We start from the raw sequence: 252,977 nt of genomic DNA, 5'->3' as shown, positions 1-252,977 counted from the left end.
TTGCCCTGCCCCCGGGGCCTCCTGTGTCTCTTCCTAAATGGACAGGGAGAAGGGAAAAATCTTGATTGAAGATTAGAATACCTGTGTTCAAATGCTGACTCTGCCATTTCCCGGGGCTTTACTCTCTAGAATAATTTTTCTTTTTTTTTTTTTTAAGATTTTATTTATTTATTTGACAGAGATCACAAATAGGCAGAGAGGGAGGCAGAGAGAGAGAAGCAGGCTCCTTGCTGAGCAGAAAGCCCAATGCGGGGCTCAATCCCAGGACTCTGGGACCATGACCTGAGCCGAAGGCAGAGGCTTTAACCCACTGAGCCACCAAGGTGCCCCTGGAGTAATTTATTTCTCACTCAGAGTCTCACTTAAACTTCAACATCTGTAAATAATTGTAATTATATTGCTTTTAGAGGTTTTTTTTAAAATATTGAGTCAAAAGTTCTCTCGCTTCTGTCCATAAATCCTAATATTTCCCTCCAGAGTTACTCTAGGTCTACTCTATTCTACATAGCAGCCCTTCAGATATTTGAAGGTTGTTATATCCTCCATAAGCCTCCTTTTCTCTGGGATAAAATGAATGCCCCTTATTCCCTAAGGCGATCTGCGGAGGCCATGACATCATGGCTTCTCCCCAGGTGTCCCCAATTTGCCTCTTAAAATCAAGGGCCTAAAGGGGGAACTTTAAGGTGAGGGGATTGTTCTAGATCTTGTTCTCTATCTTGAATGTGGGGGTGGCTATTCGATTGTCTAAAATTACCAAATTTCATCAATCTATACACGTAAAAGGGTGAATCACACTGTATATAAAAGATACCTTAATTGCTAGGAAGCCTACATCAGTAATATTTATTCTTGACACTTGTAAATTTTTAAAAGTTGGGTGACAGAAATAAAATGAAAACAGCCCTCCCAGTGGAGTATATACTCATCAGGAGACTTCTCAGACTGGCCCTCCATCCCAGCGCAGAAGGGGAAATAGTCACAATCTTTGAGACTGGAAACAGAAAAGACATCAAAATGCAGAGAAAGCGGGGCGCCTGAGGGGCTCAGTCCATTTAGCGTCAGACTCTTGATTTCAGCTCCGGTCCTGATCTCAGGGTCTTGGGATCAAGCCCCATGTTGAGCTCCACACAGAGTCTGCTTGAATTCTGTCTCTCCCTCTCCCTCTGCCCCTCCCCGCAGCTAGAACTCTAAATAAATAAATAATAAAATCTTTAAAAAAAAAAGAAATGCAGAGAAAGGGTTGGTTCAAAATCAAATAGAAACAAGCATCTTTTTTAAGTGACTAAAGAATTTCTCAGTGGAATGTTGAACGGAATGAGGTTTAACCTCACTAAAACTTGAATTTTATTTACTTTTCTTTACATATTTTTGAAGTTGTTATTTATTTATTTAACAGAGACAGTGAGAGAGGGAACACAAACAGGGGAGTGAAAGAGGGAGAAGCAGGCTTCACGCTGAGCAGAGAGACTGATGCGGGGCTTGATCCCAGGACCCTGGGATCATGACCCGAGCCGAAGGCAGGCGCCTAATGACTGAGCCACCCAGGGGGCCCTAGAGCTTGAGTTTTAAAAGCTCTCCTGCCTATGACTGGATTTGATCTGATTAATACAAAGCAAAATTGGTCTTATTGATTGCTTAGACCTTGCTTAGACCTAGACAATAATGAGAAGAGCAAACAGCATTATCTATTATGTACCTGGTAAGCCTTTATATCCATTATTCTGTTTAAAAGGGCACGATGCTTCAGGCCAATATCTCTATTTCACAGATAAGAAAAGCCGAGACTCACCTGGTCAGTTATTCTGTCCGGGATCACTTGGTGCAGAAGAACTGAGGAGCCTGTCTGGGCATTGTGGCAGCTGTACAAAAAGGCCCCCAGCCACCCAAGAAGGAATGTGCTCTCCTCCCTAGGGGTATTCAAGCAGAGGTGGATGGCTGTGTATCTGTTAAATGTTGAAAACCATGGATCTAAGATAGCTGAGCCAGGAAGGTGTGTGCTGTAAGCCCTGGTGTGTGTGTGGAAGGCCTTATGGCTAAGAGTCATGAGCATGGGCTCTGGCATCAAACAGATGTTGTACTGAATCCTAACTCTGCCATTAATAGTTTGGATGGGTTTGTGTTTTTTTTATTGTGAGCTCCAGTTTGGGCTTTATCTGCAGGAACTCTTGGCAGCCTGGGTGGAGGGTCTGCTTTGTTTTTGTGAGGCATTCCCCCACCCCCGGAATGATGAAGAAAGGCACTGACAACAGGGCCAATTTGTGTTAGTTACTTGCCTCAGTGTTTCTAGATCATGCAAACAATTCACATCAGTTACAACCCCAGCCCCTTCTTTTTTTTTTTTTTTTTTTTTTTTGAGTCGGGGAGGTGCAGAGGGAGAGGAAGAGAGAGGATCTTAAGCAAGCTCCATGCCCACCACAGAGCTCAATGCGAGGCTCGATCTCACTACCCTAAGATCGTGACTTGAGGCAAAATCTAGAGCCAGATGATTAACCAACTAAGCCATCCAGGCTCCCAAACCCAAGCCCCTTCTTTTTTTTTTTTTTTTTTTGCTTTTAGATTTTATTTGTCAGAGAAAGAGAGTGCTCACAAGCGCACAGCCAGAGGGAGAAGCAGGTTCCCCGCCAAGCAACGAGTTCAATGTGGGACTCGATCCCAGGGATCTGGGATCATGACCTTATCCGAAGGTAGCCTCTTAACCCACTGAGCCACCCAGGCATCCCTACTCAAGCCCTTTCTAAAGGCAAATCTGTGTTTGGGAACTCACAGGAGGAAATTCTTTTTTCTTCCCAGAGTCCAGGCCAAGATAGACGGTTTCCTTGCTATCCCTGATCAGTTCTTCCCTATTCTGTGTTTTCCATAAATAGATCCCTCTTCATCATACTTTTATCTTATGTTTATTAATTATTTTATGTCCCTCCCCCACCACAATATAAATTCCCCAGGGCAAGATTATATTTGTCACTGCATCCCAAGTGCCTGGAATAGGAGCCTAAATTATAGCAAGCTTTCAAAAAATGAAATTGAGCAAAGGAGTGAAAATATGCATCTCATTTTGCCAGCTTGGTTTTAGTCTGGCCCTTTCACTAAGAAGGTGGACTTTTGGGGTCTCAGCTCTATCCAGGGTCCCAGTTCCTCAGTCTTATCTCCTATCCCAAAGTGACCCTGTGAGAACAAACTGCTTGCTTGCTGTTTTTTCAGCTTCCTCTTCACTTCCGGACCTTAGAAATTTCTTTCCTTTCTTGCAAGCTTAACTATCTATTGAAAAAGTGTTTGATATCTTTTAATCAGCATTTCTATGGCCTTTGTAGAGGGAGGATTTTCAGGTTATCAGTCTGCCATGTTTCCAGAAATGGCTCTGCCACTTAGCAGTTACTTTGCTTCTCAAAGCTCCAGCTTTTTCTTCTGTATTGATAATATCGATAATATTAACAACCTCATAGGGTTTTTAGAAGGCTTAAGTGAAAAGACATTTGTTGATCTCCCAGAACCTGGCAAATGCGCAGCACATAATACCATTATTACTATTGTTTCTGCAAGTCATGCTCTCCTGATTTATGGGCACACATTGTACAGACGAGCTCATGCAAATAAACAGGCTAGGAGTACACCCTGGGCAAGTCAGTTCAGAATGTTTGGGGGCATTATGGATGGCATTCCTGCCAACCCAAAACACAGCATTGTGTGCAACTGATCAGAAAACAGAAACTACAAAGACCTCCCAGTGCTTCCCAATACTTTCCCCACCATGTCACGCAGAAATGAACAGTTGTCTAGTTCATGAGGATAAACAGATGAGGCTCTTCAAGGCTGGAGTGACCCATCTAGGACCAGCTGCCCTAAGCTCTCCCAGACTCCTTAAAGGTTAAAGGGATTGTTACTTTGCCACACTCATAGGAAACTATAAAACGTTACTAAGAGCCACTAAAGAAAACTTAAGTAAATGAAGATTATATCGTAGTCATGGACCAAAACTTCAACACTGTAAAGATGTTCGTTCTCTCCAAACTGACCTACAGATTAACGTATTTCCCATCAAACTTCCCGCAGGGCATGTTTGTTTACTTGTTTGGTTGGGTTTTTTTGGTGGAAGATGACAAGCTAGTTCTGAAAAATAAGACTCAGGAAGCCCTCCTGGATAACAAGACAGTAGAGTGATGGTAATTACTACAGTATGTCATGGGCACCAGATGGACAAATAGGCCAACGAAATAGACTAGGGAAACCCCCCCAAAACAGACCCAAACAAATAAAAACAGTTGATTTGTGACAAAGAACAGAGGGAAAGTTTGGTCTTTTCCAATAAATTGTTCTGATGTATTCCTTTCGGTTCTCATTTATTTCTCCCCAAGGTAAAACTCCATACCCAGTAAACAACAACTGCCCATTTTCACCTGTCCCCAGGCCCTGGCAACCACCATTCTACTCTCTGTCTTTATGAATTTCATTACTCTAGATATCTCACATGAGCAAAATCATATAGTATCTGTTTTATCGTGACTGGCTTATTTCTCTTAGCAAATGTCTTCAAGGTTCATCCATACTGCAGCATGGGTCAGAATTGTCTCCCTCTTTGCAGGTGAAGAATATTCCATTGCATGGACACACCACATTTCATTTATCTGTTCGTCTGGTGATGAATTTGTTACTTCCACCTTTTGGCTATTGTGAATAATGGTGCTATGAACACAGGTCCCCACTTTCAGTTCTTTGGGGTACTTACCCAGAAGTGGAGTTCTCAGATCATGTGGTGATTTTCTGTTCAGTGTCCTTCGGGACCCACCATACCCTTGTCCATAGTGGCCGCACCAATGTACATTCCCACCAACAGCACAAAGGTCCCAATTTCTCTACATCTCACCGATATTTGTTATTTTCTCGGTTTTTTAAATAATAGTCATCCTGATTTTTTAAAAAAAGATTTTCTTTATTTATTTGTCAGGGAGAGAGAGAGAGCACAAGCAGGGGGACTGGCAGGCAGAGGGAGAAGCAGGCTCCCAGCTGACCAAGGAACTCGATGCAGGACTTGGATCTCAGGACCCTGAGACCATGGCCAGAGCCAAAGGCAGATGCTTAACTGACTGAGCCACCCAGGTGTCCCAATAATAGTCATCTTCATGGGTGTGAGGTGACATCTCATTTGAGTGATGTTCCTCTAAAAATGAATGCTTCTGAGCATCTTCTCATGTGCTTATTGATCTTTGGTATACCTTCTTTGGAGAAATGTCTGCTCAAGTCTTTTGCCCATTTTTTAATCTGCTTGTTTGCTTTTTTTGTTGAGTTGTACAGCCTCAATTTTTTGGCTATGCAACCAAGATCCAGAGAGGTGAAGTGACTTAACCAAGGTCACCTCAGGTTCATAGCAGACCCATGGCTAAAACCTAGCACTTTTATTCCCAAGGCCGAAGCCCTTTCCTACTACACCAATCTGCCTGGCTCAGTATAAGAAAACAGCCTCCAATCCTCACCTTTAAGATTCATCCCTGATGTCCCCAAATTTTTACTCCAACTTCAGATCTGATTATCCCTGTCTTACCCTGTCTTTGTAGTAGCTCATTAACTTGGAGTCTAGCATTTTCAGCTCCAGTGGGTTTCTGTCCCTGTCCTGAGTCAGTGTTTATGACAGTCCTCCCCCCGCTTGGACTCCCCATGTCACTCTGGCCTCATCCACCACCTGAAGAGGCGATCTGTGTAGTCTGCATACCTGCGGAGGAATTTATTAGGCCAGGGTCCAGATGCAGACCTGAGATAAATGTTTTACAGCGGTGCAAGGCCACTGTCCCCCACCACGTCGCACATTGGAACTCCACATGATTGCTGATCTGAACTTTCTCGTTTTTCTCGGCAACAAGGTGGCAGGTCAGGGGAGGCCCAAGGACCCCTAGAGAGCTGTGAATTATTAACACTTGCAAGCTGGTTGCAAATGATACTTTAGCAGTCATTCCCTCCCTCGTTTTTTTTCCCAGCTGAGGGGACAGAATACACAATACTTTTCCACTAGAAGGAAAACTGAGGAGCAGAACAGGAACAGTCTTGGGTTCCTGCCTGAACCAAGTCTGAGTCCTCTCAGAGTCTGGATTTGGGTCTCCACCTGCTTCTTTCTGAGAAGCACAGAAACAGAAGATCAGTGGTCCTTGGGAAATTTGGACCCCTTCTCAAGGGCCCCAGAAGGACAGGTTCGGGAACAGGAGAACAGCAAGGAAGGTACCAGGCCTCTCGAGGTCATAGCCTCACCCTAACTCTACCCCTCACAGAGAGACTAAGGGCCAGCCTATCCTAGGCAGAAGGGCCAGTGAGAGAGAATCAAGACCAGGAGCAGCCTAGTGGCCCCAAGTCTACAGCATGATTTAAAAGACACCCTTTCCGGTCACCTGGGTGGCTCCGTGGGTTAAGCCTCTGCCTTCAGCTCAGGTCATGATCTCAGAGTCCTGGGATCTAGCCCCGCTTTGGGTTCTCTGCTCAGCAGGGAGCCTGCTCCCCCCCCCCCCCCGCCACCACCGCCTGCCTACTTGTGATCTCCCTCTCTCTGTCAACTAAATAAATAAATCTTAAAAAAAAAAAAAAAAAAAGACACCCTTTCTTCAGGGGCTCAGTCAGTTAAGCATCTGACTCTTAGCTCAGGTCCTGATCTCAGGGTTGTGAGTTCAAGCCCCACATCAGGCTCCACACTGAGTCTGAAGCCTACTTAAAATGAATGAGTGAATGAATGAATGAATGAATAAAAATAAAAGATACCACTACCTCAAAGTTTTGCCTCCTTTGGAATGGTGCTAGTGCCTCCTGACACTCCAGTTTGGAGCACTAATCTATGTAGACCTTGTTTTTTCCCATTGTTTAGTTCCAACATGCAGGGCGCCTGGGTGGCTCAGTGGGTTGAGGCCTCTGCCTTCAACTCGGGTCATAGTCCCAGGGTCCTGGGATCGAGCCCCACATCGGGCTCTCTGCTCAGCAGGGAGCCTGCTTCCTCCTCTCTCTCTGCCTGCCTCTCTGCCTACTTGTGATATCTCTCTCTCTGTTGAATAAATAAATAAAATCTTTAAAATTTAAAAAAAAAAAAAAGAATTCTAACTTGCCAGAAAAAAGATAATAGTGATGCTTGCCTTCGTTATCCACTGAAGAATGTACATTTTCTTCTCAAAAGCCCAAGTCTGGACCAGGGCAGTCCCATCTGATCTGCCATAAGGTGGAGAGCAGCCTCTGTGCCCAGCCAGCCAGAGGACTGCCTGCGAGTCCTCTGTTGGCAGGGTACTCTTTGTAAACACCATCTTTTACCTTTCCCCTAGATCAGCCTGAAAATATCCTGGAGGATAAAATGTGAGTCCCTGATTCAAAGAATCGGGCATCAGGAAGGCCTGAGGTTCCCGGGGGGCTGTGGGAAGGCTGAGAAAGTGCAGATGTCACAAAGCATGGAAGGTTGGTTTCCTCAGCTCCTGTGGCCAAAGACAGAGCTTGGCAGGAGCCTCAGGGAGGAGCTTAGCGACAGCTTCATGCAGCTGCTCCCAGGAGGTGAGAAGCAGAGGAGGGTGGGGCATCTGTAGCCACAGTGTTGTGTGTTATAGGACTTCAGTGTACCCAGAGTTGCCGAGAGAAGCCTTCCTCCTATTTATTCACACAGCACAGTGTGGCTCTGGGGTAGCAGTGAGGGGGCGTGCCAGCCCAGAGGACAGACAGAACTGAGACTGTGGCTAGTTCTACCATGAGGCTGGTGTGTCCTGGAGAAGCTCAGTGCGCCTCTGTGCAGATCAGTGGGTGAGCCGGTGGCAGGATTTGGACAGCTGAGCCAGTGGTCCTGTGGGCCTGGTCCCCTGTCAACACAAGGCCTGGCCTGGCTGGTGTCCTCTGTGACCAGGGACAGACTAAGACAGACTCTCTAGTGCACCATAGTGACATGAGGAGATTTTTCTCTGCCTTCTATTTACAAAGACAGAACTTCGGGTCAATATTCCTGGGGAACCATTCACTAAAGACTGGAAATCAGAAGTGAAACTGAGAGAGACATCCTTCCCCAGGCTTGTTCTGCCATCTTGATACTCAAACCCAGTCTCCATAGTGAAACAGCCCTGACTCCCTCCTCACATTTTACCAAGGACTCTGGGCAAGAAGCCAGTGCTGACAGTAGCTGGGGACGGGGACTGGAATGCCCACACAGCTTTGCTTTAAGTGTCCTCTGGCCTGGAGGTTGGTTTCCTTCCAGAGAACTATTGGCTGTGGCAGAGGGCTCAGTTCGTCTTCTCCAGGGGAGCTGCTGCGTTTCCCACGAAGTTCCTGGAGCCAAGACGGGCTGAGGCCAAGGCAGAGAAGGAGATAGATCCTTCAGCCTCTGACATCCTTCCTCACAGTCACGTGGGCTCCTAACCATCACACCAGTCATGAAACAGGTGTAAGCCCCAAGCCCAATCAAGGATCACAGGTGCTCTCCCCAACCAACACCCCCACAAACCCAAACACAGTAAGAGCCTTGCATGGCTGCAACCAGGCAAGCCTCAGGGGGAATGAGACACAATGACAGAATTTTCCCTCTGCCTGCAGATGTCAGCCACTAGCATCTTCGTTGCCTAAAAGCCCAATGTGGTCAAGTGAAAAGTGAGAATTCATCACCAAAGTTAAAGTGATCTTTGACTACACTGACTAGACAAGACTGTGACTATGCTAGGCAGGGGGCAGGTCTGAGGCCCCACATACTTGACAAGGGAACTGGACAAACTAGACTATGTTCAGAGAGAATGACGAGGCTGAAGGACACACTGACACTGGACCATAAGGAGTAGTTGAAGGAGCTGGGGACATTTAGCCCCGAAAGGAGAAGTGTTAGCTAGTATGATGACCTTTCTTCAGAGGTTTGAAGGACTTCTGTGTAGGAAGGGAAACTAGGTAATGACAATAACTAACATTAACTGAGTACTTACTATGTGCCAAGTACACTAACTGTTTTCCATACATTTTCTCATTGAAACTAGCCATCAATCCCATGACAAAAGTGCTATTATCAGGCCCATTCCACGGAGGAGGAAATTAAGAAAAGTCGAGTGACTTGCCCAAGGCCATCTCCTAAACGGAGTCAGAGGATGAACCTCGCAGTCTGACTCCTGTGCCTGGGGCTGAACCACCATCCAGAACATGTTCTGTGTGCGGCCCTCAGCAGAACACGGAGCCACGGTTGGAAGTTAACGGGAGGCAGATCTGAAGGCAATACGACGACGAATTTGTAAACCGGAGGTGCTCAAAAAGAACGCTGGGCGGGTACTCGGGGTGGTAATGAGCCACACATCACCAGAGAGATGAAAGCAGAGTCTGCAAGGGGTATCACACACAACAGTTCGCAAGGAGCAACTCGGTGAACGCCGCACCGAGGAGCTTGTGAGGGACACAAGTAGTTGGACCCCACTGCAAACCTACGGAATCAGACACTCCGTGGCAGAGCCCAGCCATCTGCATTTTAACCCTTGTCTAGTGGCTTTAATACATACTTAAGTCTGAGAACCACTGGCATAGAAGTTTCTGCACCCTGCCAGTGACTGGACGAGACCTCACCATTCTCCAGAAGCAACAGATTATTTAACATCCAACCAGATCTTCTTTTAATGTTGAGCACTTCCTAGTAGTACCCAGAACACAACATATCAGTTGCTAGGTTGTATAACTAGCCTCAGGTACCTCAGACATCCTAAGGCTGACAGGATAAATATTTGGGAGGCTGTGGGCCGGAGGCTGCCCCAAGCCCCCCAAGGGGACGCAGCCGACCCTCCAGTCACTTCAGTGGCTACATTGGTTTCCAACAAGCCCGTCAAGTTATCCCTATACCATGTTTGTTCATATTGTTCATACACCTGCCTTGTGAAATCCCACCTCCTTTCAGAGTTTAACTCAAACGTCACTTTGTCCACTGAAGTAAGTGCCCCACACTGTCCGTCGTGGGGACAGTCTCCATTTCCTCTCTCATTCCTTCTCTTCTTCTGGGCTTCCTCTCACTTGTGTGGTGCTTACAGTCCCGGGCACATTCTGCCTCAGCCAGCACCTTGTCCCTCACCACTGAGCGTGCTCTCTTTGAGAACAGGCCAGCTGGTGCTCCATCACGTCAAACCCTCAGGGCCCAAAACACAATGACATTCACTGAGGAGGGAGCAGAAGCAGCATCTTAAGGAAATCATGTACGCAGGTGTTGCATGACAGGCAGATGCACCCTGACTGGAAGGAAGTCCTCTGCCATTCGCTTTCAAGCCTGAGGTCTTTGCAGAATTTTGAGGGTTTTGCAACAACCAGTGTGAGCACACGTGTGTCTGCTGGTGCTCAAGGGGCCCCAAAGTTGCAGCTCCACAGTTTTGTTATCTTAGACTTTTTTCATTGTTGCATAGCCTCCAGCTGATGACAAAGACTGAAGGGTGTCATGGCCAAACTTCTGGGTGTCCCACAGAGATGAGCACAAGCAAGTCTCCATTTCAAGGAATAGAGAAGTCATAAATTTGGCCACTGTTGTAGGGGCTGGGATAGAAAATACTAGACCCCATTCAGCAGCTCATGTCTGTGGGGCCAGGTGTCTATAGCTGTCATGGACTGGTCCCGGGCCCAGGATGGTGGTGAGAGACCTGCAGATGAGAGGAGAGACTCCCCTCCCCCACCCCCCAGCAATCCCAGCAAGCTCCCACCCCCCAGCTGGTTTCCATCCCCCAGGAATCCACACATTCTGTTGTGAAAGCTGAGCAGTTTGACAGAATAAGGAGATGGAGCTGATGCCTGTCTCACCTGATAACATGACAATGGCTTTGGTGGGTCCCACGAAAGGACCACAAATCCCAGAGCACTTTTCAGTCTAAGGACCACAGAGTACTACAAACCAGGAAATCCCTGTCCACACATGGGTGAGTGACTCTAGATTTGTCATGAAAAAATTCCCTGACCCCTCTTCTTCTGACACCCCTTGGGCTCCTGGGTAGCTTGGCATTTGTCAACAATCACGTCGGTTATTTGTTTCAGAACCATGGGGCTTCTCATTGTGCTGGGTCCTCTCTGGCATGGAGCCTGGCCCAGCCTTGCAGAAGTTAGAACCCAAAACTTCTCACTCTCAGACCGATGCTCTTTCCATCAAAGTGTGTGACACTAGAATTCAGGGATAATCCCGGCAATCTCCCAGTGACCTCCCTTGGACACCAGTGACCAAGGAGGAACAGATCAGAACAGAATGGAAATGGGTTGAGGGGGTCATAAATGGGGAAACAAGGTCAGCCATTCACCCACTCATCCCCCCACCCCATGCAGGACCGTTTGGGCTGTCCCCCTCTCCATCTCCCACACCCCTCTCAGGTTCCCTCACTGTGCCGCCCTCTTCCCCCTTCAGCCTGGAGCTGCTCTCTCCTCTGTCCTGTCCTTAAGCAAAGCCTTCTCTCAGGAAAAGACTTGATACCCTTCTTTATACTTGAGAGCACATGCTCAGTCATTCTATCATCAGTCTTATCTTCATTATGAATTATCAGTGAAAAATCTTTGTCCCCCAAGGTGAAGAAAACAATTTCAAAGAGTGCTTTTTCTCAGCCCCCTCAGCAGATAGTCTGTCTCTAACACAAAATGAAGAAGAAAAGGAGAGGAAAAGCAGCAGAGGATGAGGTGGAGAAGAAAAAAAGTTCACAGTGGGGGTGGAGGAGAGAGAGGCAGGAAGACCCCTGATTGCTACAAAAACCCATGCTGTGGTTTTCAAAGACCATATATACCAGTTGTGAAGGTGTGAGCAATGACGGAAGTGGGAGACGACCAAAGAACAAGACAGGGGCTGAGAGCTCATTCAAAGTGCCTTCACCAGAGCCCCCGGGCCGAGAGCAAGAAAGAAGAACTTCTGTCCCAAGGTAATGAGGCCCACTGGGGGGACTGGGGTCTGGGAGTGGGAATGGGACTGTTGACAGAACTGCTCAGGTAAGGACAGGCTTCCAGTGAGGTCCTTGAGAACCCCTAATTTTTGCAATGCTCTTTACGCTTAGGACGCTAGAAAGAGAAGTGTTACTGTGCCAGCTGGGGCACCATGTTTGCTCTTCCCCGGTCGGCTTCCAGGGATCCAGGCCCCATTCTGACACTTGCCTCAAATGTGAAAGAACTGTACTGCATGTTCATGGGAGGGAAATCCAGGCAAGCTCCCGAAGTAACAAACCTGACCAAGCACAAATCTCTTACGCTGTTCTAAATCCTACAGGCCGCTTTGTTTTGGTCAGTGTTCATGGGGGATGAATGACAAAGGGTCATTCTTATCAATAAAAAGGACATGGGGGGGCGCCTGGGTGGCTCAGTGGGTTAAAGCCTCTGCCTTCGGCTCAGGTCGTGGTCCCAGGGTCCTGGGATCGAGCCCCGCATACGGCTCTCCGCTCAGCAGGAAGCCTGCTTCTCCCTCTCTCTCTCTGCCTGCCTCTCTGCCTACTTGTAATCTCTGTCTGTCAAATAAATAAATAAATCTTTAAAAAAAAAAAAAAAAAGGACATGGTCACTAGAGGAAAGTTCTCAAGACTTGGATCCACTGTCTTCTGGATCCCTCAAAGCCTGGCCTAGGACAAGCCACGGGGCTCCATGGAGCTTCAGACTGGTCCTGTGAGGCACCCCAAGGGAAGTTTACATCCCAGATGTATGCTCTGGGGGGGAATGCCAACAAAAGAGGCTTCAGGCCAACTGGCATGTTTTGGCAGAATAAACTTGTGAATTCCAGAGTGAAAATAATGATTTGGAAATAGTTTTCCACGGGACGCCAGGGTGGTGCAGTCAATTGACTGTCCGACTCTTGGTTTCAGCTCAGGTTGTGATCTTGGGGTCGTGGGATCGACCCACGTAGGCTCCATGCTCATCGCAGAGTCTGCTTAAGATTCTCGCCCCCCTCCCTCCCCTCCCCTCCCCTCCACTCTCTCTCTCTGTAAAATGAATGGGTAAATCCAAAAAAAGAAAAAGAAGAACAAGTAGTTTTCCTTGGGGCACTTGTTGTGGCTCAGTCTGTTAAGCAACTGACTCTTGACCTCAGCTCAAGTCTTGATCTCAGGGTCATGAATTAAGACCCATATAAAAAAAAAAGAAAGAGGGGCGCCTGGGTGGCTCAATGGATTAAGCCGCTGCCTTCGGCTCAGGTCATGATCTCAGGGTCCTGGGATCGAGCCCCCAAATCAGGCTCTCTGCTCAGCAGGGAGCCTGCTTCCCACCCCACCACCCCGTTGCCTGACTCTCTGCCTACAGGTGATCTCTCTCTGTGTCAAATAAATAAAATCTTAAAAAAAAAAAAAGAAATTAAGAGAGAAGCAGAAGTCTTATTTAAAAAAAAAAAAAGAAAGAAAGAAAGAGAGAAAAGGAGGAAGAAAGAAAGAAAGAAAGAGTTTTCCTCTAAGTTCCAGAGTTATGCACTTTAGTGGAAGACTTTTCATCTAGAAATCAGGAGAGCTGGTTGCCTCGGTTTCCCTAATTGCAAAACAAGGAGCCTGTTCTGTAGGAGTTCTTAACTGAGGGTCCATTCATGAGATTCATAAACCCGAGAGAAACATTATATCTTTATTTCCACCAGTTTCTAGCTGAAAGTTAGCATTTGTTTCAATTATGAATGTAGGCAACCAACCACAATAGAATTTGCCATCAATAGAAATCAGAAACATTTCCAAATCTCATTACAGTTGTTACAGATTTCTCAAAATGTCACAGAGATTCATCACTACTATGAGGTTATGATGATTTGCTGACGCTAGACCTTAGGAAACACACTACACTATCACATGTTCTAATGTTTAGACGACTATTTTGATATAATTTGTTTCCTTTGTTATCCTTTATATTTTGTTTTATTAATTTGTAAATTATTCTGAGAAGGGGACCCACAGGCTTCACCAGACAACCAAAGGTGTCTGTTGTGCATTTATGTTATGGTTGAGAAGCCCAACTCTGTGTGTCAAGGCAGGTCAGGGCCTCAAGCCTGAGAAAGCAGACAAGTGCTCCAAGGGCCTTCTGAGACTTTCAGTTTACTTACTAATCTGTTTCTATTTTAAGGAAGTTGGGTGTGTGGTGGTTGATGAAATCCCATCTCTGGGTCTGAGGCATCTTTTTCAGCTTTTTGGGAGACCTGCAAATGGTGATCTGCAAACAAATGTTTGTGAAGCTGTTTGCTAACCTTCCAGCTCCTCTGAGAGGTTAGATCAGGGCTTTGGTAGCAAAGAGAAGAGCCTCTTCCTTCCAGTCTTTACCCACCAGCAGTGGGTCCACACTCCGCAGAAAATGTCGGGCACAGACCCACGTGTCATTTAATTATCGCAACATTCAGAGGAGGGAGCTTTAAACACAGGAGGAGTGTAAGGCTGAGCAAGGTTGGTAACATGCCCCAGATCACATGAAGCTTGGATCTGAGTCTGGGACTCCAGGTGCCTCCCGCTTTCTAAGGTCAGGGAGAAGGAGGGTGTTTACCTCCAGAGGCACATCCTCAGAGTCCATAGGTCCTGGGCACCCAGCATAGTTCAGGGGCCACGAGGAAGGCTGAAAGGCGACGATGCCAACCTAACCTGGACCCTCATCGTGGCTGACTCCGGGGCTCGCCACGTCTTATGAGGAAGAGTAGACCTGCCTCTAGCCTATGGACCCAGAAAGTCCCCACCTTTCGCTCCCCAACACCTCCTCCCGCTTTGGAGGGGTCTAGTACAGGCTGCGTCCTCAGGACCCACCAGACCGGATCTTGCACCGCCCACACCTCCAGCACTAGCTCAGGTTTCCCCCAGCCAGCCTGCACACCCTACCCCGCGCCATCTCCGGCCTCAACTAGAAGGCAGCGCCCTCTAGTGGTCATAACGCAGAAGCAACGGTGCCTGCTCCACCCGGCCCTGCCTGCATCACACCGGGGTGCTCCCCCTCCAGGCACCAAGGTCACCTACTCCAAGAGCATCTTTTCCCCATGGCCCCCACCTGCCCTGGCCCCCTGAACGGCCCACGCTAAACTTACACGCTCTGCTCCAGCTCGGCCCTAGGCACCACGAAGCGCGGCCACTCCTGCATCAGCGCCTGTGAGCCTGCCCGCCACTCTGCCGCTCTCTTCTTGGAAGCAGTCCCTACCACGCCCCTCCCATCCCGCTGCACCAGTCCCTCAGGAAACACGCCTAGAGAGGGGACGTGACCTTCTCAACATCTCGCAGCTAGCTAATGCACAGCCAGGACTGGAAGCCCAATCTCCCCAACCCGTTTCCTGCCTTACCTCACCATCGGATCCCCAGTCAGCAAACATCTGCCAAGGCCCAACTGCATTCCGGTCTTGCAGCCTTTCCAGACCTCTCATTCAGAATTTCTCTTTTCCTATTCCTTGATATACTTTATGACCTTATTATTGTTATCACAGCCTTCCTTGGATTGCAGCTGTTCCTGAATGGCTAGATAGCTGTGAGGAGAGGGACAAAGAACATGAAAGACCCACATAACTTGGGAGTTAGAATCCTAGCTCCTTCACTTAGAAGCTGTGATTTTTAAGCTCCTCACAACGCCTCTCCAAGCTTCCATGCGCTTACTAAAAGTGACACATTTTTAAATAACTAGAAAAGCCATACTTTATAAGAACTAAACACAATTGTGGATGTGGAGATGTTTGGGACACTATAAATTGCTGCAAATATGAGGAAGCATAAAAATAATCATGGCTCACATTTACTGAGTCTTTACTCTATGCCAGCCACACCTGGCATTAAACCATGTAAGTAGTTTACATGGGTTGCCTCCTTTAACCCAAAGAACAACCCTGGGAAGAGAATATGATCATCATTTTACAGCTCAGTAAGCTGCTTTTCAGAAGGGTTAAGAAACTTGCCAAAGCCAGAGTACAGGTGGGTCCTTCTGACTAGAGGCTGCATAGAACCACTGAGAGAGTCAGCCTCTGTTTTAGCTGTCTCTCTGGGCTCTATGGTGCCTAACACATCATAGTTGTTCAGTGTTTGTCAAATATATCCATTTATTAAGGGCTGAGGATGGTTCCTATCCCAGGAGCCTAAGTATAAGTGTTTCCTTAGATCTAGCACCAGTAAGTTTGGGGACACAAGCCATCTGGTTCCAGAGTCTATGCTTTAAACCACAAACCTAGGCTAAATGAATAACTGCAATTCTTCTTCATCTTCCTTTTTTGAGTTTTTTAATTTAAATTCCATTAATTAACATATATGTATAATCAGTTTCAGAGGTGGTGTTCAGTGTTTCATCAGTCTTATATAACACTCATTACATCACGTGCCCTCCTTAATGTCCAGCACCCAGTTTCCTCATCCCCCTACTCACCTTCCCTCCAGCACCCCTGTTTGTTTCCTATGATTAAGACTCTCTGATGGTTTGTCTTCCTCTCTCATTTCATCTTGTTTTATTTTTCCTTCCCTTCCCCTACGTTTTTTCTGTTTTGTTTCTTGAATTCCACGCATGAGTGAGATCATATGATAGTTGTCTTTCTCTGACAGATTACTTTCGCTTAGCATAATACCCTCCAGTTCCTTCCATGTCCTTGCAAATGGCAAAATCTCATTTCTTTATCTTCCTTTTCAAATCAGATAATACTTTGTGGCTAGACACAAAGCATGTCATTCAATGTTTTGTTTCAAGAGTCAGCAGGACATTCTAGTGGAGACATGGAAGAGCATGAAAGTAAGACAACACACAGGAGAAGGAACGCAAGGTCAAGGCTAGGGCAGGAGCCCTGGGGGCCAGACCACTGGGAGTTTTCATTAGGATTATAACAAACTTAGAGGCACCTGAGTGGCTCAGTTGGTTAAGCATCTGCCTTTGGCTCAGGTCATGATCCCAGGGTTCTGGGATTGAGTCCCACTTACTTTGGGCTCCGGGCCCATCAGGGAGCCTGCTTCTCTCACTGCCCGTCTCCCCTGCTCGTTCCATCTGTCTCTATCTCCATCTCAAGCACGCAAAAATAAATAAAAAACTACTTTTTAAAAAAGTAGTAGTAGGGGTGCCTGGGTGGCTCAGTGGGTTAAAGCCTCTGCCTTCGGCTCAGGTCATGAGCCCAGGGTCCTGGGATCGAGCCCCACATCAGGCTCTGTCCTCCATGGGGAGTCTGCTTCCTCCTCTCTCTCTGTCTGCCTCTCTACCTACTACTCGTGATCTCTGTCAAATAAATAAATAAAATCTTTTTTAAAAATAAAAAAATAAAAAGTAGTAGTACATTCATAAGGTAAAATACATCAAGTGGAAGAGTATTATATGAGGAAAAAAAGCCTCCTTACATTTATGTGCCTCCCAACCCACAGGAACTGCCCTTCCCCCCTAAAGTTCACCTCTTTTAATATTTTCCACTTAACTTTTGGATTCAAAGAACAGAATGGTGGTTGTCAGAGAAGAGGAGCCTGAGGGGTGGGTGAAATGGGTGAAGAGGGTCTAGAGGTACAGACCTCCAGCTGTGAAATGAACAGGTCATGGGGATATGGTGTGCAGCATGGGGACTACAGTGAATGGTATTGTGGTGCACAATCGAAGGTGGCCAGCAAAGGGAATCTTGAAAGTTCTCATCAAAAGAAAAACATTTTTTGGTAAATTTTTATGGTGATGGACAGTGACTGGACTTCCTGTGGTGATCATTTCACAGTGTATAACTATTGTCAAATCATTACTTGTAACTCATATCATGTGTGTCAATTATACCTCTATAAAAAGATTAGAAATAATCAAAATCTTCACTGGTAGGAATCTATGAGAATAAATTCACATAATTATGAACACTGTGCAACTTTTTTTTTTAAGATTTTATTTATTTATTTGTCAGAGAGAGAGAGACAGAGAGCACAAGCAGGCAGAATGGCAGGCAGAGGCAGAGAGAGAAGCAGGCTCCCCACTGAGCAAGGTCCCAGGACCTTGGGATCATGACCCGAGCCAAAGGCAGTGGCTCAACTGACTGAGCCACCCAGGCATCCCTGTGCAACAATTTTTAAGGAGGGAAAGCTGATTATGTACTGATAAGGAATGTCTCCACAGGACACAATAGTAAGTGAAAAAAGCAAAATGTAGAACAGAGTGTACAGTACGCTATCATTCATTGTTGTTATTGATTTTTTTAATAAAAGGAAAGATATGGAACCTCTTAAATATGCATAGAATATCTCTAGAAGTATCCACAATAAGGCAACATCAATTGACTCTGGGAAAGGGCAATAGATCACTGGGGGTGGGAGCAGGAAGGAAACTTTTAACTACACAGCCCTACCCTTTGAACCCTGTGAATGTAATTATCTATCCAAAAAGTTATAAACTATTAAAGTGTTTAAATATATTTTTTAAACATTTATATACAGAGAGGGGATTTAAAAAAATAAGAACATTTATTTTATATGCATAGCCCTGCAATTTGTCTTTCTTGACATAATGGTATATTATTGATCCCCCCACAAGCTCATATTTAGAGAACTCATTCTTTTTAATAATATATAATTTTCTACTGTATGAATGATTTAAAATTATTCAAGGATTTCCAACTGATGAAAACCCAGGTTTTATCTTGCTTTTGCTTTGGGTTCAGTTTGGGTTTTTTGAGATGAGAACAATTTTTCTTAGCTAGGATTAGAAGATATAAACATTAAAAAAAGAAGATATAAACATAAAAGGCAAAACAATAAAATATTGGAAAAAAGTATAACTCCACCCTGAGGGAAACTTTCTTAAACAATACAGAGAACTACAGATCACTTAAAAGAAAAGATAGATAGATGCACTGTATTTAACTACATGCAAATGTGAATTTTCCTGATGGAAAGAAACATTTTTTCAAGAGACAATGAATTAGGAGAAAATATTTGTTAAAAAAAAAAAGTCAGGGTAATATCTCTAATATAGAGAAAAGCTGATTTTTTAAAAAGTTGATTTGGGGAAAAAAAAAACAAAGGATATGAACAGGCAATTCATAGAAGAGGAAATACTAATGACGAATAAATGTATGAAGAGATCCTCACCCTCACTAGTCATGGAAATGCAAAATAAATCAACAGTGGGATCTAATTTTTCATTCATCAAAATTGGCAAAAATGTAAAATATTCAGTGCTAACAAGCGCATTCTTGCTGAATATCTGAATCTCAACCATATTTCTGGGAAGCAATGTGATAATATGTAGTAGAAAAAAAATTGTGTTCCTAGTCTTTGACCCAGTAATGCAACTTAATTTAGAAAAAAATATTCTGAAAATAGAGCCTTTAGTGTCTCTGTCTCTTCCCTCTTTTCTCCTCTCTTCTCTCCAGTGAACCTCACTTGATTAACTGTCTCGCTTCCCAGCCATCTGGACTCTCATGCCCAAGCCTTCCACCACCAGACTCTAGCCAACTTAAGCTAGTGTCTGGAACATGGAGATGGTCTTGGAGCCCTGGGAGGAGTCCTCATGTGCTTTCAGGAAAGTAAGGCAAGGACATCATTGGAGCCAACATTTATTTCCTTTTCAGGAAAGTGAGGCAAGGACATCATTGGAGCCAACATTTGCTTCAAGTTCCTGTGGCTGCTGACACTGTGCAGGACACTGATGGCACCTGGCAGAGGATGCTTGGCCCTGGCCATTCTGCTGGCAATCGTGGACACCCAGCTTGGTGGTGAGGACAGCCCCTCCTCAGATCCCCAGAGCAGAGATAGCCATCAGGGAAAATCCTGGACTCAGGAGGAGGGATGGATCCCAAGGTTTTTTTCTCTGGTAGGGAAGAAAAGGACCCATTCCCTCTTGACACTAATGGAAGGGTGAAAAATATAGTTTTTCTTTTTCTGTTAAAACGAATACTATTGCCCTCCCCATCAGACATTCTGCCTCTACTATGTGTTGCCAAGAGCCTGGTAATCTGGCCCTCAATCTAAGATACTTTCAGGATCTTATACATTATGAAATCCAGGTTTGAGATCCAGATACTACAATGTGTGTCAACTTGGGGTGCCTGGGTGGCTCAGTTGGTTAAGCATCCACCTCTTAATTCAGTGCAGGTCATGATCTCAGGGTCATGAGATCAAGCCCTGCTTTGGGCTCTGTGCTGGACGTGGATCCTGCTTAGGATTCTCTCTCCCCCTCTCCCTCTGCCTCTCCTCTCTCTGAAATATATATGTCAGCATTAGCAACCCACTAAACCACTGTGTAGCTCAGTTTATAAAATGGGAACATCAGTATGTGGTTCTAGGGCTATACTGAGGATTAGATGTATATAAATGCACTTTAATAAAGGTCCTATACAAGTTCCATTTGGAGTAGAAATAAAATCTAAACCATTTCTGAATTAACAAATAACTGGGATAACAGGTCTCCCTCAGATACAGGTATAGCCCATAAACGACTCTTCTAAGAGGTGGTATTTAATGTAGGCTGGGCAGCCGCCTCCTCTGCCTCAACATTTTTCTGGGTGAGTACACTTAGTCTATGTGAGTGAACTTCCCCTAGCTAACACTTCTCCCTTCCCATTCCAGGGGGCATGCAGATCCAAAGCTCATTTCACCAGGAAGGAAAACAACTAAGCTTGATCTGTACTTTGCAGTATAAGAAAGAAGAGGCTGAGGGGGTTATAGTGTTTTTGTGCAAGAACAGATCTTCTGACTGTTTCCCCGAGACCAGCTTGCAGCAACTGAGACTTAAACGGAATCCTGGGAGAGACGGTGTCAGTGAAATACCATCTCATTTGGTGTTCACCATAAACCAAATCACACCATCGGACAGCGGGACCTACCAGTGTTGTGCCACAAGCCGGAAGCCAGACATCCGCCTTCAGGATCACTTTTTCTCTATTTTAGTCACAGGTGAGCTCTGACCAGATGAGATAATAAGCCACCAGATGAGATAATAAGCAGGGTCGGCAGCTGGAGACAGAAATAGTTACTTCAGGTCCTGGACAGGCGGTCTCCTTGGGGCAAGAGTCCTTCTCATGACTCAGTCATTTCCCACCAGTCCCACTGTAGTGGCAAATGCTCACAGCATGAATACAAAAGTGATCTCATTTTGTCTTTTATTTTAAAAATCTTATTGACATAAATAATTTCATATTTATTGACACTGAGACTGGGTTACATGGAGGTAAAGCAATTTGTTCAATTTGTCTTGCTGACCAGTGCCAGTAAAGCAGATAGAGGTCTGAAATTTAGGCTTTCTTGATTCTAATTCAGAGATCTCTCAGAAATGTGGTCCTAGTTCTAAATACAGACACTGAGCCTTCACGCTGTGACAGAGATGGATTTGAGATAAAATGGATGGTTGTCTTAATAAACATTTAGTTGTAAAGAAACAGAAATCTGCTCAAGCTGCCATGGGTTAAAAGGAACAAATAATAAAGCAGGAGTAAAGGAATAAAGCCCTCATGAGATCCGGGTTCTGAAATCAGAAACCAGAAAGCCAACAGAACCTAACCAGTGACAGTCTCAATCTCTCTGGGGCAGCAAGGTCTCTCATCTCTGCATATTTCCTTTATTTTGTGCATACTCCTCTACTCTGTTACTACTTAGACAAAACCTAAATACGGTCACCTCCAGACTCAGCTTTTTATGTGACTTCATCATATGGCCAGCAGAGAGTGACTCTTGTTTCTACATTCTCAAAGGAACAAGCCTTCAAAACTAAGGATTATGTTCTAACTGGAATTCTATACCCAACCAAATTGCCAGTCAAATGTGAGGAAAGAATAAAGACAGGCAATGACTCAAAAAAAAAAAAAAAAAAAAAAAAGATTGCCTCCCATGTGATCTTAAGAAGCCACTAGAGGTTTACTTCAGAAAAACAGGAAGTAAACAGGTAGAGTGGATAAAATGGGATCCAGGAAAGTAAGGACTCTAATAGGGGAAAGGAGATAAGAAAATTCTAAAATGAAAAATGGCCAAAACAATTAGTCCAAAAGGAAAAAGAGAAAGAGGACTTTGGAAGATCTTGAGGAGGTGAAAACAGAATTGATAGATCATCTTTCTGAAGGCCTGTGACAGATTGGATAAAGGATTAAAGATATCTATATGGGAAATTTTGCCTGGTTAAAAAAAATATATAAGGTAATCACCATCTCCAGGGAAAACACTAAATTTTACAAAAGGAAACCTAATCACGGCACACAACTTTGTTCTGTAATAATGTAACATTTACAGAATCCAAATTACATAAACATTCATTTAACTACAATGTGTAATATAATGATTTATGAAAGATGCAGAGAAGGGAAGTGGGTAGCAGCTTAAGAGAAACATATCCTCATCTTCTTTAACAGAAAATCAATAGATAATGCCCAAGTTTATCATCAAGAAGTGGTAACATAAGCATACTATTTAGGAATACAGTGAAACATCTCAGAGCTGACAGTGGTTGTCTTGGGGGAATAGGCCTAGGAGGAAAAAAGGACACTGCTATTATTCTTTATGAACTTTCGAATACTATATTTTAAGAAAAATAGAAAACAAATAAAAAACAAAATTACACCCCCTTCCAAATAAAAACCTAGCCCTGAGTCTTTTAACAAATATTTTAATCATTTCCTATGGTTAGCAGCTAATCCACATTTTCTACGTTGTTCTAGATTGATTTATATTTTCTTCCTTGCTTCCTGGTGTCTTCCCCTCTGACCTCACTACAGCATCCAGCACTTCCCATTCTCTCCCTTAACAAACGCCCATCTCTATTGGCTTCTACAACTCTACTTCCCTGGTTTTCCCGCCTTTCTGGGGGTTCTTTCGCTCCTTCTCTGCCTCCATTTCCCCCTCCCACCTCTCAAACATGAGCATTCATTTGCCAAGACTCACTCCTCACCTCTCTGATCTTTCCCCTACTGTTTCTCCCAAGTTCTCATTCACCCTCATGACTTTAACCTGCTCCTTCTTGCAAAATGATCCACAAATCAACTCCTCCAGCTCTAATCTCTTCCTAAGTTTCAATTTAACATTTTCACTGACAACTGGATTCCTAGCTTCTAACTGCCCTGCCATCTCCTCAGACTCAAACCTATCCTGAGACCCTAGTTCTGACCATGATTTATGGTCAAAATCTTGGTGCCTTTTTTTCTCTTCTCCATACAGTCGGTTACTAAGTACAACTAGTTCTTCCCCAGTTTTATTCTGTTCTTTCCAAAGGGGCCTTCCAAGTCTTCATTGTCTCACTTAAAATATTCCAACCGTTGGGGCGCCTGGGTGGCTCCGTGGGTTAAAGCCTCTGCCTTTGGCTCAGGTCATGAACCCAGGGTCCTAGAATTGAGCCCTGCATCAGGCTCTCTACTCAGCAGGGAGCCTGCTTCCCTTCATCTCTCTCTCTGCCTGTCTCTCTGCCTACTTGTGATCTCTGTCTGTCAAATAAACAAAATCTTAAAAAAAAAAAAAATCCAATAGTCTTCTGACAAGCTCCTTGGGATCTGACCATGTCTTACTCAACCTTGTATCTCCTCCCACACCTACCTCAGGGCCTGGCACTAAGCTATTAACCTAATAAATGATCCATCAACTCTAAATAATATCTCTGCCTCCAAACCAAACAGCCACCCAAGCTCTTTCTAAAATGCTAATTTGTACATGCCACACCACCAGTTTTAACGGCTTTTAACTTTCTATGGGGCAAAGTCTAAATTATTTTTGCCTCACTCCAGAGGCTTTTTAAAATTTCATTCTATTTATGTGAATACTCTCTTCCCATTTACCTCACGAGGGGAAACTCTTCTGTCATTCTTCTCACGCTTTTCATATTGATTGTGCATCCCACAGACACAGTGCTGAGCTTGGAGAGTAGAATGGGGGGAGCAACAAGGCCCTTACTCCTTATAAACTAATCTATATATAGTCTATAATCTGATCACATTCTTTTATTTTTTATTTATTTATTTATTTTTAAAGATTTTATTTATTTACTCGACAGAGATCACAAGTAGGCAGAGAAGCAGGCAGAGAGAGAGAGGAGGAAGCAGGCTCCCCACCGAGCAGAGAGCCCGACGCGGGACCCGATCCCAAGACCCTGGGATCATGACCTGAGCCGAAGGCAGAGGCCTTAACCCACTGAGCCACCCAGGCGCCCCTGATCACATTCTTTTAATACGTCCTAAGCTTTTCTACTGGTGATGGCGCTCTGTAAGATTAACTGCCTTTCTCAGCCTCTCAGTACTCTGAGACTCTAATTCTTAAGTATTAGAGTCAGCACATGCACCAAATGCAGAGATAATAAACGTCCTCTTGGAAGGTAAAACTAACAAAGCTGGACACGTAACATATAATATCGGTAAATAACGTCTACTGTTCACTGTGTGCTTACCGTGTGCCAGGCATTGTGCTGAATGATGTGTTGATTATTTCATTTAATCTTCATTGCCTGTTTGAAGTTGCAGCTATTGTTGTCTTGTGAAAAGTCAGGCTCAAAGGTAATTGAGGGTAATTTTATTCAGCTAGTAAATGGTGAATAAAAATCCAGATCTATTCCAAAGCCCAGATTTTAACTTAGGCCAAACTGCTTGACACACTCCGGAAGACGGTTTTTACGTGAGGGGGCACCCAAGTCCAAGGTACCTAAGCTATTTTAGCTAACAAGACTTGAAAGTTTCTTCAAGGTAGGCTTGTTTGCATCCCCAGTGTGACACATTCTGCATCTATTTTTTGCTGTTTAAGTACCTCATCATCATTACCCAGAAATGTTTTTAAAATACTTATTTGGGCAATAAATTGTGCTGAGCGTTATCCTTGGAGATCAAAAAAGATGTTCTGAGATGACGCAAAAGGAGGTATTAATGATTTCTGAAACCCTCTGCTGATCAATTAATTTTCTTTTGAACTAGAGACAGGGAACTATACAGTGAAAGGACTGAAACGAACAGGACACCCAAAGTTCAGCCACAGCAAAGGCATTCTCAGTTCAGGCTTCCTGCAAGAAAACGCCTGGGTGATGCTGGTCACTAGCCTGGTGACCTTGGCCCTTCAAGGTATGTTCGGAAGAGTCTTCAGCAGCCCAGGAAATGAGGGTGCTACACCTTTGATATCTTGCTTATCCTCCAGGAGGAGATGGGTAGAAAGGAAGCCTAGAGTGGGAGAGTGAAGGGAGGCCCCTGCTGTCCACAGGAAAACATCAAACCAACATGAGGGCAAAATTGGGCCAAAGGGACTCAAGACTATACTAACCAGACGAAGATGGATGAAACACATTTTCCATGGGTAGATCAGACCTGTTAGGAAAGCTTGTGGAAGAGGCAAAGAAATAAATACAGCTGCCTCTACTCAAGGGACAAACAGAGGGCTACAAGTTAAGGCAACAGATGTTTGCCTATTACGTGAAGATGAACAAGGCAAGAGTCAGACTGGGTCTGGAGGTGGGTTTTTAAAATGCAACTCCTTGGGGCGCCTGGGTGGCTCAGTGGGTTAAAGCCTCTGCCTTCGGCTCAGGTCATGATCCCAGGGTCCTGGGATCGAGCCCCGCATCGGGCTCTCCGCTCCGCGGGGAGCCTGCTTCCTCCTCTCTCTCTCTGCCTGCCTCTCTGCCTACTTGTGATCTCTCTCTCTCTCTCTCTCTGTCAAATAAAATAAAATCTTTAAAAAAAAAAAATAAATAAATAAATAAAATGCAACTCCTTGGCAAAGGGTGATGGGCAGATTGGGTATAAACACTTGCAGGTGAGTCCTCTGAGCATCACATCAATATAGATCCCGGTTTTCCCTATTGGATAAGAGATTGGAACTCAGTGATTTGCCATTACAATTATCAGTAACTGATGGAGCTCTTTGCCCGTCCTTGGCATTTTTAAAAAATATTTTTTTTATTTATTTATTTGTTTGTCAGAGAGAGCGGGCAAGCAAGGGAGCGCACAAGCAGGCAGAGTGGCAGGCAGAGGCAAAGAGAGAAGCAGGCTCGCTGCCGAGCAGGGACTCCATCCCAGGACCCTGGGATCATGACCTGAGCCGAAGGAAGCATTTTTTTTTTTTTTTTTTTTTAGTATTTTATTAATTTGAGAGAAAGCACAGCAGAAGAGGAAGAAGCAGACTCCTCACTGAGCTGAGAGCCCCACGTGGGGCTTGATCCCAGATCATGACCTAGGACAAAGGCAGACACTTAACTGACTGAGCCACCCAGGCACCCCACCTGTCCTTGGCATTCTTAATTCCATGCATTTTTTTAAGCTTTCCTCTTATTAATAACTACCACTGTTTGCATGTCACCAGAATGTAAGCTCTATAAATGCAGGGGCCTTGTCACATTTACCCCAGCAAAAAGACAGTACCAGGCATAGTAAGCTCTTAATAAATTTGTTTAAACAATTTGTGTGATAGATTGGGTTTTACATATGGTGATTCTTGGCCCATATAACCCTTCCAGGCAAACATTCCCTGATTTCTCATCAGTAAACAGGCACAAAGAGCTTAATATTGCTCTAGTTCACAGGAATTAACAGAGAGGAACTTCTCACTCCAAAACCATGTGCTCTCAGGATTTATCTACTATATGCTAAGTATTTTCTCTCTCCTTCGCCACCCTCCCCACTCTGAGATTGCCTCCTCCCATTTCCGGAAATAGGATCACCTAACACTCCCATAGTCCAGACTTTTTTTTTTTTAAGGTTTCTTTGTAGTTTTGTATTATTTTTTAAAAAGATTTTATTTATTTGACAGAGTACAAGCAGGGGAAACGCAGGAAGAAGGCTCCCGCTGAGCAGAGAACCCAATATGGGCCTCAATCCCAGGACCCTTGGGACCATGACATGAGCTCAAGGCAGATGCTTAACCAACTGAGTGGCATAGGTATCCCATTATTCCGGCCTCTTAATTGGAAACTATTACAAGAAAACAGACCTATCTGTGTTACTTGGCAAGGACCTGCAAAATGTAAGCCTATGACAGTTGTCAGGAGGAAATTGATGAATATCTAGCAGTCGGACCCTTTAGACCTAATTCTTTATTGAATCTAAATTCCCTCAGATAGTTAGCTACTCTGTTAGTAAAATAAATTGTATTTCTTCATACAGAAACAACTACTCTGAGAAGGAAATTGAGTTTAACCATGCAACCCATGACTACTTATTATCTTTGGCTCCCAAGTTATGCTAGAGCAAAAACTCTTTCCAGTCAGGTGAAGAGAATGAACTTTTGGTAGTTGATGCCTTTTATCCCTCCCCCTCCTCCCAACTCAAGGTTTAGCAGAACTATGAAAAGGTTAATGTTCAGTAGAATAAAAGAACACACATTTTGTCAGGCCCAGAGAGATCACGTAGATCAAGTTAGGATGCTTACATGTTATCAAAAGGATGAAGGGACGCCTGGGTGGCTCAGTAGGTTAAGCACCTGCCTTCAACTCAGGTCCTGATCTCAGGGTCCTGGGATAGAGACCCACATCAGGCGCTCTGCTCAGTGGGGAGTTTGCTTCTCCCTCTCCCTCTGTGCTCTCCTTCTCTCTCTCAAGTAAACAAATAAAATCTTTAAAAGAGAGAGAGAGAGAAAGTGAGAGAGAGAGAAAGAAAAAGAAAGGAAGGAAGGAAGGGGAAGGAAGGAAGTTAGTTTCCTGCATCTCTGGGCCTCCCTCAGCTCGTAAAACCACCTTCAGTCAGTATCCCTGTCCTATCACTGTGCCAGCCTTCACATGGAAAACCAATGGAACTTTTGGGGAGGCATCTCTTTCTTCTTTGATTGCCCTACCTTCCTGCAAGGAGAAATCGAAGGTTGGCTTCCTCCCCACCTCGACCAGACCAGTCAGATTTGCTAGAGGTCACATCTGCACTTTAGCAATAAGAGACAACTGATTATAGGGAAGGGTTATAACCCCTTCCTTCTTTCCTTTCCGTTTCCATTTCCTCTCTAGTCACTAGGGCCAATCAAACAATGAACTACATAAGCTATCTAAGTTGTGTGGCAGTAACATAACCTTCCTTTTTCTTTCTACAGCTTTGTAAGCCTTGTGCCAGAAACTTAAAAAAAAAAAGTTACAGCAAGATAAACCTGACTCTTCAGCTTGCTACCTTTCACATTACAAAATACACAGAGAAGAAACTGCACAGGGGAGGAAATGCTAAATATGCCAAGAATCTGGGGGAATGCAAGGTGGGACAAATGAATGCATTCCTTGACCTCCCCTCCTCATCGCCACAGGAAACCTGCCTTTCTTTCCCCCTCTGTCACCACTTAAAAAAGAAAAAAGAACAAACAAACAAAAAAAAAAGAACAGCTTTCACAAAAGTGGCTGGTGGACAGTTCTCACACAAATACTGGGTAAGTATGACGTATGTGTGTTTTTGTACCGAAGAAAAAGTCTTCCTCCCCCTTCTCTAACACGGTAAATAAAGAAGGCAGCCAAACAAAATGAGAACACAAATTTTTTTTGGAAGAAATTTTTATTTAACACTAAAAAGAAGAGAGAAGAAACAAGCAAAGATATGTAGGATAGGAAAAGAGCCAGAGCCCAGTGACTGACTTGGCATGAAAATGAAGAAATGGAGAGACCCCGGCATTCAACAGCACCCCTCCAGCACAAGGAAGTTTCGTGCGCCCAGGTGCACCACAAAGCATAACCTCCCAGCTTCAACCAAGTACTTGTCAGCCTCTTTGGTCCTATCTCTTTCCTTTTAAATAAATGCCCAGAGCAGTATTTGCAGCCTTTTCTTCTCTCCTAAATTCACAAATCCTCTTGTCTTTCTCTTTAGACAGATGACTTTGTCATAGTCAAGTGGGGGTATGGGGAAGGGGAGGAGGACAACATCGATGGGAGACTCTAAAAACACAGACAATTTCACTGGAGCTAAATAGCAAACCATCAAAAGGAAACAGACACCTTACCTGTGATCCTTGGCCAGGATCTGCCAAATGTGGGAGTGAAGTTTTATGGGAAGAGAGAGAGAAAAGGCTGAAAAAGATGGCTTAGACCCTTATTAGTGATGGCGTCGACCCTCAAACTAAGGACTCTGGATTTTGTGCCTTATGGAGGGTAAAAAAGACTAGGCATGTAGTCAAAACACCTGGATTCAAATTCTGGCTCTTCAGTGTACCAGCTCTGTGTCCTTGGGCAAATGGAAGATTTGAGATGCTGTTTCTGTCTACTTTTCTCTAAATGGGATCTTGTCTACCCTATCTTCTGTTTCCATAGGATTGCTCTGAGGATCAAATCTGAGATTCTAGATTTTAAACCCACAGCCACTTGAATTCTGACTCCAAAATCTCCAAAGCTTTCTCCATTAAATTATGTTCACTTTAATCTTTCTCTGTTTTATGTAGCTTTTGTTTCTAACTAAATTTAAGCTGCATGTGAGTGGAGATGTTGTCTTTTGCTTTTTACTATTAAAAGAATCTTCTGAAATTTCTCAACATTACATAATCACTGGATGTCTCACAAAGAAGCCACATCCTACTATAGAAAACGTTGTATCCATTGTGCTATACTAATTATAGTTCACACATAAAAATCTGCAAAAGGATACATGACCGCTGTCCAAGCTTGTTAAGACCTTCAAGAGCATTTGACTATTAGCTCTGATGTGAACTAAGCAGAATAAACAAAGCAATAGCAAGTTAGAAGTCCCATTTCTTGTATTCTGCTTATCTCAAGACTTGGTTAAACATAAATGTGAAATACTTATATCCAAATTATTGATACCATTGATTTCAAATAAGCCTACAAATTTTCCATGCATGAATAGGTAGCTTTCTGAATACACATCTTAACCTCAATCCATATGAGTGATTCACAACCCATGCATGGAATCTGTACTTCTGTGAGGCCATGAAGCTATTATAAGGAATCTGTATTAGCACTATATTTCATCTGAATAAATAATATATCTTACAAATATTTATATACTATATTTCAACCGGATGTAGATTATGGTGTTACTAATAAAGACAAATTGATTTAAAAGCATTACTGATGGGCACCTGGCTGACTCAGTTGGAAAAACATATGACTCTTGATCTCGGGGTCCTGAGTTTGAGGCGCCACATGGGGTGTAGAGATTCTTGAGGGAAAAAAACACTTAATTTAAAAAAGCATCACTGGAAGCAAATCACAGCAGCTTTTTGTTATGTATTTTTTTCATCAAAAGATACCCTTTTAATGAAAAAAATATAGCTATCTTCATGTTGTGAAGAGTCTAATAATTACTGGACCTTAAAAAAACAGCACACCTTATTAGAGAAGGTAAAGAAGCACAAGCTTATATCCCATGAGTCACAGATATCCCACTGAAAGAGGAAAGGCAACAAACACAGACTCCACTTCCGTGGACACCAACTAAGAGCAATTTGTCAAAACTTTACAAAGTTTATATGTATATAATCTTAGAGCTGAATGTCTGTAATTCCACTTATCTGGCAGGGAAGATCAAAACCTTATGTCCTTTGGTTAAGACAAGGGTTCTACTTGGATCCTAGAAAATATCTCCAGTTGTACACATTGTATTCTACACATTTTACTTTAAACCTTGGAGCAGCCCTGTGGTTCCCAGCCTGAGTGCTAAGGCACTGATATTCCAGTTAGCTATATGATTCCCCCCACACAATGGCCACTTGTGATACATACTCTCAACTTCCTGCCTCAGAACTTATGTGAGACTCATTCTGGAAACTCTTAATAAGAGTCTGATCTCCAGGGGCGCCTGGGTGGCTTAGCTGGTTAAGCATCTTAGGTCATAATCCCAAGGTCCTGGGATGGAGCCCCACATCGGCCTCCCTGCTGAGTGGGGTGTCTGCTTCTCCCTCTCCCTCTGCCTCTGACAACTGTTTGTGCTCTCTTCCTCTCTCTCTCTCTCTCTTTCTCAAATAAATAAATAAATAAAACCTTGTGGGGGGGGAAAGGTCTACTCTCCAAACTCCCAAATCCCTGTTGGTTTATTCTGATGAAAAGCATTCTCATCTTCCCATCTCTCTACCTCAGAAACCAAAGAGGGCTTTGCTACATGCTACTATTTATTCATCCTGCTCCTCCCCCTAAAATCGTCTTCCTTCACAGATGTCACCGGCTTGCCTAGATCAGCTCTAACAACCAAGTCTGAAGAGCCATTCCCTTTCAAAACCCCAAAGGCCCGTTTGGTTGTTGTTTGAAACAGACACATACTATGGTTCCCTCCTGACTAGTTTTTGTTAAGACTGATATAATTTGTATTCCTTGAGGAAAGAGCAAGTCGATATCAGATTGAAAGAAACTGGAGCATGCAGAAGGTCAAGAGAAAAGTCAATTTGGTAACAATAATTTCTTAAAAAGAAAAGAAAAGAAAAAAATTAAAAAGCAATACATAATCGTATTTGTGTTCTACTACTACAGAAACAGAGAATAATGGCTATCCTCAAAGCCATTTTTTCCCCTCAACCCTTAGAAATAACATGGCTTTTGCCTCCAGTGAATCCCTTGGGCCTCACACCATGTAACAGGGTGTCTGGCTGTCAACCAAGCCAACAATGCCCCGTAAGAGAGAACTATGGAAATACAAGGGCCTGAAGTATATGTACAGTGAGAGAATTGCACTGAGGCTCCAGCCCTCTGCTGTACCTGCTAACATTATGCCAGTGGACACCACATCCCTTTCTTTCTCTACTGTGATATGTGCATCTATACGTATATCCATTAATGCACATATACTCTCTCTCTCACACACACACACACACACACACAAATGTGGGACACAAAGACATAAACAAGGAATTTTTTTCTCCTATTAGCTGTTAAACCAAAGTAAGAGTTATCGGGGGAAAAAACAAATTCTTTCCCAGAAAACTTCCTTCGAACTTGAGAACTAATTATTGCACCAGAGAGTGTACTGCTCAAAGAAAACATCTAATAAGCACTTGTTCAACTGCTGCAAATGTTGACAACTAAAATTTATAATAAGCTAAGGAAGCTATTTCATTTATAGCCATCTCCAGATCTCCTGCCCAGAGATGCTCCTTTTTCTTACAAATTAAAACACTATAAGGAAAAGTCCAGGAAATACAACAACAGGGACAAAATGCCATTCTGGATTTTCCATGTTTCCCAACTTTTTAGGGAACTGGCAGTAGAAATTTTGAGGGAAAATGAATTTTTAAGGCCAGAGTTCTTCTTTCTTCCTGCTCCCAGCTCATTAGCTTAAAAGTATTGGGGCACCGGGGTGGCTCAGTTGGTTAAGCCTTTGCCTTCAGCTCAGGTCATGATCCCAGGGTCCTGGGATTGAGCCCCGAATCGGGGCTCTCTGCTCATCGGGCAGCCTGCTTCCCCCTCTCTCTCTGCCTGCCTCTCTGCCTACTTGTGATATCTCACTCTGTCAAATAAATAAAATCTTTAAAAAAAAAAAAGTGTTAAAGATGTTGGAGATCTCAGCTAAATGTTCACCACTCTGCTCTTCCCACCCAACTTCCCAGTTCTATCCAGCCAGATAACCTGTAGAAACCTGAGTTAAACAAATCCCTCTGGAAACTACCCAAGAAGCAATCATCACTTGGAGGCCAGCAAGGATTTGCCTTATCAGTTCCCAACTTGTAAGTTTACCAATCTCTAGGACATCTCTCCTAATTATGTGCTAACAAAAGTTTTCTCCCCTCTTTTTTTATTAAAAAAATGTTTTTTAAAAGATTTTATTTATTCATTTGAAAGACAGAGAGAGCACAAGCAGGGGCAGAGGCAGAGGGAGAAAGACTGCTGAGCCAGGAGCCCAATGTGGGGCTCGATCCCTGGACCTGGAGACGAACTGAGCCAAAGGCAAACACTTAACCATCTGAGCCACCCTGGCACCCCTCTATTTTCAAATTATAGTGGACAAAGGGAAGATAAAGAAGAAAAGGCATCCATGAACAAGAAAACAATCTGTTGGGGTGCCTGGGTGGCTCAGTCAGATAAGCCTCCGACCCTTAACTGGCTCGGGTCATGATCTTGATCTTGGGGTTGTGAAATCAAGCCCCACACTGGGCTCCACACTGCATCCTCTTTTTCCCTCTTGTTCTGCCCTCCCCCACTGTGTGAACGCTCTCTCTTTCTCTAAAAAAAAAAGAAAGAAAACAATCTGTTTAGCTCTGCATGGAATCCACAGGCCATTTAATATGAACATAAGGCTCAAGTGTAAGGGTTAAAGATCAGAAAATGCAATTGTTTCCTATTCTGACAATCAGGGAAGAATTAAATCATCTCTCCTTTGACTCCTATTAAGGCTCCAGATTCCTCAGTCTGTAAACCTTCCAACTGTATAGGAATGAAGTTATATAAGTCAGGGTTATGCAGCCCTCTGCCTTGGGCACTATATCTAAAACTGTTTGAAACATCTAAGAGCAAGACATTCCTAAAAACTAACTCTTAACCAGAGCCATGTTCCGGTATTAGATCAATGAATCTGCAATGTTTCTTCCTAGAATGGGAGGCATCTCAGACTTCCAGGTTAATTTAGGTTAAGGAAAAAAAAATAGGTACGTTGCACACAGCAAATTGGCCCTTGACGCATATATATCTCTTCTACTTTTTAACCCTATTACTGAGGTTTCTAACCAAAGCAGACATTTCTCATAGAGACACACTGTTTATCTGGCAAAACTTAAGTGGGATGGGTATCACTCTGCATTTCTTTTTTTTTTTTAATTCAATTAATTAACCTATAGTGTATTATTTGTTTCAGGGGTACAGGTCTGTGATTCATCAGTCTTTTTTTTTTTTTTAAGATTTTATTTATTTATTTATTTGACAGACAGAGATCACAAGTAGGCAGAGAGGCAGGCAGAGAGAGAGGAAGGGGGAAGCAGGCTCCCCGCTGAATGGAGAGCCCGATGTGGGGCTCAATCCCAGGACCCTGAGATCATGACCGGAGCCGAAGGCAGAGGCTTTAACCCACTGAGTCACCCAGGCGCCCGATTCATCAGTCTTATATAATACCCAGTGCTCATTGCAACACATACCCTCCTCAACGTCCATCACCCACTTACCCCATCCCTCAGCCCCCTTCCCCTCCAGCAACCTTCAGTTTGTTCCTAGGATTAAGTCTCATGCTTTGTCTCCCTTTGTGCATTTCTACTTTCCCTCCTATGATGGTTAATTTTATGTCAATTTCACTGGACCAAGGAGTACCTAAATATTTGGTCACAGATTATTCTGGGTGTGTCTGTGAGGGTATGTCTGATAAGATTAACATCTGGGGGCGCCTGGGTGGCTCAGTGGGTTAAAGCCTCTGCTTTTGGCTCAGGTCATGATCCTAGGGTCCTGGGATTGAGCCCCACACTGGGCTCTCTGCTCAGCGGGGAGCCTGCTTCCTCCTCTCTCCCTGCCTACTTGTGATCTCTGTCTGTCAAATAAATAAATAAAAATCCTAAAAAAAAAAAAAAAAAGATTAACATCTGAATTGGTAGACTAATTAGAGTGGATTGCTCCCCTCAACGTCAGTGGGCCTCATCCAATCAATTAAAGGCCCAACTAGAACACAACGTCTGACACTCCAGTAGCAAGAGAGAAGTCCCCTTGCCTATTTGAGTTAGGACATTCACCTTTTCCTGCCTTTGGACTCAAACTAAAACACTGGCTTTTCAGTGCACCTTTGCGCTGAGCCTTTGGCTCAGGTCATGATCTCGGGGTCGGGGATCAAGCCCTGCTCCGGTCTCCCCGCTCAGCAAGGAGTCTGCTTCTCCCACTCTCTCTGCTCTCTTGTTCTCTCTCAGATAAATAAAATGTTTTAAAAAAAAAACAAACTGGCTTTTCTTTGGTCTCAAAACTTCCACCAACTTTTGGATTGGAATTTATACCACTGGCTCTCCTAGTGCTCAGGCCTTTGGAATCAGACTACAACTACACCATAAGATCAACTGGCTGGGTGACTGAAGTTCTTAAAACTTCTTAGCCTCTATAATCACACAAGCTAATTCCTTATAATAAATCTTTTTACAGACACACACACACACACACACACCTCTTACTGCCTTGCTGATTCTGTTCCTCTGGAGAACCCTAGTACACTCCTTAACCTAAATTAACCTTAAACTCCGTTACTACGGAATCATTAAGTGGAAAGGGTATAGGAAATAGCAAAAGAAGCCTCATGGCCTCTATCAGAGCAAAAAAAGTTATGAAAATTTCAGATAACTGAGACTGACACTATTCTGTGTATTGAAAAAGTAACTCCCTAACCCAATACTTTGTTTCTGACCCTTTGTGAGCTACTCAGATCCTTTCTGGTTCTCTAGTTTTCTAGTTGTAGTAAAAATACAATCATTTGTCCTGGCATCTCCAGACTCTAACAGAGAGACAATAATTTCTGGCTGTCATAATATTTCTGAGAAAGTGGACACTATTCTACTTGAAAACTGAGATGTGCTCCAACTTCAGCATGGCCTTTCTTCATCTATGTAGTGGCAATTAAATATTCAGAATATACCTCTCACCCCTCCCCCCAGGCTTCCCTCCACCCTCAAACCAATCTGTAGTTTCAGGATACACACTGATACCCATAGTAAATAGCTCACATTCTCCAAAGAAATGATCTCTGCAGAGGTATTACATAAGAGGCAGAGGAGAAAACATCTTTTGTTCCCTGGACCCAACATGAATCAGACCTTACGGTCACAATTCTACAGGCAGGCTGATAATTCAGCAAGCCACTCTCCCACTTTCTCTCTTCCCTCCCCTACTTCTTTATACTCTACCAAAGTACAAAGATATCCCTAACCCCCTTCCTTCACCCTCAAACCAGTGTATGACAGTCAGCAAAAACTGAAGAAAGACTCCTAGCCAAGAAAGACACTCACCAAAGAGTGGCCTTCCTGTTCAAATCATTCCAAACTGTGAAGAACTGATGTGACCAGACAAATGGAGCCCCCATCACCCTCTATGGTGTGTTAACAGTGGTTACATGCCCCCATCATTTCCTTTTGAGACTCTGAAGTTCCAACAACATTCTTGATCTTCTTCATTTATTCAACTTTAAACACTTAAATGCTTCAAAGAGCATGTGCATGTGCAATGAGACACTGTTAGGCTGAAAACAGAAGGCCCACCTCTCCAAGGCCATGCTGTTTTAGGCATGATCACAATAATCAGTTTGATTCCAAGTACAACCAGAACCAAGCAGAACAGAAAGATTTCAGAGATGATAAAAGGGCTTAAAAAATTAAAATGAGACAATGTGAAATCTCAATTCCTGAAGGCCAATGAATTACTAAAAACAGTGAATTGGCTGTAGAAGCAGTAATGAAATAATTCTATTTCTGAGGGAAATTATCTTAAGGTCCCCATGACAAAAGGCAGTAAACAATGAGTTGGGGGTCATTAAAGGAACCTCAGAACCAAAGATTTCAAATACCTTTTCTTCTGTGCCTATATGCTGCCCAACCCATTTTCAAAAGGGAACCAGAATCAGATTCCCACCAATGTAAGATTCCTAAGATATGTCATGTTGGCTTCTGCAGAAACTGCACCTTGTGAAGTAGTCTTTAAAAATTAAAATGAGAAAATCAAAGAGTACAATGATCAGCCACTATCTCCTCCCCACTGTAATTTTTCTTTGATTTTCTGAGGATTCAAAACAAAACAAAATCATTAGTCTCAGATTCCTGAATTAATCTGTTCTTGCTTTGTGGCTTCTGTGGCCAAGAGTAGATGCTTTTGTACAATTAAAACAGGAAGACTTTGTATCAGCGGACTTTAGGGCTGTGGTTCCACTGCATGTACTATAAAATACACTAACGATAGGGTAGAGGTTAGAGAAGGAGGTGGAAACATCCACTACAGGAGAACATGACAGATAGTGGGACCCTAGCTAAACTTTAAGGTAAAGTGATTCTATTCTGGCGGGGGAAACCCACATAATCAAGTTTCACACTTAAAAAAGTATCACTCTGAATTCAGGAATAAGAGGCATTTGGTTGTAGATACAATTCCATCTGCAGATACTAACTTTAAATTTAGAGAAGAAAAACACTCACTGCATTAATATTATGGGTTGGGGTTTCTTATGCGATTCCTAAATCCACCTACTATTTTTTTGTTTTGATACAATTGACAGCTGTGATAAGGAGACTACCACAGCCCTGGCTCAGATGCAGGCTTTAGCTTCAGAAAGTCCATCGGTCATGTAGCTGGCTGTCATTGCTATATCTGTTGCTTGCAGAGGCCTCAGAGCTCTGGGTTTGCCGAGTAGAGTCCTCACCATTTAAGCTCTTCCTACATACAGGACATGTGTCATGCTGAAACAGAAAGATACCATGTAAATAGTAAATAGTAAAATTCCACGTAAATAGCATGACCTGAGAAGCTGGAAGTGCTAAACACTTAAGAAATCTTGAGAGCTGGCAGGTAGAAAAACAGAAAGGGCATGTATTCTCACACAGTGCATGCTGGGCTTGAAGGTATAACACCGGGACATCTTCCAAACAGAATTTAAACAGAAATGCCAGAGAGAATTCTAGGCCAGCAACTTAACAACAGCTACCATGCATCACCAAACAGAAATAACCAGAAACTGTGACCTGGGAGCACCTGGGTGGCTCAGTCAGTTAAGCGTCTGCCTTCAGCTCAGGTTATGATCTCAGGGTCCTGGGACTGAGCCCTGTGTCGGGCTCTCTGCTCAGTGGGGAGTCTGCTTCTCCCTCTCCCTCTGCCCCTCCCAAAATCCCCCCTCCACATGTATGCTCTCTCTCTCAAATAAATAAATAAAATCTTAAAAAAAAAAAAAAGAGAGAGAGAAAGAAAGTGGCCTGAGATGGCCTAGAGCAGGGGTCAGCAAACTTTCTGTGAAGGGACTGATAGTAAATATTTTAGACTTCACAGGCTATACCACCTATGTCGCAACCACTCAACTCCACTGACACAGCACAAAAGTAGCCATAGACAACTGTCAACAAATAAGTGTAGCTATGTTCCAACAAAAGTTCATTTACAAAACAGGTGGCAGGCCCAAGACCTGTAGGCTGTGGTTTGGTAACTACTGGTCAGAGAAGTTCCAAACACACAGTGATCTAAAAAAACGGTAATGGCACCAGCAGGAATTAGCCAGGGACTAAAATCTGCTCTGCTTGGTTCTCTATGAACTCCAAACCACCACCACCACCCCGCCCCCACGAAGAGATGGGACTGGCAGAGATGGCCCATCACACACGACAGCTGTCTATACTCACCAGTTCTAACCATGGTACAATACAACTGCTGTGGAAGAAGTGGTTGCAGGGTAACTGTCGGACTTCCTCTTCAACTGTGTAATCTTCTTTGCACACTGGACACTCTAAACCCATATCTGTTGGAGGAGGAAATGCATTCTAAAGTAAGTGAGCAAAAAGAAAGAAGAAAAAACTAGCCCAGTCTTTAACCAAAGGAATGCATAAAGAAAAGATACAAAGTGGATCCTATGTGGAGAAGGTAGGAAGCAGGAATTTTATTTCAAAATGGGGGAGGACGTGATAGTAGACAGGGACATGAATGGGCTTAGGTAAGGTCTGCACAGAAATTATTAAGGTCTACTTTTCAATGTCAAGACTTGGAAAAAAATATCCCCAGGCTTAGATTATTTGTTAAGTGAAACAGGAAAAACATCTTCCCAGACATGTGATAGACTTCTGGCAGTTTCTACTTAGTAAAGTGACTCAAGTGTCTACTTAGTCAGTGTCTCAAGCCACTTTTACCCTGCAATTTTCCACACTTTGCATCCTCTTTCAGTGTGGTTGTCCTAAAGCCCTCTGTACAAGTTGTTAATTAAAAGCTGTACCAGGAGGTGGTGCTGCAGAATTGCAAAGCCCAAGGAAAGCTCAGGTTCCAAGTCCAGAGACAAGAAACACTTTGTGAGGAACAGCCGCAAACGAAATTGGGAGTACCAGGCAGCAGAGTCGGAGTTTCCCAAGTCTGGCTAACAATACCAGTTAGTCTCTCTCTCCAATGGCCAGGCTGTGCGACGTGCCCACAACAGCAGTCAAGGATCTGGAGTGAGACTACCATTTAATAGATTTACTCCTCCCTCTCCACTCTTCCCTAACACCTTCACCTCAATTCTAGTTATTATTTCTTATGTCTGGTCTATTGGAACAGCCCCCCAGGTAGTATCCTCGACCCTAGCTTTCAACCCTCCAAATTTACCTAAGCTTTGCAACCAGCTACTTTTCCCTAATACTAGCTTCACAGCAATCCCCAGCTCATCTTTGCTTGAATTCCCAGCTGATACCTCAAAATCAACACGTTTAAAATAAAAAATATCACAAAACTTCCGTACCCCAACTGGGGGGCCTGCTCACAATTCCCCACCCCTGCCAGATGGCAGCACCAGCTCTGTGGTTCCCAAGCTGCAAAACCTTCTGTACTCTTTGTTTGACCTTTTCCCCTTCTTTATCCTATTATGGAATCAGTGATGAAAGCCTTTCTTCAAAACCGTCCTGAGTCTACCCTTCCCTGTCTGTCAGCACTGCCACCATTACCTGCACCCCCAACATGCGGCAGCAGCCCCTTAAATCCCTGCTTCTGCCTTCTTTGCCTTCCAATCTATTTGAGACACTACCTCTAAACTAATCGTCCCTAAAGACCACCTAAAGTTCTTCAATCCTCCACTTGGGGAGCTATGAAACCCGCCTCCAATCTAAAATATCCAGCCCTAACTACTCTGCCAGTTTCAAGGTCTACACAAACAAGGCTCCTCCCTTCCTAACCAGTCACACCTCCCACTAACCCCAAACCAGATTCTATTTCAGGGCTAATAAGGTGACTCTCCTTACACCTGATTGAGACACTATGTCCATGTTGACATTCTCACATTGGTTCATATTTTTCCTTGAGTAAAATGACCTCTCTAAGATGGCCCATCCTGTCTTCAAAATCTTCTCTAACTTAATCTGGAATTTGTGGGGAAAGAACTGCTTAGTTCAAAATAATGTTCCTTGTCACTAAATTCCTTCGGTGCTTAAAAATAATATCTGTGTCTAAAGTACCTAACTGTATCTGGCAAGTAAATAGGAAACAAATTCCCAGCCCCCCATTTTTTCTCTTTCTTTGTATCATCTGCTCAATACTACTTTTTTATACTGTTTTCTAATCATTCAGTTGAGTCTTGGTTTCCCTGCTAAGCTCTTCAAGAAATCAAGGCTTATCTTGTACCTCCTTTGTCTCCTGCATGGCACTTAAAAAAAGGAGATGGCGGCTGCTGAGGAAATACTTACTGGCTCATAAAAGAAATTCTCAGCCTTCAACATTTGCAGGCCCTGCTCCTGGGCCCCAGGAAATCTACATACCAAGGTCAAAATGACTCCACAAAACATCAAAGCATGGGCTCTACTTCTACCCTGAGCACACACTGTACACCTGCTTATTAAAAAATAATAACCAAAAAGGAACATTCCAAACATAAAACCAAAAAACTCCCTTGTTCCCATAAGACTAAAGTCATACAGATTTGCATGTACTAAAAACATAAGATAAAGTCTGTAAACTTTCTAAACTGTCCTTTGTCATAATGATTTCCAACTATATAAAAACAGGGGTGTCTGGCTGGCTCAGTCAGTACAGTATGCAACTCTTGATCTCAGGGTCATGAGTTCAAGCCCCACATTGGGCATGGAGCCTACCTCAAAACAAACAAACAAACAAACATATATAACCCTTCACCAAATGGTCTTTCCCTGGAGCTCCCTCTTCTCTATGAAAAACTGTGCAACATCAGCAACTGTCCTAACTTAGGCTTCCTTTCTCTTTATAAATTTAAAAAAAGGTTTGTCCATTCTGCATCGACATGACTAACCCTAATGAAAAGGTAGACATCTTAAATATATGACACCCAGGTAGGAATTTTAGGAGTGCTATAGCTTCACCTGAAGATCCTTAGTATAGGAAGGTGCTGGAATTTTGAATCAGAAGTTGACAGAATAAGTATAGAACTGAACCTACCAACTTGTTCCTGAGTTACTGTCACTGTTGGAAGAGATGTGATCTTTTCCTTGTCAGCTGGGGGAGGCCCTGTGTTCTCCAGTTGTCCCAAAAGCTACAAAAAAGGAAAAAGAAAAAGAAGAAGTGGCAGAAATCCCACTATCCCCGGAGAGGGAGCTGCTCCAGCTGAGAATAAACAGTGCATATATAAGAAATGTTAGTTGCTCTTATTTCTGCAAGGCTCTGAGAGGCTTGGGTTTCCTCTTTCCTGCTGCCAGAACACTCATAATTCCTTTACAATTTCAGAGTGACAACAGTGTAAGTCTACAGATAAAACTGTCATTGCAAGGTCCACCTTTGGGCATAAAGCAACTTCAGAGGCAACATAAGGGTTGTGATGTCAGGAATAAAACTATAACTGAACAAAAAGTAATACTTAACTGGTCTAAAAATTTCATTCTGCTGGAAGAAAAAAAAGGGTGGGAGTATGGAAAGTAGCATAAAGTAAGCCAAGAAACAGGTAAATTACTACTTACGAGAAGATCTGGATATAAATGACATGCTTTCTTTCCTCAGCAATCCACAAGGGAAATGAAAACCCAAATTAAAATAAACATAAATAAGTGGGAGCAATTTTACATGGCATGGGAATACCTTTTTCTCTGCTTCCTTCCCCTACTTTGCTCCAACTAGCAGAAATCCCTGCTTCAACATGTGAGGAGACCCTCCTTTTTGTGAAGCACCTGTTTATAGAATACTCATAGGACTGAACAAGAGACCAAAAATACAAAATACTGTTTGTTATAGGAGAAGTCTTTTCTTCCAATGGAGGTGAAGCCATCTTCCAAAGTCCCTAGCACCTAGAAGGTACGTGGGTGCTAAACTAAACCCATAAGCCATTTATCCCTTCAGTAAAATGGAAACCCACAAGCTCAAAATATTAGGGAAAGCAGAGTGACTGCCATTTCAGAAAGTAGCAGAAGGAAAGCAGGAAGCCTGTGGAACCATGAGACACACTGAACAGACACCCTCAAAAGGCAGCTCCTCACCTGGGTTACAATGGCATCAAGCCCTGTCTGACCCCAGGCATAGTCCCCAGGGTTGGAGTGCAGCATCCCGCTCCTATACATGAGATGAGACAGACAGCATTAGATGGAGTGACCAGTCTCTGCCTTACACCACAGAAAAAACTGGCAGATCCTGCTCTCTCTCAGAGCTGGAAAGTCACTAGTTCTCTAAAATCAAGAGGCAAAGAATTTCTCAACATTTTTAAGGTCAAACAGATTATCCGGAAGTAGTCTCTTATTCTCTTAAGTAAGGAATTCTTACTTAACCGAACAGAACATAAAATGTGAAGCTACCTAAAATACCACATGACACACCAGAGCAAAAAGAGTGACTCATTGCCTACTGGCTAAGAAAAGTTTGTCTTCTCTGTGCCCACTTACAGTAAACATAAATGGAACTGCTTTTTAAGGAGAGTTTTCCCTTTGTGACTGGCCAAAATCTATAGCAGACTTCCTTCATTCGAAGAGGCTGCCCGTGGTCCTCGACAATGAGGAGCTTTCAAGTAGAGAAACAGCCACAGCAGTCTCTCTGAATCACAACTTAGAGCAATTACAAAAGGAACTTGGCAGCACCGCTTTCTGGAGCTGCTGGTACACTACCCTGGATGACAGATGCCCAGACTCTTTGGCTGGAACACGTTAAAAGAAATGAGCAGCTGGAAAATAGGGTAACTATGTGCAAGGATTGAGGTCCCTCTGAGCAAAGGAGCCTTCTGGGGCAGAGTCAGAAGTGGCATGTAATTGTCCAGACAAGAGGAAATTCCATCTTAACTCCTATCGTACTTAAGTGTCACTCTGACACTGAATTACAGCCTTTGTTTCTTCTGACAAACCTTCTTACTTTAAGAAAAGGAAGTTAAGCAACATGTTTTTAATTACAGAAATTCTTAAGGAATAAAATCTTCCCATATGAGCTAGAAAAGAAACCTGCGAAGTCCAGATACTGGGCCTGGCGGGGACTATCTCATTCCCCTCTCAACACAACTCTCAGACCAGAATATGAACCAAAACCAACACATCCAGTGCCTGGACATCCTGGGGGACCAGGATGGCCCTCAGGAGACCAAGAAATAAAAAGTAAGTTCTGCTTTAAGTTTGGGCTCAGCAAATAACGGCAACCTAAGAGTATGCCAATCAAATCTTTATATACTCACCTGTGCAGCTCTTACTCTCTCTCACAATGGTACAGATACCTAAAACGCTGCTGCTACTCCAGCGAAGTAAGGCACAGGGCAATTAGTTACTTACCAGGAAAAAGGATGTGAGGATCCAGGAATTGCAGAATTTGCAAAGAATCCTGTAAAGATCTGTTGTATTATTCTGTTGAAGGAAAAAACAATTAGGTGAGACAACAGACTAATGAAAGTATTCTACAGATATCAATGGCTGACCAATCATCAACTACTTCTCCAAACCACGATGGGTTTTCACTGACCATTACATAGTAAACACCAGAAATCAGTCTGCTAACTGGTAAAGTGGTAAAGGGCTATTCTGCTATTATCGCTATCTTGATGATCTCTACCATCTTATGTATTAAGAGATTTTTTTGTGAATTAGGCTTGAAAGGGACTGATTACATGGTGTAGTTTTCAAACGATGTTCCTTGGATCCCCGGCAGTGAGGCTGAAAGGGATGCTAAATCAGTGGCATCTGGGCCCATCCTGTAACAACAGTAGTTCCATTTTTATATGTTTTACACACTGGGTTTCTGTGTAAGGTATTATTCAAAGAGCTCTGTAAAAAAATTTTTTTGAGGATAATCCCACTTTACCAACATTTATCAACATGCTATATTAGCCCTCAAAAGGTGTTTCAATTGCCTATAATACAAATACACTCAAACATACACACACCTGAAACTGGTCATTCTGAACACTTAGGATGGCATATTTACCCAGTCCTTTATATTAGGGAGTTGATCTTTGTTACCCAAAGCGATAGTGGGCAAAAGAAAAAGACAAGAAATTTTTCTCCTAAATCTCTTGTTTTGTGAACAATATGCACTTTTTTTCTAAAGCTTTACTGAGACATGACATGATACATAATTTTAACCCCCTGGTTCCCACTTCATTTATTAGGCCAATTGATATAACAATGGCAGTAGCCAATATTAGACTCTCCCTATTCCTAACGCTAAGTAGACTACGTGTTTTAAAATATGTCCACAAAAAAAAAGTACACAATTATTTTATGATCCTCCTATGAGTGTAGACTGGACTTAGTGACTTCTTCTTGTTTTTTATTAAGGTATAATTCACATGAACATTGTATTAGTTTCAGGTGTACAATATAATGATTTGATGTTCTTATATATTATAAATGATCACCAGAATAAGACTAGTTAACATGCATCACAAAACACAGTTACAAAATTTTTATTTTCTTGTGATTACAACTTTTAAGATCTACGTTCTTAGCAACTTATAAATATGTAATATATTAACTATAATACTGTAGCTACCTATAATTAACTATAATGAACTATAATAATTTTACGGTATTGATTTGCATTTCCCTGATGATATAGTCACCATGCTATACATTACATCCCCACTATTTATTCTATAACTAGAAGTTTGTACCTTTGATCCCCTTCTATTTTGTTCACACCCTACCCCCTACCTCTGGCAACCACCAATCTATCCTCTTTATCAATAAGCTTTTTTTCTTAATTAAGATTCCACATATAAGTGAGATCATATGATACTTGTCCTTCTCCATCTGACATATTGCACTTATCCCAACAGCCTCAAGGTCCATCCATGTTGTTGCAAATGGAAAGATTTCTTTCTTTCTTTTCTTTTCTTTTTTTTTTGGCCAAGTAATATTGCAGTGCGTGTCTGTGTGTTTGGTGTATATTTATACAAATCACATTTTCTTTATCCATTATCCATCAATGGACACTTAGGTTGTCTCCGTGTTCTGGCTATTATAAATAATACTGAAACGAACATATAGGGATGTATTAAGGTTTTCGTCTTTAGATAAATACCCAGAAGTAGAATTGCTGGATCATATGGTAGCTCTATTTTTCTTTAAGAACCTCCATACTTGGGGCACCTGGGTGGCTCAGTGGGTTAAAGCCTCTGCCTTCGGCTCAGGTCATGATCTCAGGGTCCTGGGATCGAGCCCCGAGTCGGGGGTCTCTGCTCAGCGGGGAGCCTGCTTTCCCCCCTCTCTCTGTCTGCCTCTCTGCCTACTTGTGATCTCTCTCTCTCTCTCTCTCTCTGTCAAATAAATAAATAAATAAATCTTTAAAAAAAAAAAAAAAAAAAAAAAAAGAACCTCCATACTATTTTCCATAGTGAGTGCACCAATTTACATTTCCACCAACAGTTCATGAGGGTTTCCTTTTCTTCACATCCTCACCAACACTTGTTTTTTCTCGTCTTTTTTATAACAGTCATTCTAACAGGTGGGAAGCGACATTTTGTTATGGTTTTGATTTATATTTCCCTGCTTAGTGATCCTGAGCATATTTTCATGTATGTTTTGACTATCTGTGTATCTTCTTCAGAAAAACAACTATTCAGATATTCTGATCCCTTTTTTAATCAGACTGGTTTTCTTTTTTTTTGGTATTGCATTGTATGAGTCCCTTATATATTTTGGCTATTAACCCCTTATCAGCTTTGCAAGTTCTCCTATTCAATAGGCTGCCTTTTCATCCTGTTGACAATTTCTTTTGTTGTGCAGAAGCTCTTTAGCTTATTAGCTTGTCTATTTTTGCTTTTGTTGCCTTTACTTTTGAAGTTAGATCCAAAAAATCATTACCAGACAGATGTCAAAGAGGTAACCACTTATGTTCCCCTCCAAAAGGCTTATGGTTTCAGGTCTTACATCCCATCTGAGTTAATTTTTATGTATGGTGTAAGATAGTGGCCCAGTTTTCCCAACATTTGTTGAAGAAACTACCTTTTCCCCATTGCATATATTCTTGGCTTTTGAATTTATTTCTAAGCTCTCTATACTGTTCCATTGTTTTAGGTGTCTGTTTTAAGCCAATACCATACTGTGACTTACTTCTTAATAGAATATGGCAGGATAATCTGTGACTTCCAAGATTAGGTCATAAAGAGCACTGTGCTCTTTGGAAAAAGTGCCATGTCAAGCAGTCTGGTAAAGGCCTACATGATATGGAACCGAAGCCTCCCCAATAGCCAGAACAAAATTGCCAGAATATGAGTAATACTCGGTAGATCCTTCAGATGATTGCAGTAATAGTTAATGTCTTGAAGAAAAGCTCGTAAGACACTGGGCCAGAACCACCCAGCTAAACTGCCCCCAAATTCCTAACCCAATGAACTTATGAGATAATTAATGCTTGTGAATTCCAACCACTAAGCTCTAATATAATCTGTTACATAGCAACAGGTAACTAATTCAGATTTTGATACCTGGAAATGTGTTCTGTTACAACAAAAACCTAAAACATGGGAATAGAGTTAGACCCCAACAGAGGGTAAAAGTTAGAAGGATTCGGAGGAGATTATCAGTGAAAGTTTGAAGAGCCTTGAAGAAAGAGAAGTATGATGATAGCCTTTGAGAAATTTATGGGTGGGAGCTTTAAGTGAGAAAAGTCTTGGAAACTGGAGGGAAAGGGATCCTTGTTATGTATTAGCAAAAGCTGCCCATCGTAACACATAAGTAGAAGTTGTGGCTCATGAACTGGGTAAGAGTCTAGCTAACAAGATGTCCAGATGCTAAAGGTACCTCCTGGCTTCTTCTTGCTGTTTACATTAAAATGTAAGAAGAAAGGGATAAATTAAAGAATAAAGTTTATTTTTTAAAATTTTTAAAGTAATTTCTTTTTTTTTTTAAAAGATTTTATTCACGTATTTGTCAGAGAGAGAGAGCGAGCGAGTGAGCACTGGCAGACGGAGGCAGAGGGAGAAGCAGGCTCCCCGCTGAGCAAGGAGCCCGATGCAGGACTCGATCGCAGTACCCTGGGATCACGACCCGAGCCAAAGGCAGCCGCTTAACCAACTGAGCCACCCAAGAGTCCCTAAAGTAATTTCTACACCTAACACAGGGCTCAAACTCAGAACCCCATGATTAAAGGTCACATACTCTTCCAAGCCTGCCAGACACCCCTATGCAGAAGAATGATTAAACAAAAAGGCAGTCAAGACTAAATAATTCTGAAAATTCCCAGCCTCTCCAGACGGTAAATGATAAAATTAAATGATAATGATGATAATAATGATAAAATTAAGAAATGGCTTCCAATGGAATATCAAATTCAGGGCACTGCCGAAAGAAAATGGTTAACAAGGAAGCCTAGAATGCAGCCATAAAAATCCTTTGTTAAGACCTCTGAAAGATCTATATAGCCTCAAGAACTACTCAGTTAAACAACTGGGCTTCCAAGAAGCTTAAGTAGGTGTTATATTAGTCCCCAAGGCTGCCATAACAAATTCCCACAAACTATACAGTTCAAAGAGTTTTGGAAGGCAGAGTCTGAAATCGAGATGTTGTTAGGGTTACTTCCTTCTGGAGGCTCTCGGGGAAAATCTGTTCCATGCCCCTCTTCTAGTTTGTGGTGGTTCCCAGCAATCTTTGCTGTTTCTTGGCTTGCAGACACATTACTCTAATCTCTGCCTTGGTCTTCAGATGACTTTCTTTCCTGTGTCTTCTGTGTCCAAATTTCTCTAAGAATACCAACAATTGTAGTTGGGTCCACTCTAACCCAATACAATCTCACCTTAACTTCATTACATCTATAAAGACCTTATGCCAAATAAAGTCACAGTCACAGTTGTGGGGGGTTAGGACCTGAACATATCTTTTTGGAGGGTAAAATTCTATCCACTGCAAGTACTGTCCCTCAGCAATCCCAGCGGAAGACCAAGGGAGAAAGGAGATTATCTGGAAGAGATTTGTGGGTGTGGCTTTTGTTTATGGCAGGAATCTCAGTAACATTCACAGAAGACCCTAAGTTTTAAAAAGAAACACTACCAGGTTACACTGAAAGGTACAGAGGCAAAACAAAATGAAAAGAAGCTTCTCGGACCCTCAAAATTCTACTGGCAAGAAGCAGGGTAAGAAAACTATGCAACTGCAGTTCTGGACTACTTTTCATGGAAAAGAAAAGATAACTCACAGGGTGAAACCAAGTGCCTCGAAGGAGGAAACAAGAGCCATAGAGCAGCATTCCTGAGCAAAAGAAGAACTAAGTCCTAATCAAGAATCTTCCAACATTTATCCAGATAAAATCGGAATTGCTATGAGTCAGTGACTTCTTTGTGCCTCCCATTTTCTCCCTTTTTAAATAAGAATCTCTGTATCTGTTTAGCACATGCCTGTCCCGTCACTGTATGCTGGGTGCATGAGGAGCAGAAAACTTATTTCTTTAATTTATAGGTGTTCACATCAAAAGAAGTTGTACTTGTGGAACTATAACCAAAGGAGCCTCATCCACACTGGGACCCACCACCCAGATTTCAAGTTGATGCTATAAAGCGGCAAGGCTTTAGGTGGGTGTTGGGAGGATGGGAGTATATTTTGCACACGAGAGAACTGTAGTAATTTGTGGCTAGAAGGTAAAATGTGGTAGTTTTAAAATAAGTCTACAGATTCTTTAATACTCCTCCCTTCAAGAAGTGGAGTTTAATTCTTCTCCCCTTGGATGTGGGCTGGACCTAGTGATTCACTTCCTACAGATAAAATATAAATGATGGCCAGATAAAATATGGCCAAAATGACAGTGTTTGGCTTCCAAGATCAGCATATAAAAGGCATTATAATTTCTTTCCTTTTCCTTTTCTCAGATCACTTACTCTGGGGAAACCAGCTGTCACATCATGGGGACACTAAAGGAGCTCTTTACAGAGGTCCACACGGTAAGGGATTAAGGCCTCCTGCCAACAGCCATGGGAGTGACGTATCTTTAATGTAGATCTTCCAGCCCCAGTTGAGTGTTCGGATGCCTGCAGCCACAGCTGACATTTTTATTATAACCTCATGAAAACCTTTACCAGAACCACCTAGCTAAGCTGCTCCCGAATTTTTGACCCTCAGAAACTGTGAGAAAATCAATGTCTGTTGCTGGATGCGCCTAAATTCCAGGGTAATCTGTTACACAGTAATAAATAATATACCCTCCTTACTTGCTAATAACTAGGAGAGCAAATTATCTCATGCTTGAACTAACCAGTAAGTAATGGCAGTAATTAACTTTGAGAAAGAGCCTAGATCCTGGCTCTGAAGCTGACCCTACAAAAATGCTTAGAGTTGCAAGGGACACCTCAGCTGATGAGCTAGCTGTGGATTCCCCTCTCTTGGCTGCTTACTCCCTGGAAGTCAGATGCTGGTCCCACATCTCTACAGAGTCTGCTCAGGGTGGACTCTGTAAGTGCAAGAGTTACTGTGAGGACATTATCTTCAGCTGATACACGCAGTACTTACAATGAATCTTCTTATTGTTAAAAACATAAAATCTTGTTTTGTTAAAGTAATAGGTAGCTAAAATAAGGCTGGGTGGAAGGATGGCATGTGTATTTAACCCAAAGAAGAGAAAAATCAATCCACACAGTCTGGAGGGGAAGACATATGCTAAGACCACATATATATAATATATAAGAATCTTCATCCAGTTTCCAGAGCTATATTCTAGGTTTTCCTCTTTGTTCCTTGGTTGTCCTGTCTTCTCTGTTTATTCCTCTTTATGTTCCAAACTTCTAATCAGTCAGGGCCTACGGCTCAATTCTCTGAGCTTTTCTTCTTTCTATTTTGACTCTTGGCAATTTCACCCAGTTTTACATACAAGCCACATTTCCAAATCTTACCGCCACCCAAGACCTCTGCCTACTCAACATGACCGTCGCCTGAATGCGTAATAAGCACCTCAAACTTACTGCATCCCAAACTGAACTCTTGAATCTTCTCCCCCATATCTGTTCCTCCTAGTGTTCCCCATTTCAGCTAATGGTGACTCCATTTTTCAAGGTGCTCAGACAAAAAAACCTTAGTACATCCTTAACTCTTTTTAATTATCTGCAACTCTTCTGTTACACCTTATAGCCAATCTGCCACCAAATACTATTATGCCCACTGTCAACTATATGTAAAATCCAAACATTTCTTACTACCCTCAACCAAGCCACTGGCATCTCTAGCTTAGATTAATGCAACAGCCTATTAAATGGTCTCTCTGCTTCTGCCCTTGCCCCTGTACTCCTTGCAGCCCCCCATTCTATTCTCAAAATAGCAGTTAGAATGATCATTTTAAGACTGAAGTGAGGGGCGTCTGGGTGGCTCAGTGGGTTAAAGCCTCTGCCTTCGGCTTGGGTCGTGATCCCAGGGTCCTGGGATCGAGCCCCAAATGGGGCTCTCTGCTCAGCAGGGAGCCTGCGTCCTCCTCTCTCTCTGCCTGCCTCTCTGCCTACTTGTGATCTCTGTCAAATAAATAAATAAATAAATCTTAAAAAAAAAAAAAAAGACTGAAGTGAGACTGTCATTTCTCTGCCCTAAACCTCCCATTGGGTTTCCACTGCAATCAGACCAAAAACCCTTAGTCTACCATGCTCTGCATTATCTAATACTCTCTTCCCCACCACCACACCCAGCCACCTTCTCTGTGACCTTATCTCCTACTATTCCCCCTCACTTACTCTGCTCTAACTGGCTTCTTCTTTTTTTTTTTTTTTTAAGATTTTATTTATTTATTTGACAGAGAGCAATCACAACTAGGCAGAGAGGCAGGCAGAGGGGGTGGAAGCAGGCCCCCTGTTGAGCAGAGAGCCCGATTCGGGGCTCAATTCCAGAACCCTGGGATCATGACCTGAGCCGAAGGCAGAGGCTTAACCCACTGAGCCACCCAGGCGCCCCTGGCTGGCCTCTTCTTGTTGGCACATTCCAGCTCATTCCCTCACTACATTTATGTCTATTCAAAGGTCTTCTCAGTAAGGCCTTAGCTGACTATACTTTTTGAAACTTCACTTCTCCCACACTCCCTACTCTGCCTTTTTTCCCCATAGTGTTTACTACTGCTTAACAGCCTACTGATTTAACTTATTTTGCTTGTCTGACTTTCCCCTTATTAAACTCCACAAGGGCAATCAACTTTTGACTGTTTCGTTCACTACTGTATAGTTAATATGTGGAATAATACCTGGCAAAGTACTATACAAATGTTTGTTGAGTTAATTAAAAGATCCAAAGATGGGGCCCAGAAATACAGTGAAAGACATATCTAATCTATTAAGATAAAAAAGGGGGATGATAATGTAGGTACAGTATGATTCCCAGTTCAATTACATAGATGTAGGTGTAATATTTAAAAAGTTCCACAAGATTATGCATCAGGGTATAACTGGGTAATGCTGCCTTTTTAATACAAAAAATATACAAACAAAAAAACCCTAATATATTTAAATAACCAAAAAATTCAATTCTCAAAATGTGAACAGTGATCAGTGGTCAGAATACTATGGTCTCAGAATCTCCTTCAGGGGAACATACTTTTAAGGAAGCAAACCTTAGTAGTAACCTGCCCTACAAAGTGATTCAGAGACAGCCAATCAAAAAACCAGGCTAAAATGTAACAATAAAAAACAAATGTTAAAGGAGTATAACAAACTAAAACAAAGACAGGTCTTAATAAGTGCAAAGTAATGAGTAGTAACCTCTATGAAGTTTGGAAAGTATGACTGTGTTAGTGTTGATCTAATACAGACAAGGAAAAAGCACTGACAAATATAAATATTTCGCCAATCTAAAAAAAATTCTTTAGGGTAAAATATGAGTAATTCCTTAGACTTGTCACAGCCTGAATGAAATTTCTCCTAAAGACTGTGCAATCTCCTTTGTTTATTCTATACACACCAGGCAACCATGATTGCTTTTGATTTTTTTTTTTTTAAGATTTTATTTGACATTTGACCGAGAGGCAGGCAGGCAGGCAGAGAGAGAGAGAGAGAGAGAGAGAGCGAGCGAGCGCGCAGCCGGCTCCCTGCTGAGCAGAGAGCCTCATGCAGGGCTCAATCCCAGGACCCTGAGATCATGACCCGAGCTGAAGGCAGAGGCTTAATCCACTGAGCCATCCAGGTGCCCCACTTTTGATTTCTTGTTATCTGGGAAATTCAAAGACAGCATTATGCTAACAAGCAGAAATGAGTTTTCCAGTCACTGAAACAGAATACCCCCAGCTGCAAATTAATAAATTAGTCTTCTGGCACAGGTCAGATTCATTTAAGGTTAGATAGGATGAGCTAGTCTATTCAGGACCCAATTACACCTGGATAAACTATCATTTGAAAGCTGCAGATTAGAGGACATACTTTAGACACTCTCACAAGTATTTGCAAAATGAATTAACAATGTGAGACTTACCTATCTTTACATTTGCAAAGAGGTTTCACTCATGTCATTGAAAAGGCCAAAGAAAACAGATCTCATTTCAGGTAACTCCTTAAATTGGTGTAAGGAACACATTAATAATCCCATGAAGGCTAATTAATCTCTGACATCTGATTTTTTTTTAAATTTTTTTAAATTTATTTATTTGTTAGAGAGAGAGAGCAAGCGAGCACAGGCAGACAGAGTGGCAGGCAGAGGCAGAGGGAGAAGCAGGCTCCCTGCCGAGCAAGGAGCCCGATGTGGGACTCGATCCCACGACGCTGGGATCATGACCCGAGCCAAAGGCAGCCGCCCAACCAACTGAGCCACGCAGGCGTCCCTGACATCTGATTTTTTTAAATGACCAAGTACTCTGTCTATAGTGGAATCAGTGGACTGAACAGGAGGAGCCTGCGATGTAGCCCACAGAAACCACCAGCCGAAAACCTGCTGAGCAGAATAAAACATTATACTCCTTCTCAAATCAACAGAACAAACTATCTCATTAGGAAGAAGCCAAGCTAAAATCTAATCAAAAAGAAATCTATAAAATATGCAATTGTAATGTACTTTCCAAACACTGGGTGAGGGAATGCCTGGGTGGCTCAGTTGGTTAAGGGTCTGTCTTCAGTTCAGGTCATGATTCCAGGGTCCTGGGATGGAGTCCTGCACCAGGCTTCTTCCTCTGCCTGCCACTTCCCCCGCTTGTGTTCTCACTCTCTCTCACAAATAAATAAAATCTTAAAAAACAACAACAAAAAACCACTGGGTGACATACAATGACAATTAATGTAAAGGAGTAACAATCATGTAGAAGAAACAGGGTAGGGGTGCCTGGGTGGCTCAGTGGGTTAAGCCTCTGCCTTCGGCTCAGGTCATGATCCCAGGGTCCTGGGATCGAGCCCCGCATCGGGCTCTCTGCTCAGCAGGGAGCCTGCTTCCCCTCCTTCTCTCTCTGCCTGCCTCTCTGCCTACTTGTGATCTCTGTCTGCCAAGTAAATAAATAAAAATATTTAAAAAAAAAAAAAAAAAAAAAAGAAGAAACAGGGTAGACCTGCTAAGCAGGAACAATAACATGACCAAAAAAGGCATGTTGTGTTCCATTCACATGAAGGAAAGGAAAAAAGAAAGTGAACTAAAAACTCACAAGTACTACTTCCTATCATATTGGTATGTGTGCTTTGGAGCTTGTCTGGAGGTTCTAGAAGGGGATCGCAGCTACTTGTATATCCCTGACCAAAGAAGGGTCCTCCTCTATCGGGAGAAAGTCCTCCTCTTCGAGTGCACCAGAGCTTGGGGAGGGACGCACACGGAGCAATGAGGGAGGAAGGAGACACCAGCCTAGCCAGCCAGATCGGCTAAATCAACCCTGGCATCAATGGCGTGACAGATCGCAGACAGATCGCCCTCACATTACAGGTATGTGTGCTTTGGAAGGAAAGTTTCTGAGAAAGTTAGGGAAATGCTTTTTTATTTTCAAATTGGGAAGTCTATATGATACTATTAGAGTTGTTTAAAGTACTTTTTAAACATACATAATCCTACCAAATACAAATATCATCACTTGTATAATATCCTGGCTGCAATATTTAACTGGTTTTATAATCTCAAGCAATTTACCTAACCACTCTGTGCCTCAGTTTCTACTGTAAAATGGAGATTCACAGTAACTTCTCCATAGGGTTATGGAGAAGATTAAACAAATTACTATGCGTAATGCACTCAGACTAGGGCCTGGCACAAACTCTTAGCTATAATTACCACTAATGCATATATTCCATATACCTCTTAGGAACATAATTATAATTATCCATTCATTCAACACAAATATATTTAGTATCACTATAAAACAGACACTATTCTAGAAGCTGGGAATAGAAATAAATACACCACCACCCCGGACCATTAAGCCCAGAAGTAACTTCAAAGGTTGTAACAGATCTGGTCCCTCAAAAGATGCCAGATGCAGACAGAATTATAGGTAATTTTTATCAAATCTTTAAGGAATAGATAATTCCTATGTTATTTAAACTATTCCTAAGCATAAAATAAAACAGCAAGATTTCCCAGTTCATTTTATCAAACTAACATAATCCTGATACCAAAATGTGATAAAGACAACACAAAAAAATTACCAGCCCCCTTATAAACAGATGCAAAAACAAACAAACGAAAAAGATTAGGAATAAATCAACTCCAATAATGTATTAAAGAGATTAATGCTTCTTGACAAAGTAGTTTTTGTTCAGTGCTTGCAGTGTGGCTTCAACATTAGAAAATCTGTTAGTTGGAGCGCCTGCCTGGCTCAGTTAGTTTTTAGTTAAGCATCTGCCTTCAGCTCAGGTCATGATTCCAGGGGATATCTGGCATTCCCTGCCCAGTGGGGAGCCCTGCTTCTCCCTCCCCCTGCCGCATCCCCTGCTTGTGTTCTCTCTATGTCACATAAATAAAATCTTTTTTAAAAAAGTGACCTTAAAAAAAAAAAAGAAAATTTGTTAGTTAATAAAATTCATTAACTGCTTAAAGGAGAAAACTATAAAATCATTCTGATACGACTACAAAGGGCCTATGATAAAATCACTACTCATTCCTAATTAAAAGCCCCTAAGAAATTAGGAATAAAGTAAACCTTTCTTAATCTGACATTGTGTATCTGAGGAACCAGAGGTAAACATGCTTAACAAAGAAACATGCATTCCCACTGAAGTCAGAAAGAAGACAAAGATGCCTACTATTAAACAACTTTGTTGTGATAATATAGTCAATGTAACAGATAAAAAATAATGAGGCATAAACAGGGAAAAAAACACAATTATCTGTAGATGATACAACTGCTAAGCTAGGAAACTCAAGGGAATAATGTGAAAACCTATTCGAGCTAATAAGAGAATTCAATTAGATAGCAAGGGGATGGGTGACAAAGAACTTTCCAGCAATAATCAGTTAAAAAGGCAAATTAAACTATAAAACTTTTTGCTGAATAACCTCACGAAGGAACCAAATAAACTGAGACATGAGCTGTGGACTTAGATGAGAAGTTTCAGTATTATAAAAAGTGACGAATGCTCCCAAGTTAATAAATAAATCCAATGCGTCGGCGTTGGTGCTATAGTGGTGAGCATAGCTGCCTTCCCATGCATATCCAATCAAAATCCCAATGGGATAAGAGAGGGGGCACAGACTGACAAATTTCATAAAATCCACTTGGAAGGGTAAAATGCATCAGGGCATTTTTGGAGAAGGACAATAATGAACTAGACTTCACCAAAACTAAATCAGTAAGGTTAGGAACACAAAAATAAAGATCAGTAAACCATAAAAGACAATCTAGAGACAGGTGAGTATGAAAATGTATATTTATAAAGGTAACATTTCAGGTCAGATGGATGATTCAATGATTTACACTACAAACAACTAGATACTCATATGGGGGAGGGGGTGAATCTTTAACTTAAAAAAATTCACAAGAATAATACCTGCACCCACTAGAAGTGTGGGCACAAAACCCAAGGTGAACGAGGTGCCCTTCCTGAGAGCCAACAGAGGGATATACCCTCTGGGATGAATGCTCTAATGTTCTTGAAAACTTGGGAGCTACCCAGCCACCTTTCATTTTAAACAGGGAGAGCTATCCAATGATGATGCCAACACAAGAAAGCAGAGGAGAGACAGACAAAGGGAGGGAGACAGCTTAAGATAACACAGTGACGGGATGCCTGGGTGGCTTAGGCGGTTAAGCGTCTGCCTTCGGCTCAGGTCATGATCCCAGCGTTCTGGGATGGAGTCCCACATCAGGCTCCTTGCTCCGCAGGGAGCCTGCTTCTGCCTGCCACTCTGCCTGCCTGTACTCTATCTCTCTGACAAATAAATAAATAAAATCTTAAAAAAAAGAAAAAAGATAACAGTGACTGATCACTGAGAACCATCTAAGGACTTCCAATTCACATCAGGGATTCTCAATACTGCCCCTTCCACAGTGATTTAGAAATCCAAGGAGACAGTTTTGCTAGTTACAATGAATGGGGAGGTACGATTTATATTTAGTAAATAGGGACCTTGCAAGTGCTAGTAACCTTCCAAGAAATGGGAGGATAGTCATGCCCAACAGTGGTCTCCAACACGCATAACCTTTGAATGTCCTGTGTGGACTTCCACTTGGAGGAAAACTGTCTATAATTTACTGAGCCCAAACTCAACTCCATTCTATGTATAAAGTATTTCCTACTTGGTTTTAAAATATACTGAATTTTCCCGGAATACAACTATAGTGAAAAATCAAGGAAAAATTACACATCCCCCCTCCCCCCAAAAATCTCCCAAGCATTCTTCACCATTTTACAAAATCTTAACATTAGAGCAATGGTGCTTGTGGTAGATGAGAGAGAACTCAGTAATATAACACTGTCCTGTCAATGCACTTCAAAAGCACTATAGAGACCAAGACAATTTTATTAACCAGGTTAATCAGGATTTGTTTCAAGAGAAGCCTCCTGCAACAGGTTTATTCAATTCTCCTAAAAATACTGACATTCTTTTAAACTTTTCTCCTTTCAGAAGCAGCAGCTACATAAATGAAGTACTGGATTAAAATTTTAAAAAGTGGGCTCTAGTCAACTTTCATTATTTTCCTGCATATGATCATGACAAAAGGTTAGGATATCCTTCTCCCATCCTACACATTGCCAAGCAGAATACAATTTTAAAGTTTGCCCTTGCCGAACTCCAAAAAACCAAACAAAACCCATAAAGACAAAAAAACCCCCAGCCTCTTGACAGTAAACCTGCAGAATGCCCCATCACCCCCAAAAAAGCTGTAGATTTCAGCTCATGCACCAACAAATGTACAGGGCTAGTTTCTGCACCCCTCTTTTTTAAAGAGTTTTACAATTATACCACACAGCATTTTAAACACTAACATATTACTTCCTAAGATGATAAGCAAAGATAAAAGTATCTATCTTATTAGAAACAAGAAAGACCATCACTTACAATCTTCAGACATCACTGCACTTCAACTTTTATAACATGCAATAGATTCATGAAACAACCTTCAGACGACTAGTTTTAACAAAGAAGACTTTTACTGGGTATTTAACCCAAAGATACTGATGTAGTGAAAAGGGTCATCTGTACCCCAGTGTTCATAGCAGCAATGGCCACAGCTGCCAAAGTGTGGAAAGAACCAAGATGCCCTTCAACGGAAGAATGGATAAAGAAAATACCGTCCATATATACAATGGAGTATTATGCCTCCATCAGAAAGGATGAACACCCAACTTTTGCATCAACATGGACGGGACTGGAGGAGATTATGCTGTGTGAAATAAGTCAAGCAGAGAGAGTCAATTATCATATGGTTTTGCTTATTTGTGGAGCATAAGGAATAACACAGAGGACATGGGGAGATGGACAGGAGAAGTGAGTTGGGGGAAATTGGGGAGGGAGAAGAACAAACTGAGGATTTTGGAGGGGAGGGGGTGGAGGTTTGGGTGAGACTGGTGGTGGCTACTAAAGAGGGCACAAATTGCATGGACACTGGGTGTGGTGCATAAACTATGAATGCTGGAAACTGAAAAGAAATAAAATAAAATAAAATGAAAGAAAGTTAAATAAAGCATTACTTGTTTTGGAGATGGAAAAAAAATAATGAAGTAGTAGTGGTATATACAATTTGTCTACTTTTGTTTGTTTTTGGTGTATATATAGCTTCTATGACCCACACTAACATACACACACATACATACATATATGTGCGTGTGTATATATATAATTCTGGGAAAAATAAATATTGAAAAACATTTGAATCTCAAAAAAAGACGACTTTTTAAAATCTGTTATTTGTATGTATTGTGAAATGATCACAATAAATCCAGTTCACATCCATCACCATATGTAATTAGAATTTCTTTGTTATGTTAAAAACTTTTAAGATCTAATTGCAAAGATCTCTTAGTAATTTCCAAATATGCAATACAGTATTAACTATAGCCACTCTACTGTACATTATATCCTCAACTTATTTATTTTAAAGTTGGAAATTTGTACCTTTTGACCCCTACCCCCTTTTCACCCATTTTGCTCACCTCTCACGCCCCACTCCACAAATCTGTTTCCCTGGCAACCATAAATCTGTTCTCTGCATCTACAAGCTTGGTTTGGGGATTTGGGTTTTTTTTAGATTCCACATGTAAGTGAGATCATATATTTGTCTTTTTCTGTCTGACTTACTTCATTTACCATAATGTCCTCAAGGTCCATCCACACTGTTACAAATGGCAAGATTTTATTCTTTTTTTAGGGCTGAATAATATTCTATTATGTATCTATACCATGTTTTCTTTATCTATTCATCTATAGATAGACACTCAGGTGGTTACATCTTAGCTATTATAAATAATGCTGCAATAAACATGTGGGGATGTACATATATCTTTTCAAATTAAGTGTTTTCATTTTTATCGGCTTAATATTCAGAAATGGACCTGCTGGATCATATTCGATCTTTCTTGAGGAATCTCCATACTGTCTTCCATACCAGCTGCACCAATTACATTCCCACCAACAGTATACAAGGGTTCCTTCCCTTTTCTCCACATCCTTACCAATACTAGTTATTTTCTCTTTTTGATAACAGACATTCTAACAGATGTGAGATGACATCTCTCTGTGATTGTGATTTGTCGCAAACTTAGGATGGTGAGACTGAGCCCCACGTTGGGCTCAACACTTAGCACATAAGTCTGCTTGGGTTTCTCTCTCCCTTTCCCTTTTACCCCCCAACCCTCCCGACTCTCTCTCTCAAATAAATAAACAAAAAATTTTTAAAACCTTTAAATTATAATAATAATCATAGAATGAGAAAAAAACCAACAAGAGTTAAATGACTTTCTCCCTCTGCCCCTCACCCCACTTTCATAATCTCTCATTCTCTCTCTAAATAAACCTTTAAAAAAAAGTTAAATGACTAAAATATACAAAATGCTGATTTGGAGCCAAAAATCACTAAGTTCATGACACTCACCCCCTGCAAAAAAGGTGTGGGGGGGGAGGGAGGGAGATGCCCACGGTTAACATATCTTATAAGATCAAAATCTTCAGAAGATGCTCAAACATTTTTAATGTAAAATAAATATTAACCCTATGCTACAATTAATTTGAAGTAACGTGTTATTTTTTCTATTAGCTAAAGTAGCTAATAAAATATCTCATTAGCAGACACTGGCTGACTGACTTCAAATCCATTCTGAACACCCTTCTCCCTTGCCATCTCCAACTACAAAGGATTCAAAAGCTAAATCCATGCTCTCCCAGCTTTCTTTATAGCTGGGGATGGGGAAAATGTGACACAGTGCCCAGTGAGTGGAATATTCTTGGCAATGAATATAGAGTTGGGAGTGGGGCAATAGAAAAGATTTTCCTTTCCTAAAAAAAAGGGGGGGGGGGAGAGAAATAAGCTGATGCTATCCTTTTTCCCTTTCTTCTTTCCTGAAGCTCTAAGGCAGTAAGTATGAGAGAAAGACCAAGAGATCCACAAAGATTCAACCCTAACATGGTTAAGATATAGAAATATCTTATTGCCACCCAGCTACAGATATCTCCCTAGATGTAAGGAAAAAAACCTCTTGTTTAAGTCATTATTAAGTCAGGTTATATGTTACTCAGGTAATATGATTATCAAAAAGAACACATGAGAAAAGGAAGCTTATATCCTTCTCCCACTCTGCTATTAGTTAAAGGGACAATGTAGTAACAGAGTAGACCACAATTTCCAATGGAATAAAGTGGCAAAGCAATCAAGGAGGACTGAATCAAGCTAATGTGTTCACACTGATATTTTATTAATCTGGCAAGGAATTTCTGAGCAAAAGATATTAAAATTTGACCCCCGCCTTCTTTAGCTGTTCATGGCCCAGCTCCAGGGCTCTATGAGAAGAGTGTATATAGCCCAGTACCTGAAAAATTCTAGGCATTTGATTAAGTGCTAGTTACCTTCTCTTCTCAGATTGTGGACAAAAATACAAGGCTGCCAAAGGCCATACATACTGTGTTTTTTAAGCATTCATACAGTAGAAAGAACAAATTAGAGTAATTCTCCCCATTCCTATGCAGCAACTAAAAAAATCTTCTTGAAAGAATTTTATTTCCTTTATAGGAACCCCCAGAAGAAATTGTGTTTATCTGGTAGGCCAGAAATTACCAGCTAATAATCAGAGAAACAGAAGCTGATCACTTTACTCTGACACCCCAACTCTCTTATTAATTTAAGGGCTGTGAACAAGGGTTACTGCCTAAAATGCTTAGACCAATTACTCTGGTCAAATTGGGATTATGAGCATCAAAATGAATGATTAAAATAAAATCTATGAGTCCACGCTAAAATAAGTAAGTGGATTGATAAGATAGGGCAAGGAGAAGAAAAAAGCTCATTTACAGAAGATTGATATTTGTAGAAGGAATCACAGAAATAGAAAAATCATTATTTTATAGCCATTATGGTAATAATTCAGGCAAGAATCATCAATAGATGTTAGTATCATTAGGTAAAAAACTATTTAGGGAACCAGATATTCATTTAATATCCAAATATCACCACAGATTATTTATTAATTAGAGAGAAGAAAGTGTACCCTTATAAGAAAAATTTGGCAGACAAGGCCTTAACCAAATGGTCAGACTTAACATTACCCACAAGCTGACATGTGCCCCCTCTGTTGTGATACACTGAGAAGGAGACATCACTTATCTAATACTCTTGCCCAGATATTTAATCTGAATGAATAAACAATCAGACAAATTCAAATTAGCAGACAGCTTTAAAAAAAAAACAAAAACAAAATTAGACTTGACTTAAAACTAAGGAAGGTCATGTGTGGGTTTTCCCTGATGGCGTGAACTAAACGCCCAGCCACCAGCTAGCCCTATCACCAGACATGTACACAAATAAACCTACAGATGATTTCAGCCCTCAGGCTTTATGTGTTGTAGCTGTGGTCCCAGACATCACACAGCACAGAGAAACTATCTCCTACCCTATCTGAATTCCTGACTCGAAGAACTGTGAGCAATAATACATGATTATTACTTTTTTTTTTTTTTTAAAGATTTTATTTCTTTATTTGTCAGAGAGAGGGAGAGCACAAGTTCGGGGGAGAGGCAGGAGAGGGAGAAGTAGGTTCCCTGCTGAGCAGGGAGCCCGATGCAGGACTCGATTCCAGGACACTTAACCAACCGAGCCACCCAGGCACCCCGATTATTACTCTTTCAAGTCACCAAGTTTTAGGATAACTTGTTATGTGACAACAGATAACTAATATATATTCTAAAAAGCCAGAATTTCAATCTTCCTCAGCAGTACCTACGTCACAGTATTTTGGGGAACATTAAATGGGTTAATGGATGTCAAGCCTGACATAGTACAATAGTACTATGTAGTACTATGTAATACTATGTAGGACATAGTATTAATAACTTCAACTGGTATAGTTAGAACTATAGTAGGAGGGACATCTGGGTTGCTCATTGGTTGAGCATCTGGCCTTCGGCTGGGGTCATGATCCCAGGGTCCTGGGATCGAGTCCCACGCGGGGTTCCTTGTTCAGCAAAGAGCCTGCTTCTCCCTCTGCCTGCTGCTCCCTCTGCTTGTGCTCGCTCTCTCTCAAATAAATAAAATCTTTAAAAATAATAATAATAAAAATGAAAAATAAAATAAAAATAAAAAGAACTAGGGCAGGGGAGTGCATGAGGTGCTTTGGGAGAGCACAAAGAAGGGCCTCTGATCTAGTCCTGAGGTAACAAGAGGCTTCCTAAATTCACCAAAGGATTAATTGGGTTAAGAAAGCAATAGAGATATTTCTGCCAAAGGAAACAGATTAAGTAAAGGTAAACAAGCTAGAAATACCATGGTGTATGTAGAGAATGATAAGTTTTGTATTGGTGAAAGAAAAGAAAAGCAGGAAGTGACAGGAAACAAGGCTGCAGAGTTCAGAAACATAGAGGACCTTGTATATGAAGTTATGGACCCTATGACAATGGATTTTATACAGAAAAGTGACAGAGATTTGAAAATCTAGGTAGATAATCCTGCAAGGGTAATAACAGATCCAATTTAAGAATGGTGGGCGCCTGGGTAGCTCAGTCGTTAAGTGTCTACCTTCAGCTCAGATCATGATCCCAGGGTCCTGGGATCGAGCCCCATATCGGGCTCCTTTCTTGGCAGGAAGCCTGCTTCTCCCTCTCCCACTCCCCCTGCTTGTGTTCCCTCTCTCGCTGTGTCTCCCTCTGTCAAATAAATAAAATCCTTTAAAAAAAATTAAGAATGGTAATGCTTTGAAGGAGATATGGACGTGAACTAAAAGGGAAATGGTTGGACAAAATAGGAGCTGAGAAATAGGAAAGAAAAATCAGAAAGAATTAATAACTAACTGGATGTGTATATAGCAGAAAGTTGAGCAGGACAAAGAAAAGAGTCTATGTTAAGGCCTCAGTTTCTAAACTGGGTAGAGAGTGGTAGCCCCAATCAAATTCAGATAAAGAAAAAGGATTCAGTTTGGAAGAAATGAGTTTAGCTTCCATCTTGGTGAGTTTGGAGTACCTGTGGAACATCCAAACAGAAGTGTCTAACAAGAGGATATATATTCAAGTCTCAAATTAAGGGAAAAGGTCAAAACAGAAATATAGATCTGGGAGTCTTTAGTATATAGGTAATTATTAGAATTGTGAGATAATCTAAGAATGGCCAGAGAGAACTTATGGAGTAGTGGTTCTCAACCAAGGACAACTTTGCTCCCTAGGGGACATTTGGCAATGTCTGAAGATGGTTCTGATCATCATAACTGGGAAGATAAGGGAGGTTACTACAGGTAGTAGACAGAAGCCAGGGAGGCTGCTAAACATATAATGTTACAGGAGAGCCCCCCACATGATAAAGAATTACCCAGCCCAACAACATCACTAAGCTCCAAAGTTAAGAACCCTGTTGTAGACTAAGGAAAAGCAGAATGAAGAAAACACCTTGGGAAAACCAGTATTTAGGAAGTATCCACTAGAAGGAAAAGTGAGAGAAGAGGTAAATTGAGAAAATTCACTGTCATGGAAGTCAGAAAAGTAGAGAATTTCACAAGGGAGGGAAATATCGAATTTAGTACATTAGACCCATACAATAAAGATTTTGAAGTACCCACTGGGTCTTCACCCCTGCAACACAGGGATTTTAATGAAAGGAGGACCAGATTACAATAGTACAGGAATAATGAGAGATAAGAAAGTACACAAAGTAAAAGCAAACTCCTCTCAGGAAATTTTATTGGAAAAGGAAGGAAGTAAGATTGGTCAGTAACTAAAGCAACGGTTCTCAACTCTGGCTACAATCAGAATAACTGCAGAAGCTTTTTAAAATTATCAATGCTTAGATCTCACCCAGAATATCTGAACTGGAATCCTTGGGGACAGGGACCAGGTATCAGGATTTTAAAAAATATCCTGAGACACTAATGTACAGCCAGAGTTGAAAATCAAGCTGCTAAAGTGTGGGAGGTGGGGGAGCAGCAAAGAGGAAAAAGGAAGCAAGGAAATGAAAATGAATGACACTAAATCTCAGAAGAAACAGGAAAAGAATGAGTCAGAAACCTGGACTGATGGAGTTATTTTGAAAACAAAGGAAGGATACCTCATCTCAGGAGACTGGAAGGAGAAATAAATATTAATGTAGAAAAATCTGACCCAGGGTTTTTGGTAGTTCATATCTGAGGCTCCAATTTTCAAAATGAAGAATACAAGTCAGCTGCTGAGAATCAGCTACCAGACAGGAAATCTGGAGTCAAATTTGGCAGAAGTTCAAAATACTTCCTGAGGGGAATGCAAATTAAAAGACTAATCAAAAGCATTGACAGTCTAATGGAGATTAAATACACTTTGCCAGCTGTAGGGGCACCAATGGGAACATTAATGATTTTCCTCCAGCAATATTCAGCCATCCCTTAGGGGAGGAGCAAAGAAAAAGCAGACCACAGCACTGATCCAAAATTGGCAGTTTAGTGGGTGGGAGAAAATAAGTGCCCAAGAGTTTTAAACTATAGATGAACTGTAGCTGAGGAGTTCAACAATGGGGACCATAACCACATAGAGAAAGGAAAGTAACTGACATGCAGTTTAACTGGCACAGATTTGTCTCTCAGCACCATATATCACTACAATGGTCTGAGATTTTTTGGCTTTTGTCCTAGACAATCCCATTAAATCAGATTCCCTATATCCTATCACTGTCCTAAGAGGAAATGTCTATAACTAACCCTGAAATTCATACAATATAATGTGAACTAATGGACAAAGAGATGGATAGATATGTGATAAAGCAAGTATAGTAAGCTATTAATAGTAAAATGTGGAAGGTGTATGTATGTGAGGGGGTGTAGGTTCTAGAACAGCACTGTCCAACAGGACTTTCTGAGATAATGGAAATGTTCTATAATCTGTGCTGTAAAATATGGTAACTACTAGCAATCTGTGGCTACTGAACCCTGGAAAAGTGGCTACTGTGACTAAAGAATTCTGAGTTTTATTAACTTTTAATTAATTTAAATCCATATAACCTCATGTGGCTAGTGGCTGCCATGCAGCACTGGATTCATACAACCCAGGATTCAAGTAAATCCTGGGTCTACCACTGATCCAGGTTATTTTATTTCTCTGAGTCTTAGTTTATTCTTATTTAAAATAAGAATAGTGGGACGCCTGGGTGGCTCAGTCGTTTAAGCCGCTGCTGCCTTCGGCTCAGGTCATGATCCCAGCATCCTAGGATGGAGTCCCGCATCAGGCTCCTTGCTCAGCAGGGAGTCTGTTTCTCTCTCTGCCTCTGCCTGCCGCTCTGCCTGGCTTGTGCATACTCTCTCTCTTTCTGTGACAAATAAATAAAATCTTTAAAAAAATAAAAATAAAAATAAAATAAGAATAGCAATAGCAATAGCAGGGTGCCTGGGTAGCTCACTGGTTAAGCCACTGCCTTCATATAATGTTACAGGAGTTCGGGATCAAGTCCTGCATTGGACTCCCAGCTCCGCGGGGAGTCTGTTTCTCCCTCTGACCTTCTCCCCTTTCATGCTCTTTCACTGTCTCTCAAATAAATAAATAAAATCTTAACAACAACAAAAAAGAATAGCAATAGCACCTACTAATTCATATAGATTAAATAAGCAGATAAAGCATGAAGTACAATCTTTTGCTTATGGCAAACATTTTTAAAAATTAATGTTTATTACTCCTACAAAATGGGCTCTATGAGATCAAGGGCCAGCATCTGTTTTGCTCACCACTGTATCCCAATGTCTAACAGAAGTGTTCCAGCATAAAAGACATTCAATAAACATTTGTTGCATGAATGTTTTTATCGTCACAAGACTATATTTATTTCTATGAAATTTCATATTAAGTCCATTGTTTCAATCTATTGAGGTCTTTTTGAATCCTAACGTCACCCAATATACTGGATATTCCCTTTCAGTATCTTCCGATAAACAAATGTATCACCTATATATTAATCTAAGACATTAATAAAATTAACCGGAGAACTATATCATTGGTTTTAGCATCCTTTAGTTTATCATCACTTGTTAATTGGTAGCTGCTGAGAAGAGACATTCAATTTAAATTCACCTTCATTCTGTTTTTATACCTCCATCTTGTCCATAAAGGTAAGAAGTACGAGAACCTTATAAAGATTAGATTATGCCAGTACGTCCTTCATTGAAACTAAAGAAACTTAAATAAAAAACTCACCCTTCAATAGCTGGGGATCTATCAGGACGAGTACTTCCTCGTGATCTGTATCTTCGAGTCATTGGCAGCCGTGGAGGCCGGCTTGGTCCCCAGAAGTCAGTGTGAGTTTGGTGACCCCTCTCATTGGCTCTATTATCTTGGTCCAGTGGATTGCTACTTAGAAATGGTCTAAAATCTGGGAAAAACATCGTGTGGTCCAAATGCTCCCAGAGCTAGTAAAAAACCAGAAATGACACGTTACTGGTTTCAAGAGCAGAGGAAATGCTAAGAATAAATACTGAAAAAAGAGGAAAAAAAATTTTTTTGGAATAGTTTTTAACACTCTGAAATTCAGTAGCTCCAAACTAAAGACGTGTGTGTTTCCCTAGTTTCATGGAGGAGAAAAAAAAAATGTCTTTCAAGGGCATGCATGGTGTATGTGTGTGCAGGGGAGGCACTTAGACACTGAAAAAGTTAATTTTCCTCATACAAAAACAAGCCAACAGCTGGACCCTTTCCTTAACACTGATCTCGTGTCCACATGCCTCTGGCCAGTTTCCCCTTCTGAAGTAAAAATGCGAGCCAGACATGATCATGGACTTCTGTCCTAAGCATAATCATGCAGATCATCATATTCTTCTGCTTTGTCACAAATAACATCCACATTTCTACTATGTAATTATCTAAGGTTTAAATAAAATGGATGTATTTACACACTTTTTAAAGAGCATCATTACCACAAAGTAGAGACAGAGGTCTACAAAATACTTCTATTATCTAGAAGCTGCGTCAGAAAGAGGCATTGTCAAAGCCATGCCAAAGCAGTGCAGGAATGTTTGATAAGACCATTCTGTTGTACATATTTTATCATTAAGGTGTTGTTGGGTGTGTGGGGAGAGCAGTGAGGGGGGTGGGTTTGGAATTATTCAACAAAGAGTGCATGGAAAAAACAACCGACCAAATTTAAATTGTATTTACCTGTATTTTCAGATAGACTACTACTTATTTTACTATATCCAAACAAGTACATAACCCTGGTTACATCCTGGTCTTTTCATTTTGTTTCAAAATTTTAAGTCAAACAGAAAACACATTATTTAGTGTATATATAATATAATAACAGGGATACAAAACTGCTCAGCACAAGACCTTAGGTCTTAAAATCCTCACAGCCCATCTGCTCAAGACTAGTTATTTCTTCCAGAGACCCGTGCTAACAACAGTCTCCTCTAGAAACATTCAGAGAAAGGGATACCAGCCCAGCTGCATGTTAAAGTTGATCTGATTCCAGACCAAACTCCAGTCTCAACCTAACATCTAATAACTTGTCAAATTAATTCCTGAAATTAAGGAGTTTGTTTAGGTTTGTCAATAATGTTATTTTTTGTCATTTTTTCCAGTTGACATTTTGCTTCTTGATTTTCAAAGATGTTTCCTCCCCCTTTAATTAAAAAAATACATAATAAATATATTATAAAAATGCGAATGCAGAATATAAAATACAAAGTACAATACAGTTCCACTCTCCTACTTAGAAGTTAATTTAGTGTGTAGAATGCCAATTTTTAAATATCTCCATGTTAACACACACATATTCTTTCATTCAATAAATGCCTGTTTGGCATGTACTCTTTCTGTACTTTCTGGGAACTATTTAAGATACGGCAGTAAATAAGATGTTAAAAACAAAACAAAACTTCTGCCTCAATGGATTTCATTTTTAAGCTGGAAGAGATACTATCCCACAAATGGAAGGCAAAGGAAACTGTAGATGTTAGGGGTAAAAGCCACAGAGGAAAAAGAGGCTTGCACTGACTCAGAACACACAAAGTCCTATCATTCTTTTCAATACAGCATAATATGGATGTTTTATATTATATTTTATGTAGTCTTTAACATTTTTATTATGATATCTGGTATTTGATACATGTAAAACACAATGAGGCATTAAGAAAATAAAATATATACCCAGATAACCATCTCTTAGCTCACATCACTAAAGCCACTGAAACCCTGTGTGTGTCCCTCCTTGTCCCAACCTCCAGTAACCACAACCCATAATTTTTTATCATCCCCTTGATTTCCTTTATAGTTTTACTAGAAATGTATGTATCTCTAATAAAATGTGACTTATGAATTATGAAAGTGCCTTATGAAAGCACTTGCATTTTTGGCCGCACATGTCAGTGCATTCATTTTCACACACATTTTACACCACACTTTCTCCTCTCAATAAACATCTAGATTGTTTCCAGGTTTTTGCTATTACAAACAGCCAGTGTGAACATTCATATATGCAGAGATAGAAAAGTCTCTCCATTTCGCAGTTTGTACAACTTTATATGGTCTATATATCTTCAATTTTACTAGGTAATGCCAAACTGTTTTGCAAAGTTATCATCAATTCACACATTCACCAAGAGTTTCCACTGTACCAAATCCTGGCAAACACTAGATAGCACAGGGCTTTTGTTTTTGTTTTTAGTTTTTACCAATCTGCTAGATAGAAAATGATATCTCATTGTAAGGTTTTTGTTCCTGGCGTGTAAGAATAAATAGGAGAGTTTATTTAAAATGCATATTCTTGGGGCGCCTGGGTGGCTCAGTGGGTTAAAGCCTCTGCCTTTGGCTCAGGTCATGATCCCAAGGTCCTGGGATCGAACCCCCATCGGGCTCTCTGCTCAGCAGGGAGCCTGCTTCCCTTCCTCCTCTCTCTGCCTGCCTCTCTGTCTACTTGTGATCTCTGTCTGTCAAATAAATAAATAAAATCTTTAGGAAAAAAAATGCATATTCTTTGGCTCTACTCCAGAAAGTAAATTCAATAGGTCTGCAGTGAGCCTGAAAGACTCCCTTCAGCATTTCTTATACAGAAGGTCTATCAGCAAAGAAATCCCTCAAATGTTGTTTATCTGGGAATGTCTTAATTTTTCCTTCATTCTTGAAAGATACTTTTGCCAGAGGGTTTTTTTTTCCTAACTAAAAGATATTATTTATTTGAGGAAAAGACTGCACAGTGCACAGGCAGGGTCGGTGGGGAGGGCAGAGGAGTAAGAAGGAGACACCCCACTTCCCACTGAGCAGAGAGCGGACTCAGGGGCTAGAACCTGGAGATCACAACCTGAGCCGAACGAAGGCAGACAGTTAACTGACTGAGCCCCTCAGGCGCCCCACTTTTGCCAGATTTTGCATCTTGGCTGACAGTTTTTTCTTTCAGCACTTTAAAATGTCATCACTGCCTTCTAGCCTTTAATATTAGCCCAACCTTAAATTTTTTTTTTTTTTTTTTGACAGACAGAGATCACAAGTAGGCAGAGAAGCAGGCAAAGAGAGGAGGAAGCAGGCTCCCCGCTGAGGAGAGAGCCCGATTGGGGGCTCTATCCCAAGACCCTGGGATCATGACCTGAGCTGAAAGCAGAGGCTTTAATCCACTGAGCCACCCAGGTGCCCCTTAAATTCTTTTTTAAAGATTTTATTTATTTATGTGACAAAGAGAGAGAGAGCACAAGAAGGGGGAGTGGCAGGCAGAGGGAGAGGGAGAAGAAGGCTTCCTGCTGAGCAGAGAGCCCAATGCAGGTCTCGATCTCAGGACCCTGGGATCATGACCCGAGCCAAGCCACCCACGTGCCCGCCAACCTTGAATTCTTAGGATGAACACAAGCTGGCTTTTATAATACATTGCTGCATTCTATTTCTGGGGTTTGGGTAAATTTCTGCATCTTATGTTCATGAGTGAATTAGCTCCTAATGTTCCTTTTGTATACTATCCTTGTCTGGTTTTGCTATGAGGTTATCCTAGCCCCATAAAATATATTAGGAAGCATTCTTTTTCATATGGACATCCTGTAGCACAGATAAAGAATTACTGGGTATAAACATTTTAATTTTGTTAGATAACACCAAGCCATCCACCAAAGGGCTATACCAATTGATACTCCTCAGAGTATAACAGCTTACATTCTCCCATACTCTTGCCAACACTGTTTTTTAATAACTTTTAAAAACTTCTGATGTCCAACCAGATGAACAAAATAATATGCACACTAAAAGTGAAATAAAGCACCTTTTCATTTTAACTGCCATTTGTACTTCATCATCAGACTTATCTCCCCTTCTAGTGACAGCCCCCCCCCAAGTAAAGATCACTGGTTTCTAGTCTGAAAAATGGTCTAAAACATAAAATTTTTCTTGACTCCAAATTCCAAAGTAAATGCAACTTTTAAATATCCAAAACTGTACTTGCCTTTAATAAGTGAAAAAGTATTACCCCTTCCATGTTTTCCATCATCCAACTCACTTACATAAATATGTACAATTCCCTTACTATAGGAATAAAGTTCCACAGAGTCTGCTCACAGAAAAGAACTCTCAAAGCAATCATTATAATTAACATAAAAACTAAGTATTTGAGAATTTTGACTAGAAGAAAAATCAAGTACCAAGAGCATAATAATCTGCATTGATAATTATACAAATTGTTATCACATCTAATACAAATAAAAATTCTAAAGGACCCCGAGATTAGAAACAGCTGCAACACAAGCATGAGGCATTTGGTATTTGTTTGGAAACTGACAATTAGTGCAAACAAATAATAACAATCAATGTATTTGTTCCAAACAGTGTACACGGGCCACAGAACACAGGATACAAAGTGTGCTAAACAAATTTATACCAAATCAACACTAAGGAAAAGAACAGCTTCAGGCTGTATGCCTCTGAGCAAACTTAGACAAGCATAAGAGGTTTAAAAAAAAAAAAAAAGCCCATCTACAAAACTGGGTATTCAGGACATGGTGTATGTATAAGTAAAACCAGAGAACATTATTACAAAGTTTTGGTGAAACATCCAAAAGATTTATAGACACTGTTTATTTGACAATTTTTGCTTGAAAAACTGAAATGTTACTCTGAATGGAGGTAAAAAGACAAATGCTTCTGAAAATACCCATGCTGAAATATTTACAGATTTCAATATAAAAAACAGGATGGACAGTACTTTTCCAGAATTTGCTATTAGCTAACCATGATCACATTAGCATCCCTTAAAATACTATGGTCTGTTCCTCAAAAGTTAAACAGTTACCAGAAGACCCAGCAATTTCACACCTAGTTATGTATCTAAGAAAACATATGTTCACACAAAAATTTACACACAAATATTCCTTATTCATAACAGCTAAATAGTGTAAACAACCAAATGCCCACCAACTGATGAGTGAATAAAGTGTAGTACTGTATCCATACAAATGAAATATTACATAGCCATAAAAAAGAATAAAGTACTGATACATGCTACGACATGGATGAACCTTGAAAACAATATGGTAAGTGAAAGAAATCAGTCACAAAGGTCACGTAATGTATGACTTATATAAAATGTCCCAAATAGGCAAATCCACAGAGACAACAGATTGGTGATTACCTAGAGCTGAGGAAATTGGGGAGAAAAAAGGAGTGACTACTAATGGATACAGGGTTACTTTTTGGGGTGATAAAGAAGTTTTAGAATTAGTGGGGATGGCTGTACACCGAATATACTAAAACCACTGAGTTGTACACTTTGAAGGTAAAATTACAGGGTATATGAATTATACCTTTAAAAACACTACATGGGGCACCTGGGTGGCTCAGTGGGTTAAAGCCTCTGCCTTCGGCTCAGGTCATAATCTCAGGGTTCTGGGATCGAGCCCCGCATGGGGCTCTCTGCTCAGCAGGGAGCCTGCTTCCTCCTCTCTCTCTGATTGCCTCTCTGCCTACTTGTGATCTCTGTCAAGTAAATTAAACAAACAAACAAACAAACAAACACTACAGTTGTACGCCTGAGTGGCTCAGTCGGGTTAAGCTGCTGCCTTCAGCTAGGTCGTGATCCCAGGATCCTAGGATCGAGTCCTGCTTCGGGCTCCTTGTTCAGCGGGGAGCCTGCTTCTTTCTCTGCCTCTGCCTGCCACTCTGCTGCTTATGCTTGCGCTCGCTCTCTCTCTCTGACAAATAAAATCTTAAAAATAAAATAAAATAAAAACACTACAGTGTCCAGTGGCTCAGCTGGTTAAGGGTCTGCCTTCAGCCCATGTCATGATCTCAGGGTTCTGGGATAGAGCCCACATCAGGCTCCCTGGGCTCTCTGCTCAGCAGGGAGTCTGCTTCTCCCTCTGTGGTCCCTCTTTCTCGCTCTTAGATAAATAAAATCTCAAAAAAAACCCAGTCTCACACAGATAAATCAATCGAGAGTACAATTTTGAAAAAGGTCACAAGCAACTTTATAAAAACATTTAATCAAGATAAAGAACACACCCATCAGCTCCAAATGTTTTCTAATGCTCCTAGGTAATCCCTTCCTCCTGCCCCTAAAAAAACACTGATCTTTCTGCGGTTTGCATTTTCTAGAATTTCATGTAATAGCAATCATATTGTATGTACTCTGGCTTCTTTTAATCGATTATGTTGACACTTGTCCATTATCAGTGGTTTATGCTGAGTAGGATTCCATAATGTGACTATACCACAATTTGTCTACCCACCTACCTGTTGATGGGTTGATGTGGGTTGTTTCTAATTTTTAGCTACTAGAAATAAAGTTGCTATGAACATCTATATACATATTTATATATGCAGATCTGTCTTTTTTTTTTTTTTATACAGCTAGTGTGTTTTCTAAAGTGGCTGTACCATTTTTTTTTTTCTAGAGGAAGGGAAGCAGGATCCCTGTTGAGCAGAGAGCCCGATGTGGGGCCTGATCCCAGGACTCTGAGATCATGACCTGAGCCGAAGGCAAAGGCTTTAACCCACTGAGCCACCCAGGCGCCCCACGGCTGTTACCATTTTTACATTCAATTTCAGTTGTTCCATAGCCTCACCAGCAGTTAGTATGGCCTGTCTTTCAAATTTTAGCTATTCAGATAGTTGCATAGTGGTGTTTCATTGTGGTTTTAACTTGCATTTCCCTAATGATTAATGAGGTTGAGCATTTCTTTTTTTGATGTTCAGCGTTTTTTTTTGGCATGTTTATTTGCCATCTGTATATCTTTTTTGGAGAAGCAAATTGTTCAAATCTTTTGTCATTTTCAAAAAATGGGTTTTCTTATTATTCCATTTTGAGGTCTCTGTATAGTCTGCATACAAGTCCTTCATGAGATAAATGATCTGAAAACATATTCTACCAGACTGTGGCTTGTCCCTTCATTCTTATGAAGACAAGAAATTTTTAATTTTGATGAAGTCCAATTTATCAATTTTTCCTTTTATGGGTCACGCTTTTGGTGTCATATCTAGGAAATCTTTGCCTATCCCAAGGTTATAAAGATTTTCTCCTGTGTTTTCTTCTTCAAAGTATAAAAAGCTTTACATTTAGGTCTACTATCCATCTTGGGCTAATTTCTATATATAGTTTAAAGTATGTATCTAAGCTCATATTATTGTACTGCAAATGTTTCAGCACATTTAAAAGGCCATCCTTTTCCTCCTGGATTGCCTTTGTACCTTTGTCAAAATCAGTTGTCCATAGCGTGTGTCTGCTTCTGGACTCTGGGTATTCTGCTCTTTTGATCTTTGTGGCAATAACACAGTCTTGATTACTGTAGCTTTATAATAAGCTCTAAAATCAGGTATTAGTCCTCCAACTTTTTTCTTCTTTTTCAAAGAAGTTTTAGCTATTCTACCCACCTTGTATCTCCATGTGAATTTTGAAATCTGCTTGTCAATTTCTATAAAAAAAGTTGACTGGGCTCTTTACTAGAATTACACCAAATTATAAATGACATCCCAACAATATTAAGTTCATCCCGAGTGGGACATATTTCTCCATTTATTTAGGTGTTCTTCAATTTCTCTAAGTACATTTTGTAATTCTCCATGTTCGGATCTTATACATCTTTTCTGAAAAAGTATTTCACATTTGTATACTATTGTAAATTATTTTTTTAACTTCAATTTCCAACTGTTGCTAATAAGTAAAAATATAATTGATTTTTGTATGTTTTTTCATATCCTGTAACCTTGCTAATAAATTCACTAACTAGTTCTAACAGCTCTCTTACAGATTCCATCAGGTTTTCAAAATAAAAGATCATGCCAACTGTGAATAGATAGTTTTACGTCTTCCTTTCCAATCTGGATACCACTTACATCTGTCTGTCTCTACCTATCTTACCTTATTATACTGGCTAGAGCCTCCAAAACAATATTGAACACAAGTGATGAAAAAGGACATCCTGGTCTTATTCCTGATCTTAGCTAGAAAACACTGTGTTTCACCATTAATTATGGTTATTAATTGCAGGATTTTAGTAGATGTTCTTTGTCAGATAAAGGGCTATCTACTTTAGTTTGCTCAGAGTTTTTATCAAAAATTGATGTTAAATAAATAAAATCTTTAAAAAAAAGGGGGGGGGGCGCCTGGGTGGCTCAGTCGGTTGGACGTCTGCCTTCGGTTTACGTCACGATCTCAGGGTCCTGGGATCGAGCCCCACATCGGGCTCCCTGCTCAGTGGGGAGTCCGCTTCTCCCTCTGCCTCTGCTTCTCCCCCCAACTTGTGCTCTCTCCCTCAAATAAATAAATAAAATCTTAAAAAAAAAAAAATTGATGTTAGGGGCACCTGGATAGCTCAGTCAGTTAACCATCCAGCTCTTGATCTTGGCTCAGGTCATGATCTCAGGGTTGTGAGATCAAGCCCCAGGTTGGGCTCTGTGCTGGGCATGGAGCCCGGTTAAGATTCTCTCTTTCTCCCTCTGCTCCCCCAGGAAAGCATGTGCTCTCGCTCTCTCTTTAAAAAAAAATTTTTTTTTAGATTTTGTCAAATACTTAATCTGCATCCACTGAGATGACTATATGGTTTTTACTTTGTAGTGTACTACGGTGAGTTACGTTGTTTGATTTTTCAAATGTTGAACTAACATTCAAATTATGAACTAACATTACAAATGAAATAAATCTCATTTGAACATGATGTCTAACTCTTCTCATATACTGTTGGGTTCTCTTTGCTAAAATTTTGTTGAGGATTTTCACATCTATGTTCATGAGGAGATACTGGTCCATAGTTTTCTGTTCTCGTAAAATTCTGCCACGTTTTAAGGACCTAAGTTACTTTTATTTTTTTAGAATTTGGGGTGTTTTTTAAGTTAGTTAGTTAATTGTTTATGTATGTATGTAGGTAGGTAGGTATATAATCTCTACACCCAACATGGGTCTCAAACTCACAACCCCGAGATGAAGAGTCACATGCTCTTACTACTAAGCCAGCCAGGTCTCCCCTAGAATTTTATTTTTGAGAAATGTTTGAACAACTGCTTAACAAGTTCATTTACATAACAAAACCAATTTTCTGGCTAATCAATAGATTTCCAAAAAATTATATAATTTTTATTATTTTTAGTGTAACTTTTCACAAAGTATCCCATTTGGGAAGATAATTATATGGTTATTACATAGTTATAATGGTTGTAGAGGCATTCTACCTTTAATCTGCCATTGGTAGCAGAGTTAAATGGAATTAGATTAGCAGCTCCAACCACCTTTTTATCTTATTTTGAACTGTGTGTGAACCCAAAAGGAGCCTAACTTTTGATCCTTGCTTTTTAGATACTGGAGACCTAAACTGTATCTTCATCCTGAGAAAGGCAGTAGCTTTTATTAGCAAACAGGCAAATAAGTGCAGGGGTCCCATTTACCATGGAAACAAAGCTTCTACTTAGAGGTAGAAGTATGGAAGGTAGAATAAAATTACTGAAACCTAAAAGCTAAGAGGACAATTTAACAGACCCATACTTTAAGAGATCTGTCTCCAGGAAATAGATTTGTTCAATAAATTAAGGAAAAATTAGAATAATTTTTTAAAAAGAGTAATAATAAACATTAGAATGATTTTAAGGAGCAGAGAGGATAACTGAAAGAAAAGTAAAAAACATGCTCATCCTCAATTCAACTCAGGGGTACCTGGGATATAAGACTTAAAAGTAAATGGAGGGATGGCTGGGTGGTTCAGTCAGTTAAGCGTCTGCCTTTGGCTCAGGTCATGATCCCAGGGTACTGGAATCGAGTCCCACATTGGGCTCCTTGCAGCAGGGAGCCTGCTTCTCCCTCTGCCTGCCCCTCTCCGACTTGTGCTCTTTTTCTCTGACAAATAAATAAATAAAATCTTTTAAAAAAATAAAAATAAAACCTTCTTATTAAAAAAAAAAAAAGTAAATGGAAATTCAGAGGCTTATCATATACTGCCTAGGAAAGAAAGGGCCCTCAAAAAAAATCTCAACACTGTAGCTGCAACCATGTCAAATTCCTAAATTTGACCAAAATACAGAGCTCGAATGCCATTCACACACAAAAAATATGACGCACATCCCTATTTCCCCAGTAATAGAAACGCTGTGCCATAAACAATCTCCTGAAAGGCACCTTTTCCCAAATAAGTTTAAATTTACAGGCCATGGACTCTGGGCAACTGGCAAGACTGACACCAAGAATATTCTGTTTTACCCTTTTTCCTTCTGTTACCATTAAGTTTGTGGTCTTTGCTAATTTGTGGTCATTGGTATGAACTTAGTATGCACTCAATTATGCAAACAGAGTTATTTTTTTCAACAACTGTGAAAAGCTCAGGAGTTTTACTTGACATTTCCAAACTGACTGGATGTGAAGCAGGTAACGCGAAATGAGCTCTTCACACTAAAAAGTGAGACACACCACAGATTTGGTTGAATTAATTCAAACTTTAAGATTCAATCCAGGTTGCAACAGCTCGAAGAACCCAAACTCTACTGGCATCTGGCTGAGACTGAGAATAACAAACAGGTAAAGAATGGTTAACCCAGGGAAGGATGGTTTAAAATCTTTAACTTTTTTTTACTAGAATGAATCATGTAAAATTGCCATTTTGGTGGGGGTGCCTGGGTGGCTCAGTTGGTTGAGTGTCCAACTCTTGATTTAGGCTCAGGTCATGATCTCAGGGTTGTGAGATCACGCCCCACGTCAGACTATGTGCTCCGTGGCAAGTCTGCTGGAGATTGTCTCTCTCTCCCTCTGCTCCTCTGTGCTCCCTCATGCGAGCACACGTTCTCTCTAAAGTAAATAAATCTTTTTTAAAAAACATAATAAAATAAAATTGCCAATTCTGGAGGTCAAAAATAGTAGAATATCAACAATTTTATTTAGTTCAACATAATTTACTTAATATTGTTTTTTCTTATTTCAGAGCCTTCTCCACAGGTCCCAGAAGCACACACAAAAGAGCAGAGTCTTTCTTCATGAAGGTAAAGGCAAAATTGCTATCACATATTACTGATCTCCCCAAGATGCCACAGTCACTACTCCCATACTCCTGCTAATTTCAGGGTTAAGCCACTAAACCCAAAGTGAAGAGGGAAGAATCAGATCTCTCATTTCCATCGCTGACCTCTTCAATCATTCCTCATTATTCTTCTCTATCAGAGGAGTAATATATCTGACTGGTGAGTGGCAAGGGCCTAACATCTGCTGATTCACCATTCAGTCATTCATTTCTCCAACGGATGGGGTTCACGTATTAGGAAGCTACACAAATGCAAAAAAAAAAAAAAAAAAATGGTTCTGAGTATGAATGCCTCCTCTGCAACCTCTAATTCTTAGGTAAGTCACCCTATATAGACTTTGGATGTCCATTTGGCCACAGATCAACTATGTTCTCCAATGTGGAAGAATAAAACTAAATTTTTGTTTCCATCTGTCTGGCTTCTATATTTCTCAATGTGTTCTAGATTCAGAGGTGGAGGAAAGAGATACAATCAACAATGAACTATCACACATAACCGGACATGTTTAACATAGGATAACAGTTTAATACAGTACAGGCATGAACCAATATGATCTCATAAAATTTATAATTCTTTTAACTACAAGGAGACAAAAAAGTTTTTTTAGATAACCCTAAGTAAATGTTAAAAAGCAGAAATTCAATATAGTATACTCTGTAAATGCCTCTGAAAACAGTTATGAATCATGTAGGTGAAAAATGTAAAATATGCAAAGAAATAAAGCTAAAATAATGAGAATACAGATTTTTCATTTTCAAAAATCTTCTTAATGCTGTTATAGTATCTTTCAGTACCAATGACTCAAGACAAAACCTGAAAGGAAATATGTGGAGAAAAGAAGCTCCTGGAATAGTGGGACTCCAGATGTATTATCTTTTTATTATCATTTTAATGCTACATCATGTACCAAAAGAAATTTTATTTAAATAAATACAAATCTGACTGCTCAGAGCACCCTACCTTCATGTATGTACCTGGGAGTTCTGCTTCCAGGAAGCCACCTATCTTATTTTCTGTTAATCAGAGGAAGCAGCCACAGCCACTCTTGCACTGAAGTGATCCATTTTGGTAAGCTGAGACTCTCAGATCAGATGTCTCACTGGTACCAGGTCATGGTCAGAAGCTTTCAAGTAATCAATGAAACCCTCAGGCAGCCATGGGCTCAATTCACCAGGTTACCACCAGGAACCTCAATACAGCAATGCCCTTCCTCCCTACAAACTGCTAGCAACATATTTAGATTCATTCTCCACTGATCCTCACACAACACTCAGACAAAACTCCCATTTAACTAGCAACCCTCCTCCCACCCTCACTCCAACTTTACCCACTCTATCTCCCGACCCAAGAGCCACTTAATAAAAAAATTTAAAAAATCAATACTAACTTTGTTAAAAGTTTTGCTTGGACTAAGCCTCTTCCAACATACCTAGTATTTTAAGAATTTGGCTATTAGCAAATGCTAATTATAGAAAATAACATCTTTTTTGTACAAGGAACTCTGGCTGAGGAAAACTGAACAAAATTCAGCATAAGCTTTTGCTAAAATTATAAACTAAAATATGGAAAAGGAAAATAACTTTGGTTTCTATTTATAATTTTCTAAGTGTTTTATCCAGGGACATGAGTCTAAAACCTTACAGCTTATGAATATTATTTTGAGATAGTTTTTTTCACCTCATTGTGTATTTGAATTCTGTCTACCATGTAAGGTTCCAATACTCAATGCCTTCTTTTAACTTCCTCATGAAGGAGTTCTACCTTTTCAACGAAGTTTTGATAATGGCTAAAATATATTGAAATTCACTGCATGGCAGGCACATTGGCCTACACACCTAGAACGTCTTACTTCATTTATCCCTCACAAACCTATGAGGTAGATATTATTTCCCCCAATTTACAAAGAAACAGAAGCACAAAGAGATTCTAAGTAATTTTGCCCAGGTTACATAGCCAGTTTAGTGGTGGACCCAGAATTTGAACTCAGGCAATCTTGTTTCAGGCATACTACTGTGCCATTTGACCTCTCCCCTCCTAATCACTTCATCTTCCCAGAGGATGCAGCCTACCAATCTCTCCCTTCTACTGTATTTGTTATATACCTCCCACAATAAGCTTATCACACTCTCTGTATACTCTTTGTTATTTTCCCATTTGCTTCATGTGTTTGTACTTGTTCCCCAACGAAATTTTAAGTTCCTTGCAGGCAAGGTAACCATGACATTTGCTTCTATACCCTACCTCTAGGAGAATACTGTGTATAAAACATTTAGCTAAGGGGCGCCTGGGTGGCTCAGTGGGTTAAAGCCTCTGCCTTCAGCTCAGGTCATGATCCCGGGGTCCTGAGATCAAGCCCCGCATAGGGCTCTCTGCGCAGCGGGGAGCCTGCTTCCTCCTCTCTCTCTGTCTGCCTGCCTCTCTGCCTACTTGTGATCTCTGTCAAATAAATAAATAAAATCTTAAAAAAAAAAAAAATTTAGCCAAGAAGCTGACGGATTTAAATCCCTGGCAACTTCTATAGCATAAAGACAGATTTTTTTTCTATTTTTTAAATGCAAAATATAATTAGAAAAGGAAAAAACTGACATACTCAGGCATGATAACAAGGAATCTCTACAGACGGAAAACTGGGCATAATCGTGCCCTTGCTATAAACCCTAAGGGACATGAAGCCACAGGCTATGATTCAGCAAAATTACTTTAACACCTGAAGGATAGCTCATGCCATCAGTGACAGATTTAGCATTACTAAAGTTAGGAAAATGACTACCTATATTTATTTTTCTTCTTAATGCATCTTCCCTGGTGAGTCATATCTATAAAACTGACAGACCAATGTTTTTCCATTTCCTAAGAGAACTAACATTTAAAGAAAATCAGATAAAGTTTCTTCAGCATATGTATAATTAGTAAGTGACAATCTATGTTATCGGGAATAACACACACAGGGAAATACATAATAAAATTAAAAAGGCTTCCAGGCCTGGCAAGAATAAATTTTAAATAATGTTTTTCAATCCATCAAAATGAGAAAATAAAAACAGGAGTTCAAAGACACAAAATGTCTTGCAAAGCACACTTTAACCAGCCCATGTACTAAGGCATTTCAGATTTAACCAAAAAACTTAAAACTGGATGTTAAGAACTACACAGACCATAAGTAAAAGTAAGTACCTTTAGTAAAACAGGAATTTTACTCAAACATTTTGTCAAGATTCTTGACTATAATTCTAACAACATAAAAATCTGGGGGACTAAAGGTCTTGAGATAATTTCAGAGGATGAAGGAGAGGAGCTTAGGGTTTTATGGGCTGCTTCTTGAACACCAACTGTCCAATGTAGTGCTAACAGTTTTACTTTACACACAAATAAATAAATACAAAAAATTTTGCTAGGCTTCTAGGCAACTGAGATATCTTTGGAAAAGGCTAATGTGATCCCGAAACACACACACAGAAACATCATGATTATGGGATTTAATTTTTTGTTCTTTTGGCATCTGTTAGCTTTCTAAAGCCAACCAAGTTGTGTGGCAATAGAAGCAAAACAAACCAGTGTTTCTCATAGGATGAGAGAGATGGTCTGTCTTTTATGGGGTATAGTCTCTAAATGATTAAAAATAGAGCATTTAATGCCATTTACTTGTACACTTAAAAATGGTTAAAATAGTCCCCCAAAAAACTAAGCAAGAAATTTTAAGTTAATGAATAAAATGAAAAACAAAACTACTCTCAATTTAATGAAAAATTGTATTCCAAGATGCAAACTAATGCCTCATTTTCAAATCATAGTTAAGATTTTTTTCCCAAAACTATGGATGCTATGTTATGTATAGAATTGGAAATTAATTATAGGTCCCACCTTGATATCTGGAAGGCAAGTAAATACCATATCCTTAATCTGGCCCCCAACTCCAATCATACCAAACCACCATGTTTGTTAGAGGCCATCTCTAAAAACCAGTACCTCTGTGTAAAGCTGAATGGTGACTTCAATTACAACTCATTCTGGCCTGCTATTTCCTTGGCTGCCACATCACCAAAGCAGAGTCTATAGCACTGTTATTTCACAAACACCACAAGGTTTTTTTTCCTTTCACACCATATACACAATTAAGGAAGTAGAAAACAATTGGAAACAACACCAGGTTTAAAACAGCACAGATCAAGGAGGTTCCTTTCTTTGTCAAGGGTTTACCAAAAGTAACATGTCAAAGGCCCAACTACTAAAAACACAAATCTTTCTAAGGGCTACTCTTGCCCATACTTTTCTTATACTTTCTAATGTTCTGCTGCACTGGCAGGTGGAACTCTGTCATGGTTTAAACATCCACCCACTATCTACAGAATCCCTACAGCCAAAGGAAAACTTACCTCTGCAAAATGTGTTGATGTGCTATTGTCTATCCGGCTGCCACCACCACCTAAAAAACTGAAGAGAAAAAGAAATGAGTACTGATTCTATTCCTAGGAACAAGCTTCACTCCCAGAAGCTAAATATAGAATAGTACAATGAGAACAAAGCCCAATACGGAAAAATAACTCATCCCAACGTGACACCTACGAAGGAAATTATGAAGAACTGGCATGTGGATTAATCTACGAAAGATATTATAACAAACCACAAAATCAAGTACAAATCAAGTGAAAAATTAGAAAGAGGGGCCACCACAGAGTAGGAAGAAGGAACCACAGCCAGCAATGCAATTCAAATTTGACCTAGCAAGAGAAAAAAAACATTTATTCTCAAGGAGGCAAAGGAATAAAACAAGATTCTCAAAATAACGTTTTGCTAAAAAAAAAATCATTCAACCACCAGATGAACATAACATTTGAGCCTACTTGGGAATGATTAAATATAGTACTACAAGGGGTCTGGTACTATACTTAGCACATTATAAAAGATCTCAATAAATATTTTTTCTTCTTTTAATAGTTTATCCTATTCTTTGATTATCCAACCCATTCTTCAGGGCCCATCTCAAATGCTACCTCCTCCATTAAGTCTTTTCTGAACTCACTGACCAAATGAGGATCCACAGCCCTCTGCACTCTGACTCTGATTATAAATTCTACCTTATAAATATCTAGAATTTATCTCATCCACTTCTAACCCTTTCCCTCCTTTCATAAATATAAATTCACGGCACCTGGGTGGCTCAGTTGGTTTGGTGGCCGCCTTCAGCTCAGGTCCTGGGACAGAGTCCCACATTGGGCTCCCTGCTCAGTGGGGAGTCTGCGTCTCCCTCTCCCTCTGCCCCTCCCCCCTGCTCATTCTCTCCCTCTCTCTCTCAAATAAATAAATAAAACCTTAAAAAGCATATGTATACATATAAATTCAGAGGGTAAAAAGTGTGTTAATACCACAAGTACATGTAAAGCGTTTATTGTGTGTAAAATATTATACAGAGCATTCATCATTTTTTAAAAACCCTGCAATGTTGTATCCTACATTGGTAACTTGAAAATAAAATTGCTGAATGTGAAAACAGGGGCACTTGGCTGACTCAGCTGGTAGAGCACGTGACTCTTGATCTCAGGGTTGTAAGTTCAAGCCCCACGCTGGGTGGAGAGATTACTTTAAAAAAAAAAATGTGTAAACAATAAAATAACTACTCCTGAAGACTGGGTAGAAATATTAGATCCCATTGTCCCCATGAAATCTGCAAAAAAAGGAGAGAAAAATGGCTAATACTTTGTGGAGAAAGGAATGGAAAAAAATCACAAGAACTACCAGGTATCACTTTTACTTCAAGACACATGCCTATCAACATGTACACATAGTCACTCCAAATACAAGTCTACAAACTACTGCAGGTATCTTTCATTTTCAGAACACCAACTGCACTCAGCTCAATGAGGAAACAAACACAGTTTGGTTAGTCTGAAACCAAAAGTGAAAAAGCAAAGCTAATGCCATTTTCTATGTAGTCATGCTCAGGCCTTATTCACTAATTAGAAACCACTTTAACACTTGCATTTGTTTCAGAAGTTAAAACACTTCAAATGTAGAATAAGCCCAAAAGTACTGGTACATTTATGCTAAATTAGTAAATAATTCAACTACCACCGTGTACCCATTTTATTGCCTTTACTATATTGTTTCAGGGATTCAAATATCCCTGGTAATTAAAGCTATGAACTTTATCTTTTACAGTTCTGCTCCACCTGAAACTTCCTCAGCATTCCCTTTCCTTAAAATTCCTCCATATTTTAAGAGTAACAAGGCTAATCATAGAGAAGGGATAATAAAACAACCACACTGTTCTGACAGATGTTACAAAGCTTAAGAAAATTTCCAAGATGCCCCTCTGATCAATGTCCAGTAACATATGGAGCCCACTACCCAAAATTTATATGTAAGGACCTTCTATTGTTAATTTTTACCATCTACTACTTACCACTGTAATTGCTAAGTATTCAAAAATCAGCCAATGTTTATGAACTTAATAGAAAGGGAATACCGTGCTACCTCTAAGAAACTGATTCTAAGAAAAAGATTTCTTCAACCATTTAGAACACCAATCTTTCAAAAGACATATAATCTGTACAACTGAGTATCTGCTACTAATAGCACCTGTAGTGGACAACCTTTGGCCTACAAAGGCATAAATAAAAGAATTAAATCAAGTGAAAGCAGGATCCATAAAATTCATAGTTCCCTTCTAAAAAAACCACTCATCCTACAGTTAATCACTATCTGCATTTATAACCATACTTCGTACACAAGGCTAAAGAAACCAGGATTACTACTTAAAAACTTAGAACAAAAAAATAAGCCCATCAACTGCCTCCCAATAACCAATCTGCTCTTTATTGAATACATGCAGAGCATAAGGGTTTGCAATAAGTATTTGATGCCACAAAAGCACAAATAAAAAGCTGCCCCAAGTTAGCATGCTATTTGCACAAAATTGCTCATTTTGCTGTCATGCTAATCTTACAGGTTTAAAGCTGGTATTGTGTTATTCAAAAACCAAGATTATTAGATCACCATGTAAGTGTACCAAACTTGATCCCATGCCATATAATGCCCCAGAAGCTCCAGTTCATTTATATATATAATCACCACTCATTAATAAAGTTAAGCTAATAGTACATACTGTAAAATGTGTGGTTTTTCCTGGTTGTGGAAGGGACCTTCAACTTTGGAGTCTGCCAATAGCAACAGTAAAGGAATTATTTACTGCCATTAAAATCTCCAAAGTCACTCCAAGATTAAAAGAAGCTTCAGATTACAGGTTCTTTTCATCCAGTCAGTATTTCATCAATTGTCCAACCAAATTATCTAACCAAGAGCCATAAAAGAACAAATGTGCCATTATGTTTAGCCATAAAAGGCCATCCTACCAATGCTATTCTACTTTTTATTAAGTTTTTATAGTTTTACTCATATTAACCAAAAAGTAATATAAAATACTGTCACTTTCAGAAACACTTCCCCTTTTATAGGTTTTATATCTCTAGTAAGACCAATGAGAGCTGATTTCAAGCATTATGAACCAAATTAATATTACAGCTATAAAATGGCGTAAGTCTGACTGCAATAATTTTAGTAAGAAGAAGGATCCTAAGGCTTTCCTCAAAAGAGAGTAATAACTCGGTTTCCCTGGCTAGACCAGCCTGCTTACCTTCTTAGGTATCTTTGTCAGAAGTCAGTCCCAAGCCGACCGAAGAGGTATAACAGCCATTTACCTTTAGGCAACAGAGTGGTCACTGAAACCACCCAATAATCTAAAAGGACACCAAAGACTCAGAAAATAAATGCAAGCTTACCAGATTTCCTCTGATATGGATATAGAGATTTCAAAGGAATGCCACACACAATCAGAAGCAGAGGATCTCATCCCACTATCACATCACATCCCAAATTCTTCCATTTTTATTACCCTTCCCTCTTCTTCCCTCCCTCCCTTCCTCCCACTTAGCAGAGAACATAAGTTATAGAACAACTTTCCTTTTATTCATTCAGTCAATGCTGACAGAAAACAATTTTGATAAGAGAATGCCTGATTTATTCACAAGCTTATACAATACCTGGAATCATCTGTCACTTCTTCAATAAAGCCTGATTCACATCTGGGACAAATATATTCCTATAAAAGAGAGGAAGAAATAAATAGGAATCTTTCATTAGAAAGCTAAGCATGTAGTTTCAGAGTAATATGCAGTATACAAGCTGATGCGATGAAATGTTACATGTACTTGCTGACTCCAAGGACAGTTTTTTTAATCACATTCTGGGAAATAAAGAATTCAATAAGAAGTTTGCAGAATGGCTTTATAAGAGGTTCCCTCTGAGAGCTCCCACTGAAAGGGAGAATGTCAGATTTTTGTTTTTTAATTTGGGTTGATTTTTTAAAAACTGGGATAAATTCATGATCTAATTTTCTCTTGAAATCTAATGAAAAATCTCCACTAGTTATCAGAGCAGTATAAGATTATAAAACTGGGGGCACCTGGGTGGCTCAGTGGGTTAAGGCCTCTGCCTTCGGCTCGGGTCATGATCCCAGGGTCTTGGAATTGAGCACCAAGTCAAGCTCCCTGCTCAGTGGAAAGTCTGCTTCTCCCTTCTCCTTCTGCCCCTCCCCACCATTCATGCTCTCTTACTCTCTCTCGCTCTTGCTCTATCTCAAATAAAATCTTTAAACAATAAAGTTTCTTTAAAAAAAAATTCTGCTTCTCCCCCTGCTCACGCTCTCACTCTCTCTCTAAAAAAGGAAATAAATAATGTTTTAAAAAAGAAAACCAGGGGTGCCTGGTGGCTCAGTGGGTTGAAGCCTCTGCCTTCGGCTCAGGTCATGGTCCCAGGGTCCTGGGATCAAGCCCCACGTAGGACTCTTTGCCCGAGGAGAGCCTGCTTCCTCCTCTCTCTCCCTGCCTGCCTCTCTGACTACTTGAGATCTCTGTCAAATAAATAAAATCTTTTAAAAAAAAATTAAAATTAAGAAAAAAATAAAAAGAAAAAAGAAAACCAAAGGGATATAAAAAGACCAATCCTTTCCAACAATATTTGTTTGGTGAGGATACAGTCAATCCAAGAAACATTAAAATTTAATAGAATAATTGCTATAATTAATGCACACTTAAAATATAAGGAAAGGCCAGGGAAGGCTTTCTCAGTGACTTAAATTATTAGTCTGTTGCTCCACGAAAAAGGAAATTATGGGCTAAGGATCATCACAACTGACTCTAACAGGCACAGAGGTTGGAGGGGAGTGGTTTGAATGTCAATAGGTAGGCAGGGACCACATTGCGGAAAACCTCAGATTCACCATGAACTTTAACCTATGCATCAGCAGCTCTCAAATTTTTTTTCTCTGCTATACACAGGAAGGCTGAGAAACACTCAAAACAGGCACACTGTACACTTCAGAAATAAAATAATCTGGAGACCATATAAATCCCTGAGCCCCTCCCCCTATTCCTTCATCCGCCACCCTCCAAGCTAGCAGTAACTCCATCCCTTTCTCTCCCACTAAGAAAGTTTATCTGAGTACAAATGAGATTGATTTTAGAAGGCTAACCCTAAACCTATTCTAATGTCTAATGTTAAAAAGAAAAAGGGAATCGGGGCACCTGGGTGGCTCAGAGGGTTAAGCCTCTGCCTTCGGCTCAGGTCATGATCCTGGGGTCCTGGGATCGAGTCCCGCATCGGGCTCTCTGCTCTGCAGGGAGCCTGCTTCCTCCTCTCTCTCTGCCTGCTTCTCTGCCTACTTGTGATTTCTGTCTGTCAAATAAATAAAATCTTTAAAAAAAAAAAAAAAGAAAGAAAGAAAGAAAAAGGTAATCAATTACAAAGTGTCGTAATTTGTCACAATCATAGGTCTGGGCCCTATGATTCCCTCCCTCTCCCTCTCGCTCATTCCCACTGCTTTAAATATCCCCTATACGGGAACAACTCCCGAATGTGTATCTCCAACCCAGACCATGTTTCTGAGCGCTCTTTCTCTCTCTTCCTTACATGTACACACATACACTGTCTCTCAAGATGTGGCATACATACCAGCTTGCTCATACTGGAAACCTGGGAGTCATTCCTGACACCTCCCTCTCCCCTATCTTCCAACAACTAACGATCAAATCTGGCACTCCTAGCTCAAACACATTTCTCAAATCTACTCCTTGCCCACTGCCACACTATCTTAACCTAAGCCAGCAGTGACCCTACACACTGAAATACCTTCCCTTTTAAGTGTCATCCCATTTCTCTTCTAGCCTCTTCCTTATCTCTTCAGCATACTGAAGTCAGAATGATTTTTAAAACATAAAAATGGACCATGTCATTTCCCAGCTTAAAACCTTTGAACTATCTCCCAAAACACCTCGTATAAAATCAAACTCTTAAACATGACCTACAAGGCCCTGATTCAGCAGGTCTCTATTCAACTGGCCACATCACTTCATGCTACTCTCCCCCACTCAATATATTCCGGTTACAGGGGTCTTCTTTCAGTTTTTCTGCCTCATCAAGCTCATCGTGCCTCTAAGCTTCCATATATACTGCTTCTGTAACTGAAACACTATTCCCTAACTTTGTGAATGGCAAGGAATTTCTAATCCTTTAGCCTCCATTTTAATGTCATGTCAGAGAGTCCTTCTTTCATCATGGAATCTACAGCGGTTACCTCCTATTCTCTTTTTTGTAATTGAAGAATACATAAGATATTGTATTGGTTTCAGGTGTACAACATAGTGATTCAATATTTATATACATTATGAAATGACCACAGTAAGTGTAGGTATGACCTATCAACATACAAAGTTGTTACCATATTACTGACTATATTCCCTATGTTGGATTTCATCCCTGTGACTTACTTATTTTATAACTGTAAGACTGCACTTCTTAATCCCTTTCACCTATTTCACCCATCTTCTGATCCCCTATTATTTTCTTCCTCAGCACCTCGTTCATTACTTTATAGCACTTATCACAACTTATATGTTTTTTAATGCCTATCTCCATTCAGTAAGCTTAAAGTTTCATAACAGCAGGGTGCAGATCTGTTTTGTTTACCATTATATGCCTAGGACAGATAGGTGCTCGATATTTACTGACTACATGAACATGAAATTACTTGCCATGTACTTCACAAATAAGAGTCAAAGTACCAGAATCTAATATAATTAGAAAACGCATAGAGTGGAAGTAAAGAAATAAAAGAGCTAAAAACTTTTTAAGATTTTATATATTTGACAGACAGAGAGAGCATAAGCAGGGGGAGAGGTAGAGGGAGAAGCAGACTCCCTGCTGAGCAATGAGCCTGACATGGGGCTCAAACCCAGGAAACTAGGGTCATGACCTGAGGTGAAGGCAGATGCTTAACTGACTGAGCCACCCACATGCCCCAAAGAGCTGAAAACTTAAGAAGTTATGGCTGGATCGTAAGATAGTAGAGCTCGAGAGGTTTCAGAGGAAGAACTGTTCTGGATGATCATAAAGTCCAAGATATATCAATGGGCGTAGGTGGCTAAAATGGAGTAGGGATGAAGATCCTTTGGAGTTAAAAGATCATTTACACTGATACTGAACTTCCAAAATGATGTTAAGAGGTATGGTAGAGAAAAAAATAATTTCAAAAGCAGATAATCACAATTGGGAAGACAAAAAAAGACTCTGAAACAAGAAGCATGTTGATTTAGAGTAGAGAAAATGCAGAAGTCTTCTCATCATGATCCCAGGCACAGTTCTATGAACCAGGCTGTCAGCCACAAACAGCTCTTTCAACAGAACAGGCTACTTCAGAGGTATAAACCAAATTGCAGAACTACTATGGAGTCCTATCCCCAGGTACTCCCTCCACAATCAAATCTTCCTAAATAATTCTATTTTGATTACAGGGAAGAGAACCAAAATTCTTTCCAAATGCTTTGTAAATTATCCTTGATAAAAGTAGCTAATTATAAAACATATAGATCTCTCAGCTGTGGATTATCTCTCCTGCAATCAACATTACAGAACATAGAGAGAACTTTTTCAAATTCGTAAGCTCATCATTCTCTAATTATCAAAGTAAAAAGAAAAATGCCTGCTTGTCTCTTACATACTGCAACAGTCTGATCTCAGAACAAAGGTCTGTTCTTAGAAAATTATCTCACTTCCATTCTCTTGGAGGACTGAAAATCCCAAAATAACATTCTGAAGTTGCTGTAGTTCCAGTTTCTAGATTTTCTTTTTAAAGGCTTAATAGCACTTGACTTAATACTGCCATTTTTCTTCTCAATTCACACTAGTCACTACTCTTCCTGACTTCCAGCTACATAAAGGGTGCCACTCCTTCACTCAAAAGACTCAAAAATTTTAACAACTGTTTCAAACTATCTGGAGACATCATGTGGACTTAGGGTAGAGATTAATGAAATACAACTGGCTTAAATTCATAATTATTAAAGCTGGGTTCATGTGGGCTTCTTATACTAGTCTATTTTTGATATGTTTAAAGTTTTTCATGATAAAGTTTTTTGTTTTAAGTTATATCAGTCTTGGTCTTCCTCACATATTCTTTTCATTACACCACACTGATTAAAAATAACTCTGCTTTTAGAGAAAGTAATAGAAACTCTAATTTCCTGAGGACAGGATGAAAAAGTTTATGGTGAGGCCCAATAAGGCCTTGGGAAATTCAGCAGCCATTCAGCCCCCTCCCTCTCTCATAAAGGAGTATTATCCTGATAAATACACAATCCAAGGTCTGAAACCTTCAATCTTACAGACTAGGAAATCTACGTTAGCAGACCAAGAGAAGATCTGTCTTAAAAAAAAAGATTCACATAGGTATGCCTGGATGGTTCAATGGGTTAAGTCTCTGCCTTTGGCTCATGATCTCAGGTCCTGGGATAGAGCCCACAACGGGGCTCTCTGCTCAGTGGGAAGCCTGCTCTCCCCACCCCCTCTGCCTGCCTCTCTACCTACTTGTGATCTCTCTGTCAAATAAACAAATAAAATCTTAAAAAAGGAAAGAAAGAAAAAGATTCACATAAAAACCAAATTCAGAGGCCATGTATATAAAATCCAAAATGCCAATTTACTTTACAACAGCCTAAGATACCCATCCCCACCAAGAGTATAAACCAGATCCTCAAAAATCAAGGACCTGGGTTTCCTCTTCCCCTCGGCAGTACCAGAAGAGAATGATGTTTACCTCTGACTTTTTTTTCTACTCTTTTCCTGTTCACCAACAATTCCCACACCTTCTTCTAAGAGACATACTGTTTCTCCTGACAAAATATGATAAAATTACTTGGCTATGTTTCCTTAGTTACAAACACAGTTTAGTTTCACCCTATACTGAGATTACAACCAGACTGGATTTTAAGTGCTTATCTCAAATCACTTCTAAAGATGGCTACTTTACATTTTAATTTTCATAATTTTTTTCCAGGGGTGATCTTAACCTTAATTGGGGGAATGTCCATGAATTAAGGTAAATTTGTAAAAGGATCAAACAGGGGATGCCTGGGTGGCTCAGTTGGTTAAGCATCTGCCTTCAGCTCAGGTCATGATCCCAGGCTCTTGGGATCCAGTCTTGCATTGGGATCCTTGCTCAGCAGAAGCCAGCTTCTCCCTCTGCCTGCCACTCCCCCTGCTTTGTGCTCGCTCGCGCTCTCGCTCTCTCTCTCTCTCTCTCTCTGTCAAATAAATAAATAAATAAATGATCTTTTTAAGAAAAAGCGGGGGAGGGGGTAGGTGTCAAACAGGAACCAAACATAGTCTTTCTTTGCCTCTATACTCCTCCCACATCCAAGTCCTGGCTTTAGAATCATTCATCCTGACATATATATACAGATACTCAGATACAAAGTTTTGAATTTTAAGCATAAGGTGCTTGTGTTAGAAGAGAGGAGGAGGGGCAAACCAAGGATAATGATAAGTACCCACGTATGTCTGGCACTATGGAAATCTCTCTTCTCTGCTTCAACATTAACACATCAAATCACACTAACTACCCCCCTCAACCAAAATACTGCCAACATACAGTCTACACAGTCACAAAGTCTTAAAAAAATTCATTAGGTCATTTCTATCATTTAATCTGTAGAAGAGAAGTATAACAAATCTAGGTTAATTACCCAGAATCATTGGAAATTGGAACCTTATTGTTTGTACCAAACTAAGCTGCTTCCCCTAGGGTCTAAAAGTGTATTGTATAAAACTCTAGTGAAGATACCAGTGGCAGGCACACCTGAATGAACTGCTTCCAATGTTCCACTGCCTATTCCATCTAAAAATACCTATAACCAGAAATATTTTTCACCGTTAATCGTCTGAATCTGGAACAACTCTTTAAGTATAGCCTAGCCCTGATTCTTACCCACTTAGAAGAATAGCTCAAGAGTACACTTGTAATACTGAAGAGAAAGGGAAACAGTGGCTTTAATGCATTATTTTCTTTTCCTTCTTATAATTCAAGATTAATTATCAAAACATGTGAGGTTTTAGAAGGACAATGAGCTACAAGGCAAGACTTATTTATATTGAGTTCCACTCTGAATTGTGCATACTCTTGAACTTTATGCAAATTTGTATCAATATTTACTCAGAACATGAAATAGACTAGAAATTATTTCCTAATTCCCACAGCTTTGCTTTTCTATATGTTCACTATCAGCATCTAAGTAGTTTTTTTAATCTAAAACAGAAGCTTATTTACCCAAAGATACAAATGCAGTGATCCGAAGGGGCACCTGCACCCCAATGTTTATAGCAGCAATGTCCACAATAGCCAAACTATGGAAAGAGCCCAGATGTCCATAGACAGATGAACAGATAAAGATGTGGTGTATTTATACAATGACATACTACTCAGCCACCAAAAAAAAGTGAAATCTTGCCATTTCTCAATGATGTGGATGGAAGTAGAGGGTATTATGCTAAGTGAAGTAAGTCAATTAGAGAAAGACAATTATATGATTTCACTCATATGTGGAATTTTTTTTTTAAGATTTTATCTATTTACCTGACAGAGAGAAAGATCACAAGTAGGCAGAGAAGCAGGCAGAGAGAGGGGAAAGCAGGCTCCCCTCCAAGCAGAGAGCCCAACTCGGGTCTTGATCCCAGGACCCTGAGATCATGACCCGAGCCAAAGGCAGAGCCCAACCTACTGAGCCACCCAGGCGCCCCTTATATGTGGAATTTAAGAAACAAAACAGAGGATCATAGGAGAAGGGAGGGAAAAATAAAACGAGACAAAATCAGAGGTGACAAACCATTACAAGACTCTTAAACATAGAACACAAATTGAGGGCTGCTGGAGGGGAGATGCATGGAGGGATGGGGTAACTGGGTGATGGGCATTAAGAAGGGCACATGATGTAATAAGCATTGGGTATTATGTAAGACTGATGAAACACTGAACTCTACCTCTGAAACTAATTATATGTTATATGTTAATTAACTGAATTTAAATTAAAAAAAAAACAGAAGCCTATTTTCTGTCTTGTGTGACAGTCAAAAACTAAGATCACAATATTTACTCATATCCTCTTGTTCATAGTCAAAGTCTTTGAGTATCATCGGGCAGAACTGTTCAGAAATTCCTAACTGGAAAGATTAGGAACACATACTGTTTGAAACACATCACAGCTCTTACACCAGAACCCACCACACCCTGTATTTCATGCCAGCTCACAGCTGTAGGTCAAAGACACTGCTTTTTTCTAGAGACCTTTTCCATAAATGCCCTGATTATTTCTTTTCAAACCAAGGTACACTTCCTCCCTTTTCAAAAGCATCAAGTATACCCCAAAACAAAGACAAAAGAACTCAAGTTCTGTCTCCAGTTCCAGCATTACCTTTGTGGTCTTTGTGAAGACCTATTTCTCCATCTGTAAAACTAGAGCACAAATGCTGCCTCCCCCAACTATCCTTCAGAAAAATAAGTCTTCTTTTTCATGTGGCCAACTACGCATTCAAAAAGAAGATGAAAGTTTCCAGTTTAAGCATTTTGAACTCCAAAAAATCTTAAGTGATTGTTCCCTTGACTATTAACCAGAAAGAAAACCAGTTCACAAAAAAAAGAAAAAAGGAAAAAGGAAAGAAAACATCAGGCTAGTTTTAGTGTTATACAAGGATACCTATACAATTTAAACACTATTTGAAGAGCTGTGATTCAGTTCCAGGCCAACAAAACTGCTTTCATTTATGGTCTCATTCCCTAAGAATAGTAACATATACAACCTTCGTAATTTTGTTCCTCCATTCCAGGCCATGACTGAACACCAACAATATCACGGACTCCGAACAAGAGTGTATAATCAATCAACCTTCTTCAGCACACTGTGTAACAAGGCAGAAAATCAGGTCACACAGGACAAAACGTTACTTGATACAAGCCTGATCAGATGAACAAGAAGCCAAATTTTCTAAGAAAAAAAAACAGACTAAACTACAAAAATTACCAGAGAAAAAGTTAACTTCATACAACACAATATAGCCAGAACAGATTTAGTTGTAATGTTCTGTGCTTGCTGCCACTGAAGGCAGCAGGAAGGAGAACAACCCAGTGGCAAAGATATAAGATGGTAAATGATCCAAAAAGTTTGCCTTCAGCTCTGATGCATCCCACTGGTTTGGAGGAAAATTTTTATCTTCTTGCATTCAGCTTAGGCTGACAGAATCTTCTTACATAAACTGACAACATTCATTCTCCCAGAAAACATATTTGAAGCTCTCCATTCCAAACACTGAGGGAAAGGAAAGCATGCTTGGTAGGGAAAGAAAAATAACTTGGGACTAGAAGTCACTGAAATCATGTACAAAATATATATTTTAATGAAATCACACTTACAGAAATAAAGGCCCATATAACAAACTTTTCTGAATATCCTCATCTCAGGTACTTCGCCTCAAAAGAAGAACTGAGCAATGTTTCAGAAGAGCCTAAGTGGTTAAAAGTAGTGAATGTGAACTTTAATCAAAAGTGGACTGAAGGGGCGCCTGGGTGGCTCAGTGGGTTAAAGCCTCTGCCTTCGGCTCAGGTTATGATCCCAGGGTCCTGGGATCGAGCCCCGCATCGGGCTCTCTGCTCAGCAGGGAGCCTGCTTCCTGCCTCTCTGCCTACTTATGATCTCTGTCTGTCCAATAAATAAATAAAATCTTTAAAAAAAAAAAAGTGGACTGAAAGCATAGAGAAACAAACGAACTGTGTGATATTTGGCAAGTCACACTTCATTAATGAAATAGGGCCTGGAACATAAAGTTTTCAATAAATTGTAGATTCTAATAAACTCCTGTAAGCAATTTTGTAGAGCATTTCTTAAACCATGTTTCACAGGATATTAAATCAGTGGTCTGTTAAGAAAAAGAAAAAACAAATCTGGAAAAGGTTGAATTAAACAATATTATTAAGTATGTTGATGGGCACCTGGGTGGCTCCGTCATTGCGCATCAGCCTTCAGCTCAGGCCATGATCCCAGGGTACTGGGATCAAGCCCCACATCAGGCTCCCTGCTCAGCGGGAAGCCTCCTTCTCCCTCTCCCACCCCTCTGCTTGTGTTCCCTCTATAGCTGTGTCTCTCTCTGTCAAATAAATAAATAAAATCTTTGGAAAAAAAAAAAGTATGTTGCTTTACTGAATGATTTTTCAGAACCATTAATATGCCATTCTGTATGGTAAAAGGGGAAATGGAAGAAGGGAGACAAGATTTAGTATGTCGCATTCTACCATGATTCTGAATTCACAGTTAAGTCTCCTGACACAAAGTTTTGAGAAACACTGATTTAGACTGATCTCCAGATTTTTAGATTCCAGAAAGCAGTTCAATTTTAAAGCTTTTATTTATTTAAGTAATCTCTACACCCAACATGGGGCTCAAACTCATGACCCAAGATCAAGAGTCACATGCTCTATCAACTGAGCCAGCCAGGCACCCCAAAGCAGCTCAATTTTAAAATTTAAAAATTAAGGACACACACAAGACTGTCAAGTTTTCTATTTTGCCAAGTAAAAACATTTTTTAAAAAAATCATCAGCTACTATCACCATCATTTCATTTTAAAAGTATCAGTTTAGGGACACCTGGGTGCCTCAGTTGATTAATTATCTGCCTTGGCTCAGGTCATGATCCCAAGGTCCCGAGTCCTGCCTCAGGCCTGCCACTCTCCCTGCTTGCACACACTCTCTCTGGCTCTCGTGCTCTCTCTCTGACAAATAAATAAATAAAATCTTTAAAAAAAGTATCAGTTTAAAATCCAAAAGATAGGAATAAAGGCCTTAGATTACATTACATTAAGTAAAACCCTTTTAAATAAAATAATTTAGCACCATCCTCCTTTCTACCATGTGCCCACAAGAGCAATCTCTGAACCTCTCTGATGTCTACCTCTTCATCTAAATACAATAGTACAGACATTCCATCAATGAGGTAAGAGAACTTTACAAATATGATCTAATTCACTTTCAGGAACTCTCAGGTCAGTATAGATCACATACAAACTGGTTGACAAAGGCAGTCATTGAGCTTTACAAAGTAAGAAAATAATGAATTAACTGAAGAACTTTAAAAAATAAAAGAAACAAAGATTTTATAAGAATAGCCCTGAAAAAGAAATTACCCCAGGCCAAATTTACCTGTCAAAGAATCCCAAGTCTTCAAAAATTGAGGTTTTACTTTATTCAATCAACATTACCAGCAATAAGAGTATACTGTTTTGTTTCATTTAACAAAGGAAAATCTCAGCGTTGCTTTATATTATGATGTCCTCAATCCTAACATTTTCAAGATTGTTCGTTATCATAAAACAAGATAATATACTTTGTAACTTATAAGGAGAATCATTTCAGAAGTAAAATCTATATCCCAGTAAGAATAATTCAGTGGGGGAGCCGGGGGGTGGAGAATTCAGTGGGTATCACATGATCTATGTGGAAAACTACAGAACAAAATTCCTTCATACAAAATCCAAAAATACACAAAAGCTCAAATCACTAACCAACAGAGAGGAAAAAACACAACTACCTCATTTTACCGACAAGAAAACTAAGGTCCTTGAAAGACTCAGTAATAGGGCGTCTGGGTGGCTCAGTCGGTCTGCCTTCAGTTCAGGTCATGATTCCAGGGTACTACTCACTCAGCAGGGAGTCTGCTTGTCTCTCTGCCTCTCCCCCTGCTCATGCTCCCGTGTGTAAGTGTGCGCGCACTCTTTGTCTCAAATAAATAAATCATAAATTTTAAAAGCCAATCAGCTGCTCATCTGGAGGACAGGTAACTGGGAAGCTCGTCTACTTATAAACTGTCAGATACACAAACAAAGCTACATTCAAAAAAAAGAGGCTCAACTCTGTCTGACCCCTACCTAATGATAAGTGGTTCATTAGACCCCTGCTTTGAGCCAAACTTTTATTCAGTGGTCTACAGGTCTGTGCTTTGTTTTAGGGTGTTTTATGAACACTAGTACCCCCATGATTTTCAACATGTATAAAACCAGAAAGTGGTATGAAGAAAAGGCCCCAATTACAATTCCTTCATTCAACAAATGCTTATTGAATGAATACTATGCACCAAGCACCGTTCTAACCACTGATGAATATGGAAATGGCAATAATAAGAGTGGTAAGGAAATAAGAAATTTAAAGGTATACAGGAGGAACTGTCTAAAAGAAAAGTAAACCAAATCTAAAGGACAAACTGAATCTTACAACATGTGGTTTAATTATTGCACTAACATAGGAAATAATAAGAGAAAAGAGTAAACATAAAATGGGAAAATGTTTTCCTGTATGACTAGAAGGCATTCTTAATGAAGAAAATACAATCATCTAGGGGACATTCTGGATATCTCTTGAAGTGTTTTGGCTGTCACAGCAATTTAAAAATTTATTGTCCATTTAATGGACAGAGGGAGGAACACACAGGAAACTGCAGCACAAATAAATGTTTCTATTCTCAAACTTCATACGGATAGTTAAGTAGATTTAAAAAACACCTTTTTCAAAGCCTCAGTCCTACCTTTATTTTATATATAAACACCAAGTCTTTCTGCATAATTTTAATCTGCACTAAATGTCCAGAAAAACAACTCTGAGTAAAAAAAGAAAAAATTATACTTTATTTGTACCTTTTCCAAGAATTGTTCACCATTCTGATAGTTTGCTTTTCATGGCATTAAAGTTGCAAATACTCTTATAACAGTCTACTCAAGTAGCTGTTATGTAAATGTTTGGTGCCAGTATCTACCACATTATACATATCTTCCTGTTATGGACAACTGAGTATTTACAGACTGAAATGTGTAACATTTTGTCATGAATAATTTTCTTTTTATTTATCCTTTATCTTACAGCTAATTTTTTTTTAAACTGTATGTGTAGGGAAGTTGTGCTACGTGAATTTCATTAAAAGGAGCATTTCAAAATATTTATTATAAAATGAGGGCACTGGGTCTAATAGGTTTGAGAACCACAAGGCCAGAAGATCAGCATCACCGTAGGATACTTGCAGGTCTCAGTTAATCCAGAAAAAGGCATTAAAGGGCATGTAACTATGGGATTTTTCTCTTTATTTTGACAATATATATTCTAAGCATGGCAAAAAGTAACCATAATGAAACCTCTACTGGAAGATAGTTCTCTGGATTTAAAGTCTGTTCAAATCTAAACAATATCAAAGACAATGACAAAGAGCTAAACAAAGAATACCTTGTCTATAAGAACTTCTCTGTGACACTTGCTGAAATCGTCAAGGAGAGAGATTACCGACCTTAACAGATTTTCAAGGAAAACAAAACTAAATGGCCTATTTGGGAAAAGAGGCTGGACAAGCAATTTAACATACAAGAAATGCTCAGCTAAAAATCATGAGAACCAACTCACTTCTGTTTGATACAAATGCACCTTGACACTTCTAAGGAATTTTAACTTGCTAACAATTGAACTTAAAAGAAGAATTAAAGAAAAAATCTTTCAGAATCTAAACTAAACTTCTGGAAGAAAAACTACCTAAAATGTTTCTACTATGGCAAAAACCCTATTTCCCCACCAATGGGAAGTATTTGCTTGTTCCTACACTACCTTTCAATCCAAGACTACATAGCTCCATTTCTCTGAATGCTCATTCAGGCTTCCAGTAACACCTCAATATTATTTTACAATAGTATATACTAAGGTAAACAGAGAGGGTCAGGTGACTCAGCTCTAATGACCAGTATCAGAACAAGGACTGATCATTCAATTCACTCTCTGAGCCAAGAGTTTAAAGTAACTAAAAGTTCGGGGTGCCGGGGTGGCTCAGTGGGTTAAGCCTCTGCCTTCGGCTCAGTTCATGATCTCAGGGTCCTGGGATTGAGCCCCTCATAGCACTCTCTGCTCAGTGGGGAGCATGCTTCCTCCCCACCCTCCACCGCCTGCATCTCTGCCTACTTGTGATCCCAGTCAAATAAATAAACTATCTTTAAAAAAAAAAAAAAAAGAGGGAGAAAAGAAACTAAAAGTTTAAATACAAAATCTCCTGAGTTCATGAAACTTCTAAGAGAGCTATAAGAGAAAGAGAGAAAGTAAAACCTGATTAATGCTAAGATGAACTACAAAGAAACTAAAAGTTAGGCTTACTGTCTGCTTTTTGACTTGTTTTCAAACTGTAATTTCCAGATGTCTTCCTAAGTTACAAGCAGTGCTACTACCTCAATTAATTCCCAACTGACAAAAAATTTGGATACTTTTCTTTTAGAAGTTGCCCTACAGTGTGTAATCTGAGAGGAGTGATCCAATTCCTCTGGTCTCAGTAACCACAAGGAGAGAAAGTGACCCTAACAGATACAGCTATAATAGAATAGCAGCCACTAACTACTGTTCTAAATAATCCCTCCCATCAGGGCTTTGGCTAAAATTATATGGTTTCAATTATCTTACTGAAAATTCTCATCAGTATCCCAAAATTAGGAATCAAAGCCACATCAGAACAAAACCTTACACCCACAGATACAAGAGAACAATCTCTTTATCCTTCTACACCAGGGTTCTTCAACCTCAAGTCTCTTACCATTTTGGGCCCAATAATTCTTTGTTGTGGGGGTTTGTCCTGTGCATTGTAGCATGTTAGCAGCATCCCTGGCCTCTATCCACAAGACGACAGGAACAACTCTCCCTCCCACTCCCTGCAATCCTGACAACCAAAAATGACTACAGACATTACCAAAGGTTCTCCTGAGGAGAACACTGCTTCCAGTTGAGAGCCACTGTTTTAAGCTATCTCCTTTATTGTTCATTATTAGGCTGTGAAGAGATGAAAAAAAAGTCAGCATTCACAGGCTTATTCTTAGACCCCTTCTAATTTGACTATAGAGAAGTAGAAGCAATCCACATCTTCTTTCCTTTTCTAATAAGATGGATGTCTGAAAGGCCTTAGCATTTCCTCCCTGAATGTATGTAAAGGTCATAAAAAGCCAAGCAAACATAAAGAAACACAAAGTGTTAGCATTCAACTGGTACTTCCCAAAAAGTACAAGGGATTTTATCTGCAGTGAATTTAAGATTTTTGTTCTTCCTCATACCAAAAAAAAAATCCCACAGATTTCCCCAGTACATACATGTCTACATATCAGAATTTCAAGGCCAGAACTAGCCTTCTACTTAGAAGAATACATGTTTCTTATTTCTAGATCCTGGCAGGGAATATATTTACTAACACTGTATATTCAAACTTCACATGGTAGTACCTATATTTTGTACCACTGGAACCATTTTGATAAAGATCTCACAACACTAAAGCCACTACTTTAAAATATAACTCATCACATCGTTCAAGCACAGTACCAGATAGATGTTGGAAAATCAAGCAGACCTTTTAGCTGGTGAACCACCAACAGGAGAATATAAGATATCTTAATAATTCAAACCTCTCTAGCCCAGCTCAAAACACTAAATTCCTACCCCAAGTTCAATAACATTACTAATATTACTTGGATACAGCTCTGTGACCTTTCAACGAATCATGCAACTTAAAAAGCAAGGTCAGTGAGCTTAGAGTTTTAAGAATCACAAAGTCTTTAGAAATGTACTTAAAATGTTTTTTTTTTTAATTAAAAAAAATGAAATTTACTTTTTAGCTTCCCTTACTATGGGTTGCTTAGAAAGTTTTCCTGTATTTGGAGCACCTGGGTGGCTCAGCTCGTTAAGCATCTGACTCTTGGTTTTGGCTCAACTCATGATCTCAGAGATCCAGCCCTACCTCAGGCTCTTCACTGAGATTCTCTGCCTCTCCCCCTGCCCCTCCACTCATTCGCAAGTGCGTTCTCTCTCTCTCTCTCTCTCTCTCTCTCAAATAAAATCTTTTCTTTAAAAAAAGTTTTCCTGGGGCGCCTGGGTGACTCAGTGGGTTAAAGCCTCTGCCTTCGGCTCAGGTCATGATCTCAGGGTCCTGGGATCCAGTCCCGCATCCGGCTCTCTGCTCAGCAGGGAGCCTGCTTCTCCATCTCTCTCTGCCTGCCTCTCTGCCTTCTTGTGATCTCTGTCTGTCAAATAAATTAAATAAAATCTTAAAAAAAAAAAAAAGTTTTCCGTAGTAAAGTCATTACAAGCACAGCACAATGATAGTCACTTGTATAGCACCTGGTAAAGAACCAAAGTAGATAACATTACTTATTATAAGGATGACATTTTATTAGAGCGAAGGTGATATAATAAAGAGATGTGAGAGAGAGAGAGAGAAGCCTGTTAGTTCCTTCAGGCAGAGTCTCAGAGGTGAGTAATACCTTGACAGCCCTTAATTAGACTGGTCTCTTGTCTGGATTTGGATACTCTGATCTCCATAAAACACTGTAAGAATCACCCTAGTCCATCAATACCAAAAACAGTTTACTCTGCATATGATTTATCTCACCCATTTAATGAACACTCTACCAGATGCAATCTCTGGCCTTGATTTAAAAGGGGGACAGTGTAGCGTAGGGATGTAATGACTGACACCTTTACATTGCCTGACACAGCCTTCTATGGTACTACTCGGTCATCCCTCAGTGTAGCATAGTATCTCCACCAGTCTTGGCTTCACATTGTCTCTCAAGAGAGGACAGTAAGGTGAGGTAGAAGCTTCTGCTATGTTTTTTGTTTGTTTGTTTTGTCTTAAAGATTTTTATTTATTTGACAGAGAGAGACAGAGCGAGAGAGGAAACACAAGCAGGGGTAGTGGGAGAGGGAGAAGCAAGCTTCCCTCGGAGCAGACAGCCTGATGTGGGGCTCGATCTCAGGACCCTGGGATCACGACCTGAGCCGAAGGCAGACACTTAGACTGAGCCACCCAGGCACCCCTTCTGCTGTGTTTTGAAAATAATTTTAAGTTACCTAAAAATACACAATGCCGTTTACCCAACATATGTAAACTTGAAACCCTAAGGGTTTTTTAAAGCATATAATCAAATTTTCTTATTTTAAAACCCAAATTTTACTAAAATTATTTTCACTGTAAATAGGAAAACACTTTTCAACAAAAGAAAGAAATTCCTAAATCAATAGTCACTTCTAGAATAGAGATTTTTTTTTTTTTTAGATTTTTATTTATTTGAGAGACAGAGAACTCAAGGGAAGCGGGGAGAGGGAGAAGCAGGCTCCCCACTGAGCAGGGAGCCTGACAAAGGGCTCAATCCCAGGACCCCGAGATCATGACCTGAGCCAAAGGCAGATGCTTAACCAACTGAGCCACCCAGGCACCCCAACAGAGATTCTTTTTTGATATTTAATGATAACAGTACCACTGAATATATTTTCATTCTAAAATTATCTTGATTTCTCCTCATTTCTTTGTATCTTTTTTCTAAATGACTCTTTTGTTCTCTTATTTGGGAGGATCCAAACTGAAGACACACAAAGTTAAAATGGATAGATCAGAATTAGCAGTAAGACTTGTTATTTCACCAAATTCATTCAACTGAATTTGACTTAATCTACATAGCATTAGGCATATCCCATTCTCTCTCAGAAGTTATAACCAAAATTATTTCTTTTAATACAGACACTAAAGTTAGTTGGGCCTGCGAATCTTTCAGAGTAGTAGGACTGACGAGAAAAACAATAACCAAAAACTTAAGGGGAGTTTTAGGGCTGAACCACTGGGTAAGCTGTTGCTATTACCTGCACAACACTTGCGAATGTATCAAGAAATGCTATACCCTAGAAACTGGGGAAGGGAGAAGAAATAAGAGTTCCAAAACCCTGCAACTTAATCCCACTGAACACCATTATGATTCTACAGGGGCCTAAACTGGCAAGAGATGAGATGGCTCTGAAGCAAGCAGTCCTTCCCATTGACTGAGTCAAGAAAGCCACTTGGAGGGGCACCAGGGTGGCTCAGTGGGTTGAGCCTCTGCCTTCAGCTCAGGTCATGATCTCAGGGTCCTGGGATCGAGCCCCACATCTGGGCTCTCTGCTTGGCAGGGAGCCTGCTTCCCCCTCTCTCTCTGCCTGCCTCACTGACTACTTGTGATTTCTCTGTCAAATAAATAAATAAATTTAAAAAAGAAAAAGAAAGAAAGAAAGCCATTTGGCAATATAGCTCATTAAAAGCTGAGAGTAAGACTCAATACTCCACCTCTGGTGTTCAGAGAGGATAGCACTCAGGAATGACTGTTCTTGTGATCCAACTAGCGCAAGACTAAGCACCCTTTTGAGATGCAAATTATATCAACACAACACAAACTTTATTCCAGATAACCTGGGTCCGGCTACCCTCAAAAAGACATCTGGTTTCCCATCACATTAATCCAGTTCAAGGCACACCTACTATATGCTGAGTACTTACAGTGAAGGAAATCTCAAGTTCAAATACAAAATTACTTTTATAAAACTCTTCAGTGTTTTCCTATATATATGAAAATCATATTACTGACTTACCAGTGTTGGGTTGGTTTTTCAGTAGCCGAGTCAGATTTAAACTGAGCCAGATACTTATCTGATCACTCTTACAACCAACATGTTCAAGGTGTCAGCTTAGGCTTAAGGATCTAGAAACAGCCATGAAACAAGATAAAACTTGTCTCATGTGTGAATCAAACTGTAACCCTGACTTCACTGCACCTTCTCCTAAAAATGCATGACAACAATTATTTATTAAATGTTTCTTCCTTCTTAATCAATTTACTCTTTTCTATGTGCTATTCTCAATCTGAATTCTACCTATCCTTCAAAACTCAATTTAAATCCTATCTCAACTGTCACTTCCCTGATTTCACATCACCAATGCTACCGTATCCCCCTCTCACTGAATTCTAAACCACATACTATCCATCCTCATTCACCTGTGTTGTTACTTTTTCCATGTTTGTCTTGTCTTTCCAATAAAATTTTTAGGTCCTGAAGGGCAAGAACCACATATTCCTTGGTGCTGCCTCCAGGACATTCAGCTGAGAACTTTGTATGTATGCAGGAAGTATTCAATTTACACATCAGGCATGACGGATAATAAATGAGACTAAAAAGGTCAAGAACTTCTCCTCTGGGCATCAAACTAAGGCTTATAAAAGCACCTACCAAGTCTTTCAAACCATCCCTTTTCAAGAGCACAAAGTGGGGACTTGAGATGTTAAGAAGAGAAGATATATTAAGTTGTGGGGAGTTAGACCATTTTCTCACTCTTAAAGGCAAACAGTGAACAGCACATAAAGATCAGAAGACAGCGGTGTTCAACAGGGCATTGCATTCAGCATATCAGTGGTTACACACATACTGGCTGAATTCCCAGACTCCCTTTCTGTGGTTAGAGAGTTCTGGAGGCTCTGGTGTCCGCTGGCAAAACAAAACAAAACAAAACAAAACAAAAAACAAAAAACAAAAATCAAGGCACCTACTCTTCCTAGCACTGAAATATAGCAAAAAGCGCGCACACGCACTCAGAATGGATTCCGCAAGCAAAAGTAAAACAGCACATAGATGAAACTATGACCCTGGAGGGTGTGGGGCAAACAGAGGAAAGAAAATGCCATAAAAACCTGAAAAAAAAAACAGAACTTTTGGGTGAAAAGGCTATTAAAATACTCATGAAACACTTAACCTCTAGACTCCATTTGTGTTTCTAAGGAGCAAGACACCGCTGCAGACACCTTCAGGAGGATTTCTCATGGACTGTATCTGAGACAGTAAATAACAGAGGTGAGTTGTTACTTAGCCACCTTGTCTTAAGGCTGAACCTGGATTATTTCCAAGGAAAAGAACAATTATAGCTAATTCTAAAGATGGTTGGCCAAGGGTAGACTGAACATTCACCCTTGTGGGTCTCCCTGCAGTAGCTTATAATCCAACCCAAAAGAGCTGGGTTTGGAGTGTTGTAGCCGGCAAGCCTGCTGCAGAAGCACATTCTTCACAAGGGTAGCACCACCTCTCCAGGGGCTAACAGACAACCTGGCAGAAACTGGTAAAAACCAATTTTAGGGCAAAGGATCCAGTCCCCAGCATTCTGGCCTGGATCTTTTTATTAAGTAAAGAGACAGAACCAAGGAAGGGGCAAGTAAGGGAGGTAATGTTAAAGACACTGGCAGCAGGACAACCAAAACAACCAAGTTACACCAGTATGTCCTGCCTTCTTCCAAAAGCCATTTCCTTCAATAGTAACAGGGAGCACAGGCGCTCTGCAAGTCGTTAGTATACTTGTTTTCACTTTCACAAGAACCCTGGAAACCACGGAAGGGCAAATCCTCCTCACCTCCCCAGTTACCTTCCAACCCTCTCTTTCTCTCCTTTCTTCTTTCCTTCCCTAGAGACAACCGAACAGGGACAATCTTCAGCAATCCGCTATTTGGCTCCACTGGGGATGGGGGAGGGGGATCTGGTTAAAAGTGGAAGAGGCCGTAGAGGAAGGTGAGAAGCAATTGAAGAGAAAGAGTTGAGCAATTGGAGAGAAAGAGGGGGAAAGAGAGGTCAACGTGGGAAGGAGACATGGTGAAAAAGAGTGAAAGAAAACTGAGGGGAGAGTTGTCAGAGAACTTGCTAGGAAAGACAAAAAGATGGAGGGGGACAGGTAAAGAGCGGTAAGGGAGTGAGGGGCAGGTGGAACATCCGAGGGGGGGAAATAGGCTGGGCGGGAGTTCCGGAATCAGGGCCGGGACGCCCGGGATTTGGGGCCAGCGACCAGAAAAGAGTGAGCAGAGGGTATCAGGGAGACGGGTGTCGGAGAAATCAGAGCTGTGCGAGAACCTGAAGACCCATTCGGGAACTTCGGGGCAAAGAATCCACGCGGATGCCTAAGCGCAGAGGGCATGGGGCTCTTACCGGTAGTTTGGGGCTGACCTCGCCCTTGCAAAAGTGGCAGAAAAACCGGTGCGCGGCGACAGCGGCGCCTGCGCCCGCCCCGGCTGCCGAGGCCTCCGCCATCTTTCTCTTCCGCCGCGGCTGTCCGAGAGGGCAGCGGCCAGTCCCTTGTCAGGCCGCTACCACCCGCCTGCGGTCGCCGCCTTGGCCGCCGTCGCTTCCTCAGCGCGGCCGACCGCCCCAGAGCCCGCGTCGGTCACGTGAGCCCGCCAGGCCCAGCGAGCGGGCGGCGCGGACGGCGACCCCGCGGCCCGCCTCCCAGCACCAAAGAGGCGCAGGAAGGAGAGTCCGCCCGCCGCAGCCCGCCCGCCGGCTCCTCAGACAGCGGCTCGCAGGTCCTCCAGCCTTCCAGCGAGAAGAAAGAAAGAGCGTCACCGGAAACCACCGAAACTCCGGGGTAGAGCGGCCCGCGTTGTTCCTCTTTACCTTCTTCCTGGCTGTCCGTCTTTCTGCGAGAAAGGGCCGTGGGCTCCCCCTCTGCCCCGGCGGCCCGCGGGAGCCGCAAGAAGCCGCCGTGGGCGACTCGGCGGCGTTAGATTGCATTGACACAGAGGTTAGTGGGAAAAGCTACCTGGACGAAGCGGCCCAGTCTCTGGACGAGGGGACCAAGTCTGGAACGGGAACCTGCGTGAAGGGAGTGAACAGCCAGGAGCTAAGCTCCTTGAAAGTGCTTTTCCGGGATGGCACAGGGTCTGGGGATGCTTCCCCAAAGACGTGTGGATGGGAATGTTGAGCTGTGGGAGGCAGAGACTTGGCCTCTGGGGATTTGGGCAAATAAATGAACAAACTGATGTTTGGGAGCACTTGGGATAATAAGGAAATAATTATACTGTATAGTCATCTGTGTCTGTTTCTGTTTGTGTCTGCTTTGTGAAGGAGTAGGAATTTTAGAATTAAATACTGCCCTTCAGACAACATACTTCATCTCCTATTTGAAACACCCAGTTGAGAAGCCTTCCTTTACCTCATTTTCTTTTTCTAAGTTGTCATTTTCTTCGTGGACTGGGAATGACACTACCTGTTCATTCCCAGAGGGTTGTGAACAGTGGCCTTAAGTCTTACAATCAATGAAGTATAGAATCTAAAGTCTATGACATCGCAAAACCATTTACACCCAATTTTTAGGGAAAATTAGAATCACGCGTAATCCCATAAAGGTAAATTTGGCATATAATTTTCCAGTCTTTTTTTCTATGTATATGGGGGTTTTTTTGTAATAATTGAATTTTCCTCTACATTTTGCTTTCTAACCTATTTCTTTCACTTAATGAACAATTTTCTGTGCTCATACGTATTATACTTTGTTTTAAGTGGTGGCTAGTATTCCATCCTGTGGGTATGCCATCATTTATTGAATTAACTCCTTATTGTTAGACATTAGGTTGTTTCTAGTTTATCACTATAATAAGGAGAATAACAGTGACATTTTTATTATTTTCTTGAGACAGGGTATCTAAAACGAAATTTTAAAAATTTGTAATGTCAAAATTGCCCTCCAGAAAACACGTGAATTTACACTCAGCAGCTTTACTTCCAGCATAAGAGACTCCTCAGTACAATGACTCAAGCAGAAATTAAACTTTGCTCTTTGTTGCTGCAAGAGCATTTTGGAGAAATTGTAGAAAAAATTGGAGTCCACCTAATCAGAACAGGCAGCCAGCCACTGAGAGTAATTGCACACGACACAGGAACATCGCTGGATCAGGTATGTGTGGGTGACATTAATTTGCTTTCATTTTTTTTTTTTTAAGAATTTATTTATTTTTTTTGAGAGAGAGAGAGGGAGATTGAGAGGGAGAAGCAGACTCCCCGCTGAGCAGAGAGCCGGATGTTGGACTCAATCCCAGGACCCTGAGATCATGACCTGAGCCAAAGGCTTAACAACTGAGCCACCCAGGCACCCCTAGCCATCTCTTACTACTTAGTAAATTGTTGGACAAAAATTGGCAACAAAAATGAGCTGTGTCTTTAGATCTTTTCTCTCTTTTGGGTCCTACCTAGGTGAAAAAAGCCCTTTGTGTGCTCATCCAACATAACCTGGTGATGTATCAAGTGCACAAACGTGGTGTAGTGGAGTATGAAGCCCAGTGCAGCCGTGTGTTGCGAATGCTTAGGTATCCCCGGTACATCTATACTGCCAAAACACTGTATAGCGACACTGGAGAGCTCATTGTGGAGGAGCTGCTACTGAATGGCAAAATGACAATGTCAGCTGTTGTGAAGAAAGTGGCAGACCGACTCACAGAGACTATGGAGGGTCAGTACCGTATCCATAGCTGTTAGCAAAAGCGTAGATTGGCTGGCTGCAGGACTGGACCCTCAGCTAACTTAAGCTGTCTCGGCCTCTTTCCTCCTGTTGTACAGATGGCAAGACCATGGACTATGCTGAGGTATCAAACACATTTGTGCGACTAGCAGACACACACTTCGTACAGCGTTGCCCCTGGGTGCCTGCCACTGAGAATTCAGACCCAGAGCCACCACCACCTGCCCCCATTCTTGTCATCAGTGAAAAGGACATGTACCTGGTTCCTAAACTTAGTTTGATTGGTAAGGAATTTTGACCCATGGGACTGTGACTTGCCCTAGTTGTGGATTCTTCCTCAATAATTGTTAAATGAATGAATGAATTAGTTATCATGTATTTACCCTGTGCTAGATACTCAAGTCTCTAGCCTTTGGGGCTTAAGTCTAATATGAAAGACTTTGATTAATCAAATAACCACGTGAGTACTATGGAGGAAAAGTATGAGGTGTTTTTGTTTTTGTTTTTTTTTTCTTTTTAAAGATTTTCTTTATTCATTCATGAGAGATAGGCAGGGTTAAGGGGAGGCAGAGGGAGAAGAAGGCTCCCTGCGGAACGGGGAGCCCGATGCATGACCCTGGGATCAGGACCTGAGGTGAAGGCAGACGCTTAACCGACTGAGCCACCCAGGCACCCATAAGTATGAGATGTTATGAAAATATTTAACAGGGGACTAGATTTATCGGGGTTTAGAGCACATGCTTCTTTGAGAAAGTGGCATTTGAGCATTTGAGCTAAGATTTTAAACTAACCAGTGAAATAATGTATGAAAGGGTACAGAGGATAAACATTTTTGGCAAAAGTGCAGTGAGAAAAAAATAGGATAGTTGAGGAAGTAAAATATGGGTTAGTGTAGTTAAGGGACAGTGAGCTAAGAGAGCCATGTGATAAGGATAGAAAGGCAGGGGCTAGATCATGCAGGACCTCATACAGTGTCTGTTCTTTATCCTAAGACCAAAGGACAACCACTAAAGGATTTAAAGGACGTGACATGATCTAATTTGTATTTTTAAAAGATTCTTCTGCTTGCAGAAAGGATGGGATAGAGATAAAATATTGACAAACCCAGTGAAAAATTAGATACAGAAAGGTGAAGGAGACAGAGGTGTCAAGAATGACTGTGTGTCTGACTTGCATGTGGAGGAGGATGGTCCTCCTCCACTCACTGAAAGGAAGTATTTGGAGCAGGAGCAATTTGAGGGAGAAAGTTAGTACTTTATTTTTTGCATATGTTGAGCTTCAAATGATTTCATCATTGTCTTGAATTTCTTGTAGCTCCTCAGCCTCCCCAGCGATGTTAACCTAGAGGCAGCTGGAGATGTCTTGGGTTGGAGGGACACCTGCTCTGAGGTTCAGTGATTTCCTGTCTTCACATGAGATGTAACCCAGCTGTTCACCTGTTTTATTTGGCAGGGAAGGGTAAAAGGAGAAGATCATCTGATGAAGATGCTGCTGGGGAGCCGAAAGCCAAGAGACCAAAACATAGCACAGATAACAAAGAGGTAACAGGACTAGGAGTCCTCACCCTGAGGCAAGGCAGAAAGAGCACCTAGATAACAAGCCCCAAGAGAGTTCACAAGGTTGACAAGTAGTAAGATTATGAACGTCATTAAATATTGACAAAGACTTAAAGAAAAAAAATATTGACAAAGACTAAACTAACAAAGTGTAAACTCCATTGCTGTCTCCCTTCTGAGGCTTAACTTACTTTAGTCATTGGACAGAGGCAGCAGCTTATGCCAAAAAAAGGCCTTCTGTTTTCTCTCTCTGAAATAAGAGGCAAGGTCATGTGCTGAGAGCAAGAAGAGAGGGGTAAATGGGAGACTTTAGGATACTAGAGAAGAGTTCAGATAGAGAAAGTTTATAAGTGAGTTTAGAGAATCTGTATTTGGATATTGTGAATTTGTCTTGTCAAGGCACTAATCCACATGATTGAATGGTTTTTTTCTACTCCATGTAATTGCTACTAAGAAATAGTGAACAGTTAAATCCAAGCTCCTTACCAGAAAACTCACCACATTCACTGTGTCTAAATGTTTCCCTCTAATCCTTTTCTCCTCCCAGCCCATTCCAGATGATGGGATTTATTGGCAAGCCAACCTTGACAGATTCCACCAGCACTTCCGTGACCAAGCCATTGTCAGCGCAGTTGCCAACAGGATGGACCAGGTGATACCTAAGTGGGTGGGACGGTGGCCTGAATCAGGAACGTTCACTTATTTGCCAGATGTGGCCATTGGCATATAGCCAGAGCCAGCACAGCAGAGTGAATTCTGAATTGCAGTTCACTTTTCAAACCCAGACCAGCAGCGAGATCGTGCGGACTATGCTTCGGATGAGTGAGATTACCACTCCCTCTGCTGCCCCCTTCACCCAGCCATTGTCTTCCAATGAGGTGATTTTCATGTTCTTGTACTACTATTCTGACAGACTGCTGGATATTTTAATTCTTATACACAGAGCCTGGGATGAGGTTGAGGTCTGAGCCTTTGAAAGAGTTTTTACTGTTTGAGGTGAGACGAGGATTCTCTTCAGGTGGTAGGTACTGAAATATTTGGTCTCAGGGATCCATCCTTTAAGAACCTAAACCATTCTCTTAGTCAAAGTAAAACTATTCCTAATTGTTCTAAGAATCTGCTGTTTGGAATCTGAGAACCTTTGTTGGTACTCAGAACATTATTTGGCCACTTATATTTGTTTTGTTCAGTGTACTTATTTTGTGTATTTTAAATTTGTTTTTAGTATATATGTTTCTTAAAACATGAATACTTAATGTATCAAATACATTTTATTTATATTCTATTTCATTACATTTATCCATATTAAATATAGTTATATTTTCACTTTATAGTATTTTAGAAATTCTAAACTTACTATAAAACAAAAATTTCAAGGTTCTTTTCTTTCCGCAAAAGTAATTACATGACCTACATAGAAATGTATAATATTTGTAAGTTGCAGCCCCTAAACTTTTAGGAATGGTGGGCATGTTCTGTATCTTATTGTGGGTGGTAGTTACATGGGTATATGTAATTGTCAACACTCATCAGACTGAGCCTCTAAAATCTGGGTTTGTTATTGTATGTAACATACCTCAGTTTAAATATGTATTTAATTTTGTGTGATCCCAGCACAGCCCTGGGGATTCTTGTTCATAGTTTGATACCTATATTTATTCAGACCTTTTTTTTAATGTGGCTATATGTATATTTTTAAAAGTAGTTGTATGTATTTTTTATGTAGTTATATGTATATTTAACTTATGTAGTTATATGTATATTTTTTAGCAAAAAAAAAGTATGTAGTTATATGCATTTTTTTAGCAAAAAAAAATAGGATTATACTCTATAAACTGTTCTAAGGTTGCTTTTTTCCTATGACAGTGTATCGAAGCCTTCTTTTTCATGTCAGTATATATAGATCTCATTTCTTATGGCAATTTCATGTTCCATTTAGTGGCCATGCTGTACTTTATTTTAATTAGTTCCTTATTATTGTACATTTGGATTGTTTCTCGTTTTTTACTCTTACAAACAATATTGCTATATATTTGGACATATTTACACTTGTGATATCTGAAATTAAAACATCTTTATTTCAATAATGTCAGCAATTCTAAGTTCCCAAACCCATTTTCACCATCTCTTTTTGCTCCATAGATCTTCAGATCCCTACCTGTTGGCTATAACATCTCTAAACAAGTTCTTGATCAGTATCTCACTCTGCTGGCAGATGATCCAGTAAGTCTGTTTTTCTTTTATTCTGCTGTGTTTACAATTTATTTCTGCCACTGAAACCTGTTATCCTTCTTCTGTAGCCTCATTTTCTACCTACCTAGCTCAGACAGTTTCTCTACCATCATCTGATAGGAAGGCTACCTGCTACAGACTCTTGGCTAGATTTGCTCCTTTGGAAATAGAATCACTGGACTTTCCATTCAGTTAACACACTCTTTGTGTCTCTCTGTTTTTTGTTTGTTTGTTTTTAAATAGCTAGAGTTTGTTGGAAAGTCTGGCGACAGTGGTGGAGGAATGTATGTCATCAGTATCCTTACCCATTATTTCCTTATAGTCAGGCAGCCTGAACTATGAAGAAGAATGGTGACTTAATGCAAAAAAGATTAGATAATATTCAGTAGACTAAATAAGTCAGAAAATTGAACTAATACATTGATGATAAAGAAGTAAAAAGGACTTTTAATTAGCCAAATTTTAGTTAAACAAAAGCCTGACTTAAATTCTAGTAAATTGAGTTATTGAAATACTTACATACCATAAATGAGACCAATGTGGAAAAACAAAATAGCATTTCAATTTTGAATTAGAGATGTAGGATTAAAACTAATCAGGCCAAAACATTACTGACCTTAATGCTCTGCATGAAGACCTGCATAAAGCTCTGGGATCCCTAGCCACAGCCACTCTGGAGTCTGTCGTACAGGAGAGGTAAGACGGTCACCCTGCTCAGGGTTGGGGTCAAACACTTCCTTTCCACACTTTATTTGAATAAGCAATTTGATCATTATGTAGGCACCCAGTGTTCACACATCTTGGTGCATTTTGCCCATTTTTCCAGTGGATTGCTACAGATCCCATCCACTACTGCTCTTCACTCTAAATATCCTACTGCCTAATTCCTAATGATGCCATTTAACCAGGCTTCTGAAAGCCTTTACTTAAAATGCAGGAACTCAGGTACTCAGGGGAGTCAGCAGTTGGTAACTCCTTCATGATTAGCGTACCATTAACTGTCTATGGAGTTGTAAAAGAAATCCCTGACCACTGTTCCTCTCTCTGGTCCTGGCTCCATACATGGAAACAGAGCAACTGCCATTTGTGACTAGGAACTAAAACTGATCTGTGTCATGCCATTTGCCTTCTTTAGTCTTTATTCCTTTCCAGGTTTGGGTCTCGCTGTGCCAGAATATTCCGTCTAGTTTTGCAAAAGAAACACCTGGAACAGAAGCAGGTAGAAGACTTTGCAATGATTCCAGCAAAGGAGGCAAAGGATATGCTTTACAAGATGCTCTCGGGAAATTTCATATCACTCCAGGTAACCAGTGGCATAACAGTCCCCAACCAATGGAGCTGGCCGAGGGTGAAAGAAACTTCTGAGGCAAACATCCTGAACCCCAAGCAAACTCTCTTTCCAACTCTGAGATAGGAAAAGGAAAAGGAAAAGGAAAAAAAAAAAGAATTATAGAGACATAGCAAGCACTTGAAAGAGAATTGGGAAACTTTAAGTAGCCTGGTTAAAAAGAGGCACAGCCATGAAATTACCCCAGAATTATCCTTTTTCCTTAGTTCTTAGTCCTTGTGATTTGTCCTTTCCTCAGCCCTGAAGTCTATTATAGATGAAATCTGCCAGTGGTTTCTATTGGGTCCTCACTATGTGCACGGCCATGTAGTATGCCCTATGAGGGAACAGACAATGGATCTAGGAGTCAGAATCACAGTTCTGCCTCTGATCCAGTTAACGCTGCCTACCATCATTTTCTCATCAGTAAAATGATATAAAGAATAATATGATTTGATATAATATGATAATAATAATAATGATAAAAAGAATAATGTGATATAAAGAATAATATGATTTGTGCTAAAGATCAAATACGATCAACATGGCACATAAGCATTGCTCAGAAAATGTTAATTGCCTTCTCTTTCTTCCCCACTGAGGATGCCTACAGTTAAATAGAAAAAGCTCACCATGTGGCTGATTTTGCCACAGATGCTGAATGACTGGGGAAGAGGAAAGTATAAGTGAAAGAGAGAGCTGAGTTGCTCTGAATGGGACAGGTGTTTATTTTGCCATTTCTGAAGAACAGTATGATTTCTCTTCTCTTTCTTTCTATGGACAAATAGGAAATTCCCAAAACGCCAGACCATGCCCCATCCAGGACCTTCTATTTATATACCGTGAACATCCTGTCAGCTGCCCGAATGTTGCTGCACAGATGCTACAAGGTGATTTCTTCTGGACCCTCTCCCCATTCCCTCCACACAGATAAGTCTCACCCTCATGCCCCCTTTAGCCATTTTACTTGAGCTACTAAATAGAACCATGTGCGTTTCTTCTCTCCCCTCAGAGCATAGCCAACTTGATAGAAAGGAGACAATTTGAAACCAAAGAGAACAAGTGAGTAGCATTTTCAGTTGAGTAATTATATTTTTCAAGGTCATAGTCTTGAAGGGAAATATCCTGTAGAAATAAGAACCAAGACAGACAATAACAAATCTAGTTGCATTGAATTATTGGCTTAGGTTGACGTAAATCGTACATTATTCTAAACTGTCATGATAAACCCCCAGTGAAATAATTTTGCAGTTTAAATTTATAGGAAATGTACAAATTGGCATTAAACTTTAAGTGCAGATGAGAGGCAGTAAGAGTTTCAGGAGCGAAGTCATATTTCTAGTTAAACTTGTAAAAACTGTCTTTGGAAGGTGGCAATATCCACTTTGACCAGGAACATGGGAGAAGAAGGAGTTATGCCATAGGGGTAATGGGTAAAAGAATCACCAAGAGGGACATGCCTCAGAGCTGTGTTTGTCTAACAGGCGTCTACTAGAAAAGTCTCAGAGGGTGGAAGCCATTATTGCATCTATGCAGGCTACAGGCGCAGAGGAGGCACAGCTCCAAGAAATAGAGGAGATGATCACAGCTCCTGAACGCCAGCAGCTAGAAACCCTGAAGCGTAATGTCAACAAGTAAACATCATAAATCTCCAACCTATGTTTCAAAATACCTTCCAGACAAGTCCACCTCAACACCCTGTTACCCTTCCAACCTCACCCAAGCAAACCTAAACTCACCCTCTTCTTCCCCAGCTCATTTGGCAGAATTTAATCCACCTGTTTTCCCAGGCTTAAAAACTCTGAAAGCATTTCGGCTTCTACTGCCTTATCGCACACTCTTGTTCACCAAGTCTGTTGATTTAACTTCAATAATGTGTCTCAAATCTGTCCTTTCATCTTGGTCCTCATGCAGGCCTTCATCACTTCTTTCCTAGACCTTTGCAATCACCTCCCCCTTCAAACCATCTCTTAAAATGCCCTCAGTGCCATTCTCCATGGCCTCTGATCTTAAATAATTAATGTTCAGTCTATGTAAATGCTTTCACCTTTTCACTCAGGTTGGATGCCAGTGAGATCCAAGTGGACGAAACCATCTTCCTACTGGAGTCATATATTGAGAGCACCATGAAGAGGCAATGACCCAGAAGAAGAGCCTTTCTCAAAAAATCTGGGGAGGTTGGAAGGAAAAATAAAGGAGGTGCCTGATGCATTCTCTGCAGTGAGATACATTGCAAATTTTTTTTTTTTTTTAATTTATTTGAGAGGGTAAGTGAGCAGGTGTGTGCGCATGAGAGGGAGCAGGAACGAGCAGGGGAAGAGGGAGAAGCAGACTCTCCACTGAGCAGGGAGCTGAACATGGGGTTTGATCCTGGGATCATGACCTGATCCGAAAGCAGTTGCCCAACCGACCGAGCCACCCAGGTGCCCCCATTGCCGATTCTTATACTGAAATGCCCTCTCTACTGCCCAGAAAACATCAGAAAGAGTTTGACATGTTTTTTAAAGTTTGCTGATCCTGTATTATCCTCATCATTGTATTCTCCACTCATCAGATCTCAGTGGGGGAAAGGACCTCAAATCAACTAGATTAATCATCTATCAGATGCATTATTTCCCACTAAGAAGTTAAGCCAAGCCTGTATTTGAATATCCGTGGCAGTGGAAGAAACTTCTTCCTAAGCAGTTCATTCCATTCTCAAAAGGCTACCCTTATTCTTTATTTTGTTAATTGTAATCATACACACCACACACACACACACACACACACACACACACACAGTGTAGGGAATATGAAAGATAACCACACAGAGGGAAATAAAAGCTATTTTCAGAACTAGCAGGTGGATTGGCCCCAGCATTCACACTGGAATCTACGGCTAAAAGACACTTGCCAGCTCCAGGCTTCTAGCACATCTGAAACTGTGTATGTAAGACATTTAGCACAATGCCTGGCATACGGTAAGGACTCAAGAAGTCATTGCCTTTCTCTTCTCCATGGTTTCTTAAAAGCAGCAATTCTAAGTTTTCTCTCTCAGTGTCATGGATAGATAATTAACCTAGCTGATGTAATTTGTCCCAGCAGCTTCAGTTCATTTAAAGCAGGTAGGTGCTATTACAATCTCTTCAGTTTCCTCTTCAATGTCCATTCTCTCTAATTCATTAAGATTAATGAATTTAGTTGATCGATCAAGTGCCAATTAATTGCTAGACATTATACTGGATATAATATACCAGGATCAATAATTTGCTGTTTCTGCCTTCAAGCCACTCACCTTTCTTTACTGAGCAACTGTTATGTGCCCAGGAGTGGGCTAGGCTTTAGGGATACAAAGATGAATAAGCCTTATACACACAGCCTAGTGGGAGGAGACAAATACAAGGAAATACTGGGGGGCTCTAGCAGAAAAGTACTGTATACAGAGAGGCAAGAGGGAGAAGGGTCAAGAACGAAAGGGATTGCAGAGAAAGTGATAATCTGTCTTGTGAAAGAAGAGGATTTGCCAGGTAGGAGGGGGAAAGGGTCCCAGAAGGAAGCAGAGCCTGGTTCCAGGAAGAAGTGCAAATAGGATAGAACCAGAAAACACGGCCTAAGTCCTGCCAGCATTGAGGCTGGACAGCTGGCAGGAGCAAGGGCTGGCGTTGGGGGAAGGGGTCCTCAATATACTGTGTGTTGTTGTTTATCTTCTAAGCAGTGGGAAGCAAGATGATGAGATTAGTGTTTGAGGAAGATCACTCTGGAAGCATCCTAGAGAATGAATTGGTAGGGGAAGGACTATTTGGAGATGTGCAATAGTATCTCTGGCAGAATATGAGTAAAGCTAGGACTAGAACAATGGAGGCTAGAAAGCAAGACATCCGAGAAATTTTAAGGAGGTAGAATCTGCTGCACTGGGTTGCCATTTGAGTAAGAAGAAAGAGAAGGGAGGGGGCAAGAATGTTTCCTGGGTGTCTGGTCAAAACACTAATTCGAGGTGACACCTACTACAGCAGATAGGTGTAGAGAGCTACCGAGGGGTGCTTAAGTATACACGGCCCGTGGCTGGTGGGAGGGGACATGTGAGTTGAGAAATCATCCAGTCTGAATCACTCTCCTAAAGAGGGGGGGGGGAGAGGAGCCGAGGGATTAGAGGCTTTCTTTGTCATTTACTAGCATTGCACCCCTGGCTCATCCCCAAGGCTTCTGCCTAAATTTCCCTGGCCTCTCTCCGACCCGGCCCAATGCTCGGGGCTGTGCCGCTGGGCCAGCAGAGGGCGCCAAGCGGACCGCGGCCCAGGAGCCGCGTTATGGCCGCCTCGCGGGTGCTGCTGCTCCTGTCCGGGCGCCCCGTGTCGCCGAGCTTCGCGCAGAGTGTGTGTCGCCTCCTGGGCGCCGGGCCAGGGCTCGGGCCGTGGCCCACGCACTGCGGCTTTAAGCGAGGACGACTCGTCCTCTCAGACGGGTCATTCCCAGACGCTTCGACCACGCTTCCGCTCCAGGTCGGGAGAAAGGGGAGCGGGGGGGGGGGGGGCAGGACTGGGATCGGGGGTGGGATGTGGAGCTGGCGCCAGAGGCCAGGCTCGATCAGACTCGACCTCCTCCCCCATCGTGCGGCGTTGCCCGATTTTTGCCTGGCTTCTGAAGCCTTAAACCAAACGGCTACCCACCCCCTGCACCCCCGCCAGCGACCCCCTTTCTGCCCTTTTGTGGCACTGAACCAGCAGCAGCTCAGGGCTCAGGGGGCTGAGCTGCCTACGAATCGAGGTGTGGATCTGGGTGTGGCCGTCATTCTGCAGTCCAGCGACCAGACTGTCTTGTTAACCCGAAGGACAAGCACCCTCAGCCTTTCTCCCAACCTCTGGGTACCCCCAGGTGAGTGCCCTGAGAACAAAATTACAAGTTCAGGGAAGAAAATGGCCCTTCACCAACAGTGCTAGTCCCAGTCTCAGGAAGACAGAGGCTGGCCTACAAATATGGTGAGTCCCCTTTTCACAAGGAGTTGCAATGGCATCTGTACCAACTGGAGGAGAGGGGTATTATAAATAGTGTGGGGGGGAGGTAACTGGGGGGTAGTTCCTGACCAAGACCATCACCACTTACCTATTGGTCCCACTGTTGTTGCAGGTGGGCACGTGGAACTTGATGAAGAGGTAGCCAATCAGCTAACCCGACCTTCACGGAGGGAGGGGGGCGGGGGCTGAAACCAGAGACCTCTGCCTCGGGCTGCCTTGGGTGTGGGCTGAGGGAGGGGCAAACAAAGGACTTGAAGGAGACCTGTGCTCTCATTCCCAGCTGTTGGACGGAGGGCTCCGAGAGCTTTGGGAGGAGAGTGGATTGCAGCTGCCCCAGGACCAGTTCTCTTGGGTCCCTCTGGGGTTATGGGAGGTAAGACAGGAACCTGGAAAAGGTCCCTTCCTTATTTAACCAAGAGCCCTCAACAACTTTGAACCCACCAAAGCCAAAGAACAGCCCTACATGTGCCTGGGCCAGAGGAGAAATGATTAACTGTGGGTGGATGGTTTGGGGTCCCCAAACCCACAATCCCCACCTATGTCCCTTCTGCACCATCTCTACCCTCTACTTCTTCAGCTATATTTACAAAGTCTCAAAAAGAGATAGGAAGTTCTCATTTTTGCTGTATTCTCTCCTAGTCTGCCTACCCTCCGAGGCTGAGCTGGGGTCTCCCCAAATACCATCACATCATTCTCTATCTTCTTGTGGTCTCCCAGGAGTCACAGCAGCAGCTGCAGGTAGGGCTGACAGTGCACGAAGGAAATGGGGGCATGAGACCCAAGCAGACTAATTCTGTGACTGGAGGGGGAGGGGCAGTCAGAGCTAACCAAGAAATCCAATAGCCTCCCCCCATGCCCCTGACCCAAGTCTCTCCCCATTCCACTTGTGGGTAAACAGGCCTCCTAAGAGAGGCCACAGCTAAGGGATCTAACTATCTGGCCCAGGCCCGGATCCAACCAAACCCAAATGAGGTGAGTGCCTTTATGTGGCTGGGACCAGATGTAGCAGCTGCAGTGGCCACCACGGAGGATGGTACAGAGAGATCCAGGCATCTCCCCCAGGAGCTACCACCCTCCATCCTGTAAGAGCTTTGGCCTGATCCTCCAACACACCAACGCATACTCATTGAATAGTCCCACCTCTTTCCCCTCCTCAGGGGGCAGTTTTGTGTCCTGGGGGAGATTTAGGGAGTGGGCTGGTCAGCTGACGATGAAGGGGGCACATGATATCAAAGACACTGTCCATCCAACTCCACGGGTTCCTGCTTCAGCTGGCTAGCACTGACCACCTGGGTTTGAGTCCCACTCCCCCAAAGGGGCAAGTCATTTAACCCTCCCTTGAACCTGTTCCTTTCGGTAAATGAGGGGAACACCCACCCACCCCTCTCCTCCTGTGGCTGGGAGGGTTCCATGGAAGAGGGCTAAGCCACAGACAGGAGCACAGCCCAGACAGGAGCCGTCATTATGCAGTATAGTAGAACTAAAGGAGGATGGAGGAGCCCGACCCCTGGCCTTGCCCGTGTCCACGCTGCTGCGGACAACCCCAACCACAGCTGAAGGAAAAGAGAGGGTCAGCTCTGGGACCAAGTTTGCCCTCAGGCTCTGGCTGCAACATCTGGGCAGGTAAGGGTAAAGGACTTGAGGGCTCTGCGACATCGGACTGAATGCTCTAAGAGGGAGAGGAAGGAAGAACAAATGCTCCTGGAACTCCCCAGTGGGACACCCCTCCCATGTGAAAGTAGGCCCAGGGTCTGCAAGGAAGAATAGAACATGGGCCCCCTCCCCGCAAACCAGGGCTCTGGAAATGGAAGTGCATAATTCCCCTGGCCCCAGCCCACCTCCAAGACACTCACAGACATTCACAACCTTTATTATGGGTAAGAACTTTGCTACAACTTTGAGAATAAAAAGTAAAATTACAACATAGGCCCTAGGCCCTGGAGGAGCCTGAAAACGGAGAATGGGGAGAGCATGAGGTCTTCCCACCTCCCAGAAAAGGTGCAGAATGAGCCAGACCTAACCATGGGGCCATGGGCCTTTCGGAGCTCATGGCCCAAGCTGGTCAGCATATGAAACATTGTGAATTTAAATATATAAATAGAGACAGACCCAGGCAACAGGCCAGGCCCTGCTCCCAAATCCCTGGGGATCAGAGCTAAGGCCTTATCTCCTCCTCAGTCATACTGGGAAGTAGGAAGCAGGGGAAATCATCTTTGGAGTATTTTGGTTTTTCTTGTTTATGTACAAAAAAATCTACAACCCAAAATAGAGTTCTCTGTCCCTATGTCTGCCTGTCTCAGCTTCTCTACCTGTCTGTTTGACCAAAGAGAACGGAATGGACATGAAGAGACAATGGATGTGGGGAAGGAACAGAACCGTAGGTTTGGGGAAGAGAGGGCATCTAGGGGACAAAAGAAAGACCCTTTCCCCCTGAGGCTCCAGCCAATTCAGCCTCTTCCCCAACTCACACCCCAACCCAAGTACCTCCCACTGCCTAGGTTAACATACCCAAAGAAATGTGCCAGCCATCTAAAGAACATTTCCAAAAATAGAACCCAAATGTCCTTAAAAAGAGGTTAAATATTAACCCTTTGGGTGCTGGCCTTGTTAGGCAGAGAGAAGGCCAAAATCAGGTATCCATGAAGGTCTTTCTGACCTTGGGCCAAAGCCCCCTGAGGGGTCAGAGTAGCCAGGATTCTGGACTCCACAGAGTACTTGCTCAGTGTTGGGAGGCAGTGAAGTTTCCATCGTCCAGGGGACTCAGTCCAGGGAAATGATGTCTGACCGGCAGCCAGTCAAAGAGGGACCTGAGGACAGGGGTCCTCCAGGCCCCTCCCTCAAGGCCCCCCCAGGGGCCACAATGCTACTGACACGGCCAGGAGGGGGTGCTGGAGTGGTGCTGCGGTGAGAGCTCCCCAATGTGGGGGCTAGTGGGCCCAGGAAGTGGGAAGGGGTCCCTCGGTACTGGAAGAAGTGGCCAAGGGCATCCTGTTCATCTAGCGAGGTGATGACGGAGGGACCATAGTGCTGGGAGGAATCAAGGGCACAGTTTAAGATTTTCTCCTGACTTCACCCGCCTCCCAGTCACTCATCTCAGACATATCCTGGGATAAATCAAACCCCTTGGGTCCCCAAATAGCCTCTGAGAAGCAGGGAAGACTCTCTTTCCCCCACTTCCCCACCCCACCCATGCCCTACCCCTACTGCCTGCCTTGAGACAGCCCCTCCAGCTTGCTAGGTTCTTGGCCTTGTGGGCGTCTGAAATGCATGGAATGTCCCTCTGGGGCAGGCACAGCGCTCAAGTGCACATGACTCTGTGTGTGTATGTGTGTGTGTGTGGCAGGGGGGTGGGGGCAGTGAGGGGTGGTTGGAGGGAGAGCAGTCGGGGGCAGAATTTTAAAAACTCAAGACAGAACAGTAACAGGAGATCAAAGAAGACATGGGTGAGAATCTGAAGCAGCACAGGTAGGGTCTAGTAGGGAAATAAACTGCCCACCCCCTGTCCCCCAGCCCCTGCCTTTCCTCACAGAGAAGCAGATTTAGGTCTCAGGGGAAAATGGGGGGGGGGGGCAGGGCATCAGTGCCTAGAAAGGAATCTTCAGAGATCTGATAGCTTCATGGGAGAAGAGACCACTTACCTGACTTTCAGTCTGGAGGAAAGAAAACAAATCTAAACCTGGTAAGAAAAGAAAAATCAGAATCAATCTCCTGTCTGACCCCTCCATGGCCAAAAAAAACCCCAAAGAAGTCCCTTGGATTATAGCCTTTGCAAGAGAGCCAGAAGTCTTTGAAAAGGAACAGGGGTTCTGATCTTGTTTGGGGGCAGCTGTGGCAAGGAACAGCCCACCTTATGATCAGTGTCCTACCTTGGATATCGGCCCCCAGTGGGAAAGCAGGTGGGTACTCATGTAGTGGGAGACTGGATAGGAAATCCCCGCCCAGTGTGCCCATAGCAGGGCTCCGTAGCACCGAAGATGGCTGGTGACCAGATGTCAGGACTCTGTGAGGAGAGAGGAAGAGCTGGGCAGCCAGCGAACCACAGATGCCCCTACCCAGCTCAGCCTCCTGAGTCCCCTCTCTGCCCCAGGGTTTGTCCAGTGATCAGAAGGCATTCCTGACTTCTTCCTCTGCCCCCCTGCCGTGGACTCAGTCTATTTCCTCATACCCTTTGCTTCCAGGTAGCGCCGGGATGGCAGCTGAGGTGACAGGACAGTGCTTTTTGGTCGGGGGCAGGTCCTCCTCATCTGACGAACTCTCTATTGTCAAGTCAATAACTTCAACCTTCTTCTTACTCTCTGATGGATTGCCCTCTTGGACTGGGCTGTACTGGAGGCCTGCGGGTGGTAAGAGGACTGTGTCTCAGAGATGAAGCCATCCAAGATGTAGTTCAGCTGGGGGACAGGGGGTCACTCACCATCCAGCCCATACCCTGGCGGGGGGCAAACCTCAGATGCCTCCTTCTTGGGTTTCATTGGGCACCAGGATCCATCTTCCATGAACTGGATCTCATCACAATCCGAACAGGAATTAAGTATCTCCATGAATAAGCTGGGGGAAGGGGAGAGATGGGAATTCATGGGGCTGGGAGATGGCTGGGAACAGTAGCTGGGGAGTTCTGGGACTCACCTTCCTGAACCTCAGGAACTGAGGTTTCCTCGTCTGTAAAATAGGGACATTATTCACTCTACCAACTTTCTTGAGTTGTTGGAATCAAATAAAGTAAGGTAATATAAAAGAGATTTGCCAACTTTAAATGCTAAATTTTCCAAACATTCTAAGCACACGTTTCATGTAGTACTTGTAACAAGACAAAAGGAGCAAAGATACCAAACTCTATAAACCATCTCAAAGAGGGCACTGGGAACGAGGATCGCCATTTAGGCTCTGGACGGGGGTTAGGATTAGCTAGATCAGTACATCCAGGCCCTCGGAAGAACTTTTTTGCCATGTCAATGAGAGGTCAGGTAGTTGTTCTAGGAGATATATTGTATCAGTTCAATGCACTGACTCTGCCACTTAGTAACAATGAGAACTTTGAGCAAGATAATCTCTAGGCCTCAGCTTCCTCACCTGTAATGACCATACCCATCTCACAAGGTTAATTATGAGGATTCAGTGAGATGAGGCATGCGAAGTTCGCAGCATGATGCCTAATGCTTTAAATCCTCAATGTTGGAAATATATACAGCTGACCATGAACAACATGGGGGTTAAGAGCGCTGACCCCACACAATCAAAAATCCATGGATGGGGCGCCTAGGTGGCGCAGGCAGTTGAGCATCCTACTCTTGGTTTCTGCTCGGGTTGTGATCTCAGGGTCATGAGATCGAGCCCCATGTCAGGCTCCACTTTGGGCATAGAGCCTGCTTAATATTCTCTCTCCCCTGCCCCACAAGCACATGCTCTCTCTCTCTCAAGTAAATAAATAAATCTTTTTTTTTTTTTAAGTCTTTACTATTTAAAAAAAAAATTCATGGATAACTTTTGACTCCCCCCAAAACTTAAATAACAACAGCCTACAGTTGACCAAAAGCCTTACCAATATCATCAACAATCAATTAACACACATTTTGTATGTTATGTGTATCATATACTGCATTCTTATAATACAGTAAGCTAGACAAAAGAAAAATACTAAGAAAATCATAAAGAAGAGGAAATACACTTACATTTGCTGTGCTGTATTGAAAAAAAAATCCGTGTAAAGTGGACCTGTACTGTTCAAGAGTCAACTGTATATTATAAAGGTAAAAAATTATACCTATACATATAAAGGGATTGATAGGTGAAGAGCTGGGGTTCATGGGAGGGGAAGGAAGGTCTCTCAATATATAGATGGGGGGTTTTGCTAGTGGAGGTCCTAGGTAAGAGGAAGCAGAGTGGCCCTACCCATCAATGATAAGAGATTCATAAGGAGCCTTCTTGTCACACACAGGACATGTCCAAGTTGGCTTCTTCTCATTCATCTGTAGATAAAGGGCAGCATCGAAGCTCTGCAGGTGGGCACAGGTGAGGGCCCGACAAGGGACTGTCAGGCGCATCTTCCCTAGCTGAGAAGACAGGAGTTCTCTGGTCAGAGTCCCCACATCCCAGGAAGCCTTACTCTGGTCGCCCTAGGAGCCCTCATCTGGGTCCAGAGTTTAACCCAGCTCCCCCTCCCCCTTCTCATCTCCCTTGTACCCACCGGGCACATGAGTGACACCCGGAGACTCGTAGTGGCCACCTCACTGTCCGGGTCAGCGGTCAATTTCTCCTTGACTGAAACAAGAATGAGGCCAGAGCCACGGGGTCAGCAAAGCTGGAGATGAAGCCCAGGAGGCGGTGAGGCCAGAAGCAGACGACTCTGGCTGAGAGGCAGCCACGCAGAGTGCCTTTGGGGGCCAGGGGGATGTCACATGAAGACTGGCTGTGAGGGAGAGTTCCCCGTCCCTGAAGATGCTTAAACACAGCTGTGGGACACTGGGACAGAGATGACTTAAATGGAACTGAAGCATCACAAGAGGGTTAGATCAGAGGATCCTTTTTCTTCATTTTCTATTTTTTATTTTTTTAAAGATTTTTATTTATTTATTTGACAGGGAGAGACATAGCGAGAGAGGGAACAGAAGCAGGGGCAGTGGGAGAGGGAGAAGCAGGCCTCCCACTAAGCAGGAAGCCTGATGTGGGGCTCTATCCCAGGACACTGGCATCATGACCTAAGCCAAAGGCAGATAGATGCTTAATGACTGAGCCACCCAGGCACCCAGATCAGAGGATCCCTAAGACTCTTGCCAGTCTAGGGGCACCTGGGAGGCTCAGTGGCTCAGCGGGGAGTCTGCTTCTCTCTCTGCCCCTCACCCCACTCGTGCTCTCTCATTCTCAAATAAATAAATAAAATCTTTTTTAAAACAAGCCTCCAGTCTAAAGAAGCTGGAAGCAGGGTTTATGAGGTGCAAAGCAGATGTATAATTAAGAACGCAAGGGTGTCCCTCAGTGCCTGAGATTGGGCTGACTTCTCAACAACAAAGACTGGTAAGGGGCTGGGGGTAGGGTTGGGGTTCGTGTGTGACGTGAGGTGTACTGTCACAAGAGGGGGACGGGTCTGACCATAAAGGCTGGAGGACCAGGAAGACTCGGATCCAGATGCAGGGGAAAGAGGGGCAAGGTGTTACTCACTCAGTGCCCGAGAGTGGTCTGGGTTCCGGATACCCTTTGCTCTGAGTTTCTGTAGAAGGGTCCCCGCAGTCAGCTGCCTCACCAGGTACACAGACAAGGAGTAGTTCTATGTGGAGGGAGGGGGAGGCAATTAGCCTCTGCTAGGCACATCACCACCACCTTCCCGACCCTCTGTCCCAGGAGGACCACAGACAGCGGGTTAGGGCATGAAGACCCACAAAGAGGAAGAGGTTTTCCCCAACTCCGACACTGGATGCTGTCCCCCTCACACCCTGCAGGCTTCCCTAGTTTCCCTGCCCCAGCCCTGCTCACCCGTCCGAACTCAGATGACCAGTTGACCACGATGGTGTTGGGAACAGTGGCCGAGAGACGAGCCAGAGGTGTGATGTTGATGGGGCGGCTAGGCCTCTTGGGCTCAGCCCCATTCTTGGTAGGGGGAAGGTAACCCTGGGGAAGGCAGACATGGGTCAAGACATTTTTATCTCAAGTTACTCACTTCCTGGAGGGAAGACCAGCTCGCTCAGTGACTCGCAAAACTACAGCACTATCGAGGGTTGTGTGTGGGGTTCGTTCCTGGGGACAAAGGAGAGCTTATTCATTGACCAGGGAAACAGAAACCTACTTCCTGAGTTCCTGAGGAGGAAGAACAGGGATGCCCCACTTCTTCCAACTCTTAGCTCTGAGGTCATCACTTCAGAGAAGTCTTCCCTCAACCTCTGGGTTGAACTAATGTGCCTCTTTGGGTTCTGACAGAACCCTTTGTGCATCAGCCCTATCTCAGTATTCTTGAGATTGTGTCAATCCCTTAGTGAACTGACAACCTACGACATACCCAGGCACTGTGCTAGGCATGGCTCCTTCGTAATAGGTTTGCACTGAACATTTAAGAACTAAAAGAGGGAAGGGGTCATGGCCAGAAGAAGGGAAGAGCATTTACCGGCAGGGGGCACAGTTTCCCATTGACCTTGACAAAGAGGTTGGGGGGAAAATAATCCTCCTGGGGACAGCTGGTCTCACAGAGACAGAACCTGGTAAGAGAGGAGAAAGGATGAGAGGGTAGGGGAGGTGGTTTCTTCTTTCTGGCAGAAAGACAGGGAATCTCTGACAGTCCGTCAGAGATGTCTGCACCGGCAGCCCTCAGCACCCAACGAGTCCCAGGGTTGGGGTGGATGTGGCAGAGCAGCACTGTCTCCTAGCCGTGTCCAGCACACCCTGATGGCATTCCCTCCACCAGCCCCCAAGCCCCGCCCCGCGGAGCCCAGCAGGGAAGGGAGGAGGATCAACTCACCTTAGCTGCACTTGTATAGTATAGTCACATTTGGCTCCTGGGAGAACCTCTCTGTGACAGGGAAGGAGAGGGAGACATGTCAGGATATGGCCCCCAGAGGGCAGGGCTGAGAAGAGACGCACAAGAGAATGAGACAAAGCAGGTGCAGGAAGATGGGGACAGGCAGGAGAGCAAGATAGAAGAGAAGAGAGTCGGAGAGCAGAGTCCAGGGTTCACCACCCTGGGATGAGGTAGGAGAGCTGGGTGACAGGTACCTGGACGTGAGAATCTGCTGCACCTGCTGGGGCGTGAGGGCAAAGGTAAAGTGTGCCTCTTCGAACCGCTGGCTAGAAGTGGACGCTGAGAACACAAAGGGGCAGTTATTCCTGAGCCTGTGACAGGCAGCCACAGATGCTGCCCCCAACCCAGGCCGTTGATCCCACAGGACTAAAGTCTAAGAAAGGCTTGGGCGAGAGGTATAGATGCAGGAAGCCTGAGGAAGAGAGCCATACCGAGGGTGGTGGGCCGGATGAGCTCCGCATAGACTTCATAGAAGGGCAACGGCTTCATGGTGACATCAGGGTGCACAGGCTGGGGCAGAGGGGGGTGCATGTCCACTTCACGCTTGGGGCCCAGCAGGGTGCCAGGGGCCAAGAGGGCCGGGGGAATGGGAGCTAGAGGACCTGGGGAGCCGACAGGAGGGGTTCCAGGGGGCAGAGAGAGAAGGGAGAGATCAGAGGGCCCCAGAGTCTTCCGGGGAAAGCGTCGGCGGTAAAGCTCTTTGATCTTCATCTGGACACTGGGGGCACAGCTGGACTTGAGGAGGTGCAGGGCCTTGGCCAGGAGCTCGTGCTTCCGTCCACTCTTGTTCCGGCCAGCAAAGCCGAGCAGCACCTGAAGCTCAGACACCCGGAAGCTCATCACCATATGCTGTGGAGAACAGAGACACTCAAGAATACTGCCAAGGAGGCTGGGGCTGAGCTACCAAGTAGGCAGTGTCCCTTCCCCACACCCCTTCCCAGGGACACTCATCAGAAAGATGCTCTGCAGCCAATGGATTACTGCCACACAGTCCATCTAGCCAAAGGGACATCTCAGTCCCATTGCAGGAACCCTCAGGTCAACCTTACCACTAGTCCCCCAGAACTTGAGGAACTCTATCTCCCCATGCCTGTAGGTCAGCCAGGTAGAGCAGGGTGCAGACAGCAAGCCAGCCATAGGCACACTGATGGGTCCTCTACGGCCTACCTCCATCCCTGCCTTGAGCCTAGACGCTCCTTTAACTTGCTTATCTCCTCTCCTGTTCTTTCTCAGACTCTCACACCCATCCCAGCCTCTTGGGAAGAGCATAGGAGACAAGGAGGAGGAGAGGGAGAAGAGGATTCAGGTCAGAGAGCCCGACGGCACACCCCTCCCAACACTCCAAGCCACCTCAGCTATTTTCCCCAAGCCTCTGAAGCATTTGCGGCCAGGGTTTTCAGGTCAGGGTTCAATACTTGTAACTCCCCCCAAATCCTTTCTAAGCATCATTTACATGAACACCCCTCCCTCAGTCCTATTTTTCTGGGAGGCAAAGGACCAAAACTTGGGGCAAAGAGGTTAACAGTAAATCACCGAGTCCAGGCTACCCTCTTGTTTATCTGTTTACTTCATCTGCCAGGAACTAATATCCTGTTTCTCTCCTACATAGAGAAAATAAATGATCTTCCCCCTCCACAGCGGTGGAAGAGGAGAGGGCAAAGCTCTAAGCAGATGGGTGGACGAGAAGAAAGCGTGGGGCCTCTGAGCCTTTAGGAGAACTTGCAGAACTGCAAGTTCTCCTAAAGGCAGCTGGGTCCAGTGACTAGACCTCAAGCCCACAAGGACTATGGCTCCATTTCAAAAAACAGAACAAAGCCAAGAGGCAGGGGGATGAATCCAGCGGTTCAAGGTTCTGTGAGATGTCCTCAGATATAGTTACCCTCAAGACTGTGTGGCAGTAGGAGGGCACCAAAAACTCTCTCCTGAAAGGACACCCTTCTGTGAATCTCTGGGAGACCCTGTCATGGGCAGGCCTTGCTAGCCCTCCACAATTCGCCCGTCAAAGGAGGTTTTATGGCTTTGGGCCCCTTTTGAGGAACGTGATGAAAAACTTGGTTCTTCCACCTTTCTCCCACCCTTATTTCCTCTATCCTGTTTTTATTTCTCCATTAGCTTTGTCAAGAACCTCCCCCCTTTCTATCCCGTAGTTTCGCACTCCTCGGTCTCTGCCCAAAGACACCGATTCACTAAGGCAGCACCTTCCTCTGAGCCTACAGGATGCTTCTGCCCCACCCCTCGATCTAGCCGCCCGCACAGCCCCGCCCCCTAGATCTCAGCCGCCTACTGGTACTTCCCAAGGCTCCGATCCCAACAGCAGCCCCAAAGCTTCCATCCTCTCAGCTGCATCTCCCAAGGAGCCTCCCATACAGCTGCCCCCCAGTCCCATCCCCACATCCGCCCCCTACTGTGGCATCGCTTGGCCTCGATCAACTCGCCCCCTATGCCTCTACAGCAGCTTTTACCCCTGGCCCTCCTCCTCCATCGGCCCCAACTACCAAATCCGACTTCTACCCCCGCGTCCCCGCCTCCTGCGCCTCGGCCCCCAACAGCTGCAATTCCCCTCGGCCCCACCCCTACATCTGCCCCGCGGCCCCGCCCCCGGGGCCCTGCCGCAGCCCGGTCCTCGCCCACAGCCACTTCGCTCCCACCCGCAGCAGCTAGTCTCCGCCACGTCTCCAGCCCCCACCCGAGCCCTCAGCACCCAGTCTCGGTCGTTTCCCTGACTCGGCGTACCGCCGGGCTCAGTCCAGATGGGGATGGGGGAGGGGGCCGGTACCTTTAATTCGCCCAGCTCCGCCATCTTGAGACATCGCAGGCGCCCGAGCCCGAGCCCGAGCTCAGGCCCAGGGACCGGCGCACAACTCTCCACCCCAGCGCCGGCCGCAAATGCCGCCTGCTCCGCCCCGTCCGGCCCCCTACACCTCCCCTTCCCGGCCCCGCCCGCCCGGCTCCGGACAGGCCCCAGCCTCAGCCCCTCCCTCCACCGCCGGACCCAGCCCCTGCACGTCTTTGGCCCGGGTGCAAGACCGGAGGGAGCGTAGCCCGAAAGATCGCGGGGTTCCCGGGGGTAACGAAGAGGAGGCGGACCCGAAGTGCCTGGGGGAGGGGGCTTTGCCACGCCAGAGCTGGGAGGAGATGAGCTTTTAGGGAGCCAAAGACACTTGAAATATGGAGGGAAAGTATCGAGAAATGCTAAATCTTAAGAGACATGGGGGAGGGGTGGCGGAGTTGGAGCGAATACCGTCATCTCTTCTACAAGTTTAACCAGCTAAAGTCAAGAGTTCTACCAACTTGGGAAATACGTGAGATCTGAATCATTTCAGAGAAGCTATGGAGTTGTGAATAGTTCATTTCTAGACGGCTGTTCTCAATCCTTCGCCCCCCCCAACCCCAACCCCACCCCCCCCCCACCCCCAGCCAACCAGCTACGGTGTTGCTCGTTGTCCCGCGGTAGGTCTCAAACTCGGCAGCAAAAAAGTTTGGTGCGACGAGCGGGACTTACCAGCACAGTTGCAGGGAGCGGGGAGGGAGCTCGGGAGGCTCGGAGGGTGGACTGGGGAAGTGGGGGGAGGGGGCCCAGCGCCGCTCCCGCTGTCTACAAGGCTGGAGGTCGGTCCGGCAGCTGGACGCTGCAGCCGCAGCTCCGCCCGGGCGGGAGCTCCGCCCGGCCCAGCGCTGGGGCTGGGGCCGCCCCCTCCGGGGTGAGCCCGCCAGGACCGCGGTGTCTGGGGGAGGGGGCGGAGTCTGAGGCGGGAGAGGGAGGGACTCGGAGCCGCGCGCGGAGAGATTAACTCCTCGAGAGAGCGGGTCAGGGGGAAGGCATTCTTGGATCTCATCATTCTCGCTCTTGCTCCGACCCCTTGTGCTAGTGTACCCGCCTGGGGTGGAGTCCTGCTGCAAATGTGGCCGGATGGACGGGGATCTGCCCGCAGAAAGAGGTTCCTACTTGGAATGAGGCTCTTCTGCGTGGGGGAAAGCCTGGGCTGCGAGAATCCAAAGTGTACCTAAGCCCCAACTCTACCTGTGGTCCTCCATCCCCCTACGCCAAATAGACCGTCACCAGAGACCCCACGCCTTTGGTGTAGCTGAAGGTAAACAGAGGGGGAGGTTTTCTTACCCTCAAAATTCATCTTTCTGCTCCCCTCTGAACTACCTGCTCTTCTTCCAAAGCCTTTGACCTTCCAGAGACCCCTTTCTCAACCAAGCTCATCACTCACATGCAGGTACCATGAAAGCACCAATTTTAGGGCCGTTTACCCAACCTACCTACTGGAAAAACTCATAGCATTTTATAGTTAGTGGCTGGGACCGAAGCAATAATGTCATTTGTTCAACGAACATTAGAATGCTGTTCAGAGATTGTTAGGTGCTGAGGACATAAAAAGCCTTGCAGGAGCTCTCTATCTAGCAGCGGCAACAAGACAGTTAAACCTATAATTGTCATAAAAATAATCATAAATAATATGAATAACCCTCTCATTTAGCTTAAACCTTCAGTATAATCCTTCCCATGAGACCCCTTCCAAGCCGCAAGAATTAAGGTACCAGCCCGGTAATACCCCCAGGTACCTGCTGAATTGGACCATGCCCAGCTACTCTGTGGATTGTGTCCCTGGGGAAGATCTGCACCTTCCCCTGACACTCGGGTTCTTTCCCTGATGCTTTGCTTCCAGCAATGGTGGGATTTAAAGCTAAATTCAAGCTCAAGTATTCGATTCTAAATCCCAATTGTCTTCATCAGGCCCCGAGCTTTTGTTCTGTTCAGCCCTCTAGGTCCAAAGTTACTATAGATTAGTTTTTATCTTCTAGAATCTTCAGTGATTGGAGAGGAGGAGGATAGAGAGGATTTTTTAAAAAGGGAGGTATTCTCTGGGAGTGATAGACATGTTCATTACCTTGATTGTGTGATGGTTTTATGGGTATACACGTGTCAAAACTTATCAAAGTACTTGCAGTTTATTGAATGTCAATTATCATAACTCATTAAAGCTGTAAAAATGTAAAAGAAAAAAAAGTCAACCTCACCTTGAATCTTAGTGGTTTCATAAAGGAGGGCTAAAGAAGGGATTAATTAAGTTAATTTGAGGTTATAAGTTCCAGCATCCCTACAGGATAACTAAAAAGTAGAAAACAGGGTGCCTGAATTTGATGCTGTATCCCAGCTCGGCAAGGACGAGAATTTTTTCTGTGATGCTCACTCTCTATCCCCAGTGCCTGGCCCATAGTAGACTTGTTCAATGTCAGTTTAATGAATTGTTATCTGACAAAGGAGGGAAACTACAAATCAGGACCATGTTCTGATTGGAGGCATTCAAAGATACAGTCCAACCCCATCGTGGCGACCGCGCTTCACCTACACACACCCATATACTCCTACATCTGAAGCCTGAGGAACAAGGAAGAGAAAAAGGAGTAGGAAGTACCTACCTAAGTCCCATTAGACAGACAGCCTAGGAGGAATGGGGAGAACAGTAGAACTAGAGTTACTTTAGGAAATAAAGATTTGCTTATGAAATCAAGGAAAATTTCAGGGCTTGGTGTTGTTGGGGTAAGAGTTTATGGGGTTATACAGAGGGAGACTATTTGGAAAGACCAGGGGCTGGGAACGTTCCATCCTGTGTTAGTATTCACAACACTGACCATTCCCATAGCTCAGCCATCCTGGGATCAGTTTCCACTACCAAAGCTGCCTCCTAACTCACATTTGAACTTAGCCAAACACTCTCCCCCTGTGTGGACCCCCCCCCCCCCGTCTCAGCAGTTTTTTCATTCTTCCTACCCCGCACTCCATAAATAATGATTGTAATAGTCCTTTTATATTCTTTGGTAACTCAAAGAGCAAGAAGGAAAAGAGAGGATCTGTTCCCCTTCATGGGGAACTTGGATCTTTTGATGCCCTTCCTCTGGCAGCTGTACCCTCTCTTTCCCCATCAACCTCTCCTGTCTCCATTCTTCCTGCTTTAAAGCAGTCCTGTGCCCGTCCATACAAATCCCAAAGCTGATCCTCATCTTCTCTAGGACGCAATCTACAAAGCTGCTCTCTTCTGGGCCAAAACCCCCTACAGCCCTGGGGTGGCCCCCGTCTTCCGCGGCAGCCCCTCCCCACTCTCCTTCCAACCCAGTGTGGCTCTCTATAGCCAAACTGAGTCCTCCTACCCAGCAAAACCCAGCAGGGGGCAGGCTGGGAGAAGGACCAGGGAGGGCTCCAAACTGCAGTTCCAGATTGGGGAGGAAATCGCTGCCTCTCTCTCACCTAGCAGTCTGGCGGGTGGAGGGACAGGAAGGGGAGGAGACCCATGGGAAGTGGTCAAGAGAGATACATTTTTTTCAGTCTAACAGAACTGGAGGGAAGAAGCCAGCTCTGAGTATCCCTTCCTCCCTTTCCCAGGAATCTGACTTTTCACCTCACTTTGTACCTGGGCAAAGAACACAGACCACGTGAGCCCTTGTGCCTCAGATCTAGATGCAGGGTATGACACAGGATCAAATATTTTAGATTATACAGCTTGAAGGAAATCCAGGTCTCTCGATTTCTCCTTCTTTTTTTTTTTAAAGATTTTATTTATTTAATTGACAGAGAGAGAGATCACAAGTAGGCAGAGAGGCAGGGGAGGAAGCAGGCTGCCTGCCGAGCAGAGAGCCCGATTCGGGGCTCGATCCCAGGACCCTGGGATCATGACCTGAGCCGAAGGCAGAGGCTTTAACCCACTGAGCCACCCAGGCGCCCCTTGATTTCTCCTTCTTAAAAAAGATAGTGGACGCAGGAATCGCAAGATGGAGAAAAAAGATTAGAGACAGATTTGAGAAAGAGAAAGAGTGTCCATCTCCATTTTCACAGAGAGCTATTTTTCATTCGTGGGTCTTGGCCCATTAGTGGGTGTATTGTGAGCAATATTTTTTCGCTGGAGTGTAACAGCAGAGACTATCATAGAGTGAAAATAATAAGGGTAAATACTATTTCAGATAAACACACTACAATACAAAGCGTATTTCTTACTGTGGATCATAATCCAAGTTTGAAAGCTGTATACTTTTGGAGCCATTTGTGATTTAAAAAAAAAAAAACAAAAGGAATGAGAATGAGAAAGATTCCTCCCCTCACTCCCCTTTAAGCAGAGAAAACCATGACACCAAACACTACATGCCTCCTGCTTTATTTTCCATAGAGCTGGCCTCCATGTGCCCCTCCTCTGGTCTCATCCATGTTGACTCCAGGCTTCAGGTTTTCAGGTCTGGGGTCCATAATGTCAGATGAAACCCCACCCACCCATCCCCACCAACTGCCCCCTCCTCCTCCCCAACCTGGTGGAGCCTCTGGCCACCAAGGACGTTCTGACTCCCTGAAAGAAGAAATTCAAGGGTGAAATGCACACATTTCTACCTCCCCAGCCTCCTCCCACCCATGGCAAGATGCAAAACGGGATGTCATCCACCTGGACGGGAGAAGATGGCCATGTGCACAGGGGCAGCAACAAGAGTCAGAGGTGACTATCCTCTGAATGAATGGTATGCCAGTGAAGGAGAGAGTCTGGGATTCTAGAGTCCCGCCCTAGCAAACCACTCCTTGCCACTCTGCTACCATGGCTGTCTCTAGCCTGGGCCTTAGGAGAGCCACTCAGCCAGGCTTTTCAGTCCTCATTGTCCCACATCAGACCCCTTCAGTCTACCTATTCCCTGATTCTGCCTCTACCCAGGGAGTCCCCAGATTGTGTTTTCTCAATTAATCTCACTTCAAATGCTCCATACCCCTCAGGACTCCCCAGTGTCAGCCACCACTATGTGGGGCAAAAGGAGACTCCAAGTCCCATCCCTAAGCCTCTTTGCCCAAGTCCTTTCTCCGGGCTCCTTCCCTTATCACCCAGACCCACAACTCACCACAGAGAAATCGCACATCCCTCAGGGCATGGCTGTCTCACTCCTCCTGGATGCTGAGGATACGCAGCAAAATATTGTACACATCTTGTTCCATATAGCCCTGTAAGTGGCGGGAAGGAAGGAAAAGTAGATGAAGAACAGGAAATGAGGAGAGACAGGCAAGGGAACGTTCTGTGGTTTTGTGGAATGCTCTTTCCTCTGTGCCCTGGTTTACAGTGTGTGACTTCTCCATGTCTGTCTCCTAGTCTTTACAAGGAAGATAATGATGTCTATTTGCTGGGACTGCTGTGAGAGTTTAAAAAAAAAAGACAGTGAACATGAAGCAGAGCACCCGATAGACAAGTGTTCAATTCTTTGTAGCTATCATTCTTCCTAATAAAGGAGCAAAATCTCTTCTTCCTTAGTGAGGGATAATTTGGCTCAGGCTAGAATAAGGGACAGGAAAAGGCCTTCCAGTAGACCAGGGAATTGACAAGGAGGGACAAACACCTCTCCCTACTCACATTCATGCACAACCTCTCTTGATCTACCTAAGGAGATCCAGAGACCTGGCACTGGAACATTTAAAGTCCAACTTTCCGGGGTGCCCAGGTGGCTAAGTCACTGGGATTGAGGCCCGAGTAGGGCTCCCTGCTCTGTGGGGAGCCTGCTTCTCCCTCTCCCACTCCCCCTGCTTGTGTTCCCTTCCTCACTGTCTCTCTCTGTCAAATAAATAAATGAAATATGTTAAAAAAAAAAAAATAAAGTCCAGGGGCACCTGGGTGGCTCAGTGGGTTAAAGCCTCTGCCTTCGGCTCAGGTCATGATCCCAGGGTCCTGGGATTGAGCCCCTCATCTGGCTCTCTGCTCAGCAGGGAGCCTCCTTCCCTCCCCCCCCCCCGCATGCCTCTCTGCCTACTTGTGATCTCTGTCAAATAAATAAAATATTTTACAAAATAAAGTCCAAATTTCCAAGAAATGACAGGTATATGCAGGTAAAAGGAGGGATCCCAAATGCAACACCCCCCACCCAGTGTGCTGTCTCTACCTACTCTCATGCTCACCTGCGCAGCATTCAGCAGATGGTTCCTATAGGTGGAGATGATCTCGTCGTGATTCTTCTGGGAATCCTGGGATTGAGCATCAGTGAGAGATCTTGTGCCCACCCTAGCACACCCACCCTGACACACATACTACCACCCCCCCGCCAAGGATGAGGAAAAATAGAATGAAGTGGTCAGTTGTTGGTGGGAACGCAAACTGGTGCAGCCACCCTGGAAAACAGTATGGAGGTTCCCGAAAAAGTTAAAATAGAACCACCCTAGGATTCAGCAATTGCACTGCTAGGTATTTATGCAAAGGATGCAAACACAGTGATTCAAAGAGGCACATGCACTCAATGTTTATGGCAGCAATGTCCACAAAAGCCAAACTATGGAAAGAGCCCAAATGTCCATTGACAGATGAATGGATAAAGATGTGGTATATATCTATATCGATATCTATATCTATATAGATATAGAGATTATATAGTGGAATATTACTCAGCCATCAAAAAGAATGAAATCTTGCCATTTGCAACTATGGGGTGGAACTAGAGGGTATTATACTAATCAAAATAAGTCAGTCAGAAAAAGACAAATACCATATGATTTCACTCAGATGTGGAATTTAAGAAAACAGATGAACATAGGGGAAGGGAAGGACAAATAAAATAAGATAAAAACAGAGAGGCAGGCAAAACATAAGAGACCCTTAACTGTAGAGAACAAACAAATGGGTTGCTGGAGGGAAGGTGGGTGGGAGGATGGGGTAATGGGGTGATGGGCATTAAGGAGGGCACTTGATGGAATAAGCACTGGGTGTTGTATGCAACTGATGAATCACTAAATTCTACTCCTGAAACAAATAATACACTATATGTTAATGAAATTAAATTAAACAAAAATTTAAAAATTAAAGAAGAAGAAAGAAGTGGTCAGCTATGCCAAGTAGGCTCCCTTGGCCCATCACTGGCCCAGCCTAGACCACTGCCTGACCAGGCCTCTACAATTCCTAGACTCTTTCCCACACATACATCACTTCCACTGGCCACCCTCTTCTCTAGCAGCGTCTATTTCCCTGAGGGCCAGAACATACCTGAAGCTGTAGGGCAAGCCGAGCATTTTCTCCCCGAACCGCTAAGACCTCCTCTGAAAGCTGCTCCAGCTTCTTCAACAATTCCTTGATCTGATGCCACAAGGAAAGAAAGGCAACCGAAGTGGCCCAAGTCATTTCCCACCCCAATGCCACCCACGGTCAAGGTCAGTTTCCTTTTAGTGGGTATGTAATATATGCCAGGTACTTTTACACACATTGTCTCAATTAATACTCAAGACATTTCTTCTTCTGTTCTGAGGAGAACAACACTTCACTGAGGGAAGTATTAGTATTCACATTTTGACTTAAGTCACATTTGACTTAAGTAACTTGTCAAAATCATACAGCTAGTAAGTAATGAAATAATGATTTGAACCAAGATCTCTTTGAATTCATGGCCCATGCTCTGAAGTCTGCACTAGATCCTGCCCTACTCATGGCTGTTCACCACCAAGAAATAAGAGATGAGTTTTGTTTTTGTGGTTTGTGAGAGTGAGGCACAAACTTGGTTACTGATAACCAGCACTAATAGGAATGGTGGCAGTAGGAATTATAAAAATAGCTCACTTTTATTTATTGAGTGCTTACCATTTACCAAAAAGCATTTCTAGTATTTTAAATAAAATGTCTTATTAATGTAATCTTCCTGACAATCCTATCATTATCCCCATAGTAGAGATGAGAAAACTGAGGCTTAGATAAGACTTGGAGGCTTTAGAGAACTCACCCAAGATCAAGCAGTAAGTTTTGAAACTGAATTTCAAATCCAATGTCAGACTACATTATTTTCTTTTGCCCATTTATCTACATCATCTTTTCCTTCAACACCAACACAAAATTCCTCCTTTCTTTAATTAGCCCCACTGCACACTGTTTGCTATTCTGTATAACATTCCTTCTCTTTGTGTGCCCTCTGTATTATACAAAACATATACTTCCTATATCTTTTTTTTAACTTTATTTATTTATTTTGATAGAGATCACAAGTAGGTGGAGAGGCAGGCAGAGAGACAGGGGGAAGCAGGCTCCCCGCTGAGCAGAGAGCCCCAGGACCCTGCTTCTCCCTCTCTTACTCCCCCTGCTTGTGTTCCCTTTCTGGCTCTCTCTCTCTGCGTCAAATAAATAAAATCTTATAGATAGATAAATAAATTAATTAATTAATGAAATTACTAAATTCATTCGTAAATGGATTTTCTGGATTCATAAAACATGCCTCCTAGAAACGTACAGCCTTTATTTACAGAGTTCTGGAGCAATCCTTGGGAAACTCCGGTTTCTAACACAGTGGTTTTCAAACGTTTTTATTTGCTTTGGTGTTCTCTTTGCCAGTGGAAATCTGTAGAACTCACTCTGACTGAACTGGGTCGGGGGAGGGGAGGAGAAGAGGACCTAGAGGCTAGTCTACTTGTCTAACCCCCATCAGCCCCCCAGTTACCTCCCCAGAACCCTAGCAAAACCCCAGCAACCTGGGCTAATCTACTCTTTAAGTGAAAGTGCTCATAACCATAATCCCTCCAGGGCAGTAGCTAGCTGGCTCCAACCACACTGCTTCTGAACCCTGAATCCCCAACTGTAACACTTAAGCCCCCTTCTCTCTTCTGTTTATACCTTAGCCTCACCGCCAGTATCAACCCCAAATTCTGGAGAAACGAGAAATGAGACGCAAGACGCTACGCCGGGGAACACAACCGTCCTTGCAAACCACAGGTGCTCCGTCACAGGTATTAAGCTGACAACACAAAGACAGAGGCAGGCTAACAACCCCCTAAACACACGGCCACTTACTTTCCCTGCCGGCTGCCCGGCCTGCTCACCTTGGCCTCCTTGTCCCGGCAAGCCCCAATGAGATGGTCCACCTTGTCTTTGAACTGCTCGGCTGTTTGCTCAAACTGCTGGGAGCGCACGCGCAGCTCGCCAGCCTGGCGCTCCTGCTCGGCCGCGCGTGTCGCCAGGTCCCCGCTCCGCCGCCGCTCCTCCGCCACCGCTTGCCGCAGCCGAGCCATCTCCCGGCACGCTGTGTTATACTTTTCCAGCAGGGCCTTCAGCTCCTGGCCCCAAGCCTGAGCCTGGGCCACCAGCGAACCGCGCGTCTTCTCGTGCTGCCGCAGGCTGGCGGCCTCCCGGGCCCGCAGCTCGGCCACTTCCTCGGTGGCCTGGTAGAGCAGCTGCTTCAGCTTCCCAATCTCCTGGCTCTTCCCGCTCATCGTGGCCTGGACGGCCCGCAGCTCTTCCTCCAGCTTCCCCAGGTCTTGCTCCAGAGCCGCCACCTGGGGCGGTGCGGGGGCCTCTGACAAGGTGCCCGGCCCCCCGCGTGGGGCCGGGGTCCCCCGCAGCTGCTGGTTTTCCTCCTCCAGGAGAGCCAGCCCCTTCTGGGCCTCGCGATGCTGCTCCACCAGGGTGCTGATGCAGGCCTGCAGCTCCTCCAGAGGCTCTGCCTCAGCGCGCCCAGCACTTCCCTTGCCCACCAGGTCTGGTGGCAGGTAGTCCCACAGCCCTTGGAGGCCACTGCTCTGGGAGGCCAGGCGCTTCCGCAGCTTCTCGGTGGCCTCCTTCTCCATGGCCAGTTCGTCTGTCAGCAGCCCCACACTCCGCCGCAACTGCTGCAGCTGGACCTGTGCCTCTGGCTTGGGAACGAAATCCCGCTGGAGCCGCTGGCTCAGGGACTGCAGCTCCCCCTGCAACCGCTGCCTCTCCTGCCCCAGCTCCCCCAGCTCCTCCAGCAAATTGGTATTGCTCCGTCTCAGTGCTGCTACCTCCTTCTCCAGCTGGCCCTTAGCTGGACCGCCTCCGGGTAGCCGTTCCCCTCCAGGGGCCCCCAAAGGCTCTCCCCGGGCCCCAGGAGCCTTCTTCTCCTTCCCTTCATTCTCTTTGGTGATGGTCACCAGGCCTGCCTTTGGGGCTCCCTCTCTGGGCTCCTGGGCAGGGGCCTGAGGTTTGCCCTGTAATCCTGCCTTTGCCCGATCCAGCCTCACCAGCACCTGCTCTAGCCTGGCCTCCATCTTCTCCCAGGCAGCGGCTGCAGCCTCTGCCTGGGGTGTCCCCAGAGCCCCCTCCAGGACCGGTCTTGACAAAGCCCCCCGGGCAGCATCCTTTTCTCGCCACACGGCAGCCACCTCCTCCCTCAGCTGTAGCAGGAGCTGATTCATGGCTGCTGGGCCCATGGGTTCAGTTGCTGTGCCTATTGGGTCAGCCCCAGGGGCCTGGGGCCTCTCTTTCTGACCAGCACATGGCTTGACAGTACCATCCCGGCCAAGGGCCTGTCCACCATTGGCACTCAGCTGCTGTCCTGTGGCTTTCCCAGCAGTCTCACACCTTGGGCTCTGGGGTGGCTCTTGTTCTTCTGGCTGGAGCCTTCCTTGTGCTTCATGCTGAATGCCCCCCGAGGCTGAATCCTCAGCCTTCTTAGAAGCTAATGCTGGCTTGGTTGCCACTGCGGCTGCTGCCTGCTGCTGTTTCCTTAGCTCTTGAATGCGCTCGGCCAGCAGGCCCAAGGCACAGCCCTGTTCCATGCCATCTCCTCCAGGCCGAAGACTAGAGCCCTGCCTTCCGGGAGCTCCAGGCTCTTGAGCTAGGAGGAGCCCCAGCTCCTGCACCTGCTCTCGAATCTGGTTCTCCAGGCCCAGGTAGGCTGCAGCCTGAGCCTGAGCCTCTTCAGTCTTTCGCACCAGCTCCTGCTCCAACTGAGAAACCTTCCTCTGCTCCTCTTCATACTTCCACCTCCACTCATCTGGACATGGGTCTTCCTCCTCTTCCTCTTCCTCCTGCTCCTCCTCGGGCTCTGCTCTCCACGGGCTCTTAAGTGGAGAACCCACCTGAGGCTCAGATGGGGAGGCCTACATAGAAAAAGGAATAGTGAACTAAAGGCAGGCAGCTAGCCAAGACCCAGGAGGGGTTTTCTTCTCTTAGAGTCTCTCGATGCCCCCAAGAATCACTACCTAGGGGAAACCCCAGTGGGACAGCCTAGGGTGGGTCGGAAGCAAAGGGCATGTAGGGTCTTACCTGGGATGCAAGATCTGGATGTTGAACAAGCCCCTGACCTATGCAAGAAATCACAGAGAAAATGAGAGAGGAGACAGGTCCTCTTCTAGCCTACGCTTTATCTTCAGACTTTTTCTGAAAAGAACATTCCCTCAGTGTGAGGACCCTTCCCACACATGTCTTCATGGTGCCAGGAGCCACCCCTGTTGAATGGGTCCCCAGCCATCCAGCATCCTTGGTTCCCTTATCCTGGAGACGGGCCAGCTTGTTCATTTTGTTTGCTCACTTATTTAGTGGGCATGGTGCCAGGCACTGATGGGCACCAGGATCTCGGTGTGGAGCAAAACAGCAGTGGCCTGTCATCTGAGGGCTTTCCAGTCTAGCAAGGGAGATGGAGGGTGACCGGCAAACCACACAAAGAGATGAACAATCACAACTCATAAACATAGAGGTAGTCGAGCCAGAGTTGCCTTCCAAGGGACACAAGGCTGCATTAAGGACTTTGCGACCATGCTTTGGGAATTTGGGGTCATTTCACAGTAGCAGCAATCAGTAAGTTAAACTCTTAACTCAAGTGAAAATTCTTTGTCAGAGGGATTATTTCCATGGGAATAAATGGCATTCTAAGCAGCTTCCTGGATGCTAAGGCTCTCAAGGAGAATTGTAAAGTTACAAAAGGGACTCAGCTTTACCTCCCCGCTTCCCCCGCCGGTTCAGAGCCTGCCGCAGCAGCCGACACAACACTTTGTCTTGAGTGCGAAGAGCGTAATGCAGAGCGTCGTGCCCTGTGCCATCCATCGCCCCTGCGTCTGCCCCATGGCTCAGGAGCAGTTCGGCCACCTCGGCGCTGCCTTTCTCACAGGCCAGGATCAGAGCTGATCTGTGAGTGGGGACAAAGCTGGGCAAAGGCTTTCCCCAGAAATCCAGGAATCCTGCTTCTAGAAATTCCACTCACGTAGTCAGATCTCACTCTGTGTGGCGAGGACCACCACAGACCCACACCAGCCAACAACAAGGCATGAGACCAGACCACCCTGCCTTGGAGCTGCAGCATCAGAAAGCCAGGAGCCAAATAGAAGGGCCCTATTGTCATCTTTTCTTTATTGAGGTTCCACATAAATTCTTTATTGGAAAAAGGATCCCATTGTTTAGATGGTGGTTTGAAACCAGTAAGTTGAACTAATGGATCCAGAAGTATTGATTCGACTTCCAGGGTCATCTATGCTGGGAAGATGGTGGTGGTAGCAGCTGAATAGGAAAGTCTAAAACTTTCTCAGCTCCCCGAGAGGAAAAGTGCAAAGCAGCATGTAACTCTTCCAAACAACTGCTCAGAAGGAAGGAGGTTCCCAGGAAAACAGAGACCAATCTTTCTTCCGCAAAACACATGCACACACACATGCGCATGCGCACACACATGTTTGCCCAGTGGCTCCTTTCTAGAGTGGTCAGTGCCTGGGTTTGGGCTGGGGAGATGGTGAAGGCTCACTTGTCATCCTTGTCTGTGACATTAACTCGGGCACCTCTCTGCAGTAGCTGTGAGCAGATAGCTGCATGACCCCCTAGTGATGCAATCATCAGGGGTGTCCGTCCGTCCTGCACAGATTGTGGGAAGGGAGGTCATGAGGAGCCAAGGGCTTGACAATTCTACCAAATGCCCTCTCCCGACACCTCTCCAAAAGAAAAGCCCTCCTCAAAAAACAAAACAAAACAAAACAAACAAACAAAAAAAACCCTCTCCTGGGAGGGAAAGGAGGAGGAGCAGGGAGAGAAGGAAGAGGAGGCATACTCCCCTTGCCCCACCCTCCCCGTCCCAGAGCTTAGCCAGTCAAGCTCAGAGAGCAGCAGCCTCCCTGTACAGGGCCCTGCCCAGCAGACACTCACATTATCCAGGACATCCAGGAAGGCTTCATGGTCACACAGCAGGAGCACACTGGAGGCACAGCCAGAGGAGGCTGGGAGGATTGAAGGATGATTGGGTTAAGGAGAAGCAGGAAGGACATTTAGTCAGACTATGACCCAGCATTCCCTCCAACCATTCAATCTGTCCTGCTCTCCAAATGTCATCCCCCACCCCCCGCCTTCTGCCCCATGGTCCCTGCAGCCCTGCTTCCTCCCAACCCCCACCCCCTGTACCCGGCACACACCTGCCCAGTGCAACGGACTACGATTTTCTGCATCCACAGCATCTTCGTTGGCGCCATGCTGCAAACAGCCACAAAGGGAAACAGCATGGGCATGGTGGTACCATCCTTATCCCATACCCCCCTCCGTTGGCTCCCCAACTTCCATAGCACTACGGGGAGGGGAAGGAGGACCATGGCTCTGGCCAACTACTAGGGGAGCCAGTCCACTCCTTGCAGATTATAGGCAGCCTTGAATTTCAGCCCCAGTTCTTAAACCTAGGGCCTAAGAAAAATCAGAAGATAGACCAATAAGCGTGTTAGGGAAAATGATATCTGAATCTATGTGGGGTACTTCAGGATAAGCTTTGGGGAACCTGGAAAGGTCCGGGAAGAACAAAAGCAGAACAGCCATTTGCCCAGTGGCCTGCTGAACTGTGCCTTTTGCACTTTTGGAGACCGGTTTCTGGATTTTCTGTGTGTCATTTCACATATATATTTCCCTTAGCGCTCCTAGACTGCAAGTCCCTTAAAAGCAGACAGTGGAAGTGTGGATGAATTTGAACACCTCCGTCCTCCTTCCACCTGCCCAGCCACTCAGCGCTCTGTCCGTGCAGGGCTCTGCTGATGGTTTACAGAGGACTGGCCAGCAGTCCCCCAGGGAACTCTGCTTTCTGACCTGCCCTCAAGGGCCGCCTTAAGCATGGTATCCGCACATAGTAGGTGTTACCTAAATGCTTGTGAACTGATGAGTGCAGGATTACCACCTGTCTTACTGGGGAGGAGAGCGGTCCATTTGACCCAATAGCGTGTGTGACTACGAGAGCAAGATAGAAGATGCTGGGCCCACTTGTTCCCTTCACTAAAGCAGTACTGAGAGGTTGCTCCTACCTGCAGCAGAACTTTGACACACTGTGGCTGACAGGAGATGGTGGCCAGGTGCAGGGCCGTGCTTCCTGGAAAGAGAAATAGGGGAGATGGAAGATGGGTGGCCCCACGCATGCTGATGACTCACAGGGAGGGAAGGCAAAAGACGCACAGATAATCAGGGGGAGATTAGAGAGAGAAGCTCTCAGCCCCACAGGGCCAGAAATTCCTGTTCCCCGAGTGCCTGGTACCTGTGGTGGAGGTGGGAGTGGGGGTTGAGGTAAAGCCAGCTTGCAGGGAGGGGAGCCCTGGGAGGATGCTGGCCAGAACTAATGAGGAGAGAAGTGGGGGGCTACACTCGGAACCTTCAGGAGTTGTCCCCCCCTCCCACTGTTGCTCTAAAGGGAGAGGCCCGCCATGGGGCCCAATGCGCAGTCTAACTCACCATCCTCATTCTTGCTGTTGATGTCAGCCCCATTCGCGAGCAGTATAGTTAGACATTCTGTCAGGCCTTTGGAGGCTGCCAGATGGAACCTGCCAGAATCAAGACCAAGGGGCAGAAGGATGAGGGGACTGGGGGATGAAAGCTACAAGAATATTCGTAAGCACTATCTGCTATACTCCTTCACCCCAAAGCCAGTCCCAAAACTAGACAGGGAAGTTCCCCTATAGCCTGACTTTCTGAGGAAAAGGCTCTGTGGCCTACTGTCACAAAGCCAGAGGAGGCTGGAAGCAAAGACAGATATGAGAGCCATAGGTCTCGAGCAAGCTAGACTATTGCAGGGGTGTCCAGGGAACACAAAAGAGGGCTGGACACTGGAAGGGACGAGGGATAATATCCCTCTCATCCTAATCACTCCATCCAGCCATGTGACGCTCATGGCCACTACCACTTTGTTCCTAATTTCCCAAGCTACACACCCTCCTACTTGGGCAATATAGATGCCATCTTTAATGAGTGTACCTGTTTTCTGTTTGTTTCATAGGCTTTATGTCCTTTTCTGCTTTTTTTTCCCTTTTTTTCTGGGGGGGGGGCAGTTCTGTCAATCCGGACTGTGAGACGGGTGGGACTCAGAGACAATGTCTCTTCCCTCACTGTGTGCAGCCCTTGGTGTGTAGCAAACAAACGCTGATAGACACGCTTGCTGGTCAAGACAAAAACGGCTCTGGGGATGTAGGGCTTCCCGAGTCTTACCTCCTTCCGGGTTTAAGGCTTTTAATGGGAACCACATAACAAGGGGGGCGGGGGTGGGGGGCTTGGGAGGGCTCACTTACGGGGACTGGCCATTCGAGTTCAGCTTGGTGGGCCGGGCTGACTTCCTCGAGGCCAGGGCAGCCACGCGCCCCACATCCCCCCGCTGCACTGCCTCCAGCAGCTTCTGATCACGGCGGTTCCATCTCTCCACCTGGTCAGGGGCCATGGGTTGTGTGAACACAGGGGGCAGGAGTGGGGTGGGAAAAGGAAGGGAGGAGTTGGTTAGGGTGCCCAGCAAAGGAAAAGGGACATCCATATGCCGCTGAGAGACTACTGCTGACCTTTGTCAGCCCTGGGTCAAAAAGTGCTTGGACACCTGGATTAAAAATCATGTTCTAGTACTGAAAGTGTAGTATTTAGATGTCCTTTTTTTTTAGTCATCACGTGACTGTTGGGGTTAGGTGCGCATGCTCAGAGTGATCCCAGTCATGACTCCTTTCCCCTTTCCTCTCTGGGTCTTGCTGGAGCAAACTGAGCCACGCTGACCACTCCTGATGGGGCTCACATTACCTCTCGCCTCCCCAGGCTGTTCTGCCTCTTGTCCTCAGATTTATTAGAAGTCAAGGCACCCAGCTTCACATTACAGCTGGGAGCCCAAATACCCAGCCATTACATCTCTGCCCTTGGGCGTTGGGCCCCAAAACTGGGAGGGGGAGCAGAGTTTCTTTTTTCCAGTTTCATTTCTATGCCCTTTATGCCCTTCAGCTGGTTGCCCTTCCCCTTCCAAAGCACAACCACCTAAAGGCAGAGGTAGGTCTCTGGCTAGGCCTGTGGAGGCAGCGAGAGGCAGCTCCCCTGCTCCTTTCTCCCCTGCCCTCCCTCCTCTTTTCCCTGGCAGGGAGCAGCTGACCCCAGCAACAGCCACACCTGGGCTTGCATTGTTCTATCATTCCAGCTTGACTTTTTGCAGGTGGTGGGGGTAATTACAATAATTGAGGTATCACAGGGCATGAGAGACAGCTGTGTAAAAACACCCAGGGCTGAAAGCCCAGAAAGGCCTGGTTGGATCCAGAGAGAGGAAGGGAAAGGAAGAAGGGATGCCAACGTCTGTAGGATGGTGAAAAGTCTCCTGGATGAATATTTTGTCAGTAGGCCTGAGGTGAAGGCCTGGGTCAGCTACTTTCTCAGCTATGTGACCCAGGGTAAGCGATTGAACACCTCTGTGTCCTCATCTTTGACATGTGGGAAATAATAACTACCTCATCAGGTTGTGAGCATTAAGTAAGCCAACCTCATATAAGGTATATAAAATCTCTTCGTAAACTGGAAAAGGCCATACAAGGGTATGGTATTCTTATAACCAAACAGGAAGTGGTGAAGGATTGCCGGTGGCACCTTAGATTTTATGAGGTGTAATCTCAACAAGAAAGAGGCCTTGGGAGGAGGTGGGGAAAAATAGGGTCTGCAGAAACAAAATAACCAATTTTCAAATACTGTTTGCCCAGCCAGGGCAAATTATGTGGCAAAAACAGGGAAGTTTTGAAATGCCCAAGCCATAAAATGATCTCAGGCTAGGTGGATTCTAAGGTAATTCTTGTAATTCTTCACAGTCCTTTCCAGGGCTATTTCGATTAGCCTCTCAGCATCCCCGGAAAGGAGTTAGGGCTGATATAATTGGATCTATTTGAGAGCAGAAGAAACTGAAGCACACTGAGGTTGGATAACTGTCCCAGGTCACACCACAAAACAGGGGCAAAATTGAGGCTAGAACCCAGGCTACCTGGCGCCCACTCCCGGTTCACACCACCAGACCACACACACTGCTACAGAACTCTGGAAGAAGGTTTCCTTATTACCATGTAACCAGTCTAAGACTGCCTCCAGGCCAAAGCCACCCACCCCCAGACGCTATTCGCTGCACAGAGAAGAGTCTCCAAACAGGTTGATTCTCAAAGGACAAAATAAGCCAAATGACTTCTCCCTATACCAAATAGACTCTGGGACCTAGGTAAAATATCATCTAATGTCCCTTGGGGGATCAGTTAGCCTCAGAAAAAAACTGGAAGCTATAATTATATCTCCCCCACGGGACACTGCCATCAGCTGACCTCAAGCTGAAGTTGTCTGTTTAAAATCCTGATTCTAGGGGCACTCGGGTGGCTCAGTGGATTAAAGCCTCTGCCTTCAGCTCAGGTCTTGATCCCGGCTCTCTGCTCAGCGGGGAGCCTGCTTCCTCCTCTCTCTCGCTCTCTGCCTGCCTCACTGCCTATTTGTGATCTCTGTCTGTCAAATAAATAATAAAAAATAAAATCTTTAAAAAAAATAAAATAAAATCCTGATTCTAACACTTTCTATCCTTGTGAATTTCGGCATGTAACAACTTCTTTGAACCTCAGTTCCCTAGTGATGTAACAGAGCACAGAGTCAGGGCACAATAAAGGCTAATCCCAATCCCCATCCTTCCCAGCATTGCTGGGCACATTTTGGATATGCCAGCAATTCAGGGGTCAGAATTCTCCCTACAGGGGAGCGAGAGGAAGAGCTCTTGCTCTGTATCAGCGTATATGTATACATATACCTATATGTATCAACGTATAACGGCCAGGCTGTAGAGACAGTAAAGGGGCTCCTTAGCAAAGTAGATACTTTTCTTTCCAGCTAGACAGCTCTAAATATGCCTGACTTATTTCCTATAATCTTGTTCTACTAAGAATTTAGAAGAGATGGAAAATTCATCATGGCCAAACCTCTGCAGAGCTAGGGTGAAGGACGACAGAGGGATGCTTCCGAATTCCAAATCCATCTACCGCTCATCCCAGCGCACCTCCGGAAAAGAGGCGCGCTGGATTACCATCCCAGCCTCAGGGGAGCAATCACCACTTTAATCAGCAGAGTCAAAAACAAGGATAAGTTTTGTATTTCTGCAGCCAAGATTAGGGGGCTTTTGTAGAAGTAATTGCAACCCCTCCTTATCTCTGGCTGTGTGCTGGTAAGCTTCCTATTGAGATGGAACACAACAACAGCAGAGAGAAAGAGTGGGTACACCTGTAGGACAGGTGAATGGAAATGGAAAGGCTGTCCTAGAGGAACCAGGAGCTGACTCAGTTTAGTTTTTTTGTTTGCTTTCTGTTTTGTTTTTTGTTTTTTAATGCAACTGCCATTCCTCCAAGCTGATTCAGCGCCAACGGTTTAAAGCTATTTTCTGGTCCACTTCCTACATAGGCAGAGTAAGCTAATATGTAGGATACCCTCAAAGGCATCCTCTATTTGACTAAAATAAAATGAGATCATAAGAGCTAGGGGTGTGTGTGTGTGTGTGTGTGTGTGTATGTGTGTGTGTGTGTGTGTGTGTATGTGTGTGTGTGTACCTTCCTATATCCTGGATAATTTAGATTAATTTGGAAATGATCCCTGAACTGTCAGTCCTGATCTCAATCAAAGGATGCAGAGTTTTGGCCCTGGACCCAGGGGTGGGAGTGGAGACAGGCAGGGACAGTCCACTGGCATGACTTGGAAACCAGGTTTTGGGAGTGGCCAGGAAGCCTGTCACACTATTTCTCTGACAAACGGGTTCAGAGTGGTTAGCCACCCAGGGAGTGGAGGAATTTATCATAAGGGTGAGGAAGTTTCAGGAGGAAACAATTTGCAGCTGACACTGGCCTGGTTTTAAGTTCTTTGCGATCCCATCCTGACTGAGAAACCAGTTTTCTTTCCAGTTGGATAGTTCTAAAGCCACCTGATTTACTTCCTATGAGCTTGTTACACTGAAGAGAGTTTAGAATGGGTGGAAAGTCTTCACGGCCAAAAGTCTGTAGAGCTGGGGTGAAGAACAGAGGGAAGGACATTTCCAAATTCCAACATTCAGTCCATTGCTCCTTCCAGAACTTTGGAAAGACTGGAAACCAAGGATTGGAGAATCAGGAAAAATGAAATAATCTCCCCATTCCTAAGGGCAGGCAGACTCCACAGACCTGAAAGGTAAGGGAAGTGTGGAGGACTTTCATTCACTAGGGAAGAATCCATGTGAATGAGAAAATCATTATCAGTTAAGACAGAGTCTGAGGGGCGCCTGGGTGGCTCAGTGGGTTAAAGCCTCTGCCTTCAGCTCAGGTCATGATCCCAGGGTCCTGGGATCGAGCCCCGCATCGGGCTCTCTGCTCAGCGGAGAGCCTGCTCCCTCCTCTCTCTGCCTTCCTCTCTGCCTACTTGTGATCTCTGTCTGTCAAATAAATAAATAAATAAATAAATAAATAAATAAATAAAAAGACAGAGTCTGAGTTGCCTCAGTTTCTGGTACCTATACTAGTCATCCAGATAATGCATTTTGATTGGTTGATCTATGCGTGTGGAGACTACGTGAAGAAGCAGTCGCAAGTGGGACAAGAACAGGCCTCAACAGAGTTCCTACTCTTGCCTCATAGCTCGCTCCCTTCCAAGCTTCTGCAGCCTGCCCTTGAAGAGTGTGAGCTGAGCATTTCTCATGTTTGCTTATGAATGATACCAGTAAGTCGGGTTAGTCTGCGTAATATTCCCACAGGTCCACAGGTCGTTGGCTACCTCACTTCTAAAAGAGCCATAATCCCAATCTCCACAGAAAATGCCATCCCCAGATAGGAGGTCTCTCTATAGGAGATCTGCAGGGAAGAAACAGCTACACCCTCTCTCTGTGCCCCACCTTCTATAATCGGCCTTGCGTTGGGTTCTGGGCGAACGTGGGGGAGTAGAGTGACTTCTATTGGGAACTCTGAGCATACCTACTCTATCCTCTTCTCCTACTGTCACCTTTCCCCAACTCAGTCCAGGGAAGCAAAGAGTACAAGCCCTAAGCAACTGGATGAGGGTTTAGAATGAAGGAAAATTCTGGGGAGAAGCAGGTGGAAGGCCTTGACTGGCCCAAGAACCAGTCTGATAACCAGACGCTGCAGTGAGCTGGCCAGGGTGGACTCTGCGGGCAACTTACCCAGTTCCCTGGGGAGCAGCCAGACAGCTATGCCTCCTCTGCCAGGGCCTGTCAGGATGGCGGACTGCAAGATTAACCCACAGAGAGCAGGCAGATGGAAGTCGGGGCAAAAGAGGTGTGGGACAACCGCTGGGAAGAGAGGGGCAGAGGTTGACGGGGGAACAGGAGGAGACTGCTGGTGTGGGAGCAACCAATTGGAAGGAGGACTGGAATGATGTCAGAGAGCCAGTGGTGCTGATGAGAGAATGAGAGTGGAAGGGGCATGGGGTGAGATGGGGGCAGGGACAGAGGAGACTATGAAATACGGCTTGGGGAAGGCACGGGCCTGGGAGTTTGTTGGGCTGAGAGGAAACAGCAAGAATAGAGCCCTATGGGAGAGGATTGTGAGGATAGGTCAGGGCTGAAAATGGGGCCGTGGGGCAGGACTTGGGACATAGAGAGGAACTTGGGGCTGAGCAGGGGCTGGGGATAGGACAGATGCTCGGAGGTGTTCAGTACTGGGAGATGGCAGAAGTAGACAGGGCCTTTGGGAAGGGGCAGGGGCTGCAGGAAATATCTCAGAAGTTGGGGGTGTACATGCTAGGAGGACAAGAAAAGGCCAACGGAAAGGAACTTGGGAAGGGCAGAGGTTAGGAAGGCAAGTCAGAGGCTAGCGGACAGGGCCTTGAGGAAGGCAGGGCCGGCAGGCTGCACTGCGGGAGTGGAAGCGCTGGAAAGACCCAGAAAGAGAAAAGGCGATAGTGCATGAAGACGGGACTCAGGACTTCTGTCACCACAGGGCTTGGACCCCAGCCCCATCCTCCCAGACATTTTGGCACCTACCGCCACCTGTGAGCTGGAGCAGGAGAAGAAGCGCTTCATGGCCGGGGCCAGGGCCACGGGGGGACGGGGACGCGCGGAGAGCGGGGCTACAGGTTTCCGAACCCAAGGGACTCGGCTGCGGCTCTGCGAGAGCGAGCTGTCAAAAGCCAAGTGGGACCCGCCCCGGACCCGCCCCAGGTCCCGCCCCAGGTCCCGCTGGCTTCAATCAGATACAAGAAGCCGAGAACCAGGCTTAAAACTCCGCCCCTGGCCCTGCCCGACTCTGACGTTGCAGAAGCAAAAAGCCCGCAGTCTTTGGCGGCGACTTGGGCTTGGTCTCAAACCTCGCTCTCCCAAACCAAACCTGTCTCCAGCTCCAACCCACTCGGTAGAAGGTAGCACTCCCGCAGGGGCTAAAACTCCTCTCCCAGCCCCGCTCCTCCGCGCAGGTTCAGGTGCAGCTCCGCCCCAAGCCCCGCCTCGGGCCCGCCCCTCCAGGAGCCGTTACTGGAGGCCGGCAGGTCCGGGATTCGTTGGGTGCGCTGTGGTCTCACCAACTGTCGCGTTTAACCGCTGGTGACGACATTCTTATTATATCCAGAGACCTCTGGCCCGCGTAGTTTACCTCTGCTTCCTTCCCCCATTCCCGGACCAGAAACCCAAGCACAGAAGGGGCTTTGAAGAGAGCTGTTTGGAAGCCGGAGGAGATGGTGGTGCAGAGCAGGGGACTGAGCCGGAACGGTGCATGACCCTTCGCAATCTGGGAAACAAAACCTGAGGGGAGCGGGATCGGACTTAATATTGCAACGCAACCTCTAAGTTAGAAAATAGCAGAGTGGGAGGAGAGAATTCTTATTTTAAGCAGCCCCCATCTGAAGTAAACCCCGCAAAACCGTCTTCGCTATTTCCACTGCCCTTTAAATTCAGATTCTCAGCAATTCTTGCTTGACCAGCCAGTTGCAGCTAACTGGTCTGCCTGTCTGTCCTTTGCTGAGGGATAGAGGAAGAAAAATGTTCACCTTTAGGCGGAAAGGCTTACCTATAGCCTGAATAGTTTCAATAAGGATCAAATATGTGATGGTTACTACATTTTTTTTTCTTTTTTTTTTTTTGAGGTTTTATTTACTTGACAGAGAGAGAGAGATCACAAATAGGCAAAGAGGCAGGCAGAGAGAGAGGGGGAAGCAGGCTCCTCCCAGGATCCTGAGATCATGACCTGAGCTGAAGGCAGAGGCTTGACCCACTGAGCCACCCATGTGCCCCCCACCCCATGGTTGCTACATTCTTAAAGGGTCTCATGACTGCCTGTAACTCTCACTGATAGTTAATGTGGAAATGAGTGATAATCACCAGAGAAATCTTGTGAACGTAGAAATTTGAAGAAGACATTTATGATTTAATAACTCCCTGCACGTCCCCTCCCCCTTGAGCACTAAGCATATAACCAACAGCTTCATACAGCAAAAGTGCAGCTCTTTCTGCTCATGGGTCCTATCTGTGTGCCACTTAAATAAACTTACCAAGCTGCATCGTACAACATCTGAAGAATTCTTTCTTGACCATCGCTTAATGATCCCACAACATTTTTGGTGGCTGGGACAGAGCCAAAGGAGTGAGTATCAATGCAATTTAGTAAATCTATCTTTACCCCCAGTGTTTGTTTCTTACCTATCCTTTTTCAGAGATGTCCTGAATAGTACGACCCTTTGGAATGTGTCTTGACCGAATGCAGGACAGGACCTCTTACCCATGGTTACACTGTGGCTCTGGCTGCCTGGTGGGACACCTATTGCCCATGGTTACACTCTGGACTCTGGCTGCCTGGTGGGACACCATTACCTCGACCCTAAAGGCATTGGGCTCAGAAGTCAGACTTTCCTATTTTTCCTGTTCTTTTAATGCATATATTCTTGTCAGGGATGGGGTGGCCACATATGTCTTTAGGACAGCTGCCAATTTCAAGACTCCCATGTCAGGTTTCTGCCTAAATAACCAGGCATGATTCCTTGATGAGCCTAAAATCCAAGATACTCTGACTGTGCTTCCCAAAAGAAACTGGTGGGAGCTATCACCTGGTTGGAGCACTCATCCAACAGAGGACTGCTTCCTTGGACTGGATTGTGGATAAAGCTCACAACAAAGTTGCCTGGGGGCACCTGGCTTGCTCAGCTGGCAGAGCATGTGGCTCTTGATCTCAAGGTTCTGAGTTCAAGCCCCACATTGGGCATGGAGCCTACTTATTAAAAAAAAGAAAGAGAAAAAGAGAGAAAGAGGGATTACCCAGATTAGATAGGGGTTCCATACTTTCCTTTTCTCATATCTATCATTTTGTCCTTATGCATGGGCTGTTTGGTGTTCTTGGTCCTGCTCTCAGATTGAAAGTACTTCTATCTTAGATATATGATGCTTAATATGATATAAAATAGCTGCCGCTGGGTATTCTGTAAGACAGATGAATGTCAGGCCTGTAACTCTGAAACCAGTAATACATTATATGTTAATTAATTGAATTTATTTTTTAAAATATTTTATTTATTTGACAGAGACAGAGCACAAGCAGGGGGAGTGGCAGGCAGAGGTAGAAGCAGGCTCCCCGCTGAGCAAGGAGCCGGATGCAGGACTTGATCCCATTACCATGGGATCATGACCTGAGCCAAACGTAGACACTTAACCGACTGAGCCACCCAGACACTCCAGTTAATTGAATTTCAATTTAAAAATGTTTAAAAAAAAATAGCTGCCCCTTCTTAAAAAAGGGCGGGACCTCTACCTGATCCATTAATGATAAAGGCTTACAAAGGGTACTATTATTGGTTGTCAAATATATTGGCTCCCCCAAAATGGAAAGAGGCAACCCCAATCTCTGCTGCATTTCAGTCCATTCTCCAGGACCCGCAGTAGTCTGCAATGAGGAAGCAAAGGGAGGTCGACATCCCTTCTCGGGTAGTACAAAGGTGTCAGAGCCATCAAGAAAGGGGGACACTTCCCAGCTCTGAACCGCAGGAAACTTTGGCAATATTCTTGACAGGACACCATTCGGAAGCCGAAGGGGATTTTGGTAATGGACTCCCACTTAGTTAATGTATTCTCCTCATTCATTTTGTAGGAATTGACTATGGATTCAACTTCCTCAATCCCAAAGGATTCCCCTATGGGCGGTCTTCTAACACACTGGAGTCTATTTGGACAACAGGATTGAAAGAAGCACCTTATCTTCTTCTGTGATAATGCCTGACCTCAGTATTCTCTAGAGAATAATGAAAAATGGCCCATTTAGGGGTCCTTAAATTTCAATACTATTTATCATTTAGACCTTTTTTGTGTCAGGGAAGATGGACTGAAATTCCAAATGATCAGGTCTTTATGGCCCTGTACCAAAATCCTGATCTATTCCATACACCTCTGGAGGGCCTGAGGACATCCCTCTCCTCACCCTCTGTCCCTCAAACCACCATTTGCTCAGCTGCCTTGGGCCCTCCTACTTCTGCTAATCCACCATTAGGCTGTGTTCTGTCATGTTCTCTATGTGCTCCCCTTTGTCTCTCTTGGAAACAGGTTGCTGCCAAGATCATGTACATGCCACCCTCTTTTTCCTGAGTTACTGGTGTTTGCTTTTTCTTTTGTGTGTCAGAAATAGAAATAGACTACTGGATGAATGTTGCCTGACTCTTGTTGCATGGTAGGGGAGGGAAGGGTCTCCTCCCTCATCCACTACTGGGTTAATGGCTATGATAATTGGAGCCAGTTGTCTGTGGTTAGTCTATCTCGGGATGGGGACCTTGAGAAATATTCCCAAGCAGCTACCAAAACTCCTTTCTTTTCGGGGAGGTTCCCTATCTTCTCTGGCTCAACATGGACTACCTATTTTCACTTTTTGTTGGTGGAAAGAAAACATGTGTCTGTTCATCTGTCTGAGCTGTTAAACTCTAGACCCTGAGCCTCTTTCTCTGCTTTCTGGGCTTTTATCTGCCTTCAACCCTGATGGCCACACCTTACCTTGTCTGACTCGACCTCCCCCTCCTCCAGTCTCTGCAGCACCAGGGCACAGCTAGCATAACTGACTCCTACAGCATCTTCTGGGTCTCCAGCGCCTCCAGGCTCCTGCTTCTCCTCCCCTTGTTATCAAAAAGTGAAGAGCACCCCTCCCTGAACTTAAACCGCCCACTTCAGATTTCCCCACAGGTGCTGTAAGTTGACAGTGACCTTTTAAGTTGAAAAAAAGTGAAAAGTCACAGTGACTTTTTAAACAAATGGACTGACTTTTAGGTTGACCCTTTGCAACATATTCTGTATTTAAGCTAATGTAAGTTTGTTAGTTTAATTAAGGTAGACATGTCTTTGGAGTTATCAGGATTAAATAGAAAACTTTTATTCTACCAATGATTGCTAACAGTCAAATAAGCTCGTGTTTTTTCTGTTGCAATTTGTCCCCAAGGATGGGTTAAAATGGGAGTTCATGTCTGTCTCATAAAGTTCTCATGGGTAATTGTTAAAACAGCTTTCAAAATCTTTCCACCTGAAACTTTGAAATTGAATTCATTGGCTATCTAAATCTTTTCCAAATGAGATAAAATACTAAAGCATTGATTACTGAACATAGGTTTATGTGCTTTGGCTTCTTATCACAGAGAAACTGAGGATAACTGGGTCTCTTGGTAAATATGCTTTATGGTTTATTGAAAGATTGTACTATGTGGAAAAACATGTTTTTAGAAATTATGAGATGCATTCATGGGTTTCAGATCTAAAGAATTTTGGTGTAATGGACAGTGCAGAGTTGGTTTACTACTTAGTTTTCACTGAAGACTAAGGTTTCTAAGTGTTAAAATTCTGCTAAATGTAATTAGCATTGATGGAAATAAGCAACTTTGCATGTGGGAAAATAGGAAATATATGAGAAAGATATAAGGAATGGAAGTACACTTTGTTGAGGGAAAAAGAAGATAATTTAGTACTAAAACGAGACTGGTGGTTTAGAGAGAAAAGCCTTAGGACAAAATCTGAATTAAAAAGTTGTAGACGGCTTGTAAAGGGAGATCTTTGGGAAATTTTTTTTTTTTTACTTTTATCCATGCTCTTTTTTTTATTTCTAATATTCTCATTTTACATGATGTTTTCTTGCAACCAGGTAATAATTTCATGCAGCACTTCATAAAATAACACAAAATATTGCATCAAACTTCTAATGTGCTTTAGGTATGTTTGGTTGAGCAGAAAACAGACCCTCTTGTCTTTTGATTTTATAATCCTACTGTCTTTACAGAAAGAACTATCTGCACTACAAGTCTTTCCAGCTCAGCTCTTAGTGATTACTATATAATCCTTAGTTTGCTGAAGTCTGCATCCTTTGTCATTGAGACTTGGTGTTTTCTAGAATCAAAAGGAAGCCACGTGTTTATCAAAAAGTCTATGTGGCTGGGAAAAAAAAAAATCACTCCTTAAAAGTCAAAGCGTACCCACTCCATGGGATTAGCTATGAACTTGTGGAGATGATGGATGGCCCCATTTTCCCTACAATTGAATTGGAGAATGCACCTGGGGATGCCCTAATCTCCCAGGACAAGTCATCTCCCACTTGCTAGTGATTCCTTGAAATTAGGATATTGTTAAGGCTGGACATCGGGCAAAGAAGGCTTCCTAATGGTTTTATCCCTTAGCCATATATATCCTGGGAACCAGGATATATACCTGGGAAGCAGGTATATATATCTGTATATATACATATATATACATATGCATATATATTTACATCTATAGATGTAAAATTACAAGTAGAGGCTTGGGGCGCCTGGGTTGCTCAGTGGTTAAGCCTCTCTGCCTTTGGCCCAGGTCATGATCTCATGATATCATGATCTCATGATCTCAGGGTCCTGGGATCGAGCCTGGGATCAAGCAGGGAGCCTGCTTCCCCCTCTCTCTCTGCTTGCCTCTCTGCCTACTTGTGATCTCTCTGTCAAACAAATAAAATAAAATCTTTTTTAAAAATTACAAGTAGAGGCTTTAGCCAAGCATACAGTGGCCACATTTAACCAAACCCAACATGAAGTCACTCCAATGCCAGCATATTTAGGAATATTTCTATTACTAAAGAGTATGTTTCTTTGCCTATGGCAAATGTTACATGGGACTCTCCAGGCCATAAGAAGGCTTTCTCTTATCCTCAAACTATCAGAAAAAAAGTTTAAGATTTTTTATATATTTATTTGAGAGTGAGCGAGAGCAAGAGGGAGAAGCAGACTCCCTGTTGAGCAGATAGCCCAAGGCAGGGCTCGACCCCAGGACCCCAAGATCATGACCTGATCCCAAGGCAGGTGCTTAACTGACTGAGTCACACAGGTGCCCCTCAAACTATCAAAATTTTAACTGAACATGCCAACCCATAGATAGGCTCATGACAACAAATTCCCTGAGTGTGTAGTCCTTCCTATCAAGACAGTCAGGAAAGATTACAAGTATGGGACAGATATATATGGCTTAGTCCTACAGTAGGACAACTAAGCCAAAAAGCCCTTTTATGCTGGGAACAGAAAAACCATACCCTTGATTCATGATCCAATAGTACTTGCCAAATGAGATAGCTCCCTCCAAGAAGCCTATGAGCTTACCATTATTTTACCGGCAACCCGTTGGTTTGCTACTGACTAGATGAGGTGGCCAGATGTCAGAAGGCTAGCACCTAATGGAACACAATGGTTATATGGGCCAAATCTGTGGCCATGGTTTGCACCAGGCTGGATTGGAAGATGTGCTACAAGTTATGCCGGGATTCATGGCCGTAGCACTAAGACTAGCGCCAATCCTGCTAATCTTCCATATGTAAAACAATGAGGGACAAGATCTGTGTTCCATGGATATGACCATCTGACATCTATTTTTCTTCCATCGGTAGTTTTAGAAGATGTCATATGGCACCTTGAGGCCCTTGATAAATACATAATTAAGGCCTTAAGTGACTCTCAGAATAGCATTACATTATTAAGCACTAAAGTAACTCAAATGTGTAAAGCATTTCTACAAAATAGAATGGCAATAGACGTCTTAGGAGCATAAGGAGGAACATGTGACATTACTAAAGTAGAATGTTGTGTCCACATTCCAGAAATATAACAGGATGACTTGCTGATATAAATAACCAAATCAGTGCTCTTAAAGACCCTCCACTGTCTTAAAGGTGTTAATGGTTGGTTAAATTCCTGGTCAGGAGGTGGACTGTGGTCCACCCTAAAGGGTCTTCTTATCACACTTCTGACTTTTACTATAGTATGAATTCTAATATGTTGTCTCTTTTGCTTTGTTCTCTCCTATTTTTGAGATACATGCAAGCAGTTCTTGACTCCTTTGCCCAGCCGATAGACGAGCCTTACTACTCGAAACAAGTTCACCCCAATGTCCCCTCTGGACTCTACAGCAGTGGCCTTCCATAATAGTTACTTATAGAGATAGATCAGTCCGTAGGTAAGGACTTCTCTACAACCCCTGTCAGCTTGAAGAAGTTACAGAAAATGAGCCCTTTGCCTTTCAACAAGCTTAAAGATTTAAGGACCGAAGATTGATCAGGGGGAAATGATGAGGGACAGAAGCAGAAACATGTTCACCTTTAGCCCAAAAGGTCACCTATGGTCTTCATAGTTTTGGTAAGGATCAAATTCATGCTGGTTACTGCATTCTTTTTTTTTTAACTTTTTTAAAATTTATTTGACAGAAAGAAAGAGCACAAGCAGTGGGAGCAGCAGGCAGAGGGAGAGGGAGAAGCAGGATCCCCACTGGCCATGGAGTCTGATGAGGGACTCAATCCCAGGACCCTGAGATCATGACCTGAGCTAAAGGCAGCTGCTTAACCAACTGAGCCACTCAGACATCCTGGTTACTACATTCTTAAAGGGTCTCATCACTGCCTGTAAATTTTACAAGGTTAATATTGAACTGAATGATAATCAGCAGAGAAATCTTGAGAAGGTAATTTTACAAGTAAAAATTTGAAGACAATACTTAAAATCTAATACTCCCTGTGCGTCCTCTCCTTCCTGAGTGCTAAGCATATAAGCACCAGCTTCATACAGCAAAAGTGCAGCTCCTTCTGCCCACAGGTCCTATCCCTGTCCTGCTTACCAAAGCTTACTCAGCTGCATCATACAGGGTCTCAAGAATTCTTTCTTGGGGCACCTGGCTGACCCAGTAAGTGAGGCACATCACTCCTGATCTCAGGACTGTGAGTTCAGGCCCCATGCTGGGCGTGGAGCCTACTTAAAAAAAAAAAAATCTTTCTTGACCATCATGCTCAAAGATCCCCCAACATCTTCTCTTCCCTGAGGCCAGAGCCACCACTCAAAGGCCTCTGGAAGCCGAAAGCCTACTTGCTAAAGCTGAGTTCTTCATGTGGCTTACAAAGCACAGCAGAAGCCGTACCCCGCCTTCTCCAGTCTCCCCTCTCCCATGTCCGCAAATAGCCCCATGCTCAGGCTGTCCTAATCCACTACCACTCCCTTCCCCACTGGTGATTAATCCTCTCTGGAACGCCTGCTCTCACACTTGGTGGCCCCCCAAACCACTTTCTTTTCTGTAAAGATTTCCCTTACAACTCTGCCACCCCTGCTCAAAAAGCATGCCTCTTGTGCAGGACACACTTCTAATCCTTACTGCCATGTTGCATAGCAATCACCTTTGCCATTATTTGTTTCCATGTTTGTTTTTCCTACAAGACTGGACTCTTTGGTGGTAGGAGTGGTGTTTTATATTGTTCTCATCACCGGGCACATGGTAGGTTCTTAATGGCTGATGCGTGAATGAATGAAAGATGAAGGAAGGGATGAAGAAGCAACAGAGAAGAAAGGAAGGGATACTCCTGTGTCTGAGGAGAGTCTCTTCTTTCCCAGGTAGCTTCTCAAAACAGCGCTGCCTCAAAGGAAGAGGTAACAAGCTTACTGAAGAATAGGGTGGGTTAGAGAAAGTCCCATTCTGGAGCTCAAGGCTAGAGAAGAGAGGGACCTCTAGGTGGGGAAAATATTTAAAATGCTCCTTTAATCACATTGATAAAGAATTAGATGAACCAGTCCTCAAAGAACTCCATCTACCTTTTGGCGCTGACTGGGGATAAAGAGGGGGAGATTTGTCCACATTACCACATCAGAAATTGTATGCTCCACAAAGGCTGATCAAGCAATAGCTTATGTGAAGTGCACTGAGGGTCACCATGGACTCCTCCTGCCACAAATAACTCACCAGCTTGCCACAGAATGGTTGTCTCTGCCTATTGGCCGGACCAGCCACCATTTTTGGAGTTAAGCAACAGAGAGAGAGAGAGAAACGTGGTCTTATTTCTAAGGCCGTTGCTTACATGCACATGTCCCTCAAAGGTACTAGAAGAAAAAATTTTGTCTAAAAAAAATCAAGTAGACTTGATTTCTTCCACTAGAACCTTCTAATGGTCTTAGTGGGCATGAGGGCTTGTGTCAAAGGGGATGAAGCATGGGATAAGATTTAGCATCAGGAGACAATAACACACAGGAGAAACAAGGCCTATGTGAAGGGGAGGTGGGTCATCAGATTAGGAACATACCCGGTGCTTCCATAGACCTTCTGACTTAATCCTCGTGATACACAGGGAAGGCCGATTATTTTATAACAAAATAGTTTTATAACAACAGTTAACCTTTATTGAGTACCTAGTATATGTTCACTTTACTTGAATTATCTCATTTGGTCCTCACAACCTTAGTAAGTTAAAGACAAGAAAGCCAAGACTTAAATAAATTAAATCCGTCCAAGGTCAAAAAGTGGTATAGCTGAGATTTAAATGCAAGTCTGTCTTCATTCTTTTTTAAAAAATATTTTATTTATTTATTTGACAGAGAGAGATCACAAGTAGGCAGAGAGGCAGGCAGGAAGCAGGCTCCCTGCTGAACAGAGAGCCCGATGCGGGGCTCGATCCCAGGACCCTTGATCCCAGGACCCTGAGATCATGACCTGAGCTGAAGGCAGAGGCTTTAACCCACTGAGCCACCCAGGCGCCCCTATGTCTTCATTCTTAACCACTGTACCTCTTACTGCTATGTGAGCCTCAGGGTAATTATGACTTGCCCAAGACCACACAGCTAATAAATGGCAGATTTGGGGTTTCAATCTAGGCCTATGTGCTTACCAGACCTACACAATTTATAGTCTGTAGTCACTTAACTAGGTGAGGATTGCAGGAGGCTAGAAGACATCTCCAGGGAGAGAATCACAGAAAACATTCCGAATATCTTATAACTTTGCCTTCCAGGAACTCAACTATATAAGGTCTCGGGCGGTCCAAGAATCTTTCTCTCACCATTCCTGAGCAGTCCATATCCTAGGGAACTCAAAGAGAGCCAGAAGTAATTTGACACTGAACTTTATTTGTTCTGACCATCTGATACGTTGTCCACCCTGCTAGGAAACAGAGACAATGTCCTATGCAGAAGACCAGAGACGTGCCAAGATAAACATTGTGCCCAGGCCACAAGAACAGCCCTGAAGAACAAGTTCTGTGGCTGCTGGTCAACTGCCCGGTCAGGTCTCCTCTCCTCTCAGCACAAAACAGGTGCAGATTCTTCAAATGACCATCAGAGCCACAGCTTGGAGACCAATAACAGACTTTGGTATCCAAAGTCTTGATGACAAAGAAATATACGTTACCCAGTCATTGGTGGAGAATCTAATTCGCTCTACTACTGGTCAGGACCACCTCACCAGGTGACCCAGAGATGGAAATTGGAACTTTCCAGTAAATATCAGGCAAGGGCTGGCAAACTGATTCCACCAGAGAAGCCCTACCAAGAATGACTTCAGTGGCCCCAGAAACATTTTCCTAGGAGCTATTTGTGCCACACAACCAATGATAAGCAGATAAGGGCTTGCTCCCCAGAGACCTCCGGTCACCCACTTTGGCTTCTTCATCAATGCAGACCTGACTAGGGTTTATGGGGTGTTTAGACCCCATGGAGCTGCTGCTTCCCAAAACCGGTGAAAGGGTTTCCCACCATCAAGAGGAAATTGTCTCCCTTCTCTCTGGTTTCTAGAAGGTGACTCTAAGGAGGGCTCATGAGTGTGTGAGACCTGAGAGAGGAGAAAACACCCCCCAGGGTATCCAACTCTCCTCCACTGGCCATGACCAAAACAAGGAGACTCTTCTCTGCTATTCCAGCTCTAGCCACCTGGGGGCCCGTGGCTCCGGAGAATCAGGCGCCCTGCCTGGGCTTTGCTCCCAGGGAAGGCCATGAGTTGGGAAACCCATGCCCCGAAGGCCTGGGGCAGCTCAGTTTCACAGGCACCTGAGGGCGGGCCAGGGCACCATGAAGTCTCGGGTTTCAGGGGGATGGCAGTTGCCCGTCTAAAGACTTCTCTGTTCCTTGGAATTGTACAGAATGTCTCTTGTGGCTTTTCCTCCTCCCTCCTTTTTTCCTGTTGACTCTCCCCATCCGGCTCTCTGAATCACCAGACTCCACAGGAAAGCAGCAGATGTTGACTTTACTTTTTGAAGCCAACATCAGCTCCCTTCTGTGGAGTGGGGAGCAGACAGGAAGGTGAGAGGCAGGGAATGGAGGAGGATCTGCCCTCACCCTTTCCAAATTTGAGGGAGGATTGTAGGGGGAATCTAAAAGATATCAGGGAAACTGGGCAAAAAAATTATTGATTCCTGGGGATAAGGAAAAAGGGGCACCCAACCAAGGCCCCAGAGTTGGCTGTGGCAGTGGGATCATGAGAAGGGAAGCACAGGGGGAGAGTGTTTCTGCTTTGGGCACCAGCCCTTGTCTTCTGAGGTAAGGCCTCATCTCTTGCCAGCAGCATCCTCATGACTCAAAAGTCAAGTCAGGCTGCAGGTCTGGGGAGACAGTCTAGAGGCTCTTCTTGTCCATCTGAGCCCCCAAACCTTGGCTCTCAAGTCTTTTGGAGAAGCTGCCAAGAAGACTTTCTAGGGCTTTATTCTACATTCATTGCTCTAATTTCTCTTCTCTTTTTTCTTCCTCGGGGATTTTCTTTCGGGCAAAGAAGCCAAGCTGTAGAGGAAGAGAGAAGAGTCATCACCCAATGTCCTGCTTGGGGACCTTGCCAAGGGCCCTCAGACATATCTGAAATCTTCACTTTTGTTCTGCTCCCCAAAATGAGATTCTAGTTTATTTTATTTGGCTTAGTTTCATTCAGCCAACATTTGTAGAGTATAGTGGAAGAGATCCGGGCAGAACACCCATAGCCTACTTAGCTGGACAGCACAAATCCAGTTCTCCCTGTCATATTCCAGGAGCCCTCAACTCACAGGCGTCATGTCCCATACTTACCACCAAAGCTGTGCTTACCTTCCAAAGACAGAAGACAAGGAGAGCAAGCAGGAGCAGCCCTCCCAGGACACTGCCAATGAGGATCCACAGGGAGATGAGGACAGGGCGTGTCTGAATCACCTCCAGCAGGCTCTGTATGGGGAGGAGAGCTGTTTGGTACTGGTATCCTTTCTCCCAGCTAGCCTCACCTCACATATGAGGGTGAAATAGAAGCCTCGAAATAGAAGAATAAAAAGAAAGCAACTGAGGCAGGAATAAAGGCAGTGGGATCCCAGCGTCCTGATTTATCCCTTCTGACTCCCCAGCTGCTGCCTTATGAGGATATCTCTGTTCTAAAAAAGCCCCCAGGTGCCCTTGCCACATTCCCACCCTCACTCTTTCCATGGCTCTCAAACTCAGGATCCTGTCCCACCTCACTCCAACGAGAGGCTTCTGTCAGCTGTAGGACACTGCCTTCCTTAGCTCCCAGCTCAAAGGTGCTGACCACTGTCAGAGACTTGAATTTGGCCTGTGGAAGACATTGAGAATGAGCCATCATAGGTGGTGTGGTCCTAGAACCCCAATAGCAAAGATGAGGCTGGTAGGCATAACTTCCAGCATCTTTTAGACCAGAAGAAAAGGCTGGAGATCAATGGAGAAAGAGAGGAAGGGTAATAGAGGGATAAGACCCTGGCCCTTCATATATGTGTTTGCCCTACCCAGTATTATTTAGCTCCCCTTTCTTTGGCTAACCCCTGCCCTTTCTTCAGGTTGAAGTTTAGAGGTCATCCCCTCTGGGAATTAGGAAGTGTTTCCTTCTAATCTCCGTCACCCTGGATTAGGTCATAATATTCTGTTTACATCTCTGTCTTTCACCACTGGATTAGAAGATCCTTGTCAAGAAGATCCTTGGTCAAGAGCTCTCTCTCATAAACATCTGTGTCTCTAGTGCCTAGTGCCTAACACACTCTCAAGTACACACTGGTTTCTCAATAAAGCTTTTTTGAAAAAATAAATGAATGAATGAAAAAAGGATACCAAAGAGTGATAGAGAACCAGACTTAGAGAAGGATCGTGTTTCAGACTCAACTTTCCCATAAAATATGCCTACATCCCAGGGATCCTGCGCTATTCACAGTGAATCACCCCTCATAGCTGTTATAGCTGTTATAATTAATAGCTGTTATAATTAAGTATCATTTCCCTACTCAGAAACTCACACTGACTCCTGACTGCCTATCACATTGAGTTCAATTTCATCTCCCTAGCTTTGGAGAACTTTCACAACCTAGATCCGTTTCAGCTCTACAATCTTGCCTCCCATTACCCTCCAATACCTATCATGCACGTAATATCAACTATCCATTCATTCATTTAAGAGACATGTATTGGGCCACTATAATGAGTTAGGCATGGTGCTAAGTGTTGGGGATATTCTCCTCAGTGTCTGCCTAATACAGGTCCTTTAACATAGTAGGCTCTTGATAGATTATTAATAATAAAATATTTTTTATTTTAAAATTTTAAAAACAAAAAATTAATTAAGTAATTGGCTAAATTTAGATATCCTATAAATGTTGGTTATTGATATAACACCAAGGGATGATAAACAGAGGAAAATATAGGGATAATAACTAGTTTTAATGAATCCATCTCATTATTCATTTATTCTTTACAACCCCATGAAGTAGGTATTATCTTCCCCACTCTAGAGATGGAGAGAAGGAATCAGAGAGAGATTAAATAACTTGCTCAAGGTCCAACAGCTCGTGAGAGACAAAGGTGGAACTTGAACATGAGTCTTTTCCAAAGACTAGGCTGAAGTTCCAGGTAGGAGCGGAAGAGGAGAGTGGAAGAAAAGATTTACCCTCCGGAAAAATTCATTGTGAACCAGCCTCAGTAGTCCAACAGAGACCTCAGTCCCCTTTGCCAGTCGCCCAAGATGGCACCTCACGACCTGACAGCGAGTGTTCGTCCCGTTCTGCCGGAAGAGAGAGCCAGATAAAGATCTTGGGGTGGAAAAATCACCTACTCCCCACTCCAATTTCTATCCCCTGTCCAAAGTCTCTGAAGTCTACCACTCCCCACTGCATTCCCACTCTGGACATCTTTTCATCTTCTTGTGACTCATACCAGTCTGCTTGTGTGTTGAAACTCCTCTGGGTGCACAGGAGGCCTTGGGGGCTTGGTCAGGTTCTGTACCGTGCAGCTTGCCTACAGGGAGATGCAACTTGAGTGACCCTCTTTTTTTTTTTTTCTTTTTTAAAGACTCTATTTATTTATTTGACAGAGAGAGACAGCGAGAGAGGGAACACAAGCAGGGGGAGTGGGAGAGGGAGAAGCAAGGTTCATGCTGAGCAGGGAGCTGCACGCGGGCTTGATCCCAGGATCCCAGGGTCATGACCCGAGCTGAAGGCAGACGCTTAACGACTGAGCCACCCAGGCGCTCCTTGAGTGACCCTCTTGACGGTGAGAGGCCAGCCACTCCAGGCTGAGCAGGAGCATACTCCCCACGTATACTCCCCATGTACACCACATGTGTTAAAGAAAGGTCTCCCAGGGTGAGGAGTCCTGAGAGCAGTGACCCAGCAGATAGAGGCTCTGGGGAAATTCACCAGATTGAGGTGGTAGAGTTCCATACACCCTTAGCCCAGACTCACATTGTTTGTGATGACTTGAGACAGTGACAGGAAGTAATTGCCCCCATGGGCTACAGCTGGAAGGAGGGCTGAGATGACCAGGCCACTGACCACATAGCAGCCAAGGTTCTGAACCTATGAGGAGGGTTGGAAATGGGAAGAAGTGGGAGACAGAAGCTCCTTCCTCATCTGTTCCCCTTTCCCCTAGGTGCCACTGGAAAATGAAAAGAGACTCCTCCCCCTCCCCCTGCTCATGCCGAGGTCCCTCCAGCTTCTCACCCTAAGAGTGGTTTTGAATTCGGGACCCACCGGGAGGGTCCCGTATGGGTGAACCTCATAGCGGTGCAGAGTGGACTCACTGCGTGGACACCAAGTCAGGAAGAACACAGTCACAGCCATGACACAGACACAGGGGCACATGATCAGCCCACAGACATGGATTCAGGGAAGGCAGAGCCAGCACATGGATAAAGAGATGGTGGTACATAAAGAAGATCGAAATGGGACATGACATGGACTTGGCACAAACTTGATGGCCACATCCCATACCCCTCACCCCACCTGCAATCCCCAGGGCCTAGAGCAAAGCCCTAAACCTAGGATGCATAGGTATACCTATACCCAGGAAAGTAAGTTGCTTTAAAGTTTCAACTGGAGTGGGATTGAGGGCAAAAAGATGGAGCAGCCCCAAGTGTTTGGGGGAAACACCAAAACACATGGAAGGAAAGGAAGGAAACTTAGAGTATGAGTCTGGGGTCAGAATGGAGTGCTAGTGGGGAGATGAGCCATACCTGGAGAATAGAAGGTGGGGTTCATATTGAACGTGGGCTGAGGTCTGGGCTGTGTTATCTTGAAGGGTCCCATTTCTCTCCAGGCTATTGCTGTAGGGTTAGGGGGAGAGGCTCATGTCCTAGCCCCCTCTCATACACCCTTTCCCCCAACAAGCCCCAACAGGAGAGGCCTGGGAGGAAGTTCCCTTTGTTCTCACCTGGTGGCAGTCAGCCTCACAAGGACCTGGCTCAGGAGGGAGGAGCAGCTAAACTCAAACTCCAGCAGGAAGGTCACCTGGGGTCATATGGGGTCATGGTCTCTTCCTCTTCATGAGGCCAGCAGGGCACCAGGAGCTCTTGTGTACCCCCTTCCCTAAATTCCCAGGCCCCGCAGATTCCAGCCCCTGCTGTCTCAGAGCTGCTCTCTTTCTCGTTCTGGGCCCCCACTCACCTTGGCTCCAGTCCGAAAGACAGGGTGTCCCACACTGCAGAGCCGGACATGGGGAGAAGGGGTGGTGCATTCCACCTTCACTGGGCTGTCCCTCTGAGAGCAGAGGAGTGGGGGTGGGGCCAGAGCTGAGGCTGCAGGGGCTCTCCTGCCTGCAGCCTCCAAACACTGAGCCTTTCTCTGGAGCCCTTCACAGCCCAGGCCAATACCCCAATCTCCTTTCTCCTCCTGCCCTGACTCCTCCCCAACCTCCTCCACCCCAGGCACCTGAGGCATGAAACTGGCCAGGTGGAGGTTTCTAGAGAAGCTGAGACTCAGGCTAGTGTTGTAGGCATTTTCCTTCCTGTTCTCCAGGGTTGCTGACACCAACACTTTCTGCCGACCCCCTCGAACCACGAATGGGTCCTTCCTAGGATAAGGGAGAGCCCAGGAGTTGAAAAAGCTGCGGAAAGCATCGCTTCTGCCTTCCTAGGCAAGAAACAACCCTCTCGCTCCCTTCAAGTTCCTTCTGGTCTGTCTCAGGTCACCCTGGTTGGGCTAGCTCATGTCTGTCTCACCTGGAGCCTTTGATGTCCATATTAGCCCGAAGCGCCAGGTCTGTGACACATTCATTGTCAGGGCCACAGTCCTTCGAGAAGGGGACCTAAAGGGGAAAGAAGGGGGTGAGGACTGATGGAAGGCAAGGAGGAAGGAATGGAATTGGGGCAAAGTGAAAAGAGAAGAGCGGAAGCCCAGGTCAAATTTTGCCGTGCTATCAGGTGTCCACCCTCCATGTCTCTCGAATTCACTGAGGGGGGCATTGTTGGGACCCAGGGGCGGGGCGGGGCTTGGCACCGCTGACCAGCTTTCTTATGGAGGTGGGTGAGCCCTCATCCAGCACAGGCCCTGGCTTCGTGGTGTTGTCCAATGCAAAGGTCACAGTCAGGGCCAGTGGCCGGAGGTAATCAGAGGTATCCTGAGAAAAACCAGAGTAGAGGATCACGGGGAGCCAGGTTTAGGGGTACAGCCCTGGCCCCTGGCACAATGGGATGACTGAGCACCTTCTGTATGCTGGGTACTGTCCTAAGGTATCAATCCCATTACACCGGATTCTAACACAACTCCCTCGATGTAGTTATTATTAGTATCTCCTCCTCTGAGGCCAGGAAGCTGAGGTGTGCAGGCTGTGTGACTTGCCAGAGTTCACAGGCAGTAGAGGGTGGAGCTAGGCTTCAAACCCAGATCAGGCTGACCTTCCTCACTCTCCTTCCTCAGCCCTGGCTTTTGGGCCAGCCCAGCAGGTATTCCTCCTCCAGTCAGCCTTCCCCTGGCTCCCAGGCCCTGTGGCTAATGAAGCATTACTGCCCCTCCTCACCAGCACGTGGAAGCGCAGCTGCTCACAAGTGACATTTCCCACACTGAGCCGGAGCCGCCGTGGGGACAGCCTCTGGCCAGAGCCATCAAACACGGCACGTGCCCCCGCCGTCCACTCATCCAGGGATGCTGTAAAGCGCAGATCTGGATGGGGCAGGTAGGAGCGAGGGTGAAGAGGGGTCCAGGGACCAAGGCAGGCCGGGTTGAGAGGTGCTTAGGATGCTCGGGTCACTCACAGAATCGGCGATCCCAGCGGCCGGGAGTGCTCGAGGTCACTTGGAAACAAAGGGCTGCAGATAGGCAGGCTGCCTCTTGGCCTCGCCGGCTGCAGTCCCTCTGAACCACACTGATGGCTGGCGGGGTCACCTCCAGGGAGGGGGCCAGGTGGACGATGGGCCGGGAGCTGGGAGCAGGGTGGGGAAGAAATGCTAGCCAAGAGCAAAGCCCTTTGAAAAAAGCAGTCCCCAGTATTGGCCTCCCAAAGGTCAAGGACAAGAACGAGGGGCTGGATGTACACGTGTCACCCTCCCCAGAACCTTCGGGCAGAAAGAGAATAGCTGACATTGAAGAAATGCTTGCCGTATGCTAGGCACCGCGTCAAGATCTTTACCCCACTGGGGCACTGAATCCTCAGAACAAGCCTATGAGGTAGGCACTGTGATTGTTCCCATTTTCAGAACTAGGAAATGGAGGAACAGAGCAAATTGGTTAAGAAATCCAAATCTAGGGTGCCTGGGTGGCTCCATGGGGTGGGTTAAGTGTCTACCTTCAGCTCAGGTCATCATCCCAGCAGGGAGCCTGCTCCTCCCTCTCCCTCTGCCCCCCACCCCCCACCCAACCCGGCTTGTGCTCTCTCTTGCTCACTCTTTCTGGCAAATAAATGAAATCTTTAAAAAAGAAAGAAAGAAAGAAAGAAAGAAAGAAAGAAAGAAAGAAAGAAAGAAAGAAAGAAAGAAAGAAAGAAAGAAAAAAAGAAAGAAAGAAAGAGAAAGAAACCCAAATCTCAGTCTGTGGCTCCCAAGCCCTTGCTTTTCACAGCTTACAGTCCTGAGCTGGGACGGCTCACCTGAGCAGGACGGCTGCCCCCTGGGCCCCCACAGCCACATCTACCAGCTCATCTCCATCCAGATCCAGCCGGCCGTCCACACTGCGGCCAAAGTAGCTGAGGGCCTGTGGCATGGAGATGGCAGCAATCCTCTAAGAGGAAGAAAGGAGAAACTGAGCAGGGACACTCATGCCTGGGGACCCAGGCCACATACCTGGCACACAATAAAGAATAAGAGAATAAGAAGGGGGGGACGCCTGGGTGGCTCAGTTGGTTAAGCATCTGGCTTTGGCTCCAGTCCTGGCATAGAGCCCTGCATCGGGCTCCCTTCTCAGTGGAGAGTCTGCTTCTTCGTCTGCCTCTCCCCCTCAAATAAATAAAATCTTAAAAGGAGAGAGAGAGAGAATAAGAAGGAATAAGAGAAACTAGCCTGTGTCCAGGACTCCCTAGTATAGCAAACTGTATCCTACCCGACTACTGATAAAAAAAAAACACTTGTCCATTTTGGGTTGCAAGATCAGGGAAACATCAATGAACGAGGAGCACAGCCCCTACTCCTTCCTTCCACCCACTCCCCTGCTTTATCTGGACACTCCTGACCTGGGCGGGCCGGGGCCTAAGCCCACTCTGGGTGCCATGATACAGGTACAGTGCTCCACGATGCCCATCCTCCAGGGGCGCCCCCACAGCCACATCAGCAAAACCATCTTGGTTCAGATCAGGAAGGGCACCCATGGCAAAGCCAAACCGAGCATCCTGGGGGGGTTCTGGCTGAAGCGTTCCCTGGAGTGTCAGCAAGGACTGCTGGTGGAGGGAGAAGACGGAAGACGCTGACCTGGCCTGGCAGTTCCAGCCTCTCGGCCAGCCTGTGAATGGAAGAAACTTCCCTCCCTTCTCCGCTTCATGCCCCCCTCTGCAGACAAGTTCAAGGGGGACCCAGCAAGTCTCACCTGACCCACCAGATACACATAAACACGTCCTGTTTCCTTGTTCTGGGGTCCCAGGAACATGGGGGCACCCACAAGTAAGACATCGGTTGTTCCATCCCCATCCGTATCCAATGGGCAGAGCTCACTGCCAAAGTAGGAGCCAATCTGGGGAGCGGTGGGGAGTGGTGACCCCAGAGAAAAGACAAGGTGATTGTGGACAATTGAGAGGTATTCGCCAGCCCGCCCTTCTCGTCCTCACACCCCTGACAGACTCTGCCAACCAGAATTCAACAAAGACTTTTCAGGCTCCTCTCTTAGCCCTTCCCTTTCCTCCCCCACAGCCTGAAGGTCCCTCAGGATCCAAGGGTCCCACCCTCCCTTGGATGCCCTACCTGCTCCCCCTGGAGGCTCTGGGCAACCCTCACAGCCCCATCTTTCTTAAGCTGGAAGGCGATGACCTTTCCTCTATGTCTAAACCGAGGAGCCCCTGAGAGAAAGAGGCGGCGTCCACCCCGCAAAAGCATGGAGGAAACAGAGTAACCTAGAAGTGGGCAAGGAATCAGGGGTGAAAGAGTAAAAAGATGGGGTCAGAGTAGGAGGGTTCCCTAAAGGCACAGGAGGAGGTCCCAAGAAAATTAGCAGATCGGTGAGACACTGCTCTCATACCCCCCACTGGTGAAACATTTCCTCCTCACCCCCTCATCACCTGCAACCCTCCGCTACTCACCCAAGTAGGCTGCGTGGTTTTGCAAAGCAGGGGGGAACTCATCTTCTAGGGCTGTCCGTGGGGGAAAAAGGCAGTGACCGTCTTCAAGCCATAACACGGAGCCCCCCCAGTCATAGGCCCCCACCATTCCAAAGAGAATCCCATCCTGTTGGGCAGAAACAGATGGGGACACTTGAAAAGACAACAGGAAATGAGGAGTAAAAACCCCAGAAGTGAGAAGTCACTAAGAGTATGCTGGGATCTGTTGGAAAGGCACAGAAGGGTCAGCATGGACACTGGTTAAAGGAGAAATCTAGAAGAGCCCTGGGGTGAAGTTGCCTGAGTCTCAGGTTGGGAGGAGTCAGATGTTGAGAGGGGTCACAGCAGGGTCAGAGTCTGTCCAACCTTCAGCCGATGAGTAGAGAAACCAATCTGAGACATTTCCAGGCCAAAAGAGCTTTCATTTTCTCCACGGGACCCTTGAGCATGAGAAAATATCAAGACAGTATCAGGGAAGACATCTCCTCTGACTTACTGAACTCACCACAGAACCTTACCTACACCCAGCCTGCCCCTTCCCTGTCCCCCATTTCTCCAGAGTAATTGTCATTACTCTGGCCATTACCCTCAAGAGTCATTACCCTCAAGGCCAAAAATCCGGTCTCCCAGTGCATCTACAATGTCAGTCAGTGCAGCTTCATCGGTGACATTGAAGAAGAATCTCTCATCTGGGTCACTGGCGATCGTCCTGATTTCCCGCAGGAAAGAGGTGGGGTCTCGCTGCCTCCGGAGGTAGTGGCCAAGGACCTGGGGACAGGAGATCCAGGTGGGGTCAGTTAACTATGCGGAGGGAGATGTCAGAGCTGGCCCCAGAACACAGTCAAAGCGAAGGAAAGGAAAGATGGCTGATCTTTGGGAAGTGCTTACTGCTCATCTTCTTCAAGTTCCCAGTCCTCCGTGTTACCACCCCACTCCATCCCGCCAGGTCCAGAGGACATTCTCACCGCGATCCCATAGCGGGTCACTCTTCTAGCCTCACAGGCCTTTAGTGCTGTAGGAAGCTCCTCCCCATCATGCGATTCTCCATCAGTGACAACCACCAGCAGCCGGGCAGCCTCTGGTCGGCCCCCACGGGACAGACTGAATCCTTCTGTGCTGAGAAGAGAGAGAAAGTAGTGAGGTGTGATCACGTGTATGCAAACACACACACACACACACACACACACACACACACGCACACACACACTGTCAGCAGTTCACTGAAGTCCGGCATCTCGCCTTTTAGTCCATCTCCCTGACAGTGTCCGGCACGGGGACTGGCATACAGTAAGGACTAAAACGTCTGAATGACATAGAACATATAGAGTGGCATATCCTCCACGCAAATAAGTACAAAATCCATTTACTCATAGGTTCATTCAGCAACTATTCCATTGGAGAGAGGACACACTCAGAGAGTATGAATCACGTTTGGCAAGCAGGCTAGGACGTGAGTGGTGGAGAACCCAAAGGCCAAGGTCAAAGTGAGAGTGCAGGGATAGGGAGAGTTCCAGCTACAGTGATAAATAAATCAGAAACATGGAAAGACACAAACATAGACACTTTGAAGAATGTGATGAGATGTGCTGTACTCCAGACCCTCCCCTAACCCTTCCAGGCCCTCCTCACTCTGGCCTCCCAGGCTCCCCTTCCCAATGCCTCACCAGGCCACCAGGATTGCTTGGGCAGTCTTTGTTTCTCGTCCCTCTCGTCGACTCAGGTTCCTCGCTGCCCTCACCACTTCTTCCTTGGTTCGGAAATCTCCCAGGGACCACTCATGCACAGGACTCTCCCCATACTGTACAAGTCCCACCTGAAAACAATGTGTGCACTCACATGGAATGCATATACTGAGGGAGAAGATAGTATGTGAGGGCAGGGAGAGGGGCATTTGGATACTCCCAAAGATACTGCCTACATTCAACTCCACTCCTCCCCCATCCCTGCCATCTCTCCCCCTACAAGGCCATCCATATTGCCGTCTCTTACCTGTATCTGCTCTGGGTCAATAAACAGTCTCCCTACCAGTCTTCGCAGGAAAGTCTGAACTTCAGACCAGGGGTAGATGCTGTTGGAGCCATCCAAGACGATGACAACATCCATGTAGGTGGGACAGCCTAGGAGGAGGGGGTTGCTGATGAGGAATAAAGGTATAGAAGGATATTGGGCGTGGGGACAACAAGGGAAGAGGTCACAGGAGGGTACATTCCATTCAAACACGTTTTAGGCACTTCTGAGCATGCAAGGAAGGTAGTGTGCTAGGCTCTGGGTCAATGTAGAAATGAGTAAAAGAGGAGACAGGCATGCATACAATTTACAAGAAGAAGAAAGAGAAGAAGAAGGAGGAGAAGAGGGAGAAGAAGAGGAAGGAGAAGGAGAAGAAAGGAGGAGAAGGAGGAGGAATTAAGGGCTAGGTAAAAACAGGGCACCCCCGATGCTGTAGGACAACAGAGAGTCAGTTCTGATGGTACCGGAGTCAAAGGAGGTGGCAACAGAAGACGTTGGAAGAGAGGAGAATATAAGGAAAGGCATTTGCATGGAGAACACTTTAAACAAAAGGACAGGAGGTATAAAATAGATAACAAGGGGAGAATGGGGAGGGAAATGCCATGGCCAAGGCGCAGTGTGTGGAAGGATATGGTAAGAGTTGAGTTTTTGAAGTTGGTTAGATCTGTTCATGGAGTCTTGATGCCCTGGCAAAGAGTCTGAATTCTAATCTGTTAGGAAACATGGAACCTTTGCAGACATATTAGGAAACAATGAGGAAAGCTACGCAGGCCCCCTGTCCAGCATCATACTCTGTTGCCCCGGCTTTTTCCCACCCTGCACCCGGTTCTGGGACTGAGTCCTCAGGTCCTTCTTCTGCTTACGTTGTGCGGTGGGTGCCAGGCTTCCCTGGGGCCGGAATGAAGCATCTACACGGGCACATATCCCAGAACTGAAGACAGAGGAGCCACAAGCACGGGACCAGAGAGGGGCACAAGCCTGGGGAGCGGGGGAGAAGTATTACCCCCAGGGCTTGGGAGCACACTCTCAGCACTGCCCCTAGGAACCAGGAGTCACTGGAAGCACCCCCTGGGATTCCCCTCCTTGCTTTCTAGGGTTTTAAACTTCTCGACCTTGACCCTCCACATGGATCAGATTCCCTTACCATGCTGCTCTTTCCTCTGCCAAAATCCTTCAGAGACCCCCACCACCACCCTTCCCTTAGCTCACCATGAATCCCCCATCATTGTCTATCTCTAGTAGAGACATTCCCAGGTGCATATTCATAGCAGGATGAGATGAATTTCCCAGTGGATAGTCACCTGGTTGGATGGGGATGGAAGAGAATGAGATCATGGGGTCCCCTATGAGGTTCTTGAATTTAGGGCGATTTGGAAAGAGGATGAGATCAGGATCAAGTCAAAGACAAGGGAATGTATAGGATATGGGGGTGAACATAAGGTGGTTACTAGCCTATCAGGTTAGGGGTTAGGAGTGGAAGAGTGGGGCATCTTCTTACCCAAGTGGCCTTTGGCACATGGAGCACTGTGGGAACCTCCTACAGGGCAGCGATAAACATCACCCCTTCTGTCACCTGAAGGCCCATCCCAGGGGGCACCCACCAGCATCCTGGAGGAGGACATGAGTATAAGCATTTTGTGAACATGACCTTTGAGACAGGCCAGAGGGAAAATGCGTAAGGGTAGTGAGCCAATTCCCATCTGCCTTGCCTTCCCTTTAAGAGCTCTACCACAGTCCAATCCCGTGGCCCTCTGGTTTCCTCCTCACCATCGACGTCCACCCCCGACATGTTGTAAGACACTATATCCGAATTCAGCCTCAGGTGGCCCTGGGAATAGGCGTGGGCGATGCACATCCAGATTAAAGGGAGAGCACAGACCTGGGGGGCAGGGTCATAAGGATAGGAGGAAGTGGTCAGAGAGGCTAATAAATACTGGAAGAGGTACAACCAGAGAGGAAGCACAGAGGGAACATTTTGATCTCAGTCTATCTCCCCGTTTCTTACTCAGGAACTCAGAGCTCCAAGCAAGGATGATCTCCTTCCTGTGTTTGGGTCCAGATGTCTAACCTGTGGCCCTCTGCCATGCTGGTGCACAGCTGTATTTCCATTCCTATCCCTGAAATCTCATTCACAGACATGTCTGGAAGGGTCAGGTTCCTCTTTTCCACATCATTCCTCCTACACATCCTCCCCGAGAAGCTGCAAGAGTCAAAGAGGGAGAGGGCCTTTCTGCAGCCCAGAACTATTGTTCCTTCCAGATGCTCCCCAAACTCAGGAACTCAGGGAGGACAAGAGGAGGCTAGTGAGTACTGCTGGTCTCTCCTCGTTCTTTCTCTTCAGGACTCCCAGTGTCATTTTCACACTCTCAATCTCTTTCTCCACTGTCTAGGTCCCTGCATGATTCCAGCCCTGAAAACCCGACTGGTCGTTAACTGGGTGGGGCCACTCTCCTGCCCACACACATGGTTTGCCAACCATCCTTACCAAGGGTCCTATAACCCCAAAGTTTCCCACAGTCCGCTTCTTTTTGAACTCATCCACCCTCCCAACTGCCCCTTGCTTACCTGCCTTTCTTCCTTAACTTTCAGCCCACCCTAAAAACATCCTGTACTCTTGTCCTGGCTGATTCTCTCCCCTTTCCCACTCACACCAATCCCTTTAAAATCAGAGCTGGTATGGGGTACCTGGCTGGCTCAGTCAGGACAGCATGCTATCCTTGACCTCAGGGTTATGAGTTCAAGCCCCATGTTGGGCACAGAATTTACTTAAAAATAAAATAAAATTTAAAAAATGTAAAGAGGGGTGCCTGGGTGGCTTAGTGGATTAAGCGTCTGCCTTTGGTTCGGGTCATGATCTCAGGGTCCTGGGATCGAGCCCTGCATCGGGCTCTCTGCTCAGCGAGGAGCCTGCTTCTCCCCCTCTCTCTGCCTGCCTCTCTGCCTGCTTGTGATCTCTCTCTCTGTGTCAAATAAATAAATAAAATCTTTTAAAAAAATGTAAAGAAATCAGAGCTGGTATTTTAGGAAACAAAGATTATAGGGCACTGGTGAGGAAAAATTCCAAGCCTCTGGTCCCTCCCATGGTTCTTCCCTGCCCTGCTCTCTCCTTTCAAGCAACTAGCTCTCAGGCCACCCCCACCACCCATGGCTATAAGCTCTGTCTCAAACCACATTCCTTTTCGGAAAGGTGTTTTCTATGTGAGCCTTTTTGCATCCAGGAAACTGGCAGGGCTGTATGACTAGCAACCGTAGCTCATTGGTTAGATAAACTGAGTTCTCACAGGAGTTAGTTATGCCTCGGGCTCCAGAGACCACCAAGGGTTGAAGGAAGTTGGGAGGAGGATAATAGGAATCAGACTAGCCACGTGGAAGGTCACATCATACTTCCTTTTGGTCCACTCACTCCTCCAGAGCTTAGGATAAAGATTTTAGATAATGGGACACAAATCTAACCCAAGGACCTGCCAGTCTCATTCCCGAAGCACTCATATTTGCGGGCATAAGAATGAAAACTTGCACAAACACACAAACACGCACACACACACACGCACACAACCCACAGAATCAAGTGTTAACTTGTCACCTAACTCCAAAGATTTTAACCTTGAAGTTCCCAATGCCCAACAACCCATACACCTTCCTACCCCACCAGGAACCAAGTTAACCTTCCTCACCTGTCAGGAACATCACCGGCAAGAGCAGGTGAAGGATGAGGGCGAGTTCCATGCCTGCCTGTTCTCTGTCTGCGTGAGAAGTCCTCTGTGCCTCTGTCCTTCTCTTTTTCTGTTTTCTTTACTTTCCCTCCCATCCTGCCCCCTCCCACTGGCAGCTAAAAATAAAATGGGAGGAGTGATGGTGGGAACTCCGGGGAGCCCCAGACCAGGAAAAGGAGGACTGAGTGATCTTAGCCAATTTCTCTGCTCTGGTGCTGCCCCCTGGAGGCATCAGCTCAATATCCAAAGAGCACGAGTCTTGATTTCTTGCAGTTTCTTTCTCTTCCTTTTTTTTTATCCTTTGTTGTCTGTTGCTGGGCAGTTAATGCTTTCCTCAGGTTTGGAATAGACAGTAAGCGTGGGAGACAGAGACTTTTTACTTCTTAACCTTATTTATCTCACCCTGGGATATGGAAAATGAAAGAGCTGGCGACAGTGATATCATTTCCCCTCCCATCCAGGGGAGTCCCAATATGTGAACACAGCCAGCCCACAAACCAAACCTTGCCAGTCACACTTCACTTAGTTCTGTCTGTGACTCAGACTCTGAGGCCTTGTGGCATTATAGCTTTTGGAGGGACTAGAAATTATGAACTGGTATGAGGTATGGGTTGTGGAACCAGTATAATTACTTTAATATTAGACCCCATATTCTTAACTAGGCTATAAACTTCTAAAGTTGGGACCATGGAGCTTCTTAGCTCTTTGTATCTCAACCTCTTCAGTATTATGCCCTGCATAGTGTAGGTGTTCAAAAAAAGTCTCTGGGTGATGATATTAGTGGCTAATCCCACGGAACACCCACACCACACTAACAGGAATTAGAGACCTCAGATGACCAGAACACACAGGACCAGACCAGACACTGATGAGCAAACTGATCTTTAATATGCTGACCTGGAAGGCTTGCTCTCCATTGTGGGCATGGCCACAGCTATTTACACAGAATCACTGTACAATATTTACAGCAAGATGCTAGACACAGCATCCTTCTGGATAGGTGAAGAAGGGGTGAGACGAGGCTAGGGAACAAAGCCCTGAAATAAAAGTGTAAGCAGAAATCTGCAGGTGTGAGTAGAGGGAAGGGCCAAGTCATGAGGGAGGCTGGTGAGGTAGACATGAAGGAGGAAGTATCAAACAGTCCCTGGTGCATGAGGGGAGAATCCACTGGGACATAAAGTCTCTAGAATTATGATTTGGTGGCATTTGAAGGGGTAAAATCTGCCACAAGCTGCCTTTGTGAGGAAAAAGAAGGCAGTTAGAACCTTACAGACCTTCTACCTCCCCTACCAAAAAAAGTAATTTTGCTGATCAAATTCCTGGGACAGCAAACTGAGAAGGTAGGAAAAAAAAATGCAGAGACAAAATCTTAAATAGATTTAAGAAACACAAAGTAAAAAGGGTCAACAGAGACACAGACATTGCAATGAAGGAGGAAAAAGCAAAAGCTCCAGAATATCTGAACATTAGAATCATCCCATTGACTTCACAAGTCACCTTTCTTCACCTCACCTTCCCCAAAGCTCCTCCCTCTACCCCCAATATCTTGGCATTTTAACTTTAATCAAGGAGTAGACTTAGAACGTGGCTGGTACACTGGCGATGATCTTAGACTCCATCTTACCGATTCAGATCCCCTCCTCATCCTGTACCAGAATATCAGGGCTTGAGTCGTAGCCAAGGGCAGATTAGAGTAAGAATAGACAGGATGGAGGACACAAGGCCACAAAGCCCCACAATCCCAGGGCCACAGCGCCAGAGGCCTAGTTTGTCCAGTGGAATGAAAAGATCACAGGCATTTCTGACCACATCCAGCAGAAGTGGGGGATGACCTCGAAGGACCCGAGCCAAGAGCAGGACTCGGAGCTGAAGCTTGAGAGCCAGCTGAGGCAAGCCTCCTCCTGGAGTTCCTGGACTCCCAGGTCCTGCAGTTTCAATTCCTCCTGGGACTCCTCCTCCAGAACCCTTCAGTCGCCGGCTACAAGCTGAAGACTCTTGCTCCATCAGTAGGCGAATCTCATAAGCATCACGGCTCAAATTCATGATGAGGGAAAACAGATAGTACCTGAGATAAACAGGCCAGAAGAGTCAGGGCACATATAACCACTTGGCATACCAAACAGAAGGCTTAAACATTCCCCCCCCCACAATACAAAGTAAGTACGGAGGAATTATGCATGAGAACACCAGCAGTAAGTGCTACTGTCTACTACCCCAGCTTTCTGTAACTAATCTGTGTTTACATGTACCTTAAGATCCTGGCTTAAAGTCAGAAGCATCATCAAACCTTCCAAGAAAACCCTTAAATTTCAGTCGTCCACTTGGCAACCCATTAGCCACATACACATTCAACCTGAACCATAATAATGCAAATGTTTTCAGAGAACAAGCTTCAGCTGTTTCAGAGACCCAGATACATTATGGATCTTTTAAATCCCATCCTTTTGTTGAAACAAACAAACAAAAACAAAAAGCGAGGCCCAGAATGTTAAGCAACTTGCTAAATGTGTTAGATTTATCAATTCCTTAAGAACAGTCTATGTTTGGGGCTCCTGGTTGGCTCAGTCAGTAAAGTTACTCTTCAACTTGGGGTTGTGAGTTTGAGCCCCATGTTGGGTGTAGAGATTACCTAAAAAACAAACAAACATGGACATCTGGATGGCTCAGTTGGTTAAACGTTTGCCCTTGGCTCAGGTCATGATCCCAGCATCCTGGGATGGAGTCCCCCCTCCCCACCCAGCCCCCATAACCTTGCTCAGCAGGGAGCCTGCTTCTCCTTCTCCCTCTACCTGCCACTCCTCCTGCTTGTGTGCTCTATGACAAATAAATAAGTAAATCTTAAACAAACAAACAAACAAACAAACAGGAACACCTGGGTGCTCAGTTAAGTGTCCAACTCTTGGTCTCAGCTTAGGTCTTGATCTAGGTTCAGGCCCTACATTGTGCTCTGCGCTGGGCATGGAGCCTTCTTAAAAAACAAGCAAACGGAAAACAAAAACAAAAACAAAAAGCAAACGAACCAATGAACAGTTTATGGTTTGTTTGTTTTTTTTAAGATTTATTTATTTTAGAGACAGAGCATGAGTGAGGAGGGGCAGTGGGAGAGGGAGAAAGAATCTGAAGCAGACTCTCACTGAGCACAGAGCCCAAGGTAGGGAGCGAAGGGGGCTCATGAGATCCTACAACCAACCGAACAACCATGAGATCATGACCTGACCAGAAGCCAAGAGTCCGATGCTCAAATGATTGAGCCACCCAGGCACTCCAACAGTCCATGTTTTTTTAAATCCACTCTGACAATAGTGGTCTGTACTCAATATAATTGTCCTACCTCCAAAACACATCCTGAATCCAATCACATCTCCCTCTCACATCCCACCAGCACAGTCTCAGCCACAAGCACCTTTTGCTCAAACTACCACTTTAGTCATGTAACTCGTCTCTCCATGGCCACTCTTGCCCCTGCCCCCAACAATCTAATTTCACATAGTAAATCACATCATTACCTCCCCTTCTTAAAACTCTCCATGGCTTCCTTCCTAACCCATTTTATTTTTATTTTATTTTATTTCATTTCATTTTATTTTTTTAAAGATTTTATTTATTTATTTGACAGATAGATCACAAGTAGGCAGAGAGGCAGGCAGAGAGAAGGGAAGCAGGCTCCCTGCTGAGCAGAGAGCCCGATGTGGGGCTCGATCCCAGGACCCTGGGATAGTGACCTAAGCTGAAGGCAGAGGCTTTAACCCACTGAGCCACCCAGGGCACCCCCCAGCCACTGCCATCCCATTTTAAATGAAATCTAAGGGCACCTGGGAGGCACCTTAGTCTAAGCCAACATCATGTCTTGACCATATTAGGGCATCTCCTCCTCTTCTGCCCTACTACAATCCATTTTCCACTGCAGCAAGAGAGATCTTCTTTAAACACAATTTGAATCATGTCACATCCCTGTTCAGAACCCATTGTACTTAGGATAAAATTTAAACAAAACTAAACCAAAAAATCCTACCATTGCCAGAGGTCTGGCATGAATGAACTGGTCCCCTTCACATCTCCAGTTCAAACTTATGTCCTTCACTCAGCACTCTCCATCATGCTGGCTTTCTTTCTATTTCTCTAATTCGACAAAATCTTTCTTGGTTTGAAGTCTTAGAACGGGATATCTTCTGTCTGAGAAGGTCTTCTCTGCTACTGTTTGCTTTGACCAACTTGTATTCACACCTCAAGTCTTAACTAAAACATTACTTCTCAAAGAGTTCTTCCCTAGCTTTTCAATTCAAATCAGCTCCCTTTGTTATATATCTCATAACACCCGTACATTTCCAAAAATAATTGGTTTGGTAGTTGTCTTAATATGACTCCCCCACTAGACTAGAAGCTTAGTGAGAACAGGAACCATATCTGACTCTCTGCTTTATTCTCTAGCCCATAGTAAGCACTTCCTAAATATTTTTAGAATGAAAGAACGAGCAGGCAGTGAGAGGCATAACCTGTGGTATAGATAGAAGCAGATTTAAAGCAATATAATAACTTATCTTGCCCAATCTTAATCATTCATCATGGAAGAGCATCTGTCTTCCATCTGCCTCCATTCACTATTCTCTGATAGTTTAAAATCTAAATGAAATTGGAAGCCAAGTGATTAAGATGTGTATATTCTGGGAAGACCCTGAAAGATCTTTTGCTCATAAAAGGCAAGTTATGCAGTATGGAAAATACAAAAGTTCTTGTAGGATAAAAGGGTATCAAACCTGAATGAACGCTGGGCCCACTTCTCCTGATCCACACGAGGGGCTAGTCCAGATTTTCCAGCCCACAGGACATTGTCACAGGCGAAGTACAAGGCTCGATTGAGGTGACTAACAGTGATGCAGAATCGCAGGACAACATCTGATAAGTGCACAGCTCGTTTGGCTGACTCAAGAGCATCCGCTGAGTTACCCAGGCGTAGAACTTGTGGAGTTAGCAAGGAGAAGCAAGGATTTGGAAGTAGAGACAGAGAGTGAGACACAGAGAAAGAGGAAGCAAGAAGGTAAAAGTCGAGAAGTGATAGAAACAATAATTACAATTTTTTTAAAAAAGAGAAACAGTTCAAAAAATGTTTTTCTTCAAATTTTAATTTGTGTTCCAGTTTAGTTTTCTCCAACTTGCCCCATTCCCTTCCATCCTTCATTAGTCTCTTACCCCTGCTCTCTTATCTCAGCCAAGAGGCATGCAGAGGATAAGTGCAGACCTAAATAAGGGGTAAGAACTGGCAAAGAAGGTCAAGAACAGGAAGGAAGGGCTAAGGGAGAAGCTGGGGACGGAGGAAATGTTGGAGTAATAAAACAAAAGCGTGGTTACTTACGCTTTCTTCCTAGGCTCAGGTGACCCTCCAGTTGTCGAATTTGCTTCTGTAACTCCGGACTGGCCCCATGTTTCTGTAGTGCATGGCCAAGAAGGGAGCAGGCATACTGGGCGGCCCTGGAGAAGAGGCCAGGCAAGGTAAGGTGGAGACATCCCTAATCTACCTCTCAAAAATGTCTTCCAAAAGGAAAGTACTGACTTCCCCCTTTCCCCGTTTGCGAACATTCCCTTTCCTCCTCTTTATGCCCATTTCTTACCGTTTCTCCTTCAGGCCAGGGGAAAGGAAAGGCCTAAGGATAAAAAGGAGCCTAGAAAAGGAGTTGAGGGCATTACTTGGAGTTGAGAAAATAAGAGATTTGACAATGATGAAGTCTGAAGTGGACTGTGAAAGCACCAGGGGGGTCGGCCCATCATGAGCACATCAGTGTGAGTATATACCTGACATATAAGGGAGTGGGGGACAGGTGGAGAGATTATTCTTCAGAGTAGGTGAACTAGGGGGTTTCGGCCCTCTAGCTGAATCGAAACCGGAAGACAAGGAGGAGGCAGAGGAGTTCCCGGATGACAACAGGGTGAGGGGACAAGGGACTTAGAGCCACTCAGCCCTGGGGGGCAGAGTCCGGCTATCCATCGCGGGGCGAATGCTCCTCACGCCACCACTGCCCAGTGAGTAAAGTATAGGTCTTATGTGGACATGGCCACCCTGAGCGGCCTCCCCGCTGGCCCACTCGTGCCTCAGTTTCCCCATCTTTTCGGTGAGCAAAAACGAATCATCTCCTCACGGCCCGCTCAAATCAGCGCCTGGCGGTCCGTCCGGGCCCCCGTAGCCCGAGCTGACCCTTTTTGACCCCCGTAGTATGAACGGACCTCGCCTCACGAGGATCCTCCTCTGTCCCCACCCCCATTCCTATTCGGGCCGCACCTACACAGCCGCTCCCGGGCCTGGCTCTGAGCACTGAAGCGAACCCAGGCGTCCATGACAGCGGCAGCCCCGGCTCCGCAGCCCCGCTCCCGCCCCACTTCCCGCCCCTAGTCACGCCTCCTGGACGATCAACGGTGTCTCGCGAAGGACAAACATCGCCAGAAAAGAAAGCGAAGGGGACCGGCCTCGGAATCTAGAACAAGAAGCGCGTGTCTCTGGACCAATACCGGCGTGTTTTTTGGTGTGTCTTCGTCAGAGCATACCCTTATCGGATGGCCACTATTTCCTAAGCACTCCTCCGGCGGTACATTCTTCTTTAAATATTCTGGACCGGGGCGGGGCTTGCAGTAGGGGCGGAGCGAGAAGGCACCGCAGTATCTCGCCTGCGAGGCTGGGATGGGGTTGTCCCCGGGGTGCTCCCAAACACCCCTAACACACACACAGACACACACGCACACATGCGCTGCGGCCGAACCCAGGGCTATAGGGGCTAAAGAAGTCTACGGAAGTAGAAGCCGGCACCAGATCCCTGTTTCCTGCGGGACCCTGGCAGTTGGGCAGGTGACCTCCAGGACACAGATGGAGAGTCTCCAGAGACAGAGGCTTTAATGGACGAAACTCTCAATAACCAGCTTCAGATCCTAATAAGGAGGAGGGCGAAGACTCAGTGGACGAAGCTCACCTCTTCATACTTAAACTTCATCATCCCACCCCTTTCCCTTCCAGGTCACCATGTCTGCAGGCAATGGCACCCCTCGGGGGTTAGCGGAGGAGGAGGTCTGGGCGGGATCGGGAGTAGAGGTAGAGGGCTCAGAGCTGCCCACCTTCTCAGTTGCAGCCAAGGTCCGAGTGGGAGTGACTATTGTGCTATTCATTTCTTCAGCTGGAGGGAACCTGGCTGTCCTGTGGTCAGTGACTCAGTCACAACCCAGCCAACTCCGTCCCTCCCCTGTACGACGACTCTTTGCCCACTTAGCGGCTGCTGACTTACTAGTCACTTTTGTGGTTATGCCCCTAGATGCCATCTGGAATATCACTGTTCAGTGGCTGGCCGGGGACATCGCATGTCGGACACTCATGTTCCTGAAACTAATGGCCATGTATGCTGCAGCTTTTCTGCCTGTGGTCATTGGACTTGACCGTCAGGCAGCCGTACTCCACCCGCTTGGACCCCGCCCAGCTGGAAGGAAACTTCTAGGGACGGCCTGGGGACTTAGTTTCCTGCTTGCCTTGCCCCAGGTGAGTGACTTGTTGGGACCCAAGGCTAGATGTGACAAGAATCTGGGTAAACAACATGAGCGCTTGGAGTCAAGCAGTGTGCTTGATCTCGGTCACCCACTAATCCTCAGAGGGGAGCCTCTGCTGTTTTGCAAATTAAGATCACTGCATGTTAATCTGTATCTCTATTAAGAGCCCTATCTATGCCTCTTCCTTTAGCTTTGTTTCCCTATGCTTGGCTTTCACCTCTTTGCATCCTCCCAGCTTTTTTAGCAGATTGTTGCAGAAAACTGTAGGGATGAAACATGTATGTGGGTCTATAAAGAAGACAGTAAAGTCAGGGGCTTTGGGTAAAACTCTGTGGTAGTCACTCATCTACTCAAAAAATAATGTACATCACCCATAGACACACTCTAATGCTCTATCAAGGACTGAGCAGTGAAGAGCTGCAGTCAGGAAACTCAGACTAGCACAGAAGGCATATTAGTATGCAATTATAATACAGTATGCAGTCAAGCATTATACTAAAGGTAACCATAGAAGCTAAAGAACAATGAGGATGTCTGACGCATTCTTGGACAGTCAGGGAAAACTTCTCAAAGACATTACAACTGATTTTTTATTTTATTAAAATAAGAGAGGCTTTAGACAAGTTAAAGCAGGAGGAATGCTGGGGAGGGTGGAAGGTAGAGGAATTCAAAGTGGTTGTAGCTAAAGTTGAGGGCTAGAAAATGGGTGAGTAATGAGCCTGGATGGGAAGGAAGAGCCAGGTTACAGATATTAATTAAGCTTGTACTTTTTCCTGAGGACAGTGGAGAGAGACTAAGGTAAAAGGTGGAGAGTGACATATCAGATTTGTATTTTTTACTCTAGCTTTATTGTGAAAACTGAAAAGAAAACAGAGCATCTGAACTCAGTACCAGTTAACACATCTTATGTATTGATAATGAACTAGAAATATAGAAAGAAAAAAAAAAGGAAATATGAAGCAATTCCTTTAAGACCAAAAATCAAAAACCACATCACCCTCTGGGGGAAGGAGTAGAGCAGCATCTTGGGAGACCAGGACTAGGATTTTCTACTTAGAAGGGGCTCTGGAATAATGCATTATAGAATCAGATTTAAAATTTGATCCCTAAATCCTCAAATATTAGAAATAGAACTACCAAAAGTTAGTCTGACTATAGTTCTAAGGCAAAAAATAATGCTTCCAACAATGTTGCAAGCAGGAACCTCTGCTACCCAAAGCTTTAAAAAGAAGCATTTCTGCCTCAGCGCAAAAGGTATTCAAGTTGTTTATATGAAGCAAATTTTAGATGTGGACTGGGAGGTAGAAGCCTGTTTCTGTTGCATTGTTTTACTTTGTTTTTTTCTGAGTCTAGGCTCTACTACTAACTAGCTGTATGACTTTGGCTAAATCACTTGAAACCTATTGGCCACAAGATATTGGATAGGAGTTTCATCCTTTGTTACATTCTGACAACTGTAATCTCCACTTGCTTCAATGGCAAACTGGTAACATTATGATACATGTGCAAAAGATGGTATTTTTGGTTCCAAATTAGCATCCTCTTGTATAAATTCTGCATTATCCATATGTCCTATTTAAAATATTAATCTTACCTTCCAGGACTAATATGTCAATAAAAAACCCTTTTCTTAAGTGTGGTGTTAGTGTGGTGAGGGAGTACTGGAAAAGTCAGAAATTATCTTTGAAGGCTTAAGTTTCTAAGTATCACAAGTAGTTGAAAGGAAGTTTTATATAATAGGTGGTAAACTGCATATAATAGGGGGAAGGAAAGGCAGAAGTAAGGCTACAGACCAAACTTTAAGTCCAGAAGTCTTGCTTATTTTTAAACCCCTTTTCACAGTCTGTCAGATATATCTAGGCACAGTGCAAAACAAAACCAACCAACCAAAAAACCTACAAATACATGGACTCAAGATGGGAAGGGGAAAAACCATTCCCCAGCTAGCTCAGAGTAAGCTGATCTTAACCCCAAGCCATTCAGTTGTCTGTGGCTGATACTATTCACCTTTCCTAAAAGTCCCTCATTGCTGAAATCACTTTCACAAATGCCTTATATCTGGGGATCCGAGACCACTAAGCTTGCCTTTTATCAAACTAATAGTGACTCAATCTGCCTTATCTGAACCAAGGTGTTAACCCTGAAGCTCTTAACTGAAAAATACTCTTTAGGATTCAAATAAAAAACTCAGCAATTTACCAAAAAGGGGGAGGGGCAGCCAACAGCATTTGGAAAATGTTAAATTTTATTACTTAACATTGTTTCACTGTTATAATTATTGTACGTAAGACTATCACTAAAGGTCACTTCACAGAGTGGCTGCAAAATGGCCTGAAATTTTAGCAGCACCCATTTTATACAAAATTTCTTTTTCCATAGAATTAGACACATCAAAAAAAAATCACTTCAGCTAAAAATGTTGGTGAGGTGGTAGAAATTTTACAAAGTGCAATGTTAGAACAGTACTTGCAAAGGCAAGATTCTTTAAGTCCCAGGATTTAACAAACTTTATGATTAGCTCCATAGCCTAAAGGGAAAATGGATTCTCAAGTTTTTAACCTTTTAAATATGACACTATAGATGAACTCAGCACTACTCAGCTCTGCAGAGAATTAAGGATGAACTGGGAAAGTATGACTAGTGAGAAGGATGAAGGGGGACCACTTCTAATAGTCCTCAAACTCCACTCCAGCTGTTCCTGTTCCACACTGTCCGCCGAGCTGGCCCAGTCCCCTTCACTCAGTGTGTCACCAAAGGCAGCTTCAAGGCTCGATGGCAAGAAATCACCTATAACCTCTTCACCTTCTTCTGCCTCTTTCCGCTGCCACTGACTGCCATGACCATCTGCTATAGCCGCATTGTCCTCCGTGTGTCTAGTCCCCGGACAAAGAAGGGGAACCATGGTGAGACTCCAATCCCCGGGCCCTAACCCATACCCTAAGAACTATTGCCTCTAGCCTCATGTACTGATCTGATAGTTTTCTATCAAACTAGAAGAGACATCGTAACCATCCCTCTAGCATCTGATGCTGCAAGTATTTTCTAAATGCCTTCAATTCTAACCAGCCTCTAGCCACCCTCCATTGTTGAGTTAGCTGGGCAAGGATTAAGGAGAAAGGTGACCAGTATTCTCCTTTAGTCTTAGATACCATCAAGTCTCCGGGTAGTCTCAGTAGCTTCATAACACCACACCCCAATCAAAACCTTTCCTCCAGCATGTCTGTCATAATCCTGGGGGAGATGGCGGAAGCATTTAGTCCCAATCTGGGAAGGGAAGAGGATGTCTAACATTACCTGCTATTTGCTACATTCTCTTCCTTGTATCAGGAGAACTCCAGCTTACCATCCCTGCCTGTTCATCCTACACTCAATTCAGAAGCTGAATGGTTCTGAATTTGAGTATGTTTTCTAAATTCCCAGCCCCTGCCGGTGAATTTGCCCTCCGTCGCTCCTTAGACAATCGCTCCCGTGTTCATTTGCGGGCCTTGCGACTGGCCCTACTTGTCTTGGTGACTTTCGTCCTCTGCTGGACACCTTATTACTTGCTGGGCCTGTGGTACTGGTTCTCTCCCACCATGCTAACTGAAGTCCCCCCAAGCCTCAGCCACATCCTTTTCCTTTTTGGCCTCCTCAATGCTCCTCTGGATCCTCTCCTCTATGGGGCCTTTACCCTTGGCTGCCGAAGAAGGCACGAAGAAGTGAGTACAGACTCTTCCAGGGAAAAAGGTTCTGAGATTCAAGCCCTTAGACAGCTGCAAGTACAAACAAATATGGCAGCAGGAAGGACAGGAGAAACAAAAGAGACATTCCTATAACATCCATCTGCACGGTACAGAGTATATAGGAACAAAATAATTATGCTTTAATATCACAAGGACACGTCACTTCCACCCCTGCTCTCTTAGCTTCCAAGAAAAAGAAGTACTGAGCAGTGTCTCTACTTTGATCCTAGCTAAGACTTGAGACTATATTTAATGTAGAAATTCACACAGAATTGAGGCCCTAGAAGCATCTTCACAGTGACCTATACTGCCTTACTGTAAATAGTGCTTCAGAACTTGCAATGTTAGAAGAGGAAAGTAATTTTAAGTGTACAAAACAAAAATGGGACATTTATTTGTAACTCAAAAAAAAAAAAAAACCCCAAAAAAACCACTAAGGAAGTAGGCTGAGAGATTAAATATAAACATGGTGAGTTCCACCCCAGCCCTATTTCTCCAAGGCTGCATGGTCAAACAGAATCTCTGGAGAGAACATCTGGACAACAGAGGACCTGTCAGCGCCGCCTCCGGTCTGGACTCCTGCTGCGTCTTCGGCCACCTCTAGGGAAAAGGAAGGGCCCATCAGAGAACATAATACAACGATTCTGTTTTGCTCATGATCCCTTCACCAAGATTCTGCCCTCTCCACTTTACCTCCTCTTGCCCTTAGGTGGACCCCGAACAAAACACCAGTCCACACTGATCGGCTGTCCCATCAAATCCTGGCCATTGAGTCCCTCCATAGCAGCCTGGGCCTCCTTGTATGTTTCATACTCAACTAGAGTATACCCCTGGGACAAGAGAAAAGACAGAGATCAAAACCCTCATATTCCACCAAACACCACCTAAGTATCTTCCTCAAATCTAAACTCATACCCAAATACAAAAATCTGTACCTTTTAAACAACAAATATACCTCATATATCCTTATTGTATTTACAAAATGTCTGCTTCCGTCTCTTTGCTATGTCTGATGAAATCAATTTTCAATCTCAATTTATTTCAACACTGCTCTTGGCCAATCACAGCAAACATGGGAGAATTATCAATGCTGTCTAAAGGTTATGGGGGAAGAGAAGCAATAGGGTATCGCTTAGGATACCTTCAGGTATCCTGTACGCCTGTCCAAGTTGAGGTGGATGTTTTTTATTTCCCCATACTCTGCAAATTTGTCATGGATGTCTTCTTCAGTGGCTTCCTCATGGACTCCAGTGACAAAGAGAATCCAGCCTTCAACAGCTGTTGGAGGAGGGAGGGAGGTTTGAGCACAAGAGAAAAACTTCAAGCAAAATCACAAGAGTGGAATAAGTGGGGATTCCTGAGATTGGTTAAGGTATATCCGACCCCATTCCTACTGGATTTTATTCCATTGGTCCATAATTCACTACAAACACAGATCCCTACAGGCTCCATTTTACTTACAGCGTTGTGGTCCAGGTTCATCACCATCCTGCTCCACGCTGTCATAATCCTCACGCATCCGCGCTCGAGACCCTTCTTCTATAGGGAATATACAAGAGATCACCAGAAATCCATTCTCCCACTGTTCCCCATGAGTCTGAACGGGGACTCCAAAACTCGTAGCTGTCGCCATTCTAGACCCATTTTCCCCACAAACACTCACCGGAGCCAAAGCCGCGGCCCTTCCGTTTCTTCGCCTTTTCTTTTAGTTTGTGGATGCTCTCTGGAGCCCCAGAAGTAAAAGAATGAGTAACAAAAATAACGGGTATTTGTAATAATAGTCTCTTTAGAGACACATCTGAAAGCAGCCCCACACCACCTTCAGTCCCATTCCCTTCCCGGTCCCGCCCCCATTCCTCCCGAAGGGGGCGCACTCTCTAATCCAACTGAAACCCGGTTCCCCGACTCCCATCCTCCCTACCGGGAAAGGGAATTATTTTCCTATTAACTCCCTTCTCTCGCACCTTCCCCGCTTCCCGCAGCCGCCTCCACTGTCCTCACCGTCCCCATCCTCATCCATGGCGAAATCCTCGCCCCCAGCCTCATGAAGATCCAGCACATCCGCCATCTTGCCTGCCTTCTTACTCTCGCCCGTGCCGCTCAGGCACTAGGCACCTCGGGAAACTGTCGCGGAGGGGAAAGGTCGCTGGTTAAGTTGCCCAATCAAAAGCTAATTCTGAGTCCCGGCCCCGGCGCGGTGAAAATACGCAAATGAAGGCGGGCCTAGTTCGGGAAGACGCCGGAAGTGTTCCTGTAGCCATCTTGAGTAGGTGGTGGCCTGAATGGAACAGCGCTCTAAGGGACAGCTAGCGGGTAGGTGTAGGCAACGGTTTCCTACTGATTGGGGCAGCCGAGGAGAATACTACTGCCAGCGAGGCACTGCCTAATTTCTTTATTAGAAGATTGTTTTCCGTCTCCTTGGACTCCATACTAGCAAGTGGAACTTGAATGTCTTTTGCTCTCAAAAATTCTAGACCCGTACGCTGTTCTGAGGAGTAGCTGGACCTGTGATGTAACATTTTTAAAATAGTTCAGTCAGCAACGGTGGCTCAAAAAGCTGCTTCTGGTTCGTGCAGCACCGAATGTCTCTCTCAAGGAAACTAACAGACCTGGTTGTCCGTGAACTAGAATTGGTGAGACGGGTATAAGCTGCTGCTGCAGCTTTTTTTTTTTTTTCTTTTTCTTTTAAGATAAACTCTCAAACTCTTCCCACCACCTCCGGAAATTAAAGGGGGGAAAAATCATAGCTGTAAACAAAATAGGGACTTTAGCATCTTCAGGAATGGTGCAGGTATTTCATGTTAAAAACCTAGGAGTTTTTTGCCTAGGAGGCAAAACACATATTGCCCCCAAATTTTGCAATCCTGATATAGGTCTTCAACAATAGTGGACTGCACATTCACTTACTTATTAATTTTTTAATCAAACAGTTACAATGTGTATATCTAATAAGAGAAGGTGCTGGCAATAGAGGGAAAAATAGTTACATTATTAACAATCATTTTGTCTATATTATGAGAGTGATAATTGCTGTCATAAAATTGTTATGGCAGTATAAAGGAAGTTTATAATAGGGCTGGGAATAAGAAGGCTTCCATTTGAACTGGGCCTTTTAGACTGGGTAGTTTTCCAGGCGAAGCACTTGTATTGAGACTAGGAGACACTAACCCATTCTCCACAGTAGGTAGTGTGATCTTTGAAAGAATCAGCTGATCACATCCCTACCAAAAACCTTTCCTTATTTTTGCACTTGGAATAAAATTCAAACAGCACCTTCTCTGCCTCTTTACAACAACTTCCATCACCGAATTCCCTCTCATTAAGCTCTCCCTACATTTTCCCTCAATTATGTTGTCTCTTTCCCATCTCAGGACTTCTAGAACTTCCTGTTCCTAATGCTCTTGCTCCAGCTCTTCACATGTCTCATTCAACCTCATCCTTTAGGTCTCCCCAAAATACTACCAGAATAGAAGGGTTCTCTATTATCTGTCACTGTGTTTATTTCCTTCACAGAGCTTAAATGCTGATCTAATTAACCTTGTTTACTTTCTATCTTGTTTATTGTTGATTTCCCATTAGAGTGTAATCCTTATGGCAGACACTCTTATTTATGATATCCTTAAAAGTTTAGACCAGTGTCTGGCTCACAGACATTTGATACATACTTATTGAAGGAACAGATCCCAGAATGGCAAGAAATTCTGTTTGCCTGATGCTGTGTGGTTAGGAGATAAAGCTGAAAGTACAGGTTGGGGCCAAAATGTATATACCATGCTAAGAATTTTGGAATTCTATCCTGTAGGCAATAATTTCTTAACTTCAAGTATTTGAGTATTCATGATTTTTCTCAATCACAGATAGTCCCCCATGCTGTTCCTTGATTAGTATTTTTCCTTAAGTGGACTGACTTGTTAATTAAGTAGACTGACTTGTTTATATTGAATTTAAATATCACTGGCATAAATGTAAAATCTATTTTTTTCTATAACAGTTTCAGATTAGACTATAACTAAATAAAAATGAAAAATGTGGGTGTCTGGGTGGCTAAGTCAGTTAAGCATCTGCCTTTCGGGATCCCTGCACAGCAGGGAGTCTGCTTCTCCCTCTGCCCCTACCTCCTACTGGTGATCTCTCATGCTTTCTCTCTCTCTCAAATAAATAAATAAAATCTTTTAAAAAAATTTTTAAATTAAAAATATTTGCCCATCTACCACCTAAAATTGTCTCAATACCAAGGGTTCACATATGAAACTTCGGGGAATGCTGCTAAAGACAAGATAGCTAAGTGATGGTTTAATGAAGATAGCGGTACAGTACGAAGTATTTTAGAAAGAAATCTAGCAATAGTGTGGAGGATGTAAAGAATGAAGATGGAGGCTAGTTAAGAAGCTATTGCAGTGCTCCAGCCCAGAAAGATAAATGACTGAAAGGCAGTGGATATGGACAAGACAGGTTAAGAAGTTTATGTAGGGAGTGCCTGGGTGGCTCAGCCAGTTAAGTGTCTGGCTCAGGTCATGATCTCAGGGTCCTGGGATCAAACCCTGGGTCAGGCTCTGCACTTGGCAGGGAGTCTGCTTGAGGATTCTCTCTCTCTCCCTTTGCTCCTCATCCTGCTCGCATTCTCTCTCTTTTAAGTAAATTTTTTTTTTTTTAAAGTTTATATAGGAGGTAAACTCAATAGTGACTGATTAGATCATGGTAGGGAAAAGTCAAGGATGGACCTAAGATTCTAGCTTAGATAGACAGGTAGATAATAATCCTAATAACAGATTTGGGGAGGCAAAGAGGAGTGTGTGTGGAAATAGCTTTTATTTTGAATATGAGTTCAAAGAGCTTGTGTCATAAATTCAGGTAGGGATGTCCAGTGTGTGGAAATGCAGATGTAAAAGCTGGAAAGGGTGAAAGAAATAGATTTGAGAATGGTGTGTTGGTTCAACTTATGAACTTATGGTTCAACTTATAGAGTTGAAGTCACCATGGTGGGTGAGATTGCCAGTGGAAATGGGTAGAGTTTGAGAAGAAAGGATCAGTGACAAATCCGGGTTCCTCAAATGTCTGGAGAAGGGGAGTTAGAATACCTTCCCCCAGCAGTACAATCTTATTTCTACCATCCAAAAAATACTAATCAAAATTCTGTTTTAGTATACTTGTAAAAGAATGGGTCATTTTAGAGCTTCTCTGATACATAGGTCTCAAGAAAGAGTCAGTGTGGGGTGCTTCGGTGGCTCAGTGGTTAAGTGTCTGCCTTCAGCTCAGGTCATGATCCCAGGGTCCTGGGATCAAGCCCCATATCGAACCCTACATCGGGCTCCCTGCTCAGCAGGAAGCCTGCTTCTCCCTCTCCCACTCTCCAGCTGGTGTTCCCTCTCTTGCTGTGTCTCTCTCTGTCAAGTAAATAAATAAAATCTTAAAAAAAAAAAAAAAGAGTCAATGTAGCTCACTAGACAAAAATCTATTTTTAATTGTATAAAATTATACATATAAAATACATAGAAACTACTAAAAAGATAAGTAAGTTCTTTAACAATGAAAATGACAGATCAGGGAACAATTTTTTTCAAGTTCTTTGGGATCTTACGGTTGTTATTTGAGAAAAATAATTCAGGAGGTGCAAGAAGAAATTCTCCCCAAAACTCACACCACTTCACGCTTTCCAGAGAAAGGAGCATAGGAAAAATGAGGGTTTAGGATTTCTGGATTATAAATATGAATAAAATCTGAACAGACATACCTATTATTTAATGTAGGAGCCTCTATTCCGACCCTATTAGTGCTCCGTGGTGTATAGAGATGGGGCTTGGAGAATTCAAAGAGATCCCTTTCAAACACTGAAACGGTTGCTAGACTCCTTACCACTGATCCCATATGAACTAGTCACCAAGATGATTTCGAAGGCCAAAAAGCTGACTTTCATCTTATCCCTATCTGGTCCAAAAGAGCAAATTGTGGCCTATTTCCTAACCTATTTCTAAAAACAAAGTGTATCATTAAATGGAAATTCCAATTGCAGAAACATGAAACTTGCCAAGCACATTTTAGAAAGTGCACTGAACTATAATACAATATAAAGGAGATTACAGAAACAAGGGGAAGTGTGTCTTTGAGAGACCTACAAAAAATTCTCCCAGCTGTACTCCCTATCATTTCTCTCCTGTTTACCCAGGACTGGGGCAGGGGTGGGGGGGCACCAGGAGAGGGAGCCTTAAAAACACAAATAGTTGATCATTGAGCCTCTTTGCCCTCCTGCAGTCTCCTAATGTTCCAATTAGGAAGTGCCATAATGCTAGGCTCCTTTTCCTGATTGACTCATGCTCTAATAATCAACATGGAAGAAGAAAGAAAAGAGCGAAAACAACTGAATCCATGGACATCTAAGGTAGCAAACAACAGCAACTTTGAGGGAGAGAGAGGAACATGGCCCTCACCAAACAGGACAGCTGTTTCCAAAGAGCGAAATGATGGGAGGAGTGGGAGTAGGGAAATGTTTTCCCTCCTACCAATTTCAGCAGGCAGGAAGGTCTAAATACTGGACTCAGCTAAGCTGGGTGAGCAGAGGAGAAGGAGAGAAACGGGAATACTTGAAGATAAGCAGCTTCAACACCGACCCGTTCCAGAGAAAGCTACATCTGGAAAGCTCGATGACCAGCTTGATATGGTATCTATGCCCCAGAGGTAATTTAGGTGATAAACACCTATGGGTTGTGTTTATAATTCCTCTCCTCTTTCTGGGAAGTTTCTCAGGAATGGTTTTAACAATAAGATACCAGCCTCAAAGTGAAGTACCACTTGAAGGCAGAAAAGGAGTAAGGTGGTGGTGGTGGTGGTGGTGGGGTGGGGGAGTCTAGGCTAGGAAATACCTAGTCGCTGGAGGAACAACTCTATCAAGTAGGCTCAGCTCAAGATAAACCAAAGCCAAAAGCTTCATACTCATACCCTGTCTGGAATCCAAGAGAAAGCAGAAATGAGAGTGAGGGTGGGGCACATAATCCTTATTCAAGCTCCCTGTCATATTATAAGAACACTTTGTCGATCATCTTGTGCTATTGAAATGACTACACAGTTACTGGGAGGGTAAGAGCCAACAAGCTCTGAAGACAGCCTCCTCTTCTTACAAAGTGGAGTGGTGATGTTTCAAATGAAACGACATCCAAAAACCAGAAGAAAAGGGATCTCTCAGCAAATAGGAATCCAAGTGTAGAATTTATACATATACATATACATATATATATATCTATATTTTAAAGTATAAAATTGAGAAAGTATGTACAGAAATCAACTAAGTCTTAGAAAAGACATTATAAAAAAAAGGGCCGAGAGAAGACGGGGAGTATGTGAGTGGACACCTAACAGTTGGAAGAATGCATATTGCCCAACTGCCCAGCAGCCAGCAGGAGAATATCCTTCTTCTCCTTGTGGAAACGCAGCTCCTTGCCTGCCAGCCGGGCTTCATCCAGCTCCCGCTCAGTAGAGGCCAGCTCTCTAGACAGTGCCCCTGGCACACTCTGCTCCCGGCTCACCCAGTCCAATGCCATTTGGTGGCGAATATCATCATCCAAGGCCCGGTGTGAATAATGAGCCAACACTTCCTGGAAGGGGAAAGGAATATGAAGATCACTGACAATGTCAGGATTCACACCACATTGGCCCAACAGGACTAGGAACTCTTTTTTTTTTTTTTTCTTTTTTAAGATTTTATTTATTTATTTGACAGAGGGAGAGAGAGAGAGAGATCACAAGTAGCAGCAGGCAGAGAGGGGGAAGTGGGCTCCCTGCTGAGCAGAGAGCCCGATCTGGGGCTCAATTCCAGGATCCTGAGATCATGACCTGAGCTGAACGCAGAGGCTTAACCCACTGAGCCACCCAGGCGCCCCAGGACTAGGAACTCTTAACCTTGGAGTCCTAACTGAAGTTCGCACTGAAGTCCTCTAAGGAGATTCTTAAGGGAACTTCCTGGTGGAAGAAGCAAGTTCGGCAAAAGAATCACAGCTAAGATCTAAATTAAAAAGATGATAGGAATGAAGAGGGCCCTCTAAGGGAGGCTTTCAGTATTCACAACCTGGTAACTATAGGCCTGCTTATTTCTAACAACAGCCCCCTCAAAATTGTCCTTCTGCCACACTCTTTGCACTTACCTATAGAACCTCTTACCTGCCGAGAGCACTGTCTTTCCCTCATGGCCTTAAGGCTGCCATTCCAGTGCAGCAGCTGAAAAACTGTCATTAGTTCCTGGAGGAAGAAGATATGAAGCGTCAGGACAGTGATTTTATATGGGGAGTTTGCATCAGAATTACATGGGGAGGGGCGCCTGGGTGGCTCAGCTGGTTGAATGACTGCCTTCAGCTCAGGTCATGATCCCGGACTTCCAGGATCGAGTCCTGCATCAGGCTCCCAGCTCCTTGGGGAGTCTGCTTCTCTCTCTGACCTTCTCCTCTCTCATGCTCTCTCTCACTCATTCTCTCTCAAATAAATAAATAAAACCTTAAAAAAAAAAAAAGAATTACATGGGGAACCTCTTACAAAATGTATTTATGTAAGCATCTCATACCATCTCTGATATGCCCTTTGGGAAAGGAAGGTCTTTATATTTTGAAAAATAGTCTAATCTTCTTTTCCTTCCCTTTCAACTGAGTATCAGTGACTTAGGGATTAGTATCTATCCGCAGGTTGATCTGTGTCACCAGAGTCAGGGAAGTACGTGGAAAAGTACCTGGAACTCCAACATTGACTTGCCCTTATTGGATTCTAGCATGAATCGGAAGGCACCAATCCCTGTATTTGGGTTGTCAGCTTCCTCCCTGTTGCCCTGTAACAGAGGAAAGGAAAAGACAAATAGATTTTCAATCAGGATTATCGCCTCAAGCAGCACTGTCCAGGGGAAATATAACGCAAGCCCCCAACCTAACTTAAAATTTCCTAGGGGCACCTGGGTGGCGCAGTCAGTTGAATGTCTGACTCTTGGTTTAGGCTTGGGTGGAGATCTCAGGGTTGTGGGATCCATCTGCATAGGGCTCTGCACTCGGCACAGCATGGTTGGGTTTCTCTCTCCCTCTCCTTCTGCCCACCTAACCCCCTGCGAGCATTTGTAAGTTCTCTCTCTAAATAAATACATAAATCTTAAAAAAAAAAATTCCTAGTTGCCACATTAAACATGTAAAACTAATTTTAAGAGCATGTTTTATTTAAGTTAATATATTCAAAATACTATCTTAAACCATAATTAGCATAAAACTTTTTAATGAAATATTTTACATTCTTTGTCTTATACTAAGATTTCAAAATCTGATGTCTCTTTCATGCTTACAGGACATTTCAATTCACACTAGCCACATATCAAGTGCTAAAAAGCTACATGTGGCTGATGGCTATTCTGGTCACCACAGACCTAGAGGACTCCAAAGTCATCACACATACTAACTGAGGTGACAGAGGCCAATCTGATTTTTCCTATCTTACAAAGAGGGAACACTGGACAGAGAGAAGAACCCTGATTTAGTCAAAATAACAGAGTGAGCTCAGCATACAGGATTGGACTAGCCTAAAGGGTAACTGCGCAAATGCATTTTCAAGGGAAACAGTAGGAGCCATCAGCATGGTAAATTCTGGGTAGCAGTTTGGCCTCTTGGACATTTGCCTCTTGTGTCTTATTAGTGACATGACCCTGTAAGGGTACAACTAAGATACATTGTCCTATGCAAAAAACAATACAGTATAGAAGTTAAGAACATGGAATGGATCTCCTACTAGTCGAGAAGCCTTGGTGAAATCATTCATTTAACTCCTCTGTTCCTCTGTGTCCTCATCTGTAAAATGGGAATAATCACAGATCCATCTCCTAAGACTGTTTCGAGAATTAAATTAAAAAATTACTGGGGTGCCCAGGTGGCTCAGTCCGTTAAGTGTCTGCCTTCAGCTCAGGTCATGGTCCCAGGGTCCTGGGATCGAGCCCCACATCAGGTTCCCTGCTCAGCGGGGAATCTGCTTCTCCCTCTCCCTCTGCCCCTCTCTGTTGCTTGTGCTCTCTCCCTCAAGTAAATAAGTATCTTTTAAAAAATAAAAAATAAAAAAAATATTTAAGAAGGGATACATGTGGTTTAAAAACTCTAATTATATAAAATGTGGTACATTGTTACATTAGGCTGGGTATCCAGTTACACAATCCAAATCCATTCTGGTACTGGCTCTGGTTTTGTGCTGTTTGGTGGTGGTTTAACATTATTAGAGATAATTCCAAACCTGGGCATTGGCTGGGACTTCCAAAATAAGGGCATGTCCTGGTATACTGGTGACCTTTTGTCAACCTGATCTAGGAAAATAAAGCCAGGAGACTACTGCGAACACAAGTACCCAACTTTCTCTTCCCACTTCCTGAGAAGTTGCCTGCTCTTTCTAGCTCGTTCTACATGATCATTCCTGCCCTATACCTAAGATTCTACTCTTTTTGAGAAACGGGACTAGGTAGAGGTCAGGAGCCAATCAAGTCATATCCAAATCCAAATTCAGTTCATTATGGGAAACTTTTCATGGGGGTTTACTATATATGTACTACATCTAAAATAATTCAATGCACTCAGTAAGTATATCATAAGTGCTAGCTTATCATCTGTTTTCACTCCGCTAGAGTCAACAAGAAGTCAGAACTGCATAGGATCAACCCATACTGTTTTGTGGCTCATGAGAAACAGCATGCCAACATGTAGTTAACCTTCTTGGCAAAGCAAAGATCACAAAATTTGGATTTAAAAATGAAAAGCTAGAGGGAGGGAAGAAAAAGGTAATCTTCACTATTAGCATTTAGGGCCCTGATGCAAGTAACCAGTTTCATTCTTCCTGTAATGTTCAATATGATACCTTATTCAGTACCTCCAGAGTTTTCCATGGTACAGTACATAGAAAGTAATGATCACCTCTGTACAACCAACTGGGGTATACAGAAGAGGCTGCTGGCAGAGAAGGCCATCTGCCCTGGGCCTTTCTCAGTCCCTCGAAAGCTGAGGGGCTCAGTATTATGGCACAACGGAAACCTATTCGAAGTACACCAAAGTGGCATGACCCACAAGTTGTGCCACACGTTGACCCACAAGATCTACCTCCTGTCACACTTCTACCTCTAACATGGCTATAAATGAACCCGATTCATTCAATACACATTTAATCACAGAATACTTGATACATGGTAGGAACATTAGAATATTATTGCAAAGAAATTAGAGTTAATTTAATTCAACCTATTCATTTTACAAATGAAGAAACTCAGACCTACAGAGGCTGTGTGATTTGTCAAGACACACAGTCTCCAAGTCAGGACTTTAAAAGAACAAAGGCTGAAAGCAAAGAAATGTGAACATCACCTTTTACCCATGGCTAATACCAAATCAATGTTACTTGGGATATGGCAATTCTACTGGGAAATTAATGAGAAATCTATCAAGTTCTCAATTTTGAGGGGTTAATCAAATAGAAATAATGGTAGGAATAATACTAATTTATACTGCCTAAATGCTTTGTAGTAGACATTGCTGGTGACATCTATTTCCTTCTTCCCTACTACAGAATCTTAATCTTGTTCCAGTACTACCCATCTTCCATGCATCTCTCTCAGGGAAGAATGATTTTATCCTCTTATTCCACTGGGTAAATCCTAACCCTTTTTGCTTGTAATTGATTTTAAGGTGGGAATTCTGGCCATTGGGAGGTAGGAGAGGGGTCTGCTGGAGGGTTTCTGGGAAAAGACTCCTTACTACTAAAGAGATACTAGAAGTTTCAGGGCACCTGGCTGGCTCATTTGGTAGAGCATGTGACTCTTGATCCCAGGGTCCTGAGTTCAAGCTCCACATTGGGTTGGGTGTGGAGCCTACTTTAAAAAAATAAAGAGAAAGAAAGAGAGGGAAGAAAGAAAAATGGTCTCTTTCCATCTCTAACTGTAGTTATGTCTGTTTTAATGTCTGAAATTCTGTAGCTGTCCTCCACCCTAAGGGAAGCCAGCCCAAGGACAAAGGCAATATCTAGAGGACGGCTGAGTGGAGAGATGGAAAGAATTTAGGCCAGTAGATGATGACATTCAAATTCTTTTTTTTTTTTTAAGATTTTATTTATTTATTTGACAGATCACAAGTAGGCAGAGAGGCAGGCAGAGAAGAGAAGGGAGGAAGCAGGCTCCCTGCTGAGCAGAGAGCCCGATGCGGGGCTTGATCCCAGGACCCTGGGATCATGACCCGAGCCGAAGGCAGAGGCTTTAACCCACTGAGCCACCCAGGCGCCCCGACATTCACATTCTTGATCCATGGCATCAACCAGCCCTGAAATCTTTACTTCTGAACTTCCTATCACGTAAGAGAATACATTTCCTTTCTTGATTTATTCCCTTAAGTCAGTTTGAAGTGAGATTTTCTATTACTTGCATCCAAAAGCATCTAAACAAGTAATATATGCTAAGTGCTTGAATATATGCTCTTCTATCCAATAATCCTATGGGATAGGTATAACTGTTACAGATGAGGAAACTGAGATTTAGATTAAGTAACTTGCTTGAAGTTACATAACTAGTAGAACCATAATTTCAAAATGATGAACCATTGCTTTCTATAACCCAAACTAATGTTTCATTGTATAATACATTAGGTGACTTAAGACTGATAAATGTACTTTCCTAATTTTAATTGAATTTGATTAATATAAAAATTGGTTTTATTCCCTGTAGATACTGCTGACTGGGGCAAAGAGAAATGGGAGAAAATCACATGGGTCCTGGGTAACAGAGGGAAGCCAATTTATGATTTAAAGTGTTCAACAGGGGTGCATGGGTGGCTCAGTCGTTAAGCGTCTGTCTTCGGCTCAGGTCATAATTCGGGGTCCTGGGTCCTGGGATTGAGCCCCACAACGGGCTCCAGGCTCCCTGCTTGGCAGGGAGCCTGCTTCTCCCTCTCCCACTCCCCCTGCTCATGTTCCTGCTCTCATTGTCTCTCTCTCTCTATCAAATAAATAAATAAATCTTTTTTAAAAAATAAAGTGTTCAGCACTAATAAATACATGAGCAGATAACCAAAGTGGTTTAGTACATGTAATTACATCTTAAATTCAAAGAGAACAGAAATAGAGAATTTGTCTAACTTCATCACCCTATCAGTGAACTTGTGGAAACGAAGAAAGAAGGCAGCATTCATTTCTTTTTTTTTTTTTGTATTCTAATAAAACTTTATTTATAAAACATGGTGACAGTCCTGCCACAATATGGCAACCCCTGGTTTAAGCCAGCCGTTCTCAGGGTGTGCTCCCTTTACTCAGCCAGCAACATCGGCATCTCCTGGTAACTGGTTAGAAACGTAAGTTCTCATGGCCTGTCCTGGTCCTCCTGAATCAGAAACACTGGAGGGGAGCCCAGCAAACAGTGGTTCTAATAAGCCTCCAAGTGTTACGGATGCATGCTGAAGTCCAAAACCACTGCTCTAGAACTGCTCTGAAGCCTTCGCCCATGAATTGAAGCAAGAGGGAAAAGAAGTTACACGGCCCTCACAGCTCCCCCAAACAAGCTTCCCCTTCCCTTGTTCTTGTTTTTCAGGCATCGCTGGAGAGCACGCCTCAGAAGATAAGGGAGCCACTTAAAAGCTGTAAGCCTAACTGACCCCTTCATCTTCAATGAAAGGACCCAGGCTAGTGCTTCCCACTTTCAGCCCTTCCCAAGTTTGGGATGGGGGTCTCAGGGAAAAGGTCAGCTAGAAGGTGGCTGTAATAGAGAGCATGGAGGTTTACTGGGGTGAGAGGTTTTATTGCCAGCAGCCACAAAACCTAAGTTAAGAACATAGGATTTGGATCAGATGAACCAGATTTTTTTTTTTTTTTTAAGAGAAAGAGGTGGTGGGGGTGGGGTCAGAGGGAAAGCAAGAATGCCAAGCAAGCTCCAAGCTCAGCAGCACCGAGCCTGAAACAGGCTCAGTCTGACCACCCTGAAATCATGACCAAAGCTAAAACCAAGAGCTGGATGCTTAAATCTACTGAGCCACCCAGGTGCCCTGCAGATGGAATCAGATTTTAATCTCTTCTGCCACTTACTAGCTGTGACCTTGACCAGTCACTCAACTGCTCTAAACTTGAGATTCTTCACCTGTAAAGAGGAGATGATCATGACTTCTCCATGACATGCCTTAAGATTTAAATGAGATTGGGGCACCTGGGTGGCTCAGTGGGTTAGGCCACTGCCTTCAGCTCGGGTCATGATCTCAGGGTCCTGGGATCGAGCCCCGCATCGGGCTCTCTGCTCAGCGGGGAGACTGCTTCCCCTCTCTCTCTCTGCTTGCCTCTCTGCCTACTTGTGATTTCTCTCTCTGTCAAATAAATAAAATCTTTAAAAAAAAAAAAAGGATTTAAATGAGATAATACATGTAAATCATTTACCACTGTGCCTGGCCTATATTATGTGAGTGAAATCATTCATTAAACAAATGTCTACTGCATGCCTAACGCCAGGCACCACGCCACCTGCCGGCTATACTGAATGAACATAAGGGTTCTGCCTTTACGGAGTGTGAAGTCTAAAACAGGAGACAACACATAAACAAATGCAAAATTACAGACTGAGGGGTGAAAGGGGTCCATAAACAGGCTGCAAAATACACATTTTAACAATGGAAACCTGCTTTGCAGAAGGTGGCCAGGGCAGGCCTGAGCAGGTGACATTTAGGCCGAGACCGTGAAAAGGTGGCACAGCGCCAAGGTCCGGGCGGGCAGTGGTTCAAGCAAAGGAAACTGGAGGCGACCAGAAGCTGGGTGGTGGATTACAGAAACCCAGAGAAGGAAGGGGGCCTCGGGCAGAGGGAAGAAATACTGTGGTTGTCGCTGACATTGTTGCTGCGCTGCTGCTACTACTAGTGTCTGCAGCCACAGGGAATTAGACGGAGGAAGGAGGCCAGTGATCTAGCTGGGTTCAGGGGTCATCGGGAGCTGTCTGGAGTAAGAGATTGTGGGAGAGGATCAGTAGTGGAGGAAGGGAGACAGAACTAGAGAGCGCCCTCCGGAACGCGCCATGAGGACCTGGGCCACTCCTTACCCGCCTGGGGCAGGAGACCCCCTCCGGCAGCATTCATTTCTAAGATGTACTTCTGAGCTAGAAAATTCTAAGTCCAACTGGGCTCCAGTCTTGGCTCTATCACTTCCTAGCTACATCCCTTCAGGCAAAATTGCACTTCCATATTTTTAGTTTCCTCATCTGTAAAATAGGGGTAAAAACAGTTCCTATACCTCAGCTGTTATTGTGATCAAATGAGATAAAATACATATAAATCCCCTGGAATCGTCCCTGGCACAAAGTAAATACTCAATTAGGATTAGCTATGGTTATCACTATCATCATCACTTGAAAGAATAGACATCCTTTTTGAGGAGAGTAAATAAATTATCCACCCCATTCCTAGAGAGGAAAAAAGGAAATATGACATTATATTATAAAGTGTTCTTTATTAATGGATGAAGTAAGAGAGACAAGTGGCAATAAGAACAGTCATATAAAAAAAAGAATAACAACAACAACAACAACAAAAAAACAGGGGTGCCTAGGTGGCTCAGCCAGTTAAGCGTCCGACTCTGGACCTCAGCTCAAGTTTGTATCTCAGGGTCAAGAGTTCAAGCCCGCACTGGGCTCCATGCTAGGCATGAAGCCTTCATAAACAAACAAACAAACAAAACAAACATTGGAGGAAGACAGGAGTAATTTTTTTTTTAAGATTTTATTTATTTATTTGACAGAGAGAGAGATCACAAGTAGTCAGAGAGGCAGGCAGGGCGGGCGGGGGGAGCAGGCTCCCTGCTGAGCAGAGAGCCCGATTCGGGGCTCGATCCCAGGACCCTGAGATCATGACCTGAGCTGAAAGCAGAGGCTTAACCCACTGAGCCACCCAGGTGCCCCAGGGAGTAAGTTCTTACACCAAAATTGGGAAAAGTAGAATTCAAGCTCAGTTTTTATTTTGGAATATCTCTAAAATTCCTTAGATCTTGAATTAAAGATTTCCAGACACCAAAGAGACACAATGAAAGCCGCAAAATAGCAACAAAAACATAAACATACACATAGAATCAGTGACTGAGACATAGGGAACATATAATACACAAGAGCAATAGAGAATAAACAGAAGGAGGTACAGACAGGAAAGAAAAGAATTGCTGCTCTGTCTCCCAGTGATTTACAAGACTTCCCAACCAGCCAGTTTTCCCAACCCCCACTCTCCTTCCTTTCAACTCCCAGTAACTTACATTGAAAGACGCCAGAGCCTCAGAGACACTCTTCTCAATGAACTCATCAGTGATTCTTCGGGAAGGATGTTCATTAAACACAGAGTTCATCAGTGCAATCTTTGCAGCACTCCGCCGGGCCTCAGCTTTTGTAGGGCAAAACTAGGCAGAGCAGAGAGAGAGAAAACATGTCCATGCGTATATCTGAGAGAGCGGAAGGAATGGTGGGAGGGGAAACACTGGGAAAGAAGAGGCTGGGACAGTCTTTGGATAAATCAGTTCATTCAGCACACCCTCCAAAGTTTGTCTTGTAAAATGGTTGAGGCATTTGGAAACATAATTTTGATTCAACATCCTGAAGTCATTAAGGAACTGGAGACGGCGATAGCTCATACCAAATTGAATGCAGAATGAGGAAGGCTGCTGAAGTCAGCACATAATCACTGGATATAAAAAATATCCCTGTTTAAACTGTGGACAGAATTCATTACTCAAAAGCCAGATTCTGCCCCGCCCGTTCAAAATCTCTATCTTGTTCTCCTGTTCTGTGCACAGGCAAGATTTGTCTTCATGCCTCTAGATACCCTAAGAGTAGAACAAATCTGTGTTTAGGTTGCTTCTGCAGAGAAGACCTCTAGTCTCTACCAGAAGCACCCATCTGGGGTTCTTGGACTTTGCTTTTAGCTTCAAGCAGGCATTTCCCCCAGTAATGCCATGAGTCAATGAGCTATCCTTGAACAGAGTCCAAGATCTGAAGAAGGAATTTATAGTCTTTTTTTCCCCCAGTGGAAATAAAGAGGAGAGGGGTGACAAGGGGAAGGAAAGCTGACCTGAACAAACCAAGAAAAAATTAAAAGTTAATTCATGTTTTTTACGTTGTATCCAACATGGGTATCATAGAACAAGTCTGATTTTCAGAAGTCTCAAATCACTCAACCTTAAATCCCCAGGCACTATAGCATTCCTTTATAATTCATCATCACTGGCAGCCTCAAAGACCTCTGTGGCCTCTGTCATTTATGATTAGGATTAGAGGAAAGGAAGGAAGTAATGTTACAGTCTTTAAAAGTCGATCAGCATATGTTCACTAATTAACTACCCTCAGTATCGATAACTCCCGATTTCTTTGAGCTGACAGGTCTCTCAGAATATGGTACTTGGTGCATTAACCTTAAGTCATCTTCTTCAATTTCTCTGTTCACTAGCCTGTCTCTACTCACTAGCCTGCTGTTCATTCTACAGTGTAGTGCTATTCCTGAAAAGCCGTCCATGAAGAAAACCACCAGGAGAAATTTCACCTGCCAAAATGGACATTAAGAGATATAAGCTAAAAGAAGCCAAGATAAGTAATTCTACTCTTTGGGGGGGGGGCAGAAATCAATTTACTATGATGGTCCAGTTATGGACATCACCATAAAATTATCAAATCCTTATGCAGTCATAAGATGACCTGAGAGAAGGAAGATCTTATTCTCTAGAAGAGAAAGTATAAACATTAGTCATCATGAGCATATATTTATTTCTCTGAAATGGCTGGGCCTCTGAGGGAAAAAATTTAGTCACTGTATTTGAAATGAAGTCTCCTTAGGACTTTTCTGTTTGAGGCAGGAGCTGAACCACAATGGCCCTCATTCATGCATGGATTTATTAAGTGCCTACTCTTTGCTGGGTGCTGAGTTGGTAGTAAGGACTTAAAATTGAACAAGAAAGAAGACAGACACTATCTCTGCCTCCACTGAGCATAATCCACTAGGTGAGATAATCAATTATGATATGTTGTGATAAGTGACATGATAAGGGAAGTTCAAGGGGCTCTGGAAGCACATAGCAGGGGTTATAACTTTGACAAAGGTTATAACTTTGACAAACCATAAAAACACAACAAAATGTCTATCTATTCAGACTCTAAGTTGACATTTCAGAAGGCTACCTTCCTATGGGTGATGTCAAAGAATCCATCTTTGATGACAACAATCACACTAGTCAAATTTCCTTTCTTTTGTTATTATGTTCAGTTAGCCAGCACACAGTACATCATTAGTTATTCAGTGTTCAACGATTCAAAAATGTTGAACACTTTACGAATTTGCATGTTATACTTGTACAAGGGCCATGCTAATCTTCTCTGTATCGTTCCAGTTGTAGTATATGTTCTGCCGAAGTGAGCCCTCTTCTTTTTTTTAAATAAAAACAATCCCACAGCATTTATTGTGCTCTGGTAATAACTTAAAGGTAATCAAAACAATACAAACAAATGTTTTAGAACTATACTCCCAACAAAGGACCTCTAAAAAAACAAACTACATGGTCTTCTCGAAAATTTCTCACTTCACTGATAGTTTCTAGTTTGGAGACACCTTGGAGCAAGGTAATACTATCTCCTTTTAATACCTTTGACCTCTTAAAGAACTGAAACATTGCTTTCTTTAGTAATTGCCTATGAAGAAACACTGGGGGCAAGGAATACTATGCTGTGTTCTCAAATCGAGATGGCAGGAAGATGGACGGCCAGATTAGAACATGGGCTAGGTGCTGGTAGTCTGATACACAGAGAAAGGGCCTATTCATAAGGGATCCGATTCAAAGTGGACATGGTTTTTTGCAGGCTGAAAGAGAAGCTACCAAGGTTCTTTTGTGGTCAAATGAACCTCAGAGGCTTACCAGAATGATGTGCCCAGAACTGGCTCAGGTGCTCAAATATGTGATTTCAGACACCAAAAAATGGCCAAAGTGATGGAGAAAACCACTGCTAGCAGCCAAGCATTTATCTTTGCTACTGCCAGCTTGCAACTCTTACCTGGAAACTCCCAAAGCAGCTTCCCCCAGGCAGAGTGACATAGCAGACGTAAGGAGGGCTGTTGGAGGGAACCATCTCATAAACCACCAGAGCCCCATTCTTCAAGTCTGCCCCACGGGACTGCTTCATCTGCCAGAATTCCTGAAGTGCCTCCACCACATTCACTACAAAAAGAGAAGCAGTTAAGTTCAGCAATGAGTGGTTTTGCATTTCAAGACAGTATCTGCCAGCTGTATGTATATCAAGAGTCTAACCCGCCTTAGCTCCTTATCACCACTTAAAAACATTTAAAGTAATAAACCTAGACTCTGATTAAGATATTTGCATATCAAGACCAGTATATGCCTGGCCTCCCTCCCCGCCTCTCTGGCTCACATTTTGATTAGTCCTAAGCACCAAAGCAGAATAACTAAAATATTGAAGGCAGAGTTTCCAGGTCAACAAACCATTATCCCTGCCTGATGAAGTGCCATTAGATCATTCCACAGTTGGTCAGGTGGCCTAGAATAATAATCACCAGCACAATGAGAAGTGCATTTACTGAACTCTTCCTGTGTGTTGTGCCCCCATTTTACAGATGAGTGAAATGAGACATAGGCAAGTTAAATAACTTGCCCAAGGATGTAACAGCTAGGGGTGCCTGGGTGGCTCAGTCAGTTAAGTGGTTGCCTTTGGCTTGGATCATGATTCTAGGGTCCTGGGATCTAGCCCCCCCCTCTCCCGGCATTGGGGGGGGGGAATCCCTGCTCAGCGGGGAGCCTGCTTCTCCCTCTGCCTCTGCCTCTGCCCCTTCCCCCAACTCAGTCTCTCTCTCTTTCTCTCACTCTCAAACAAATAATTTTTTTTTTTTTTAAAGGATGTAACAGCTAGAAAGTAGCAGAGTAAGAATTCAAATCCAGACTATCTTGGTTCCAGAGTCAATGTTCCTAACCTTTGTGCAATACGGACAGTCAAGGAAATGTGGCCCTTTTAGCCATCACAGGTCCATGCTTCTGGTGAGCAAACCCATAGCCAGATTCCTTTCCCATCCTGGAATATTATACATTATGTGTGTGTGTATATATATACTATACTGTGTGTGTGTGTGTGTGTGTGAGAGAGAGAGAGAGAGAGAGAGTGCAAGAGCATGAATTTCTCTTCTGAGGATTTCCCTAGGTAAAAGTGATTTTTGGAGGAACACTCCTTCACAGGTCTCTTGTGCTCCTTTCCATCTTGCTGGGTATGCCAAGATTTTAAGGACTTGGTTGCTCTTTCCTTGGGCCATTTCTCAGGACTGTGTTTGCAGCAAGAAACCTGAAGGATGAGGTAATGTCTTCCTCTGGGACAAAGAACAAGCCTGCTTACTCCCTGCTAAGAAATGGCAGGTTCCTCAAGCTCAGTGTTCGTTCCTCTTCCGTAATGCAACTGGTGGCCTACACGAGCATGCACCTGAACCCTTCGGATCAGATGTGGGAGGCAAGGAGAGCTGATGTAAACAAATCTGATGCTTATACTACCTGCTGTACTGTGAGTAATTAAGTCCTCTGTCTCTGACCCGGAAGTCTCTTGACTTCCACCACCATCTGTCAAACAGTAACCGGCTAACATATGAGGGTAAAGTCAATCTCAAAACTCAAAACCAGACTCAAAATATTGTATTCCAGAACAATACCCTCCTCCCCCAATACTTGGGCTCAATCATTGCACAATTATGTATTGAGTACCTACTCTGTGCTAGACTACGTGCCAGATGCTAGGCTACAATAGTGAGCAAAACCATATCCTATTCCGTCTCCTTATGCAGTTTACAGTCTAAAGAGGGAGAGAGAGAGATTAACCAGAGACCCTCAAGCAAATGAAAAACCGCAACCTTGATAAGCACTATAAAGGAGTTTGGTAGATGATGGGAAATGTCATGGGGGCATCTGACCTTGTTGAGAAGATCAAAGCAAGCTACACTGACAAAGTGTTATTGAAGTACAGATATAAGTATGAACTCACTAGGCAAAAAGGTGAGAGAATAGAGCTCTGAACAGAAGGAACAACATACCCAAAGGCTCTGTAGCAGCAGAGAAGATGGCAAATAAAGGGACCAGTGTGGCTCGAAAAAGAGAGTGAGGGCAAGTGTAATGCAAGTGAGACTGCAAAAGTTAGCAAGGACCAGACCAAAGTGGACCTTGCAGGCTGCATCAGAGCACTGGCTTTATCTTAAGAGCAGCGGGAAGCCATTGAAGGGTTTAGGATGAAATCAGTTTTCCTTCGGAAAGGATCACTTTGACTGTAGGGTTCCAAACGTTTCAAGTGGCTTTAACAAGAGCCTCATAATAATAAATGATCACATGCATTCTCCCATATCCTCCAACATGGCCACTCTCTACTCTTAGTTACAAGGACTATTCAATCTTTTATAGTGTGTTAGTTTAGGTCTGCCAAGGAGAAGACACCACGATGGGACAGACAAGCAAGAGATTTATTGTGGAGGAAGTAGGAGAAGGGAGAGGCTTCAGACCATGTTGAAGGTCTGACACCTGTAGAAGGAGGTGTGGGAAGGAAGGAGGTCTGGATGTGAGAATCTCAGTTGGCAGCGCAGTTCCAAGAAAGGTTTGGCCAGGCCAGTGGGAAGCCCACAAGCCAAAGGAAATCCACACATCACCAGGATGTGTGTGAGTTAGTGTCCCTGCTAGGCCGCGTCACTGATGGGTGGGGGAGGCAGCCATAGGATGTGTGGCCTCAGTGCCCATGAGGTGATGGACACAGAGAGGACAGCAGCTTAAGGCTGTCAGTTATGCTCCTGCAGCAAGAGATATGAATAGCACATTTTCATGGCTGCCACACACACATTAGGCAGAAATGTGAGCACATAATATGTACCTAGCTCTATTCTGAGCATTCAAGATGCAGAGATGAATAATACACCTTGCTGGCCAACGAGGCATCTGAAATCTTGTTGCCAGCAACAACCGTTAGCTCACCTGCTCTGCAACTGAAGCAAGCACTCCTTGCATCAGCCCCGGTGTGAAAGGCGCACAAGCTCTTTCCTAACACCCTGTATCTGACTTCTTACAGTGTTCATTCTTCCATTAAAAGGCAGCATGAAAAGGGAACTCTGTCTTTCCCACCCTTAGTTTTGGCAGGAGCTCTTCAAAGGTCACTGGGCCCAGAAAGCTTAGCCATCTTTTTGTTCTTTCTTTTGAGATCTTTTCAGTCCCAGTTCCCTCTTTGAGACAATTTAGCACAATGCACTGGGTGACAGCTTTCCTGGCATGCAAATAACAGGGAGAATATTGAAATAAAGGGAAAGGGGAGGAAACCACTGCAACCAGGAAGGTCCTATTAAAAAGCCTATGTCCAGTCTATAGCCAGTTAAATTTCTCTTGGCTCACAGCACAGGACTATTTTTTAATGATTACTCAAAGCCAAAGGAAATGGGGAGTCTTGTTTCAGAAATGGATGAAATGGGAAATTGGGCAGAATGATCAGGAGAAGAGCAATTAATTGTGATCCTCATTTGAAACTACTCACAGACTCATTGATCTTTAGAGCTGACAGGGATTTCAGAGATCATCTAGTCCAACTCAGGCTACAAAAGGGGAAGTGACCTGCTTGAGGTCACCTGCTGTGGCAGAGCTAGGGACTGAATTCAGACATCCTGATGCCAGGGTTCTTTCCAATTTGGGATTCTTAACCCAGGGTCCAAGATCAGGTCCATGACTGAACTTCATGGGAGTTCACAAGCCCCCTAAAACCCACAATGAAATCATGCGTGTATGTGTTCTTTCACAGTTCTGGAGGCCAGAAGTCCAGAAGTAACAGTGGACCAAAATTAAGGGGTCAGCAGGTCTGTGTCTGTAGTACAGACACATCTGACAACTACAATTGCTTTTTAGAAGTAACTGGAGATACTGGGCTAAAAGAGAATGTGCCCCTGATGGCCCAGTGCATAGACTCATTTGAAGGGAGGGATGGCAAGATGACTGTGACTTATGACAAGGACTATGGGAGGCTGAAAAATGCCCCCTGTTAAGATGTCCATGCCCTAATCCTTAAAACTGTGAATGTTACCTTAGGTGGCAAAAACCTTGCAGATGTGATTAAGGATCTTGAGATGGGGCCTCCAGAACTGTGAAAGAATAAATTTCTGTTGTGGTAAGCCCCCCGCCCCAATCTGCAATAATTTGTTAGAGCAGCTACAGGAAACTAATATAGGGTCTAATCCAACATCCCCCGAAATGGAAATATTCAGACTATCAATTTAGCTCCACAATCACTTGTACACAAAGAAGTTGTCTGTGATTCCAATGAAAAGGAACAATAACTAAACAGAAAATACCACACAAGATCCATTTGTTCAACCTAGGGAAGCAGCTGGGCAGAACTTCCAATCATGTAGCCATACTGTGATATAAAGGGAGAACAATAATTCTGAAATGATGCGTTTGAAGAGGGCAATGCAGAAGTTACAGGGCAAGGAAAGTGACTGCCAGTTGTCAAACATTAGAAGGGGACTACATGCCATGTGCAAAAAGGGGCAAAGGAAATGCAAATGCTACCAATACCTCTCACCTACAGTTTTCAAGGGGTTTCCAAAAGCATAATAATAATAGCAACCACTCACTGAGTACCAACTATGTGCTCATTATCTCATTTAATCCACACAAAACTAAACTATCAAGGTAAGTATTATAATACCCATTTTGCAAAAAGTAAACAAGAAGGCACCTGGCGGACTCATTCAGCAGGACATGCAACTCTTGATCTTGGAATTGTGAGTTTGAGCCCGATGTTGGGTGTAGAGATTACTTGACAATAAAATCTTAAACAACAAAAAACAAACAAACAAAAAAAGTGAACAAGTTAAGGAACAGGCCATGGCGGCAGAACCAGGATTTTAGAACCAATGTTTGTTTGCTTCAAAGCTGACCCTCTGTCAATTGCCCTATCTTGCCTTACTGCACCATTAACCCTCACACATACTTGTGGACTGTGAGCTCCATGAAGATAGGGACAGAGTATCTGTCTTGTTCACCACTGCATCTGGTGATCAATAAGTACTTGTTGAATGAATGAAGTACATGAGGCCTAGAGAGATTAAGCGATTTATCCACGATCACACAGCCATTGTTTCACAGGGTAAGGTACTCTGATTTCAAACCCTATGCACTACAAGCTAATTAAGATCCTATAGCATACTGGGGCACCTGGGTGGCTCAGTGGGTTAAAGCCTCCGCCTTCGGCTCAGGTCATGATCTCAAGGTCCTGGGATCGAGCCCAGGCTCTCTGCTCAGTGGGGAGCCTGTTTCTCTTCCTCTCTCTGCCTACTTGTGATCTCTGTCTGTCAAATAAATAAAATCTTTAAAAAAAAAAAAAAGGTCTTACAGGGTACTGAGCTAGGTGTGTGTCTTGGGTGAAGACTGGGGTGTGTGTTTTGAGGGGGAGATATAGGACAAACAAGTGAAATAATAGAATAGTTTCATTTTTGTGTTTTTAAAAAAAATGCTGAGGTCCTACACGGATGCAGGTAAATCTAAAGGCAGAAAAGGTAAATTTGAAGCAGTCAGAAAGAAGGTGAAGGATGTGAATTGAAGATGAGACAGTAAAGCACTGCTGGATCAGATAAAGGTCTGGGCAAAGATCAAAGTAAATTATACTCAGGGGAACAGTGCCAGCCCCCAAATACCAGACCATCAGTCACAAGGGTACATGGGTACATGCCAATGGCAGTTTTGCCTATTAATCGAAGCAGAATAAGCAATTCCATGTGGTGAAGGACTTCTGAGCCAAATCGGCAGAGATTCTGCTTGTCTGAAGCTGAACTATCTGCCAAACTCTCCCAAAGTACTGGCGGGACACCCAGACTGGAAATGAGAAACTCAGAAATAATGGGGAGTGTGGTGGGAGGTAGGGAGGTTGGAGGAAGGCATCGCCGCAGAGTCTGAAGCCTGACTGATTACTCTTTGTCAGTAAAATCCCCTTGCTCCTTCATCCTGTCTAAGGAAATGAAAAAGGTTTTACAGGACACTCAGTTTAGATGCCAAACCAGAGGCTCTCTAGGTAACACAGACATGAAAAATGGTACATTCCTCTACAATTCTAATAAACACCTGTAAGTTTCTAAAAGGAATGGTTCGTGAGGATGACTGGTCCTATGCCCAGAGGCAAAGACCTTCCCTTGGTCTCAACTTAAAAAGACTGGAAGCAGCAGGACCACAGCTGATGACAGTTCCATCATGAAGCCCTGTTAAATCTAGGAATTTAACTAGACAAATAATGATATTCCTTCATGATGAATTTCAGAATCACATGGCATTTGCATTCCAAGCACCTAGCAGAGTGCCAGCCCCATGGTAGCAGTTCGAAATGTTGAAGAACAAAAGGAAAGTAATGGGAAACGTATCATTGGGCACATCTAACAAATGGAGCTTAAAAAAATCTGTTTTCATAGGAATTTTTGAGTTTACACTATTTGGATTGAAGAATGGGAGAAAATGAGACCTGTTCTTTCCAAGAAAATATGAACCAACAAATCTGAGGCAATTCTCATCATTTATAGAAGGTACCCATTACGTGTCAGCTGTAATATCTCATTTAATCCCCCTTGTAACCCTTGAGGAAACTGAAGTGTGGTGAAGTTGTCACTTCCCCAAAAACATAGCTGGCAAGTGACAGAGATTTAATCTGGGATTTAATCCACATTTGTCTGACTCCAAAACCCGCATATGCTCTTTTCACTACAGTTTCATAGGAGGGGGGAAAAAAAGTCACTGTTGTCCATTGAGAAGGCCTTACAACCTTTCTCTGTATTATTGTCTTACTAGAAAGTTAGAGATATAGTCACTTCCAGCTCAGGCAGGACTTAAGAAGCAGAAAGAAGTGATGTCTCAGAAATGCCAGACCTACATTCTGAATCCCACACCCCTCACTATATTATGTTCCTTGTTACACTATAAATCTGGAGCTCAAATGCAGGAAAATCTGCACTGATTAAACATAAACAACAAAGAAAACCCTCACATTCCCCTTCTCAGAAACCCTAGAAATTAGGCATATGTAAAATGAAGGTATCTAATGGAAATAGGGTTTCTGCCTGGCTCATTTCCACAGAATTTAACATTGAGAGAGCCAAGGCCTGGGATTTATCCTCGGTTCCTGGGCAAGGGCCAGGAAAACAGAGCCAGACAGACAGAGAGGCCAGAGTTGTGAGGCTCCATACTAAAAAAGACACCAAAGTGAGATACTAAGTCATAGGAAGCTGGTGTGGGCTCAGTAGTATGGTTCCAGATTCAAAAGCACAATTATAAGTGACTTGTTGAAGGCATCACCTAACTCCCCAGCAAATCCGAAGTTGCACTGGAAATTTCAGAGTCAGGATAAGGAAGAAAATAATTCAAAAGTCAAGATTAAGGAGGCGGATGGGCACCTGACTGGCTCAGTTTGTGGAGCATCTGACTCTTGATCCCGGGGTTGTAAATTTGAGCCCCATATTAGGAGCAGAGATCACTTAAGAAAATAAAAATCTTAAAAAAAAAAAAAAGGATTAAGGAGGTGGAATAAGTTAATAGGGGAGCCCAGGAATTGCCAAGATCACAAAAGAAAGATTGAGAGGGTATGGATGAGAAATGTCTTAGAGCTGACATAAAGGATAGGATCCTACACAATGGGGACTGGTCCTCAAAGGCAAAGGGATATTAAGCTACAGGAAGAATTCCATTTCTGAAGGAGAAAAGGGTGGGAAGAAAAGATGGCTGTATTTGTAAAAAGGGGTCCCTGGAGAATATAGTAGCAATATAGTATTAATTCAATAAAGGGGAGTGGGTGAGACGTGTGTATGAGCGTGTGTCGGGGTGTGTGTGTGTGTGTGTGTGTGTTCGCGCGCGCGCGCGCGCGCCTGTGTATGTGTGTGTGTAGCCCAGAAGGAAACTCCCCAAAAGGAAATGCATGTGAGGGCTCTGCGCCAGAAAAAGCGATCCAGAGGACTATGGGAGCAAGGCTCCTTTACAGACGGTGTCCCGCAGGAGGCCAGACCCGCAGACTCACCTCGGCCATAGCCCTGCGTGTGCTTGGCGAAGCTCCTCACCACGGCCTCCACGGCCTCCCGCAGCACCGCGGGGCTGCCGGCGGCGCCCGGGGGCAGCGGCAGCCCAGGGGCCCCGGCTAAGAGCAGGGGCGGCGGGGGCGGTGCAGGGGGCGGCGGTGCGGGCGGGGGCCCTGCTGGGGGTGTGGCGGTGGCAGCCGCGGCCCCAGTCACTCCCGGCCGAAGCGCTCGCAGAGTACCCCTCCCGCTGGTGCCCACTCCAGGCTGCAGCCGCTGTGCTCTCATCGTCTCCATCCCGGCCGCCAGTGGATTAGCAGCCCGGAGCCTGCCAGCCTGGCGAGCTAACGGTCCCAGCCACCCCCTCCAGCGAGCGCCCAGGGACTGAGGCGGTGCCGGAGCCCAGCCGTCAGTCAAGACGGGGCGGGGACGAGCCCGGTTCTATGCCAATCGCCAGAGACTGGGCGGGAACTGGAGGGCTCCAGCTCCGCCATAGGCAAATCATTGAGGAGGCCGGAGGTTCTGGGCAACCAATTGCAAAGAGAAAAAGCGATACTCTTTATAAGGGAGAAGCTTATCTTGGGCGCTTCTTCGGAGTCCTGGGGGGTACTGGAAAGCAAGCCAGACCCCTGGAACGAAGCTTGCCGTGGGGCGGGCGGGGGGCACTAAAGGCGGGGGGGGAAGGCCTGGATGTCAGGCTGAGGAGAATTGTAGACAGAGTAAGAGGATTTTTAGGGATCATTTGTCTGACGACTTCATTTCATAGATGGAGATGAGGAAATAGATAAGTTACGGGACTTGTCCAAGATCACATGCAATGGGCGGTGGAGCTAAAACAAGGAAAGAATACATTTAATGACCATATGCTTACTATATGTCGGGCACTGTGCAGTATACTTTAGTGCATTGTCTTATTTAATAATCACAACAACTAGATTTTATTATTTTACGGATAAGGAAATGGACACTAAGAGAGGCTAGATAAATTGCTCAAAATTAAAGCTAGGAGATGGCAAAGAGGGGTTCAGACATAAGGTCTTTTGATTCCCAATATTTTGATCTTTTTGTTATATCACGCATCATTAGGTAATTTTCTGATTTTACCTACTCTGATTGGGGGAAACCAAGAGAAAGAGTGGAATGGGCTGCTCCCTTACCTCCCATTAGAGTGAGGAATAATAACAATATATGCAGAAACCAGAAAACTGAGAAGTCTAGGGGGGCAGATTAAGACAGTTACCCTGTTCATAACTTGTTAGGTTGGGTTCTTCAGATTACTCTTATACACACATACACACACAGATACATACTACACATCCTTTGTCAGTTAACCATCATGCCATTCTTACCTAGGTGAGGTTATACTACTTTTCTCTCTCTCTCTTTCCCCACTCTGCAGTGGCTCAGGATGGGGAAATAAAAGTCAGGAAAAAAACGGGGGCACCTGGCTGGCTCAGTCAGAAAAGCATGCTACTCGTGATCTCAGGGTTGTGAGTTTGAGCCCCACTTTGTGTGTAGAGATCGCATAACTAAAAACTTTTTTTAAAAAAGAAGTAGAAAAAAATGGGGTGCCTGGGTAGCTCAGTGGGTTAAGCCTCTGCCTTCGGCTCAGGTCATGATCTCAGGGTCCTGGAATTGAGCCCCATATCGGGCTCTCTGCTCAGTGGGGAGCCTGCCCCCCCGCCCGCCTGCCTCTCTGCCTACTTGTGATTTCTGTCTGTCAAATGAAAAAAAAAAAGAAGAAGAAGAAGAAGAAGAGGTAGAAAAAAATGGATGAAATGCACCTGGTGAGATGAAAATTAGAAGCCCCAGGAATAACTAGGAATGGTCATGAAATAAGAAGCTTGAAAGAGGGTCAGTCAATCTACTGGGATATATCTGTTGATGGTGGAGGGAGGTAATTTGTGTAGGAGGTACTTTTGTAGAAATGTTAAGTTAAAGAATTTAAGGATGGACATAGGGGAGACTGAGTGAACTGAAAGCCTGTCAAATGCCTTAAAACCTTCAGGACACAGGACACTTGTCTTTTTTTCTGCAACCACAGTTGGTCACTTGCTTTCCTGCAAGGAAGTGGCTGGAACCTCTAAGTATCCCCTAGATCATTAGAGCTGTAGTTAGCATCACCCTCCCTCCCCATTCCTCATTCCCCAAACCCTCAGGCAGAAGTGACAAACCAAAGACTTCTGAACACATTTATTTGATATGTCAAGTGGAGAGAGGAGTGATTTAGGGTTACTCCCCACTTCTACCTGTGGGGGTGTTCATAAGCTCAGACAGAAGAGCAGCATAGAGCCCATGACCCACTCCTTGGGAAAATGAGACAACCTGCTGTGTTGGTTGGGGGAACAAGGTGGGAATAAAAAGCAGGAAGTTGAGAAGTAAAGCTGAGAGCAGGAAGGGCAGCAGCAGAACTGAGGCTGAGGATTGCTGCAGGAAAATCCCAAGGAGGGTGAAGAAGATATCCTGAAAAGTGGTTAGGGCTGGAAGCAGGGTGTGAACAAGGAGCCAGGCCTGGAGAGAGAAGCAAGACCTACACAACGGGATGGGATATCCAGGAAGAGGGTAGAGTGTGCAAAGTCATGAACGGGCTGTTGCAGGGCATAACATGGAAAGCAGGGAATTGCCTCTGCAAAAGGGCAAAGAGATTGGAGACTATCCATTAAGTAGGGTTTTCCTACTGCTTCTGAACGAATGCAAGTGACTTTGGGACCCACTTGGGCCCTAGCACAAGTGGCCCTGTGTGTGCCATTTCTATGGCTGGGTACACAAGTATTCCCATATGCATGTGAAGTGACCAGGACATGAATGCTTGTGTCTATATGCCCGGTAAAAAGAGTACTTACCCTTCCCTGCGAATAAGAGTACTGTGCTTGTGGACACTTTTTTTTTTACCCATGTGAGCGTGCACCGTGCCCAGCAGCACATGCAAAAGACCCCTATGTCCGTGGTGTGTGTGTGAGTTGGTTCTCCCACCTGTCCCATCAAGGTCCTGATCCCTACCCTCCTTGGTTCCTCTCACTCGTCTCAGCGCCCTGGCTCCCCTGGCCCGCCTAGACTCTGGAAGCCCCCTAGCAGGCGGATCTGCTCAGTCTGCATTGAGTGGCGCCTCACCAACTTGCGTTTGGTCCTAGGAGAGCCTGGCGCCCCCGCCTGGGGAGGGGCGGGCAGCGAAGGCGCCCGACCTCCGGGCTGGGGGCGAATGTCGGGGATGGGAGGGTGGGGGCTGACGTTGAGCGGAGGCAGGAAACCAGGCCGCGTTTGCGAGATGTGGTCCAGGAGCAACGTCCCCGAGCCCCTCCGCTCCAGCAGCCCGGGACTCCGCCTCCGTCCGCTCAGCGGAGATACAGCCCCGGGCAGACTCTCCTGGGACTGGCGCGGGGAGGGAGCCGAGCCGGCTGGAGGGAGGGTCAGCGGGGAGGCGCTGTATCGGCGGCGCTCCAGGGACAAGCGGCTGCACTCCGGCGAGTCGGGGCAAATATTTCCGGGGGTATCGAGCTCCACCGGCTCCATGCGGCTCAGTTTCTGCCTCAGCCCTGAAGGCGGACCAGACTCCTGAGCTTCTGGCGCAGTGTTTCGGCGAGAGAGAGGACCCCCACCCGTCACTTTCTCCGCCCACGGGGGCGGATCCTCCGGACCTTCAGTGCTGTGACGCCTGGAAAGACGGGGTCGACCGGTCAGAGTCAGGCCGTTGAATTCCGCGGTCAGGCGCTCGATCCCCGGCCTCCCTTCCGCGGGTGGGACCGGTTGAGGAGGGGCCACTAGGCCCCAGGGCTCGGAGTTGAGCCTTTTGAGTGGTTTTGGAGGGTGACGGGGTGGTTTGGGGAGCGGCTCAGAAGGGGAGGAGTCATCAGGGGGCTTAGGAAGAGGGAATTCGAATACGTCCCGCTTCTCCTCTTCTTCCTGAGCGCGAGGGGATAGCAACCCCCGTCCTCCTCCTCCTCCTCCACCTCCTCCTCCACCACCTCCTCCTCCTCCTCCTCCTCCTCCTCCTCCTCCTGCAGTCTGCAGTTGGATTTCGGAAGGCGACGTGCAGACCCCGGGGCTAGGAGGAGCGGGAGCAGGGTCCTCCACCCCCGGGGACGGTGGGGAATTGAGATACTGTCGTGTCTTCTTCGTTCCCGAGGGCGAGGTGTCTGTGGTGATGATGATGACCTCGGTGCCCTTGGCCTTACAGGCGTCCAGCAGCGTGGCAAGGGTCTCGCGGTCCCCACGGTCCAGGGCGTGAACAAGCGCCGAGGCGCCCGCGTGATCTCGCACAGAGGGGTCTGCACCGTGGGCTAGGAGCAGCGAGGCCACGGCGGCGCCCCCACCCCCGGCGCAAGCGTGCATCAGCGCGGTGCGCCCCAGGCGGTCTGCGATGTTGGGGTCCGCACCTTGCTCCAGGAGGTAGCGTACCATGCGCGCCTTGTTCTGGGGGTCGTCGTAACGGGCCCGACAGGCCGCCATTAGTGCAGTCTCCCCCTGGGCATCACCCTCATTCACGTAGGCGCCTCCCTCCAGAAGCAAACGGGCCAAGCGTAGCTTACCCTGACCCACGGCCCGAAGAAGAGCGTGGCCCTCGGTGTGCAGCATAGCTGCGGCAGGGGCGAGAGCACCAATGGAGCCGGGACTGGGGCCCGCCGAGGATGTCTAGGGGCGTGGGGGTGGTGGCTGGCGGAGGCCTGAGGGCTCAGTGACGAAGTCAATCCCTGCGAGAAAGAGAGAGATCTTATTGACGGATTCAGGCAAGGAAACTGAGGCACCGGCGGAAGGAGACGGCGTGGGGAGATCTCCACGGCACTAGTACTTCCTCTAACTCATGCCTTTGAGCCGCCCCGGCCCCCCAGCGCATGCCTGAGAAGGTGGGAAGGGTGCACCCGCATTGAAGGACGAGCGCGCGTGCAAATGCGTACGTGCACGCGCAAGGATACCGCAACCCCACCCTCACCCCACGGCTTATCAGACCTTTCCAGCATCCCCCTTTTCTTATCCGCACTTGGAATACCCCTTTCTAGGATGCTGAACGCCACCCACCCACACACATGCACCCATACATTCACACACATAATTCCCATTCCTAACCTCTTTTAGGTTGCCACAGCCCCAAAAATTGAGTGGGGGGAGGGAAGCAGCTTGCGTTTGGGACCTAAAACGGGTGGGGGAGAATTGGGGGGTTTCTTTTGCCCCGCTATGTTCCCCATCACTCCTTGCTCTTTCCCTCCCAGGCTGTGCGCCCAAATAGATACCTGAATTTCCGCAGGATCTCCGCCGGGCCAGGACTGAGGCCAGGGCCATGGGGCAGCCTGGGTGGCGGAGCTGGGTTCCCGGGGGCCCACATGGCATGGGGAGGGGCACTCGGATTCCCTTGGTGTCAGTATCTGCGCCCGGGCACCGGATCCTGGTCCCTCCTCCCGGTGCGCCCCGGGCAAGGCGCCGGCTCGGGAGGAGAGAAGCTGGGGGGGGGGGGGGGGCGGAGCTCTGCCTTGCTATTTATAGCCTAGTCTCTGCGGGTGGGGGCGTTGGGCACCAAACCATTCCCCCACCCATGCACACATAAAGCCTCAAACCCTAGAGGCTCCAATCCTGACTTCTCTTGCTTAGCCGACCTCCCCTCAGCCCCAACAAACCTAAATGTTTCTTAGGAGACTCCTCCGCGACTCAGACTGGGACCATCCCAATTCTTCGCTGAGCAGAGCCCCATTCTCCGCGATAGGTGTGTTTATGCACGCCTATGCGCCCGCTCTGACCTGCCACACACAGCACATGGCACACTGTGCAGAGGCGGAGAAAGGCGATTGAGATCCACAGCCGGAGTCCATACTGCGCAGAGAGTAGCAAGAGATGTGGCTGCCTTCTTGTAGTTTACATGTCAGGGAGAACTGGAGCCAGGCACAGCGGTACATCCTCACTCCCCTCCGCCCAAACGGAACACACAGCACACGTAAACTTGAACCTCAGATCCCTTATACAGACCTCAGATAAGTATGAGGAGAGTGGATATACTGGATCATTTTTAGCTACATCAGGGAGCATTCCCAGATGCCTTCCTCCCCATATTCTTGGAGGGGGAGAGGGAGAGAGAAAAGGGGCAGAGAGAAGAGCGAACCTTGTAACACATCCCTTTCTCATTGCATCTCTTTACACTCAGTCTTGCTTAGACTCATTATTTTTCCATGTTGCTTGAGGGTCTCTGTCCAATCGCTCCTTAAGTCTTCTTTCTGCCTATCTGTGGCAATTGTAATCGGTCTCTGGCTGCCTGTCTCTGCCTCTCCTTGCCACCTGCCCTGTCTCCATGGTTACCATGCTTCCATCTGCATATTTTAGGAAGGAGTTTGTGTCCAGCTGGAAGGCATGAGGGGAAGTGGAAGATGAGGAAAAAATCCCAAGGATTTGGAAAACTCACCTGATATAATTCAGACTGGAAGCCACCAGACACAAGATACTAAAAATAGTGTTTCTGGAGAAGGAGGGGGAGAAATATTGCAGGGAAGCTACCCATTTTCACTAGCTACATTTGTTGGACACCAGCTATATGCTAAGTACTTCACATACGTTATTTCAAATCCTCAGAGCAATGCTGTAAGATAGGAATCTCCTTGTTATCTCTTGTTATAGATGAAGAAACTGAGACTTACTAAAGTTAAGCAAGTTCTCCAAAGCCTCACAGCTTTGTTTCTGTCCTTTTCCAAAGACTGGGCACTTGCCACTACACCTATAGCCTTCCAAGTCCAGAGGCTTCACTCCCTGGGCCATTTTCTCAGACATGTGGGACAGTCTTGACTGACTCCTAGGTTTTATCACCACTCTGAATTATTCTCTCTCTCCATTTCTGGGGTTGTTTTTGTTGGGGGGGGCGGTGTGTGTGTATGAAAGTAGGATTCCTCTCCACCACTACCCCCCATCCACCCTCACTACCGTGCCCCCCTTCACCAAGTGCTAGGAAGAACTGAAAGGCAAGCGAAAATGCAGGAAACACTGGGCTCCTGTCCTGCCCCAACTCTGGTTCTCTGATTCCTAATCCTTCCTTCCCCAAACTTTCCTCCCATCTTCTCATAGACATGGCAGCAACCCACAAAGAGGGGAAAAATAGAAAAGAAGTATTCATTGGTGGTGCCGGAGGGAAGCCGTGTAGGATTAGAGGGAAGGTTGGAGTAATGGAGGGGCCAGGCTGTGAAGCCCGAGTCACAAAAAGACTGATCCCTAACGAACAACCGTTTCATTTTTCTGTGGGAGCTTCCTCAACAGAGTCCCTCGGTGAGATCTAAGTGTCAGGTTCTGTCTGCGGACTCTCGCTAGCCAGCAGATCCCCCATCTGAGATGAGGTCGGAAAAAAACGGACCCCTGGTTCATTTTGCAACCCCATCTTCCTTCGCGCCGCCGGCGGCTTCCAAGCCCGGGTTCAGGTTGAACTCTCTCCCCCTCCCTACGTCTCCTAGGCTTCAAGTGGGCGGATCTCCCTCCTCGTCTTCTCCTAGATTGGCCGGAAGAACTCACCAATGGGGAGCTTTGAGAGGCGGACCTAGAGCGCCACCAGCTAGAGGAAGACCAGCAAATTTCAAGTTGGCTGCGACGTGGGCTCCGCGTGGGGGAGGGGCAGCAGGTAAGGCTCGATCCGGGTGGCCCTGACCTGGTTCTGTCCCACACCTCCCGAACTAGTTCACCAGGGCCTAGCAGCGAAATAGACAACGCTTTCCCGCAGCCTGTTGGATCTAGCCCCCTCTAGTTTCCTACTCTTCTTTCCCTTTCTCTCCAGGGCTCCCATTGCTGTACTGATTATATACCAGAAAACTGCAGTTTTTCTTTCGTGCATAGAGGAGAGAGATTAAAGCACAAAGTGAGGAATGCTCACTCTTGTATCGCTGACTCTTTGCTGGGGCACAAGCTTCCCTGGATCTATTCGTAGTATTCCCTCGTCTAAGAGTCTGACAAACTCCTGTTATCTATCAGGACTTAGCTGAAATATTACCTCCTACCTGTAGCTTTCCTGGACTACATTCTTCTTCTCCTTTTTTTTTTTTTCCTAAAGAATTAACCGTTCCCCTGTCTGACGATAGTGTTTTATGCATATCTCCGTTAGAGCCCTTAGTGGGCTCTCTAATGTTTCTGTTCTGAGAATATAAGGTTTTGTAAGCAGGTCCTTGTACTTAATAGGAAGTGCCCAATAAAGGTTAATTGAATGGAATTGATTGGGAAGGCAGAATTTAAACTCCTAACGTAATTGGGGAACAATTAATAAAAAACAAAGTACATCACAACATCTAATTAAGATATCTTAAATTAGTGGCTTGTAATATAATTGCTCCCACAGTCAAGAGAAGGGAGAAAGCTGGGAGGAGTGGGACAGTAAAGGGAGACTTGATGAATCACAAGGTCTCAAGTTTGGAAGAGCTCTCAGAAATCATGTATTCATTCATTCGTTCATTCATTCATTCAACAGATATTTATTGAGCACCTACTATATGCCAGACATATGCTAGACAATGGGGATCATAGTGAATCCTCTACTTTAGATGTGCATCCTTCCTCTGATAAACTGTATTTAGTAAATTGTTATCCAGCTTCTATTTTAAAGAGGACTCCCTCTCTCACTTTGCAGGTCATTCCATTTTTGGATATTTGTTCCTCAGTTAATATCCAACAAATATTCTAGACAAATATATAGCTCAATGAAATGCATTCCTCACTTTCATTGTAAAAGAGAGGGACCTGTCCTGATTAAGAACATGGATTTGAATTCCAGTAGCATTCCTTTTTTTTTTCTTTTTAAAGATTTTATTTATTTATTTGAGAGAGAGAGATCACAAGTAGGCAGAGAGGCAGGCAGAGAGAGAGAGAGGGAAGCAGGCTCCCTGCTGAGCAGAGAGCCCGATGCGGGACTCGATCCCAGGACCCTGAGATCGTGACCTGAGCCAAAGGCAGAGGCTTAACCCACTGAGCCACCCAGGTGCCCCCCCCCTCCAGTAGCATTCTTAAAAATAAAGAAAACCATCCCTTATGGTTTCTGATTAAAGAAGTAATATACATTTATTCTACAAAATTTGGGAATACATTAAGGTGTAAATCAAAATGCCTATTATTCTAGAAAACTTGGAAACACATAAAGGTATAAGTCAAAATGCTTATTATTTAATGACCATGATCTAGTGATAACCATTATTATTACTTTAATATTTATCTTTTCAATTTCTTTTTTGCATACATATATATGTATATACATGTGTGTGTGTATGTTACATAAATCAGGCTACACAACAAATACAATTTTATATCATGTTTCCCTCCACTTTATATTGTGAACATTTTTTTCCTTTTATTTATTACTTGAAGTCATTTTTCTTTCTATGTAATAGTCTAAAATGGATATTTGATTTTTTTTACCATTCATTGTTCATTGGACCATTTAGGTTATTTCAGAAGTTTTGCTCCCATGGATAGCTCTATAATGACCATCCTTGTACTTACAAATCTGATTATATATATGATGATTTCTTTGGGACAGATCTTTGAAAGTAGGGTTATTGGATTAAGGATATGAACATTTAAGAGGCTGCCGATTCAAATGACCAAATTGCTCCCCTGACAGACTGTGTATAAATACAGTCCTTCCAGTCAGGTGTAAGAAGGTCCATGTCAAAAAAACTGGCAGCCTGATTATTTATTAAGTCTTTGCCAATTTGATAGGTGAAGAGTGGTTTTATTAATCATTCTTCTGTCAATTACCTATTCATGTCCTTTGTACATTTATTCTATTGGTATGATTTTTTTTCATTTGGATTTCCATGAGTTCATATAGTAAGGGTTAACTCCTTGTCATATTTATGATAAATATAGCAAATCCTAAATATTAGAGTGCTCTAGGCCTCAGTCTCTGGATCTCTTCTTTTCTCTGTTCACATCTACCCCGTTCGGCATTCCACCCAGTCTTGTGGCTCGAAATATTTGTGTATTGGTAACTCTATGAGAATGTAAGCTCCATTTCAAGTCCACGAGCACAGCAGTTTTTGTTTGTTTTGCTCACTGCTATATCCCTAGCACTTGGAATGGTGCCTGGCATATAGCAAGCACTCAGTGAATATTTGTTGACTGAATTAAGATGGTATTATTATTATTATTATTCCCATTTGTAGATGAGGAAATAGGTTTAGAGATATTAAATTAATTGCTGGAGGTTGTGTAGCTGGAAATTACAGAACTGGAGTTCAAATCCCTGTTCTTAACCACTACATGTACTGCCTTTCTGGAATTTGATGTAGTGGGTTTTCTGTATGTTTTGCTGAAACCTGCTTCTTAATAATTTCCACCAGAATACAGTTACTACAGTGAATATCATGTATATGAGATGTTGTTTGGGAGAAGGAGAGTACAAGGATGACCTCTAGGGAGGGTTGACAATAAGGAAAAGCAGTTTGGGTCCAGATTATAGAAGAACCTAAATATCCCCAAGAAGTTAGACTCAATCACAATCTTAAATAGAAGAGACATACCGTAGCTTCCTGACCTGAGTTTGGTAGAGATGCGCAGTTTATAGTTTTCCAATCACCAGTATATTGCCTCAGTTAAGTAAAAATATTGTCTTCCTTTTACCCCATATCCTTGGGGGTCACTTGGTTAGTGTCTGGAAATGGAGTTCGATTTCTAACCTCAAAACTCACAGACTTTTCTTGACTCCTTACTGCTTTGCAGTCAAACCAGCTCCCATCCCCACTGCTAGAACTGTGTATGTCAGGTGGAAAGAAACCTAAATCATTGGTTAAAGTGTCCTTTCCCTTGAAAGGGCCTGAAGACATGCTCACAAATTCATTCTCCTTCTCTAGTGTTTATGAGACATCCTTTCTCCCCTAATATGCTCTCTCTCTCTCTTTTTTTTTAAGATTTTATGTATTTATTTGACATAGAGAGAGAGAGAGAGTGAGAGAGAGAGAGAGCACAAGCAGGGGGAGTGGCAGGCAGCCAGGCAGAGGGAGAGGAAGAAGTAGGCTTCCCGCTGAGCAAGGAACCCCATGTGGGGCTTGATCCTGAAGGCAGCCACTTAACTGACTGAGCCACGCAGGTACCCCTTAATACTCTTTCAATCAGATCACAGTTTAATCTATTAACTGACAGCCATTTTTCCTCACATTTTTTGCTGAGCCTAAAACTTTCCAAATTCCTCAGACACACATCTTCCATCCTCTCCTTCCTGCTACATATTATTAATCTCATCTACTACTCTGTTGCTATATTTCTAAATTGTTTCTCTATTAAAAAAGCAATATTCAGGGGCGCCTGGGTGGCTCAGTGGGTTAAGCCTCTGCCTTCGGCTCAGGTCATGATCTCAGGGTCCTAGAGTGGAGCCCCATATCCTGCTCTCTGCTCAGCGGGGAGCCTGCTTCCCCCTCTCTCTTTCTGCCTGCCTCTCTGCCTACTTGTGATCTCTGTCAAATAAATAAATACAATCTTAAAAAAATAAAATAAAAAATTAAAAACAATATTCAGTATAGAAAACAAACTTTAAAATATACATACCCCCCCCAAAAAAAGCCCCACAAATCCCATCACCTCAGATTAGCCAATATTAATTTTCGGTGTGTATCCTTCAAGAACAACTTTTTTTTTTTCATCATAAATGTATATGTATGGGGCGCCTGGGTGGCTCAGTGGGTTAAAGCCTCTGCCTTCGGCTCAGGTCATGATCCCGGGGTCCTGGGATCAAGCCCCGCATTGGGCTCTCTGCTCTGTGGAGAGCCTGCTTTCTCCTCTCTCTCTGCCTGCTTCTCTGCCTACTTGTGATCTCTGTCTGTCAAATAAATAAATTAATTAAATCTTTAAAAAAATGTATATGTATATATAAAAAATGTATATGTGTGTGTTTGACAAAATAGATAACCTTATACGTATTTCTCAATCTTCTTTTTTTCACCAACTAGGGCATTTTGTTGAGTCGTATATTTCTTGTTTAGAGTATTTGTTGGATATTAATTGAAGAACAAATACCCCAAAATGGAATAACTTGTGAAGTGAGATAAGCAATCCTCTTACTAAAGATGGATAAAGAGAAGCTATATAACAATTTACTAAAAAAAAAAAAATGCAATTTACTAAATATGGTCTACCAGAGGAAGTCTACATGTCTAGAGTAGAGGATTCACTATGATCCCCTTTGTCTAGCACTGTGTCTGGCATATAGTAAATGCTCAGTAATTATTTGTTGAATGAATGAATACATGATTCTGAGAGCTCTTCCAAACTTGAGACCTTGTGATTCATCAAGCCTCCTTTCACCACCCCATTCTTCCTAGATTTCTCCCTTCTCTCATCTTATTAAGGGTATATACCCTTGCTAGCAACATAATTTAATATTGTTGATGTTGACCTTGGTCACCAGACTGAAGTAGTATTTGTCCACGTTCTCCACTATAGAGTTACTCTCCCCTTTCCTAAGCTGAATTAGACAAAATTCCCTATATATAGTCTACACTTAAGGAGTGGAAAGTTATACTCCCCTCTTCAGGGTAGAGTCTATATAATTTATTCGGAATTCTACGTGAGAAGTTTGTCTTTTCTCCCCCGTGTATTAACTTACTTAATCGTTTATTTATATCAGTGTAGACTCATGGATATTTGTTTTATACTTTGGGGTTATAAGCTAATACTACTTTATTTTATTGCTCAAATTCTTCCAGCTTTGGCCATTGGGAGCTCTTTCGGTTGACTCTTAGGCCCTTTTGAAATAGCCCCACCAATGTATGTATGTGTGTTGTTGTTTTGAGTACTTCTTTGCTTTCTGGCACGAGAAGATGCTCCCGGCTCCCCTTATATATTTTCTGCCCCAGCCCTAGAATCAGCCATTTTTCTAAGAAGCTGTTCCAAAAGGAACATCCAAAGATGTTCCTTTTGCTGGAAAATGGTATTGGAAACCAAGATCTGGGTGTTAGGTATGCTCTTTGTCACTGGAATATCATTTCTTGCAAGTTTCATTTTCATTTGGTAACTTTACCTTCTAACCTATCTGCCTCTGACTGACCCCTCAAAATCGATAACAAGAAGCAGAGTTCAGTAGCCAAGGGTCTAATCACTTACACCCTTTTAAAATTTTACTTGAGAAAGAGAGAGAGAGTAAGGGGGGACGCAGAGGGAGAGAGGGAATCCAAACAGACTCCCCACTGAGCAAGGAGCCAATGCAGGGCTCCATCTCATGACCCTGAGATCATGACCGTGAGTTCATGACCTGAGCCGAAATCGAGTCAGATGCTTAACCTACTGAGCCACTCAGGCATCCCCACTTTCCCATTTGTTCTGGAGTTACACTATATTGCAATTATATATCCTGTTGGACCATGTCCCATCCATGTCTGTACTTCCAAAAATATCCTGCCTGGTACAGTGCAGCTTACCCCATCAAAATATGTTGAATTACACTGGCTATTTAGGTCCTAAGGAGAAAAGATTGAAAAGATTGTACCTCTCTGGCTTCCCATGATTCTACTATACTTTTCATTTTGTTTTTGTCTTTATCAGGTTTTTCTCACTGGATCACTGAATACCCAGGCCCCCTCCACCATGGCCAGTCGGGGTGGGGGCCGGGGTCGTGGCCGGGGCCAGCTGACCTTCAACATGGAGGCTGTGGGCATTGGGAAGGGGGATGCTCTGCCCCCACCCACCCTACAGCCTTCTCCACTTTTCCCTGTGAGTATCGTCTCCCCTTGTGTGCCCCTGGCTGACTTTATATGAGCCTGGATTCCTCATGGGGCACCATAAAACTCAGCTTGCCCCTTCCTGTCTCTATGCTTTCAACTCACATGGGATGTTTTCCAGGCAAAGTAGTTTCTTATACCCCCAGCTCCCCAGCTTTCAAAATGCTGTGTTGTTCCCCCCATTTTTCTCTGGACTTCTGGTCAGTGGGAGCATTGGATTGAATTGGGGGGAGAGACCGTTCTACGTTTGTACTCTAGCGTTTGCTTTGTTTTTTCCCTGAACTGACCACTGCCCCTGCTTCCTTAGCCCTTGGAGTTCCGCCCAGTGCCTCTGCCCGCAGGAGAGGAAGGGGAGTATGTCCTGGCACTGAAGCAGGAGCTACGAGGGGCCATGAGGCAGCTCCCCTACTTCATCCGGCCAGCTGTCCCCAAGAGAGGTCAGTTGGAATGCTAGCATCATGTTCTGAATGCCTTTCACGAGTAGTGCCCTGTACACAGCACCACTGGGGGGCCAGAGAGGCCAGAAGAGCCACAGGAAGCTGACTGTTTAGCTGGGGAGATCATAACAATTACCCCTGTATTTGAAATTTATCCATGGTTTGTTCTGAGTCTCACGACAGTCTCACGACAGTAGGAGATTAAGCATCACAGTGCTCATTTCATAGGTGTAAAGGGAATAGATCAACATGGTTGACAGGTTGGATATTACAGGCATCAACAGTCAGGAAGGAGGCTCATGCTGGGTGTGTGAGAAGCCCTCCTAAGGTTAGCAGGGTTCTGGAGAGGTCAGGGAGACCAGGAGGGACCAGAGAAGGGGAGTCACTTGGGAGGCTTGGGATAGCGGATATTTACCAGCCGGTGTGGAAGTGCAGTGTTTGAGGGTACCGATAAACAGTGCTTTCCAGCTGAAGCCTTAGGAGCTGAAGCTCAGAGGGATGAAAGACTTGCCTGGTAGCCCCATTAACTTCACAAAGAGTCCAGAGAAGACCGAAACCCTGATCTCTTGCTCTTTAGTATCCCTTCCTTTCCATACCTCTCCACATGGCTGTGCCTTTGGGTTAAGGGAGATGATGTTATAATTTGGGGTGACCAAGGGACAAGGTAGAAGAATGTTGAAGGTCCTCATGGAAGCTGACCCCCTGGGTTCTGGGTTTAGAGTGAAGGAACAGACAATGCCTGAGTATTGAGTGGGCTGGGCCCTCAGGAACAACCCTGTTCTAGGGCTCTGAAAGGATAAAACTTTGACCCTTGGCCTCTGACCCCTCAGATGTGGAGCGTTACTCAGATAAATACCAGATGTCAGGGCCGATTGACAATGCCATCGACTGGAACCCTGGTAGGTGGTGGGCCCTTTCATTTACTGCCCTTTTTTAAATCCTCAAGATGCCACAAGCCACCAACCTGTCCACCTTTCTCTGCCCACCCCCCACTCTATTCAGTATTTACAAACTGGAGCCCAAGATGTGTTCCAAAACACTCTCTGACTCTACGTGGCAACCTATTAAATAGCCCCACTTTCTGGAGGTTTCCAAGCCACAGTTTGGTTATAAGTAACTATGACCCAACTAACCCCTCCCCAACTAACTCACCATTATTCTGTCTCTTACTTCTCCTTTTAAAACCAGTTATTCATAGGAGACCCCAGGCAGAGTCTTACTGACGTTTACATTCCCACTGTTCCCAGATTGGCGACGTTTACCCCGGGAGCTAAAGATCCGAGTGCGGAAGCTACAAAAGGAACGTGAGTGTATCTGGGAAAAGGAGGAAGAAGAGAAATTTCCTTCACCAGCTGGAGGGCCCTGAGGCAGTTGGTGGTCTTGCCTGTCCTCCCAGTTCCAACCCACTCCACCCACTATTGTAGCTGGATGCCATGGTGGCCACATGAGGGCAGCAGAGTGACATCATCTCTGGGAGAGGGTGGGGTAGAAAGCTAATAAGGAAGTTTGCTCTCTGATGGTTCACCTTTTGATTCCTTGACCAGGGACCACCATCCTAATCCCCAAGAGGCCCCCTAAGAACACAGAAGATAAGGAAGAAACAATACAGAAACTAGAGGTAAGGGGGAAATGTGCATAGAGACCACCTGGACCCCAGACTCATTCCTTGTCCTTTGGCCCCTGTGTGCTTCTTTCTTTCCCTTCTCTGAGCTGAGTCTGAGTTTCTCCTTCTGCTCATCTCCACATAAGACCCTGGAGAAAAAGGAGGAAGAAGTGACTTCAGAGGAAGATGAGGAGAAAGAAGAAGAAGAAGAGAAGGAAGAGGAAGAAGAAGAGGAGTATGATGAAGAAGAACACGAAGAGGTGAAGGGGCTCTCCTTCCGCCCTCAGTTCCCGTGTCTTCCTCATCAGCTGTGCGGGTCTCAACTCCATCCACCAGTGATGTTCTCTCTAGAGGGTTGGAGAGCCGAAGGAGATGTGCCCCAGAGGACTGTGCCCTCCACTTCATGTGTCCCTAGGCTCTTCTCAAGAGCAAACTGCAGCCAGAAGGGACTTCCCAGGCCTGGGATGGTTTCGTGGGGAGGGGAGGGGTCTGACACACCAGGAGGAAGGAAAAGGCCAAAAGCAAGCCTGACTTGGATTTCTATTTGTTCTGTTTCAGGAAACTGATTACATCATGTCATATTTTGACAATGGAGAGGACTTTGGGGGTGACAGTGATGACAATATGGATGAGGCTATATACTGAAAAAGGACCCTGAACAGCACCCTGGGCCTTTGGATCTTTTTTTGATTTAAGATACAGAGAGTAACTGTCCCTATTATTTGGTTTTGTGGACAGGCAGATCATTTGCTGAGAGCCCAGATGAACTGTTTGGCCCTGGGGATAGGAATGGACAATGATGACAGATAGCTCTCTTTTGTACCTTTCTCCTCCTGCCTTCCCTGTATCACCTCTGATAGCTTGGGCAAAGGGCAAAGGACCAATGGCTTAATTGTAGGAAAGAAAGAAAGGAGGGTCAAAGAAACACTGGCGTCGTTGGAGCTGAGACAGCTGGACGTATGTCCCCACCCACTTTCTTATAGTGAAAGATAATTGGGGATGTGTGCAATTAGGAGGAATAAGACCAGCTTTATATTTTTAAATAAAATGTTTTCATCCGTCTCTCTGTTCAGGGTGAGGCCTGGTGGGAGAGGCCTGGAGGAAAGAAGGGAGTGCCTAGCTGGGCCATTCTTTCCTTACGCATCAGAGTCCACCGTGACACACTGGGGGTCACAGCCTTCCTGTCCTTTACCCCTCACCTCCCACTCCCTTGGTGGGACACATACTTCCAATCTAGACCTGCCAGGGAATAGTCAGGAACTCATTCAGGAGGCTGCACAGAGAGAGTAGTAGAGAACAACTCATTCCCTGAAGCTGGCGTCTGAGCCTCTGGTCTTTGGGCCATGGGACTCCTGGGGATTGTCTCTTTTCACATGTGTTCACAGGGACATGGGCCCTCTCTTTCCCACACTTGACCTTGATCTTAGCCTTGTTTACAAGGAAAGATTACAGCTATTTTTGCGAGAGAGACTCAAGAAAGCCAGGTGCAGGGAGGGAGTGGGGAGGAGGTGCTGATTTTCCTCATCGAACACCCTCTTCCAGGCCCCTGGGGACCCCACATTGAAAGCTAGGTCTGTGCAAAGGGAACCCCCATTCTCCACTTCCGGAAGCTGCTTTGTGGCTGAGTTACAGTTTCTCTTTTGATTCTTCCTTTGTGGAATTTAGTTAGCCTTTCTTACTCCCTTCTTGGAGTAGAGGGGGTAGGCGGTATTGCTTTACAGGAAGTAAAGAGGGTGGGGAGGAGGGGAGTGACTTAGGGACACTCACAGCTCGGAGAGATGCTTTCTCGCCCACACAGCTCTCCCTGGGGTGAGGTCACTTCCCTAGGCTCTGATTGGCTTCCGATGAAGCCCTCAATGAGCTGATTGGTTTCAGCCACTTGCCATGCAACGGTCACGGGCGAGCTGCGTGTCCAGAATAGGGACTGAATAAGGAGGCAGGCACAGATAGCTGGCATGCTGTCATAGCGACCCTACTAAACATTTGAAAGTTATAAAGAGGGGATGGAAGAGAACCTTCAAGAAATTCTCCAGCCATCTTCAGGCATAGAGACTGGCAATCTCCTGTTAGATATTTCTGACCCTGTTGTAAAAAATGAATAGGGGCTGTGACTCCATTGAGGGAAAGCACCTTGAAAGCCTGATTTGTCTGTGGTAATCGGTATTAAGGTAGAGGCAGCCAAGAAAACAGAGAAAGAAGCAGGAATTGAAAGAGAACATTCCAGAGTTATTGAGCAATTTGTGGTGATTGGTATGTTTCCTTTTCTAGCTCTCCAAGGTGTTAGGTGAGTAGAATGGTGGGGGAGGGGCCGTGGGACCTGTCACTGGGGTTTCCCATGGTCACACTTAAGCCTGTAATTATGGCTGTGGAGAAATCAGCAAGAAACAAATGTGAAAGACACTGAAAAATCTTTTGCCTCCTGTCCCCCTCTCTCACATATACCAGTCATAACCTGATAAACTGTATCTATGTCTATGTCGGGGGCATAGCCATCCCCCCAGATCCCACCTAATGCCAGCCTAGGATCTTAAAAGAGTAGGAGCAAAGAAGACTCTAGACAAAACTGAGTAGAGGAGGACCGGGACACATTCCTCCCCCCACCACTATATATATACATCTTTTCCCATGAAATGGGAGAAAGAAGGGCAAAGGTTAGAGTAATCACTTGGGTTCGGTTGCACTGCCTCAAAAACAAAGCATCAGAAAGATCAGACCATTCTTGGATTCTTTCCTATCTGGCGTCCTGCCACTCCTGGCAGGTGACCTTGCTGAACAAAGCCAGAGACACGAGATCTAGCAGCTTCCCCAGATTCCAGAACTGTTCCAGGCAGAGTTAGACTGTTTCCATTGACCTCTCCCCTACTTTCCATAGGTTCCATCAGGCCGGCTGAGGCTGAAGCTGAAGGTCTAGTAACCAGTCACGACTGTTTATTTCTCTGGAGGACCAGCTGAGAAGTTAGAGGTTGAGGATCTGTCTGCAGACATTTAGAGAGGACCCACAATGTGCTTGCTCAGCCCTCTGCTACCTGCCTACTTATGCTGAACAGATTGCTCCCACACCCACAGCCAGGCCCATGCTGGCCTCAGGCAGGGTGGGTTCTCTGGCAAGAATCCTACCCTTCCCTGCTCTTCTGTTCCATCCTAGTAGCTCCTAGTACCCTCCCAAGTTGGGCAGGAAGCTTGAGAGTAGGGTCTGCAAACTTCACAGGGACTCCAGTGGTTTGAGGGACAGCTGAAAGGAAAACCTGGATGCAACATGTTACTTAGAAGATTGGAGACCCAAGAAAATTGGAAGGTCAGCGATCAGGTGGATAGGGCGCCCATGGCTTAGTGAGGAAAAAGCAATTATTTCCAATTCATTTTTATTGCTGCGTAAACTTTGAAAGGAAGGAAGGGTGGCCTGTAGGTGTGGGCTGGTTAAGAACTAAGCCAAAAGGAAGGGCTGCTGTCTCCACTGAGCAAAGCACTAGTTATGGTCTGATGTTTATGGAGTTACGGATTATGGAATTTCACCACCCCACAGCCTTGTGCCCTTGGAAAAATCATGACAAGGCTGCAAGCCTCAAATGAGACAGAATTTGGATTAGAGATCCACTAAGAACACTTCAGGCTGACGTTGATCCACCTGCAAGAGTCTAAATGGTTTTGAGAACAAAGGTTAGGACCTGTCCAGCTTTTCCTGAACCCATTCCATCCCCTGGATTTCCCCACCTATTTTCAGCCTGGGCAAGCTAAAGATACCTCAGGCATGCAGCCAGTCCTTTCCAAGAAACTGCCTCAGCCCTGGTAGGTAGCAGAAGGATCAGCAATTCTATCAACTATTGAGGGAGATGACAACCCCTTCATCAGAGGTCAAGGTCATAATCTGCAGGTCAGGACTCACATCAAGCAGTGTGGAGAAATTTCTGACTGAGGAAGGGGCTGGTGGGGCAGGGCTTCTTCATCTCCCCAGACATATTATGTCTGGCCAGAGGACAGGGAAGAGAAGTGAGCTAGACAAGAATAGCTCAGTTAGCTAACCTGGCCAGACCAGCGGTGACCCCTTCTCCATTGACCTTTCCCCTACTGAGCCTCACTATCTCCTCAAGGTCATTTGGGACCAGAAAGCTGAAAATAAGAAGTTCTAGTATCACCTCAGAAAGGCCTTTGCTTTATCTCCAACAACTTAATTTGCTGTTTTGTATCCTAAAGGGAAGGGAAGTTCCCCTGGGGCACCCTAATGGGATGCATTGGGAAGACAGTGATCCAGCCCTAACTGCAGGACCTGAGAGGCTAAGGCCCAAGACTTTTAAGACCTTTTTAGGGTCCAAGGATTCCTCAGACCTGGACCTGACCAACACAGGGAGAGGCTATGTCGCCACGACTTTTGGGTCTGAGACTGTTCCCCATTCTTAAACCCCTCCTCCTCCCTGGATCCTCAGCTGTGAGATGGGCTTCCCAAAACTTGGACCCCTGCCTCTCCCTGAATCTTCCCCATCCTGTGATTCTATTTCTCTTGGTACACAATGGTCAATGGGAAATATCCAATTCCTGTCTTTGACATTCTTTGTTACATTCAGGGCAGAATTGAAAGTACTGGAATAGGAGGGAGGTTCGTTATACCTGTCTTTGCCTTACCAAAGAGGGTGGGGGTAATAAACTCACCCAAGTCAGGAACACAGATCTGGGGTATTTCCTATCTTGGGGAGAGAAGAGATGAAATCCCATTTGGACAGGGAAAGGAACCCTGGTACTCATTCTCCTGCTCTTGTATGGCGGAAGATGTAGCCATTCTAGAAAGAAGATTCCCTCATATAAGGAGGTCCAGGCAACTCTTTCACTTCATTTTTCTGAGGCAGGGGAAGTAAGAGGAAGTGAAACAAAGATGGGCTTGGTGGGAGAAAGGGCAAATGCTGACCAGCCCTTTTCTCAGCCCTCTGCTTCCTGTCTCCAAGCCTCTCTCCTGGCCCCTAGACAATCTTTCCCGTCTGACCATACTTGGCTGCTCTTAGCCCCTCACCTCTCCCTTACTTGGCCTGGCTCCTGTTTTGAGACTTGCTTTTCACCCTGAGCCACCATTCCAACACCTGTCCAGAGATATCAGGGATGTCTACAAATTTCCCAGGAGCTGGCCTGGGCCAGGTCAGGAGGTGTGACTTAGGGCCAGAAAGAGCTTATCACTCACTCATTCTTATTGTCTTTCATATTCTTTTCCTCTTGTTGACGCTCTCTCCATGTCTTTTTTTCCATGTCTCTCTTTGCCTTGTGTCTTTAGCACTGTGGTGCCTAACTTGGGTTATTTATGGGTGATGTAGTGAGGAATATTTGGAGTTGCAGACAGTATATCTTCCAGTGTTTCAATTTAACTTTTAGGATCTGGTGGAGGAAGAAAAAATTATTTTTATGTTACACCACACAAATGTACTGTGTGGTATAAATCAAAATTTGCCCTTTTTAAACTTAAAATAAGTACTTCAACAGCATTTTTGGCTTCTGACAGGTGACTTTGGAGTGTTCCAGAAGCCCCAAGGGAAAATGGTTCATTCTCCCTAATCTTAGGGGTCCCTCAGAGGAAATATTTGAGAAGCTCTCCTTAGAGGAAACAACTTAAGACAAACCTAAACACCAGACAGGAGTCAGGCAGGCATACAGGGGTGAAGCTGGGGAGTGTGATATAACAAGTAGTGGTAGAAGCTAGCCTGGTCCCTTCAGCTCTTGCGGGTGGACGCCATGAAGGAATGTGGGCTGCTTGTTACCAAATATAATTGCTTTTTAAGAGGAGCCAGAACAGTAGCTTTTGGTGAAATCTGATTTTTAAATCTTTACCACCCATTCAAAATTTTAGGAAGAAACTGTACTGGTTTCTAAACATCTGCAAGTTCATTCCACCAATGACCCCCTGCTTTGCAGGCCCTGATCTCAACTAATATTTCTTCAACTTTCCAAAGCTGTATGAGACTCATCTGAGCTTTCAAGATCTCAAATTCTATTCCCAAAAGTTGAGGGCAGTGAGGTGCGTGAGGTTGCAAGTAAATTTGGAGCTCTCCTACAGGATAGCTTGAAGAGCTAGGACTAAAGAGAAGCCTCTGGGTACCACTGACGGGCTTCTTTCTCCAAGAAAAGCAAAGCAGGCTTTGGCCACAATCCTACCACCCTTTCTTGATCTACAGAGATATGGAGCTAAAAACATCTTGGGGTCTTGAACAGAAAGCAAGGTCTCCTTAGAGTGGGAAGGTAAGACAGGCATGAAAAACTAGAAATGGAGTGACAGTGGAGAACAGGAGACAAAAGCAGGATTCACTGTGAATCTGGGTAGATGAAGGAGGAAGTTAGAATTTAGATAGGTGAAGTGGAGAAGGAGGGTCTTTAGCCACAGAACCATATAAGGGAAACATAATTCTCATGCCCCTGACCTCCACCTCCCCTCCCAACAACTGAAATCCTTCCTCTCTCCATCTGTCCAGAAAGTTAAAAATATCGAAGCTGGGCACCCAGCCCTGCCAGGACATTTCCAAGAACCCATTTACCAACGCTTTGATTGACTTAGAGAGCTAATTAGCAGCTCCATCACACCAAGAAAGAATGAGAATGGACCTTGCTTGACATCCCAGGACTCAAGGCACATGAAAGCCACAATCCAGGATCCATGCTTTTTCTGCCTCCTCCTCCTCCCATCACTCCCGTTGCTTGGAGATGACCAATCAACTGGGAGTCAGAAAAATCCCAGCCTTCAGAGCCGGTTCATTCTTTTCTCCTTATGGAACAACAGGCCCAGGAAAGAATACAGCAGGTCAAGCCAAGGGAAAGGTCAAGACAGGACAGAAATAGACGAAATAGGCTAAACTGGGCCTCAACAGAGGGCTCACCTCCTCTGGGTTTGTGCCACTCAGTGTAGTCCACCTAAGGAAAGAAAATCGAATGAGAGGCATTACATTCAAATAAGGACTCTGAGAGTTCTTCATCGTGTCACTGTTTGCCCAGCATTCTCTGTTCCCCAGTTTATGACTTTAAATGGTGGGAAGCTTTCTCCTGAAGTTGTATACTGAAAAGTTAAGAAAGTTCAATTAATTTCCAGAAAGTGACGGGGTTAATCCAGAGGCCTGTGAGGCACTCTGGGATTACGAGGGAGGAAACTCTAGGACTTCCTGAGCTATACCACGCAATGCTGGCAGTGTTCAGAGGGCCTGTCCTGGTCCGAAGATGGGAGTCCCAACCTCTCCCCTACCACGATTAACTCCAGGCTGAGTCTGTGGCCATACATGGACCTCTTCTCAGACTGTTTTGTTCCCTTAACTCAGGAAGGGAATCAAGAGGAGCAAAGAGAGAATGGCCTTACTTCTGCTAGGTCACAAAGGAGGGACCATTTTGGAGACATGCCTGGAACTGAACTAATCAGGGTGGTGGAGGATATGGCTCCTCTTTATTTTAGATAACAAGCGCTTGTTTGCCATTGTTCTAACACTTCACAATTATTTTTAAAACCCCGTCAACAGTCTTCTGAGGTAGGTATTATTGTTGTCCCCCATTTCACAGATATCAAACGGTAGCTCCAGAAATCTTAAACAAGTTGTCCAAGCTTGAACGGCTTGTTAAATGGCGGAATTAGGATTGGGGTTCAGATCGTTTGACTCCACACTGTATTATTTCTCCTAAATGGTATAGGAAGGCTAATCTCTGAACTTTTTCTAGGCTGTAGACTCACCTGTTGGGCCAGGACCTACAGTCCTGGGTCTGCAGCCCCTCTGCAGGGTGGTTTTCAACTTAGGAAATGGAAGCGAATGAGGGTAAGAATAGAGAATGGGACAAAAATGTTTGCTCTTCTAGTCCAGAACCGTTGAGGTCAGGGTGCTTGGGACAGGGGTTCCAGCCATTGGAGGGTCAGTAAAATATTTTCATTGTCTCCCTTACGTATTCCATCACCTAGACGTAGATAGTCCAAGGAAAATGCTAGGGAGGGTGGTCTAAAAGCTGTTGAGGGAACTGGGCAAAGGACACGCCTTCACTCCACTCCTTACCTTTCAGTTCCTCCGTGATTGTTTTTGTTGACCAGGTGTTCGGACAGATCTTTCCACGCTTTCCCTGCCAGAGGCTTGACCCAAATCACACCCTTGTGTTTTCAGTCTGCTCAGAGGTATCAAGGTAGCCAAGGACCCTGGTTGTGGAAGTACACTTTTTTTTTGTTAATTTTACTTTTTCTAGTTCTTTTCTCCCTTTAAATTGTTTTCTTGCTCTCTTCTCTCAGATCTTTGTATACCAGATTGGACCTAATGAATAAATGATACTAAGAACTGGATCTCCTCTAATGGCTGTACATGTAGGTTTTGGCTCTTTAAAAATTGAAAAGCATGTGAGAAGAGCACGGGAAAGGTTGGCCCTAAATCTACCCAGTTAAGTGGAGAAACATGTAGGCTAGTACCCTAAGTGCACTTAAAGGAGCCTATATACAGAAAATGTCCTGAGGTAAGGTAGAAGTTGTGTGTAAAAGGCAAAAGGAAGTCTGAGTGGAGCCTTTGGTGGTCTAGGGGAAGGGTGAGTTTCCTCTGAGTGAATAGCTTCCTTCCTTCTCATATTTTGCTACACTGTTCAGTATTGTCATTTAATACTAGTCACACACAGAGCTAATTATATTTAAATTAATTAAACAAAAATAAAAATTCAGTTCATCAGTCACACCACCACGTTTCAGAGCTCAATTGCCAGTGGCTAATGGCTACTGATTTAGTGAACATAGCAAACATTTCTATCATCACAGAAAGTTCTATTGGACAGTGCTGAATTTGAGGCATTTCGGTAGCAAGAGGAGATGCATATGCTGTGGCTGCTAAACAATCAGATCTCTAGCAGAACTTAGGTGTAAGTTATCTACCCTCTCTCTGCTATCCTCTTCTCCTATCTTGTCCCATTAGCCAGCCATTTACTTCAACAGGCAGGCTTTCTCTCCGTCTCTCCCTCTTGCCCTCTGGCCTGCTCTTGTCCTTGCTCCACCCCTCCAGTCCCTGGAAAACAAGCTGCACAAAAAACTTTCCATCAACTTTGACCTAGTTTCCTGGTCAAATTCAGCAAAGAGAGGAGGAGCCACCAAACTCTCCCAGTACAGGTAAGAAAAGGAGGCAGCAAAGGTAGTCTTAAAGGAGAGAGTCACCAGGACAACAGGAAGCTAGAGCCAGACACCTTGGGAAGAAAAAACTAAGAGCCAAGAGAGGGGAGCTCCTAAGATTGAAAGACGGATAACAAAGACTGAAGTGGGAAAGAATCTTTTCAATCTAACTTTCTCCTCAGTTCACATTGATTTTATGAACTTCCAGGAGTCTGAGATTCAGAATTACCACATGGAAGTCCACAGAAAAGCCAACCCCCAAATCCCCAGTTAAGGGCCTGGATTAACTCTGTCTGCAAAAGTTTAAATAAGCCAGAAACCAGAAAGTGTATTAACCTTTGAAGTCTCAGGGTTGCTCATCCTCATCACCCCTTCCAGAATAATAAAAATCATTTCAATTAGAGGGGGACTAGTGGTATCCATTTATTGTTCTCACCCTATAAAGAAGAAATAGGTACTGCAGAAGCCTATCCTAAGGGACGAGGGTGGGGTTAAATATTCAGCAAACATTTACTGAGTTACGATAACGTGTTTCTTTGATAGGAACTGCACTAGGAAGAGGAGATTGTAGCTGCCTTCAACGAATACTCACACATCTAAATCCTTCAGTCCTAAATAATTATCATCTTATGTCTTACTGTATATAAACCGGGTTTAGCTGAGAAGAAACCCTAGGATGAAACCAAATTATAAAACAGGGAATCATAACCTTTCCTTTAAAACCCCCTCTCCAATCTTAGTTCTGTGTATCTCAAGTGCTCATTTTATTTTCAAAAGATCTTATTTTTAATTAACCTCTATACCCAAGATGGGGCTCACGCACACGACCCTGAGATCCAAGAGTCATATGCTCTCCTGACTGAACCACTCAGGTGCCCAAAGAGCTCTTTTTAAAAGACTCATGCACTCCAAAATTGAAGGTGTTTCCTCATGAGTATCTACAGTTGTGGGAAACTAGTCTCTACCTTCAGAATATCCCACCAGTTCTTTAGTTAATTGGAATTAAAACTAAATGTAGCTCAAATTCCTTCCCTTTTCACCCCAACCCCCACTCTGACTATAATCTTTAGGGTCCTGTCACATAGGTAGTGTTTTCCCCACAAGATACCCAAAACCAAGAACAGTGAAGTACGGGCAAAGCTCCCTCAGGCATACTTTGGAATAGCTTCAACACCATCTCACAGACAAGAAAACCATTTTTGTCATTAAAAAACTTTTATTTTTATTTTTGTTTTTTACAAAGAATACCCCCCACCTGGGGTGAAAATATATCTGGTTAAGTACAAAATATAGTTTTTATCATACAAAAAGATAAACAATTAAAAAAACAAAAAAAAAATGAAACCACCTTCAGCCCACATACTTTCTCAGAAAAGGATGGAGCTCAGTGCTCTGACACAGGACAGTGAACAAAGTGCTAAGGCTAAGGGTGACTGACCAAGTGCCAGGGGCTGCAGTGAGAGAGAACTGTTGATATCCCTGCCTCTTAACACTGGGCAGAAAGGGAGCCCTGGGGGTTTTGGTGAAGACCTGCCCTCTTGTTTCTCATGGCAATGTCTGGAAGCTCTGATCACAGTATCAGGGGCAACTTGATCTAGAGTTCCTTCTCAAGTGTGGAGAAGTCACAGTGGCCAAGGCTGATAGCAGCAACCCTTCTCACAGAATTATTAGAGTGTCAGAATGACAGAATTCTGTACACTGGGACAAAGTCTCAAAAGTGAGGAATAACATGATATATATATTTTTTGTCACTGTGCTTACCCCTAGAAACATAGTAGACCAGTTTTAGCTTACATTTGAGATCAGGGGAACAAAAAAAAGAAACACCCAAAATTTGACAGGAACTAAAGTGCTAAGAATTATCACCTCAGAATCCATTCCAAGGAGTCACGTAAGAAAAACACATTCTCCTGCATGAAAACATTTGCCAACAGGAGAACACAGTGCAATAGGCTCTAAAAATGGCTTTTAAGACCTTTGGTGGGGCATAGTTACAACTGCTTTAAGCCAGATTGAAGTACATTCTAAGCAAAGACAACCTTAGAGCTTTTTCTCTTTAATTCACATGGGAAGTTCTCTCCTAGATTCAAACCAAATCAGCTCTGGAAGGTTTATGCTTTGTTTTTTCTCTCTATAAGTGTAAAAACAAAGGGCAACACCGATTTTAAGAACCTTCTTGTCCCAAATTTTTGGCCATGATATTTTCCTTTTTGTCTTCCTCGTTTGCTAAATTGGCTCTGCTCCACGTAACACAAAAGTTCAAGATACATAATCCTCTCCAAAAAACCTAGGGAAGACCATGTCAGGAGGCCATTTCTGCCCCTTCTTCAAAAACTACTAAAATGCCTCAGTTTTTAAGATCTGAGAAAATGGGATGGGCCTGAGTTTTTCTAGTGTGTTTTTAAACCCATCCAGCAAACACTCCCATATCACAACATCTCACTGCCTGAGAATGTGTGCGCACCATTTAAGGCCCAGGAGATTGCCTGTTGATCACCTCCTACATTGTGGAATCAGAGGCTGGGGTGGACCCATACCCCACTGTAGAGACTGTTGAGTCTCTGAAAAATTAAGAGTCCAGGAAGAGAGGTGAAAGAAACAAGTTAAGTACAGCTGCTTCTTTTCTTCCACATGTTCACTGCACATTGTTGTTGAGGATGCAGGGATCCACCTGGGGGAGGCAGGGCGAGAAGAGAAAGAAACGGACCATTTTAGTTTGGGTAAGAACGAGAAGAACCACCCACTTTAGCAATCTCTCCCACTCAACTTCCTATAGAAGGCTTAGGACAAATGACAATTCTCACCTCAGTGTAAGTAGGTGGCGGCATGAACTTGAACTCGGGAGCATACATAAAAATAGGGCTGTCTTGGGAACCATCTGTGTCATCTAGCAGAGGAGTGGTGGGGCTCTCCAATCGGTGATCTTCAGGAATGATATCCATATAGCAAGGAGGAGCTGGAAAAAACATAGGCATAAGAAGTCTGCCCATGAAACACCTGACCAACACAATTTCACAAACCCAAGCAGGACAAAGAAAAAAAGACATTAGGTCTGGCTCACCTTCTGGAGTATCAGGGATGTTGAGATCTACCCAACTCATTTCAGAGCTGGTCCGACTGGCCATGCTGGATGTCCGGCTGCTCAGACCTGACCTGCTACCAATTACCAGGGGCAGATCAAGGATGACCTTCTTGGAGCCAGGGACACTAACATAGATCTAGAAAGGAAAGTGGTAGTTCATTAGACTAGAGATCAGGAGAAACCACTGCTATTTTGAAAGATAAACAATTTCTCTGACTCCACCCACTCACCAGTAAGGAGTATTCAACTCGAAGGATGTTGCAGCCCAGGATAGAAGGCCTGATCTTCTGCACCCGAAGACTCTTGCCACGCCATGATGCACAAGTTCCTGAGATGATATGATTGCCTCTGACTGATGACAACTTCTGCGTCAGCACCTTGGTTTGGCCATTGGCAAGGTAAGTGTGGCGGGCTACTATGGCAGCTTTGGGAACCACGATTCGGGAAGATGTATTCTCGAAGTCAGCATGAATAGAAATCTCATCACCTAATAATGAGAAAGATGAAAACTTATTAGCTGATGCTTAGTACAATTAATGGCTTTTATTCCATTCCCTATCCCCTGCTCTCATTCCCAAAACCATAGTTTCAGTTTCATCAGTCTACCATTTTAAATTCAAGGTTTTTACCTTCACAGAATCCTTTTCTGTCAATTCGGGCAGAGACAGACACTTGTCCATCCGGAATGAACATGCAGGAAACTTTCTTCTCCTTTTTAGCAGACACAGGGGCCTATATTCAAGAGGGGTAAAAAGGCGTTTTCAGAATTTCTAGAGATCCTTCTCCGCTTCTTTTTCCTTTCCACTCCTTACTGAGAATTGGCAACTTTCTCTCCCACCCCTGAGGTGTTTCAATCTGATTCCCAAGACTCTTGACTTATCATCCCTGAAGCCCAAAAGAAGAGAATTTTAAAATGAATCTCACCATTAAATCAGGAGTATTGACATCTACTAAATCCATCACTTCGAAGATTTTCTTTGTCTCTTGAGTTGGCTGGCTGGGGCGATCAAGAAAAGCCTTCACCCAATAGTTTACACACCCATATTTTCCTTTGAAGGATGTTCCCAAAGGCCTGTGTCAAGAAAAAAGAAGCAATTAATCCAAAAGTCCTCTCCACCAACAGTAAATGATCAAAGGTGGGGACAATTTTTAGGCAATAAAAAAGTCCAAAGATGTATTTAGCAGAGACCTACCCCTGAGGAAGCTCAAAGCCAAACTTGTACTCATATTTGTTTCCAGGTCTCATGATCACCATCTCATTCTCACCTAAGAGTAAGAAAAGAGAGTAGCCCATCAGGTTTCCTGTTACACTTAAAATGCATCTGTGTGATAAGGAATTCTTGGGCAGCATGCAAGCCTATTGTAGCTCCCCCATTTTCACCCCTTATATTCTTAAAAGGAAAGATTCTGGTTGTGTTGGGCAAAAAGTTACAAAGCCCTGCAATGATGAAAGGCTCAACCAGGACAGAGAAGCTACTATCCCCTCAAACAGAAAACAAGAATTAACTTCTTTTCAGGAAACCTTTTAACAGCTTAAGGCAACATCCCTCAGGATCACCTTCAGAACACAACACTAAGAAATTCTACAAACCACCCTTTTTGAGGACAGAGTCTGCAAATTAAAACTAAAAAAGGAAGCAACACGAAATTCAAGCTGCTCAACCAGAGCAACTTGGAATATTTAGCATAAGCTCCAATCATTAGTTTCAAATGCCCTCTGGAATGTGCTTTCAGCCGGCCACTCACCTGTCGGCTGGTCTTCCAGGAGGAGGGTGTCTTCGTAGCGCAGATACTCAGAAGTCTGCTTGCACTGCTGGGATCCCTGCATCCACAGGACTTTGGCGACTCCGCATGCCAGGATCCTGACAGCTTTAACTCGAGTGACTTCGAACACCTCCACTATCACCCGGCCAGCCACTTTCTCCCCACTGCCGTACACCTTTTCAGGGTCGTTAAAGACCACCTCAAAAGATTTGATCTTCTTGAACATCACCATGATTGGGCTGGGTTGCCTTAACAATTATAAACAGGGGAGGAAAAAAACCCCAAATTTCCAAATCCACAAACCCCTCTGGAATAAATTATTTCACTCTTCAACTCTCCACTAAGTTTTCAAAAAGATGTCAAAAAAACGTAGTAAGCTGTAGGTTATGCCAAGGGAGCTCCAGGAAAAAAAAAAAAAATCAGCTTTCCTTTCTATCCTCCAAACAGCTGAAGGATCGCTCTGGATCTCGGCGGAGCGGTTCACCCGTCAGCGTCAGACAAGAGGAAAGGTTAGTTGCAAGAGGGAGCCGGAAACTGCTTTATATAGTAGCGCAGGCGAGCAGGGCCACGCGAGCGCTGGTCCGGAGGCTCGTGCTGCCCTCGTGCACAGCCCCCCCATTGGCTGCCCGGTCCTTGTTTACCAGGAGCCCAACCAATCAGCGAGGTCGCAGCGGCGCGTGGACACGGTGTGCTCCTGGCGGGGAAAATGGTTGTTGTGCACCACCGCGTCTCAGGGAGGAGGGGGCCGAGGGGCTGCGCAGCGGCTTCCCTCCGGCCCGAAGGAAGCGGGGGACTTCGCTGACTCTAAGATTTATCGCGGGTTAGTGGCGTCGGAGGGCGGGTGCAGACGTTTCTGGACTGGGAGCAGGGTTTGAGGCAAAAAGAAAATGTGCTTAGGTGGGTATTTCGCGCCTAGCCTTAGCCAGTGCAATTAATTTAGAGGCAGCCGTTTATTGCCGGCCCACAAGTCGCAAGTCCTGTGAAAAATAATCCCATAACTCCAAGAATACTTCAGAATTGGGGCGGAGGCCAGGGAGCACTGGCGTTACTGTTCAGGAGGATCCCCTTTGTCCTTCTCTTGCCCCGTCTTTGTCAAACCCCCCAAACTACTGTGAAAGAAAGGAGAACTTGTGACAGATTGTAAACCTCTCTTCAGTCCTCAGTGGACAGTGAGTATGGGGGGGGGGCGGGGGGAGCTGTTCAGCCTTCTCTCCCCCTTTCTAGTCAGTCAGAGCTCGGGACCGCGCGCCTGTGCTGTTCTCACCCCCTGTACCCTCTATTCTGTTTTCTCTGTCTCTGGAACGGAAATAGGGCGTGTTCACATCCTGTTGCTTATCCTCTCATCTCTTCAGTTTCTACCTGCAAAGTTGGGGAACACTTTGTTATGTTCCCCCAGTTACCTGTTACTCTTCAGTAAGGTGTGTACTTTGAGCTCTATTCTCTCCCTCCGTGCTTCTTCAGGAAAGGAAAGGAAAGGAGAAGAGATGCTTCACTCTTTCCACTTTGCTTCTGAGTTTCTTGTCCTCATCCCCTCCGCGACCCACTAAATCAAAGGCACATCCCTAAATCTGTTGCCCACACTCCTCACAGCCTAGTTAAAAGTTCTCTTGTTTATAACCAATATGTCAGTGGAGAGATGGCTGTGTTCCTGTTTGAAGGAAGAGCTTCCCTATCTTTTAAAAGTGTTTTTCTAAGCCCTTTAGAAATCCTGGTGAAGAAAGGAGACAGAAGGGTCACTAGGATACTATAAGTTTAAGCTAAAAGATACCCTGACTCCTCACTCTGCTTTTATTTGGCTGTGAGGATTTCCCCCAACCTAGCCATAAGATACCTTAAGGAGCTATCTCATGAGAAGTTATTCATAAATGCAATAAGAAAAACTTGCAGAGATACAGGGATTTCTGCCCCCCCCCAACCTTGTCTTTGAACCCTGGGCCTCTCCTATTTCTGTGTTGAGATATCAGGAGATTTTTATCCCTGTCTGTCTGTCTGTCTGTCTGTCTCTCTCTCTCTCTCTTTTTTTTTTTTTTTGTGCTGTAAAGAGGAAGACAGTGTTTCCAGGATTGAGATGAGGAAGTAAATAAGAAGCATTAAGATATACAGAAATCTTATTCTCAGCAAAAAGAAGGCTATCCATTGCTATTAAGAATCCTTTTTCCTTCCTCATACACCATAACTGAGTTGACACCCTAAGGCTAACAAGTTAGAACTCAGCCCCACTATTAAGCAAGCTTAAGACTCAGACATCAAAACTTTGTTGGAAAACACACCCACTATCAACCCCCAGGAACAAAAAGGGGAACATGTTGATCCTTAGGGTGTGTGAGTTTGAGGTGGCACCCTGTTTTAGAAACCTAGTCAACAAGGCCTGAGTTGTTTTTTAGTAGGTCAGCAATATTGATCGAATTATCAGGAGCAGGCAGGGTAGGACTCTCACCAAAGTAATTTTAAAAATTCAGAATTGTGGCTTTGGGGAGAACTTCCTTTTTTTTTTTTTTTTTGAGATTTTATTTATTTGAGAGAGCAAGGGAGAGAAAGAGCATGAGTTGGGAGGAGGGGGGGGGTAGGAGACGCCCCACTGAGCAGGGAGCCTGATGCAGGAATCAATCCTAGGACCCTAGGATCATGACCTGAGCTGCAGGCAGACTGAGCCACCCAGGCACCCCGAGAACTTTAATTTTGATGGGTATGAAAGTGGACATGAATATGAAATAGCAAAATGTTTACAAAGAAATAGATGAATCAGGAGGGGTGCCTGGCTGGCTGCATTGGTGGAGCACGCAAATCTTGATCTCTGGGTTGTTAAATTCAAGCCCCACATTGGGTGTAGAGATTACATTTAAAAAAAAAAGATATGAGTCAATATTGTTAAACAGTGTGTGATATGTAGCTACATAGTTTTTGAGAGGAAAGAAGGAGAGGTGAATAGAAATAGATCAGGGTAGTGGTGATTCTGGACATCTTAGAGAAAAAGAGAATGCTGATATTTGTTTATTTGGGCACATATATGAAGGGCCAAATTTTTTGAGCTTTTTAAAATCAGGCAGTTCTCTCTTGCAATAAATTTCAGTCCGGGCTCAGGGTTTTTTTCTTTCCCATTTTGCAGAACTCAGTACAGACCACTTGTTTGCTCTGTGCTATGTCTGGGTTCCCTTAAATGCCAAAAAAACTATTTAGCTTTGGCAGTAAGCAGCTGCTTACCAGGCCCCTGGCCAAGGCATGTTCTGAAATGAAGCCCTCTTGGACAGAGTTGTTTACGACCTTTCACCTTATAACCTGGTATTGAGATAAAAATTTGCTCCCTGATTCTTCTTTTTCAGTTCCTGAATCAAAGGAAGAAAAAATCGTGTAAGTTCCTGTCCTGAGAACAGGGTACAAACACTTTTGGAATGCCTGGCTGGGGGTGGGAGGGGTCCAGGAGGGACAGCCTAGTTAGGTTAAGTCAGGGAATTTTCAAGTGAGATCATCTTTACCTGTGCCTTCCCCACCCTCTTCAATCTCTGTGCCAATAAAAATCAAAAGGTGATAATTTGTTTTACTGGAGTTGGTTAAGTAAAGCCAAAGCTTTCAGGGAGAGAAATGCTCTCAATACCCTGTTGCCAGTCAGAGTCAGAGCTGGTTGTGTTTCTTTCCTTAGCTTCTGGTCTGATAAACATTTAGAAGTCTAAAGATTCCTGGTTCCTAAAGCAAAAATTAACCCCTTTGTCACCTCCATTCTGTGAACTTCCCCTTACTCTAACCTATCAGCTTTTCCCATTTTCCCCCTAGACAATGTTAGTTTAGAGGCAACTAAAAGTAGAAAGAAGTATGGAATTCCAGACTGCTCAACTGTGTGTATGCCTCCAAGTCATTAATAATATATTAGTAATTGTATAGCATCTTAGAGTTCAAAGTGACTTTTTTGTCATTTATTGAGCACCTATAATGGACCAAGTCCTTAATATAATTATTTCAGTAACATTTTATTTATAAATGAATCTGTCATCTGTATGTTCCAGAAAGGATTTAAGGTAGATTATTTCATTGAATTCTCACAATAACCCTGTGACTCAGGGTTGATTAAGTCAGGCTCAGAGGATTTAGTAATTTGCCTGAGGTCATAGATTTTGTTAATAGAGCAAGATCTTGAACCCAAGTTTGTCTGGACTGAAGTATGAAGTCTTTCTAATGCGCTGTCCTGTCTCTCAGTGCTTTAACACATTGTATCTCATTTGATCCTTGCTGTAAAGGCTAAGGAGTCAGGGCAAGACTCACAAAATTTTAGAGTCAAAGCAGACTCTAACAGTCTTCAAACAACCACCACCACCACCACCACCCCACAAAAGACACACACACACACACACACACTCCTACCCCTAGGACATACAGCTGGTAACCGATGGGGCCATTCTCCAAATCCAGGATCCTTAACACTTAATATAAAGCTCTTGTCTCTAGGATGCTTTGCAAGGGTTCTTGTTTTTTTAATTTAGGTTTAATTATTAAAAACACCTTATCTGGAAGCCCACATTTCGTGTTTATTGGAGTCTGTTTTTCTATCATGTGGAGGAAAGAATGGACATCTAGGAGTTGCCCAACTTCAGGGAGAGATGGGGAGAGAAGGTAAATTAATTTGTTCAGAACTACTGTAGACTCATTTAGATACTTCTTAAAATTGCCTTATTATATTAAAAAATGTAGTTCCTTTCTCATGCTATTACTCCTCTGTTTTCTTTCCTATACTATTATATTTCTTAAGAGAATAACTTATACAGGCTTTCTGCATTGACTAAATTTGTCTCTTTGTAGTCTGGCTTCTGCTACCACTGAAATGGTTTTCTTCAAGGTTTCCAGAGGAAACCAGAGTGCTTTTTTGGCCTTATTCCCTTTGGCTCCTATATAGTTTGAAACTGACATCTTTTTAAAATGTAGACATTCATCTTGAGTTTTGGACTTTCTCCTTTTCTGGCAATTTTTTATTTCTCTGCTCCCAAAAGCTTTTCTCGAGGACTTGTCCTCGGCCCTCTCCTTTTCTTCCCTTAAGCTTTGCTCTTCAGTTTGCCCATCTGTACATCACTCATGTAAAATTTATACCATACCTTTAGCCTGTTTCCAAAGCTTCAGCTAGCATCGTGAATTCAACTTGTCCAGTATAGAATTCATAATCTTACCCCTGTGTTCAAACTCAGTTTTCCCTCTGTTTCTTTTAATGGAACCATTATACATCCCCCCAATTATCAAGGCTTAAAATCCAGGAACTGCTTTTGATTCCATCCTATCTATATAACATTCCCCACATCCAATCAATTGCCAAATTATGTGGAAGCCATCTTTCCTGGGTTTCTAGAATTTACCTCTTATTTATTATTCCACTGCCAGCACTCTGATTCATGTCCTTGTTACTTTTGCCTAGATTATTTTAATACCTTGTAACTGACCTTTCTGCTATAATCAATAGACCATAATCAGATTAATCTAACAAAATTGAACTCCTCTCTATTCCTGTGATGCTCCAAAACCCATTGATTACTGAATCAAATCCAAATGCTTCAACCCAGCCTTTAAAGACTTCACAAATTGGCCTTAACCAAACTTTCCAGTCCCGTTTGCCTCTACTTCCTCATCTATGTACCCTATACCTCAGCCAAACCTGAGTACTCAGTGTTCCCCAAATACATCCTTCTCTGCCTTTACGTCTTTGGTTATGCTTTTCTCTTTACCTGGAATGCCTGACCTTCCTCCCCCATCTCTGCATTTTGAAATCCTGCCCACTCTTTTGTTGACAGCCAAATGACTTTCCTCTATGAAACCTTTCTTGATTCCCAGTCCTCTCATCTTTCACCTTGCCATCAAGTAGAATTTCACTCTTTTAAATGCTCTGTGACACAAAAGTTACTTATATTTCTTTTTTTTTTAATTTTATTTATTTATTTGACAGAGAGGGATCACAAGTAGGCAGAGAGGCAGGCAGAGGGAGAGAGGAGGAAGCAGGCTCCCTGCTGCGCAGAGAGCCACTCAATCCCAGGACCCTGAGATCATGACCTGAGCCAAAGGCAGAGGCTTAACCCATTGAGCCACCCAGGTGCCCCGTTACTTATATTTCTTATATAAAATCTACACATAAGTTTTCTTTTCTGTCCTGGACAATGAATTCCTAGAGAGTCTTTTTTTTTTTTTTTAAATCTTTGTATTCTTTATAGCATCTTGCAGAGTACATTTCATAGGTTAAATATAAATTGAATTGGTAGGTTGGGGTGTGTCTATAGAATAGAATATGCTACTAATTAGAACCTAGTATTGTTTCTTACCAGTATAAGACTTTAAATTTTAACCTCACTTCCTTCTGCTGTACTAGAACATATGCAACCAGTCCCTTCCTCAAAGCCTATGGCCCAGTCATGTATCAGAGCAAGGGTGGTAAGTCAGTGAGAGGCGATGATTTGTTTTTCTGAGGGGAAAATTGGACGATGTTGATAGTTATAAACATGAGAGAGATAGGACATTGTGTGCTTAGCCCAACTTCCTCTTTTCTGAGAATTTTTTTCTTACACAATTCAGTAATCCGTTTGCTCAGCCCTGCCACCTAGTGGGTGGACTAATGTATTGTCAAGATCCTTAGTCCAAGAATTGTCTCAAATGCATCGAAGATTTTCTGAGACCTGAAACCCTGAGTGACAAAGATGATTCTTTGATTGTGAGAAGAAGGAGCAGAGGAAAGAATATGATATTCATGACTGAGAGGAAGAAACTATATATTAAGCCAGTTTTCTATTTTTTACCCAGACTAACATTTAACAATACGTTCCTTGTTAATAGCATTTTATAGGTATATAGAGCTATTTATACATGTGCATTATTAAGCAATTGCATTAACATTTGATTCTCACTAAGTAGGCAGGTAGATATTTTGCAGAAGAGAATATTGTGATTCAGAGAGTTCAACTGAGTTGCCTAAGGTCACACATCTAGGATAAAATTCATCTGACTTATGGCTGAAAAATCTAAGTAGTCCATCTTTGCTCCTTAAACAAAGAAAATTAATCTCCTTTGTAAAGATTGATTTCTACTAGCAGATTTAATTGCCACCTTCTTTGTATTCCTACAGTATGTTGGACATACTTCTAAATATTATGAATATTGATAATTTATCTTGTAATTATCTGTGTTTCTTCCCACCTAAACCAAGTTCCCCGAAGGCAAGAACCATGTTTGTCTTATGGCCTGGCATAATTTAGGTGATTCAAAAATTCTAAAGAAGGGTCAAAATCAATCACTAGGATTATTTTAGCCTGATCGGCTAATGTGTAGATAGACGCCCCTCCCATGACTCGTCTTTCTTGTTCTTGTCTGTTCTCCATCACTACATCTGGAGGCTGTAGGCTTGGCTGTGGTAGGTGCAGGGCTATATTCTCCACACAGAGAATACCACAGCAGAATATTTTCTGTTTTTGATGCTATAGTTTTAGCAAAGGGACTTTCAATTCTTGGCAGGGTGAGGTGGGCTGGGAGGGCAGGATGAAGAAGCTGACTGATTTTTTAAAAATCTGACCACTCATTTCTCAGAGGTAGGAGTTAGAGAAAAGGGCTGTATCAAAGACTGATTACATAAAGATGTGGTATATGCATACAATGGAATGTTACTCAGCATTAAAGAAATGAGATCTTGCCATCAGTGACAACACGGATGGACCTACAGGGTATTATGTTAAGTGAAATAAGTCAGAAAGAGAAAGATAGATACCATGTGATTCCACTTACATGTGCAATCTAAAAACAAAACGAATGAACAAACAAAAAGAAATGGACCCTTAAATACAGAAAACAAACTGATGGTTACCAGAGGGGAGGGGATGAGGGTGGGCAAAATGAGTGAAGTGGAGTGGGAGGTACAGCCTTCCAGTTACAGAATGAGTAAGTCATGGGGATGAAAAGTACAGCCTAAGGAGTATAGTCAATGATATTATAATAGTGTTGCATGGTAACAGATGGTGACTACCCTTGTGGTGAGCATAGCACTAAACTGTAAACTTGTCTAATCACTATGTCGTATACCTGAAACTAATGTAACATTGTGTCAACTATATAGTTTTATATATATTATATATATTTAATATATATAATATTATATATAATATATATAGCCTATATATATATAGGCTAATGATTTTGGTATCATTATCTGCTCTTGCTTCAAAGAACCTATATTATATATTATATATATAATACATATATATGTATTATATATAATATATATTATATATAAAATATATATTTTATATATATTATATATAATACATGTATTATATATAATATAATATATATTATATATTATATATATTATTATATATAATATATATAAAATATATATTATATATAATACATGTATTATATGTATTATATGTATTATATGTATATTATATGTATTATATGTATTATATATAATAATATATAATATATATATTATATAATATATATACAATACATATATGTGTATTATATATATAATATATAGGTTCTTTGAAGGCAAATTCCAGTTATCCTGCCTTATTTCTCTTTCACTTTCTGAAAGCCCACCTTCCATTCACACACAAGTTTTATCTCAGGAAGCATATGTAATATATTTCTTCCTGTTGGGAAGGATGATGAATAATTTGGTTTGGGAGTAGGCAGAAAAATTGAGGAAGGCCTTTTATTTCCTAATGCTTTGCCTTCTCTCCTTTCCTTTGCGCTGGAGCAGTTTCCTGGCACTGATTTTGGGAACCATAATTACTGGAGCACGGAAATTATCTCTATTATCTCTATTTCCTTGAGAAGAAGCATGGGGAGGAATTTGCCATAAAGCGCACAAAGTGGGTGAAGTGGGTTGGGAGGTGTTGGGTAGACCTAAGAAGTGTGTGAGGTGGCCACAAGTTTGATAATTAAGGGGAAAAGCTCAGGACTGGCCAAAGTGGGAATGTCTTCCCTTTTAAAAATCAAAATAATGTTGCTTAAAATCACATATTTAGGGCTTACACAAAAAACATCAGTTCTCATGCCCTCCTACTGAGACATTCATTAAAGTCTCTTCCAATTCAGT

General features: G+C 44.1%; 14 protein-coding genes across 30 annotated transcripts; 5 read left to right on the top strand and 9 right to left on the bottom strand.

Annotated features, from left to right (window-relative positions):
- Nucleotides 1-11,691: 11,691 nt before the first annotated feature.
- On the top strand, nucleotides 11,692-29,083 carry CD160 (CD160 molecule). 3 transcript variants are annotated; one of them, XM_080802362.1, is made up of 6 exons: nucleotides 11,692-11,831; nucleotides 19,391-19,534; nucleotides 20,388-20,714; nucleotides 24,695-24,838; nucleotides 26,517-26,645; nucleotides 27,783-28,481. In XM_080802362.1, the coding sequence occupies exons 2-6, from the start codon at nucleotides 19,468-19,470 to the stop codon at nucleotides 27,788-27,790; spliced, it is 675 nt and encodes a 224-aa protein (XP_080658488.1). In that variant the 5' UTR covers nucleotides 11,692-11,831; nucleotides 19,391-19,467; the 3' UTR covers nucleotides 27,791-28,481. The 3 variants fall into 3 exon arrangements, with proteins under 3 accessions (XP_080658488.1, XP_080658487.1, XP_080658489.1); XM_080802361.1 differs by having other exon boundaries at nucleotides 26,517-26,729; nucleotides 27,783-28,021; XM_080802363.1 differs by lacking the exon at nucleotides 26,517-26,645 and having other exon boundaries at nucleotides 27,783-29,083.
- Nucleotides 29,084-35,712: 6,629 nt separating this feature from the next.
- Nucleotides 35,713-105,727, bottom strand: RNF115 (ring finger protein 115). Of its 2 annotated transcripts, XM_080801186.1 has the most exons (10): nucleotides 105,295-105,515; nucleotides 85,139-85,197; nucleotides 84,205-84,256; nucleotides 81,476-81,533; nucleotides 65,841-66,052; nucleotides 42,978-43,049; nucleotides 41,712-41,784; nucleotides 40,684-40,777; nucleotides 37,941-38,056; nucleotides 35,713-37,010 (listed from the first exon to the last, which is right to left on the bottom strand). In XM_080801186.1, the coding sequence occupies exons 2-10, from the start codon at nucleotides 85,146-85,148 to the stop codon at nucleotides 36,879-36,881; spliced, it is 819 nt and encodes a 272-aa protein (XP_080657312.1). In that variant the 5' UTR covers nucleotides 85,149-85,197; nucleotides 105,295-105,515; the 3' UTR covers nucleotides 35,713-36,878. The 2 variants fall into 2 exon arrangements, with proteins under 2 accessions (XP_080657312.1, XP_080657311.1); XM_080801185.1 differs by lacking the exon at nucleotides 84,205-84,256 and having other exon boundaries at nucleotides 35,719-37,010; nucleotides 105,295-105,727.
- POLR3C (RNA polymerase III subunit C) lies at nucleotides 105,728-114,943 on the top strand. Of its 6 annotated transcripts, none has more exons than XM_080801181.1 (15): nucleotides 105,728-105,886; nucleotides 106,778-107,038; nucleotides 107,335-107,590; nucleotides 107,698-107,883; nucleotides 109,052-109,140; nucleotides 109,703-109,807; nucleotides 109,941-110,033; nucleotides 111,298-111,378; nucleotides 111,631-111,682; nucleotides 112,023-112,083; nucleotides 112,540-112,690; nucleotides 113,503-113,604; nucleotides 113,727-113,776; nucleotides 114,199-114,348; nucleotides 114,774-114,943. In XM_080801181.1, exons 2-15 carry the CDS (start codon nucleotides 106,892-106,894, stop codon nucleotides 114,853-114,855), a joined length of 1,605 nt encoding a protein of 534 aa, XP_080657307.1. In that variant the 5' UTR covers nucleotides 105,728-105,886; nucleotides 106,778-106,891; the 3' UTR covers nucleotides 114,856-114,943. The 6 variants fall into 6 exon arrangements, with proteins under 6 accessions (XP_080657307.1, XP_080657308.1, XP_080657306.1 ...); XM_080801182.1 differs by having other exon boundaries at nucleotides 105,758-105,886; nucleotides 106,833-107,038; XM_080801180.1 differs by having other exon boundaries at nucleotides 105,762-105,886; nucleotides 106,782-107,038.
- Nucleotides 114,944-116,983: 2,040 nt separating this feature from the next.
- Nucleotides 116,984-122,436, top strand: NUDT17 (nudix hydrolase 17). 2 transcript variants are annotated; one of them, XM_080801188.1, is made up of 8 exons: nucleotides 116,984-117,192; nucleotides 117,379-117,565; nucleotides 117,818-117,843; nucleotides 117,986-118,078; nucleotides 118,345-118,443; nucleotides 118,651-118,787; nucleotides 119,176-119,328; nucleotides 121,884-122,436. In XM_080801188.1, the coding sequence occupies exons 1-8, from the start codon at nucleotides 117,001-117,003 to the stop codon at nucleotides 121,885-121,887; spliced, it is 891 nt and encodes a 296-aa protein (XP_080657314.1). In that variant the 5' UTR covers nucleotides 116,984-117,000; the 3' UTR covers nucleotides 121,888-122,436. The 2 variants fall into 2 exon arrangements, with proteins under 2 accessions (XP_080657314.1, XP_080657315.1); XM_080801189.1 differs by having other exon boundaries at nucleotides 116,988-117,192; nucleotides 117,490-117,565.
- PIAS3 (protein inhibitor of activated STAT 3) lies at nucleotides 119,560-129,867 on the bottom strand. Of its 2 annotated transcripts, none has more exons than XM_080801178.1 (14): nucleotides 129,711-129,867; nucleotides 126,640-127,057; nucleotides 126,403-126,487; nucleotides 126,149-126,199; nucleotides 125,798-125,888; nucleotides 125,173-125,307; nucleotides 124,861-124,966; nucleotides 123,890-123,963; nucleotides 123,595-123,755; nucleotides 122,120-122,253; nucleotides 121,871-122,039; nucleotides 121,572-121,705; nucleotides 121,344-121,381; nucleotides 119,560-120,732 (listed from the first exon to the last, which is right to left on the bottom strand). In XM_080801178.1, the coding sequence occupies exons 2-14, from the start codon at nucleotides 127,052-127,054 to the stop codon at nucleotides 120,466-120,468; spliced, it is 1,860 nt and encodes a 619-aa protein (XP_080657304.1). In that variant the 5' UTR covers nucleotides 127,055-127,057; nucleotides 129,711-129,867; the 3' UTR covers nucleotides 119,560-120,465. The 2 variants fall into 2 exon arrangements, with proteins under 2 accessions (XP_080657304.1, XP_080657303.1); XM_080801177.1 differs by lacking the exon at nucleotides 129,711-129,867 and adding an exon at nucleotides 128,985-129,093.
- Nucleotides 129,868-132,759: 2,892 nt separating this feature from the next.
- ANKRD35 (ankyrin repeat domain 35) lies at nucleotides 132,760-150,284 on the bottom strand. Its single transcript, XM_080801365.1, has 14 exons — nucleotides 150,143-150,284; nucleotides 144,441-144,571; nucleotides 143,611-143,699; nucleotides 143,190-143,254; nucleotides 142,323-142,380; nucleotides 142,060-142,130; nucleotides 141,665-141,771; nucleotides 140,871-141,058; nucleotides 140,200-140,237; nucleotides 138,015-140,033; nucleotides 136,201-136,290; nucleotides 135,126-135,191; nucleotides 134,084-134,183; nucleotides 132,760-133,548 (listed from the first exon to the last, which is right to left on the bottom strand). Exons 1-13 carry the CDS (start codon nucleotides 150,179-150,181, stop codon nucleotides 134,121-134,123), a joined length of 3,024 nt encoding a protein of 1,007 aa, XP_080657491.1. The 5' UTR covers nucleotides 150,182-150,284; the 3' UTR covers nucleotides 132,760-133,548; nucleotides 134,084-134,120.
- An 11,788-nt stretch (nucleotides 150,285-162,072) lies between these two features.
- Nucleotides 162,073-176,058, bottom strand: ITGA10 (integrin subunit alpha 10; the record flags this gene model as incomplete). 3 transcript variants are annotated; one of them, XM_080799926.1, is made up of 30 exons in its annotated part: nucleotides 162,073-162,138; nucleotides 162,436-162,549; nucleotides 162,830-162,925; nucleotides 164,264-164,377; nucleotides 164,530-164,610; nucleotides 165,057-165,170; nucleotides 165,315-165,393; nucleotides 165,827-165,916; nucleotides 166,024-166,100; nucleotides 166,257-166,349; nucleotides 166,521-166,662; nucleotides 166,811-166,896; nucleotides 167,095-167,208; nucleotides 167,608-167,750; nucleotides 167,843-168,009; nucleotides 168,673-168,803; nucleotides 169,252-169,455; nucleotides 169,602-169,745; nucleotides 169,973-170,121; nucleotides 170,308-170,452; nucleotides 170,692-170,765; nucleotides 170,928-171,093; nucleotides 171,291-171,441; nucleotides 171,990-172,138; nucleotides 172,315-172,442; nucleotides 173,196-173,310; nucleotides 173,542-173,633; nucleotides 173,831-173,940; nucleotides 174,100-174,211; nucleotides 175,998-176,058. In XM_080799926.1, the coding sequence occupies 30 exons, from the start codon at nucleotides 176,056-176,058 to the stop codon at nucleotides 162,073-162,075; spliced, it is 3,507 nt and encodes a 1,168-aa protein (XP_080656052.1). The 3 variants fall into 3 exon arrangements, with proteins under 3 accessions (XP_080656052.1, XP_080656053.1, XP_080656054.1); XM_080799927.1 differs by having other exon boundaries at nucleotides 176,007-176,058; XM_080799928.1 differs by lacking the exons at nucleotides 173,196-173,310; nucleotides 173,542-173,633; nucleotides 173,831-173,940; nucleotides 175,998-176,058 and having other exon boundaries at nucleotides 174,100-174,187.
- Nucleotides 176,059-176,912: 854 nt separating this feature from the next.
- Nucleotides 176,913-182,423, bottom strand: PEX11B (peroxisomal biogenesis factor 11 beta). Its single transcript, XM_080800954.1, has 4 exons — nucleotides 182,317-182,423; nucleotides 181,396-181,511; nucleotides 180,800-181,001; nucleotides 176,913-178,110 (listed from the first exon to the last, which is right to left on the bottom strand). Exons 1-4 carry the CDS (start codon nucleotides 182,370-182,372, stop codon nucleotides 177,705-177,707), a joined length of 780 nt encoding a protein of 259 aa, XP_080657080.1. The 5' UTR covers nucleotides 182,373-182,423; the 3' UTR covers nucleotides 176,913-177,704.
- A 239-nt stretch (nucleotides 182,424-182,662) lies between these two features.
- LOC308341198 (gonadotropin-releasing hormone II receptor-like) lies at nucleotides 182,663-188,264 on the top strand (the record flags this gene model as incomplete). 3 transcript variants are annotated; one of them, XM_080800951.1, is made up of 4 exons in its annotated part: nucleotides 182,663-183,042; nucleotides 183,335-183,555; nucleotides 186,256-186,466; nucleotides 187,786-188,264. In XM_080800951.1, 4 exons carry the CDS (start codon nucleotides 182,925-182,927, stop codon nucleotides 187,887-187,889), a joined length of 654 nt encoding a protein of 217 aa, XP_080657077.1. In that variant the 3' UTR covers nucleotides 187,890-188,264. The 3 variants fall into 3 exon arrangements, with proteins under 3 accessions (XP_080657077.1, XP_080657076.1, XP_080657075.1); XM_080800950.1 differs by lacking the exon at nucleotides 187,786-188,264 and adding an exon at nucleotides 186,984-187,689; XM_080800949.1 differs by lacking the exons at nucleotides 182,663-183,042; nucleotides 187,786-188,264 and adding an exon at nucleotides 186,984-187,689 and having other exon boundaries at nucleotides 183,049-183,555.
- Nucleotides 187,405-189,403, bottom strand: RBM8A (RNA binding motif protein 8A). Of its 2 annotated transcripts, none has more exons than XM_080800952.1 (6): nucleotides 189,287-189,403; nucleotides 188,949-189,008; nucleotides 188,747-188,824; nucleotides 188,427-188,563; nucleotides 187,979-188,115; nucleotides 187,405-187,885 (listed from the first exon to the last, which is right to left on the bottom strand). In XM_080800952.1, exons 1-6 carry the CDS (start codon nucleotides 189,351-189,353, stop codon nucleotides 187,840-187,842), a joined length of 525 nt encoding a protein of 174 aa, XP_080657078.1. In that variant the 5' UTR covers nucleotides 189,354-189,403; the 3' UTR covers nucleotides 187,405-187,839. The 2 variants fall into 2 exon arrangements, with proteins under 2 accessions (XP_080657078.1, XP_080657079.1); XM_080800953.1 differs by having other exon boundaries at nucleotides 188,747-188,821; nucleotides 189,287-189,392.
- An 808-nt stretch (nucleotides 189,404-190,211) lies between these two features.
- On the bottom strand, nucleotides 190,212-214,605 carry LIX1L (limb and CNS expressed 1 like; the record flags this gene model as incomplete). Its single annotated transcript, XM_080802865.1, has 6 exons — nucleotides 190,212-194,871; nucleotides 195,434-195,511; nucleotides 195,993-196,088; nucleotides 203,525-203,665; nucleotides 206,301-206,464; nucleotides 214,314-214,605. The coding sequence occupies 6 exons, from the start codon at nucleotides 214,603-214,605 to the stop codon at nucleotides 194,629-194,631; spliced, it is 1,014 nt and encodes a 337-aa protein (XP_080658991.1). The 3' UTR covers nucleotides 190,212-194,628.
- A 2,727-nt stretch (nucleotides 214,606-217,332) lies between these two features.
- ANKRD34A (ankyrin repeat domain 34A) lies at nucleotides 217,333-218,880 on the bottom strand (the record flags this gene model as incomplete). Its single annotated transcript, XM_080802159.1, has 1 exon — nucleotides 217,333-218,880. The coding sequence occupies one exon, from the start codon at nucleotides 218,878-218,880 to the stop codon at nucleotides 217,333-217,335; it is 1,548 nt and encodes a 515-aa protein (XP_080658285.1).
- A 2,477-nt stretch (nucleotides 218,881-221,357) lies between these two features.
- POLR3GL (RNA polymerase III subunit GL) lies at nucleotides 221,358-231,062 on the top strand. The gene is made up of 8 exons (XM_080802158.1): nucleotides 221,358-221,887; nucleotides 227,785-227,952; nucleotides 228,268-228,397; nucleotides 229,228-229,296; nucleotides 229,645-229,701; nucleotides 229,942-230,015; nucleotides 230,147-230,260; nucleotides 230,559-231,062. The coding sequence occupies exons 2-8, from the start codon at nucleotides 227,827-227,829 to the stop codon at nucleotides 230,643-230,645; spliced, it is 657 nt and encodes a 218-aa protein (XP_080658284.1). The 5' UTR covers nucleotides 221,358-221,887; nucleotides 227,785-227,826; the 3' UTR covers nucleotides 230,646-231,062.
- Nucleotides 231,063-240,270: 9,208 nt separating this feature from the next.
- Nucleotides 240,271-244,438, bottom strand: TXNIP (thioredoxin interacting protein; the record flags this gene model as incomplete). 2 transcript variants are annotated; one of them, XM_080800015.1, is made up of 8 exons in its annotated part: nucleotides 243,905-244,438; nucleotides 243,352-243,424; nucleotides 243,083-243,230; nucleotides 242,788-242,890; nucleotides 242,389-242,645; nucleotides 242,138-242,294; nucleotides 241,881-242,032; nucleotides 240,271-241,747 (listed from the first exon to the last, which is right to left on the bottom strand). In XM_080800015.1, the coding sequence occupies exons 1-8, from the start codon at nucleotides 244,152-244,154 to the stop codon at nucleotides 241,712-241,714; spliced, it is 1,176 nt and encodes a 391-aa protein (XP_080656141.1). In that variant the 5' UTR covers nucleotides 244,155-244,438. The 2 variants fall into 2 exon arrangements, with proteins under 2 accessions (XP_080656141.1, XP_080656140.1); XM_080800014.1 differs by lacking the exon at nucleotides 240,271-241,747 and having other exon boundaries at nucleotides 241,839-242,032; nucleotides 243,905-244,417.
- Between the last annotated feature and the right edge of the window lie 8,539 nt (nucleotides 244,439-252,977).

The sequence above is a fragment of the Martes martes genome (assembly GCF_963455335.1).
Source record: "Martes martes genome assembly, chromosome: 4".
NCBI lineage: Eukaryota > Metazoa > Chordata > Mammalia > Carnivora > Mustelidae > Martes > Martes martes.
Note: the sequence above shows the minus strand (reverse complement) of the source record. Positions and strands in the feature narration are given on the sequence as shown.

Coding starts and splice junctions, on each gene's coding strand:
- NUDT17 (XM_080801188.1), top strand. CDS start 117,001: ATGGCCGCCTCGCGGGTGCTGCTGCTCCTGTCCGGGCGCCCCGTGTCG. Junction 117,566..117,817: donor CAACCTCTGGGTACCCCCAG/GTGAGTGCCCTG, acceptor CTGTTGTTGCAG/GTGGGCACGTGGAACTTGAT. Junction 118,079..118,344: donor TCCCTCTGGGGTTATGGGAG/GTAAGACAGGAA, acceptor ATTCTCTCCTAG/TCTGCCTACCCTCCGAGGCT.
- ANKRD35 (XM_080801365.1), bottom strand. CDS start 150,181: ATGAAGCGCTTCTTCTCCTGCTCCAGCTCACAGGTGGCG. Junction 140,034..140,199: donor ATCCAGATCTTGCATCCCAG/GTAAGACCCTAC, acceptor TTTTCTATGTAG/GCCTCCCCATCTGAGCCTCA. Junction 136,291..138,014: donor GCCGGGACAAGGAGGCCAAG/GTGAGCAGGCCG, acceptor TTGTGGCATCAG/ATCAAGGAATTGTTGAAGAA.
- POLR3C (XM_080801179.1), top strand. CDS start 106,892: ATGACTCAAGCAGAAATTAAACTTTGCTCTTTGTTGCTGCAAGAGCAT. Junction 112,084..112,539: donor GAGTCTGTCGTACAGGAGAG/GTAAGACGGTCA, acceptor ATTCCTTTCCAG/GTTTGGGTCTCGCTGTGCCA. Junction 112,691..113,502: donor GAAATTTCATATCACTCCAG/GTAACCAGTGGC, acceptor ATGGACAAATAG/GAAATTCCCAAAACGCCAGA.
- RNF115 (XM_080801185.1), bottom strand. CDS start 105,396: ATGGCGGAGGCCTCGGCAGCCGGGGCGGGCGCAGGCGCCGCTGTCGCC. Junction 38,057..40,683: donor AGTAACTCAGGAACAAGTTG/GTAGGTTCAGTT, acceptor CTCCTCCAACAG/ATATGGGTTTAGAGTGTCCA. Junction 37,011..37,940: donor TTGTACCATGGTTAGAACTG/GTGAGTATAGAC, acceptor TTTCTGTTTCAG/CATGACACATGTCCTGTATG.
- PEX11B (XM_080800954.1), bottom strand. CDS start 182,372: ATGGACGCCTGGGTTCGCTTCAGTGCTCAGAGCCAGGCCCGGGAGCGG. Junction 181,512..182,316: donor GCCCGGGAGCGGCTGTGTAG/GTGCGGCCCGAA, acceptor CCTCTTCTCCAG/GGCCGCCCAGTATGCCTGCT. Junction 178,111..180,799: donor TGGGCCCAGCGTTCATTCAG/GTTTGATACCCT, acceptor TGTTTATCTCAG/GTACTATCTGTTTTCCCTCA.
- PIAS3 (XM_080801177.1), bottom strand. CDS start 129,008: ATGGCGGAGCTGGGCGAATTAAAG. Junction 127,058..128,984: donor CGGAGCTGGGCGAATTAAAG/GTACCGGCCCCC, acceptor TGTTCTCCACAG/CATATGGTGATGAGCTTCCG. Junction 121,382..121,571: donor ACTGGGGGCCGATATCCAAG/GTAGGACACTGA, acceptor TTTTCTTACCAG/GTTTAGATTTGTTTTCTTTC.
- POLR3GL (XM_080802158.1), top strand. CDS start 227,827: ATGGCCAGTCGGGGTGGGGGCCGGGGTCGTGGCCGGGGCCAGCTGACC. Junction 227,953..228,267: donor AGCCTTCTCCACTTTTCCCT/GTGAGTATCGTC, acceptor CTGCTTCCTTAG/CCCTTGGAGTTCCGCCCAGT. Junction 230,261..230,558: donor ATGAAGAAGAACACGAAGAG/GTGAAGGGGCTC, acceptor GTTCTGTTTCAG/GAAACTGATTACATCATGTC.
- RBM8A (XM_080800952.1), bottom strand. CDS start 189,353: ATGGCGGATGTGCTGGATCTTCATGAGGCTGGGGGCGAGGATTTCGCC. Junction 189,009..189,286: donor CATGGATGAGGATGGGGACG/GTGAGGACAGTG, acceptor CTGGGGCTCCAG/AGAGCATCCACAAACTAAAA. Junction 188,825..188,948: donor GGGCCGCGGCTTTGGCTCCG/GTGAGTGTTTGT, acceptor TATTCCCTATAG/AAGAAGGGTCTCGAGCGCGG.
- CD160 (XM_080802361.1), top strand. CDS start 19,468: ATGGCACCTGGCAGAGGATGCTTGGCCCTGGCCATTCTGCTGGCAATC. Junction 20,715..24,694: donor TTTCTCTATTTTAGTCACAG/GTGAGCTCTGAC, acceptor CTTTTGAACTAG/AGACAGGGAACTATACAGTG. Junction 24,839..26,516: donor GGTGACCTTGGCCCTTCAAG/GTATGTTCGGAA, acceptor TTTATTTGACAG/AGTACAAGCAGGGGAAACGC.